At 45.1% G+C, this 288,358-nt stretch overlaps 5 protein-coding genes across 19 annotated transcripts in view; 2 read left to right on the top strand and 3 right to left on the bottom strand.

Moving 5' to 3' along the window:
• The window catches only part of MED27 (mediator complex subunit 27), a 96,354-nt gene extending 8,162 nt beyond the window's left edge, over positions 1–88,192 (bottom strand). For both annotated transcript variants that reach the window (XM_082327200.1, XM_082327201.1), the window contains exons 1-6: positions 87,973–88,192; positions 85,206–85,350; positions 49,714–49,844; positions 20,205–20,298; positions 9,843–9,950; positions 3,431–3,472 (exon numbers count right to left, since the gene is read on the bottom strand). In XM_082327200.1, coding sequence (XP_082183326.1) covers positions 3,431–3,472; positions 9,843–9,950; positions 20,205–20,298; positions 49,714–49,844; positions 85,206–85,350; positions 87,973–88,178 — 726 coding nt within the window. In that variant the 5' untranslated portion in view covers positions 88,179–88,192. The remainder of the gene's footprint in view (positions 1–3,430; positions 3,473–9,842; positions 9,951–20,204; positions 20,299–49,713; positions 49,845–85,205; positions 85,351–87,972) is intronic.
• Positions 88,193–121,326: 33,134 nt separating this feature from the next.
• On the top strand, positions 121,327–169,395 carry NTNG2 (netrin G2; the record flags this gene model as incomplete). Its single annotated transcript, XM_082327310.1, has 11 exons — positions 121,327–121,539; positions 140,627–141,270; positions 154,192–154,364; positions 156,161–156,187; positions 158,142–158,288; positions 164,362–164,436; positions 165,755–165,820; positions 166,347–166,421; positions 168,049–168,216; positions 168,671–168,805; positions 169,172–169,395. 11 exons carry the CDS (start codon positions 121,327–121,329, stop codon positions 169,393–169,395), a joined length of 1,947 nt encoding a protein of 648 aa, XP_082183436.1.
• Positions 169,396–177,716: 8,321 nt separating this feature from the next.
• Positions 177,717–210,087, bottom strand: SETX (senataxin). Of its 9 annotated transcripts, none has more exons than XM_082327746.1 (27): positions 210,023–210,087; positions 209,120–209,307; positions 208,373–208,447; positions 208,111–208,291; positions 205,505–205,715; positions 205,206–205,315; positions 203,134–203,353; positions 202,708–202,827; positions 201,505–201,676; positions 199,862–199,952; positions 194,387–198,976; positions 193,391–193,490; positions 192,699–192,875; positions 191,767–191,996; positions 191,067–191,234; positions 190,356–190,512; positions 189,391–189,492; positions 188,820–188,932; positions 188,058–188,129; positions 187,041–187,190; positions 186,379–186,486; positions 185,297–185,484; positions 184,834–184,926; positions 184,049–184,213; positions 182,868–182,966; positions 180,366–180,453; positions 177,717–179,322 (listed from the first exon to the last, which is right to left on the bottom strand). In XM_082327746.1, exons 3-27 carry the CDS (start codon positions 208,375–208,377, stop codon positions 178,543–178,545), a joined length of 8,490 nt encoding a protein of 2,829 aa, XP_082183872.1. In that variant the 5' UTR covers positions 208,378–208,447; positions 209,120–209,307; positions 210,023–210,087; the 3' UTR covers positions 177,717–178,542. The 9 variants fall into 9 exon arrangements, with proteins under 9 accessions (XP_082183872.1, XP_082183874.1, XP_082183873.1 ...); XM_082327748.1 differs by lacking the exon at positions 210,023–210,087 and adding an exon at positions 209,942–210,000; XM_082327747.1 differs by lacking the exon at positions 210,023–210,087 and adding an exon at positions 209,516–209,899.
• Positions 210,088–211,635: 1,548 nt separating this feature from the next.
• Positions 211,636–221,668, bottom strand: TTF1 (transcription termination factor 1). Of its 6 annotated transcripts, none has more exons than XM_082327400.1 (12): positions 221,602–221,668; positions 220,605–220,705; positions 219,556–220,454; positions 218,434–218,684; positions 217,861–218,046; positions 216,226–216,304; positions 215,808–215,938; positions 215,064–215,292; positions 214,682–214,771; positions 214,392–214,457; positions 213,604–213,689; positions 211,636–213,159 (listed from the first exon to the last, which is right to left on the bottom strand). In XM_082327400.1, the coding sequence occupies exons 3-12, from the start codon at positions 220,440–220,442 to the stop codon at positions 212,999–213,001; spliced, it is 2,166 nt and encodes a 721-aa protein (XP_082183526.1). In that variant the 5' UTR covers positions 220,443–220,454; positions 220,605–220,705; positions 221,602–221,668; the 3' UTR covers positions 211,636–212,998. The 6 variants fall into 6 exon arrangements, 5 of the variants coding, with proteins under 5 accessions (XP_082183526.1, XP_082183523.1, XP_082183524.1 ...); XM_082327397.1 differs by lacking the exon at positions 221,602–221,668 and adding an exon at positions 221,530–221,580; XM_082327398.1 differs by lacking the exon at positions 221,602–221,668 and adding an exon at positions 221,385–221,516.
• Positions 221,669–221,869: 201 nt separating this feature from the next.
• CFAP77 (cilia and flagella associated protein 77) lies at positions 221,870–282,749 on the top strand (the record flags this gene model as incomplete). The annotated part of the gene is made up of 6 exons (XM_082327868.1): positions 221,870–221,995; positions 257,793–257,892; positions 258,422–258,647; positions 271,477–271,579; positions 272,984–273,079; positions 282,681–282,749. The coding sequence occupies 6 exons, from the start codon at positions 221,870–221,872 to the stop codon at positions 282,747–282,749; spliced, it is 720 nt and encodes a 239-aa protein (XP_082183994.1).
• Positions 282,750–288,358: the final 5,609 nt, after the last annotated feature.

The raw sequence follows: 288,358 nt of genomic DNA, 5'->3' as shown, positions 1-288,358 counted from the left end.
GGCACAAGCAGCGTCTCAGGGTTTAGGTTAAAACGTGCCTTGGGAAGAAGCATATCGAGCCAAAACAAAACCAGTTTGTGGCATGCTAAAACTGATAGGCCATTTAGGTGAAAATAAGAATGGGACTCTCAGATCAGAATGAAATATATGGGTTAAAAGTTACGAATATTGCACCATTCTCTACAATATGTATTTTTTTAATCCTCTGCACAATGACCTGGAATTATGCAGCCCTCAGGTACACTCTTCTTCTCACCAAGATTTAAGCCCCAAAATATTTCCTTATTTCTTGTTTTGTTCCTCCTCTTGCGCTAGTGGATCAAGAGATGCAAGGTGTTAAAATAAGGAGGTTTAAGATCAAAACAGTTGCTGCTCCTGTGGAGTTTAAATGTCAGACCAACATGGAAATCTGAAAAACCTTTTCTTTGCTCCTTGTGCTTTTGCCCTTTCAGCCTTCCCTCTCTTATTTCCCAGCTCCATTCTCTGAATCTAAGCCTGCTGGTGGATTCAATGCCTATAAAGCTTATTCACCCCAGGACCAGATTCAAGGAGTCTCCGGGGAACTTAGAAAATGACTGTACACTTTAACAGTAATGGGCCCTCTGGGAGCCGTCCCCCATCAAATTATACACACACGGGTATCCTGCCTAATAAGAAGGAGAGAGAAAAGGCTTGCTGACACAGCCAACGTTTGCAAACAAAAAGTCAGGACAAATTTAGCTTCGTTTGACAGGGTTGGATTGAAGATCAGAGGTCTCTGGTCCTTAACCTAGAAAGTCATGCTGCAACCCTGTGAGAATTTGACAGGCCTGCAGCTACCACTGGCAGGTATCTTGTGAGCTCCAGATGTTGCTATATTATCATTGAAGACAGAGCTGGAGAACTTGGTCCAGCTTTTAAAGAGAAACGGCCCTGCCCTTCAGAGGGGTGATTGATTTTACAGTATTAAAGGCGGCAGAGCTGAAAGGGCTACCCAGCCTCCGCGGTGGGAACAGTTACTCACCCGTATTTCTCCTTCTCGGCACGGCACTTCCACATCACGTTACTGGTGAGTGCCACGAGAAACACATTTAAGGAACATTCAGATGTGCTCTGACACATTTACTGATGATTTTTTAACGACATGAAAACATTTGTTCTGAAGATCCTGCAGTACAGATCCCGCACTAGTAACAGAGTATCATAGTTTCTCTAACACTATTTTATCTAGTTCCTTTATTTTGCTACTGCTACGTTACTATTCCTGGGTATTATAAATGATACAAGTGCGGCTTCAGAGAATAAAGAGAAAACCAAACCAAGCACAGCACCACAGGAAGAAAACTTACTATGCTGAACCACAGCATTTTCTATCATCTGTTTGAAAACTTGATTTAGGTCCTAGCCTTAACTTCTTTAACTATCAGCTCAATAGTACAGAATGTATTGATTAGAAAGTACCATCACCTTGCATTTTTATCACATTTTTCATGCAAGAATCCGACAGCACCATGCAACCAATTCAGCAATAGCTCCTGTGAAGGCAGCAAGTATCACCCCAGCCTAAGGGATGCAGAAAGCCGATCCAAAGAGAGGTTAAGTTGCCCAAGGTAACACAGTGACAGAGCTGGGAACGAAATGTATAAAACCACTATAAAAAAAATGCAGACAGCTCTTCAACTGGTTACAGGCAACGCTTTCTCCCGCAGTCTTTTCTTTCTGTTTTGGTTTGGGGTTTTTTTTTGTTTGTTTGGGGGTTTTTGTGTAAATATTAATGCATTTGATCTTACTTGCAGAGAGGGAAGTGGAGAACAGGAACTTAATATTCAGGGCACATCACATTACTTTAGAGAATTAGGAAGAGAATAAAGATTCTTATTTATCCATGACGCAGCCTCACAGGCAGCAGTAAGAGGGGTGTTTCACGTTCCTCACTGACCTCTTCCACCTTTGGTCTGAAGGCCATTACCTGGACCTGAAGAGAAATTTACTCTACGTATTTATGCTCCCTGAGTCCCTAACTTGGACTTCTAAGCAAACTGTACATTTAACTCTACTCTGTTACCTTGCATATAGACAATTAAAATTATATGATTATATATTATTATTATCATTTAGCACAAATTATGGCAATATGACCTAACCCTTCCAAGTTATTCTAAACCAAAACATCCAGGAAGACGATCTTACGCCCAAATGAGCTTACAGCCAAACACACACATGGGGAAATTGAGATGATGCACTTAATTACAGAACCGTAAATTTATTCCATTGCAAAAATTACTTTAAAGCATACTGATAGACAAGTTACTAAGATATACGCTGTTTTACTTCCTGCTGTATTACCCTACTTGACACTACATATTTTTGAGGAGCAAGAAAAAAAAAGAAAGAATATTTAATCCACTAATCTCTGAGGTAAAGAATCAACTGCAGCACAATTTTGCTTTAATGCTAGGCAGAGAGGGAGAGCAACCAACCTCCCCAAAAGCTGTCCTTTGATCTCTAGCAGGTTAATATCATAGGTCAAATGCCTTCCCTTCTGACTGCATCTGAAATCTTGGAAGGAAGATGCACAAATACAGCCAATATGCCATACTTTTCACCCCCGCTTTTATGCCCTTTCGAGTCCCTGACCCCTATTTGTTACACAAACTACAAAAGTAGATGAAAGGAAGCTAGCCCACTAGCTGGAGACTCAAGCTCCTTGAACTGTGGCTTGAACGTAAGGAAACCGGAATTTAAAGCCAGATCAATCTGAACTTACAGCATTTTGACAAGAGGCCTTCAAAGAGAAATCTTCTCTTCCCTGCCTGGGAAATAGCGAGATATAGATCTTTCCAAAATACACTTCAACCTTCTTAGTAGTTTTATACTTAGTGCTCCCATTCTCTCATTGGTCTTTTCTTACTTTCTGGAATGGCATTCATTTCACTAAGTTATTCCTTTTGCTTACACCATCATGGGAAGAGAAGCAGGCAAAATAACGTCATAGAAAAAACTTCCAAACTTGTTTTGGGAAGTGAGTTCTACTGATTTATTAAACTCAAGCCCTCACGAAATGGGGGAAACCAAAACCAATGAAAACAACAAAACAAAATCCAAATGAACCTGAAACAGTCCTTCCTCCCCGAAAAGACTTAAACTAAAAAAAAAGAGTACTTGAAGATTCCTCGTGAAATTTGAAGGCTAGAGTAGTATAATCTCCAATTTCCTATTCCAAACCATGGACTGGAGCGGTGATGGGAAATAAATCCGAATTAAATAACAGCAGAAGTGATCTCCTTTTCTACTCACAGTTTTCCATTATTACAGATTATTGTTTGTTATTTGCAAGTTGTGATGACAAAGGAATAACTTCTGAATTCTTTTACAGAGGGCCTAGATATTTAAAATGAACTCTGCATATCTCCTATACACATTATGTAGAGAGAAATGATGTGAGTCTTACCTTCTGAAAAACTTGATAGTTGGATTTAGACCATATGTCAAGCTACAGTAGGGAAAAAAAAAAAAAAGAAGAGTTATATATTACCACATGTGATTACAGAGAAAAATAAGCTAAACAGCCGTTCAAATTAAAAGAGCAGGCAAACAGATCTACGGATTTCTCAGTTCACTATTTTGACCCGTTGCCTTTACCTGTTGCAATCCAAGAAAGGGAATTAATGACGTATGATTTCCTTTGTATTGCAATGAAGAATGAACACAATTCATCACTGTTTCAATAAAAACCCATATATATATATATATATATATATATATATATAAAAGACCTGTTGAATTAACGTGTTCTCTTTAAAAAAAGCCAAATCTTCATCTGTATGGGGTTGTGGCTGATCTATGCAAATATTCATCAGCTTCAGTCTGTTTCTAAAATGAGGGCATTTTTACTAAGTTTATGCTTGTCTTGTGTCTGAATAAGTGGTTCAGTTACAAACGACACAACGAACGTTTAGCTGAATTAAGCCAAAGCACTGGTCTACTGGGGCTAAATAAAACATCCCTTAGGAAACTGCATTTACATTTGCAGACAAAAATCACACTAAAAGAGATTTAAGGTTGTAGATAACTGAACATACCCATGACTTAAATGTGCGCTCAACTACAGACAAACTAAAAGAACAAAATTGAAATGTTTTTTTATTAACCCCAGAAACCAGAAGGTAAGGCTGTCCTTGTTAAACAACCAAATGGCTCACACAAACCATTTCAACTGACATGCTAATGCTCTTTTAGCCCCGGCCTGTGGAATATCTTCTACTCTGTCAAGGAAATGCAGCAGGGAAAAACAAAGAGGAATTTCCTTCAATCCCAGACTTGCAAATCACTTTTTTCCTACAGATCCCACTGTAGTCAGAAATTCCGTACGCACAAAACTTGTCACAGGAAAGGTGTTTGCTACAGCATTAACCTCAGGAATCTTAATCTAGACAAAATCATTTTTTGAGTGAATTTATGAAGCAGGGATAGCTCCTCTAGTGCTTGATAATATGGTCACACACGCTTTCCCACAACGGGGGTTTATCTCCTTTACTATAAAGTACAACTGATTATTTTAGTTTTGGCTTATGGTACTGCCCCTAAGTTCCAGCTGAATTTACAAGTCTTCTAAAAGGCACAAAAATGAGAGTCTGAAATGAAGGAAGTCATATGAAGCGAGTAAAACACACTGGGGGGGTGATGAAGGAGAGGGGGAAGGATGCTGAACCCAAGTAATTAATTCACATTGCTAAAAAGGTGCAGAATGCTAAAAGTTCCCACTCTTTTAAGAGTAACACTGTTAAGTGGCCCACTTCCAAATACTGGTACAGAAGTGACTCTTGAATCCCCAGTCCTCAGTCTGGGCAGGAGGTGATGTGAAAGACTTTAAAAATCACGTCAGGATAGCTGTTTCATGGCTTAGTACTGCTGACCTTGCCGTGAGACAAAGGCAGCTGATGTCTCGATGCCTTTCCCAGGTTAGATGAAGACAGAAGTACCCTGAGGCACAGACCTACAACCCTTTTTACATTTACTGGCTCTTAGGGTGGGATCCAGAACCTGTGTGAACACCAACAGCACTCATACCCTAGAGTCCACAAGCAGCAGTTCAGCCTGGACTTGGACCTGAGCTTGATTTACAGTGTAATAATAGACCTGGGCCTGTCGGGAAGGAAGCATTGCATTTCCATAGTAGAAAAGTCTACATTTGAAAATAAAAAATTAATGCATGTTTTTAAAAAACTGTTTTCATGTTATTTAAGGCTTTCTTTGACTGCAGAGAGAGTTGCTATAATTGGAATGTATGTATGGTTTTGCTAATCTCTAGTGATCAAACCAAGTATGTGATCCTCTCTAGTTAGACTCAAAAAAAAGAAAAAAGTCCACTTCAGATGCTGCATTAAGATGAGTCCAACAGGTTCTGAATGTTCATTAGTTGGCCTGAAGATTGAAAAGCTGAAAAAGTAATGAATGTCTGTCTTACAGACATGGTGTTATCCAAGTTAAAAGAAAAAGAAAAAAAGAAAAAGCTACCAAACCCCCCCAAACCACATGCACACATCCTAAATGACTGCCCACCTTTCCCCCTGAAACTCAGGATTAAGGCAGAGGCGGATTAAAGAATGCATCGTTATAGGTCTATTATTCTTCAACTTTTCACTTTCAATCAAGACACACATTTGTAACTAAAAAACTGCTGAAAGCACAATTTCAGGGCATCCTCTGCATGTGAATTAAACTGGGGCTTTTTTTCCCAATGCCCCACTCTCCCCACCCACCCCCAGCACAAGCAACAAGAGGCCATTTTCTGAAGGTCGTCTGAACGATTTCAAAGGCGATAACAAATCAGAATGTTCCCTGCATCTAATATCAAACAGGTTCGGTGCCAACACTTATTAGAGAAATCGGATTCAACCCCCCCTTCACCCAAACACACACACATCCAGCTTTGAAGTGGAAAGAATGCAGGGATCAGAAATTACCCAAGAGACAGCTCTGCCTGTCTTTGAAGCTTTCCTTTGATACTACTATTTCTTTTTCTCTCTTACGCTAGGAGGCTAAAAGCTGCCTTTTCTTATTGATATGGGGTAATTAATGAAGCCATAGAATTAACATAACCCAAGTTCCTTAACATGATAATTCAACAGAGGCACTTAGTGTTTCTTCAGTTAAGTCTAACGGATGCAAAAATAGGAATTTGGCGAGGCACTGATATTAAGTACCCACTCTAAATACGCCCTGTCAAGGTGGTTCTTAGTCTTGGCATCCAAAGAAAAGCAGAGTATTACTATGCCAAAAAATCCCAATATGTTTTTATTTTTATTGGCAGACTAGGGCCACTAATAGCTCAGCTGACAATAAGCCTACCCTGCAAGGGTGAACTGTATAGCTTCATTTATTCAGGAATCAGGACAACACTAGTAATTAATTACTATCCATGGTTAAATTCCAGCGCACAATGAGTATGTCGGAGTTTGAAATTAAGGGTGGCACGGTGCCATCACTAAAACCATAGGGCTAATTGAAATGCATCAGTAGGTGGTGGACGCAATGGGTTAGTACGGTAAGCAAGAGCGACTGCAGAGCCATCAGCATCCAGAACCCACGACGTGACAGAGGCTGCCAGATCTCACCTATTGTTTTTGCAAAGTGTCACCAAAAATGTCTAAGTTATGCAGCTGGCAACTTGGCAAAGACATATTCTGCAGGGTTTGTGAATAATTCACGAGAGAAGTACATGAAGCACTTAAGAAATGCGATGATTCTTCGTCTGTATAAGCAAAGCTTGAAAATAAAACCCCAGAATGTAGCGTCTTATTTTACTCACTGCAAGCTTAAGACTTCTATTTTTTCACCTTGATTTTGAAAGTATTTAAATCTGTAAGAGGGAGTACCCAATTTAACTAGACTTCACTACAGCAGAAACGACACGAAGCTTTTACGTAAGTACCTGTCAACCTACAGAGCACAACGTACAGGCACACAGCAAGCTAAAGCAACCCGGATAATGCAACGTCAGCTTTCCTGTGCAACTGCTAGTATGCCACCATGCACAGTTCCACAGCTACAAGAAACACCCATATTTGGTTTTTTCCAGACTTGCCTGACTACCAGAAGACTATCAACGCCTCTGCTGTTTGCACTCACCTCTTCCCTTTTTCTTCCCAGTCATGCGAAATTTGCTAAAGCAGTTGTACTTTCAGAGATAAACGATGACTCCCCTGATCCGCAAGCAAATTGTCGGCCTCTTCTGTGCACAGTCAATTTTTCACTTACTGTCTGTGTGATCATTCAGTCTCCTCATTATGGCCATGTCGTCTTTGTTTGAATACTGCTGAATATATGTTGTTGCCCCACACCCCGCTCTACCTGGAGAAAGCCCCCCACTGAATTTCACTTTCGTTACTTAAAGGACCCACTGACCCGTGCTGTTAGGAGGAGGACTCAACAGACCCTCATTCAGCTATTTAAGTGTATAGAAGCAAAACGACTTATCCAGTGTCCCTTCTTCAACATGGCTTACAGAACAGACAGGAGCTTCAAAATTGCCATGTTGTACGATACCACCTAGTTAATCTTACCACTGCTGTTTACAAATATTAAATGCTTCCTAGGAATACATAAGCAAACCCTCAAATCAGCGATTACTGTGTAAACTGCTCCCTGGAAAAACGATCACCTCCTACTGTGATCCTGAGGGTTCTCCGTATTTTTGTTATTTAATAAAGATACTCGCTGATCTTCTCCTTTTTCATACTCCTTTGTGTGTTTTCTGAATGCTAGTGCAATTTCCCCCCATCAGGCTAGAAACGGAGAAGCTAGGCTAGTATGGTGAAACCTCACTGGAGTACTTTCCCAACAGCATCTGTTGTGACAGAGAAGGAATTGGAATGGACTATGTTTGCAATTGACTGTAATCGCTCATTCCCAGCAGGCACAATAAGTAAAGCGAATCATTGCAAGAGCACAATCTTATTCTTATTCTCCAATTACCAGCGTAGTTAATTAGTGAAAAAGAGGGAGCTCGCTGTTTGTCAATATGCGCTCCAGTTGGCAAAACTCGCAAGCTACGCATTTATTCAATCTTCCAAGCCAAATTTACTCATGATTTAAGTGGCTGCAACTCCAATTCTACTTAAGTCAAATGAAATGTTCCTATTTATACCTAAAACGCAGACCTTCAGGGATGGCCCAATGGAATAGCAAACTGCCACGTAAAGGTCACAGGTCCATGCAGCCTCGTGGGAGCAGTCGCATAGCCTAGCTTTGGACACAGAAAGCTAAATTGGTAGAGAACAGACTTCCCTGCAGACTGACTTAAAGCAAGAAAACGAGCCAGGTGTTAGCACCGATGCTCTGGAGAAGCTGAACTGCTCCCCACCGAGAGCAGACAAAGGTTAGTGCCCCGTGCCCAAAGCTGGCCTTGGTGAGTCCCGCTCTCCCCCTCGCAGCAAACGATGACAGAGAATCGGTATGCGGCTCTCAGGAGAGTTAACCTTGAGCTAAACAGAAGCCCAATGCCAGATGCCAAGTTTCAGAAAGGAACTCTTTTACTTAGCTTTTTGGTATATGTAACATTATTATATTTCAAGGGAGCTTCAAAGGAAACTGGATTCATCAGAGAAAATGAGCACGCCCAAATGAAGTGTGACACAGGAATCCATCAAGCACTGTCAGTGCTCTTCGGGCAGACTATCATTTCACTTCCGAGCAGAACTTGGGGTGAAGACGGGCTGGTGCTATAAGCCTGTATTTATATGCTAATATACAGGGAGTACAGTGCAGCTGCTTCTGCGGCAAAGTGGTATTTAAACCTGCATATTTGAATAATGCAAATCAAAATCAGGCAATTTTTATTTTACTACTTCTTAGGCCAATCCCCCGCCCTTCGAGTGAGAATCTCTCACCTGGGAAATACAGCTGCATTATTTCCTTCAGCAGATCAGCTCCTGGCCTTTTCTAGAGAACAGAGGTTCAGACTCAGAGCTGCTGAACTCTGGGTCAGTAGACAACGTGCTTCTGTGTGCTAAAACACAGTTATCACTTTTGAAAGGAAAAAAAAGTCTCACCTCATTATAACATGGCCTATGGGTGCCAAGTACTCATCTTGATATAATGAACTTTTTATTTTAATAGGCTTCATAATCAGAAGAGAAAGCTCCAGAGAGAAAATGTGAAACATCGAGGTATTTAGTACTGTTACTGGCAAAGGAGAGTCCTGGCGGATGTCTCGGTAAGAGAGACCATTCCACCCCGAAAGGAGAAACAAGCTGAGCTGAAGGCCGTCAGGTCCCATTAACATCTCCTGATGCGCTAAAGAGAGCCATATGGAGCGTGTGCAGTCAGACGAAATTTGAGGGTTCAAGCAGGGTGAATTGTTCATAAAACAAATCACTTGTGGAAACAGGTAACACTTGCTTCAATAGCTGCTGTTCAAGATGTGCTATTACTGACAAGCAAATTATTGAGGACTACCTACCAACGATTCTCACAGTTGCGTTTATCAAGTTGAGCACAAAACTAGCCCGAGATTTCCCAATGGCTCTCGGAAAAGAGAAATCTGAACCTGGGGCTATTGATGTGCTGGTACACTGAAAAAATGTTTTCTCAGTAGACACGATTAACGAGGCAACTGGGGTCTAAGGTGATAAATTAGAAATTCAAGTGAGGGCTTCAGAGCTTAGAAAGAAGTCAGACATTTGGGTATGAAAAATCCAAGCAAAGCATGATAAATTTAAACTGGAGCATTCTGCAAAACATCCAACGAGTCTTTTGACAGTTTTATGTTTCTAGCATACTTGTGATGGGATTCCTGTTCTCTGACATTTAAATACCAGGTAAGAATAAAATTTAATGTTGCTGGACATACAATAACCTACCTTGCCATCTTCAGTATAGACATTTTCGTTGTACCCTTTTACTATTGTCCGGTCAATGAAGAGGCTCCGCATCACCACTATCACTTTCAACACTTTTCCTAAGGTAACCTGTGAAGAAGAGAAGGACAGAAACAAGCTGAAGGAGAGTCGATTCACAAGACCATCAAGTTAACAGCTTAAGTTGACGCAATTTCAGTTTTCAATATTTTATAGACAGACCAAAATAAAAAGATCTAAACCCACCCTGTGTGTTATGAGGAAGAGACAGACTATAAAGCGCAGAACAAACAAACATTCATTTGCAACTGAAAATGTATGAATTCACAGAATTCCCTTGTGTAGGCATGACACTGCCAAGCAACCCTCTCAATTTTATTAACATCACAACTCAATAACTTGTCAAAAACAATGAGCAAACGTGATTATTTTCGATGTATTTGATATTCTGCAATATAAGCCCACTTAGAGAAAAATAATTTGAAAGAAGAATCAGACTCTTCTAATGCTACCTTTTAAAACCATGGCATGAGTTTAATGGAAAACATTTTAGGTTCAATAAAAATGTAAAATTATTTAAAAGGAAACTACAGCTGCAATGTAAAAATGTTACATTTTCAAAGGTTTAATTTTGTTCTGTGAAAGCGGTAAAGAATAAAACTAGTATCACGGAAAATATATAGGGTCAGTCAGAGTATAACAACAGAAATAAGCCTAAACTATATTATTGACAAAAATGCAATAATGAAGGCATTTTAATCTAAAAATCAATTTACATTTCAAAGATGAACTTGCACTTCAATATTGTTACGATGTGTGTCTAATAATAATTCTGTCATTGTGTTTTGTTATACAGAGATTACGGAGTTTTTCCTCACCCAGAAAAGCATAACACTGAGATAAAAAAGAAACAATTGGTTCATTTTAATATTTCCCAACCAGCAGCAGCAGCTCATTTTCCGTTGCCTGTGTTCCAACATTTCGTCCAGTATAGATTAACACAGGCCAGAGCAATTGTGCTCCTAACCTCAGCAGGCAAATCCACACCCAAAGAAATCAGTCAATATGCATCTTTATTGATTTGTTACATGCTTTTTCTTTTTAACTCCTGCTAATGACTCCTACCTACCACCTTGTTTCAACACGAGTAACCTCACCCTGATGCTGACTAACTAGGAGACTAACAGGCAAATCAGCTCTGAAGTGCCAGGATGCTTTCCCCCCAAGGAGGAAGACAAAATCTGGCACAAAGACTCCACCTCAAAGCTGACGGGAGCTAAGGAGGGTTAGGAGGGGACATGGTGGTAGGAACGGGATGACGATACAGGACTTTGCAGAACAGTTACCCAAACTACTCTAAATGCTGCTTATTATATCACTATAGAGCTGGACAGAGTTACAAATCCCGAAAAGAACTGATGACAGTTCTCTGGCATGGGATATGGAGAAAGCAACTCTAGGACACGAGAGTCTAAACAACAGGGAAGAACAAGTTGATGGCAAGGGAGGGGACAGGGAAATGAGAAGGGAAAAAAGAGTCAACTTCAAGAAGGCAGGCTGCTAGGTATAATTTTGCAAGAACATGAAGAGAAAGAGCAGCTCAGAAGAACGGGTAAGTTTTTGAAGAAAAATATTACAGGCTGAAGGAGGGTAACTTGTACCAAGGCCTGAGCCATGCACATACCATGAATAGCTTCTTCTGGTTCCTACCTTCTTACAACAGACTGGGATTTTCTGAACATGTATGGAACTGCCTGGTGTTCTCAGGCAACCGTATCATGATATCAGGTACTGTGAATTTGGGTCTAAATGTAGGATCTTGCTGGGATACTCTGTAATAAGACCTAGTTGGTTTGCAAATAAAGGAAACTGCCAGAGTTATTTCAGCATCTAGCACTGTATCAATTAAGTTAAAAATACAAAGTCATGACCCAGAGGTGCCCGATCTATGATGCCGATCGTCCACTAGAATCAGAGAGACGTTTTTGTCGTAACTGCGAAGATGAGGAAATGGAGTCGCTTTGAAAAAAGTTGTCACCACACTTAGAGTTAACAGGTGTTGATTTATTTTTCTACCTTAGTAAGACTGGCACTTCTCTACTAAGAGAACTAACTCTTGTAACTTCACACCAGGCATCAACCATATACACTAAAGTTAAAAGGAGGAAAAGAAGAAATCTTAAACAAAAGGAAAAGAAATCTTCTTAATGGAAGAGCAAAAAGGCTGCCCTACAAACACCCAGACCCAGCTTTATAGATAATATTTTCTGTCTTCATTGCCTTCACACACTTTAGTGGATGCTCACTCCTTTCCTCTTCCCTTACGTTCTGCATTCATGATATCTCACATTGCTGCCAGGTGGAAAAAAAATTGGATGATGTTGATCTGAAGCCTGTGTGGGATGTTCCTGAAAATCCTCAGAGTGAACAGTGGAACATAACAAGCTGAAAAATCCCATGTTTGGCACTCCAGCTTGCTTGAATATACTTATTGCTGGCCTCAAACCTCCCCACAAGACTTACCTGTACAAATGCTTTCAAAATGCTTCTGCATGAGCTCATTGCCTTTTCCCAGGTCATCTGTTTTCATACCCTTCCAATGATTCGCTCCACCCTTTCAGAATCCGTCACAGCTACCCAGGCTCCGGCTATCATCCGTCGTGCAATACTGAAAGGCCAAATTCTGCAGACTGGTCCGGGACAGTAGCCTCCATCACCCACTTGCTTGAATGTCGAACAAGCAGGGTTACACTGTCTCCCACATGTGTAAGGAGCTGTGTAAACCCATCCTTAAGTGGGTACCTAAGACTGTGAGCTCTCCGAGGAAGGCACTTCTGTTGCAATCTCAACTTAGACCACGGTTTGTGCAAGGGGGTCCTCTGCAGGAGCAGGGGAACCCAGGCATCATGGTAATACAAATGAACGATCAAAGGCATCGCAGCTTTGGCCGGGTTAGTGCTAGGTTGTCTGAATTAGCTCTTTCAGTGCTCTGGCACTGAAACAGAATAAACTTTCCTATTTTGTGCCACTATTGTTCTGACGTGGGATTCCTGTAGATTTTACACTGGCTGGAAGAGAGATCGGGACTTTCAGATGATTTTTGCAGAAGCGTATCATTAGTTAAGTCTGACAGAAGTAGAAATTTTGTAAAACTTAGCGTAGCTCAGAGAAATTATAGTTCATCATTTTAACATCATTGAAAGAATGAGGCTAGTAGCACAAAGAATGAACAACAGCCTGTCACTAGACTGGAGGATGCTGTTCGATTTGGAAGCCAAAAGTATGCTCCACAGGTATTTTCAGGGTAAAGCTCATTCCGTATTGTACGCAATAAATGGGATATCCTTTATTTCTTCCTCTAATAATCAAGACTTGTAACTGTGTTCAGGACTTAATGTTTTTGTTCACCTCAACCGTATTTTACAAATCATGTTTTCCAGCAAACCATTTTCTTTCAATGCCTGCTCAACTTAGCTACCTGGAGTCCACGTTCTGAAAAGGTCTATGTATGGGATATAATTTACACCTATAGTCATACAACTGTGTCCCTACAGATCACCTGAAAGAAGGTAATAAAAAGCTAATGGCTCTGGTAAAAAAGTAATTTGATAGTTCTACTCTAAGCTCCAGTAGTGCGGGTCTCTCCTTCTGGAGGTCGAGACTCACCCAGATGGTCCCTATTTAATGGGCACTAAAATGTCCCTGCATTTCCACAGGTATCAACTGAAAGAAACTTCTTTCATTATACAGAAAAGATACCTTTCAGTTGTGACAAAAAGGTAACAATTTCCTTTCTAAGCCAACTTTTCCTATTAAATTTCAACAACTTCTGTCGATATCCTGTTAAGACAGCACTTGCCTTTTTAATATTTCGCCTGAAGGATATATGCCAACTCGTCCTTGATGTAGAAAATTTTAATTCAAATCAATACATGTACAAGGTCACTTTAAAATTCAATTAATATGAATGAAAAAATATGCCCCACAGTTCTGTAAGCTGAAAATGGAACAGTTGCAAGTTAAATACTTCTGTAGCTTCTGTTTTGGTCTGTGTAATAACAATGTACTTCTAACTTCCTTTTAACTAAAGTATACTAAATTCAGACAGTTAAGTTATTCATAAATCCCCTGCTTCCTAAAACAGCAAGCTCCAGAAGAAGGTAGGACAGGCAGCTGATTGAAATCTGCAACATTATGCAGCTTTTCTGACAAAGATATATAAAACAAAAATCTTCTTGAAATATCCCAGTTTTAAAAATATTTTGTCTATCACCAAGATAATTCTCAAAGAGCATATGACAGACACTGTATGCCAAGAAAGGGGGAGGGGGAAACAGAATAATCAGTGAGAATGGCTTAGATAATTTCTTGTAAGACTGCTAAAAAAGTTCCCATTTAACATCACTTACGGTGGGAAAAGAAATAAGTATCGCTCCAAATAAGTCAGAACTGGGGGCAAAATTAGTTTACAAAATGAAAAGGATCAAAATTAATTTACCATGCCAGAATTCTGCCTGGAGGAAATAGCTTGAAATCCCCCCCTTTAATTTTGCCCCCTCGCTGAAACCGATACCAAATGAAAAGCCCTGTTATAAACATTTTTAAAAAATGCATTAACAAACATTCATTCTTCTAATTTATTTAAAAGTTTGGTATTAGGAAAACGTATGCTGACAACACCACGCTCCAACACTTTGCAAAAAATTCCCAAAGCTCCAGATTTCCTCTCAGCATCCCAGGGAATTTGCTGCTGATTTGAGCTGCAGATGCTCTGCAATGCAGAGCTAAAAGAAAGAACACATTCTTTTCAGTTAACATGGGTACCTCCCCGCTTGTATAAAAAGGAGCACATGTTTGTATGCGTTTTTTATTCACCTTAGAAAACAATAAGACAACATCAAACCAGAGCTGTAACCAAGCTGTACACATTTCCAGCAAAAGGCCAGACATCTGCTCCTTGCCATAGAGCCAGCCATAAGCTTGTCCTCCCACTTGTGTGTCTATCTTACTAATCAGTACAATGCCTGGAAATCATATATATATATATGTGTGTGTATATATATATATACACACACACACACACACACACATATATATAAAGTAAAAAAAAAAACCAACACCCAGACTTTCAACTTGTTATTTTTTTTTCCTAGGTCTCATCTGCTGCTGGTATGAATGCTGTGCTTTCCCTCACATGCTCATTATTCTTTAATGATGCCTATTTGTAAATAGCAAGATAAGATGCAATTAAGCCATTAGAGTCTAAATAAACAAACATACTAATTACGTTCTTTACAAGGATTTCTTTTTTTATGTAAGGGCTGGAATTTACCTTTCATTAATTTAACCTAATTGCAATAGTGCATGATAAGAAGTCAACATAAATGAAGGACTTTAAATGATTTTGCCATATTAGGGACGAGCGGGTGATCCTCTCCCTCGGTAACATGGCATATTCTCTCAATAAAGCACACAAACTCGCACAGAATAGCGCTCAAAGGCGAAAAGACAGATTTTGCCAGTGGCCAGTCACACTTAGGGAAGGGTCACCTTAGTCCAGCATCGCTATGGATGATGAAATGGATTCTCTCTCTTTTTCCATTCTAAGTTATAGCACACCAGGAATTTTACAGGGACGAAAAAGATGTCTGATGTTGCAGAGTATAAACCTATAGGAATACCAACACAGCCCTGTGAGCCTTTGGGACTGGACGGCAACCCTGGGGCACAGTAATCCTGCGGAGGGAGTAAAGCCGAGGAAATTTCTTTGCTGATTCCAGACATTCTTCCTGCACATACGTGACCTCAGATGCTGGCTTAATGCTTTTTAAATGCTGCTTCTCAATCTTAAGAGACAAACTGTGAAGCCACCGCAGTCCCAACAGTCCCATTTTGAGCTCAGAAGTGCTGCCTCCAGATTCAGCTCACACAAGAGACCTCAGTACCTCCATCAAACACCAAAACCTAGCTAGTGTCTCCAAGAGAGTAAATCCCTAAATTCATGTTCATCATCCGTGCTTAAAATTAGGTGCCTAAGCCACCAAACGCGATCATCAAATCTATATCCCTGCAGAAAGCTGCCTACCTCTATCCCGTGCCTCCTCTGCTCTAGTTTCCTCCTGAACCACCAGACTGGTAAGGAGGAAACCTTACACTGCTATAGCGTTCTGGAGAAGAGAGATTGTTTTGAAAATAACAGCATTAAATTGTTTCCGATCAAGTATGACATCAATACCCATTTCAAACCACTCAGCAAATTTCCCTCCCCCCAGTTCTTCAAGATCAGGGTCTCTTGAACAAAAACCAGTTTGGTGGCCTTTCTTAATGGGCAAATAATACATTTCAGAATCTAGTTTTCCAACAGAAAACAATAACGATTTTATGCAAAACACTGATAAACAAAAATGAGACACAAGAAATGATTCCGTTTTAGTGAACAGATGTCTAGCCTATCTGCAATTAATACAGCCCACTTCCATACAATCAGACTGTTTAAAATGCTTGGAACAAGACTTGGAAGTTGAAATGCAAATGTGTCTGATTTTATGGAGAATGAATAAAATTGTATTAAAACATGTTTCATATTTTTATATGAAAGATCTAATAAAAATCTAGGCATCGGTATAAGTTTATCAAATTAATTTATCATCAAAAATTTGTAAGATAATATGAAAAAAAGAAATTGTGATTGCTGCCATGAGCTTTGGTTTGGCAGAAACAATTCAATTTTTCAAATTGGAAGTTAGTTATACATGTCATTATCCTGTAGAAACAGCTCATAGTAGAGAAAACTAATCAATTATCTGGAAAAATATTTATGCAGTGTTTCTAACTCCTATAGTAGTGCTTTTATGTAGCTTTACAAACACTGGGGAGACAAACGATTTTAAAGACAAAGTAGTTCCCAGACGAAGACAAGAAAATAAGTGCCTACACCTGACTAGGACCGGCTAGGTACAGGACCCTGAGGAAGTTATATTTGTCAACTGGAAAAGTGGGGCTAATGTTTACTGTTTTCTAAAGTATTTCTCATATTAATGAATGAATGGATTGTACATTCAATTCAATTGTACATGAATGAATGAAGTGTTTCACACTGAAAAAAAATATTCCGAATGTTGATAATGGAAACAAGGTGTGTGAAACAATCACCTAATAATCACACCATCAAGTTATTTTATTAGAAAAAATAATGTATATCTAGGAATACAACTAATCATTCGAAATAAGCAAAAATCTAGGTATTTTTCATTAATTAAAAATCAATTCATGTTTTCTTAACACACGAGATGAGGTTTATCTATTTACAATTCCTGGCATTTGACCAACAGTATCTCACAAAAACCTTAAGGAGTCCACAGTTCCCTCTGCTGCTGCTAGAAATTAATTTTGCATAACACTGTTATTAAAGCTGATATAATTCTCTATTTAGTCTTTTTTATGTCTAGTACGATTAAAAGATTAATTGAAAAATCACTAGTGAAGATTGGGATTAAACAGCACCTTGAAATGCCATGATAAACTGCTTTTAAAAATCAGCTGAGGATTTCACACAGCTCTGAAAGGTTTCAATTATTTATGTGTTTGGCCTGTGTAGCATAAATCCAGACTAATGAGGTACAATTGCTGTGTATAAATCTAAAGTATAAAAAACCTCCTTATTGTCTGAAGGGAACAGTAACCTCAAAGGGCTAGGGGGTAGCAACCTTTCAAGACGCAGCATTTATGCTCTCCGGAATAGTTTATTTTTCTCTTTGCTTAACGTTCTCAGCTTACGGGAAAGCTGTAACCTGGTTAGGGAGAACCCAGCGTAACACAAAGGTTACTCACCAGAAGAGCTTGACCAGCAGGCTCACATGGCTGCTAATTATTCCTCTTGAAACACCGGATGAATCTTAGACCATGGAAGTCCCACCTCCACAGCTAAGGGCATTAACTGATTTCCACGTGCACGTGAAGCTGTAGAGTCTGGGGCTGAAACTCTCCGTGTTAGGCCTTTTTCCTAAAGGCGATTTGTTTGGCAAAGTCTCCAGCTATTCTGAAGTTGCAAAGAATCTCACAGGCGCTCCCTTCCCCTTCTTCCCCATCTCCTTCCCATCATTTGCACATTCTTAAAATATGTATAGTGCCTACCAGTGCCTTTGAAGATGAATAAATGTTTTTTTTCTGGTAAATGGAATGATTGTGTTTAAAGATGTTTTAATACAACAACTAGACCTGTGCGTCACAGACCTTCAAAAGCAACGGCAGGTATGATACGAACAGTCCAAGGATGAAAATGGTTGAGATTATACAGTTAGTTAATTAACTCTGGGCAAACAGTATGGTTGTGAAATATTTTTAAATAAAATAAGCATTATCGGAATCCTTTGGTATTGTGGTAAACCGCGCTGCTGCAAGGGAGCAACTCCAAATCTAACTTGGGAGAAGTTCAGAGTGAGAAATCACAAGTACTGAAAAAACCTCCCTTCTTCTGGGGGAGGTGCTCTTCACACTGCCCATCCTGCAGCACCTTTCACTGAACGATTTGTGGCTGAAAACAGCAAAAGCTTTTGTAGCAGTCAGGGCCAGATGGAAAGTGCCATATTGGCAACATCAACTGAGACAGATGGGAAAGAGGGAAAACCTGCCTAAAAGAAAAAATGATAAACCCATCACACAATCACATGCAAAAATACTTTAAAAAACAACCTTTTTGATCTCTGATCCAAGGAAAATATGCATACCACTGGTTCAATACAGGGCCGCTACCTTGTAGCAACAATAATGTCCTTGATTTAGAGAGCAACCGCAACATGGATTTCACTAAATTACTACTGCTTGTAAAATGGGCTTCTTTTAGGTGGAAGGTACCACCCTTCCACCCTACCTTATTCCTCATCCAAGATAATTTACCTAATTTCCTCATTGTGCCTGAATCTTGAAAAGCGTCATCTATTTTCTGACCTCAAAAAGCCATCAGAAGTGGAAGGTACTTACTGTATGCAAAGAGGGGCTCTAAGAGAATGGAAAGGGTTTCAAAGTAAGGAAGGAAAACCAGACATTTTTCTATAACAAAATGGTTAAATATGAAGTCAGCTTAAGAGGAAACGCAGAAGCTTCCCAGACTTATAGCTCCTTAAGACTGCACTGATTAATTCAATTCTTTTCTGGAATATATTGTTCCACTTGGTGAATCCAACAATTGCAGATTAAATGTTTTAATGCCAGCTGTTTATTTTAACCTCTGACTCACTTAATCTCTTGCAAATTTGGGGCAGTTCAAAGAAAGTTAATAATGGGATGTTAGACAGTTGATTAATTAAAACTAAACATAATCACAGCTATACTTACTACAGAGAAATTAAGAGAACCTTTGAAAAACACAGGCAAAAATCTAACCATAACAGTGTTTTAAAGTCAACAAACTCTAAAAACAATACGAAATCTAAGGAGCGACCCTAACATTGACTCATATTGACTTGACAATTTTGTTTTGACAAAATATCTGATTTTCAGATTCATTTTACCATTTGCTTGAAAACAAGAAATATCCTCACACATACACTACACCCAACCCTTCTGTAACAGCCAATGTGAGAAAGGAAAAGTAAGTGCCATGAGAAATCTGAGATGGAAAAGACTCATCTGGTCTCAGTTCTTCACCTGTGTATACAGTACATTTTCTAGTTTTATTTAAAAGTTGGCAAAAGATGCAACTTCTGCCTTTCTCCCTACTAGAGGAAAATCAGCATCCAACTGCTATGTTACAGACTCCACTTCCACGTTGCTGCCTTAAGAGTAAAAGCTTTAAAGACTTCTCTTGCTATAAGCACAACAGCCGCCTGTGAAAATTGATGTGAACAATAGGTTCTTCTGGAATGAAATCTTGCTTGGTCAGGCAGAAATAAGTCGAATGTATTGGACTTGTTTATCTCTAATCCAGCCTTTACTGCTCATTTACTTCAAAGGCAAATTCTTGACTTCGTCATATAACAGAAATTCACTGACCCAAGAACAACTTGAACAAATTTAAATCATATTGGTTTCCTTCTTCTTTTCTTCCTCCCACCACTCTACTCCTTCTTAATTATCATGATTAAGACTCACTCATTGCCAAGACTGCTGAAAACCACAGTGAATATTTGAGTTTGCACTTGTATTTCTACAATCATATTTAACAATAAAATCTAACAGATCTTCCATTTAAAGGTGAAATTCTTTTTATCACTCATTTGCCTAAGAGTAAGAAAGATCCTACATTGCTGTGACAAAAGAACAGTATGTTTCGGGGGGGGGGGGGGAATCTTTAATAACCTGCATTTTAGCAACAGTAATTCAATCCCTTAAGAAATCCATCTCAAGGGATTAACTGATCCAACTTACCAGAAGCATTGCCGAGGTTCCATTTGGCCGGGATAGCTGGATAGACATTTCAGGGAACATCCTATCAATGCGATTGATCACATCATCAACGTATCTACCAAACAAACCAAAACAACAGAATTAACACACACGCTCCTTGCCACAGACTCAGATTATTACTCCTTTTTAACAATGTCCACAGGACTTTCCTGAAGTAACTTCTCTTTGATGCCTGCACATTCTTCAAAAATGCACGCAAGCGTAAATCAAAAAGTTATTGGTAAGAGGAAACATACCAAAGCCCTATGTAAGTTGTTTTGAAAATTAATTACTCTGCCCTTAAAAACATGCACTCACTTAATTTTTAGTCCCAATCTGTCAGCCTCAAACTCTTGCCATCATATTGCTAGACTTTTGCCTCAGGGGGTCGAAGGACACATTATCAAAATTACTATTCCAGTGCAGGAATTCATAGGTTGTCATCTCCTTACCCTCTCTTTGATAAACTAAACAGAGGTTTTCACAAAGTCTTCACACTATCCTTAGGGGTTTTTTTTCTGAATCTTTCCAATTTATTTCGTATACTGGTGACTCTGAAATTGGCTAGGACATTCTAGGAGTTTCTCTGGGGTGATCAAACACAGAGGTAAAATAACATCCTTTCTGCCGGGTATAATCCCTCTGCTTATGCAGGCCAAAGCGAGCCGGCATGCATTTGTCTTGCTTCCCTGGTATCGTATTAAGAGCCGACATCCATTAACAGCAAAAACTCCCTTTCAGAGACCTTGTTTCCCAGGACACATCGCCCCATCCCACGGGCACGTCTCACATCCTTCAGCCACTCCTCTGGACACATTAAAACGCACAGTGTTTGCTTTAGCAGAGTTTACAAGACAGCCTGCATCATGCATGCCCTAATCTGTCCTCCGGTACTCCTTTCCGTTCTCTTGAAGTACGCAGGAGGGAGGGCCGCTGCTGCCTTGCTATCATATCCATCTACAAACTCTGCAACTTGACCAGATCCATGAGTTAATTTATTGATAAAACTGTTTTCATGCTAGCCCGCATATGTGCTCTGAAAAAAAGATTTTGGAAAAATCAGTAGCCCCACCCAGACTTAACAGTAAAACTGAAAAACCTAATTTTTAACCTGATTAAATAAAGGCAAAAAATATTGAATTCTTGCTCTTAGAAGTTATTCAGTTCTAATGTTAGTTGCTAACCCCCTCCCCAAAAACCAATGCGGTGCTACGCAACAATTGCTATTTTGGAAGGGATTAAAAATCATCAGAAAAAAATAAGATCAGGAAAGCTTCACTTACACAGCTGGTAAAGTCAGCCCACTTTTAAAAGTAACAAAGGAATGGAATTAGTTATGACGATTTTGCATAAAAATCTTAATCCGCACTTCTCCTTGTGCAGAAAAAAAGTTTCCCCATTCACTTGAATGACTCATTAACAGCTTGCTTGCTGATAAGCAAAGTCAAAACATCCATAAGCCAAGAACTTCCATAGCACGGTGGAAGAGGAGACACGTAAGACAGTGCTTCAGGATGAGTAAGCTACACATCGACAGTACGCACCTAACTAATTTTAAACATTACTGAATCCCAGAGTTTTTTTATACAGCATGAGAGTTCATACTGTTTCGTAAATGCAGTTACTCCAGGCTCTGCAAATAAATTATCGCTTGTCGTGAATAGAGTTTCTGTGTTTCTTGATTAGTATGTGGTTAGGAACATGTCTTACAGCCTTGTATGCTAAGATGCAGATTATTGCATAACTTAAGCTTTCTAGTTTTCCAAGCTTTGGGCAAGAATAAGTTAAAAACAATCAAAATATGAAGTTACATAAAACAAGGGCTGCTTACACACTGACACAGTCTATATGCATTAAGGAAGGAAAATTCAAGTAATTTTAAATCATATAAGCAACAGTTACACTTGGGCATTTAATCTGCTTCAGTCCTTCTGAAAAATCCCAGGGGACATGTACATTTATTCTTTGAAAATGTGATCCAGGCTGGTTGGAGGTAATCAATTCTTCAACTCTTTCTTAGATCTGATTATTTTTGAAATGTAAAAATTGTCTTGACCGTGTGCCTTAAAACTTGACACAAACCCAAGTGTCACCTTCTACTACCTGAGCAGTGTAAGGCAGAACAGGGAATTCACAGGGAGCTTGTGAAGAGTCTTCCCTTTAAGGGAAATCACTCATACAGCAAAACAGAAATCTTCTCATTTGTATTAACCAGCTCCTGAAAGAACCTAAAGATGAGTTACAAAGACACTTGGGGCTTAGAAGTCTGTTAATTTTCATACAAACATACATACAATGTCCCGAGTTGGAAGGCACCCAGAAGGATCATCGAGTCCAACTCCTGTCCCTGCGTAAGACAACCCCAAAATTCGCACCATATGTCTGAGGGCGTTGTCCAAATGCTTCTTGAACGTTGCCAGGCTTGGTGCTGTGACCACCTCCCGGGGGAGCCTGTTCCAGTGCTCCATCACCCTCTGGGTGAAGAACCTTTTCCTAATGTCCAGCTTAAACCTCCCCTGGCGTAGCTTCCTGCCGTTATCTGTTTCTATCCAGCAGTGTAAATACCTGTTTGATTAAAAATTACACCCTGCTCCTGCAGACGTGTTTAACTTTACAAACCACTATATATCAAATAGAGTTAGATATCTAAATAACTTTGCAGATCTTGGCCAAGATCTCTCAGCAATTACTGCAAATTCACTTCTATCTTGTCTTAGATCACACCTTCAACAGGAAAGCTCAGGTTAGCTGCAGCACCTTCTGCACCCACATGGTGAGGCAATGCTCCAGAGGATCACCAGAAGACAGACTTCTCATTTTCTGTAGGCCTTGGCCCAGACAACAGAGCCACAGAACCTGTACCTGTAACTTGGACATCTAGGGACACTTTGAGATGCCCGCAAAGACTGTCACAATTTTAAAGAAAATAGCCACAAAATCCCTTGGAGATGATGCCATTTAACTGTCTTCATTCTTTACCTGTAACATTTGGAAAATATAACTACAGCTTCTTCAACAGGGATCAGATAACAGGTTTGGGGGTTGGTCACGCATCATTATTCTCTGAAATATAAAGCAGTTCTTTGATATACTCTCTGATTGACATTTAGTATACTGGCTGTACATAGAAAACAAAGTACTCATATTTTTTTCAAACATACAGCCATATGCATGTATTCCCAGAAATGGAGAGAGAGAGATTTCATCTACGCTGGCATTTCCAGGAACCTAAAATTTGTAGTCCTTTTTCTTAAAAAACATCATTTAACCTTCCAAAGCTACAGGTCTAAGGTCAGTCGCAGGCCACTCGTACCACTCAATTTTGCACCACTCATTACAAGTCAGTTGACAAAAAAAGAAAAGGAAAACCACGCACTTAAGAAAATAGAATGTTTTGCTTTGGCAAGGCTCAGCAACTCTGTCAGGACCAGCCACTCGGGCAGCCTTTTCCTTCTCTTCCCAGTTAAGAGGATGCCAGAGGAAATCCAAGCCCAATATGATAAAAGAGCATTGATGTAGATATTATTTTGCCCCTTTGCCTTTTTTCAAGTAGACATCAGGGTTTCCTGAGGACTCATCAGAACAGAAGGATTCTTCAAAGATGCATATATAATTACTAAATTAGCCTGACTACATGGTGGCCTCAAATATAAAATGACAAACAACCTAATCTAAGACAAAATGCTTCTATAGATATGCCCTTCAGAGAGGACATCTGGTAAAACATCTTGCGAAGGGATGGATATGATAAATCAGATGCAGCAAAGTAACGTAAAAGTGTAACTGGTGACGACTTTAGAGAAAACTGAAGAACATATGACAAAGTGCACTCCTAAGGCTGTCTGGAAAGAGGGTCAGAGAAAAAGCTGCTGGCTGGAACTTATTTTACAGAACTGAAATACATTAATTTAGTGCCAAAATAAGCAGAGTCACAATTTACACATCTCCGTCCAATCCGTTTTAGCTCAAAAATATGATAGTTCCTATTTATGTTACAGAACCTCTTACACAGTCTCAGAGAAGCGTAGCACTTAAGGATGGAGAAAAGTCTAATTTTACTTTGCCAATAAGCACTTCTAACTTTTAACGTACTTACCACATCTCAGTTTTCTCCTACTTACAAAAGATGCTGGTTGGAACAAGCATTTACAAACCCAGGAGAAATAACGCAAAGCAGGGAAAGGCAAATGGAAATAGATTTGCTCAAACATTTGGCATATCTTAACCTTAAGAAAAAAATTCATGGAATTCTCAGAGCTAAATATGAGCTGAAATGATACGGTAGTAGCTTCCCCTCTCGTCCTACAACAGGCATTGTTCCACCTACAACAGAACAGAGTTGAATAGAGTGTCTAGGCAAACGCCCTCCCCATAGCTTTTCTACCATGCAAAGGATGCTCAAAAAGGCCTGCAGACAGATCGCAAACGACTGCGAGAGATCATACCCCGTAGTCTATATATTCAATTACAGCACAGTATTCAAACTCTCTACAGACAGAATTTCATCTTACTTATTCTTCTAGGCCTCAAAAGACAATACATTAACACCTTATAATTGCGACATCCTAAGTTAGTCCCATTCTATTCAAAAAAGCTTCAAGTAACTTCATCAATACCTGCATCCTAATCCAGGCCTGTACGCATCCTAGTCAGGAGAGAACAACAGACTCGACCGACAGGACTTCCGATCATTAAATCATATCAAATACTAAAGCAATTTTGCTAATGTAATTTTACCGGTCAGAGGGAGGATTTTTAAAGAAGCTTTAATAGCAGGTTTGTACCAACTTCCCTCTCCCATTTTTTCTCATCCTTCTCTCCTTCATGACACAGATTCATAATTTTTAAGGAGGTTTTAAAATTATATTTTTGACAGAAAATCTTTATTTTAAAAATGATAAATAGTATCATTCAGGGGTATGCATCTGAACGTGCAACGGAACCAGCCAGTAAGATCAGAGCTGACATCAGATGCTCTCCAAGGCAGTCAACACTAAAATTCATTATTTTTATTTTCATTTAGTAGGATGCTTTTTCTACAAACACATTATATTAATACTGCAAAAGTCAAAACACAACAATCTACTTCATGAACATTAGCAAAGACTAAAATTAATTCGAAATGTTATACTCCAAATGAATTCTTGTTATGAACGTGCAGAAAAATCAACACTAGAATAAAGCAACAGAAATATTATTTGAAAGTCTCTCCGCCATTTTGCCAAGAAGCGTATACACAAATCCTTTAGTCCCTATTAGAGGAACAACGCCTGCGACAGAAGACGCTTTTGAAGCCAGTTTGAAAATACTGTTTATAAGGGACTAATTAGTTATGCAAAATGCCAAATGAGAAGTCGCACGCTAAAACATCAGGTTGACAAGGTAGAAATAATTCAGGAACCATCTTTGTAGATAAACAGTCTTGCAACATCTCTTTGATTCACACAAAGGCCCCCCAAAAGACAGTAACATAGAAAAGTAATTCACTATAACTGCCTTTCAATTCCACACCGGACAGATGGTTTAGTTCTCTAATGTGACCTCTCTCTTTCATTATTTTTTTTTACTGGATTAGATCCAGTGATCCAATGTTAGTGTGATGTTTAACAGCTTAGACAAGATTTAAATAGCATTTATCCCACACAGCGTTTAACTTGCATGCTGTTCATTTTTTCCACTCAATACAACAATTTAAAGATTAGAAATATAAGTATCAATAATAATTTTCTGAGGAGGTCTTTTGGAAGAAAGAAAATTTTGCTAAGTGGTCTTGGGGAGACAGAGAAAAAGAGAGAGAGAAGAAAAAAATACACATTTGCAATATAAAAGAGCGCAATCTTTCCTATACGCTCAGTGGGAAACACCACATATGAGATGAAGAGGAACTCTACGATTCTGTTGAAGCTGGATTCATCATGTTCTGGACAGCAGCAGGGAAAACTCCACACATTCTCTCACTTACTAGCACAGTATTTACTTGCTCCCAGCTTTTTTTTTTTTTTTTGCTTTCAGTTACTATTTTCAACACAGCTAATAATTTCTTTCCACATGTCTGATATTTCAGCAGCATGGGCTGGCCCTGCAGACTCTCGCTAGCATATGTAGTGTTCGCTAATAAAGGCATCGGTGCAAAGAGCTGGCCTGCACTCTACTGAGACCTAAGGAACAGCTATTTTTTGCAGAACCAGGCTCAATATGTAACTTAAAGCTGTTAGCAGGGGCAGGATTTTAAATATTATAGATTTTATACAGAGACTAAATAGTTTTCAGGCAACCTGATTAGAGAAAAATTATATTTTAAAATTTACAAGGTAGTCACAGTTCTAGTGTGATTTATTAATCAATGAATTAAAGTTTTAATTTGAGTCGGCTACCTGCTGAGCAAGTCTCTGCAGGTAGCAAATTCAAGTTGATAGAAGGCTTTTCAGAAGCATCAATTAACAATAGTTATTAAAACAGTGACCTCTGCCAGCCTTTGTGAGATGATGCTTCCTGCTTGGATAGGCAACGGAGAGCGTGAAAAGAAATTCAACCACTCTCAGGCTCAGAAAGCGACTTCAAGTCTCAAGACTAAATTAGACACAGCTCGCACAATCCGTGACATCTGTATGTCAGTGCTGGGAGTCTCTGCCTCTCTCCCCACATTCCACAGGTTGTGGTGGTGTTTGGTTTTTGGGTTTTTTTTGTTTGTTTTTGTTTGGTTGGTTGGTTGGTTTTTTGGTTTTTTTAATTGTTAATTCAGGCTCTTGCTCTTTTCTTCTCCAGAGCCTCTATAAAAATGCTCACGTTTCCTGGCTCCAGTACTAAAATCCCTTGCTTGTTCTGACCAGCTTCTCCTCCAGCTATAAACTTCCTTGCCAGGCTGTCTTTTCTTATAGCTGTTAACACTGTCCCCTTGTCCTTTCTGAACAAACTGCTTCAGTGGTTCCCCTCTCTCCTCATCCCATTTCCAAGTTTCTGTTGGTGGAAGACTCCAGCCAGGCTCCTCCTGGCTCCTCTTGTTTCCTTCTGTTCCCTTCTCATCTGCACACTAACTCGGCTTCTGCTGCGCCTTCAATGCCTCCGTTCCTGCTGTGAAATCTTTATTCATGATATGTTATAAAGGAAAAACGTTACCTCTTTCAAATAACTAACTGACTTCTAACTACCATGAGGGAAGTTGAGGGCAGAAGGGGCAAACCTGACTCTCTCGAGTTATACACAGTTCTTCAACACACGAGCAGCGTGAGGGAGTTTCGGCACCGGAGCACCTTGGTAATATGAATCCACAGGTGTGGGAAGAAGCAATGCAGAACGCGCAGATTGTAAGGAACAAATTTGCTAAGAGACTTTAGGCAAAGGTCCTGGGACAAAGGCCCTAAGGAACAAATTTGCTAAGATTCATGCCCAACGCCGCCCCACCCTGCAGCGGAGAAGCGAAACAACACACATCTGAAAGCACTGACAGAGTCAACTCCAAACCTGAAAGAAGGCAGATTTCTATTTATTCTTGCAAGTTAGCTTGTTTTCAACTTTCCTAGAGATGTTATTTCGGTCATAGAGGAATTACATTTTATTATTGAGTGGATGCAAAAGATTAAGTTATGTGCCTAAATAGTCTAGAAGTGTTTACATATAAACACAGGGTGGTCTGCTTCAAAAGCATATGCACATATAGCTGCATCAAACACTTAACCATCTGCACTTCTCACTCACAAAAGGCCAAACCTGGTACAGCACTTAAGGATGCATGTGAAGTCGTTTGGACAGTTCTCTAGAAGCCAAGACAGAGTGTTTAAGGGTTGGATTTACAAAAGACATTTAGAAACCTGAGGCTGTGATTCAACAATTTTCAGTCTTCAGCACCAATAGTGCCATAAGGCACTGACACATCCCCTCCCGCACGCTGCGGCGTACAGCCCCCTCAGCTGTGCTGTGCTGGGAGAGCTGGATCACACAACTGATCTGGCTTAAAAAAAAAAACAAAAAAAAACACACAGAAGAAAAATGTATTAGTTTAAATCTAAACCGGTTTCATGATTCAGCTCCCTGTGTGGCTGCACACACTGTGTGCCAGCACAGTTCCTGCTGGGACCATGCATCGTGGGCCAGGAATACTGTACATGGGGGTCAATTACACCAATAAAATACTGGTTTATGGTAAAATGTGCTATTTATACTGTATTGTTTATACAGCAAACACAATTCTGAATTCTTCAGTGCTACTGTGAATCCACTGATAAGCAATGTGGTGTAAACGTGCGAGGAATGTCCTCAAAGGTACGAGCTGAGAGTGGTGCTATGAATGCACGCAGGCTCTCGTGCTGAACGCTTCTGAAATGCAAACCCGCCCCTGAATCAAACAGCCTCTGGACATCTGCACATTTAAGTTAAATATGAACACCTCTTTAACGCACTCTGAAAACACACATTTTGTCAGTGCATAGTTTGTTTTTTCAAGATAGAGCAAAAAGACATGTTCACAATATCAAATTCCAGTGCACCACATTAAAAAGCATAACTTCAATAAGGAAAACTTTAAGTTATAAATAGAGACCTTGCAGTCAAATTCCCATAGATACTTTATTATATTGTTGAAATAGCTTTCTTTGTACTTATGTGGAACACTCTTCAAAATGCCTTTAATTCACAGCAGTAATCAAGAGAGGAATATGGATATTAGGATGTGTGAAAGCTGGTTAACAAAACAAGCGTGCATCTACTTTACAGTCATCACCAGGATCTTGTCTGAGCCTGTTACTAGTCTGTGCTTTATGGAAAACATTAACTCCTTTATAGGTACCTCGAGAGGAAAAAACAGCCCTTCCTAACTATGCAGCATCAGTAGTAATAGAATTTCAGAAGCAACACCTCACAGCACATATGTATTGTTTGTATTTCCACTTCTGCATGAAACTAGATGTTGCTCCACAGCCCAACAATAAATGCTAACAACAGTAATTTTCATGGGCCTGGATGAGAATCAGAATTATTACATCAGTGTTTATCTACAAAGATGGTTCTTGAATTACTCCTAACTTGTCAAGCCATTTCTGCCCCACCTGTTAGCCTAAATTTGCACATGCACATACATGTTTCCATACAGTAAAGCCGTGCCAAAAGTCCTCAGGAGAAACTCAAGCCAAGAGATCCAGCAGGCCTTTTAAAAAAAAAAAAAAAAAAAAACAAACCAAACCAAAACAACCAACCCAAAAAGTCTGCACGAACTACACACAGTTCTCCCCCACGGGGTGTCAGAGATGGATAATCCCCACCCTCTCCAGCACCCGTGGTGCAGCTGAGTTCACCTGAGGTTGCTTGGGTCCGCACTGTAAGGTGGAACCACCTCTCCTGCACCCAACAGTCAATCGTGCAGCGAGGGAGAGAGGATTAAGCATCAAGTTCAGCCCTGCTTCTAGAAAAGACGACGGGCTGGGCTGGTTTTCAGCCCGCCTGCCCAGCCAGATTCCCAAACAAAGTAACCGGGGCTCCCTGCAGATGGGAAAGGTCCCGTCGTGTGGACCGGCCGCCTGATGGGATCCTGATGCTGCACGTTACTCCACGCTCTGCCTCCGGAATTCAGCCTTCTAAAGCTAGAATTCAGTATTTTATAACATGTTATTTTCAGCTCTGCTATTGAAGAATTACTTCAATAGCAAAGTCTTCTCACTTTCTTTGTGCTTTATTTCTCCCTCAACAGAGCAGAAATTACAGTACTTACCTCCTTTTACGAAAAGCAACAGACGATGCATGATACCTGTTATGTATTCTATACCTATCAAAACCAGTGAAATTTTACCTTTGGGTGGGGAGATTGATGAATAGGAAACACACTGTTTTGCACAGTTAGACCTTTTTATACACTATGCTTGACCACGTAACTAGCTCTGCTGGAAGGAAGAGATCTTAGTAATCATTTATGTTAGGCACATCAAGCCCCAGAACTTAATGAAGGCAACAAAAATTCCAGAGGATGGGAGGAAAGGAGGATTAAGGGAATGGCTAACATACCAAAACAGGAGAGCAGAGCGGACCATTTCATAAGACAGCTTTTTTTTGTACCAGTTAAGCTACCAAAGCCCTGACATTTTCTGCTTTTAAAGAAGTGTCCTCTACTTAAATCCCACTCTGATGGTTTGCAGGCAGTATCATGCGGTTTTAAAACATTCTTTAAATTGTGGCTAAAACCACAATACCTTACTGTCTCTGCCACGTCAGCATCTAATGCAGGCACCAGCATGCGTACCAGCGCTTCATTATTTATTTCATTATTTAATGCATGTAGGGTGCGTTGTGTTGTACAGTTATTGACTCTATCATATCTAATATTAGTTTCACGACCTGTTAGAAGCTACTGGGATAAGACACTCAACCTTTATGCAAAATGGCTTAATTTCTACAGATCGAAGCTAAGACTTAGTGCTATCTATTACCTTAGAATCTGCACTGGACTCTTGTATTTTGCAAGCAGATTTCTAAAGCTTGTAACCGTGCTACCATCTAAGCACACTTAGGTAACGACAGAAGTGCCCGAAGGAGCAAAGTAGGCAGGAGAAAAAGCACAACCAAAAAAAACCCACCATAGACATGAAGGCATTATAAGTATGGCCTCTGACATTCCGTTCAAGTCCTCACAGTGATGTATTATTATATTTCTAATTTCTTCCTTTAGAATTGTATCATTCTTCTCGAACAAGATGTTAGCATACATAGGATTAGGAAGTAAAGACTCAAATTTTAGGCCTCACCAACAGACTTCAAGCAGCCACTCGAAAAGAGCATCCACTTCAAGATCTAGTGCTTTATTAAAATTACAGACTAAGGTTAAAAACAGACAAGTCTTAATAGCACTAGTTCTAAGGGTACTTGGGATACTTGGTATCAGCCTTCAAGGACACTTACGATTCATTTGTTCTTCTGTAATTAATAGGGAAGTAAAGGTGAAGAAAAAAAACACCAAAAAAGATGAAATACTCTAACAAATGATTGTTTGTACAGCTCAGTGCAATTTATTACACAAACTTTTACCAAATACCCATTTCAACTTTTGTGATCACCTACTTTAAGTTTTCTTGAGGGAATTTCATCATTAGTCCTGATTTTTTTCTCTCCAGGATTATGCTCTAAGTATTTCGATCTGCCTGTGATACTACAGAGATGAAAAATCTATCTTAAAACTCAGAGGTTTATCAAAAGACTCCTTCAAGGTCATCTTTACACTCCAGTACAAAAACTGCATATAACAAGTACAATTAGACATTTATAAACTCAAGATTCTCTCAGTACAAACATTTTGCAGAGAGAAGTCCTTCAAAATATTATTTTCTAAAAAATACACTTTCATCACTTCATCCTCCAACATGACAAGCTGTTCCTTAGGTTGGGATTTTTATAGGGCTCGTGGAAATTAATTGCATGGCTTCAACTGAAAGTCAATGTGGGCGAGGAGGGCGAATTCCCTTAAGCAAATTCTCTGAAAAAATTTTCTCTTTAAGCATCGCTGCCACCAGCAGAAGTAAACAACAGAGCTGGTATAAGGAAAGGGCTTCTCATGGCAGTTACTCTGGGCTTGCCAAATACAGTCCAGACACCTCAGCAAAGCCACTGCAGAAATTCACTACACCTTTTTGGCCGTTTTCCCACTCTTGTAATCAGGTTCTTTCTCCTCTGATGTTATTTCCCCTTGCAGACAAGGATCAGCGTGCAACCACAGCGGAGATCAGACAGGCTTTGTGTTCACTGTGGCTTTTCAAATGCTGGAGACTCTGCTTTGCCTGCGTTCCTCCACTGCACGAACAGGGAGGGCAGAGTTTAAAGTACTTCGCAGGGCTGAAACCTGGACTAAAGCCAAAGAAGTACCCCGGTAAGCAAATACAGTTATGGTCATAAGTATATTCCTGTGTCTGCATCGCTTTACATTACCTGCAGAGCTTCCCTAAGAAGTAAAACATAAACCAGCTTTTATATCAAATCTATCTAAAGCAGAACAACCGCTTTAGAACTCCTGTGCCTGGTGCTATCGGGGAGAAATGTTCAGCCTATTAAAAAAATAATACAATTCTGTTTATGTACGTATACTAACGGAGAAAACTGCCGAAGTGAAAAAGAAGGAATGAAGATCTCCTTAGGTAAATACAAACATGATTATTAACACTGCCTAGTTTTGTTCCTAGATACCTTTCCCTAATTCTGAACACCTACTTCACGAACATCGGGCTCAAAACTTGTAAAAGGCAGGTTCCTTTAAGGAATGTCAAGTTGGTTACCCAAAGTAAAGAAATTGCAAATTGTCAGATAATTTCTAATAGTGAATAGGTACAAATTAAAAAAAGAAAAGCGTCTATGCATTCACAGTCCTTAATAAAAAAGAAAAAAAAAAAGAAACTGCCCTCTGTAACGTGAATGAATGGGATGAAATAATCCAAGACCGGATGGGACCGCACATGGTCACAAGTGAGAACCTGGACTCTGCCAAACAGCATCTCAAAAGTTCTGCTACAGAACGGACAATAAAAGATTTCTTGCAGACCCTGAAGACACCACCAGCCTGATCAACCTCTCCTAATCAGCAGCAGCCAAGGTCTCTCGCCTGTCTGTCAGTGACAGTGTCTCTCAGCAGGGAGTGGTTTATTATTCTAATAAGATGCTCCAATAAAGAGAGGGTCAGCTATGAATCACTACCATGAGAAGATTTAATTAGATTTTTGCACCGCCTAAAGACGTTCCCTGCACACAGACAAAATTTTAAATATGGAGATAAATGATAGTGTATTTTAAGGCAAGGTCACTTTTGGTTTTTTTGTTTTAAACTTACTGTTTATATTCTTCCTTTTCTTGAGATTGCTGCTCACATTATACAGTTACACTGTCCAGCTTAAAGGTTTCTTGTGAAAAAAAGCTCAATAATTTTTTGATTAAAAACTCTCTAGACAAACCTGCTGAAGCATTCCACCCAACAGAAAGCTCTATATTTTCCTAGGAAAAGGTCTGATGACAGCATAAACAAAAACCTATACCCAACTAAAAAAACCCAAAAATCTCTCCATCGCAGAGTAAAAGCTACAGAATAGTTTGATATCAAACACATGTACAATATATACCAACGTATTATTGTAGTACGGTGTTTTAATTAAAAATATACTGTATTAAGAAGAGACTGGGACTCAGCTATATTAATACATACAGCTGCAAACTGTCTGTATTAGCAGACAGAACTTTCATTAAGAATTACCTTATATCAAACATTTTTCCAAAAGCAACCAGAGGAAAGTCGAAGTCAACCGTGAGGGCCTGGGCTATTACAGCTATTTCGGTCATTAGGAAACCATTATCTCAAATTCATGCTGCTACCAGGATAGAGGTTCACCTAGTAACATGACAGCAAATTATATGATTAATTAGCTAACATGTAGCTACTGAGAGTGAACCAGTTGAAGCCGTTGCCCTACAGAAACAGATAAAATATTACCAAATGTTATCTATCACCTCAAACGATTGTCCTGCAGTTATATTTCCAAACATCAGTGAATTTGTCAATGTTTCAAGGGAGCTCTCCATTCCTGCTCACTTTGCATTCAGTACTCACTGCATTGATGTGCATTTCTCTATTTGACTTCTATCTAATCATTTAATTATTCTTCACTTTTTGCCTAATCGCAATCATCAAGTTTTCTGTAGATTCAAAACACAAAACACAAAGTACAATTGCATTGATGTAATAAGTCAGGCACATTCTTAATAGCACTTTATAGGTATTTTTTAAAAGGAGACAAAAATACTAGCCGTCGATGGGATTGTATAACTACTTGGCAAAAGACACGAGACCAACATTGCACAACATCTCCAAAAAGGAAGCATGAAGATGGGAAAGTCAAAAGCCTGACTGAAAACAAATCAGATGCAGCTATAGTTACATCCTCGGCACTACTCAGGGGTTTGCTGCTTTGACTGTCTTTCTGCAACCCATCCCATTACACTGAAAACAGACTTCTTTGTAAGCTGCAACTAGTGAGAAGTCAGCAACAGTGAAAGACAGTAAATATGGGCAAACAAAACACAGGGCTCATTTTACTCTTCTCAAGGGCTTAAAAAAAAAACAACCCCAAACCCTAAAGCATTAGCTTAAATATATGTGTGTACATACATTTCACAGCATCACAGAACAGTCGAGCACTTTCCATCCTTGCATGCCGGACTGCATCAGTGCTAACTGACACATCCGGAGAGGCTCGACGCTCAAACCAGAGCTGAACTTCTCTTAATATGTCCTATCCTTCACACTCAGGAGATGGAAATGAACTACTTATTTCGGATTTGGAAGCTAAGGGAGTCAACTATTTGGACAGACCTTATGTGAGAGAGAAAACCTCCTGAAATTCTCTGAAACAACCAACCAGAAGAAGTTAACAGATAAAGAAATAATCTGAAACAACCTGAAAACCAAGGGCCATCCAACAACCAGGTTCTCTACGTAGCTTGTTTACACCAGCATTTTAAGATGCATGGAGAAGAACTTCAGCAGAAGGTATCTGGGCGATGTGCAGATCTTTAAGATCCAGTATATAGTTACACTTTAACAAAGCAACTAATAGCAAAACCAAACAGTGGTTCACTTGCATAAGAGCTTGCTGGTAGAAGATGATGCCTAAGACACGAAAAAAGTTAAGTGGCTTAAATACATACAAACATTGCAACGGATGATTCAACCATGGTATTGCAGACATGCAAAAGTACATAGCAGGAGAGAAGGAAGGATATTAAAACACTCAGGCTTCAATATCAGAATTTCTATCCTCTTTGATGACTTAATAAAAAACAGGGGGAAGACAGCAATTGTGGAACGACAAAAAGAAATTAGTAGCAGCAGATAGTATTTCAGCTGTGCTAACAAAAACTATAATTGATTTTCTGTCTGTAGTGTTAAAGTTGCTATCTTCACATTGAAAATAAATTTTCATTTTAAAAGCATAATCACACGTTACAATAGTTCTACCTGGCATTTTCTGTCAACAGGCTCATTTTACACGTGGCACACAAGAGCCACCACTGCTCTGTCACGTCAAGATACTCATTTCGCTTCCTTAGAAATACCTAAGATTAGATAGCATTAAATTTGCTTATCGTCTGTTATGCTGTAAAATCACGTTGTTGAAGGAGTAACCTTTTGTCTAAATGAAGAGCAACTTTCAAAGTCGAAAGGATCATGCAAGCAACAACATACAAGCTGCTCTTAAGCCAAATTTTAAATTAAAAAAAAAAAATCATACAAATATTATTTTAAATCCCAAGCACTCCTCCTTGTAGCCTTCCTTTTACTTAACTCACCTGCTTCTCACTGTCTGTTTTTTAAACAGGCTACTATAATCTACATTACTACTTAATGCAGATTCTCCAAAAATATTTGCTTTTTCTCTCCATCAGCCACCCCCCCAAACCTTCTTTAGAACAGGGTGATTTTCAAGTTGGGGGTTTTCAGCAGGCCTGTTTAAACAAGAACAGCACTAACTGGGCCTCTAGAAGCAGGTGAACCGCTTCGATGATAGCTACAAGTGTAGTCTTCCATCCCGGGAGGTTTTCAGGATTCAGGCAGGCAACTTCCCGGCTAATCTGATCTAGTTGTGACAAGAGACCATCTTTGAATGGGAAGCTGGACTAGATGCCCTCCCGAGGTCCCTGCCAACTCAATCTCCAACTAGAAATCAAAGAGAATTCAGAGTTCAGAGTCTGGAGCACCCATGGCCACCGCAGACTTTTCCATTAATGCCTACTTGACTAGAAAATACAAAAAGGCAGAGGGTTAGCAGAGGCGGTAGCTGAAGAATGAACGCACGGGAGAACAGCTGGAGGAATTACAACTACGGAGTCTACTCATTGCACCCAGCGGACAGATCGCACTTCAGTAACTGAAACACCAAACCAATGATTATCAACCAGGAATTATTTCCTCAACTTTCAAATTTATGGGTTACTTGCTAACAACGCACCTCAGCAACATACAGCTCATCAGCCTAATACCCTCTTTTCTTAACTTAAATTTAAAATTGAACGATAAAAAAAAGTTAAAAAGCAATAAATGCTTAAACATAGGTATTATTGATAATAAAGTACTGTTAGATATGACCATGGTTCTTCAAACTATGAGTCTATCACATAGCTGATTAGCCCCGAATTTAGATCCAAGTTTGATTTGTCTTTCAGTCCTTCACAAAAGGCTCTTCTATAAGACCTGTCTACAAGGCGCATACAAATTTGTCATGAGCAAAACCATCATCTTTGCTGAGCAACTGTCAAAATGCAAAAGCCAAAATGAAAGAAGGTTTTGCATGTAAAATAGGAAAGTAACGAAGCCTCGTTTTTGGCTTGAGGGGAGCTCAGTTTTATAGTGCTATTTTGGACACAGCTATTAAATTTTGACTTAAAATACATCAAAACAGTAGGGTACTTTTTGCCACTTCTAGAGCACATTTGATTTTAACACCAAACACTGAATGCAACAATCAGCAAAAGAGCTCGACAATTTAAAGATTCAAGAAGTTTAGGGAGCTTGACACAGACTGACAGGCTCCAGCCAAGCTTGCTGTGTAATTATTTCATGTGTCTGCACTTTGTCTTCCATCACTGAAATGAACACCTAAAGGCAAGAACACAAAGGATACAGAATAATACATCACCATTCGTTTATCAGAATGAACGCTGACAGCGGGTAGTTAGGAAGCTCTATTAGGTCTTGCAAGTCGGGATGATACGGTCATTCATTTTTCACAATGTGCCACTCCTGGACTTTGAATTTTGTAAAAAAATTAACTGGTCTTGAACAACCAGCAATAAAAGACAAAAATCCAGACTCTTCCCCCGGATGAAAGCATCTGCTTTATAGTTAATGCTTTCTCTTATCCTAGCTTTGTACAAGTATTACTCGAGTCACTCTCGGCACTCCTGCACAATTCCCAGATGACACAATTCACACAGTTCACGTGGGGAAACCGAGGCATAGCGCAACTCAAAAAAAAAAAAAAATCAGTAATTTGCTCTGCAACAACTTATTCAGCAATCTCTGTGTCTTTAAGTGCTTTTAAACATCTGTGGTACGGAATGAAAAGGCTGAACACTATTCCACAATCATATTCTGTGAGGGATGGAAACAAAGTATTATAGGCAATAATGGAGCACAATGGTCACACAGAGAATGTAATCTTTATTTTATTTCATTTAAGGTGGCCAGGTAAACTTAGCAGAGGTTAAATAAGCGATTAACTACTTCACTATCATCTCTGTGCCAAGCTACTACTTCCTTTCCCAAAATAAAATGTGTAAGAACAATCCTGAAAAACACAAAAGAAAAATTTAATTTCAATGCAAAAATTGCTGCATGGAGATGCTTTTGGTTGCTAAAATTAGAGGACTTCATACAGGATTCCCCTGGCCATGACTCACAGACAACAAGGAGATTTCACGCAGCCACAGAAAACAGCCAAAACTAAGTCTGCCAATATTAAGGCGGTCTTCCCTGTCCACAGGGAACATACTCCCTATGTTACCCATGCAAAAGTAAGAATCAGGGAAATAAACTAAAGTAATGAGGCAAATGTATGTATGTTGAATTAGAAATGCGCGTTACACTATTAATACACTTGTTTTCAAAATGACATACACATACTACTGAGTAACATTACTGAAATTACAAAGACAGTGCTAAGACTTCATTAGGTAAAACTTATAGAGCCAAGAGGAAGCGCTCTGCAAAATTAAACCATCAGGAATGAAAGTAAGAGTAGAGTAGCATCTATAAAGGGACGAAAACCAAGCCGCTTCACCCAGTGAAACTTCTAATGGTTTTATTTATTTTTTCCACTGTCAGTTGGGAATATGGGACAAGCACATAATTGTACCAAAATACTTCAGATCATTTCAAATGCAGATTATGTGTAGAGGAAAACACTATGAAGTCATCAGCTAGAATTTGCTACCCAAGCTTTTTTCATTTAACCCATCCATAGGGTTCCTTGTAAACACATGAATACCCAGAGAATGCCCTAAAGCGAAATTAAAAAGTAATAACATTTATTTTTCACATGAAGTAAAGAAAGCAGAGCAAAGCAGTTCTCGTACTCTGTATCCTTTCTAGTTAGAAAGGGCATTTAAGTGTCTGCCTCAAACTCAAAAGTCTGGTCGGTTGATGGGTGCTGAACACGGCCGCTCCAGGCAGCGCTGCAGCACGCCAGCCCACCGTCCACTGCGCTCCTCAGGGAAGGGAACCGCCGCTTTAATCCCCAGGTAAATCCCCATCTGCGGTTCGTTACTTCGGGAAAAACTTTCCCTTTTTGTAGGGTTACTGTCAAAACTACAGGGGGCTTTCTAATTGCCTTTATTTTCAGGTACGACTTACGTTTCAAAGTTTTCTTACTGTGATACACCTAAACCTTCCTTCTCCTTAACCGAACAGGTTTCACATTTGGAAGTACTTTTATCCCCTCTCACAGTATAGCTGTTTAGTTTTCCTCTCAAATAGCTAAAGGCTACTTCGAATCCTGTAGAGGTACAGAAATACAGTCATTAATAACCACATTCACAATATGTTCATATTGCATCACATTATACAATATGATCGTGCAATAATGCCATTCCTGCTAAGCCACCAAAATAGACCTTCTCCCTCCATCTTATTGCAGCTCTGCTTTTTTTGCTCATCCTCTTTGACAAGGGAATATACAACCAATGCAGATGGAAACACTTGCTGTAATGTGTTCCTGAATTTGGCAAGCGGCAGTTTTAATTTATTCTTTTCAGATTGATTGTCTGCTGCAGGAAAGCAGCCTCTAATCCCCCTCCCCCAAATAGCCAAGCTAAAAAAAAAAAATAGAGGGTTAAAGCAATCATATGATAAAATCACAGCTTTAGCAAAAGCTTTGATATCATTATTAAGTTCATACAAATTTCCTCTCTTTTCTAGCTTGTTCTTCACTGTCTAATTAGTCCAATCACTGGTAGCGTGTTCGTTTTTTTCCTTGACACAGAAACAAGCAGTTAAACTAGTATTTGCAGTCTTTAATTACACATTAAAATCTTCATCCTTAACTTTCTTTTTTAGTGAAAGTACAGGGATTCCCTACAGTGCAATGTTAGCGTTCTGCTCTAAATGCTGCAAGGGCATCTTTTAACAGTTGGGACTGTGGAACAACTTTTAATTAATTGCCACCTTTTAATGGCACGGTTCTCACACAAACATTACCTTTAAGGCAAACATACATCAAAGAGGCAGAAATTTGCTCTTTTACAAGAGAGCTGCAATCCCCAGTAACCCTGACGTTCACTAAGGGCTACACGCTGCTCTGGATCTGCGCATATTCCGGAAAATGAACACGCGGATCAAGGCCGGTACACGGCCCCAACTTTCCAAAGAGATACGGCTGTTTCATCCCCCGGCTATGGAGTGCTCCAGCTCGTCTTCAGCAAAGTAGGTGGGAATTATTTCAAATCACTGTGCTCAGTCACACAGGGCTGCACATCACACTCGGAGCAATCCTGTTTGTGGGATTAGTTTGTGGAATACGACACCAAAATATCAACAGCAATCAGCCCCAGGCCCCTTTTGGCTCATGTCTTCAAGGCAGAGATGTTCACGGAGGTGTTCACTACAAAGACATTTGAGCTAAGGCAATCAGTCCGTAACAGCTCACAACACACTAGTAAGCGAAGCTCTATACACTGTAAAGAAATGACAAAATCTTAATTACATGCACCCTCCTTCCACAGTGGTTGATTAGAATATTTGTTGAAAAGTGAATAAATAAAATAGATTTTTCCTTGCTGTTAAAATACACCGTAAAGTTTTACAACACAAGTAACGCACATTTCAGCAATTTACTAGGGCTAAAGCAATATCCAAGATCCTTGTCTCTTGTACTTGTACGGATAGAAATTATTATCCTGTTAATGAATATCATGAGGAACATTTGGTTTTAGTCAAAATCTTTCCTTTGGACAATCTGTGTTGATCAATGCCTGCTGGTTCTTTGTAATTACTTTGTAAGAAAATACGCAGCTGTATAGTACTTAATGGAATGAAATGAAATTCAGCATGTAACTATAGCCAAAAAAAGCACTGATCTGGTATAAGAAAACAAAGAAGATTATAACAGAAACCCCTGCTGTCACATATATCAACGTATTAGGAGATTAGATCAAGATTAAAATTTTTAAAAGAATCATTTCTAAAGATGTTGACTCAGTACTGAGTTACCAAGCATCACCAGCCTCTAGAATGGCAGCTGTTACAAAAACCACAAAACAAAACCCAAAAAGCTTCCACACAAAGCCACGTTGTACCCCAGTAGCGGCAACGCGGAGGGTACCCAGATGACGACTACACCTCTGGCAACACTCGTGGGCTTCCGCAGCAGTCGCTCTATGACCCACCTACAGACTGCGGCAGGAGAGCATCACGCAGGGAAGGGCCTCCTCACCCCACCTCTCTTCACGTCACACGTACCGGGACCAAATCTGCTAAAAACCACACCAGTTTATTATGGAACTCCTCCCTCTTACCAGTATAAGGGCCTAGTTTGGATCCTACCCCACTCCTCAAGTCATACAGCTCTATCTGGGGCTCCAACACTTCTACTGATTGGATATAAACATAAATGAAAATCCAAATATATTAACACTTTAAGAGGGTTTCTCCTATTGTCCAAACGCTGGTTTAATACTGTCAGAGTGATCAAGTTTACAGTGCAAAAACAGTTGGATTTATATTGTATTACAATAGGCCATACAAAAATTGAGAGGTCAGAGATGCGGACGTGGGCTGTGGGTCCCAGCAGCTCTCTGTTGCAGGACTGAGAGCTACAGCGCATTTTTATCATCTACAAACATTAAAAGCAGATCACATTTTTTTCCTTAGATTTCAGATTCTCATTAAATCTGTGTTGGTCCACTATTCAAAACTGTCCCTAACTAAAGAAACCGCACACATCCTTAATAAAGCACAGAAAAGGACAATCGACTGACCTCAAGAGCCCCGCAGGCCAAACAGGGAAAGAAAGAAGGGGGGAAAAAAAAACAAAAACCAAAACCACAACAAAACACCAAACAACCGAACATCTGCCTGCCTTCTGTATCTTTGGTATCTAAACAGGTTACAAAACACATGTACCGTTCCAAAGTTCACATAACTCAAGTGAACAACAGTGAAAACAAAGCAGAGGCATAAAACAAATTAACAGCACCTTATTTTAAAATTTACCTCTTACACTGAAATCAGAAGTTCAACTGGATTACCCCCTTCTCTCTGTTTTGGAGCAGAGCTTGGTAACCTATCTTTGGCTACAAATAGTAAGATGACTGCTCAATGTTATATCTGCAGTAAGTTATTGGATTTGCTCTTGTTGGAGTTGTCTAATAAAGCCCCTCACAATCAAACCAGTATTTAGGATTTTTTTCATTCCAGTTAAATTATGTTGAGCGCTAAACAGTAAATACCACATAACTAAGAGACAGATCGCTATTACATTTAATAGCAGGCTGCTTTTTCCCCCCAGTATTTAAACAAAATACACAAGAAGAAACAGGATAAAGCAATGGCAGGCCCAGGACCACTCTGTGCCCGAGAACAGCCGGCCGCTGAGCCCTACGAACTGCTTGTCCCTGCTGTTGACGGGGGCCATTAGGGAAAAAAAAAAAAAAAAAAAAAAAAAAAAAAAAATCTCTCTTTAAAAGCTTAGAATCATCTTTCATCCAAATGACCAGGACTAGTTAACTCGCTTGGGTTACATTCGAAAACCAGAAAGAACAACGTGACACCCAGGTGCACAGCTGTTCTCCTGATAAAACTCAGTCCAATAAAGTTTAATGATGTGTTATCACCTAGGAATTTTCCCTTGTAATTGGTAACACAACAGGGGTTCAATCACGGCAGATGCTTCCCCAGCTTTGGGAATCAGAGTGTCCCGGCTAGTGAATCTGAGAAGAACCAGACCAGCTCCAAGCTGTCTATTAAATGTTGCCATTGAGTTTAAGGATAACTTAAATCAGAATTTCTAATACCGTGGTGACAACGTACTTTGGAGTAATCCAGACAACCAGATTTCTGAGCTTTCAGCGGTGGGGAAACATTGTTGAGAAGAAAATGAGGAAATTAGGACTATGTAATTATAGCTTTTCCTCCCACGTCCTAGGATACAACTTTAATACTTTCTGTATTAAAGGAAACTAGAAGTACCCAAGGGTCTCACTAAGCCTAAAACGCAAGGTGTGCTCTTTCTCTAACAGGGTCCAGTCCCGTTTCCCCAAAACAACTTGTCTAACAGCAACTGCTGTCATCTCTGCTTGGTAGGCAGAAGGGAAACCTGAAGAAAAATCCAAAACAAACCAAAACATGTGTGTATCTTAAAATAAAACTTAAAACTATCATATTTCCAATAGCTGCTAAAATTCATTATGATCTGAATTTCTCAGCACTTCTCCTCCTGTAACAAAGCTGTCAAAACAGTGGTTTCCTGTTCGCTCATTATTCTCTATTATATTCTACATGGTTTGAAAAATTCACTTGGGGACGTTGCTGTTCTCTGAAGTAGGGTTGTAGGCGGCAGTTTGAATAGGTTCATATTATTTTGTAGTCTTCTTCGACAGAAACTAAGTACTACATACACACTATTTGTATTCCTTTGAAAAATTTTAGGGGAACGCACACCATGCAACAGCATTGTCACATCGTACCACCCCACCACCACTATATTTAGAAGAGAATGGAATACTAACCCCTGAAATGCACAGCATGGATTTTGTAATTGAACTAGATTTTCCTTTAGGGAAACGCTCACAAAACCACCTGTTAAATGAGCACGATCTTTTTCACCAGAGGTTACTAAGAACTAGTACTCTACCTAGCTAGATTAGCCTTGGTAGTTAAGATACCAGTATTTGGGGGGGGGGGAACCAATATGTTGGACCTTCTGTGCAAAATTATGGAGCTTATTAAAAAGCAAGACAAAGAAGTATTTAACAAAGATTGACCATATACAACAAAAGCATACACATGGGCAGGAAAAAAGAAAATAAAAGAGCAAAGAACCAACTGGCTAAGATTCTTTAAGGGCAAGTAAGAATTATTTAACAAGCTGATGAAATGCAATACAGAAAGTTTTAAAGAGACTTTGTGTGTAGTTGAACCAGGTGAAATATTAGAGACTTGAGTATCAAAGGATCCTGGAAGATGTGCACATAAACTCTGAACACACTAAAATCAGTATACCAGTTAAGGATAAAGGCGATCTCACTGCATGGCCATACACTGCAACTTACACTAACGCAGCTTCACAAAACATCTGCAGAACAGGCGTTCATCAATTTACTAAAGATAAAAAGAAAACAGCACAACGATGTGATCCAAACTGTGCACAAGATACCAAATACTAAAATTACTGTTCGATCTACGTGGTACATGGCTGCAAAGTAATTAAACTTATTCATGTAAATATTATTGTCTTACAATATAAAGAACTAATTTTTAATCTTTTTTCTTCATATAAAAAGGGATTAATTTGCGGAGCAAAAGGGTCACGTAGTTCAGCAACACGTTCTTTTACAGTTCCTCTTGCACTGTCTTGCTAAAGTCAAGCTAAAGGAATACCGTGAGAAACTTAAACATGAACAGGGATATTAAATGAGCTCCTAGTATTGAAAGTTATTGGAAACTGATCTCTTCCTTATTAATACAATTCCCCATCATGTACAAAAAGATATCTCCATGTTCCAGAATGCAAACAGAGTTTTAATCTTTAATTATATTCTCAACCTCAACTCTTCTGGAAAGAAGTGCAGACGTGGGCCTGAGGATTATTGCTTTATTACATTATCATCTCTGTGGTATTTAATGAATATTGATACTTAATGCAGCTTTGCCAGTAGGGGGAAAGAAGAATTTTAGAACTGCACAAAGAACTTCTGATGACTTTTCTCAAAAGGGAAAATACAGCCACACACTTCGCTCTTCTACTCTTGAATACTTGTAGGAAGAGGCCCGAATGTGAGAGGACAGCTGATGATACTGAATGGGATCACGGCAATAACGACGCTTGCATGTTGAACGGCCACATTCCCCACAGCCTATATACCAGGTGTCGCACTTAACTGGTACACTGCCTGCTGGGTTTCAAAAGATGAATCCCCGGCTGGGATTTCAGACCTCAATAACACAGCGAAGTCAGACTATATAAGCATAATTTAAACATACGGTCTTAAAAAATACAAAACCTATGAACATTTATTGGCTTAAGCATGCTTTGCCATTATCTTTAGAATAATCTACCGCTTTCTTTCATAGTGAAAAACCCTAAACTTAGGAAGCAATTAGATGCTGTTTATAAAACAAAATGCTGAAAAAACCTTTCCTCCAAAAACTCTTGGCAAAGGGCTCATCAGGAATTTTCTTAATGTAAAAATGATAAATTACAGGAGTTAAGTTCCAAATAATTTATTCTGGCACATTGGATGACTGGGTGTATAGTTTATATATATACACATACCTTTCAGTTAACTGTTAAAAATAGCGACTTTGTTTTTGAATACTACATCACTGACTATTTTAAATTAAATCCCTTCCTCAAGACTCAACTTGTATGTGCCGAAGAAAGCTCTTGAACAAATACAATATAAGTAGTACTGTAAGGTTCTATGACAGAAACATTAAAACTGATAGGGCATTAATGCTATGAAAGAACAACACTTTGACTATGCTGGTATTGAATCAAGCTACAGTAAACACAGAGTTCAGGATATCTGTAAATTTATTCTCCAAATCCAGATGGAACAGATACCTGCTGAGCCAGTAAATTAAGCTTTTAAAGGAGAGCACTCACTAAAGAGCATCTTTTGCTATTGTAGCTCCAAAAGATGGAGCAAGCATGGACTTCTATTGAATATATCCATCTTCTCTGGAAGAATCTAGATGGATCCTGAGGTGTAGAGAGCAGAATAGAGACCTCCGCCACCTCACCCAGCACAAGTGGCAGAAACAACCTGGCCCTCCTGGGTCTCTGCCCAGCACTCTATCCTCAAGTCCTTATTATCTCCTAAAAGAAAAATTATCTTCACAGCTTTTTGTTGCTCATTTATCTAGAACAATTTCATGGGCAGAACTGTCTTTTTTTTTTTTTTTTTTAATAAAGGAAAAGTAATTTTGCTAGTCTGCTCCTAGCAATAGAGCACAAATTCACAACGATTTTTACTCAGTCTATTACAGTGTTTTCACTGTCAGGTTAGGGCATACATCAGCACACAAGAGATTTACAAGACAAGTTGAAGTGCCCTAAAACAAAAAATTGGACACTCTTTTACTCAAGCCTCTCTGTCCATTGAGCCTGAAGTTGTCAAACAAGAACCAAACTTCCACTTGTTTATTGTTTATAGTCTGCTTATTTCCCCAAACCCACAAATGTCACAACAAATGACCCTAAAAGGCACCATAAAGGGCAAGAGTCTCAGTACCTTTTGTGGTGAGCAGTTCTTGTTCTGGCAATTTCCTTCCAGACAGAGAAGACGGATGATTAATCTGGGAACACCGAGAAAGCCCCACACAACAGAGCTATCCCAGCCACAAGGCTTTCAGCCGAGACCCCTCAAAATTCCCATTAAAACTAACTGACCCTCTTGTGTGTGCCAACGAACACAACTGCAAGAATACAGTCAACATCCTGTGCTTCCTCCTTTCCTTCTTCCTCCTCACCTCACAGTAACTCACTGCTGTCGTTTTCCAGCTAGACAGTGGCGTACCAGAGTCTGCTGGGCTCTCAGCAGGGTGGCCCACTGGCCAGGGCTACCTCTGCGGGCTCACTGCTCTCAGCCGCTCCGGACTCTCTGGGGCACAGCCCTCGGCTCCCGTGGGGTTGAGGAGCCAACTTCCTCACCAGGAATTTGCTTTTGAGATGTGGTGCCAAGCAAAATAATACAAGATTAATTAACTGCGTCAATTACTACATTTCAAGAGGAAACTAAAAAAAACCTAAGAGCCATCATTTCTTGTCATATTTATTTATTTATTTCAAACCAGAAGCAGCCATCCTGGTTTTCAGAAGGGTTGCATGTATACGCTTTCCTAGTCACTTGGAAGGAGCTGACAGCTTTCAGCACTTCGGCAAACACTGCTTTGGGATTCTTTAACAGAAGGAAGGAACCAGCAGCCAGATGAGAAGCATGTGAGGGAACGCATCTATTAGCAAGTACAGGGAGATGTCTTGTTAATAGGAGACAGAAGGAGGGACAAAGCCGGGAGAGAAGGAAGCCAGCAGTTAGTCATTTTCTCATGCAGATACATTTGGCTAGAAACGAGGCACGTATCAATCTAGTATTCCTTTCTGCGCTTTCAGAGCCCGTGAAAACCAATACTGAAAAGCAAAACTGAACACTTAAAGGCCTCTCTTCAAATCTGTTCAGCACCCTTAGAAGCCCTCAGATAACAAAAACAGTGAGAAAATGAAAATTTTACTGATAATGGTTGCATAGGAAAAAGACCTTCAATTTTTTAAAATAACTTCTTAATTCAGAATGGCTGCTGCTGTTTCAGATATCTACTAGTGAAAAACTAGAGGTTCTCACTTCCACACCAGAGCACATCGTAAGAGGGCCTAAGGCTAGCAAGGGACAGATGAGTGGGCCCACCAAGAACCAGCTTTGCCATGAGCGAAACCCCTTCTCCGGCTCCTTCTGTGAGCATAAGGTAGGAAGAGATGGCTGAGCCTCCAAGACAGGCTGAGAAGGTTTTGGATTTGTTTGTTTGTTTGTTTTGTGGTTGGTTTTTTGTTGTTGTTGTTGTTGTTTTCTTAAAGCCAGTTTGGAAAGCAAAGGAGAAGAAAAAGCACAGCAGGGAGAGACACTAAGGGCTCAAGCGAAAAATGATTGACACAGCACAAGAATCAAGTTTTGCATCACCACCCTTATGAGAAGAGACACTGTTTGGATATGTTCAGTCTGCGGAATAAAACTCAAGTCTCGCCACAGCAGTAAAGACCAAAGATATGGATTAGCAAGATAATTGCTCAGCTTGTGTCATTACCGTTAAGAATGTAATGTGCCATAGCAAGTGTTACCCAAGCAGTTTCTTCAAGGAACAGGAACATAAACAAACAGATCAGTAACTGCTCTCCAATGCTACCCTTAACTCAAATTAAGACATGTTCAATATCAAACTATCCATATGCAAAATCTGCATAAAAATAAAACAGTTTTTAAAAGATTCTTTGTCCAAATCATCACCTATGTTACCTCCGGAGTAACAGTGTTTCCTGCATTCCTTTGCTGGCTGAAAAGATTACTGCAGTATTGCTGTTTGCTCCCATCTACTATACTAAAATGACATCTTGTAACTACTTACGTTTAAGAAAAGCTCTAGATAATATAGTTGCTCTGAACAACATTTAATATATACTTGACTCATAGCACATTGTTACTCAGCCCAAAGACTTGTCACTAAACTTAATTTTAATAGCATACATTAAAGCAAAAAAAGACAAAGGAACAGGTACCCCTTCCCTGATTAATCAATAAAGCAAAAAAAAAAAATTTCCCTGAATTACCATGGCAAAATTAGTATGCAGTATGCCCTTTCAAGGAGATATGTACTTTTGCAGCTGGATGCTTTCTTCTTTTGCACTTTAGAGAGAATGAAGAGAAAGAAAAGGGAAAAAAAAAAAAATCACAGCATGATTCATCATTATTTGCATGAAAGTACAGCAAAAATCAAGATATTAAAATCCATTTGCCATACTTTTTAAAATTCTTTTCATAAGCCTATTTTCATAAGTTTTTTCATAATCTGCTTCTGCCTTGTGTTGGAGACATGATATCGAGCTCAACAGGTATTTGATTTACTATTATTCTCTTCTTAAGACACATCAAGATAGCAAATAAGGACAAATATGGAAAGGTCAAAGAGAAGCCAGAGAGGAGGAAACCAGGCACAGACAAAGGGCCAGCTGAGCATAAACATATTTTCCCTGTGAACAATGCTTGAAGTGGAAATAAGATACCGAAACATAATTCAACTACTAGCTAAAGTTTAGTTACCACACTAAAATTTCATTCTATCCGCAAATTCCAGGTAAATGCACCACTGAAGGAAAAATCACCTGCAGATAAAACGACACAGAATACTTTTAAATGTGCATATTACATACCTCATATTAAGATTTATACAGCTGCAACTGTTTAAGTACAGTCTTTTCTACGCAAAAATAAAAGCTAGCTCTTTCACTGTATGTACTTCTAGTAACTGGAGACGCCATGATTAAAAAAAAAAAAAACACCAAAATATTTTAAAGACCTCTAAATAAAAGTTTCTGAATAAAAACTGTGACAACTGGTATCACAGTACTCTAGTTTATAGACTTCTTGGAGAAGTCCATTTTAAGCTCCGAATAAACCCCATACCACAACAAAGGAAGAGAACTGATTAGCCAGTTTGTCACAATATGTCACAATATACCCCTGTTCTTTCACAGGTGTAAGAGAAACAACATCTGGTTTTCAAACCTGTAGTTCTGACAGAGCTGCCCTTCTTCTTCGTCTGACGTATCGGTAAAGCGATAGAACGTTTTATGGATTCTTGAATTAGCAGCCCTTTAAGGTTAATATACAAGGGAATGCTCTGTTAACTCTGGTTTTTTTCTCATTTCATATAAGCAAAAAACCCTAAACTTCCTTTGATTCTTTCATCAGCTTAGGCCTGCGGACTCTGGTGACAACAGGGACTTCTTTATTACAACTATGAAGTTTTTAGTAGCATAGTGTTTATACATCAGTGACTCTGGTTCTGTGAAAAAAAGCAGGCAGTTTCAACAAACTACAAGGATGCTCAGTACAATGAATAATTCCTTAGCACTTCATTTTCTACATAATAATCATTTTCTTATATGTAACTGAATATTTTAAGCATTTTCTTAATTTATAAGCTTAGTTGTGGACATCTCTGTGTTTTTGGCATCAGTACACAGACTGCCTGAAGTGTTGATACTCTATGTCCTCAAACAGTTTCTAAGTGTCCTCATAATTGCTTGTCACCTGTAAAAGAGGTTTAGATCCAATGCAAAATTAACATATGGTGAACAGATGGACTCAGAACAGACGTTTGTCAAGAAAGTACTCACACCAAAGACTTTTTGGCTTCAGCCTTTTAGGACCTTCAGAAAAGTCCTACTTGAAGCTCCCAGTCATACTAATCAGGGGAACATCACTCCTCAATAACAATCTCATGTTGCAAAAACTTTTATGACCTGCTACAAAGAAGAATCCCTGCAACTTTTCTGTTGTCGCAGCGCCTCCATAAACAGAAGAAACAAAATATTGTTTCCATAGGGTACCCCACCCATCCAACAAGAATAATTCACCTTGTATGAAACAAAAATGCAAGCACAAATCTGTTATTATAATGATTTAAAAAAAATAATGATTACAATAAAAAGTTTTTTAAAAAATCCCCCCCTCTCCCACCCATGCAAACTCTTCAAAATATTCCATTACTTACTGAGGAGGTAAGACAAGAGTTGTTGGCTGGGCTTTTGGTCTGCGTTTTGCAGATACTCCCATCTGGTTGGCTGAACGTTTCAAAGACTGCTGATTCAAAAGGCCAGATGCTAGCCCGGCATGGTACTGCAACTGGATAATAAAAAACGTATACATTAAAATACACACCACTGCAGTATTATGTCAGACCTCTGCTATCTGTATCATCTGATTCAAATTACAGCCAGTCAGTAAGTTAATATATGAGATATAGAGATATATATTACTTGGATGGAAGATGATATGAACAAAAGCATATAAAAGAGTCTGATGTGAAACAGGGATTACAAGGAAATCATGCTACAGGGCAAGTAAGACGATGAACCAAAGACTTCCTCTCAAGTCCTAACTCTACTGAAACTTGGGCTTGCTTTTAAATGTTAAGACCGTTTCTCCTCTCAAGGGATCAAGCATCCTTACTTTTTGGAAGAAGATATAAGGAAGAGAGATGCAACCCTTTTGCTACATAAACCAGCTTTTTAGAAATAACACTCACCTTTTAAACATAAAAACACAAAACATTCACAAAGAAGTTTTTACCACTGTAAAGAAAAATCTAGCCTTTAAAATACCTGCTAGCACGTCTCCATAGCATTGCAACAGAAAGATTCACATTCAGTAGCTTTCTCCTCTAACCTTTTATTTTGCTTGCCAACGAAAGACAAATTTTTGAAGGACACGACGTGAATCTGCAAGATTTTGAGTGCATTCCCACTGCTCCCAGATTTAAGAACAGCTACAGCGCTGTGTCAGTCCTGAAACCAGCCTCAAGTGCAACAAGTTACAAGCTACCTCTGAACGCTTTCCATTTGCATTCTTAGTTCCCCATTTCTGAAGAGAAGGGGGTGGGAAAAAAACCTGAAGATTCAGTGTCAGACAGATGCAATTCCCTTCATCGTCCTAGTCCCCACATCAACGCGCTCATTATCTAAAGAGCTGTTCTGAAAAAAGGTGAACTGTTTAACACATTAACAACTCTAATCCCGTGATCTGCATATAAAAAAAAAGTTGCAGTTAGGAAACTATGACTTACAAACGTTCGGAAAATACAGTGGTCTTAGGCAAAGCTACTCGGCAGGGTACTGAAAATGAGGGAAGCAAAGCTTGGTAAAATGATCTACTTCAAAAATGGCTATTAAAATGAGTGAAGCTATCCTGTGAGCCAATTTGACTCAAATGTCAATGCTCAGAGCATCCATAAGGCTTTTTAGCAGGCTCCTGATTTACTCGGCTGCTTTGCCACGCGATCTCGGCGGTGGCACAACATGAAGACGCATCGCATTCCTAATGGAAAGGGAACCGTGCTCCGCCAGGGAAGGGGGGGATTGCATTGCCCCAACAGGGCTGCTTCGACCCAGGAATTTTGCTCAAATTTGTTTTTCTCCGACAGATTTCTGAAATGGGGAGAGGGAAATCAATGAGAGCAATGGACAGTACATGTTTGAAAGGCAATGTTTCAAAGTGTCAGGGGCTTAGTTTTCAATCTTCACTACCAGAATTTGCAGTGAGTGCAATATGCAGGGAATTAAAGGGAAAGACAGCTCTGGCAGAAGAGCCCTCTGACTCCAGGAACACGCTTTTCCCTTTTCTTCTTGCATCTTATTACGAGCAGCCCTCCTTCAGCCATTTTCTGCTCTTGACACCGTTCCCTTGTGTTCGCTGCGCAGAATGACACCGACAGGTATTTCACGTAAATAACATCATTTGGACACTTGCTCAGAGACGGAGGTAATCATAGGTGCTAATCCTAGATGAATTATAAATGCAACCTTTTAAAAACATTTCATAGCCTCCCGGCTAGTCTGACATTTAGTGGTCAGGCAAAAAAAAAAAAAAAAAAAAGAATTAAAAATAAATATATTCTAAAACACAATTCTGTCCTTGAAGGCTCACTCCCAGTGATTAAGCTATTTCTACTAATTGTAAGTATTTCTTCATAATCTACCTTTGCTCCCAGGAATGCAGATCCAACTGTCAAAATCTATAAGGGCCATTAAATATTTACCAAACCATCCTTATAATGGGAGAAAAGGTCAAAGTTAATAAAACTGACAGGCAGCTTCTGTCCAACTTGATTTATACATTATTAAAGTATCACCTACTGCACTGCACGGAATGCATTCCTTTTTGGGGGCGGAGGGGTGTTAACTGAAGAGATCGGGCAATTGTTTCTTAATCATTTGTTCTGAGGAACAGAAACAGGACTGCAAATTGTGCCAAAGCAGTACCACTAGCATCAAAACTATAGCCGGGAGATTCGACGGTCCTGATGGATTATAAACGTACCATTCAGTTCATTTTTCCTCTTGCAAAATAAATACCTTTGTCTGCCAGCATCGGCCACGAGAGCAAATCTCAGCTAAAAACGTACCAATGCCCTCAAAATTTTTGTTTACTAACAAGAGGATGCCATTTCCTAACATGTTATCTTCACCTGAGGGAAGCCACATGAAACGTACTGTCAGAGGATGTTATGGGTGCTAAAAGGCTCACGCAGGGAAGCTGAGATGAGCTCACGGGACACAAACCCTTTGAGGTTAAACACACAGAAACCACATTTCGCTCAAGAAGTCCCTGAGACAGAGACTGCTGATGGCTGGAGGAGCATTGGGGAGAACACTGTACGCAGGCACACGCTCATAGCTACTGCTGGGGATGAGACACGGGGCTACAGGAGCCTCTGGTGTGACCCGGCGGAGCCGCTGCCCTGCAGTTAGTGTCTACAGAGGGGTGGTCCACACGGGTCTAAGGGATCCTGCGACCCAACGCAGCCAAAAGCTGGGCACTTGTGGATGGTCACGACTGCCTTCTGCAAGTGTATTCCCAACCACCTTCCATCTGCTTTTGACAACTGTGCTCATTTAAACCAGCAGAATGGTAAACAGCAATAGCTTTATCCACAAAATATGCTAAATACTCGCTGAATTTGAGTATTGGTGCAGCACTAGGTAGTACTGCAAATCATTTCTTTATCAGTCGCTAAGGAATTCCCCATCAGAGGCTTTATTACAGCAAGCATCCGTGTCTTTCAGCTTTGGGGAATTCCAACTGGTTTATGTGAAGCTAAGCTCTTTACTTCCTAATGAAATATTCCTCCAGAAAATTTCAACAAGATTGATCTTTTTTCCCCCAATACATGCAGATGAAACATAAAATCTATTTCAGAAAACTAAGAAATAAAAAACAACAACAGCAAAAAAAAAAATCAATTTATAACACTTAGCAGCTAGGATATACACCAGTGCCAACTTGTACAGTTTTATGATCAGTCTCATGATAGCTGATACTTTTCTTAAAACTGTGGTTCCAACTAGATGTGTGAATTCCACATTTTAAAATCAAAAGAGACTCTAGTTCTCAAGGATGTAGGAAAAGTACTGAAAATAACACTTCAATACATACAAAAGCTTTACCTGAATGTAAATAAAAACAGATCCTGGATTATTTTTTAATTTCATTATTTCTGAGATTCATTATTTTTCTATGTTAATGACAACACGGCCTATATTTTCTAGAAGAAAAGATTATCACTAATGTTTTACAGGTGCCATAAATCACATTTTCACAGTGTTCCTGAGTATATGAAAGCTACATTCATATATTAACAGCTCTCAATCTTCCTCACAAAGTGAAATACATCAGAGCAAAGATAGCACTGTGGAGTCACTTTTCTCACAGTTGTAACTGTAAGGAGAGCAATTCCTTCATTCACGTAAGATGTCTTTGACTTTCACATGAGCTATTTAAACAGAGAACGTGTATTAGAGAAACACAGACTGGATTTAGTTCCAAAAGCATTAATATTTTTTTAGAAGATAATCACTTAGTATCTTTTATTTATTCTACCCTGGTGACTCTCTTCTTATCAGAAGCAAGGCAACGCACACCCTAAAACAATCAAAACAAACAAAAAAGAACCCCTTCATCCCCCCAAAAGATCACACTGTTTTCTGCAGATGATCTTTAAGGTCTAGAGCAGACCGAGAATTTCTGCTACAGCCAAAGGGCTTAAACCAGAACAACGCAGAAAGGCCCCTTCATTCAACAGAAATGTACTGACCGTATCGCGACAGCTTATACTTTGGCCTATAGGATTGCTCTACAGTGTACGTTATGAAACTACAAACATGTACACAGTGCTAATGTAAAACTTTTAAAATTAAAACTTCATCATTAGAATCATGCTGGGTCTAAAGGTCTTTTGTTTACATAATTCATGGGCTGGAGATTTTGCATGTGCTGACTGCTGACCAAACAAGTCATTACACTCCACTTACTTACAAGGCCACTTAAAAGTTGCAAAAACTGGTTGGGTAGGACGAAGGTAAGTATCACGGAGGGGGAGAAAAAACTCAATCACTTGGAGCGTTTACAATGGATCATGTCAACTCACAGCTGCACATTAAATTTACACATTACCATTATTTAAACTTTTTAAGCACCGATAGGTTTTTCTTTAAAAAAGTGAAATCAGAAGAACAACTTTTCTTTGTGGTCACATTACCCTGCTGTGATATTTTTTCCATTCTCATGTAAATACTTACAGACCACATACATAAACAGAAAAGCATTTCCTCAGATATAGGTAATATAAAAAAAATGTTTATTTCCATTCCTCCAAGAAATGGAGTTTTACAGAATACTTGCCCATCATGGAATTTTCCGAGTTCACTGTAATACTGGTGAATGAATGCATATTTACCTCCTTTTAAGATGCACAGTACTTTGTCCCTCATCATTAAATTATTTCTCCCTTGCAGCTAACAAGGGATTTGTCTCTTATGATAAAACTCTAGTTGTTCTTCTGAAAAGAGCAATGAGCCAGCAAGCAGGACACTCCCACAGTTTCATCTCTGCAGACTAAAGCAGGCGAGAGAGAAATTACACTACCTTAATTGATATTTTTAAGCTTTTCTCAGATAATGAGGCCAGTTTGGAAATTCTCTTTCTCTCCTAACAATGTTTGATCATTTTAGGATAGTTGAATTCTTGACTTGGCCAAAACAGCATCAATAAACCACAAGAGCAGTCTCCAATTTATTTACTCATTGGTTTTCCTCTTATGGAACTAAGTTGCAGGCTTTTCAATTAACGGGAAAGCTAGACTTTGTGCCTTTGCTCTGGTTTACAATTTAATTAGCACACTTTGTTCTGTTTTTTTAATGCATTTATGCCCCCCAAACACTTTTCAGTTTACAAGAATATTTAAGCAACAAATACATTTCCATGGTGGGAACAAAGACTACCCCCATTCCATTCTTTTTTAAATGGCTGTACAAAAGTTACTGCCTCTTTTCCTAAACACCCTGATCCAACTAAGCCGTGAAACTAATGAGCTCGCACTTCTGTTAAAAACCTCCCGCGTGCCACGGCTCTTATTTGCATTGCGTTGAGATGCACAGTGCCACTGCCTCCCCCTGGTCACTAAACCAGGAGACAGGGAGCACCCTGCGGACACCTACCTGCACATGCCCCCGCACAGGCAATCCTGCCTCTCCCTCAGCTCTCTCCTCCTCCCTCCCTCCCAAGGCTAGGGAGTTGAAAAACAAGTTTAGACATTTATACATATATATAAAGATACAATAGTAGGAAATGCATTGATACACATCCCTGTTCCTTTTAACATCTTGTCTTCACTACATCTTTTATTCCATTGTCTTTGAATTCCCATTTTTGCCGAGAGCGCTGTTTTAATTAGTGTCGGATTTCAGCCTTAAAGTGTGTTCTTCCCCTACTTTTCTTTCGAAAACATTGAAGTTCTGCTGATGAATGACTGTATCAATGTTCCCTCGCTCCAATACTGCTTGCAAGTCTTTGGCTTTTTACCATGCAGAGATAGCAAATCTGGTGGCACTTTCTTCAAGGAATTGGTCAAAACTTCAGCAGCTGCATCCTTACTGCCAATAAAATTATCTGTGCTTTTCTAAGTCTCTGCAAAAGCCACTCCTCCTCCTCCTCCTCCAGATTTTCTGGAATCCATTTAATAGTTACATCGGTGACATATTCCTGCTTTTTGGATAATGTCAACACACAGGCACACTACGCAGCCCACAGGCTCTGAGGTTTAAAGAGACCTAGTATTTGAAATGGATGAAGAGGCAGAGTAATCATAATCTGAGGCTACACACTACCTTATTTACCTCTTCAGAAGAATAACTATATTTTATGCTTAAGATGTTTATAAACACTTCTGGGTGCTCTGAAGGGCTTGAACATACATATTTCCTGAAAGATACCTAAATGAACTGGCATTTCATTGGGTATGCAACTACAACCCAGACACATAAACAGAATCACAAAAAGCAGAGTAAAATTATTACATTGCGTTCTGCATCTAAATGAGAAAAGAAAACCACGTGCAGTACCAAACAGTAGTATTTTCAAGTAGCCTTGAGCTCAAGACTAGTAGTTGGTACACAGGTTGTCCACTAATATGGAGACAGTCTTAGCGTCGCTCTATGTGATATATTCACACTTGTGTGTTCATTTAACGGATTTCATTAAAGTCTAAAATCCCAAGAAGTGCACTTCATCAATATCTGACAGAAAATCTGAACTCCTTTTTGACAAAAGTATTATCTTTGCATAGGACAAATAATCTGTAGCAGGGAAAAGTCGTCATTAGACCTCAAAACTGACCACGGACACAGTTATCTTCCCCCAGTGCTGCTGTGCTCCCTTCAACAGCCACCAGAACTCTGAACTGAAGACACTGCTCTCGTGCTACAATTAATATTTTCTAAAGCCCTAGACTCTATCTTCGGTGTCAGGGGCGCAGGTGGCAGCTATGTCAGCATAAAGAATGGCCTGATGCCTCGGCGACAGGGGATGCTCAGGTGCTTATATAAGAAATGTGAAGATACTTTAAAACTGAGTGGTAGAATTAAGGGCCGGAATCGGCTACAGAAACACTCTTCAAACTGTCTAGCAGCGTGCCATGATTTGCAGCACTGTGGTTGGGCTATAGCAAACAAACTACTTTTTCAGACAAATAAAGAAATGAATACTTTTCTTCAATAAAATGTCTGCAAGGTGCAGCTTTTGCAAATCCAACTAGTCCAGTTGTGCCATCAGACAAAGGGGAGAAAGGCAGTCAAAGAACAGATGAGAGGGAAATCCGTTATTGGATAAGCAATGTAGCAGTAATGACCCCGGCTGGTACTTGTGCTGCTAAGTTATTTTTTTTTCTAACTCATCAAATTTAATTATTTTAACTTCTGTTAAATGCCTTTCCTTAGCTTCGGTCACTCACACAATAATTAAAATGCACGATATATTTAGACTAGCAAATACCCATACCGAGTGCCAGACAGTAGCCATTAGCCTTGCCGCGGGCCTTTCTGCCAGCACAGGGCAACCTGGCTTTACTCGGTTCCCCACCGCCTCCCTGACGGGGAGGCTGTACTCAAAGATCGGCACTCCAGCACGCAGTTCATCCTGACACGGGTATGCCGGGGGCAGACGGGTACACTCTGCAAAGCTCTACCAGACACCACCACTCTCGTCTACTAGAGGTTATCACACTACCGTGCCAGCAGAAGGGCTTGCATGAATACGGTTTAAACTCTTTGAGCTGGATCTGCCAAGTTAGGAGAGAATTCTTCCTCAAATGGTCACATTGCTAATATCCTCTTTCTTTACATCTAGCAGGCATCCCGAAGCAAGGCTGCTGGGAATGCTAATTTCCAGCCCGCCAGCAAGGACAACCAATTAAAGCTTGAAGCAGGACAGTTAGATCTGGAACAGAATGTATGTGGCCTATTTCCCTATATGAGCATTCCTACTATAGCTTCAGAATATTCATGATTGGACTAATTTACACTCCTTCCAAGACAGTATAAAGTAACCCACAGAAAGCATTCATACACAAATAAGAGCAACCGATACAGGTCACTTACAAGTGGTCAGAGAGAAAGGTTTAAATTCTCGCCCTCCCTTGCAACAACACAGATTTTTGCCCAGACAAACCCCAGAGTCACCGTAGGTGGCTGGAACTTAGAGGTCAGCTGCATTCTGGAGGATGAGTATCAAAAAAGAAACACATCACTTTCCCCTTTAAAACATATTGCATTCAAGACTGAATGGACATCTCTAGAATACTTGTTGGAAAAGATGACCATAACCACTGTACTTGCAAGCAGAATGCTGGAATGTAATGGTCAACACAACCTGAAACTTATTTTTTCCCCCCACAAGGCAATTAAAAAAGAGCTCTTCCGCCCTTACTCAAGTTTTCTCTGCTCAAAAAATTTTATATATATATATATACACACACACATATATATATGAATATATATATATGAATATATATATATATATATGAATCCTACATATAATATATATATGAATCCTGTCTTCAACCTCACACCGACTTCTGGGAGACAGAGCAATCCTGCTGATCACTAGCAGCAGCCTGAGCTCTTGTTCTCCGAGAAGTTTTGCTGAAAATTTTCTGTAGCTAAAACAATATTATGCATTAACTAAGAACTCTAAATTAAAACACACTTATCTTTTTTTTTTTTTAAACCCTTCAGAACAGCCATTTATGGCTTACAACATGGACTTTCAATAATTTTGTCTGAAACAGAACACCAGACTTCAGAAAAATTAGCTCTCTGCATTTAATTAGGACACTTACATGAGAAGCTGGATAATCACAAATCTGCAGTCCTTGTCATTTGTATACAAGGTAGACAAATCATCTTACTCCATACTGCTAGAGACCAAAATGTGTTTTACTACATCAGTTTGTGCAATGCACTATTGAGAATAGCAACATATCGCCAAACTTTATTTAAAAAAAAAAAAAAATAAACCCCCTACCCTTAGTGATTTTTGAATGTCTCTGCTTTTAGATGACCAAGCTGTAATGCATGAAAAAAACAACTTTTGAAAAATCAGTTTAAAAGATATTTCAAGTTAGACATCCAAAAAAATAGGTAGACATTTATAAAAGTCAAATTATCTCCTCAGACTTCAAAGAGTTAAGCTATGAATGTTTTTAGGAATGAAAAAAGAATCTATCAAGTTTGATTGATAAAAGTGTAGCTTTTAACTAAGACTGAAAAAACTGAAGACTGGCAACATTTCTTCCAGAATAATATGCTTCCTCTGCTTTTTTTCAGCACGGCGCACATAAATCATAGAAATGTTAAAGAGGCCCATACATCACAAGCTGGCATTTCTAAACTATTTACAAAATCTGTAATAGTCAAGAGGATGGAAGAATATAGAAGTGTGACCAGCAAAGTTACTGAAAGAAAAAAAAGGCAGTTCTACCATCCCAGCAGGGTTAATTAAGGTTGGAAACAACTCTTGATTGTAGAATTTAAACATCCTAAACCAAAACAATCCTGATAATGCAGGGTTACAAAAAGCAAACAAGACAGCGTATCAGCCAAAACAGAGAGAAGGTGGATTTGAGCAACATGCTTGCTCCACGACGAAGCACACAGCTCTGAAAACAGATAGAGCAAATGCTCTAGTAAGCTTGAAGTACGTACAAAAGCAGGGCTGACTTTGCACCTGCAAAAAGACAGCCCCAAAAATATCAGTAACTCCGGTGCTTAGCTGCGTATCCATCAAATTTTCACATCCCGACATCTTAGCATACAACAGACTTATACAGATGAGGTTTTCCTCAACAACTTTTACAAATGAGAATCTCATCTCCTCTTATGAAAGGAAAGACATGGATTATGGAAAGTTTATCTGTCCATCTGTTGCAGATGTCACACTCTGACTAGAGAGTGCAAAAAGCACAGAGATGTTTTACAACCAAATCCAAAACTTACTGTAGTCTGAACTAGTGTAAAAGCCATATGCGTTGCAAAAACACCTCTTTTGCTACACATTTTTTTACCACAGCACAAAGAGTAACAGTTCGAAAGCTGCTGTTCGAAACAGTTCAAAAGCTGCTTTATTTCTGAAAATAGATCACATATTCTTACTCTCATCTGCCGCGCCTGGGCAAGCTAACCCATCAGAAACCAGAAAAACAAGGAAACGCTACGCCGTGCGATGAAAGCTAAAGAAGAGACGCTCCGTTGCAAGAAGTCACCCGCGGTTCAGAGGTGAAGGAGCAGCTCAGCGAGCGCCGGCCGGGGACCAGGACGACGCGCCGAACAGAACCCTCGGGTGCAACGGCACGGAAGGCCGTTTTGCACTTTGCTCTGTCAGTGTTGAACACTTCCAGTAGGAGTATTTCAGATGAAGCCGGGGGACCTCAGAAATGTCTTTAGGAATAAAACAAATGGAATGCACATCATATTATTTTCATGGGAGCTTATAATGATATTGTAATTAACTCAATTACACCACAAGATTAATAGCCTTTAAAACGCTCCCAGTCATTCATTACAGGCCTGATTAAGACTCTCTTTTGGTGCTGAGCCAGCAAGAAGTATGAAACTACTTGCTAACTAAATACCATATATAATTATATATGGTATTATCTTTATCACGCTGTTTGTTTCCGTGTTCACAATTCAGTGAACAGTTTGATTTGTTTTTTAAGAAAATAATATCAAAGACAGAAGAGAAATGGACAAGATGCCACTTTAGAGGCTTCAACACCTGCAACAGCATATCAGCTCACTACAGCTAACCAGTTTATTTCTAGTTTTGCTGCAACAGTTAAGGTCTTCTACAATAGCAGATGCCTCTCCTCCCACACATCAATTAATTTGCAAATGCACTCAGGTTGTAGAAATAATGACGTGCTGAATGCTTTTCTATTGGCAAGTTTTGCTGTCAGGAGGTGGATGCTGTAGGCGAGGTGCTAAAATGCGCTGCTGCTATATGCATGCCAAAGGAAAGACATGCCACATGAAACTTGGTCGACAGCTAACAGGGCACATCAATTATTTTATTTATCCCTCTCTCACTGGAACCAAAAGAAAGAAACCCCCTCCAAAAGTTTTTTATTGTATTTACCTAGGTATTTATAACACACTGTTTACAGTGAGATTTGAGCTTTCGTGCTGATCCAAGAAACATTTCATATTCCAAAGCTAACACAGAGGAGGAGAAAAGTAGTGTTTTCTCATGTATTGTTATATATGCTAAAAAAGTTATATTAAAATGGTTAAGGTTACAAATGAAGTATTCGGTAACGAGGAAATGCTTGAATTCATATCGCCTATACAATCTACATCAGTCTGCTTGCAGTGAGGATTCAGACTGATCACGTGCTGCTTTCCAAAGGACCTCAAGTTACCACAGTCTGCAGGATCGCATGGATGAACAGGCAGTTATTCAGCACCCGTTTTCATGCGCAGAATGTTATTTACAGTATTTCATATAACGTCCATGCTTATCTTCTCAGATGTCTTCTATATTCTCCTGCTTTATCTTGCTTCTTTACAAATACTGTTAAATTTACCTTCACAATTCTTATTCCACCCATGCTGGGTGCGGATCTGAGGAATTTCAGATTTTTAAAAACACTAAATGTTTTTATTACTTCCTATATTTGTACTAGACTTCCTATAGATAATAACTGCAGTCAAGTGCTCAGCAAGTCTTTGAAGCAGCCAGAAAAAGCTTTAAGCCAGGTCATGGCAAGGTTGGAATCTCTACCCCCACTTCACTCACTTGAAATGAAGGATCAGTCAGGAGCAGTTCACCATTACTTTCTGTCTCGATCAGCCGCTAATTGGAACTGAAGCACACCTTGCCAGCTGTTCTCTGAAAAGAAGTTAAAAACTGAGATTCTGAACTCCCAAACTAAATTCTGTGCTCTGGAGGACAGCATGTTCTCATGGACACAGATCCTCCTCAGTTTGAGTCCTCAAATTAGAAGGCATAGAGTTAGTGATCACAGCACAGGCAAAGGGGAAAAAAGAAAAAAAAAAAGTTACGTTATGGTTAAGAGACTGGATTGTTGGAGTCAATCCTTTCCACAAGCTTCCTAGGAAATATTAAGTCAATCTAAAATAACCTTTGTGAACATTTAGTCTTGCCTCTTCCCTAAATCAAGTTACTTTTGTGTTTAAAATTTAGCAAACATAGTTAGAAAAAACAGAATATGCATGTGCTCACCTTTCAAGTCTTCCAAGGAAGGTAAGTCCCGTACTATTCCCCTCCAATTGTTCCAGTGCTTAATTACCACGAGTGTTTAAACCATGCACCTCAACTGTAATCTGAATTTGTTAAACTTCTATTTTCAATTACTGAACTTTTTTGTCTTTGCTTGCTATAATGAAGAACCCTCTTATCCACTTTTCCCCCCCTCAATAAAGATGTTGGTACAAAGCAAGTGAGTCATCCGTTACCTTTTCTTTCATGAGTGAAATAAATTGAACTTGTTTGATCATACAGAAGGAGCACAGGAACTCAAATGCTTTTGATCAGTTCTCATGTCTCTCAACTAGAAAACCCCAAATTAACAGGCACATAGACAAATGGTAACTAAGTAGTTTTACGTTAAAATAATGCTTAAAACCATTTTCAAGCTTTAATAACTGAAAATGTTATTAGTACAGGTACTAACAGGTAAGGAAGTTTGCTGTTAAAAATAGATGATTTTCTGCTTTTTAAAATACGCAATTTTCAGGCTGACCTTGTCCCTGTTAATTTTTTATAGCATCTTCAGTTCCAATTTGAGATTTTCATATGGGGTAGGCAAACCTTCTTATGTTCTATATTAAATGCAAGACACCTTCTTGTCATGATCTGCAATATTAATAATATAACAGTACCAATTTCAGGAGCAGCAATGTAGCATCAACACACGCATACCTACATGAATGGAATTTAACCATGTATATCACGGAAATCTTTAACACATCATGGGGAAAAAAGCAGGTCTAAGACAGCTCAAACACAATTTGAAGTTTCCTCTTTTGCCATACGAACACATGACCTTGTCACGCTTCACACGGTAACACCAACGTAGCTGATGCAAGGAAACATATGCTTCTCTTTACTGGACTCAAAATAGGAATAGAGGGGAAAGAGAATGATACTCGGGGCCAAACCCAGGTTTCTGAAGACCAGACTTGCAGCTGTCACTGTATTCAGCACAAAACGTCCCCGCCCACACAAACCCTACAGCACTCCTATCGCTAATTGCCACAATAGAATTTGAAAAGTACTTTTTGGAAATAATAAATACTACAGCTTCTTTATTTAGCTAGGAATTTGCACTGATGTTATGAGAAGAGTTTTAAGACTTTGAGACTGAGCCATTCTTAAGTTGCTGTGGGACACAGTTAAAACCACAGGAAAACCTAAATGATTAATTTTTATGGATTTCAAAGGGGACTGACATACATTTGACTTTTCATGCATCATCTGTCTTCCAGGCACTCTTCAAAAACCCAATTACCACTTAAATGTCTACCATCTAACCCACAGACCTTTCAGCTCCTCATCTAAATCTGCACATACCTTATTGCTATATCTTGATATCACTAAGAAAATCTTACCGGATCAAAAACCAGCAGTTCATCAGTCCCCCAGTTTGAGGCACCAAGTAAACAGACACTCATCTCGCTGCTTTGTGGACTTCATTATTAATGAAGTAAAAATTGCAGACATCAATCTATTGCTTCAGGTGGCCATCATAAGAAAAATAAATAGAAAGTTAATGTGGCTGGCCACAGTGGTTTAACTGGCATATTTACTGGAAAGTAAATTAAGAGCACTAATGACCACAGTGCTACAAGCAAGGTATTGGAATAGAAAATTCTTCTATACAGCTTCATCCGACCAAGAGCTGTTTCCTCCCTCAAACCATAAAACAAACTTCTGTGATTGTTTTAACTACTTTACCCTTCTCTACCGAAGGCCACGCTGCCAACAAGCCCTGAGGATATACTGGTCAGAACAAACGGACGCTACTACTGCTGCTACTACTTTTTCTTTTTTTCTGAATGCTCCCCAATACAAAGAGAAAAAAAAAAAATTATATAATCACAACATTACTTAGTCTCTTGAAGAAAGGTGGGGAGGCTCTGAGGAGGTTCTCCTTCCCCACATCTCTATCACCCAGCTCGCAGCTCCCCAGAAGGGAGCCCACAGCGAGCGGCAGAACTACCCCGGCACGGCACGCCGCGGCGGAGGCTGCCCCGCGCCACGCTCCCCGCTGCCGTACCTCGCAGCCTGACTGAAATAGCAGCAGCAGCAGCTTACGAGGCTTCAGATGCTATGGAGACTCAAAGCCTTCAGCTAGATTTGAGCTGCCTGACATTGTATCTGAAACACAGAGAGGGCAGAAGTGTTTTCCTTGCGGTTCAATTCATTTCATGGTATATTATCAAAACCACTCTTCTAACCTGGGCTGGAAAACTCCCAAGTCCAGCTGATGTAGGGGAACGGCACCGACTTCCCTACACACAGTTTCCATTGTACCAAAATTTCAGTACCACCCTATTATGAACTGGTATCCACCTCACTTTATCAACTGCTTCCCATAAAATCACGATGCTCTGATATATGTGGTCTGCCACCCTCCAAAACTTGCCAGTCCTGAACAGCCACAAAATGCTGTATCCTATATTCTCACTTAGCCTTACCTTTCTCACCTCAAAAACCAAAGCAACCCCTTCTCCTCCCAACAGTTTTGAGCTGCCCAGAAGCGAACACCTGACGGAGCTAAGCATGCCACGGTGCCCATCGCTGCAGCTACGGTGGGTGCAGCACCCCAGAGAACTATTGGAAGTGACTAGTTTAGCCTGAACAGTGAATTGAGAAAGTAAAAACATGTTATACATGTAAGAAAAAAACCAAACTTGCATCTTTTTGGTCTTAAAAGATAGGCAAGAAAATTACATGAAAAATCCTGCACAGTTGTTACATTACAATTAAGTTTTGAAACAGACACAAGCTAATAAATTCAGCATTAAGTTTTCCAAAAGTATCCTTAACTCTTCAGCAGTGCACGTACTTGCACAGCCTTCTTACTGCGCACTTACTTCACACAGAAAAGGATCTTTCCGTATGAGATCACGCCGCCAGCAGTATGACAAACTGGCGGTGTGCATTTAAGGAAACTGGGGCGGTGGGGGAGCAAAATACTGCTTTTCGCAAACCATGATTTTTTAACTTGTTTCTATCACTTCTCTAGCTACAAAATCCTTTGTAAATGAGGACACTACCTACCTACCTACCAAACTGTATTTTATCAAGCCAATAATTCAGCAACATGAACGACTGACAATTCACTCAACTATAGTTTTTACCTGAGGCATTACAAAAAAAATAAAAGAGCAAGGAAAACTTATAAATGGTGCTGAAAGAGCTGAAGACTTGCTGCTGGCACACTAAACAAACAGGAACAATTGAAAGCCACGGAGCAGTTAGTAATTTATACTACCGAGCCTAATGCTTGGACAGTAAGGACAACAGATGGCTCTGCAATATGGAGATGGCTCCATGAAAAGCAATCGGCACAGGGATGCTGCAATAACGTAGTAGCAATAGTTGGTCTGGTCGTTGCAACAGCCACAGCAAACTGAATTGCATCATTTCAGGGTATAAAACAAAGCAAAACAAAACAGAACTTCTTAGTTCAATAAGCTTATATTCCTTGATAAAGCATGGTCTAGTCTAGGTTTTTTCAGACAGTCCTCAACAGTTCTGTGCAAATAAATGAGCCTAACCCAGCCGGCACTAGCAGTGTTCCTCTTCCTGTCCCGTCCCCCTCCCAGTAATTCTGCATCATACCAAACGCCTATGAACGTCAGCTATTGAGTTCTACTTTTAGCTCTGCTTTAAATAAAAGTGTGCTGAGTGCAAGCTGCATAATGAAGGCTCAGAACCAGGGAGATGGCACAGACTGCAATTGGGCAGCATCACCAAGCTGTGGGGTTTTTATTTTTTGTTTTTCTTTCTGGCAGACTTATTTAATTTGTGGAACGAAACCAAAATTTCCCAAGGGAAGTTTCCAACCACATGCTGGAGCAGACAAGCAGCTGGCTGGTTTCAAATGGAAGTCCTGCTTCAGACCTTGAGGACATACTCGGGGGCAAAGGACTCACAGTGCACGGGCACACACAAACACATGAAGAACACGTGAAGGACTTCTTGACAAACGCATAAGGAGCTCAAATTCATTTGTTTTCTTTTAGTATTACATTTCAAGGCCATCATGACTAAGGAATACATCAGTCACGCAAGGACTTTTAATAAGCTAAAAATCTAACCTGCAACTTTTCAGAAAGGCCAAATCATTATAAACTCTTTGACCACAGGAACCTCTTAAAATATATATATGCTCTCTAGGGAATCAGAGCACAGATGAAAACCTAGGTTTAAAGCCAAGCAAAAGATCCTTCTTCCTCTGCAACTTTCCTACAATAAACCAGGTTGTTTAAAGGGCAAGGTCAGTAGCTGGAGTTAACAGAGGCAGCATCATCTTGCCCTGCACACCATGAGAGGTGCTGCTGTTCAGCTACAGATTATGCTGACATATTCTCTGTTTTAGCAACAAGACTATTTGAATTTTAAAAAATCCATTAAAACAAGTGCTTTACTGTAGAATATGGCTATTATTTTTCTTAAATTAAAACTCACTGACACAATTGCTGATGCTGCTATAAGGCAGTGGAAACCAAAGGCCTCAGCACAGTTTTACAAAATGGTTTAGAGCCAGGAAACTTTTGCCGAAGCATCGGCCCGCCATGCCTCTGTGAAATATCTTCCACATCCAAACTTTCCTTAGTTCAGGAATTCGATTAAAGCACTTTCCAGGTATTGTTTACTCAATAACATTACTTATCAGTGTTTCCTGAAATCCAAATGTTTCCCTATGAGGCTGCAACAACTTCTGGAATGCAAATTCCACCATAAATCCTGTTGAAGATGAGAAAAGTGCAATTTGTTGTAAGTAAATACATCAACATATACATGGTGTTAGAGGTGACAACTGGAGTTTGAAAAAAAAAAAAGTAGAATAAATTGGTCTGAAGCATTTCCGACGTGCAGGGATAGCGCGCTGTCTGAACGCTGATGAAGGCCTAAGCTCAGCAGTGTTACGAAGGAAGTCAGCATTAAAAAACACAACTGACTGCACTTGTGTTTAGTTTGTAAAGGAAACATGAAAGCACAAGTTTATTATCGCTCTCAGTGAACAACCAAATATTATTGTTCTTCAAAGTAATAATCAAGCAAGACATTAAAGTTAGCTTGTTTTAAGGAAGATGTTTTCAAAATACATTCCTTTTCTTCTGGACTTAAGCCTGATAAGTACATTGTACAACAAGAATTAGAACGGAACCTGTAAACTAATTACCAGCATGTATATTCACAGCATTTTGCCTGCCCTGACTGCTGCTACTGGTATTGCTCTTCTCAACAAAACAAACGATTGAGATTGATTAAATACCTACCTTGCTGAAAATACTCTTGATAATAAAGGGATTTTTCTTCCCCTTTCCTAATAGGTTTTTTGTGTCGGCAACTGATGGATCCTATATTAAACTGTTTTCATTCAAAACAGCACTGCTGCTACAATTACCAAGCTGAAGAAAGGAGGGATGTTAGAGCCCTGTGATTTGAAGGGAAAACAAGAGGAGAAACAGGCGTAAAGTTTGCACGACGCTGTAATATTCCTGCTGACAGGTTTTCTACCTTGCAAACTTTCTTCCAGACGGAAGCATTCTTTTATAACTTGACAGTTCCCTGTAACCTGGAAGCTTCATGAACGTATCATGTACTCTTGTTTTTAATCTCTTTGAAGTCCCTGCAATAATCTCTTTCTAACCTACTGATCAGGATGACATGCAACTGCGTACATGAAAAGAGCAATCACATTTCCAGTACCATACACGCACTACTTCTGCGCTTTAGAAAATTCATTGTTTCTATAAATACCCTTCTAATGAAGGCAGACATCATCAAGGGTTTAAAAAAAAAAAAGAAAAAAAAAACAAAACAAACAACCCCAAACAAAACCAAACAGATTTAAGCAACTTGCAAGAAAACAAAAACCAAATCAGTCAGTCAAGGCACTGTTCTGACTTCATCAGCCACTGGGAAAACCACAAAGGATTTGCTGCTACTCCAATTTAATCATGCAAGCCTCTGAAAACTTTGCCTGGTCTATTATTTATTTAAAAAAATATTCTTTCCATATTTACCATAAGCGTAGCGAACATGAGACATTAGTTTCCCAGACTTCACCTTGTGGCTGACAAAGCAAAACGCATACTGAAGTTAGATGGCCATCACAGCGCCAATCTCTGAAAAAGGCCACCTTAAATAAATGCACAATAAATGTCTCCTCGGTCCACTCAAGCAGAGTCTTCAGCCACTGCTCTATGTCAGTGTCTATTTTAAAAGCAGGTCATGGATGCTTATAGAAAAGCTACAGACCCTTGATTTCTACACATCTGGGAATTACTACATTTTGCAAGTTAGCACATATGAAAATGCACTAAGGACAGTACTCTCAAAGTTAATTTAGACTCTGGGAGTTCTGCTACAAATAACCTTTGTAAAACAGTTAGCATTCCCTCCAACAGATTCTTTGGAGGTAGCAACTCTTAAGAAGAGTCATCTTTCTGCGTACTGTTAACGCAACAAAACCCTTACTATAGCATGACCGTCAAAAAATATGCATTTACTAGCCATACAAAATCATAAAGTTACTTCCAAATTTGTTTGAAGATTAGCTAAAAGCTTTTGCAATGCAGTATTCTCTGATTCAGGAATGGTTCCCGTGCCATTGAAGTCCATTCGGTTTTCAACACTTTTTCTCCTCTGTTGCTCTATGGAAGATCCACGCAGAAGGAGAGCAAGTTTACCACTACAGGAAAAGAGCAAAACTTGACAATGAACAAAGTCCTATCAAATTCATATAGCAATAATATCGTTCATGAGGGAAAAATCTTGAAGAATAATGTCTTTTGGTTTATCAACTTGAATTAAATCATCTTTTTCCCCCATCAACCCCTTTTTCATGTCAGGACTCCTTTTGGTTTGTTGCAGGGAAAATGAATTGTATCTGAACAGGTGAATGTTCTATGTCCCTGCTGCTTTTAGTTCACCCAGCCTGCTAGGGCAAAGCAGTTGTCTCATTTGGGCTGCTGCAAAAAATTAACAAGAGCCTTATTCACCTCTGTCTGCAGATATGGTTGCCTATTACATGGAAATAGGACTTTAAAACACCATATTTACAAAACATAATATTCCAAAGCTGCTTGGTCTCTATGGACATCTGTATAAAACCAAGCTGCAACATCAAACACTACTAATGAGATGTTCTTTTGATTCCCCACAATCAAAGATCTCCACCCATTAAGAGGTTTATGCCATCTCTCTCTTCCATCTGTGCCGCACTTTGAACGGACAATATCATCCCTTGGATGCGTCAGCTCTAGCAACCGACTGGATCGTCTAACGAGGCAGCTAGACTGCAGCTTTCCTCACAGCCTTCCCCCAGAAAAGAGATTTGTTCCTTCCATTTCTGTAGGCTGTAGCGGACTCCTCTCCACTCCAGGGCTTCCAGAAGGAAGGTGCTGGCTTGGAGGAAATACAACTAACTAGCTCCCTCATCGACAGGAGAAAGCAAGCACGTTGACTCGTGCCCTTTATGTATCGATGCTTTAGCTGAGTAAATTAAGATGTACAGGGGAAAAGCAAAGAGTACCAGAAGAGGGTGTATGACCCAGAAAAGCAGTCTCACTTTTATATCTTCTTCAATCTTCCTGAAATGTGATTACAGTTGACCTTTAAATCTAGTAGATCAACCAATCAATTCTGCTGGAACAACCCTGTATATGTGATTTAAGAGTGTACCCATACTTAAAAAACTTCCAATGGCTGCCTGGCGCAGTCATTTTATTTTGCTGTAAAAGTTACCAAGATTTGTCTCCATTGATTTTACTTGTAAGAAAAACACAACATCAAAACTGCAGCATCAGCAGACACTAAAGGTCTTAGCTTCTTGCAGGATGAATGCAATATCAATAGTTATTAGGATGTATTCATACAAGGTACACAAGAGGGATGGAAAGAAGATGCTAGCGATCTCACTTAATCCTAACGCAGCCCCAAGTCAGGTTCTTTAGGCTGCGGGAAAAAAAAAAAATATGCAAGGAAACCAATAAACACTCCACAGTACTTGCCAGGCAAAATGTTGAATTTGGAACTGAAAACATATTTAACAGCTCTTTAAGTAGTAAAGCTTTTGTGTCGTGTTCAATGTTAGTTTTATTTCAGCTGATAAATTCTGCTTTAACAAAATAACCCAAAAAGAGGCTTCAGGATGGTATTCACCCATAGTGGGCTCAGAAGCGAGATCAACAACCACCAGTGATCCTATTTGTATGCAGCATCTCTCTCAGATTTCTCAGAGTACTCACTCTGTAGCAGAATCCTCATTTTATAGATGGGAAAACAAAGACATGCGTAACAAAGTGACCTCATCCACCAAGCTAAGGACAGAGGAAAGAAGAGGATGCGCAACTCCAGAGTTCCTCCAGTCCCGTTATAAACCTGGCAACACTGCCACTCCCGAAACCTCCAGCCTCCTCATCAGAAATGTTTTGAAATGTCCACACGTGGTATCATCATACGCTTGTGTGCACACAGTCAACTAGACAGCAAGTTCTTTTATGCAGAAAGTCATAGCTTCACTCCATATTACATGCTAGGTTGTCCAGAAGAACCAGAAAATGGGAAATTTAAGGTTAGCTTTTGCTTTATCAGGCACAAGAGAGCTTACAGACTTTTCTACAAACAGCTTTGGAAGAGGCACCAAACAGTGCAGCCAACCGGGGGGTGGGGAAGATGGCACTGAGCAAACTGAAAATGCTACATTGAAAATTCTGAAAATACAAGGTTTGACTCCAGAGTAAAACTGAACCATAAGGCAAGCCAGAGAACTTGTTAAGTCTGAGTGCAGAGACAACTGCAGAGAAAACTCTAAATAGAACCCAACCGAAAGCACATGGGTAGGGCAGGGAACATTAGAATAAAAATCTAACAAATGTAAAACACACTGATGTTTTGTCTTAAAAGTCATGTAGGAAGAGAAACATATATCCAACCTCATTGAGAGATAACCCTGGGGGGAGGAGGCAGCTATTATTCTTTTAACTGCAGCTTATTTGATACAAAAGTGACATTTTCTCTGAATGAAGAATTCTTTTAACATAAAGAAAAGCCAACTTCTGAAACGAGAGAGCGCCCAGTAACACTGCAGTAGTTGAGAATGTCATGATTTCCATCAAAAAACTGTTTTGCAGAGATTAGGAACAGCTGTTTCAAACTGAATTAGACTAAAACTGGAAACAAGCTGTCAAGACCCAAAAAATATATTTTATACATAAAAGAACGTATTTGATTCAGCTGTTTTATCATGGTGGTCAGCCAAAAGGGAGAAATAAAGTAATATTCTGAGATTCCAGACGTTGTCGCAAAGACTCTCTCATTTTTAACACTCTTTATGTAGATTTATTCCTGTGAGCATTTGGAATAGGAAAAATGTCAAACAGCTCATATCACAGATCCTTGAATATTTTCAAACCACGGGCAGCTTAAAACAGTTTAAAGACACCTGAGGACTCTTTCTGCTCTAGACCACGTTCTCTGCATGTTCTGTAGCAGTAACAGGATGTTGCAATAAGGAAAATACAATCAATTACTGTTGACATGAAGAGAGTAAAATAATTCACTTTAACCCACCACTTGTGAGCACCAGTACATGCGTACAGCTCCTTTTTGTGCATGCTTGCAGATCCTAGGAGGCTTTTAGTGGGTATTTTCAATATCGATTTCCACAGGAATTGCAGTTGCATATAATGAGAAGTAAATACATCTATTTTAGAATATACTGTAAAATGTCACACCTAGATATAATTCCTTTGTGTCTAATGGCCCATGCAGTATACAGAGCACCTCTTACACTAGGACGCTGCCAGTTACAGAAGCTTAGAGAATCCAAATACAACAACCAAATTAATCAAGACTGGTGCTGGTTTTGAATCGAACTCTTTGTTCCAAAGCGCAACTCTGAACATCAAAGACCCCTGTGATTTTATTACATGCCCTAAGATGTAGCCGTTATACTCTGCTTTCCAACCAAATCTAAAGAAATCTTGAAAATATCCTTAGCATTTCAACATGTTCGTTACTTTTCATAATAATTATATATACTAATTCTACCCAATAAGCGTATTAGTTATTACTGTCAGCTTGTCAGTACGCGTGCTTTTGAAGAAGAGGCATCTGGGAACAAGCCAATTCATGAGCATATAAAAAGATGCACACTCCAAGAAATGCACTTTTAACTCGCTAAGACACCAGGCAAGCGTGCAACGGCAGTCGTGAGCCATTTCAGCTTTCAGATTACTCACACGGTCTAGCTCTAGGCATTAAACTTGAGTACTGAAGTTCTCGGCAAACTCAGTGGAGCACCAGAGTACGACTGAATGCTTCACACTAAGCCAAGAACCTTACAAAAGAGCACAAGAAGATAACTGCTGCTCAGCATACATAAACTTTTGATCTTTCTGTGAAAAGATTTAAAACGTGAAAGACTAGCACCTGGTAGAATCAATCAGCTTTCATTAAATCTTCTTTTATTAATTCAGAGGACATCTTTTTCTAAGTATACTGTAACTGAACAAATGTCAGTGGCTAAAAGATTTTATTCATGTTTTTTTGTTTCTTGTGCAAGTGGAAGCCTTACATTCAGGCATTTAAAATTAGATAAAATGAACTGCTATACATGCTTGGGCTAATCTTGCATCGGCAGAGAAAGTGATAACATGTACTGATAAGTCATCTTTATCTCCAGAACTTCAGGATTTTACAACTCTAATCGATTTAAATGCTAGCTGACACCAAGATGATGTACCAACAACAAACGGAGTTAGGAGTGAAGTAGCTCGGAGTGCAATGTTCATATTCTCATCTCTACTCTATTCTATCAACCCCCAAGCCTGCCTGACTGTGACACTACTCAAACTTCTAGGAGAGCCAAGATATGTTTCTGCAACTACCGAGCAAGCCTGACAGTCAGCCATAAAGTCACATAGGCTACAATTCTTAGTACCACGCTTAGAATATTGTTTTTCCACATTTCTACTCCCAGCTGACCCAAGACAGAATAATATAATTACAGGGGGCAGGGGGGAACTAAAAAACCCAAGTCCATTTCTCAAGAGGCAGCATTTTACAAACAGAAGCAAAGTCTTGGTTTTCTATAGAAAGAGAGTCATTCATCAGAGCTCCTGCAGAAAGCAGAGCACCAAATTCAAGTATCCCCAAAAGCTGGATCAGATACCCGGACAGATCTGAAACAAAGTTCACCTGCAAAAACAAACATTTTCAGAAGAATGTAAAACGGCCACATCTACTGCAAAGCGTGGACTTCCTTAATGGCTTGCTTAATGTCATTAGTGAAATCTTACAACTTTGGGCAGAACAGACAACTTGCTTCAAATTATCAAGCAAAGTTTTATTTTATTAACAGGAATGCTTTGGAAGGAGAAAATTCACTCTGAAAAGTCATCCGAGATCAACGGCACATCTTTTTCAATACACCTCTATCTACGTTAAAACCAAAACCCAGGCACAGATGTGAACAGCGATGGCACTGATGTCATGGTCTGTAATTCCTTACTCACATTCCTCAATCGTCGCAGCATCAGAGCCACAAACGACACTCCTGCAGGGCAGGATTATTCTTTCCCCCCAGGAAAAGAAAAATCAGTATGCATTGATCCCAAGAGGCAAGAGATTTCAAGAATCACCGTAGACCTTCTGGGTTACATGCCTTCAACATCAGAAACTCAGTATTAACTACTGCTGAATATAAACTGTTGCCACATTTTTGCCAAACGTACATTTCCATGAAGCAGTAGCCAAACCAGTGGTCTGAACTGCAATTTAATTACATACAGTTCCTTACGCAAACTATTTTCAATTTTATTAGCTTTTAGGCGATTTCCATGTTTTGTAGCCCAGTTATCAATAGTATCTGATTAAGATACAATGAGGAAGAACAGAGTATTGCTTATATGCAATTCAAACAGTTAAATCACTCTGCGAACTGCCTGAGGGGGCCAACATTAGTAACTCCAAAAGAGAACTCCAAAAAAGATTAGAGATGAGCGCACTTCTGCATTAAAAAAAACAAATAACAGTCACACAAAAAGACCTGACAACAACAATAGTAGAGAGCAACAGGGTGACATCATTAAATTTTCCATTTTATTTGATTTCCTCTAGAAGCTATAAAAAAATCGTTTCCATATAAAGAATACCAATGGGATGCTTATCACCTGTATCAGTTATTTTATATTAGTGTTCATATTCCTTGAATGCCCTTGATATGAAGGTCCCCAAACGCTTTACAAACACCTTTAATTTGCCTCAAAGAAAGCGAGACACAACTTTGAGACTCTGAAGACATCCTCTGTGCTTTCACGGTGGCCACCATCCACTGGAAGGTAAGTCGGGCTTTCACCACCATTAGCAAGCCAGTCTGAGCCACCAAGGGCTGAGATAGCAGGCAAACATGAAATTCGAAGGAGCGCTGGGCCCAAGGGTTTCTTACAATGCTCTCCTTGTTCTGCAGTCCTACATAGTCTTCAGTTAATCCCTAGACAACATGGGTTTCCAGTTATACTTTGTTGTATTTCTTAACTGCTAAAAGTAAAGCCTTTTCTTCCGATCTAACAGTTGCACCATGGCTTATTCAGCTACCTACTGCGTTTGTGTGTCTGGGCACGGCTTAGTTCGATTCAAAATCTGTTATTCATACAAAGCATTGCAGTTTTAACCAATCTGGTTTGATGACCACATTATACAGCTTAGAAAGGGAAAGTGATCACGGACTTACAAATTACATAATCCAGCCATCCGACATTAACTGTATGAAGAGTTCTTGCAGGTGCAAAACAGGAGTTAGGGGACGAGGAACCGGGAGTGGGCAGAAGTGTTTTGGTTAAACTAGAGCAACATCAATCATTTCCATCCTGAAATAGGCTAACAGCTAGAACATTAATACTTATCAAAGAAACAGGGGAAAAAACCCACTCATTAGCAAATAAAGGTGTTGTAAAGCATTAAATAATTCCCACCAGCTGACAAGGGGGCTGTGATTTATAATAGTGTGTATTGATATGTCACTTCCCATAATTAGGAAAAGTGAAACTGGTACAGCTTACAGCATTATTTTGATCAGAGCCTTGAAAAATACGGTTGAATAACAACAAACACCAGGCACAACAATAGAAAAACACAGTGTCATGCTCTCAGGCTGCTTCAGATTTCAAGCAAAGTATTCGAGCAAAATTCAGTACGAAAGGCAAATTCTGTTTGGACACATGTAACCTTGTTTCACAATAGCATCCTAGTGTGAATTACTACTGTTATAACTCTGGGAAGATCACAGATATGAAACATCCAACTATATAACAAACAAGCCCAAATCAAAGGCTAATTATATCTCTTTTTTTTTTTTTTTTTTTTTTAAGCGACAAAGGTACTCATCATCACTTTTCTCTTCCTGAGGTAAGAAACTAAACTCAGTCTACTAAAATGTCAATGAAATTCAAGTAACCTTCAAGGGAATTATACTGGCACAAGGCAGCAAATGTGGCAAATTCTCACCTGCCATAGCATCTTTCCGGCAGTGCAAAGAAAAAAGAAACTGGTAATTTTCATTTCTTTTTGTTCCAATTATTAGGTGTCAAAACCACTTTTACAGTTATAGGTGGTAACTATAAAATAGTTAGGATCACCCTGGTTTGGACTTCTGTTCAAAACCAGCATAGGAATTGAAGACAAAGAAACACAGGAATCCAAGAGCTGCAGATTCCAGGGGCTCCCAGCTGAGGAGGGAAGACGCACCCTCCAAAAAGCAGCAGGACGTAACTGGTGTTATCCGTCTCCAACGCCCCCAGATGCTGCTTTAGGCAGGATCCCTAGGGAAAATAAAACCCACCCAACATACAGTAGCTGGTGATTCTGCCTTCACTTTTACTGTTGCTATTATTATAAGCTTCCTTGTTTTCATTATGGTTTTCACTATTTTTACTATTTTTCCCTCTCACTATATTCACTTTTTTTTAATTAAACTGCCATTGCATAGCTGGGAGATCCTCAGAAAAATTTCTTGTCCCACCTTTTCCCTTCTCTGGTAAAGTATAAATAGACTATTGTAATTCCTGTGTCCCCCCCCTTACATTTTGGTACAAGCTCTTTTTTCCTCCTCATAGCTCTTTCAGTGCTTTTTCCTGCAGCACTGTAATATCAAGGATAATTTGCACGCTACCTGAATTTGTCACCCCTGTCATAGTTGGTCACTAAAAATCTACTCTGCAATAATAAAACTCAGTATTCTCCAGGCAGACAACTGAGCAAGAATTAATAACTATGGCAGTTGGAGGCAAAGAGCTAACCACCTGTTTCTTAGCCATATTTAAAAAAAAAAATTGCCTAAAATCACACAAAGTTAAAAACCCATAGAGGGCATTTTTCCAGACTGCCAGGCAAACAACATTAGTCACTAGTGGTATAATATTTGGCATCTACAAAGCATTTCTGTCCAAAGAACCCAATGCACTTGAGACGCATTTAGACTAGAAACTCTCCCAAGAAGTAGGTTAAGTATTATTATCCTATTTTATCCGTAAGAAAAATGAGGCACAGAAAAATCACGCATCCTGCTCAAGGTTACAACAAAAATTAATAAGAAAAGCAAGAATAGAATCTAAGTGGCCCAGCTATTTTGTGCCCCATGTACAAGAAAACACCAGTTCGTGCATCGTTCATTTCTCCAGTGCAGGAATATAACCTCCCATGGCTCATCTGCCCTTCGGCTGGGGCTGCACGGCCAGAAGGCACGTCCCCTGGGTGGTGGATAGGGGACCCCTCTCTGGAGGGTGCACTGGATAAAATTGAAGAAGGTGCCGCGAACCAACGCAGCCTAAGGGAAGGCCACCCTGACAGAAAAACCACTGGCCCTCCAAGTCATGGGGGTTGGGCAGGAGGCCAACTACGTCCTCCCGGAAAAAAAATACAAAGTTGCAGAAACAACGAGCATCAGAAATGGCGGGGATGGAGAAAATCGGTAACGAAGTGAGGAGGAGGAGATGGAGCTGGATCGGTCGTGTCCTGAGGGGGAAACCGACGGAAGACTGCGCTGTGGCCCTTGATTCCAGAGCACGCAGCCGCAGACCGATCGAAGTGGAAAAACGATGTTCGCGCCTTGTGTGCCTCCTGGCACTGAGAGAATTAAGATCAGATCAGAGATGGCTCATCTGCACAGGACGGGAGCCCTCAGCCGGTAATCCCCAAGAGCCTTTCCCCTCCAACTCCCTCTATGAAGCACTGATTCTGCTCTTACAAAGCACATTAAAATGTGCTCTTCAGAATGCAAGAGAGATATCCTTGTAGGAGCTTGTCACTTCGCTGCAATTAAAATCTTATTTTATTTTTTAATTTGTTCCCTTCCGTAAGCAAACCAAGGGATTTTGGTCACTTCAAATCTTTTCTGAAGTAACTTCTTTAGAGCTCCCGCTCACTGAGAACACCAGTATCTCAAGCTGCACCGCTAACCTTCCCACTCTTACCCCAGCAAGCACAGGGGATCTTCAAAAGCAACCTCCAGAAGCACTGGGCAAGCAGATGATCCAGTTACCATGATACAGTTTTCCTCAATGCCACACATCTGTCACTGATACTACGGTACACCTGAAAAGAAAATGTTTCCCAATTTGGGTGGATGAAATCTCAGCAGAATAAGCTGGATCTCCACATAACAGTATGTCACAATATTACAACACTGCATTTTTGTAAGAAAAAAGAGTCCTGAAAGGACAAAATCTTGGCCATCTGCCTGAACTTCCAAAGAACTGCCAACATAATAATTCAGTTACATTGTCCATGCTACTGTAAAACTACATTAAATTCAAGTTTGAGCGCATCCAAAATTTAAAATTAATGTTCCTTGGAATGAACACTTTGCTTTACAATCAAGTTGAACAAAAAAAAAAAAAAACCAAACCACCTTCAACAGTGTTCCTCTACTATTATGGTTAACATTTAATGTCATTTATTGTCATTAAACTCAATATTTGTGTCTAATCAATACTAAGCTACCAAGGGCAGTCGTAACAAGTCTGGACTTTCTCTACAGGCTCTATTGATTTCTTTTTTTGAGACCTACAACAAACACAATTTATACAAATAATTTATCAGGGAACACATCAAAATAATTTAATAAACAAAAACTATATATTCCTTTTCACTTCTGTCATGTGACAGAAAATCATTTTAACTCATGAATGGTAATTATCTCAACAGTTCGATTTTAAATTTATGTAAAAACAAGAGGAAGCTATGAAGTAACAAATTTAAATCCAAATATTTTTTAGTGTATTTCAACATGCAGATCAACAGTGTATTAATTTTAAATAAATTTATGACAAATCCTGTCCAGCTTTGTTCACTTGGAGTATTTATTTACAATACACCAATACTGTAAAGTTTATGCAAGTTGCCATAATCTTCTTTTCACAGATGAGTAAATTAATTAATTTGATCTAAATCCTACTCACCCAGAGAGTCACAAAGTCAGAAAAGTTGATTTTTTGCTTTCTGCTTGAAGTGGTAGATAACAGCCTGTCCAAACACACAGCTATCATGGTTTTTAAGTACCACCTCACGATGATAAAACAATACCACCACCACTCACATACACCTACGCACGCAGGTTCAAACTACAGAAGTGTTGGAATTGGAGTATAGCAAACGGACAAATGCAACTCTGAAAACAGTAGAGCATAAACACTGCACTTCAGTGAAGGTAAAAATCAAGGAAAAAAACTTAAAATAACATCACCTGTTCAAGACTACAATTGTTCTAAATTTCCTCCACTTCTACTGCTGCTAATAATATTACTTCAAAGTCGGAAAACAAACTCTTTACTGCAAAGGGGGGGAAAAAAAAGGGGAGATGACTTATAAAAGACAGTATTTTCACTTGGGCAAGTAAACTCTGCTAATACTGCTATCACTCAGCAACTCAAGGAAGATTTAGTTTGCTGTTATCCAACAATCTCAATGTTTCTTCAGTCTGGTAGAAAGAGTAATTCTACAGGGTTGGTTTGGTAGTTGATCCATTTTGCATACACCTTTCAATTAAACAAACAAAAGCAAATAAGCAAAAAATCTCTACCAGGGATTAAAGCTCAAATGTTGGGGAGGAATTACTTGACAGCACCCCATTGCGAGAGAGGAAACCTGCCCTATAAAAGCATTTGCCTTGCTCAGTGGACATATAATACGCTGTATATTTTCTGTTCCACTGGAGTCAATGCAAACATCTTAACAGACACTGCCTCAGGCATGCACAGGGCTAGGGTATACAAATGCTTTGCCAAGGGCAAAGAGGATGAACAAATACACACTACAGGCAATAAGTAACCTCGCTAAAAAAGCAGATGGAAAACAAAAAGTTTATCCCACTCAAATAACGAGTTCAAACTCCTGGATTCCAAAAACCTGCATCAACCCTGACTGCCAGCATTACTGTAGCTGGATCAGGCAACCACACCATCACAAGCTTTATTAAACATTTTATGTATGGATAAGTAGATAACAGTGGTTTAACCACATCATCAACAAGTATCTTTCCCCCCACAAAACCCCTTTGTCACCCAGTATTGAGAACAAATATTAAGAAACACGCAGTTGCTTAGTAAATGATGCTCTTACTCATGAGATCGTGGTCTCATCTACTGCAGAAACCAAACAGCACCCAGGAGCACGGAAGGCCAGCGTATGGGCATTTGTTATAGAAGCGTCCTGCAGAGCAACAGAAGCAAGTTCTTCAAGTGCTCCATCACAAATATGAGGTCACATCTCTTTTTATAAAAATCAAAACTTAATCAGTAGTTCAGTCTAGTAAGTGACTTTTAAAAAAATTCCTTTCATCTAAACTTAGAGCTGATGCACTCTCCCCTGTGGCAGTTCCCCTTGAATTCCAAAATAATGCAAGAAGCAAGCACCTGGTGACGAGGGGTAAGGCAGCAGCACCCTGCAGCTCCAGTCCAGACTCATCCAAGTAGTATCAGGCCACGCACATATAAACCAGAAACCCTTCCAACTGCTACTGTCATCTTAGATTTCAGCTGCTCAGACACAACAATCATGTTACAAAAATATTCCAACAGCTAAGACGTACACAACCACTAAAACCAGAATTCAACTACGATTACTAAACAGAGACAGTCCACATGAAAAAAACCCTACTGATTTCTACAAACTCCCTAACTTACTGGTAATACTTTATCTGCATTACCCATACAGAATGATAGCTCATTTTTATCTTATCTAATATTGTATCTTCAGTATTATATTAGAGGGCACATATGGATCCTTCTGGGAAACAGAACTTCAATTGTAATGAAGAAAACCTCTTTTCTTAAATAAAATTGAAGAGGAGGGGGGAAAAAAAATTATCAAATAGACCTAAATACTGTTCCATGGCTACTACATGCCTCCATGCACCCCACAGTCAGCGAAGTAATTTACTTGTATGATTTCTGCTAATACATACAAGAAGCTAAAGCAAAGACGAAAAACCATTTCGCTCTTGCTTGCAGTAAGATCAACTTAAACTTTCTGTGTTCTTCAGCTATAGCTTGGAAGCCCTGTTAAACACCTGGAAAAGTAAAGTTCCTTTACAGCTGCATGTGTATGCAATTAATGCATTTGACAAGCTGTTGTGTTCCCAAACAGCTGCTTCCATTATACAGACAACTTCACCATCTGCAAAACTATTGGGTAAACTACAGTAAGTAAATATCAGGATAGCAGGTGCTAATAAATAACAAGCGCTGCCAAGATAACACACTTCTGTAAGGAAAGTTTTCATTTCTCCCACTGTACTTTTCCATACCCCTGGAACGGGCAAACTTAAGATACTCAGAAACAGAGGAATAGTGTTGGGTTTCATAGGAGCAGTAAAATAAGGTTTGGGGCAAACATCCCTGAAATCACAATTAAATGCAATTAACCTCTACTGCACTAAGCCAAAGAGTTAGGTCAGTAAATTTGCACCTCTAAGTGAGTCTCCTCACAATACCTAACCAGCCACAGCTACACGTATTAAATGTGGTAAATAAAACAAGTTGAAAAGTGTCAGGTAAGTCTAATCTCCTATGTTAACATTCATAACTTAAACAAAATTTTCTATTTATACCTGTGATCTTCACTACACTCTCCATCCAGCACTGCTACTTAACCCAAAAAGCTTGTCCATGCATCCAAGACCAGATCAAAATTGGGCATTTGCTCGACCCAGCATTGAAACAAAGCTGCAAATATAAATAAATAACTGTTCTAACATCCAGTATCTCATGAACCACAAGGAACGTTGATTAATACAGCCTCAGCTGAAATTTAAGAAAACAAAACTAAACAAGCTATTACTTATGCAACCAATGTTGCCAGAAAAAGTAAGAGTCACATAGGTAGATATGATCCACCTCCAGATTTACAAAACTGCTTAAGTTCTAGGTACATTCATACACTTAAAAAAAGAACCAATTTGGTAGCACTATGCTTTAAAGAGCTTCACGTGGTTTACAGTATTTGCAAGACTACTGTCACTACATTCTCCAAAAACTGGCTGAGACTATCATTTCCAAAGCAGAAACACTGATATAAGCAGACCAACTAAAAACCTCAGCTTTTAAACAGACTATTATATAGGATAACTTTTGAAATTATGGGGTTTTTTTTCTCTGGGTTTCTGGTGGTTTGGGTTTTTTTAAGGATTACCATTTGAGGCCTCTAATTGTTCTTTCAATTTTAGATAAAAAATAATGCAGCAAAGCTATTTTATTAAATATATAGTATTATGTATAGTGCTTTGATATACTGAACAATAATTTGCTTCTCATGAGATAGCTCAGTTACTACTACCGACCTTACTCGTTCTTGTCCTACAAGCTACCACTATCAGCCTCCTCATGTTTTAAAAATAAACAGAATGCATTGAAACATGCAACCCAAAGTCTGTGCACTCATTCTCCCTATATTTCACAAATGCCCTTTTTGAATTACACCATAGCCCCGAAACTCTCCTCCATCCATCCTCCCCTGGCAGCCATGTGGCTGTTCAAGCCATCAGTAATGCATGAACAATCAAAGAGAGAGGAAAATGCCCTTATCTCAGCTCATCAAAAATACAAGCAAGCAAGCCACAAAGGGGTCACAAATTAAAAATTAAATGCGGACAGACATAAAGTGTATTGACACATCGCCACATCTAAATCCTCCCTTTGAAGGAACAGAAAACACCAGACACACGTAATAAGAACAGAAGGCAGCCAAAAGATGTACTGAAATAACACTTATTCAGGAAGCGTGTTTAGCAATGAAGAAGTAAGCAGCCATAGACACGAGCATCAATAGGGTCTTCGCTGCTAACGGTAAATCCAGCAGCCAACACCCTCACACAGGCAACGCATCTGCTGCTAGAAACAGGGGCAACCTCTCCATGCCTGCTGGTTACTGCAAACCCTAGAAAGGATGCTTGTAAAGTTCAGGAGAACCATTAGGTAGAAAGTAGCTATTTAAATACAACTTAAACAGTATCTTTTATTTTAGCTGTATAAACAGAAGTCAAAGACAACAGAGATAACAAAAAAGAAAAAATACTGGTTTTCCCCTGGAACATGTAACTGTGTATGTGAGCACACAGGATGCTAAAACTTTCTGCTTTCTGAAACCAGAATCCACTATTACAAAAAACCTGCTCTTCAAAGCTCCGTAACACTCTAAGTTAATAAAAAACTCCATTAGAACAACTCTGCCAAAGCTATTTCATTACCAGCTGAGTTTACTCCGATAATAACCTAAAGAAGTAATTAAATCACTGAAGACTTAACTGCATTACAAGTTTAGAAGTTTTCATGTACAAATGTCAGATGGTTTCATTTTTTTCTGAAAGTAGCAAATGAATTATTTTTTCTTCAATGCCAATAATCTGCTGCTAACAGCAAGAAACACAAGCAAATATGAAACATTTTCTCAATTAATAAATCTCTACTTAAAAATCCTTCCTGTCCCTCATTTTCCAACCATACCAAACTTCTGTCAATGCTGAATTCTACTGATTTTAGAAGACGTTAACACACATTTGTATTCTGAAAAGTGACTGTACAAACATTAATGTGGTATTCATACAAACATTATTGTAGTATTCTGTTTTAAAGCTGAATAATATTAGATTGGTTGGCTCAACGTGTAACAAGAATTTGCCTACGAAGTACTTGTGTAGTCTGAAAGTCTTCCTTGCTCATGTATCGCAATAAATAATTTAAAGTGGAATTGTTTCTTTTAATGCCCTAAATATTTTCAGATTTATTATTCTTGCTTACTCCTGCAGTCTTGTATAAGGTTGTTAAAAGCTACATCTCTGGAATCTCTCACTAATAACAATTATCATAACAGAAACTAATCCATCTTTTACATTTTGTAGCAGCTCACTAGTATTCCAAAGATAATTTTAAGAAAATTTTTAAAGATGTATTCATTTAAATATTTCTATAAAAAGTAATAAGCATGCTCAAAAAATTCAGGATGGGAACATGCAACCTGAAACATAATGGTGCTCAGACAGAGACCAGTAATAATTGCAATAATGCAATGTTTACTTATTTCATAAAATCAGGTGTGAGGAAAGGAATGTTTTTGACCCACAAGTAGACTATGTTCAGAGCAGAGAAGGAAAGATACCGATCCAATTTCTGTCTGTAGATATAGGCAGCATACAGGTTTATACAACTGAATTATGCTCATGACAAAGAAGTTTCTTTCAACAAAAACAATTTTTTTAAAAATGCAAAAAACTGCATTAACATTATCTGCCTTTTTTTTTTTTTTTGACATTACTTAAAATTCAATGCAATATATACAACCTGAAAACACTAGGTATGCCAAAGCTGTTAATACAAAGTTACTTCTGAGACCAGGTGCAAATGCTTTTTAGCAGCAGCAAATGGTATGGAAAGGCATCAAGATTTTGGATGATGACAACTTCCCTATATGTTTCTTTCCTAGAAATAGGTTTGGAGGTGACATAAGCTCTTGATTCTCTCCTTTAATATCCCACTGCTCTCTGCTGCAGTGTTTACTGCCAGATGCAAGGACACAATATACTTTTATTTTATATCTACATGAGATGCTAAACAGCTAGCATGGGATGGTCACACTCGAAGAGCTGTGGTCAATGGCTCGATGCCCAAGTGGAGACCAGTGACAAGTGGCACTCCTCAGGGGTCGGTATTGGGACCAGCGCTGTTTAACAGCTTTGTCAGCGACACTGACAGTGGGATTGAGTGCACTCTCAGCAAGTTTGCTGACAACACCAAGCTGCATGGTGCAGCTGACACGTTGGGAGGGAGGGGATGCCACCCAGAGGGACCTTGACGGGCTTGAGGGCTGGGCCTGTGTGAACCTCGTGACGTTCAACAAGGCCAAGGGCCAGGTCCTGCACGTGGGTCGGGGCAAGCCCAAGCACAAATACAGGCTGGGCAGAGAATGGATTCAGAGCAGCCCTGAGGAGAAGGACCTGGGGGTGCTGGTCGATGAGAAGCTCAACATGACCCAGCACAGTGCGCTTGCAGCGCAGAAAGCCAGTCGTATCCTGGGCTGCATCAAAAGCAGTGTGGCCAGCAGGGCAAGGGAGGGGATTCTGCCCCTCTACTCCGCTCTTGCGAGACCCCACCTGGAGCACTGCATTCAGCTCTGCGGCCCCCACCATAAGGAGGACATGGACCTACTGGAGTGAGTCCAGCTGAGGGCCACAAAGATGCTCAGAGGGCTAGAGCACCTCTCCTATGAGCACAGGCTGGGAGAGTTGGGGTTGTTCAGCCTGGAGAAGAGAGGGCTCTGGGGAGACCTTACAGCAGCCTTCCAGTACCCGATGGGGGCCTACAGGAAAGCTGGAGAGGGACTTTTTACAAGGGCATGTAGGGATAGGACAAGGGGTAATGGCTTTAAGCTGAAAGTGGATAGATTTAGATTAGATATAAGGAAGAAATTCTTCACCATGAGGGTGGGGAGGCACTGGAACAGGTTTCCCAGAGAGGCTGTGGATGCCCCATCCCTGGAAGTGTTCAAGGCCAGGCTGGATGGGGCTTTGAGCAACCTGGTCCAGTGGAAGGTGTCCCTGCCCACGGCAGGGGGGTTGGAACCAGATGATCTTTAAGGTCCCCTCCAACCCAAACCATTCTATGATTCCATTCTGCTTGGGAGTTAACTCCCCCTTTGAAAGACAAGGGCACACCTCAGTATCGCAGAAAAGTCTCCTCTCAAGCACCATTTTTACCCTTAAAAGTACATTTAGGTATATATTATGCTCCTGAACTTCATAACAAACTCAGCCATTTTGACAGTCTCACTCAGACGTCTCCTGTACCGCAAATCAAACATTCTGTAGGAAATACACAACTAAATTACACTGATGTATTCTGTTACCTTATTTGACCATTTGTAGGCTTGAAGAAGTTGGCTGTAAAGTGGTGTTTTGTCCTGAACAGGATCTAGGCTCAAGAGTCCACTATTGTGCAGGGGATGGTTCTCAGATGGTTTACCAACTAGGTTGCTCAGACGCTCCAGTTCACTGAAAGAAAACAGAATGGCATTTTCAAAGTCAGATTTGCGGATACAGATATCCGAAATGTACAGTCCTCCTGCAGCGACAGCAATCATGCATGAACTCTGATTTAATATCTATGTGAGTTCTAAATACCTGCCCAATTCGATTTAAAAAAATCAACCAAACAAAGAACACCACCAACTTAATCACTGTTATGCTTCTAAGGAGAGAAAGTACAAGTCAAGAGTCTTTGTAAGACAACTGGGAAAGATTCAAACTATGGTGGGTCCTGCTCACACGTACTTCCAGAACCCAGGGCATCCTCTGAGCAATGCATGCCCTCAGAAACTTTAAAATTCTGACTTGAGCATTGGCTGCAATACTAGCGGCAATACGAGAAATACTTTTTTGCCCATCAAGCAGGCAGATGCCTCATCATTTCATTAAAGATCTAGAAATTAAAATTGTCCTCATATAAATACACAGAAGAGCTGGCCTTAGTCCTAAGCCTGGAGATGGTCCTGCAAAGTCTGTGATTGCTCTCAGCAAGTACACACATTCCAAGTCCTCAGGGCAAGGAAGCATCTTCTGTTTTCCACAAGCAATTTGTACATTTGTAGACGTGTATAAAATACTCAACTAAAGCATAATAAGCACACTTTTCCCATGGAAAAAAGCTCTGTGAAATGATCTATTATTGCTTCATATCTCATTTGCCAGACACTACATTTAATAATAACAAAAGTTAAGCAATTTTTAAAACTTGCATTAATCAGCTGTAGAAGAAAGACTGGCTACTTTGCACAGATATAAAATGCAGTTTTTCAAATGACATGACTAATCAGGTGCCTTTTCTTTTGACTTCTGAATGTTACAGCTTACTCTGAACTTCAGAACTTCCACTAGATTAAAAGCAGGATTCAGGCCCTGCACAGGGTGACTTGAAAATCTCTGTAAAGAAAAATCTCAAATGTCTCAATTTGCATTTAATGAAGGTTACGAAAATAAATGCCAGCAATTGGGGAACTAACAGTTAAGAGACTTCCACACTTTACTACTACAAAATTCTCCTTTATTAATCATCATTCCTTCAAGTTTCCATGGCCTATATTCCTTCTAAGCCTCTGGTGCTGTGAACACTCATGAATGTGCTTAATATTTCTTCACAAAAGAATATAATAAAATAAATGTGAATAGACATAACAACTAAGGATTTGTTGAACAGGGATCCCAGTCAATACTTTCATGATATGAGCCAAAAAAGACAAATCAAATATACTCTAAGTATTAAAAAAAAAAAAAAAGTTATCTTGCAAGGAATCAGGAAAGAAACGGTCACCAAAGCACTGATAAGCATAACCACTGATGGTGTGGAAGAGATGGTGAAAAAGCAACTGGTGAGGTTTGACGATGAAGCTGCTCTCAGGTATGGGAGTAAGGACAGGGACTGACTGCAACGAATCACGCAAGAACTTCACAGCACTGAAATACTGAATGATAAACTGCAAAGTAGAGGAGTGTAAAATACTACACACGAGACAAGATAGGTCAGAGCCAATTGCTATCTATTATTGTTTGGGAACAAGATTTCAGGGTAATACTAGATAATTCTTTAAAAAGCTACTGAGCAAGACAAGAAGGATCACCAAAGGAATGGCACAGCTTCCACACAGGGAACCATGAAGCCTCCTCAACCTGAAAACAATAAAAACCAAAGGGGTACAACAGAAGTCTATAAAGCTGTGTACAACATCATTTGTAAGAATGATTACTTACCATCTTTCCCAAGAGAAGGGAAGACGTAGGTAACAAGTTATATTACCACAATCAGAACTAAAAATCAGCAAGGCCTGTTAGCCAGCAAGAAACAAGTTCTTGTACACAAGACCCTGAACCCTAAATCTCAGGGGGCCAGAAAATGTGCTGGGAAAGGGTGGTGATGCGCTCGCCCTGCCCTCGGACGCCTCCCAGGACAGCACTGATGGCTTCCAGGAGGATCCAACTGAACCCAACAGTCCACAGGATCCACATGAACCATCAGCCTCAACAGGTTCTATTTATTATTTCTATTTATTATTTTTTCAACAGTCTCTATTTACCTGAAACACACCTGCTGGCACTAAACAACTATACTTAATGTGTACTAACTTTCCAGCCTTCCAAGTCTGGGTCATGAAATGGTCATTCTTGAACTGCTTGGAAGCTACTGAATAGTCAGAGCCTAAAAAGTGATGATTTTTAATTAAAAAAAACCAAAACCTTCAGAAAACAGAGAAAAATCTCCCTGCAACCAAAAGCATTCCGCTTGCCAGCGCAATCCCACTGACAGCTCCTTTTTTAAAACAAAACAAGAACAAAAACCAGGTAAACATTAGGAGCAGCACTCCTCCCTTTGGAGGCTCTGGAATGAAACACCACGGAGGGGTATCGCGCACCAGGCTGGAAGGAATAAACCGGGGCGTTTTCGCATTTATTTGCCTAAAACTTTCTCCGGGAGTGGAAACGGCACCGCCGGGCGCCGCCGAGGGGCCAGGCCCGGGGGACCCCGGGACCCCTCTCCCCGCCGCGCCGCCGCCCCAGGGCCGGGACCGGGGGTCCGTCTCTACACCGCCGCGGGTGGAAGCCCCCTCAGGGCCGGCTGCTCACCCCAGGTCGCGGCTGACGGAGTGCAGGCTCTCCTGGAAGGCGGCCACGAAGCCCTTCTCCCGGCCCTCCAGGGTCTCCTTGTTCCGCATCCCATCCTTCAGGCAGTCGAAGACCCGCGTCACGCTGGAGCGCAGCGCCTGGATAGCGGCGATGGCGTGGGAGAAGGCCTCCAGGTTCACCCCGGGGCTCAGCACCCCCTCCGCCATCTTGGCCGGCCGGGCCCGGCCTCCGCCCGCCGGGCCCTGAGGAGCGCGGCGAGGCCGCGGCCGCCCGGGGCAGGCTGGGAAATGTAGTCCGGGCTCTGAGGGGGGCGGCGGGAAGCGGGGCGGTTCCCTCAGGGGCTGCCCCCGGCGGCGGGCCGGTTAACCGGCACAACAGGTCGCTTTTAAGCCTTTTATCCTCTTTTTCTAACCTCAGGGATTTCTTCGGCAAAGGCGGGTCTGCCCCGCGCCTCCTGTGCCCACCGCCTGCGACGGGAGCGGCTGAGGAGATGTCTGCCCGGGCCGGAGCAGGAGCCAGGGGCAAAAGAAACGAGCACTGGCATGTGCATCTCTAAAATACCTCTCTCCTTCCTCAGAATAATTTTTGCCAGTCAAATGTCCTCTTTTCGTCTATTTTCCTGTGCTGTGCATCATTCTCTGCTTATAATACAGGCTATATTCCCTCCTCTGGATGCTCTATATGGATTTTTCCAGGCATAGAGCCAGAAATAAAACTATTTAAAATAGGAATACGGGGCCCCCGTCCTGCTGCAACTGTGCTTAGCTTTAAGCAGGCAAGAATACTTCTATAAGCCTTACGCTCATGGACAGACTGAATTCAGATGTTAAGGTTGGGTGCCATGTTGCAGTTCGTGTCTCGGCCGTGATTACTGCCGAAATCAACAGGACGAGGACCCGGCCTTCATTATCGAGTGTTTGCAAAGCACTGCAAAGTTCGAGACCGCTATCATAGCACTACGTAGTACTAGCTGGACTTTGTAGGAGCTGCTTGTGTTTCCGATGCCACCGCCAGCTCTTTTCACCCTTAGAGTGCAGCTAACATAAACAGAGCTAAAATAAACGAACGCTGCGCGGGCCAATACTCAGTCCACACGGAGTAAATTGCAGCACAGGGCTAGGTTTTCTGTTTTCTCAACTTCTAAAGTAAATAACACCCTCTTTCATAAAGGTATTAATTAAATTCAGTAAGCACAATCCACACAGACAGATCCTTTAGTCAAGGGTGCTTTTTTTTTTAATATGTAAAATGGAAATGAATGTGACAAGGACCGGCAGATGTGTCAGTGGCCAAGTGAAGCGAGGCTTTGCCCTCCACTCAGTGACACTTCTCTGTCTGTCAGGCGACAGATTCTGAAAATTGCATCTGATCAATTAAATGTTCTCAGACAACATGCGAGGTATTGGTAAGTGAAACCCTATTACTTAGCATGAAGAATGAGAAAATGAAAAGGCTGTGGTTCTACTTTTCTTGAGTGTAGTATCTAAGTGCAGAGGTAAAGCAAACCTGGAAGCAATATAGTCTGAAGCAATGTAGTTCAGCCTACATAAACGGTGAAATATATAGTGGTGTACATCAAAGAATCAGCAATGGGCTGAGCACACTTAGTAAGGCAAATATGAACAAGATAGACATAGTTCTTTACGTAAAAAAGCACTGAATCAAAGAACAGCAGCCAGAGGCAGAAAGGACAAGGCTATCTCAGCCAGACTGGCAACTTAAACTGTTTATGGATCTATAATATTAGTTACGTTAGACATAAAATACCCTTCTTTGGACTGTAATAGATTGGTCAAGAAAGTACTGTGTTATTATAAGGGAATACCTGTAGGTTGAAGGACCATTCCGGCATGGCATTATTCTTTTTTCCTCTCACTGCAAAGTTCAGACTCTGGGTGCACATTGCAGATATCTATAACTTGTTTTATATGTTATCCCTTGGAAATGGATGATTCTTTTCCATTTCTTGCCCTCTGATGTAAGATTTATTATTTTTAAACATACATTTTCAGCTCTTAATATCGCATTTATTTTAACTGTCTCCAAGATCCCTGTCATTGTGGTGCCCAAGTGCAAGGATTTCGGATTTTACATCCTACCTGGAAGAGTAAAAGGGTTTGACAGGTGGTTTACTATTTTTAAACTGCAATGACAAAACAGTGGCCTGAAAAAAAAAAGCCATAAATACATAAGGAACAATTTGGAACTTGCCCCTAAAGAGAAAAGAGCACAGCATAGTTTTGGCTTAGAAACTCAAAGGAAGGCATTCATGTTGTTTGCTCGAGGAGTCTGCTTTTCCTTGCATAAACGAGGAGCCAAGTCCTCCTGAACAGGCAAGGGGCAGTTCAGAGCACTACGAACTCCGTTGGCTCCGTGGGGAGTTAAGGCAGACTCTGCTTCAACACCTAAAGGTAATGGCTAAAGAAGAGAGCCGGAGTTCCTGTTCCTCTCATTACTCCTCCTCCGGTTGTGCCGCGTCCAGAAGGAGAAGACTGCATAGTTTGGTGTGCTCATTTGTAGGGCATTGCCTTACCTAAGTTGCTCACTGCTTTCTTTTAAGCAGTATTCCTTAAGTGGCAGCTTGCCCAAACGAAGGCAGTGTGCTGATTTCATCTTCATTATAGGTATATCGTCAGTGGGCATTATGGGCATAAAATACATGAAACCAGGATCTCTCTAAGGTATCGATAAAAATCTTTTTGCCTTAAAACTACTAGTAAAACATAAAAGCAAAAATCGAGCTGATGTTCAAAACATCCAAAAATCTTACTATCCGACAGCTGTTGAGTGGGCTGCAAAATTATTTGGGTGGCCCAATATGGACATGTATCCACATCTGAGCAAGCATCAGAACTGACATCTTTTATCCTCCCCACCAGAAGTTCAAGGACGTAGTGAGCTCCCTCCACAAAAAGATCCCATTTAAAGCATATGGGTTATATCCACATTGCACAACGCAGTGTCAGGTGGAGAGATGCAAACAGCAACCGCAGTGCTGGAAGCAGCCTGTTCTGTTATTTCAGCATTCTGACCATGCTAATAAACCCTGCCTCTCAGCATTGCTAATTAGCTCTGGCAGACCACTGTGCTAACACGGTGATACTACAGCTAGCCCAGTTATCTCCACACACTGCTGCACCGTGCCGTGTAGATAGACTAAGAGATGGAATAGAGAAGACTGCAGTGAACTGCCAGTTCTGGATCTGTTCTGTGGCTAAAGAGAGAATTTCATTTTGGGTGCTGTCAGTCTCGTAACGTACATAAGCTCTGAACTCACTTGGAGAGAAAGGGGGAAAAAAAAGTAACAATCCAACCTGGCATCACATGCAGCCTGACAAGAACAGCACAGTTCTCTTCTGAAGCAGAAACTTGACTGGGGAGCATGTAATTAAGATGAACCTTTCACAGCAAAGTATGTTATGGCAATGTTACTCAAATTGCAGCTACTAAGAACCAAGTGGGCTGTAATTAATCGGCAACATCAAAGAAAAGGGATGATTTCAGAATCCTTGCAGAGGAACTGTAAACAATTTGTTAGGGAAGAAAGTGCCCGATTAGAAATGCATTCTCATTTAAGAGAAATTAATTTTGTTGTCAGGAGAGACAACTAATGGTGACCATTGGGTTTCATACCAAGCGCAGATAATCTCGCATGAAATGCCTGGACAGGACTCAACATTTGGAATAACTGACATCATAAGAAACGATCTTTACCTTCCTCTGAGACAGATAAATGCTGGTATTTATTCTGTGGCAAGCTGGACTGATATTCATCAGCAGGGCCTCTTCATTTCTTCATACGTCATTGCTGCATTCTTGACAGCACTTCAGATAAATACAATAAACTGACTTTTTTTTTGTTCAAATAATTGTGATGTTCAATAGTGCGATTGATAAGATATTCTTGCTATCTTTACATTCCTATTAATTTCTTTCAGGTTTTCAGTTAGCCACAGAGTTTACTATACGATGCATTATTAAAACAGAAGAGAAGCTGGGGGGTTATCGACTCATGTCTGAGGCTTCTGCCAAGAGCAGGGAATGCGTCCTGCCTCCTTTTAGACAAGGTTGGAATGGCAAGACATTTTCAATGTGGGGGAGCCTTGATCTTTGGTGCTATTTCTTTCCTATTGTTCCCTGAATCAGAATCTCCCACTATATCCAACAATAGTGAGTGAAAATCTTATCTGAATGCTCCTGCCAGAAGAAACAGTGAAATAATGAACTGAGCTGACAATGATGTAGTTATCATCAGATTTCCCGTGGGATGACTAGAGTTAGCTTAGTATTGTTTCAGGCTCTCGGGCGACCTGGCTCACATTCGAAAGGATCTTCCCCCACATCATGGCGTGTGGAAAACAGACCCGGAGGCCTCCCAGTCCCCTTAGGGGGTCACTGTAACTGCAGGAACTACAATTTTCGGATGGCTATTCAGTTCCTTATCCAGAGCGTTTTGTTTCAGTTTACAGTTATAAAGTGTCCACATCACACGGAAAATCCAGCACGTAACAGATTTGTCTGCAGAACCACTAAGGACTGGATGGATTATGACTCTTCCATTCCCCCTTGTCTGATGAAACTGGCACCCTTGATATCAGTTTTAAGATAATTCAGAGAGATCTGCTGTTATGCTGTGCTGCTTCTGGAGTTTCGGTCCCTGGGGAAGTCAACTTAACACCTTATCCCAGCACTGAATTTACATGAGAAGTGTAAAGCAAAATACAAAAAGTAAACCGTACCCAGCAAAACTCATGGTGTTATTTTATGCATGCGGAATTCTGGCCCAAAATATGTCAAATTTTACTTGCAAAAATAAAAGGCTGCTGTTTTATTCTGTATGTGTGCAATCTGCAGAGAAGTATACTCAGCCACTTCTTTCCTTTAAACATTCAGTGATCAAGTGTGGAATCTGATGTAAAACCGAATGGGAAGAAAGTATCATTATTTAAAGGCTACATAACTGCTTAAAATTAGAGCTGTGAAGGCATCAAAAAATACCAGAAATCACAGATGGTTTGCAGATAAATTCACATTGCATTTAGTCCACTCAACATCTAAAAAAAACCTATGCTTTTGCCTTGCTTTTCAGTCTATCTGTTGATGCCTGCTCAAAACATACTTTCTTTAAATTGGGCTTTGAGTCGTGTTCTGTTGCCCTATACGTTCAGATTCTAGTCACTTTGAAAAATCTGCACAAATACATGTATTTTTACACGATGTAGTTAAAATTTAATATATTTTGCACATTTTCCAGATGACAACTATCCTGAGCAGGTTAAATAAGACATTAGCAGGGATGAAATAGGAGCAAGAACAGACAAGTACTTCTGCAAAACGCAAGTGGCTGAGGCAGAATGACCCAGTTGCTTCTTCTTGACTCTACTGATGATTCTGCAGTATTAGAGTCAGTTAAACTCATTGTTTTCCCTAGCCGAAGACTGCAGGATCAGGCTTTTACATAATTCTGGGATATTTGTGTATTCTGTAATTTAACTCGTTAAAGCCTACTTGCCTTTTTTAATGCCTGGGCTGTATTTTCAAACGTTCCGTCTTGTCCCCTGGGTTTTCTCTCTGACACTGGTTTGCTCTGGGGAAAATTCCACCTCCGTTATCGTGAAGGGCCAGGATTTGGCACAATCATTCCAGCTTCACTGCCTAGCAGCAGTCAGCAGAATTTCCTTGAATATATAATGCTTGAGTTCTACTCCTTACCAGTTTCTTGCGGAGGTAGGATTTTGCAGCAGGCAAGGGGAAGCTTGAAACATGATGGTTATTCAATACATGGTTGAGCACATCCACTAGCTATTGCTCTTCATTGAACAGGCGCATGAAAGTTTTAGATGGCAGTGTATCCGCTGTTATGACAGTAAATATGATGGAGTTCATGGTACAATATATGGTATTTCTTCTTGCCAGGAGCAAACTCTAACGTGCAGCTTGGAAAAGCAGAGGTTGCTTTTCCCCAAGCTCTTTAAAAAACCTGACAGAGTAACAATCCCTGAGACAAGTTCAAAGTGTTCTGAAGTTCCTGATTAGGAAATATTATTTGAGAAAAGTGTAATCTCAGGACAATAAGGCCTGGCATCAACCAGATTCAGGCATGATTTTGGCAATCTTCAGCTTTATTCCTTCTAAATACGAATGCAGCATGTCAAGCAACCGTCCTGCCGAACTCCCGAGCTTAGCTTTCCCCGTTCCACCAGCCGCTTGCCAGGAGTCATTTGCTCCAGTACTTCTTACAAAAGCAAAGCTACTTCTCATAACTGTCCATCCTAATTAAGCTACTTGCTGGCTGTTATAATCACCTCTCCATAAACCAATCAATCTCAGCAGGATTTCTAACAGATGAAACTGGGCTGATCTCCCCTTAAAGCGCCAGCCATCCTGAAACAACAAGGTCTTATTTTTTACTCTTTAGCTTTTCTTGCCTGCCTTCTTTCATGTCTTTTCCAGCTGTAAAAGAGAGAAGCCAACAACAGAAATAAATATAGTCAAATATGCTTAAGGCTGAATGAGGCCATAGAAACCTGCAGTTTTCCAGACAAGCCAAGCAGTTGCAGCAACTGCATAGATCAGTGTTTTCTTTCAAGCTGTTTCACACTCTGTATTGTTCATCAATCCATTAAGAAGGACAGACAACCATGCTTTTTAACAGGAATCCAGACAAAACAGACAGAATAAATCAAAGTTCTGGGATATTCAGAACTTCAGCGTTTCAGAAATTCAGTACTTCAACTTGACCTTTATTCAAGAAAGCGTCTGAACCAAACTTGGAGTACATACAAAGGGCCTTTTCAATCGATAAGCCTTTCTACAGCCCTGCTGCCTGCTTCAAGGCCCTGTTTCTGGAATCTGTAGGGCAGCTAAACTGAACTCAGTTCACAGAGTCTGCAACCAAAAGAGCATGTCCTCTGGCGTGGGCTCCATGTGGAAGGCACACATCCGAAAACTGCGCAGAGCATCCCGGGGTCACTGCAGCGCTCTACAGGTTAGTAGGACACAACCGGCATTGCTCAAATTGCCACCAGACTGGATCTACCCAGAAGCTTCTACTCCCACAGATATTGCTGTGGAAAACGTCCTGCGTGAGCAAAAAAAAAGAAAGAAGTTAATCAATTTGGTGTTGTCAAAGGCATTCTAGTGTGTTTCTTGCTGTCTCATAATACGGGATAAAAGGGACATCAATACTTGGAGACAGCGGAGGCACCATATGATGCAGAAATAAATTGGCTTCAAATGAAAGACTGCCTTCATTTTGTCGGGACAGAAACGCGGGCATGTGCACGCCCACTGGGGCCGCACTGCTACCAGCATCCCCAGCGAGCATCTGCCCCCTCTGGGTGTTGCTCCACCAAGACCAGCAGACCCAAAAGCAGCATGAAGGAGCGTGTGTTGTAGGTGCTGGCCTGCTGCCATGCTGGCGTGCCAGCTACCAGCGTCCATGGGCTAGGGAAGGACCACAGCCATGTGTGGCATGATCAGCAGATACAGAACACATTGGATTTTTTCTGAAGGCTATTATCTGAAAAAGACTATGCTTTATTCTTGGGCCAATATGGTAAACCGCGTCCAGTTAGCTCAGGGAAAGGTCAGAGATATTTTAAAGTAAAGAAAGGCCATCTCTGGCAGCTGTATCCAATTCAGAGAGATATATTATCCCTAAAGGAACATGAGGGAAAAAAAAAAATCCTTATTTATTTTATTTCTGCATATTCCACTTACAGTTACCCTGGTGCATTCATGATATGGAATTGAGCTATGTTTTCAAGCAGAATCCAGCCCGTCTTTCCTGAAATGAGACAGAGATTGTCTAAACAGACAATCACTTCCTGGAATTTGCAGGTCTAATTCCATACTTCACTATTTAAGGTCTCCAAAAAAGTGACATCCATCTTCCCGCTTAAAAAGAAAGAAAGAAAGAAAGATTTTCCTTCTATCTAGAGATTATTTAGTGCTCTGTTATTGACACTGTTTCTATTGAAAGATTTAAAGATAAAAATGCAGTGTATTCAAGTAGCGATCATTTTTCATCGTCACTTTGTGACAGTGCAGCCCGTAGTCAATTGCAGCAGATTTATCTTTTCTGCTATTGATTGGGGGGGGCTAAGCTGTTTGCAGGTACCTGGCTGGCTCCCTTCTGAACGGCAGCAAGAAATGCAAAAGGAGCGGACACGAGTGGTGCCAAGCAATCTTGTTTTCATTCTAAAGCTGTTTAGTTATTTCCCTATAAGTGGTGAGATAAACTGCTAGGAGATCGTTTGTTTACGGACACAAGGCATTTCCTGCTGGAGAAAAGGAACAGCACATAAATGCCATTTCCCTGTGTAGCTCAGTCTACAAAGTGTCCCAGGGAAGTGGGTTCAAGACACTAGATGCAAATGAAAACTTCGGGTATCGGAGGGACAGAGGTTTTGTGAAAAGTGGGGGCTGCCAGTCAGGTCCCTAAAGTAAACCTCCCTTGACCTCCTGTGGTGAAGATGCTCTCTTGTACTCTCGCGAGGATTCCCATCACATCATGGAAAGATTCCTTCTGCTTTTTGAAGCCCACAGAGAATGGAAAGTATTATCCCGAGGGTTTGGAGCGCTCCAACCTCCAAAGCTCTGGGAACAATTTTTATACTTAAGACACAGGGATTAATTCTGGTCACCTTCTGAGTTTAGTGTGAAGCTGAAGGAGAAAAAAACCAAAACATCGAGATGCAAGGTAGACCCTGCTTGTTATCAAACAGGACAATATTGGATCCCAGACTCCTGTGTCAAACACATCTACTATTTTAAACAGAGCCAGACTTCTATATATGCTCTTGTGCGCTTAAGCCAAATACATCGGTAAGTGCTGATACAGAGGCTGTGAATTTGATGGCTGAATAATGCTTGCGGGAATCCTTAAGAGACCAAGAAAGCTTTCTCTAGGAGCTGTCGTGCACCTTCCTGATGGATCACAGCTCACAAACCATAAATGCACTTAATGTGGGGAGCAGTCAGGACCAGATCTTTAGCCTCCTACAGCAGTCGCTCTGTTATGGAGCTAAAAGGTGCGTTTGTGCTTGTTTCTCTTACCAGGTACTAGCTGAAGTGTCACCCAGACACCTTTAAAGTTTCTATATATCAGGCGTAAGTTTTAAATATAAGCTGGAAAAGAGGCATACAAAGAACCTCAATGAATGAACAGACCATGGTGCCTCAGTGCTATTTGCAGCTTTCTCATCCAAGTGATGCCATTTATCCACGGTCCCCACTCTGACTTTGGGTCGCTCCCTTTGTGGATACTGCCCACATGGATTAGAAAAGGGAAAGGCAAGCACTGGCCATTGCCTGGACACGGAGACCTATTCTATGCCTTGTGCCCCCTGCTTTTTCCTTCCACTCCTGCTGGGGAGACCCATACAACAACATTCATACAACAGCAAAAAGCCCCAAACATGGTAACTGCAGGAGCTACCCCGAGATGAAAAGCACATACTTTATTCTACAGGCAGTGACTTAACCAAAACCAAGCAAGCTATACAAATAAAGCACATAATATAGGTTCACCTCAGGTATGAACTTTACAATGTTCTAGCCCTTTTCTCCTCCCTTGTTAATCATGCGCTGAGGTTCATTTTCCAATCACTTCTACGAAAGACATTCTTCTCCTACAGAGACCTAATCTTTTTACGCTCCTCTGCAGCTAGCTCCGACTCCCTTGTCATTTCCTGATCCAAAGCCTTTTGATTAATCATCTCGTAACAGGTTTATCAATCTGTTCCGAAGCCCGTACACAGGAACATACATGTTCAGCAGATATTTCCTCTATAACTTTCTCTGCTACACTATTTTGGAGAACTGTTCCAAGCTGTGCCAGCTAACTCTTGCTATTTGCAGACATGGGAGATGGGATTCTAAACCATGAGGATTTGCCAAGGTAGCTATATGAGTATACTAGCAAAAGGATATTTCTCCTGCTGTATAGCTCATTCCTGTTCTTCAAATAAACTGTACTAGTAGAAGGACTTCCACTGCCTCAGCAGGAGGTTTTTGTTGATAGGAAATTAGTTTCACCTCTTGCATTGCAAACCAATATAGCAAGGATAACGCAGCTTTTGACCAGGACGAGTTGTTTTCTCCTCGGTATTCACAGCTGCCAAAAAAAGGAATGTGATCACTCTCTTAAAGAATAAAAAGTGGCTTAATTCTGTCCCCCAAAATAACCTGCACTTTTGATCCATTCTGAATTCTTTTTCTTGAAAGGCTTTCCTGCACGGATAACAACGTTAAACAAGTTAGCAAATTACTCTCTCTGCCAGAGCCAGGTCATATTTCACCATTAGAGAAGGAGTCTGATTTTTGCTTGGGTGAAAATAAATCCACAATAACAGTATTTGCTATCATTCCTGTCTCAACATTCCCCCTCAAAATAGTTTCATTCTGTTATATTTAATGCTTCAGCATTACATTTTAAAATAATGTCAATAATTACAAATCTCACTGTTTTATTTTAGGCACTGTTCTCCCAGAGTGACAGAAGCACACAGATTGAAAATGTTGCTGAAAAGATTGCTGGAAGACAGGAAAAACACATGTAAGCTTTGCCTAAGTGGTAAAAAGGAAAGAGATGCTCTTTGGGCACAGCAGCAAGGAAATTACAAAGTTTCTAATGTTCATCATTTGCTTAAAGCCCAAACAGGACTCTCTGATAGTAAACGAAAGCATTGCAGTATCGTGAGTTCATGCTGTACTATTTTGGCCCTTGTGGGATGTTATACTGCAATATTGAAATGAAGGATCATACTCTGAAGTCTGCAATCTGGTGCCCCTCTCTGGCTGTCATACCTGATTCCAGACAGAAGAAACCCAATAAAGCATATTGATCAAACTCTGTCTGATGTGTCAGTTAAAAAATAGCCTTTCACATGTAAACAAAAAGCTACGCAGACCAAAAAAGTCTTCAAAACCTTCCTCTCCTTCAAGTTATTAAAGCTCTTCCTGTTGATATACAATGAGAATATTTTTGTAAGTTTTATGAGCTCTATCACTGACCTATTCATTTTCTAATGCCTGAAAAATTACAGATCTTCTCTTGCCCATTGAATAAAAAAGCAAAGCCCTTTACAAGCCTATTAGGAAAACAATATTTACAACAAAGCACCAAGGAAAATCCTCCCATTAAATTTTACAGCAATTTCCTTGGAAGAGTCCTTTCCACTGAGAACAGCTGGACTTAATTGCAAATGAGCTGACTGAAGGAAGTACATCTGATTGCAGATGTAATAAAATTCATGCTTGACACCTTAATTTTTTTAATATATACTGGCCACCATCAAATCACTGCATTTGCTGGTTTGCAGGCTAAAGCTATCAAAGTTCTGGCAGGAGAACAGACAGGGAACGGAAAAGCTTGTGGAGTCCTTCAAAGCTTGATGCTTAAGACACTGCTTTTTAATGCTATTGATTCCTAACAATCAATATTTTTTTCAATAAGAAAGTCTCATATTACCCCTTTTCCCAACCACCCTTCACAATGAACTTAGTTAGGATGAAAAAGCACTTAATGGTTTTCTTTTGAGGTCTTTTTTTCATGTTCATTGCAGTCTCTTCTTCCTTACAAAGTTCACCTCCCTCAGCCCTGCTGGCTGATACTATGTGGTTGTGGAGTGGTTGGCCAGATTTTCTCCAGCATAACAACCTGCCATCAGGTTAGAATTTGACCGAGAAAAGCTAACTTCTTTGAAATTAATGAAATTGCAACCACATCAACCTATTGCCTTTAAGGTTATTTGCTTAGAATCTACCACAAAAAGCAAAGACTTGTACTTCTTCCTCGTTCCTGTTGTCTTTCTGTGAATAACTTAGCTAGCAATGAGTTTCACGAACAAGGTTTTAAAGTACCTTTTCACCATTAAATTTGAACCAAAGCAGTCATTTCTGATGGGAGTCTTATACGATGACTTCTCAAGAAGTAGGGCTGGGCATCTGCTGTTGGCAAATGCAGTCCTTTTGCATCACGAGAATACGAAGCTTTGCTTAGAGAGAGAACAGGAGGAGTAAGAACTGTGATTGCTGCCACCTGAGATTGCCTAAGAACCGAGTTTCATTGCTGACTAATTGCAGGCAAATTGCTCCTGCTGGAATGTATGTTGAGTGAACAGTAGCAACAGCGTTTGCCTGTAGAGCAGCAAGTTTAACAAGGACTGAATAAACACTAAATGCTGCCTGAATCCTCCTGCAGTGGAAGTATGTAATCCCCTTTCCTCTTCAGTCTGTGATATGGGACCGTGATACGTGATATGGGACATTTTCTGCTGAAGAAAACATTGGGATACTCTTCCGATTCTCTCCTGTCCCCTAACCTGAGAGGATTACTCCTGGACAGAAACACACGTTGCTGTGAAAGGAAAATAGCTCTCTTTCAGCAACGTGTTGTGAGCTGAAACTAATGATCAGGGCTCATTACAAACGGAGGCTGCTTTTCCTTTCATTTTTTTGCAGAGTAACGCTGTGTGTGGCATCCCAACGCCTTAAAAATAACCTGCTGCTCCGCTGGTATCTAGCATGATACTAATAAGAGCTTCATATAAGGGATGTTGCAGAATCTGTAATAACAAGCTTCATTTTTTTAAAAGGAGTAGCATTCTCTGCTTGCTTCTGTAAGTGGCTGTTTAACTAGGCCTACCAAACATTGCAGATATACATACAAATGCATTTTAATCAACCACAAAACCACTCTGTAGCATAAGTAGTTACACAGCTATGCCCACAAGAGCACAGGTAAGTAGGCTAGTAAATATTTGATAAACTATTGTTGCATGGGATAGTAAACATAAATATTTAGTATAATATTTATTTACATTTATAGCCTATGTTTAGAATAATATTATGTCTAAAGACAAGTATACATTCCAATGTTTGGTCTAGTAATGCTACTCCTAGCCATGTGCTTAGGTAAGATGTAATACAGTGTCATGATGCAGGCAAGAAAATGAAAAGATTAGTTTATAAGATAGATACACAGACACACAACTATATACATATTTAGTTTTCTTTGTGGAGTAATTGCACTATAAGAAACAAATGCAATATAAATATCAGCATCTCTGTGCAAGGTGGTATATGTTGGGCTTTTAACACACGACTTGGCAGTTGGTAGGGAATGACCTTGGGGGGCTGCATTACAAAATGCCGGACTGGCACGAGGGCAGATTTTCAATGAACACAGTATGAAGTGCAAATATCACTCCCTCAAGGCGTAGCCCCAAGCACAGGCAGATTTCATGCCTTTCTTATAGAGGAAAATGGAGGGTTTGGTGATTCTTTAGAGAAATGCAGGATGCAATTACTGCAAAGAGAAAAATTCCTTGCCAAAAGCCCTGGGAACGCACCAGCTCCCTAGCAGGGCTGCGGCTCATCCCCTGTAAGGCTGTCTTTTGCCTCCGTCCTGAAATAGAGGTGGCGTGCAGTTTGACACATTAATATTTATTACAGCTTGCAGTGCAGCAATAGTCCTATATCAGAGCTGACTCTATTAAAGAAAAGACCTGCATTATAGCAAGAGGTGGCCCTTTACAGGGATTTGGTTTTTCTGCCTGATAACACGTTTTGGACTACAGAGTCTCTATATACATTGAAAATTCCTTTTACAGCTACATCGCATTTAAGATGACAGACAGCCTTTATCTCCAGTTGAGGGCCTTTTCAAAGAGTTCCTTGAGTTCTGATTTTTTTTTAATCAATTAAATGAGATTTCTTGCAAAATATACATCTGTATGTGTACATGCAGGCTTGGGTACTGTTTAGTGCCATTTATTTTGGACCCCTGACCAAAGCCATGATGTCAGCTTGACCAGAAGATCTTGTGCCAAAGTAGAGGAGTCGTCTTTGGAGGACCAGTAAAGCAGTAAAAAGCATTTAATCTCTAATTCATGGGCTTACATATGGCGCACGTTACTCAGGACTGTTTTCACAACTGCTCCACGATGACCTCCGTGCGATGTGGCAGAGCAGTGGTTCCCGTCTTGGTGGGTACTCGTTGCCTGTTGTACAAAAACCATCGTCACTGTTAATATCTCTGACAGAAAGACCTATGTGCCGTGTTGGGTTTTGTTGCTTTTTTTTCTTTGCACGCACTGTCTTTTTAGTGATACGCCTGCTGAATATTAACCGTGCTAACGATCCCAGCGCAGCTCCATAGCACTGCTGCTTCCTTCAGTCCTAGCTGAAGTGATTTTCTGCCTTGGTAGCAGTTTCAGTAGAGGGGCCAAGGACTGGCAGAACTACAGCAGCTGAACAACCTTGCTCTTCTTCACAGGCAGCTCCCAGCCAGGCACCAGTGCTGATGCCCAGGGTGGGAAGCTTTGGTTTTGCCTTATTGATACCAATTCTGTAGTGCCTATGCCTTTAGACCTGGGCTCGGCTCTGCTGCACACCACACAAACACAGGGCAAAGAGATGCTCGGTCCTCTCAGAGTTTATCTCTGAGAGTTAAGGACTTGCTTACACGATCTCCCCTGGATGCTGTTGGGCTGGCTGACGTGGCGGCTGTGTTTGGAAGCCCGTCCCTGCAGGAGGACACCGCTCTCCCTTCTGTCCACCAGCTTGCCTGGACTGGACGGGGTGAGGGAAGGATGTTCTGGGTCACAGGGCCAGCGGTTGGCTAGCAGGGCTGGGTGAGAGGCAGAGGGTGGTGCTGGGTTGGGATTACCTCCAGCTGGAGCATGCGGGGGAGCGGGAGCGCAACACGCAGCGGAGAGGATACAAGGCAACCGGTCAGCATGGCGGGCAGGAGCAGGATAGAAAATGAGTGAGTAGGAGGGGGTTGAAGGAGCATGAGGTGGTTTCTCAAACACTCATGGAGGAATTCCCTCATGGGGATATACTGGGAAGTCAGAGGAAGGGTGCAAAGAAAGGTAGAAAAATGCTTCCACCAGCAGCTTCTGTAAAAACACAGGAGGACAAGGCTGTGTCAGTCATGGCCAAGAGAAAGGATGTTGGCTTTATCAACACACAGGAAGACAAACCACAAGATTAAGTCTAGGCCTGAATTTTGTCGATGTGGATGGATATCAGAGGCTGCATTTTAGAGATGCTACACAGAAAAAAATCCATACAATCTAAACTGGAGTTGAGGACAGGGTGGGAGATGCAAGGTGGATGGGGCGCTGTGGCAGGCCCGAGTGAAGGACTGGCATGACTGACGAAGGAAAGTCTGTGGCATTTGCGTTTTGGGAACACCAGATGAGCTTTCAACAGCATGAAAGGGAACTTGTACAGGAGACGTACCAAAGAGCCTAACTAGAGCAAGAAGGGGCTAGGAAAGTTTCCAAAGAATTCTGGAAGACAAACCAAACAAATATAGCCAAAATAAGCAAAAAAAGACCACTTGAAATGTCTTTTCCACAACCGGGAAATACCGAATCCACAGCCCTCCTCGGGGAGACGAGCAATGAGAAGGAACCGCTTTAATCTGCCGGTTCCCTGGGTGAATTAGTTATTGCCAGGTAGGGAATGGAAACACAAAACCTCCTGTGTGGGAAAGTGAGCAGGTCTGGGAACAGAAGAGGAAGGCTGGGCACAGATGCGTTGACACAGGGTCTGTAATCCTGCTGCTCGCATCCCAACTGCACCTGGGAGAGTTAAGGAGAGGCAGGAGGAGCTAAGGAGGAGACCAAACTGATCTCTCCCATGTGCTGTCAGCATTTTACCCCCTCAAGCGCTGCTGTTGCTTCCACCTCACCCAGCTGCAGCCAGGACATGCTGTGCCATCCGGGGGAACGAACCCATCCGAGTCTCTCCTAAAAAAGGGGCTCCTCCCTCGCTCTCTCTGACTTGCCCCCCAGCCTCCCCCCAGGCACACTTCATTTTTCATTGACTGACTGGTAAGATTGTGCCTGACTTCATTGAGAGGCTTTTAAAATCTTAGTCTTTGCTATTAGTATTGATTAGCTTTGTCCTCTTAATGGGCTATTTTTTTGTCTCCTGGCTGGTTGCATCACTGGGTTATATATTACTCTTCAGGGTTCTTTGTATGAATTCATAAATGTGAGTACAGTTGGGGACCAGCTAGAGATGCTCATCTGCCGAACAAACCCCCCAAGCCATCTTTCAGTGTTTAGGAGACCATTCGCAATAAGAAAAAGTATAAACAATCTGGTCATTGCATGGGGGGGGCGGGGAGGAAAAGAAAAAGAGAAAAGAGGGAGAGCAAATTGCTCTTCCAAAGGGACGGTATGAGTATTTAGTAACCTAGTGAGCCAATGCACCAACCTTATCCCTGCAGCTGTGGTTTCTCAGCTTAAAAATACAAAAGTAGTAATTAATAGTTTGCACTTATATAGCATTTTTGCAGATTAACCTCTCCACCGAAAGGTCACCTAAATCTAAATGCAGCCATTTCTGGAGTGGAAAATAGTGGGAGTTTAATAATGCATAGAAACACCATGCAAGAACTCAAGTCAGGAATATTATACAGAAATAAAAATGCAGGGGCAAGGTTCATAGTGAGAGAACTCTCTTCCTCTGGCTCGAATTGCTTCACACAGTCCGGCTAATAACCTGCCTTACGAAGCTGTTGCTGAATTGTTAAAATATTACAAGTAGGTATTACAAGTACACTTCAGTTCCATATCTCATCTTACAGCTAGCATCTCCCAGAGCATGGTGCCTCCAATCTAATACCACTGCATTAATCCAGTATTGATTCTAGGGAAACAGAGCTTCTGAGCCACCCAAACAGTGTTTTGCAGCACAGAAGGTTTCCATTGAGATCTGTCCTCAAGCCTCTGACCCAGCGGTCCTGTTAGATTGTGAGAGCTGCAAATATCACCTCGCAAGGTGATGCGGGTGCAGCCCATTGATTTGATGCTCTCATCCTCATCCTCTGGGAATGCATCCACTGCACAATTTAGCCTGGATGTCAGAGAAGTACTGCAGGTGAGAGAACTGCCTCAGAAACAGATGATAGTTCTCCTGGTTTTTCTATTGCTAGAAAATGCTATTTGCTATTTCTACGCCTCATTCACAGTCTCCAGTCCTTACGATAGTTTGGCATCAGTTGCTTGCCATGGGATGGGGAGCAGGGGTCACTTTTAGCCCTCTTCCTTGCGTGCTTGTGCCTGGGGTTTGACATTCAGCTGCCTCAAACACATCAGCTCACCGATACCCCCCACGGGGTTTGTTCAGCAGCGCCCATTACTGTCGGCTGTGACCCCTCCGGCAGCTCACGCCTTGGTCCTTCCACCGCAATGAAGATGTCCTGCGACATCGGGAGCTGGAGAAGTTGCTCACGTACAGCGAGTCCGGCTCCTGAAAGAGGGAGAATACACTACCGAGGGGACATTCGCTCGGCGGCTGACCCCGGGTGTTCCTTGATGGGACTCCGCTTCCTTCAAAATTCTCTCTTGAGGGTTGAGCTCTAGTCAAATTAATTTGTCTGTTGGCCCGTCAGGAATAACGGGAAATCTGAAGTCCTGAAGGCTTATGGAAATTTGCCCACATGGAGCATATAATTTTTAAATATAAAGGAGAAAACGGATTTGCAAAAGACGTTTCTCAGCTGGCAAAAGAAGCTATAACAGAGAGCAGAGGAAAAGGGAGAAAAGAGTCTAGAGAATACTGCAACACAGCTTGAACACAAGGGTTTTGTCTGAGAAAAGCAGTTGCTTGTAATTTTACTGGAAAGGCATTTTACTCTGAAAATGAAATCTAGACAGGATGTTACTGATGGTCCACATCTTATTTTCAATAAATGATGAACCTTCATGCCCCATGAAATATGAAAGTAGAAAGCTGCCTTCTGTTATATTCAGCAAAGGTTTTTCCCCCTTTTGTTTAAATATATTCATTATCAAAGGTATAGTGCCCTTGAGAAGCCGAGGCAGTCGCTTGTATTGCTGTGCAAGGAATTTAAGATACTTACTAAAGTTTTTACGAACGATGATGCAGAGATGTGTAGCGTGTCTTTCAAGACCCCCAATCCATCTATTCAGAGCTGACACTTAAGCTGTAAAGAGACATCCTTGTCAAACTACTTACATATTGCATATACAATGAGATAGCTCTTCATTTCTAGCACAGTGGTTGCAGGAGTTAGAATTTAAAGCAGAAGGGCTCTAGACCTCTTATTTCAGACTCTTGTGGCTCCATGGGCGGAAATCACATTGGCAATAATGAAAGTTCAGCATTTACATTGAATGCATAGTACATGAGAGGGCATGAAAATATTTTGATGAAAAAGAATCTGGCTAGATACAGCAATGTTTCCGTCCTGCGCTTCAGAAATCGTTAGCGCTCTGTGAGGTTGGAGGGGGGGCGAAGGGACGATGCTTGTTTGGGATGCAGGTTGTCCCCACACATCCTTTGTCCTGCTGTTCAGCAGTGACACTCAGGAAAATAAATACATTTGTATGTACCATACAGACCTACAATACAAAAGAGAGAAAACTATCTCCGATGGCTGATTTCTGAAAGTCAGTAAGAATAATAAGATTCAGTTCAGCCCTCAGATACATACCAATGGTTCCATCTTATGATTCCTCTTTACATTCTACACTTCCTACTTTTACTATTATTTTATTTTGCTAACACTTCCTAACTTCTACCTGTCCTTTAGACACACTGATTACTATTCCATATAATATTTTCATTTTTAATATGTGCTATGCCCTCTCACATGGTTTAAAAGCAGGAAGAATTATTTGTCTTCTCAAAAAATAACAGTGGTGGCTATTAACCAGATTTTGGTCTCTGCTGTGCCCTCAAGACAGGGTGGCTCAAGCGTCTTATAACCCAGGAACTGAAGTAACTAGAAGTTGATGGCTAAGTTGACAAGAAGCTTTCTCTTATGATTATGTATTTCAAAGGAAAGAACTCCGTTGGCATGTGGAGTGCCTACACCAGTCACGCTGGGTACTAGCCGAGCTCCATCCTTACGCCAGTTTTTGTCCATGACCATTTCTCATCGGCAGCCACATAAAGTGATGTGAAAAATCTGAAAATGGATGTTAACAATTCATTTTCTATATTTGCTTTGTTACTGTAACTTAATAATTTCCAGGTACCAACAGCTTGATTGTGACTGCTAGAGTTCACTAGTTAAGTAGTTCTCCCCATAAGAAAAATCTCTGGGTAACATGGGCATCATCTGAACCAACTCATTCACTGCCAGAAAATGGCAAGATTTCTTAGAATAACAACGATCTGGGCAGCTTTTTTACAAATCAGTATAAGTTCAACAACTGTGAAAAGGGTTTCGTGGGGAAAATCTCCCAGGTACAGCACCGCTCTGGTTTGGAGGCAGGCAGGAGTTTAAGATTTCCTTCTGCCTCCACGACTCCGCGGGAGCGGTGCCTTTCCCCCAGCGCCGTTCAGAGCAGCAATAACACTGCACAACACCGGCTCGGTCTTAGACAGGCAGCCTCCCAAAGGCCACTTCAGCAGCTGGAAATCTTTAGAGGTGCTTTATAAATATGCCCGCTCTTACAGCAGGTGCCACATCCTATTCCACCAAGGAATTCTCCTGCATCTGCTCCATGCAGAAACCCATGCGAGGCTGAAGGTCACAGCTCTGAGATGTCCTTGCATTAAGTGACCTCAGCTGGCTAGGATGTGGTACCGGTAACATCTAATGGGTTTCATATGACTCAGGTTTTTCTCCTTTGTCCTTCCCTCTCCTTCACCAGCGTGCATTTTGCTAGTTAGCGGTTATGCAGCAACAGCTGCAAAGTACCATTTTAAGGCAAATTATTATTAATACCACTTTGCCAAATTGCCACAAACCATTGAATATCATTCTTCCAAGCAGCCTGGGCGCTGCAACCCTCTAAGCAGAGCATGCATTTTCATCTTCACACGCATTTTTATCCTAAACCAGTGGTGCGTAAGGACAAAAGTCAGGAGCCCTGCCTGCCTGCCAGCAGAGGCGGGCGATGCTCTGAGCGCAGCTCCACCAGCCCAGGCTCCCGCTCTCACGCCGGGTACTGAAGGCAAAATCTGCTGTAGCGAGCAATGTTTCTGCGATGTGCCAGTTCAGTAGGTGGCACATGAAAGCTAATGCTTCAGTGCGATACTAGAGGGCACTGTAAACCTGGCAGTTTTGCCTTCCGAGTGGGATGGAGTAAAAATTGAAGTGTTTGCTATTTGCGGTCATTAAAGCTCTCTTGGTACTTCGTGCAAAATTAGTGCTAACCCCTGGGTCCTGAACAAATTAATTTGTGGAATTACATTCTGCTGTCGTAGATCCCCCCCTTACAGTTACAGTCCAGGCTCCTTATTCATTGCCAGGCCCTGAGCCGCTGTATCCCGCTGCCAGAGGGGCTCCGCTTCCAGTAAACGAGCGGTCGGCAGAGCGCTGGGAGCAAAGGGGAGCAAGAACCATTATGAGAACTCAGGAACTTTTTTTAAAGCTATCACTTAACAGTAATGTGTTCATTAATTGGCAGGCAGACCGCTGCCTGACTTCATTTAAAAACCCGATGGTTTCCTTTTATTGTGGTAGCGCAAGGTTTCATCCTGCGTCTTTTGTATATGCCAACATCAATTTTTCCTGTGTGCCTGCATAAGGATACACGCCTATCAGAGAGCAGGAGAATTCCTGCACTGCGATAAAACAAAGTTGCTTTTAAAAGGGTCTTTTAAAACGTATTTAAAAATAGGAATACGCTGTTCTAAATTAAACACTCCAATCAATGTGATCGATAGATTTCAGTATCTGTCTCCTCAGATATTCCTCATACACCCATGACTGTAATTTATAATTCAGTATTCAACTTAAATTAGTAAGATTTAAACTGAAACAACAACAGACTGACAAGTAAACAAGTCTACCCAATTTAAATGTAAAATGTTTACCCAATATGCAGAATCAAGCTCTCCGCTCTCACAATATCACCGCCACACAAAATACACGCAGAACCACAGGGAATAAGAGGAAAAGGGATCCTGAGAGGTCACTTAGGCCACCTCCTTCCCCCAGGGCAGGATCATCCCTGCCTAAGGTGGTCTTGACAGGAGTTTCTCTAACCTGTTCATCCCTGGAGGTTTGGGGGAGATTCCACACGCTCCCCAGACGGGCTGTTCCGGGTGTCAGCTGTTCTTACAGATGGAACATTTTCCCCAAAGTCTAACCCAAATTGCATTTGCTGCAGTTTAATCCCACTACTTCTGTCCTACCCCGGTGGATGTGGGCAACAGTTCATTACTTTTGTAGCATCTTTTACATTTGGGGAGATTATTACCGTATTTTCATCAGCCTTAAGTAATCGACCGCAGTTCTTTCCTTCTTTCAGTCTCGGTAGGTTTGTTTTCTAGAACTCTGACCGTTCTTTTAATTTTCTGTATTTTTCTGGAAGTCTGATGACCAAAACCGCTCCTCCCCAACGCTCAGTACAGATGGGAGCAGTGCACCATTCCACAGTCTCTTTACGTACCGCGGTGGCAGCTTTGCTTTTCTCACACCAGGGTGCCACAGTTGGCTCAGGGTTAATTTCTTGCCCACAATATTCCCCCTTTCCCTTAGAAATGCGGCCTATGCAGCCATTTCCCAACACACATTTCGATAGTTCTCGTACGTTCTGCTTTGCTCTTGTCCTTTTCGAACATCGTTCTATTCTTCCCAGCCTGTTTCTTCAGTCAAGATTTGTGAATCTTTCTCCTGTTCTCTGAGAGCACTTGCAGCCCCTCTCAGCTTGGTATTGTCAGCAGATGCAATAAGTCTACTCCATATTCCATTACCCAAGTCACTAATGAAAATATTGAGTAATACCAGACCCTGCACGGACCTCTGCAGCGCCGTACTCAAGCCATCCTTCCACTTCAACAATAAACAGCCGATAGCTTTTCAGTGTGCTTTCCCAGCCAGTTTGGTACCTTACAGCACTTCTCCTCGGCCGTATTCCCCCACCTTGCTCCTGGGAACGCCACGTGAAACAGTGTCAAAAGCCTCACTGCAGTCGACACGTATCACATCTCCAGCTTCTCCCCTCTCTGAGACCTGCTGCCCTGCCACAGGAAAATTAGGTTGGTTTGACATGATTTATTCTTGACAAAACCACGGCTTGTGGGGCTACTGTACACCTTATGCCAATGCCTTGCCTTTGGATCTAGCGAGCAAAATTCCATCCCCATTGAAGTAAGGGACAAAACTCCCAGCATCCAAGAAGGACTTTACCGTGCCTAGATTCCACCCAGCAGGCAGGAGCAGTGGAAATACCATTGCACCAGTGCTCAGGTGGGTAAGCAATGGTTTATTGCCGCTGAGAGCTGCAGATGCAGAACGTAGCACAGGGATATCGTACGGGGGTTTGAGCTTTGCACACCCCGAGTACCACCGCCTTGTGTGCATCCCGTCCCCTGCCTGCCCGAAACTGCATTATCTGGTGCTACCTCTTTTCATTAGTATCCTTGGTGCAATGGGTCAGATTCAATATAGGTGGAAGCGGGTATAATTTACACGCTGAAGGGAGCTGGGAGAAGGTGTAAATTACTCAAGCACAGACTACCTAAGATTCACTTAAAATTCACTCTGAATTTGGCACCAGATATATAGGAGATAATCAAGTTTTCCTTTTCGAGATCTTGTGTATTTAAAACCTGCTGTGTTTAATTTTTGCAGTCACAACAATGCTCATTCATAAATATTTCCTAATGTTTGATCCTATTAGTATGTGCAGCGCAATGTTTGATTAATGGACTAGAACAATGGGATCAAATATATTTTGGGCTCCAGAATACCACTTTGTAATGCCTAATATTTGATAAGATATTACAGACAGGCCTGTCTTCTGCCTAGATGTGATTGCACTTGAATTCTGAGAAACTCAGATACAGATCTTGGATAAGATCTGAATTTCAAGTGAGTCCCAATTACACAGCACGCTGGACCAAACCTTGAGGTCTGCACATTTCCAGCACTGGATTCTTCACAGCTGAGATGCAAATGCTGAGTCTTAGCCCTCTCTCTCAGGAATTCATAACATATTCATCAACTTGTAGTACCTAAGAGGCCTGTCCGACTGTATTTGGAAGACCTTAATTTGACTCCAGTAGAAGTTTAACACTATTAACAACTGATATTAAACCGGATTCCTAACGGGGATGCTAGGACAATACCCTTTGATCACTGCATTAATCTGGTGCAATTGTGTTGATATCAGCCTCGTTCATCCCATGTGTGCTCAGTGCCACCTTGGCACGAGTAAGGAATATGCAAATCTGGGGGATACACGCTAATAGTGGGGCCATCTGCTAGGATCTTTTATTAAAGAGAAGTGTGAATGCAGTTGCCATGCAATACACTCTTACACACAAAGACCACGAGTTACGAAAACAAGAGAAAACACCTCAGGCTTTTGCCTTATTGGTATTTCACATTCCTTGTTTCTGCAGCTGCTTTTCATTTTAATTTAGAAATTTTCACAAAAACGAAATTTGAGTGAAAAAGCTCAACAGTTAGCAGTGACTGCGCGTATACACGCACGCACATCTCTTCCTCTCTAGTGACAGACAGGATATTACTTTTCCACTGCATATGAAATTAATACCAGAAGCATAAGAAAAAGCATGTAAATTCCAACCCTTAAAGCCTGAGCTGGATCTCACTTCTGCTGCTTAAGACAGCTATAACCGAGAGGAAAACTATCTGTTCAAGTTAAAAAGAAGATAATCCAGAGCTGCTGAATGGAGAGTCAAGCCCGAACTTCAGCTCAGCCTTGAATATGGAGTCATAGCCCAGTGCCTCCATAGGACACGGATGAACTGCTGTGTGCTGCTATTTCACTTTTTCTGTAATAAACAACTCTTTCAACTCTATCCAAAAGGAAAAGCTCTTATGGCTCATTATTCTTGTGAACCGCTGTGTCCTTAGCTTGTCTCTGCCGTGGATGTGTGCCGTTCCATGCTAATAGTTTGGGGGGAGTATGCAGTAATTTATTTAACAGTTGGCGGGTCAAATCTCCGTGCCCTAGATATGCAAGTGCTGACTTGGATGTGGAGTGGAGAAGGTGTCCTGATGACATAAAGTCAAAGTATCCATCTCAATGAGCGTTCTTAGCCCAGGAACTGCCTTTTGTCCACCAGCCTGCAGGTACGGAGAGCTTTTGTCACCGTAGCTAGTTCTGAGTCTCACTCTCATCCCAGAAGGCCGGATTGAGCAGTCGCTCCTTTATTCAAGGGCACTGAGATCTGAAGCACAAAGAGGGCCCATATTTTCCTCCTTGTTTCACAGATATTTGAGTAGGCAGGAGAGTAAGCAAGAAGAGAGGTTTTTTCCATATCTTCAATATGCAAATAGATTAGTGAGCTCAGCTCTCTATTCATTGCTTCCAACATACATGACACAGATGATGCTGTTCCCATTGTCAGACTAAAACTGGGGGCTTGATGACAAGAAATTCACTGAGTTTCCATCTGCATAAAGCTGAGATGATGGTTGGGTAAGGAAAGTCACTGCACTGGAATATGTCAGCTCCACTGTCTACGTCCACAATTTATTAGCTGTGTTTGGGATCTGAAAAGCCCGTTAGACTCCCAGTTATTCCTGCACGATCAGCTCTTAGTGCTACTCGGTGTGGCCTCATTTGTATCTACCCAAGGGACTGCCACCTTTCTCCCTGGTATAGGTACAGCTGCTGTAATCTGGGCTGCAGAAGTGAGTGTTCAACCAGCACATGACTCGAGAAAGTTAAGCGCTGCGATTGATTATATATGTATTTATTAAGTTCCAGTGATGTAAATAGCGTATTAGCATAACTGGGTCAATTATTTGGCAATCGGCACATGTGTGCCTGGGAGGGAAGCATGTGCATGTGGCTGCTGGCTTTGTGCTGCTGAACACATCACCTGCTTGGAAGAGAATAAACGTGTTTATCTCAGTGCTGAAGAAAGAGAGAAAAAAGACAAGTCAACCTTCCACAGCTAGCTGATTATGCATTTTCCACATCAAATTGTCAGCGTTTATTCAATTACTTCACTCATTACAAGTGTGTTCTTCAACCACTAACCCAAAAACCCTCCCCGCTGCTGTCAGCTCCATTAGAAGTGACACGTTCCTTCCTCGGGTTAAAAAGCATTTGTGGAAGGCATCTGCTCCCCGCGCGAGGCTCGGGGCTGCCGAGGAAGCGCAGCCCCGCGGTGGGAAGGGAGCTGCTCTCCCATCGCCGCCCGCCCCGAGCGAGGCCGGGGGCAAGGCGGGGGGTCCCCGTGGGAGCCCACCCGCGGGCTGAGGCGAGCCCTCCCTGCGGTGGCAGGAGTTGTTTTGAAGGCACAGACACGCTCCCAGGCAGGGATTAGAGGAAATGGCAGGGCTCTGTCAAGGATACGGAGGAGATCCCCAGAGCCAAAACCGTATACTCTCAAACACTTCCATTTTAATAGTAAGTTAAAAGGAAAGTTCCCCTTCTGAGGGGTTGTTAATTATAGATCCCTCCTTTAAACGCTCCTCCTGTTTTTATCCATACTTACTCCCCCACAGCTGGTAGAGACAAGGAAAGCTCTACCTTCCCCAAAATCAAATAAATCTTAAATGCTTCCTGAGCTGATTCACTTGGCTAAGCTCTGATTTGATATATGAAACAAAAGCCAAGGCAAAAGACAAGGCAACAGAAAGCAACATATTTTCCCTGTGTCAAGGTGAAGTACTTCCCATCACCCAGCCCGTCTCTGCTGGGGTTAACGTGCATCAATAATATTTAAATGATCAAAGTTTTTCAGCAAAGACAGTGATGGGTTTTTTTCTGACTTGTCATGCTTGTTTTCCTTAAAGAGGCAACGACCGGCCGTAGTTAAGGCTTGCCGTTTGGCACGCAGGAGCATTTTGAGAAGCGTTATCTCCCTGACAGAACAGCAGCCTCATGTTTCCCTGCACAACAACCTTTCTTAGCCTAAAATGCTTTGCATCCCATTTCCTTGATCTGGCTAAGTGCTTGCATGCTGAAAATCCCACCCTCCCTCCAGCTGTCCTTCTGGCAGGAAAGAGACAGCATCTTCTCTCTAGAGAGTACCGTCACTGCTCCTTTGGTTATCTAATCAGGGAGGGCAAAATTCACCCAGGGCCCTGTAAAACCGTCTGAGCTGCAGAAAATGCATCTGAGGTCTTGTGCGGGAAGGTGTGAGGCAGGGAGCTGGGGGAAGCCTCCCCTCCCAGAGCAGATGCTCTCTGCCATCTCCCCAGTAGCTTTCACAAAGGAAAAATATAAATGTAGAGTACTCCAGGGACTGAAGCATTCAGCTCTTCCCCCTCCTGCTCTCTGGGGTGTGTGTGTGCCTAAGAGCAGGGGACCGGTAGCGCCTGCGAGTCTGGCCCCGAGGCTAGAGCAGCGATGTGCGGGAAGGGCAAGAAAATAAATATCCCCCACCCACCCTCCTGGACTGCGTGTACCAAAGCTGTCTGTTGCTCAGTTTCTCAGGCTTTGTGTGGGTTTCCCAGCATTTCTCCTAACTACAAAATATTATGTCTCTCTTCCTTCTAAAACTCAGGGATTTTGTCTTTGCACCATGCACAAGGAACTGGGAAGCACAAACCTCCCCAATCTGATCAAGCTGGAAGCTTTCTTCACGTTCTGCTTGCTCAGAACAAAAGGACGGTGCAAGGGGGGTGAAATGAGACAAGTCTGCCCCCGACAAGCGCAAGGTTCACGCAGCCTTCCCCTCCATCATCCCTAAAACAAAAGCACCTTTAGTCATTTCCTCCCCTTTTCTCCGCAAACTTCTCCCCGGAGGTCCCGGCGGGCTGGAGAGAGCCACCGCTGGAACAAGGGGTCAGGCTGAGCTGTGCTTGCCACATATTACCCGAGACCCTCCCTTGCACAGGGGTCTCTCGCCTGCTCCTGGGCTCGGAGCACAATTACGAGCCTTGTGTTTCCACCTAATAAAATGCTTACTCACTTGCAGTCGGCACTTTGACATCCTTGGCCGCACATTGCTAGATAAGGACTATAAAAAGAACGTATTGCTATTATAGGTGATACAGCAATATGTATCCTCAAATGAAAGATCCTTTATAAGCCTGGTTATTATTCTGGCAGTAATCTCGGATCTCTCTCCACAGACTCAACTCAGCTCAAGTGTTAGCAAGCACATCACCACCGAGAACGGGGACTGGGAGGTGTCACGTTTACCTTCTGTTGTTTCAGTATATCCTCTACCATCCCAAGTCGGGAAAACACTTCCCTCTTCTCCCGCGCATGTCAAAAGCACCGTTTGCCATTTAGATTTCGGGAGCCAAATATAGCCATAGTATAAGCAGGTGCGAGCCCACATATGTCAATAGAATTACACCTGCTTGTAATGGGTTTACATTTGGCCCTTGAGCCCCGGGGCTCCCTTTGGGAGCAGAGGCTGTATTAAATATTAAGGGCCTTATTCTCCACCCCTGCCTACGCTGTAGTAATTAAATCTCAGTGCAGACCCATTGATTTTCAACCGCGCTCTCCTTGCGTGAGAAGGTAGAGCTCAGCGCGAGGGAGCGGGCAGAGCTGTCCCCTCAAGGAAAAGCGCATCCATTTTGCTCCTCGCAGAAATTTCACCCAGAAGGAAACGATACCCAGCATTAAATATTTGCAAAATGTGCTTGGGCAAAAGAATGCAAATGGTCTAAAATTAAACATTTGCTGCAACTCTTCCCCATTCCCTCCTGCCTGTGACAGCAGCGCTGCCGGCTGCTTTGCGGTCGCTTCCTTTGGGCTCCGGTGTCTCTGAGTGCCACGACGAGCTCTCTCCTTCCCAGCGTAAGGACCCTTGGAGCCAGACCTGTCCGTTTGCCCCAGGAGCGGGAGCTGTGCGATTTCCCACCCTCCGAGCTTGCTCCTGGATCTCCTGAATCACTGCACAACCTTGGACAAGCCAGGCAGCTGCCGCCCGCCTCTCCGGGGTATTACGCTGATTAGTTAATTCTGGTGATTTGCCTGGAGCTAGCGCCTTTTACCTGTGTCTATACGCGTATTATTGCTAGCTTCTGATCTTTTGAGCTTGCAGGGCTGAGAAAAACGACTTTGGTTTTTCTTTAAATGCCATGTAGTTTAGAAGTGTGACAACTCATACTGTGCTGTTATTCTTTCCAATTGAAACCTAATGATGCGTGCATATCACTTAACTCTGATGTCAATAATCGGCACACCACTTGGTCTCTGCCGTGGCTATTAGAGGGAATGAAAATGAAATACCAACTCCTTTTTATCCTGTTACCGTACCATAATAACTAATAAAGGAGTAATAAGTGAGACACGGGGAATTTCCAGGGGAGTCATTACTACAGAGAAGACCTAAAGGCACAAAGTGAAATCCAGGAATATTAGCCAGCCCTGAATTCCCAGCCAGTGCTTCTCACTTAACTAATACTGCTGCCGTAAAACGCGTGTTTACAGTGAAAATTACCGTATGGAAAGCGTCAGTCTGTGCCCTGAGCAGAGGAGAGGAGTTTGAGCCATAATCAAAGACAGCCTTGCAGGTAAAGACCACCCTGTGCATCAGCGTAGCATTTAGGCTGGGCCACGGTCAAGATACACGCCGGCATTTCATAAATCTCACTTACGCTCCAGTATATGGGAAACATTTCCCAGAAGAGCTCTAAATCACCTCTGCCCGGTCACAGGATGGATCGCGCGTTTTCCAGGGACTCTTAGATGGGAGAAGCCACAAAAAGACCTCAGAGCAACGGGCCAAAGGAAATCATATAACAAAATACTGAGTCGATGAGATTGCAAACCACATGCAAGTTGGACAATGCACTTTCTGGCTTAGAAATTATTGAATTCTCCGTTAGGAAGGAACAGTCATTTTTTGGTGGTCGTGTACACGGGGGGCAGTGGGGATTCCTTGGTTTTCCTCCCCGTAAACGGACTGTCATTTATCCGTGTGCATGTCAAAAACCTGTCGCTGCTTAGGAATGATCCAGTCTCCAGCATCTGCCTGGTGCAGGGTGAAGCTGGACCTTTACCTGCCACGGTTTTATCCACCCTGTCGATAGCTGGAGCCTCCCCTGCCCCTCCGTGTGGACACAGGAGTTGACCTAAGCGACGCCTATAGCTCCTGCATCCCCGTGCTGGAAGGCGTTATCGCACCTTACACCCCTGCGTGTTCATCCCCTGCCTTGCCAAAGAAAACCAGCTTTGGTTAAATCCCAAAGCACATTCCCACCATTACCAAAGCGTTTCCCAGCCATCTGATTTCCCCATCTCCGAGTTGCTGCTTTGTTTATCCTATTAATTCCAACCACCCCCTCTTCCCCCAACACTCGCACGCAGCCTCGTTTACAGCAGCTTCGCCAGCAGAAGCCTCCCCAAAATATTCAGGGCACACCAACCGAGAACTTACACGTGCGGGGAAACCCTCGTGACTACGGATTTTTTTTTCCCCCCCTCGAGCAAACATGATCTCATGATTTTTTATTTTTTTTAAGCTCTTAAAGGGAAAAAAAAAAAAGAAAAAACCCCACCAAGGAGCGGCTCGCCGGGCCTGCCGTTATCTAAGCGGCGGCAGCGGGCTCTGCCCGGCAGCCGGGCCGGCGCGGATGCTGCATCGCCCCACCGGGACCGCGGTACCCGGGAGCGGCCGGGGCTGAAGGCTCCCAGCTCGCAGCCTCCTCTTCCTCGGGTGGTTCTCCTCCCTCCTCCCTCCCTTCCCCCTCCCTCCCCGCTCGCATTTCCTCCCTGCACCTTTAAGAAGCACATTGCTCGCCGGTGGGATGGTGTGTGCTAAAGCTGCACAGAGGAAGTTACGCAGCCGGGATCAGGCACGGAGATAAAAGCTCCGATTGTGATTGAAAGTGAGAGCAAAAGGGATTTCAGCCTCGGCATTAACTTGCGAGGGGAGCCGGGGATTGCACAAAGCTTCCCCGGCCATCTGTCCTTGGGGGCCGGCGGCCGCCCGCCGGGCTGAGGGGGGGTGCGGGGGGTCCCCCCAGGCCCCGAAGTTCGCTGCTCCGCCGGGAGCGCCGCGCCGCAGAGCTCCCTCCCGGTAAGGACCTGCAGCGCCGAGCACCGGGGGGGGCGGGGGGGGGGGCGGGCAGCGCGCGGGGCCGGCATCTGCCCCCATCTCCCCACACCAGCGGGTCCCCCCCTCCCCGGGCCGCCGAAGTTGCTCCGGGGCTCGCCCGGGGTCCGTGTGTCCCCCCCACCCCCGGGGCAGCAGCGGCTCCCCGCAACGGGACGGATTTTATTTTTTTCCCTCTTCGGAGTTTGGGAGCGAGGGGCTGGGGAGGCGGGGTGCGCGCAACCGGGCTCCTCCCGCCCTGAGCCCAGCCTCGCCGCCCCCCAAAGCCCTCCAAAACCCGGGGGCAGGGGGGGGGGGAACGGCACCGGTTTGCCTGGCACCGCCAATGCACGAAGGAGAGCGGCTGAACGTAAGTGAGATTTACAGGTTTTTTCTGTCGGGAGCCCGGGGCTCCTTGGAGCTTTGCAGCGTTCCCGGGGGGCTCAGGCTGCTGCCGCGCCGCCGGCAGAGCCGCTGCCTCCCGCTCGGCCCGGGGCTGGCGGGGAAGGGCCGGGCGGCGGGGGCACCGGGCGGAGAAGTCACCCTGGGCCGGGGGGAGAGGGGCCGGGGCTGCGGGGCAGGCAACGCGCCGGCAAGAAAATGGAAAACTCCTTCCCTGAGTTTACTTTCTGCTCTTAATTCCAGAGCCGCTCCGTTGTTGCTCGGTGTTGTCTCTTTATTTCAATAGGGTGTTAATCCAATAATAATAAAAAAAAAAAAAAAAAGGAACCAGCTAAGTCAAGATACAATCTAATTTTGTGTTTTTAATACTCTGGCTATCAGTCCCCAGTGGTTGCCGAGTACTCTTCAAAGAAAACAAAGAGCATTGATTCTATTTGTTCCCATGAACTGCAGCTTCTTAATAATATCAGGTGAAGATTTATTTTCGAAGGATCAAACCAAATCAAGCAGGGCAAAACCTTTAATTCAGAGAGTCCCTCTCCCCCGTTCGCAGTATGCTGGCTTATTTCAGAGCAACCTCGTGCAACTCTTTCTGCGAAGGGACTCTGCCGGCGAAGTGTTGCACCGCAGACTTCGCAGGCAACCAGCGCGCCCGCCTGCCTGCCAGTAAATACATTTCTCCGGCAAATTTTTTATTTCCCTGGGAATCTATGATATTTAGCCAGCATAACAAGAAACTAATAGATATTATAGATCCTTCCTGCCCGGGTTTTTCCCCGGCAGCCATTCAAGTGCAAAATATAATTGTTAAGGCTATGAAAATAGATCCATAAACTTAGCAGCGCTGGAGTCCTCATTAAAACTACCCTGCTTGTTTTCTATACACTCCTGGAGTCTCGCGCTCTCCGCTGTTATTAGGCACTTGGCCGTGACCACTTTGATGTAATAATTAGGAACTGACTTGTTATAACTGAAAAGACAGCTCTGATGTCAGCGGGACTTACAAACACTGTGTCACACCGGCTTATTATTTTTACTACATTTACTCATAATGTAAAAATAGCAGCCAGTCTATTCTTTCTTGGGGAGTTTATTCAGGTCTAACGCAGCTATAATGGGCTGTTCTTTGAGAGCTGGCAATGAAGCATGAGAGAGCTTCTCTTTTCTGAACTCATTCATCTCCATCAGCGATCTTTCAACCAAAAAGGGGGGAAAGGGAGATGGTAGCACGGCGCTGTGAAGCCCCCGAACACGGATCAATGCATCTGTTAACCTGGAGTTTCTGAGCTTTAGTAGCTGAGCGTTAGGAGGAAGCAAATCCTGAACGTGCTGTTGAAGCAGGCATCCCTAAATTGTGGAAGAAAAGTTGGGGACTCAAATAGAAAGGGAATTATCCAGAGCTAAATTTCTCTTCTGGATACGTGCCTCCCACCCTCTCTTATGAGATCTCCCTCCTGGGTCTCATACTGAGAGAGGGTTTGACTTTTTTTTTTTTTAGTTGTCATTTTGTAATTACTTAAGGTTTTTATAGCTCTACTGGAAAGATGACAAAATTGCAGAAATGTTGCTCTAACCTGAAATGAATACTGGGAAGGTCACTGCTCTTTGTATTAGGTGAACCTTAGATGTTATTAGGACTTTAAATTGTTTTTTATTAAATGTTATTGTTCAGATAAATCATATATGGGGATGCTGGACAATGTATCTGTCTCCCCAGCTGTCTTATTTATTTGCTTATCTTTTTAAGACTATCAATTTGTCTGTCTGTCCCTGCTCTGTGTCTGCATATTCTCCATCTTCTAATGACCTATAGCTGCTGCTTGATATTATTTGAAGACCCATTAGAGCTCTTGTTGTCCAGCTGCTGTTACAAACCAGATACCCTAAATGGGGCAGCGCTCCTTCCCATCTCCCAAACAGCAGAAGAGCCATAAGCATCTTACTATGGATTTCTTTTTATTAAAGTTGTATATCTCCCTTTTACAAAAACCTGGCCTGTGGCTCGGGAAGCCCAGCTGAGGGCTGTCTCTCCTGGGACACCCCTGTTCCTACAAGTCTTGTTGCTCCAGCTGCCCCCCCCTTGCTCCCAGCTAATTTATCTTTCAATTTGCTGCAGGTGCAGGCTGCTGATGAACTCCCCCTTTGCCCTGACCATGAGAGAGAGAGGAGACCTCAGGTAGCAGCATGGCTCGCAGCTGAAGGCTTGGGGAACTTGATGCTCAGTTGCCAAAAGGCAGAGTCAGACAGAAATCCTCGCCTGCAAGTGCCTCGCCACCGCTGCAAGACGCAGAGGGAGAAGCAGCAAGGCCAGTGCCGCTCCTGTCAACCCACTGCCCGCCCAGCGTCCTACTGGGACCTTGCCACCCAACGTGTTTATGTTGACACAGCCATCCTTTGGGAGAAACGCATTTTAGCTCCAAAGAGTCTCTCTTGTCAGAGTTGTACTGATGGCCAGATGCTATACTTATTTTATGTATTAATGTTGAAAAGCCCCAATAATTATTTAAGGCAGACCACAGTTTAAGGCACTTTCCACAGCGACGCATTTGCAGCAGACAAGAAGGTTGAGGAAAACCTGATCCAGCACCATCTCACAGCCTCTCCAATTTACTCCTATCAAATTTCATCAGCAACTCAGAACTTGATCTTTCGATTGATTGACTGGAGTCACCTCTAAATATTTTCATGCTGATTTGGAAGCCCTTTCATACAATAAAAGGGGGGAAAAAAATGAGGTTGAGGAAGACTTTTGACCACTGATCAGCAGCTCCGGCCAAAACTTTTCCAACCAAGTGATTTGCAAAGTTGGCTTCTGCGCCGAGAGAAATTTTCCACATCCCCATACGGCGTGCGGAGTGGGATCGTTCCTGTTGTCATCTGGATCTCCTTAGACTGGATCAATTTTAGATGAGGAGTTTCCATGCTGATCCCGAGAGCAACCCCTAGCCCAGTAGCTGCCTTCCTCGGGACTCTCGGCACTGCCCTCGCCCAGGGATCCCGCGCTTGGCCGCAGCTGCCATGCTCTACCTGGTTGCTCTCCTCTTGCACTGTCTCCCCTTGGCCATGGGACAGTATGACATTTGTAAGTCCTGGGTGACCACGGACGATGGCCCGTCATGGGAGTTTTATGCTTGTCAACCCAAGGCCATGCGGATGAAGGATTATGTGACGGTACGGGTGGATCCGGCAGGAATCACTTGTGGGGACCCGCCGGAGAGGTTCTGCACCCATGTAAGTGTTTCCCTCCTTATTTGATGTGTTATAACAGGCTCTGCTTGCAGGTGGCCAGAGGCAGTATCCTGCTGAGATGCCGTTATAAGGACATTTTGGTTCAGGGTGGCAACGGTGGCTGCTGCCTTGAGCGCTCAGTCTCCTGGTCTGTAAAATGGGGAGAAGGTGTCCTGCCCATCCTGGTGCTGTGCCGACGAGAGGTCGGCCCTAGAGCAGGGATGGTGAGGAGGAGCCGGGGGGGCTTAGCAAGTCCTGGCCTGGGGTGGTAAAGTCTGGGGTTTGGAAAAGCTCTGCCCCCAGCAAGCACACGCCCTGAGCTGCTCTGAGCACATCCCTCCGCTTGCCAAAGCGCGTGGGCTGCGTTCACCAGTCCCATCCCAAAGGGCTGCGCCGGCACCGGGGTTTTAGGAGAGGTGGGCGCATCGTCTCCGCGTGAGTAAGAGCGAGGGGCAGGGCGGGGGAGGCCAGCGTGGCCCCGCACACCGGCAGCTCAGCTCAGGCAGTCGGTCTGACAGCCACGAGTTTCACTGGCGTCCAGGAAAACGCAGCTCTCCCTCTTTTCTAGCCTCCGCGTGAAAAGGCTCTCTGGGCAGACACTTGCCCTTGTAGTTAAAATCTTTAACTTATTTTCTCTTAAATATTAATCATCGCATTTCATTCCGTGCACCACAAAGCTCAGCAGGAACATTTGATTTATAATTCACAAGGCTTTACGTTGTTAAAAAGAGTTCGGGGGTCAAAGCAAAGAGCAAAACAGCACGGCTGTAACATCCCCTCCCAAACGTCCTCCAGGAGTGGTCTGAGCACACGTGTAAGGCACGGTGACCGAGCCAGTCCGTGCTGACAGGGTTTCTACTGGGGTAAGCACTGGACAAGGAGTGTACTAGCATATTACCTGTCGTGAGAAGGGGAGTTCTCCTCCCTCTAAATCGGTGGAAGAGGGGACAGGAGTCCCAGTTTCTGTTGCCAGCATTACCCAGACTCAGATACCCCGTACCTCAGTTCCCCACCTAGGAAATGCATGTACACGTAGAAAATACCCTGGCCCCAACCAGCTCAGGGCACCTCTCAAAAATCCAACAGAAAAATGCTGCTTTGATACCAGGAGATGCCAAATATTTATGACCATGAGAACATGCCGCCACTATTTATTTACCCAGTTCTCCCAAGCCTAAGGGGTCTCATTAGTACCGGGGAAGATATTTTCACTAATTCCCAATAAGTAGCAGCTTTTCCTTTTAAAAGATCATTTGAAAAGAAAGATTAAGTCAAAGGTTGCAAATAAAACAGTTAACTATTGATGGGTCAGTCTGTATTTCCATTTATCTGACTGGCTGCAGAAGGATTAAAAGGTGAACACCAGATTGCTTTCTGCTCCGTTCACTGCAGCTATTTGCAAACGCTTTCTGGCTAAGGATGCTCCAAGACTTCGGTTCCACTGACCTCCAAGGAAGCAAAAGACGCAAACTGCAATCAGCTCTCTACATCTCTTGATTCAGTCAATACTGAGCTAAAATCTTTCTATTCTGGGCACCAGCACTATTTCCTCGTAGCGTACGCCTGCCATGTGCTGCAACACTTGCAAACACAGTGTACAGCCGTGAATGGGAGTTACACAAACGCAAAACATGGATTTACCTTCCTGTCCCTGCCTCACCCCGGGGTGCGCGCCTGGCCCAGCATTCATCTCCCGACACAGAAACCGGCATTCACCGCAACGTCCCCGAGCCATTCCCTGATGCAGAATCAAGCTAAGAACAGGACTAATGTATTGCAAGTTATTTTTTAGATTTTTCAGATAGGTTTATGAAATCCCACTGTGTTCGTGGCCCTTTCTCCCCCATCTCACGCCACTGCTGTCCTCTCCAGAGGATTAAAGAGCTTTAAAAAATGAAGCAGATGAAGAGCAGCCCCGCTGAGGTGAGCCAGGAGCCCACCCAGCGCTCGGTGCAGAGCGGGAGATGGCTGCAGATGGTCCAGGCTCTAGCCCAGCCTAAGGCCTTGGGTGGTGTGTGCTGGGAGGCCGTCGAGGTAAATTTTCACGGCCTCTGTCCCAGAGGACGACACGTGGCCACGTACGGCTGAGCCTCCCCTTATGGTCAGTAGAAAGTGGAATCAGCAAGAAATGGCCTTTCCATCGCCGGTCCTGGGTGGTGCCTTGACACCTATTGACGGGCAGAGGGAGGCGAGCGGAGCCCGCAGGGGACGCTGGCGGAGCTTTGCTACCCCTGCGCAAAGGAAGCACTGGACAAAAATCAATGTTGCTGCCCACCGATCATTACAACCTCCGAGCCCCGGCCCTTGCTGCGAGAGGGGAGGGTTAGCGGCTCGCTTGAACCCTGCGCGGCTCCTTGCCTGCTCGGATGCCTTTTGGTGTCCTGTTATCCTTTCTCTTCAGGTTTTAATTATTTTTATGTAACAGGTGGGTTCTCATAGGAGCCTGGCTTTCCAGCAGAGAAGTTCTTACAGTGACTATATTGCTTTCTTAGGTGTCTTTCAAAACAGCAGGGTACTGTCCGTGCAGTTAAACTAACGTTACTCAGAATTAAGCGGCGCCCGGCAGGACGCCTGCACTGCTCAGACAACTCAAATCAAAATTAAAGACACACAAACGTCCCTCCTTGCTTAAGGCAGCCAGACAAGAGGGAGCCGGACGATGTGGCCGTGCGGGGCATCGCTGCGGGCAGGCAGAGGAGGAGAGTCCTGGTGAAAGTCAGGGCCCTGTAAGGCAGGGAGGGTTTCCTACGGCGCTGTACCGGTACCGAGGGGACATCGCACAGCCCGCAGGATCGCACACTACGGTTTTAACAACTTCGAGCGGCACTCACAGAGAGTTCTGCAAAAGGAGGCGTCTGGGGGATTGCAAGAATTATTTGGAGGATTGTCTTTTCTGTTTTACAGCAATTCTAGTCACATCTGGCTGCTCCCTTCTGGTTGGGAAGCGTTTTGCTGCTTATTAAAGTCGGGGGTTTTGCTTTTTCCACAGTTCCTGAACCTTCTCCTATTCATGTCAATGCCTTTCTGGCAGGGTCACCTGAAAAATGAATTGTACTTTCCCTTTGGGCAGGGTAAGGGGAGCAAGAAGACAGATAAATAAGTAAATAAAAGCCTGAATGAGTCTAAAAGTGTGACTGAAGACTAATAGGGAACAGATCTTTTAACCAAAGATGCCAAGGGAAGGGTGAAACTTCCAAGATCACATCCAGGGCACGGCACAGAGCAGCTAAATGCAGATTTCAGATGAGAGGGGTTTGCAGGAGAGGCAGGGCTGGGGAAGGGCAGAGCTGCAGGGGCTGCCGGGGGCAGAGGGGAGATGCGGCGTTACTTCACCAGCCCGCCCTCCCGGGGAGGAGGAGGATGGCACCGCGGGCAGGGTGCTCCCAGGTATTGAGATATTCTGAGATGCTGAACCACTTCTTTGATACCGAGCAGGGACCTTTGAGAATTTCACTTTCAAGCGCTGGCGTTTTGCACACAGGATAAAAAAATAGGCAGGTTTTATGGGCAGTTTACACAGAGGGTGGGCAGCGGGGAGCAAGCAAACACCGAGGCCGCGGTCCCTGCTCCAAACAGGTTTGCAGCTCAAGGGGTTTCCAAATCATTCTAGCAAAAGCAAGGTGGGGCATAGAGGAGAGGTGGCCGGGGCAGCCTGCCTGCGAGCCCACGGCCCTCACGTAATGGTTTCGCTGCTCCTTGACGCCCCGGTGAGAGCTCGCCGCGCCCGGCCGGCAGCGCAGTGAGCCCAGCGCGCTGCCGGACTGGGAGCCCTTTCCCCCCCCGCGGTGTCGAGACAGTATTTCTTGTTCAGACGATGCTCTTTGATGCAGGGCCGAGCTCTCAGCCCGTATTGATGGGTCAGGGGTATTTTTATTTGGCATCAGCATTGTTTCATCAGCTAATAGAGCTTGTTGATTTTGGCACGGGTACATGAAAGGAAAAGGCTTTATTTATTCATTACGCATTCAGCCAAATTTGATGTTTAGTTTCATTCTTAGCTAAACTTTTCTGAATGACATGTGGTGATAAGGCTTGTACTAAAGAACTATTTCTCTCAGTAGACCGGGTGCTAAAATTGGAAAAAACGGACAAACTTTTGGGCACAGAAACCCTTTTTCCTACATTCTTAACCCATCTCGTACAACTCCACCCAACCATATCTTCATACCCCTGTTTAGGTGCAAACAAAGGATTGTGGGTTTGGGGATGATTAACACAAGTCAAAGTTTTTAAAGTAAGAAGGAAAATGGAGTCGCTTCAGAGATGCTCTTCCAAAAGCATTTTTAAAGACGCAGCGTGATCTGGTGATTAAAGGATGGATTCATCCCTTCTAGTACCCCGAGCAGAGACAAAGCCCGCAGCCCTTCGCCAGCCCCCCCGTCGCAGGGAGGTGCCCGGGCTGCCCCTGCGCCTTGTTTCAGGTAGGAGAACCGGGGGGGGGCAAAGCGCGAGGGGTCCTCAGCCTTGCGACCGCCCTGGGGCCCCAGGGCAGCCTTTGGGCTGAGCAGAGCCCCTATACAAGTGAAATGAAAAATCCTTTCCAAGCAAAGTGGAGGTTCTCCCTCCTCCTTGACTAAATCAGCGCTACCCACTGCTGGTTGCAAACCCATCCTTGGCCTTAGCAGAGGGCTGGGAGACAGAGCTCCCCTTTGCCCTTCCTTACGGGACCTGTATGGCATTAGGGACAATTACTTTGCCCTTATGCCAAAATTCAGCAGCACAGAAAATCCACTCTCCGCTGTCAAATTGCCCGTGACAGCTCAGACAGGGTTGTGGGGACGGAAAGCCGCATCTTTCTTTTCACATCTGTAATATCGTAACAGCCCCCCTTCCCCATGAACGCCCCCGAACATTAAATTAACACCTAGAAAACATTCCCCTTTCCTTTGAGGAGAGCCTGGAAAAGGCAACTGCTGCCATTTCCATCCGGATGAAGGTTTCCCTGATCCGCCCCCTGCACCCATCATGACATTGCTTTCGAGCGTGGGAGAAAGGGCTGGGGCCTTTCTGTTTTGTGCCCACCCATAATCACGTCTCAGCGTCAGGGCTGCTGCACAGAACACTTATTTGAAGTCAAGATCAACGACTCCTTGCCCTTGGGGCCAGACCCTTGGCTTGCATGTTATTAGCTGCTCAGCAAATTACACACTACTCCTCTGCTACCACAGAGGCTGCTCCGGAGTGCGGCAGGATCTCGGTGTTACAAAAGCAGAGGCTTGACAGAAAATGAAAGAATACAATTCAGCTTTAAATTAGAGAGTGCTGAGCAAACGGGATTTCCCCTCACAGTCTGCAGCAATTTCCTTAAATGCCCAGTTTGGGATTCATCTTGTGGCAAAGTGGGATGCTGCTCCCCTAACAAGGATCATTTCCACTTGCTGATGGAAAAGACACAGTGATAAAACTCAGGCTGTCAAGTAGATGTAATTGGTACAGTGAGCGGAAAGTTTACCCCCACCTTGAAAGAGATGGAGAAGAATAAACTGCTTTTAAGAAAAGCTTTGCTCTTCAGAGGGAACAGCATCCAGATGGGAAAAGCTGGAGAGAACTGACTCCGAAGACTTGCTGGGGAGCGTGGCCAGAGCCGGGAGAGCAGCTCTTACAGCAGCTCTTGCACTCACTCATACGCCAGCTCCAGGTATCACAGTTCTCCACAAGCAACTTCTGAAGCTGAAGGGATTCAGGGAAGTCCCTCCTATTTATTTTTTTTTTAAATCTTTATTGTATTCTATAGCATAGATCTGATCTCCCATTAAACTTTAAAAGGAATTCTCCCTGCAGACAAGACTGCCTGAGTGGGAAGGGGTGCTCTCCTACCACGCTCTGCTTTCCCTAAGTTAAAGTCCAGTTTTAACCTTAGTTGAGCCTGATTACAGTTTCAGACCCCAAACACAATCTTTTACCATCAGGATTTTGAGGCATGGGGTTTAGGCTGTCCCAGCCCCACGACCCTGCCCGTTGTCCCACACTGGTGACAGCCACGTCCCCGCTGGTCCCCCTGTGGCAGCACTACAAGCTGCGGAGCCACGGCCGGTTGGAGCAGTTCAGCGATCCGTCTGAAAAGCACCTCTGCAAAACGACCCAAACCGCTTTGCTTTCCGCTCCCGCAGCAGCTGCGGGGCCGAGCGCTTGGCTGCAGCGCTGCATGCACCAACGCCTGGGTCCCCCGCGGCCGCGACAGGCAGCAAACTGCAGAAGCGGGGTTGCAAAATCACATACGGCACGGGATGGGCACCTCTCCCCCCGCGGTTACGCTCTGGGGCAGCACGGCAACGAGCAGGCAATCCTGATGTCCTCAATGGGCGCCATCCAAGCTCTGCCCCTGGCTCACGCCATTGTTTTGGTGAAGCCAAAAGGGAAACGTGCCCAAGCAGCACCAAACCCCCTGTCCACAAGTCAATCGGCACAGCCCCTTCCTTCGCAGCAGCCTCGTTTCTCCTGCAGCCCCCACAGCACAACCCAAACAGCTCAACCTAAAGGCGCAGGGGGGCCTTTAGGAGTGGCTGGCCCCATCCGCGCCAGAGCCACGGGCCCCGGCACCGGCGGCTTCGCTGTTTTCTGCTGAGCTCAGCCCCACTCGCCAGAAGCAGCCAGACCCCTGCATCCCACCGGGGAGGGGGACGGGGCGGTGAGGAGCCAGCGGTCGCTCTGTGCGCATCGCACACCGTCCCTGCCCGGCGGGGTGCAGAGCTTACAGCAACGCAGCAACGGCCGGGGGGTCCCGAGGTTAATGAATTCCTCCTCTGACCTAGATGGCGAGCTCCATCAAGCGTGAGCAACAGCAGCTCGGCAATGCTTGGCTAACAGAGCCCGAATTTCTGACTTGCCGGAGTTCTTACGCACGTGGGCTGTTGCTGACCTGCTTAGCGGGAGTTCTCCACCGAGATGGTGTGAGCACCACTGCTGCTGCCGCCTCTCGAAGGCGTCCATCTCCTCGGGCACCCAGCCCACAGTGCTGAATACGCCCCGGGCATTGCTTGGGCAGTTCAATACAGTACACGGGTTCCTGTGCTGGAAAACACCAAAGGGGCGTTTTCCTCTATGGACTGTGAAGCGCTGCTTGGTGACCGTCCAGGAAATGTCTATGGGGAGAAGCCGATGCCTGGAAAGCCCTGGCTAAGACCCACCAGCAAACAGCAGTTTGGACTTCCAGCCTTCGCCCCAGGCAGATGTGCCATCCCCTCCCATGCAGCGCCCTAACCCTGCCTGCAGCCTCAGACGTGTCCCGTGAGGTCCCCTCAAGTCCCCCCATCTTTCAGGCCGGGTCCCCGGGCCCCACGGAGGGTGCACATTGCGGCACCAACCCCGCACCCGCCCTGCTCCACTGCCCTGACCTGCGCTTGCTCCAGCATTTGCCACCGGCGCCTCCGTGCATCTGCTCCGCGCCGTGAGCAGGCAGGCTGAGGGAAACCTGTGGCTTTTGGCTCCATGGGGGTTTCTCCATTTGTCATCTGTCCCCAAGCTGGCTCCAGCCGCGAGAGGGGACTGAGAGGGGGCTGGTCGGGGCTGCTCTTCCAGGCGCTCCGGGGGTGCAGGGACGCAGCTGCGCAGAGCCGCCAGGTTGGGTCTCATCCCAGCCGGCTCCCACCTCTCCCACTTGCTCACATCTGTGCAGAAGCCACCAACGCAGCCGCCTCCCGTCCCTTTTGGGGGAATATCCCAAAGGGAGAACTAGCACAGATTCAACTGGTTTTTACACCCAGCCAAAGGGTTTGCGAGCCCCCATCCCCTGGCCGAGTTGGGTGCTTCAGCTGCATGGTGCTGCCATTAAGGGGGCTTGGGGGAGCCCTCTAAAGGAGAGGATCGCAGTCCTGCCCTCGGGGCCAGCCCCCCGCAGCAGCCAGGGCACGTTTCGGGCTGACCACAGCACCATCCCAGCCACCAACAGGCACCTGCTGAAACGTTACCCTTAAAACAGAGCATAAAGCAGCCAAATACTTTGCATGCAACAGCAAAAGCAGAGTGCTTGATGCAGCAGACACAGGAGCCCTGATCGGAGGGGTGTGGGTGCGTGCAGGGGCACCCACCACCCAGCCGCGCTCCCCCCGAAAAGGCTTTCGGGGAGATCTGCACCCGCATTTGAGGATGGTGGCAGCACCTCTGCTCCCTTCTCTTTCCCACCCCCAGCCTTCGTGTCCTGCCCTCCCCCATTCAAACTATCAGGGCCTCTCTTACAGAATAAAATATTAATAGCAGCGTAGCGAGCCTCTCTGCAAAGGCTGCACGTATTGAGCTTACAAGGCGCACAAGCTTTTAGAGAGCAGGACACTTTTCCTACTTCCTAAGCATTTTCTGAGTCCCGAATCAATAATGCACTCGGAGCCCAGCACACAGGTCGCTGCTGTTATGCTCCTGCGGGTAGGGGCTGCGGACATGGATACGTCTCTGTAGCAAGATGCAAGGGCTTAATAATCTGGCAGAGAAGGGATGGGGCAGGGTCCAAGCAGCTTAATTTGCAGACAAGCTTCAGGGAAGTGCCCTGGGAAGAGCAAAGCTTGCAACTCTTGGGTACAGAAAGTCCGGGTTTGGAGACGAGCTAAAAGACGGTCAATGGGATTAAATGGCTGCGTCTTTGAACGTGTGCCCACGGTCGCTGGCTGAGGGGTGTCTGGTTCATCCGCTCCTGATCTCGGGCTCTGGGTCACCCTGTAATCCGCAGACTCGCAAAAGGAGCAGTTGCAGGGGTGCAGCCCCGGTAGGGAGGTGGGTGCGGAGGTGAGGCCAGGGCGCCAGGAGGGACGGGTTAGAGCGGCTCGCCGGGGGATTAGCAGTTCACAAAGAGCGAGCTGCTCAAAAATTATTCCGTGAGAGGCCAGGCTGCGGGTGATGCGTGTGTGTGCCCAGCACAGATGAGATTATCTGCTTAGGAATGGAATTTTCCGGGTGGTGTTAACCCTTGTGTTGCCCACAGATGGGCTGCACGTGCCTTTTGGGACAAGGTGCTGGGCAGCGGATCCAGCAGCAGAAGCCGAGCTGCTGCCCAGCCATCCTGGGGCTTTGGAAATGGACGTGCTGCCCCGAGGTCACCGTGCAAACAGCGCGCTCGGGGACCTTCTTGGAGAGGTCACCTGTGGACGGGGCTCATTTCAGTCTGGAGGCTAAAATTCATCATGTCACCAGATTTTCTGACCGTTTCTGGCTTAGCCAGAGTGGGCGTGAAGGGATTTGTGTCTGTGCACGAGCGGCGCCGGCTGCGTTGCGAGGGTGGGCAGTGACTTGGGCTGGTCCTTGTGCGTGACGGGCAGTATCCCCCTCCGGATCCTCCCTTTGCGGAGAGGATGCGTCCTGCCTGGATGTCAGCCTCCCGCAGAGGTTGTACCATCTACGGTGCAAAGATGAGTTCAGACTCTTTTCATGGAGGTGCTAAGCAGACTACAGGCAGAGTTTCAGAGACAGCATGGGGTGAGAGCAGAGATTTCCTTGACCCTCATGGTCTACCTTGACCTTCACGTCAAGATTGGGTGAAGGAGCCACTACTTTGCCCAGCTGCAGGTGGCTGGGGGAGCTCGATCTTCAGAAAGGTGGAGGCCCCAACACTCCCAGTGATGCCCAGACCTGCTCCTGATATCCCTCCCTGCCTCAGTTTCCCCACCTGGAGCCAGGGCGTCGCACTGCCACCACACAGCCCTGTCTGGCGCTGCGACGTTTCCCCACGGCTGGTGGAGAGAAGGGCACAGAGCTGAGCGAGGATGAAATACGAACGAGATGCTTCTCGAATTCAGAAGCAGGCTGGAGGGGGAAGGGGAAGAGCAGCCGTGAGTAGGGGTTGAATCTCCTCTCTGGCAGAGAGACGGGCCCAAGGGAGCCCGAGAGCCTTGAACAAGCAGCGCGCTGTTCGGTGAATGAATATCTGCTTCAGGCCAGAGGGAAGAGGCAAAAAGCACAGCAAAACGTCTCGCTGAGCGCGTCCCGGCGTGCGCTCGCTAAGAGCCGTGCCGCGAAGCCAGCGGTGCTGTTTTCTGCTGACTCACGCTCTCCCGAATCCCGCACGCAGGCAAAGTGTGTCCTAACGCCCGTGCCGAGGGGTGACCTTCTGCTCGGACAACCTCCGATCCGGGAGGAAGGGGAAGAAAGTGGAAGAGCATTCAATCCCCCAAACCACGGCGCAGGGGGAGACGGAGGGAGTGACATTCGGCTGAGCCAGAATTAGCAGCAGATCCGTGGAGGGACCCCATTTCCACCCTATTAATAATTCATTCCAGCTCTGCCTTTACCTGCTCATAAACAGCAAACAGCTTGTTAGCAAGGATGGTTTTCTCCCCCTTGCAGATGGCTGAGGGGAGGGAGGCGGCGAGGGAAGGGCACACGAGCGAGCAAACCACCCCACCAGCCCACCCTGAGCTTCCCATCCCATCCCTGCCCTGTCCCCTGCCCCGGAGCCCGCTGCCTCCCAGCCGGAGCTGCCCTTCCCCTGCCGAGGTGAAGCTGCAAAATAATCCCTCACCGCCCCGTGGAGGTCTTGCCAGAACCTGCCTACACGCACAGGCCGTTTAAAAACGTCTCTTTGGAGGGTTACCACGAAGAAGGGAGCGATGCGCAGGGGCTCTGCTCGTGGCTTGGGGCCGCGCTTGCTTGTGGGATGTGGAGATGCTGGAGCATGCCCCAGCGCCCAAGCAGCTCTCAGGCAGCAGCCACAGGGGCAGCCCCTGGGAAAACCACATCTACCACACATGGGAAATGAGAGCACCTGGATTATCTAAAATAGATATATAACTTCACCAAAGTGGTATTTAAAAAAAAGTAGGAGAAAACACCACATCTTGAAGAGAGCTATTAAGATTTCATTTCAAAAAGGCACATTTTGCATTCAGAGCACCCCCTGCACCCCAATGCTGCAGTGCATGGTCCCATCCAGGACCCCTCCCTGCATGCCAACAGGTATCCCAAAACGGTGCAGGCATCCCAAAACGGTGCAGGCATCCCAAAACGGTGCAGGCAAAGCCATTCCTGAGACATCTGCCGGGTACGAGTCACAGCCGCTTGGGCACCGGGGGAGGGGGTAATTAGCGCAAGAGGAGCAGACCCTGTCCAGGCAGCTCCGCGTGGCCTCCCCAGGGCTCCCGGCGTCCCCCTGCGTTCCCCGGAGCATCAAGCGAGGAGGGCACAGACCTTCACCCGGGCTCACGGGGAAGGGCCGGTGCGGGGCTGTTTGGCTCGAGAGGGGCCTCGTGTTTCTCCTCAATTATCTCTGTGCTCCCAGCCATCTCTGCCAGTGAGTTATGCCACTTGCCAGCTGTTGGAAATAATCGCTGTAAATTAATTACAGTTGTTTCACCCCTCTGATCCCTCCCAGGCCATGAATAGAGTGAAAATTAATTGTCGGAGAGTATTTCCAGTTCTCTGGGAGTCCCATCCTGGCCACCGGCAGGTTATGGTTTATGCCCTGAAGCATGAGATTTAATTACCCACAAATGTTATTTTTGATCATAAAATCACCTTGTCTTTTTATAAATCTTGATAGAGCAGTTGACCCCTCAGGTCAGAAGCAGCAAGAGTGAAAACACCTTGTAACGACGTTAGGATGAGCCCGCATTTTCTCCTGGGTAAATGCAATTCTATTTGGGAAAGAGCATCGCGTCCTGGGGCGGTTATTGGAAGAAAAACCGAGGAAGTTGCCCAAAACGCGCGTTGCTCAGTGTGGCCCTTGTCAAAAATTTGTGTTGCAGAAAATAGATTTAACTCGGTATCCGTGGGGAGGATAAAGGCGGTTGTCACCAGGGCCGGGTCGGGGACAGCATCTTCCCCGCTCGGTGGGTTATTTCCCAGGGCTGAATCGTGGTGCTGACAGGCACCGGAGCGAACCCACAGCCTGGCCGGGCTGGGGACAGGGATCCCTGCGAAGCCCTGGCAGAGCCCGGGAAGCCGGAGCAGGGGATGGAGGCAAAGCAAAGCGCCATGGCTCAATCCCGGCGTGAATCGGGGGAACTTGGCTGGACATAAAGAAGCAGGAAAGCAAACACGCCGAGATGATCATTTCAGCTTTATCCTGCAGCCTCCTGAGCAAACAGATCCAACTTGGTGCTGGATGGGGAAAGGGAAGGGGAGAAAACAAAACTTAGCAGGGAATGTGTGCCAGAGCACCCGCAGGAGAGGCAGGGACGGAGCGGGCTGGCCCCCGCTCCCCTCCGCAGGTTGGGGACCCCCGTCTCCCACGGCCATCAGTCCTCCCCATAACAGACAGGTTGTTCAGGGAAGGGGAGGCTGCAGGACCCGGCTCACCGGTGGCACCGCTCCACGGCAGGGACGTTAGCAGGGCAGGCGGGATCAGGTGCACGCAAGGATTTTGCCGACGCGGTTGTTTTGCAGGATCTGGAGGAAATTTGATACGAACCTAAGGCTTTTGTTGCTGTGGGAGGCAATGTGGGGACTTTGTGAACCTCATCAGCTGACCTTTCAGCAGAAAATCAAAGGCAGCGTCGTAGGTGCCCTGCGAGAAGCAGAAGGACCTTGGATGCACCGGAGAGCGCCTTAAGTATTCACGGCTAGATGGGGCGGGCACCAAGGAGGGGACTGTCCCCTCCTGGGTGGAGGTGGAGGTTCAGAGCAAGGTTTCCTCAGCCATGGGTGCTCCCGAGAAGGAGGGAAGGAGGTTTCTGTGCTGTCGCCTGCCCCACTGAAATCACTCCAATGACCGCCCGACTCGCAGGCCAGCAAAATGCTGCTTCTGCGCAGGGATGTTTTTCCCCTGGATTCACAGAAGCATAGAATGTCCTCAGTTGGAAGGGACCCACAAGGATCATCGAGACCAACTCCTGGATGGAAAACCTACAGATAAGAGGGGCAGCGCCATGCAAACCCTCCTCACCCATGGCCCCTCCACCTCCTGCATCGGTGGCGGGTGCCGGCTGCTGCCAACAGCGCCGCAAGGGCCAGGAGGGACAGCCTTGGTGGGCACCAGACCTTCTCCTGTCTGCTCCAGGAGCCTGGTCGTTAAGCAGATGTCTCATTTCAGAGCCTGGAAGCTCCTCCTCATGTCGAGGGAGCCAGGCGTGGCTCTTTAGGCTATGGAGGGGGAGATCAAACGGCCCCCAGTCCCAACCATCGCCGGCACTTGCAGGAGAGCCTGAAGACACCCAAGGTCTGAGAGCGCTCTGGTTTGGTTTGAGCACCGGTTCTTGGGGAAAAAAGCCCTCTCCAGAAGACAAGACCTAAGAGAAACCCACCCAACAGCATAGATCTTTGTGCCAAAGAAAAGCATTTAACTTTTTTCCCCTTTGATAAGAATCTTCCTATAAAAAAGCCAAGGATTCCCCCCCCACCTGAAAAAATAGCAAGTTTGGATTTCTGAAACTAGTCCAAGTTGATGAGACCTTGCCATTACTCTTATTAGGAGACTGTAATTAAAAACAAGTTGATCCCAGGGTGACCTAGGTTTTAGCAGAAACCTTGGCTTAAACAACACAACATCATCGGGCAGAAGAGACCCCTGAAAGCAAAGCGACTCCAGGGGGGTTCCCTGGCCAAGCCACCGTCAAACACATGACACCGGGTTGTGAGAACTGTGATGGCCATCCGTGGCTGAGCAGTACAAACTTTCACATCACCTACTTAGTTTTCCTTGCTCAAATCTTGGGGCTTTTTTTCCTTTTAATATTATTATTATTATTATTATTATTATTATTATTATTATTATTATTTTTCATCCTTGTGCAGCTAGTGGTTGCAATTGCTTTCCAGCTTCCCTTTGGCATGGAGATCTCCTAAAAGCTGCAGTTTTATTTCTGTGCAGCTTTCACCATTCACAACAGATGTCTGGTTTGTTTAAAATATTCAACAGCTTAATGATTAATCAAGTAATTTCACCTACAAAAATATATAATTTTATGCTATGAGGCTTAAAAATGGCATTATCTGCCAGGAAAAAAAAGCAAAACAACTTTGTGCGCTCATTAAGAGCCCTAGAAACCAGCTGGGCTTTGTAAAACCGGGGCCTTTTATTGCGGCTGTTTTCCCCCATTCCCTCCCTCCCCAGCAAGGTGGGGAGCAGCTTCGCTGCAGCATCCTGGATTCCTGTCATCACGCCTCCTCAGAGCGATATCTGGTTTCTTAAGAAATCCTCCTCAAGGAGCAAGTCCCCGCTGTCACCTTCAGAAAGTCCCTTTTGCAGCATTTCTGCCCAGCACCGACCCCAGGCACCGAGAGGAGGCAAAACCCAAGGGCTGGGACTGCAATCACCGGGACTGGGACACGTTTCCAGGCACGCGGCTCCCCACCAGGACACTTGCCCCGTGGAGGCACAGTCTTGCTGTGATGACATTTGTTAGGGCAACTTGTCCTCAACAAGGCTCTTGCAATTTGCCCCCGGGGATTTGCCCCTTTGGGCTGAGCTGGGGCTAAGCAAAGTTGCGGTGCTCTTTGGTGCACCCTCAAAAAATGAGCAACCAGAAGAGCATGCTGGAGAGCTGGAAACCTGCAATGTCTAGTTGCTGTGAGGACACTCACGACTGATTTAATAGCGTGAGACTCAAAATGAACTGGTTTATTTTAAGCTCGCTGAGACCAAGTTTGCCTGGCTAATGCATTCTGACTTTTAGATTGAAGACGTAAATATCTTGAGACTTTGGACAGATTCTTTGGAGGACACACGGCTTGGAGGAGGAAACCAGATTCAAAAATAATCCCTGGAATTGTTTCAACAGTGCTATAACTGACCTTACCAGGACCAACAGAGCAGCCAAAGTATGGCCATATGTTTCCGCTCCCCCCTGCCCTCCCGGCTGACTTTAAACCACCCCACCAGCAGAAAATGCACTGAGCATCCCGTGGAGGAAGGACAATTCAATAAACCTAAAACCAAAAAGGAACACTTCATTTTAGCAGAGGAAGCTGTAGTGATGTGACTCACTCGGTGGCTTTTGAGGCTCTCCCCTGCCTTTCAGCACTGTCACTTAGAGGTTATTTTTGTGTTTGCCCTGTTACGACCACGCAGCTCTCGAGCTGTGTGCCGCTCCAGAGCGTCAGGGTGCTTAAAGACATCTTTGGGCTTGCTGCCTGCTGAGCATGTTAACAGGTTGGGGTGTACAGGAGCCATCAGGGATTGCGCACCTCCATTCCCTGATCTCTGGGCTGAGCATACGGGAGACAGGCGGAGTTTTGGCTTAGCTTCTTCCTGCTCTTGACCTGCCAGGTCCCCTGCCAGGGACATGCCTGGCCAGCCCTGGCCCTCCAGACGGGACACTGGGAGGGGGATCACGCTTGTCAGACTCAGTTGCTTCCCTCACCACTTCTGGGAAACCTGTCCCACCTCCCACCCTGGCCACCCTTTGCTGGTCTGGGTAATGTTTTCTTATTGTGGTTTGGTCACAGAGTCCTCCCCTTGTGCAGTTTGGCCACTGCTTAAGGAAGCCTCCAAAGAAACCTTGAGAGGATCATCATCCCTAGCCCTGAAGGTGAAGCTGGGCAGTGTGGCCACGCTGGGGACAGCTCTAGTGGCAAATACTCAGTGGAGATTCATCTTACCGATGGCTGCCGCATGCAAGGAAAGGAAGCCACATGGCAAGAGAGCTCTTGCCAGGACGGCTCCGTGCACGCAGACTCCTGCTCATACAGAGCTGGTCTGAGCAGCAAGGCGGGTTTATCGGGGAGTTTTGTGCTGCCGCCTCGAACCAATTCCCCACCTGAACCCACCGAGATGCTGCACTGCTGCACCCTCCTTCAGACAGGAGGTGAAAATGGACCTCCAGGATGGTCTTTTCGGGACCGTCCTATTAAGCCATCTGTATGACCACATTGGCAGTAGGACCATACTGCAACACAATATGTTGCCTCAGCACAGCAAACGTACCCAGAGCACCAGTGCTTCAGCTGATGGAGATTTTTCTTCCTTTTCCATCAGCCACTGCTGTAAAGCCGCGCTAAGAGGCAGCCACATCCCCCAGCAGGAAGCTGTGTCTCATTAGCAGAGGTAAACAATTCCTCTGAACATGACGAGTCAGGAGAGCATATTAAATATGTCAATATCTTAGGTTTTTTTAATCCCTGCTCCAGAACAGCATGTCGCAGCAGGAGAGGACCCCCCAGCATGGCTCAGAGCCCCGCTGCAACCCAGCTGGCATCTCCCCTTGCTCGGGGCATCTCCCCCTCTTTGGGAGGGGAGGGGGGAGCTCCTGGGCAGGTGCCCTCACCCCTCGACCTGACCCACCTGAGCAAGCCTGACCACTCCATTGATTTCCCTTGCTCAGCTGGCACAGCTGCAAGCAAGTGAAAAATAACAGAACTATAGCCATTTGCTTTCAAAACATCCATCAAAGCATCCATTTAGTAGCCTCCCTGCTCCAGGGATGGGCACGGCACCGGAGCTCAGCAGCTCCGGCTGCAGCCCTTCCTCCCAGCGCACACGGAGATGGCAGAAGCCACCCGGCGCTCAGGTTAAGGCTGTAACAGGGGGAGCAAATCCCAGCACGGCACTCGTGGCTTAACCGTCGGGCAGGTGCGTGTCTGAGCACAAGACAATGTTGAAAACAGTATGAGTTTTGTCCCGTTTTATCAACTTACTTCTGCTGCTTTCCCTGGCAGCCTCGTGCACGCATACACGACAACGCATGCTTTATTTACAGGAGTCCCCTTTTCTCCCTAAGGCCGCCGCAAAGGAGCCTGTGCTCACGTACAGATCAGCTGCTCGCTATTTTGTTTTATCCCCGCTGCTGGCGGAGCAGCCTTCTGCCTTATTTACAGCGTGCTATTCGCACGCTGCTCAGAAGACAGAATTATTTATGTCCTCCTGAGCTTTTCTAGGCTCCTCGGTGCTGTGGCCTCCACTCGCTGTGCAAACAGTTGCTCTCATTCAGCGCGGGTCTCCGAGCTGCGAGGAGGCACCAGAGGCCCATTTTACAGACACAGAGTGGAGAAGCTCTAAGTAGTTCGCAGGACTTTTGGTTGCCCACCTGGAGGTGGCAAAGCCCAGATTTTCCAAAGCAGTTCACATTACACATGGTTTTCCACATTAAAAGCACAGCCACACTTTGCACCCAAGACCATCCATTTGTGCAAGCCAGATCCTCTCCTCTGCTTTGCCCAGGGTATACACAGGGCACCCTAAAAGCAGGTTACAAGCACTTAAGACTCCAAAAGTTTCCCAGGTCAAAGCAAGCCCATGGTGCAGGATCAGTCCCCAGCGCCATGGACACAGGAGCAGCCTTGTCCCATGCTTCCCCACGCTTGCAGCGGGGCTCTCCCTGCCCCGGGACACAAGCAGCCTGCACAGACCTCAGCCCTGTGCCTCATTTGAGCCCCCAGGTACGAGCATCAGCTCCCTGCGAGCCGGGGACCAGCAGCCCCCTGCACCCCGGCACAGCCCGGGTGCTGCAGGAGGTCCCCGGGGCCGGGCAGGAGCACGCTGCTCCCCGCACACAGCACCTTCCCACGGGCTCCCGACCACGCACAAAGCGTTCACAAACCAAATCACAAAACCCGGCTCGGTCTTACCTTGCAAATCCGCTGTGCTCGGGAGGGCCAGACCTCACACCCCAGCAGGCTCCTTGCCTCCAGCCATCAGCTCTGAGCAGCTCCAGCTGCTTTATCACCTCCTCCTCTGCCAGGTGGCTCTGCCTCCCTGACGAGGGTCCCACCACAGCAGAGCCCGCTGTCCTACCAATCCCTCTCCCTCCCCGATCCTCTGGATTTCGAGTCCGAGAAGGAAGTGACAGCAAAGAGATGCTTCATATGCAAAAAAAGATTTGCAGTGTGTTGCAGAGTATTTTTGTGGACGGTACCCACTATAACACAGCCCCACGTCATCCCCAAAGCAGGTCTGACCACCTGGTCCTGGAGGCAGGGGCTGCAGGGCAAGTAACAAAGGGCTTTAACACACAGCTAACCCTGATGCCCGCCTCCAGAACTTCAGCATTTGGTGCATGACCTTGACAATATGTCCCTAGTGCAGTTCAGCACATGTGTCCCTGCAAAACATGCAGGCTTGGCCGTGCATTGTCACTTGTGGGCAAAATGGGTTGGCTGGACCTTTTCTCCCCTTGCCCAGGCCTGCAGGCAATGAGTGACGTAGCAGCGGACATTGTCGTCTGGGTGGGATGAGCCATCCTTCCCACCGTGGTCCCTGCGGGTGGGCGAGGACCATTGCACCTCCTGCCTGCAGCTGGGGAAGGCAGCGCGGCTTGGGAAGCGCCTGTCCCCGCGGGCAGCGGGACTGCCGGGCACAGCTACGTAACTCGCTTTCTGCAAAGACAGACGTTAACTCATGTTCCCTTCTATTTGCCATGGGCACCTGGACAAGCAGCAAGTGGCTGGGGAGGGTGTTGAGGCTGCAGGAGTCCCGGGTCCCTTCTGGGCGTTGGCGGGTGGGCACAGAGCTGCCTGCCCCGTTCCCTTCCTGATCCCCTGTCAGCTCAGCCGCTGGTTAGCTTGGGTAGGTTGAACTGAGGAGTGACCAGCAATGGGCATCACATCGGGCTGCGAGGTGCACCCCAAGCGTCCCTGCTCTGCATGTCCCTGAGGCCAGGGTGCTCTCCTGGGGACGGCAGAGACACCGGGAGCACAAATCTCTGCTCTCTCTGCTACCGCCTGGTCCTCTCCCAGCTCAGAGCTGGGGAAATCGGGTTTCCCTCCTCCACCCGTGCTCAGAGGCCCTGGGGAGATGGTGTGTCCCCAGCCCATTCAGCATCAGGAGCCATCAGAGGCATGGATGTGCTTGGGGGATTTCAGCCATTAAGAGCTTGCAAGGGAGCAGGGGTGAACGCAGCTTTCCGTAGGCTTGTAACTCGGCCAGCCTTAAGCAAAGTTTCTCGGAGACCGTCTCAGGGAAAGCGCTTTCTATGAAAATTGCCCCTGTGCCAAATTGAAAGGCCCTTTCCCAAAGGGCCTTTCAAAGGAAACAGCTCAGCCGTTCTTAGAGCAAAGGCAAAGCCATGTATTTCTGTCTTAAATTCATGCTCAGAAACAGCATCATCCAGAGCCAAACCCCTGGCATATTCCAGTTCAGCCCAGCAGTTAACGTTTGACACAAGCAGCTAAAACCAGGGCCCAGTAATGGTGTGAGCTCGGCCGTGTGCCCGCCACACCCACGCGATGCCCACGCGATGCCCACGCGATGCCCAGGCGTTGCCTTCTTCTCTCGTGACCGTTGTTGTTGTTCCAGGAGAACCCGTACCTGTGCAGTGACGAGTGCGATGCCTCCAACCCGGACCTGGCCCACCCACCGAAACTCATGTTCGACAGCGAGGACGAAGGACTGGCCACATACTGGCAGAGCGTGACGTGGCGCCGGTACCCGGAGCCGCTGCTGGCCAACATCACGCTGTCCTGGAACAAGAGCATTGAGCTGACGGATGACATCGTGATAACCTTCGAGTACGGCCGACCCACCATCATGATGCTGGAGAAGTCGCTGGACAACGGGAGGACTTGGCACCCGTACCAATATTACGCAGATGACTGCATGGAGGCCTTCAGCATGCCAGCACGGAGGGTCCGGGACCTCTCCACCACCAGTGCCAACAGGGTCCTCTGCACGGAGGAGTATTCCCGCTGGGCGGGCTCCAAAAAAGAGAAGACCGTCAGGTTCGAGGTGAGGGACCGCTTTGCCATCTTCGCTGGCCCCGACCTCAAGAACATGGACAACTTGTACACCCGGCTGGAGAGCGCCAAAGGGCTCAAGGACTTCTTCACCGTGACCGACCTGCGGATGAGATTGCTGAGACCAGCCCTGGGGGGCACCTATGTGCAGAGGGAGAACTTGTACAAGTACTTCTATGCCGTCTCCAACATTGAAGTCACCGGCAGGTAACGGCTGCTGTATTTCTTTGGGCATCTCTTCTCGGAGGGATGAGAAGAGGGTTACTGCTAGAAAACTAAGCCATCAGCGTTTCTGTTGACCGATAAGATTATCGGTGTTTCTTCCTCTAATACCCTCTCTCCCAAGGCAGGGCAGCATCAGTAATAAAACAGATGTGTCCTTGCAGGGAACGGCTGGGGCACCTCCAAGGCTGTGGCAGGAGTGTCTGAGAGAAGGGCTGTGTCCTCCCGGAGCTGGCGCGGCGGGAGCTGGGACACGGCTTGGGTTGGCAGTCGGGGTCTGAGTTCCTTCTGAGATACCCTGTCCCCAGCTGTGCAAACGCGGGCAGCCTCTGCCCAAAAATCTCAGGGGCGATGCTAGGGGATCTGAGGGTGGTGGGGAATGAGGCTCGCCCCACTGAACTCCAGCTCACTGCCAGTACAAGCAGGATGGGTCATCCCGAGTCAGTCCTGGCACCCCCAGAGCAGCCCCGGCTCCGGCAGATGAAGTTTGGGGTGAGGGTAACCCCCCGACAGATCTGGGGCAGGGGAAGGCAGGAAGGGGTGTGTTTTTCCTGGTTTTTGTTTTCCATTTCTCTGTACCATGCCATATGTTACGTTATGACATCAACCGAAAAAGCAAAGTAAGGTGGAAAAATGCCGAGATGGCTAATTTCCCATCCAGCTTGTGGATTCAGCTTGTGCGAGATTTACAGGTGAGAGGGGAAAAATCTCCCCATCACCCACCCCGTGCTAACAAGAATCACCACAGCGACAGAGGAGCCGTTTGTATCGGTTCCAAACTGTTGGCTTCCGAGACTTGCAAGCAAAAACGTTTCGCAGGTGCCACCGAGGCTGGCTTTGAATGAGCTCCAAGGGGAAGGAAGCTGCAGCGAGGGATGGGAGAGCCCTTCGCTCCCGCGGGGGGAGGCGGGAGGCAGCCGTGAGGGCAGCAGCAGGCAGAGGGGCTTGGCCTCTCTCGTGGCATGGTCGCCTGTGTGGGATGAGCAGCCGTGGCTCTCAGCTTGGCTGGCAGCGTCGGTGTGCCCACCACCGGCGTGTCAGTGTGCTCACCACCGGCGTGTCAGTGTGCCCACCACCGGTGTGTCGGTGTGCTCGCCACCGGCGTGTCGGTGTGCTCACCACCGGTGTGTCGGTGTGCCCGCCACCGGCGTGTCAGTGTGCCCGCCACCGGTGTGTCGGTGTGCCCACCACCGGTGTGTCGGTGTGCTCACCACCAGCGTGTCAGTGTGCTCACCACCGGTGTGTCGGTGTGCTCGCCACCGGCGTGTCGGTGTGCTCACCACCAGCGTGTCAGTGTGCCCACCACCGGCGTGTCGGTGTGCTCGCCACCGGCGTGTCGGTGTGCCCACCACCGGCGTGTCAGTGTGCCCGCCACCGGCGTGTCGGTGTGCTCGCCACCGGCGTGTCAGTGTGCTCACCACCGGCGTGTCGGTGTGCCCACCACCAGTGTGTCAGTGTGCTCACCACCAGTGTGTCAGTGTGCTCACCACCAGCGTGTCAGTGTGCCCACCACTGGTGTGTCAGTGTGCCCACCACCAGTGTGTCAGTGTGCTCGCCACCGGGTTGCTCAGGGAGGAGCCCTGGGGAGCTCACTCACATGGGCAGAGGCGTGGGAGAGCACCGCCGCACGCGTCTGCAAGCGCCCAGGTCTCGGTGCAATGTGCTTCTCTATAGATATGTGCAGAGAGAAGTTTTACACCTGCCCATAAGAAGTACTGCCAGGCACACTAAATATCCACGGTCCTCAGAACAGGTCAGGATGGGGCAAAATAGCAAAGCAAAGAGGGTGAGGGGAAAGCAGGCAAAGGCGGGAGGAAAGGCCAGCGCGTTGCCTTCCCCTCCACCCCAACCACAGCCAGTCCTGGCCCCAGCTCCGTCTGCCGCAGCCCTGCTCCCCCCCGGGCGGCCGAGCTGCCCGCAGGGATGCTTGGTGCTACTGGCAGCGGTGGCAAAGCCACAGGGATGAATTCCCAGCCAAAGCCCACGCTGGCCGGGGCAGCTGGCAGGAGGGGTTGGAGCTGGTGTATCAATTTATCCGGGCTGGTTAAACTCTGTAGCAGGGACGCAGAGTTTTCAGCTCAGAAAGTGGTAAATTAGGATTAAATATTTGATGCCCTTGTGCAATGACCTTTGGCTTCCAAGCACCGAGGTGACTGTGCAGGTAGCCAAGGACTTGCTACTGCACCTACAGCACCTTTAGGATACCCGATGCTTTAAGATACATGTTAAAATACTCAGGGTGTCCCATGAATGCCTTCCTCCCCAGAGGCTATCACCTTTTCTGCTGCCTTGTGCCGGATATGTCACTTCAGTACTTTTAACCTCTGCTGTGCTGGTGGGATTCTCCACAAACCAGCCCCTTGCTAGTTGTCAGCTGCCTTCCTCCCCCCACCAGTTCCCCAGCATGTTTTGAACTCGCTGTCCAAATTTAATGCCGTTTAATAGCAGTGGAGATTGATTCAAGAGAGAAAATCCCTACAAACTTTGTGAAAAGAGGCACCTAGGGCAGGGGAGGAAAGCCCCTTCGAACACCCCAGGGAGAGTGGGGGCACAACCTCTATGAGACATCTGAGACTCCACAGCCGCCTGCACCCTGAGGACAGTGCTGGTGACGGAGGGTCGGGCTGCAAACGCCCGGTGGAAGCTGCGATGCTGCTTTTTTTGCTGGGGCCAGAATGAGACGGGCTGGGGTCTGTTGGCTAATTCCTGGCGGCCTCCCCCCGGAGCTGGCCCGCTGCCCCCGTGGACGGCTGCCCCCGTGGACGGCTGCCCCCGTGGATGGTTGCCCCTGTGGACGGCTGCCCCCGTGGATGGTTGCCCCCGTGGATGGTTGCCCCCGTGGACAGCTGCCCCCGTGGATGGTTGCCCCCGTGGATGGTTGCCCCCGTGGACGGCTGCCCCCGTGGATGGTTGCCCCCGTGGATGGTTGCCCCCGTGGATGGTTGCCCCCGTGGACGGCTGCCCCCGCGGACGGCTGCCCCCGCGGATGGTTGCCCCCGTGGATGGTTGCCCCGTGGACGGCTGCCCCTGTGGACGGCTGCCCCCGTGGACGGCTGCCCCCGTGGACGGCTGCCCCTGTGGACGGCTGCCCCTGTGGACGGCTGCCCCCGTGGACGGCTGCCCCCGTGGATGGCTGCCCCTGTGGACGGCTGCCCCTGTGGACGGCTGCCCGCGGCTGCTGCAGAGCAGCGGCTCCTGCTCACCTTTGCTTTCCTCTCGGCTCTGCTCACCGCGAGCTGCCTGACAGCAACTCCTCCGAGGCAGCAGGGAGGAGAGGGCTTTTCCTTGGCTGGGGACAAAGAAAACTCAGAAATCTGCTTTTTCTGGCCCAATCTCTAAGTCCTGAGCTACAGCAAGACCCAGCTTTGCCTTGCTGCAGCTCTCCCCAGATGTCCCCGCTTGCTGGGCTGGTCCCCAGGAGAAGGGGACACTCATCTTGGACAGGGAAGAAGCTGATGCCTGTCCTGGGCTGACTCTTCCAGCTCCGATGGGCGCAGGGCAGGACGACGGGCTGAGGAGCTGTGGATAAGTGGTGTATAAGGTGGAGAAGCTTCATGTGAATTAACTCTGCTCCTGTGATTATTCTGGTCCCAGCAAGCAGGTTTTTTTTGCTGGAAAGCAATCTAATTCCAGCTGTAAGCAAAGCCAGTAACAGTGCGGGGACTAAAACCAAATTAAATCTTGTGTATGGCTCAACAAGGGGGGGGTTATTGAGAGGAAGAGAGGAGAAATCAATGTGAGCCTGACAGGAGGGCTGCGCGGGGAAGGGGGAGGCAGGGCTGGGGCTGGGCGCAGGCTGCCTCTTCCAGGAGGTGGGAACAACCACGTTTGAGGAACAGGAGGGAAGTGCCTAGATGAAATGGGGGGGTGTTAGGGAGTCACTACAGGGGTCATGGAAACGAGGGGGAAGATGATTATGAAGAAATGAAGGCTCAAAGGCAAAACATAGCCAGAAAATCCCACCAGGAGAGCAGAGGCGCCGGTGACTTAGAGATGTGAGCAGCCCCAGGTGGACGGAGGAGCGGTGCCCGGCAGCGGTGTGTGCCATCAGAGGAGCGGTGCATGGCATCACCTGCGCCCCTGTATGGCGCCAGGATTTTGGCAGGCAGCTGGCAGTGCCCGCAGGACGACGAGACACTCGGCAACTCATTTCCAGTTGATGTTCAGGGTCAAGGGAAGAGCAAAATGCTTTGCCCTCAGAGCAGACCAGGAGCCTGGGTGGTTCCTCATGCTGCAGCCTTAGCTGGTGGGTTCAGAAAGGTTTCTCTGATGCCCCGGGGCCACATGCTCCTGGGCCCCCATCCAGGCACACCCCATCCTTCACCCCTCTGCTTCCCACCAAGGAAAACCCCTCACCATGATCTCCCAGAGCTTTTGGGAAAAGCAGAAAGAGATGGAGCAAAGGACATGGGAAGAAGGGGAAGGAGTTTGCTGCCTTCTCTCCTCCTGTGGGCCAGATGGACAGGGGCGGTCAAGAGTTCGCCAGGATCTCCCGAGGCTCTGGTGAATCCTGAGGGTCACTGCTCCCTTCCTGGGTGTTGGTGCAATGGGCTGGTGCTTCAGGGCCTCCTCTGCCCGCTCCGTCCGCATCTCCTCCTCCCACAACCTCAGCCAGGTCCATTTCTCCGTTCATGGCCGACAGTTTATTTTTACTCTCTTTCTTCTTCTTGGCATCTTTTCTTTTTTTTTTTCCTTCTTCCATCCTGTCCCTATTGATCTGCAGAGTAACTGGAGATGCAGAGGAGTCAAGACAGGAATAGACACGAGCAAGCCCTTGGCCTGTGTGCTTGTATGTGTGCCAGGCAGGGTGGGGAGGGGAAGCGGAAAGACTTTTCCCCGCAGATCTCTATTCACCGCTTAGTTTTGTCCTCGGTGCAGCAATGAGCTCGGTCATCTTCTCGGGAATGGGTGAATGAGCTTTTCCTGGCCGCCAGGACTGACAGCCGGCGCGATGAAAGCCGCCGGTTCTCTTTCCATTACACACTGGGTCTCTTTGGAGTAATTTTTTCCCCTTCATAACATCAGTCACCGCAGTGCTCAGCAGGGCACGCTCCATCACGGAGACATTAATAAGCCATAATTGAAGTTAATGTGCCATGGCCAGGACATGTGGATCCAGTTAGGAAAAATCAGATTGAGCAGAAGTGAATCAATTTTAGGCTGATTATTAAGATTTCTCTCCTTCATCCTCCCCTGCCCCAGTGTATGCTCTGACTGTTTGTCTGTCCATCCTGCTGGTGATGAGCAGTCCCCAGAGGACAGGAGGAGGGAGCGTTACTCATCACCAAGCAGCTCCATGTAACAGTGCCTCATCTTGGGCTTTGCTCAGGCCAAAGAGGCACCAACAAGATGAGGTTTCCCGTTTTGTAACAGCATTTCCTTTCTCCTCTTCACCAATTGCTTTTCTGAGGGTTTCCTTGGCTTCTCTTTTGCTCACACAAAAGAATTGAAAGGAAAGGCCTTCTACGTTCCCCTGCTTTGATCCCTGCCTTCCCCTTTTGTGGTTCTCAGTGCCATGCGTGGATGCTCTCTGGGAGGCTTTGCTCTCCGCATGACTTGAGTGGTGAGTTTGCGCTAGCAGAGCAGAACGAATTTGCCCAGGCTGTTATCCTGGTGCCAACAGGCAGGATCAGGCACTCCAGACCTGGAGGATCAAGGCCATCCCCCAGAGCACCTCCTCCAATAAATCAGGCTGGTTAATCATCAGTGGTACCCACATGCAGGGGATACTCTTTTCTGCCTGCTTGGTGACTCTTGAGATGCGGTGATGCTCGACGCTGTATGGCTGTTCAAGATGAAGCAGCTCCTGCTCAGCCTGGAGGCTGCCTCCTGCTTCTGTCCTCCGGGCCAGCGCAATGACGGCAGCTCAGCGCGCTTCCCCTGCGGCTGTAGCTCAGCCTGAACTGGGGGTGCCAGCACAGAGCACGTCCCGGCTGCCGCAGGCTGCTTTGCCCTGCTTGGATGTTCCTCCTTCTGGCTCTGTTGATGAAGTTGTTGGAGAGCCTCCAGCCAATCTTGACTTCTTCAACAAAGTGGTCTCTAAAAAGGAGGAAAGAAGCAGGTTTGGTCCATGGAACAGTCTCTTGTTGAGGGTCTTAGACTTTGTGTAATGAGCAATGCCCCCATTGAGCACCTTTCCCTGAGGAGCAGGGTGGGACCTGCTGGCTGCACCACCACTGCTTCGCAGAGAGGGACAAGCAGGGACCTGGGGTCCTGATCTGTGAGAGCATGGGCATCCCGAGCTGAGCCTGCCCAGCCCCAGTGCTGGAGCATCACCCCCAAAATAGCCACAGGCTCACCCAAACATCCCCTGAGAACTAGCCCAACGCCCCTGCAGCCCGCGGCCAGCCTCCGCCCGTGCTCAGCAGCTTTGGGAAGACGACGACAACCCGGGCGAGCATCGCCTGCGCCTGGCCCCGCTCCTTCCCCCGCAGCTCCTGGCAGCCAGACTTCAGTTCCCAGGAGGTAACAGCATCCTCGTGTCAAGGACGGCCAAGTCTGCGCCAACAGTGCGCCGCGTTCCTTGGCCTGTCCTCGTCTCCGTGCCGGGCAGCCCCCAAGAGCTGGATGGCTGAATTTCCCTGGCATTCCTCCAGGCTGGAATTAGCTTGAGTTCAAGCAAAATCTTGCTCTTGGTCATATAGTTAAATTAAGTTAATGCACAGCAACTGTTTGCTTAGCTTTCCTTGAGTCTCATAAAGGTTTTTACTCCCACTGCAGCAAGATGGAGGGGAAACTTGCTGAGTGGGAGGGAGGGAGTTAGCGAGAAACCCGGAGAGCTCCTCCTTCCCCCAGACACTCGTGACACTTTGTCAATAGCCGGAGACAGATGCCCAAGGTCCTATTACCTGCTCCTGGCTTCGGTTTGTGAAGGTTTTTATTACCCCTCCGATTTTGTTGCCGAGTTGCGTCCGGCCCTGAGCGGATAATAGAATTTCATCGATAGACTGAGAAGGTGATGTATGTTAAAGCACTTAATATAAAGAGACTTCTACAGGAGCCCAAATTCAATTTGACCAATGAACTCAATTGCAGGCATTATTGCATTCCAGGAGAAAGACCAAGAGCATTTATACACATTACTCTGCAAATATTTATGTGCACGTATCCGTGTGATGTCCTCTTCACCCTTCCTCCCTTCTGTTGCCCGACCCCCTAATGAGGAAGTTTGGTTTCGTGTTTGCTTTTTAAGACAGCTTTGAATGTAAATAACGTTCCACCAGTCAGCAGGATCTTGACAGCTGGCAAGTGTCAACTTATTTAAAATAAATAGCCTCTCGAATGGGAACAGCCAGCTAGCGTGCTCTCCACTTTGGCATCTTTTAAATTGTCTCCTCTTTGTAACCCAAACCTCAAATCATTTCGAAGGGCAGCAAAGAAGGTTCCTCCCCGACGGGAGGACTCATCCGTCCCTACCACACAACCAAAAGTGAAAACCCACAAGGAAAAAAAACCACTCACAACATGTCCCTCTGACCTAACCCAGGGGTTTTTTCACTTTTTTGGCTCTGCAAAAAACAGTGAAACCCAGGAGCCTCCCTCCCTGGTTTGAGTGGAAAAAACCAACGCGTTAAAATGGCTTTTCCTCCCCTTTCAGCCCCTGGACCGCAGGCTCAGTTACGCTCCCAGCCCTGCTCCTGGGATGAATGAGCCACCACTGCCTTCTTCAGCCCTTTCAGCCTTGCTCCGCTCACTGGCAATAGCCAACCTCTGCCGGAGCGATCTCCCAGCAAGGCGAATCCTAATGTAACTGCTCTCCACAAAGGGACAGTGCTTCTGTCGTGGCCCAGCCATTAGAAGCTATTTTTACCTGCTTCTGCACGCACAGATGGGCCAGAAACAATCCAAGCTCAGCGCCTGTTATGCTTTGCCCAAAAGATTTGCTCCCTGCTTTTGCTGAGCTGCCAAAACAGTTGCAAAGGCACAGGTAAAAAGTGTGTGAGCCATGGCCAGGCAGCTGCCGGAGCGTGCTGCGAGCAACGGCTGGGGATGACAATAGAGAGATGGAGAAGAGTTATTCATGTTTCCCCGAGAGCCGAGATCAGTTGAAACATCATTTTCCTTGGGGACGGAGAGGAAAGAGCTCCCTTCAAACACATGGTCCCATGAGACTCATTAAAGGCTCATCAATTACAGCGAGAGCAAACAATTCAGGGGAAAGCTATCATAAGCCTTCCTTCGGATGGCAGTCATTAGCAGCTCTCCGCTGTGCGCTGCCTCTCCGCAACGCCAGCTCGAGGGAGCGGAAAGGGAGCGGGGGGCACCACTGCCAAGCCAGTGATGGCGGGGAAAGCAGGAGCCCGGTGGCCTCGGAGCCAGCAGGAGGGGACAAGGTCTCCACAGCATCCCTGGGGCCATGCGGCCGTGCGGTAGCATCCTCATGGGTGGAGATGAGAGCACAGGCTGGACTGGAAGGAGACTTGGAAGGGAGGTGGTGGCCCACTGCAGTGGGCTTCTGTTGCCCCATGTCCTCACCCAGGTTCTTTTTTAAGGAGCTCAGGGCAAGGCAGGATTGGGCCATGGTGGGAGCTGGGCGAGAGGTGTATGGGGATGGAGCAGCTCTCTGGGTCTCCACCCAGCCAGCGGTTCCTCCAGCCCTACCCAGCACAGCAGCGGGGTCACGGCATTGGGCCTGAGCACCCCAAGGTCTGGCTCAGCCCCACAGGGAGGGAGGGGGATGAAAAGATGCTCTTTGCCTTTCTCTGCCTTACTTCCCTGCTCTGCAAGTGGGGTTACGGACAGAAAAGAGGTGGTAAAACACATAAGGATCCTTGGAAGGAAAGCAAAGGGCTGGGGTAGCTTTTTAAAATTACTTCAAAAGTCATTATTAATGAAAGCTCAGGGACAGGGGCTGCTTTCCCACTCCCAGCGTGGCTCCTGCAGGTTTGCGGCACTCACCCCCGGCTGCACCCCCTTTCAAAGCCTGCGCACAGGCGTCTCCTTCCCTCGCGCGCAGGCTTGGCACCAGACGCCTCTCCAACCGCTCGCTGCTGTGACCTCCAGGATGCTGACTTGGAGAAATGCAGGGACGGCAAACTGTTCTTTATGGCAAAAAAAAAAAAAAGGACGCTTTCCTGTAAACTTTCCTTGGCTCTCCAAGCTCCATGATGTTCCCTGGTAGAGGCATTGGCAGCATCAGACCACACTGCACCACTCTGAGGGAAGGCAGCAGCTGAAGGACCTGCACTAAAATAAACTCATAAATACCCCGTCGTGCAAACTGTAATGCATTGGGCCAGTCATTGCTCCAGCAACTTTTGTCGAGGAGCACCGTGAGCCAGTTTCTGTTTAATGCAAAACACAGTTGTGAGCACCTACTAACAGCCCAGTGCAGGACTTGGGTGTCCCCGGGCCAGGGAGGGTGCCTGTGGGTGCTGTATCTCCTCCAGGCTGTGCCCCACCACGGCCGCGTCCTACGAGAGCTCTGAATGCTCACCGAGAAACAGCACCGTCACCGCTAGCCTTGACCCAGGAGTTAGAGAGAAGAAACACTCCCAGCTCTTCAGATCACCTCTGGAGCCAAAGAGACCATCTTGCAACCAGCCCTTCGCTGGAGCAGCCCCGGGACTGGAGCGGGGCCAACGCTGCCTTCTGCAGGACACAGCGCAGGTGTCTGCCCCACTGCTGCTATTTAAGCCTCATTGCTAAGTAGCGCCTAACCTTTCCTTTCATCCTCTCTTTCCTGCGATGGCTGGCCGCCCGAGGAAGATGAGCAGAGGCAAGCAGGACTAGCAGCTCCCACCCAGGGGACTGGGCTAATGTCATTTGCTCCAGTCTCCACCAGCTGGATCTTGGCTGGGGAAAGACGCTGTGCACAGACCATCAGCGAGCGCATGTCCTTGGGCTGCAGGCCCAGAGAAGGAGGTAGAGAAGCCTGAAGAAGGGGTTAAAGCCAAGCCACCGAGCGAGAGCTGCAGGGAGGCCCGGATGCAGAAACCTTCGCACAAAATGGGGTTGGCAATCAGGGCTGGCTAAAGGCACTCAGCTGTTTGCTATTAAATAATGCAGCCTGATTGATTGGGCTGAAAAGTGCTGTGTTGCGGGGTCAGCTTGCTGGGGTTACAGTTCTCTGCTTAGATTGATGATCCTCAAAGGTCGAATTCAGAAAGCAATTCCCCGGTAAAATTGATCCTTTGGATAACAAAACTTTTGCACAGTGGCGAAGGGCCGAACAGCGAGAAATATAGTGACCTGGGCACAGGCAGGCAGGGTGACCAGCTGCCTCTGCTTTCTCTTTATTTAATTTTCCTTGTTTACACCAATTAGGAAGTGAGGGTCTTCTCTGGGAAGAGCAGTGCTCCGCCAGCCGTACCGGCGGTCCTGGGGGACGTGCCTGAGCACCCAGCCCTGTCCCCGTCCCGCTGGCAGGGAGCGTGCGGGTGCCTTTGCAGGGGAGGAGGCAGCTGGGGGCTGTCGCGGGCGCCGGTGCTGGGCTCCCAGCCCTCAGCAGCAAGCGAGCAGGGTGTGCGTACAAGCAGGCACGTCCGAGTGCCTCCTGCACGCATCCGTGCCGCGCTCTCCCGGCAGCGAGAAGGCTGGGTCCTGCTGCTTGGCCGAGGTTTTGTAGCTGGGGCCAAATGAACGGCGAGCGGGTTTCACCCTCCTGTGCGGCTGAAGCCAGCAGAAGCACCCCAAAACGGCTGCTTGGTCCTCGGCGGGGGATGCCAGGAGCAAGGATGTGCTACGGGTGGAGGGGGGTGATCGAGGCTGCCCCAGGCCACCGCGGTGACCAGGTAGTGGTCACCCAGGGCTGATGTCCCCACTGCGAGACTAGCAGGGTCAAGCACAGGAGCCAAGCGCTACCCTCCACGTCATCCCAGACTTCAGAGAAAACAAGGGGGATGCCAGGCCCTGCCTTCTTTGTGTCCCCTCCCCTGGGGCTCTTAAACTCCCCCTCAGCTTAAGGCTGCGCCCTGGAGCTGGCTCCCATCGCCTTGCTCCCACCAGAGGTAGAAGGGAGGAGAGCTGCAGCTCCCAGAAGCTGTTGCTCTGATTCAGGCTGGGCCCAGAGTGGCTTTGACCTGCTTTAACCTGCTATCTTGCCTGCTTTCCTCCCGTCTGCTCATTTTGAAGTGAGAGAAGGAGGCCACGCTGCGTGGACACTGAATAATTCAGAGTCAGGCTCCGCAGCACCTCAGGGCTGGGCATTGCCTTTGCCAAAGGGCTGGGACAGCTCAGCCGAAATCCTTCCTCACCAGAGGCTGAGGGGACACAGAGCAGCTGAAATACAGCGTCCCTCGTGTGTAGGTACCGGCCAAAGCCACTTCCTTCCCCCGGACGCTCGGATTCACGGCGTGCTCCCAGAGCACTGATGCTCGGAGGCTGTTAGTGCTTTCAGCCGTGATGCGGCATCTCCAGCTCTCGCTAACACACAAATCCAAGTGGAGCATGCTGAGTGTCTCAGCCTCTGCTCCATGGACCACATTTTCTTCCTTCCTCCCTTTTAGAGACTGCAACATTCCCTCCTGCTTGGTCAGAGACAGGGCAGGGTTGTAAGACGGGGAGTGAGACGGTTCATCCAGCTTATGCTTAGCCTCTGAGCAGGGTTTGCTAGAATTAAGGACAGGGAGAGGAGGGGGAGGGGAAAAAAAAAAAAATCATACATGAGGTCAACTTATCCAGCCATGCGTGAGGAGGAGCACAGCAAAGGCGGCCTCACTGGGTCAGGCAGGCGGCTGGGGAGCATCTCGGGGGGCTCCGAGGGAGAGGGGCAGAGGCACCAGGAGCTGGCGGGCACGCACGGCACCGGCAGCCGGGAGCGACCCAGCTTGCGGCTCCCAGCCTAATCCAGGTTGTTTATCCCAGCACAGACAGAGCATGAGAAGAAGCAGGCCATGTTCCCTCTATCTTCTCTGCAAGCCGTTTGTTCCCCACACCTCTGCATCTCTGGTGCAATTAGCCCTGTAAAACTAAGCACTGCCCGGTCGGACATCTCTACCCATTCACATAAGGCACAGCATTACTGTTTTCTAATGGTTCTGCTTCTGAGGGTGTAAATTCTTGCACAAAGCAGGGAAAAACCAGTGGGCTGTGCTAGGGATCCACTGTCTGGAATGAAATGAGAGGTTTTGGTCCCCAAAGTCTCTGATGGCCTGAGCTCGGGCCCGGGCATCACTAGAGCCACATGTGAGTTATGGGCTCAGCCTCTGTGCTCTGTGCAAGTCACCCCCGGAGCTGAGCAACAGGAATTATTGTGCACGGAGATAATTATTCCCTGCATACTGCACTACAGCTCATTAAAAGTTTGTTAATGTTTGCAAATTGCTGAATAGTGGTTTTCGTTGTTGCCTTCTCTGATGAGGCGGGGACTAAAAGGCAGCTTCTGATGGTGACTTGTTCTCTGTGTTATTTTGGTCACAGCAGGCTGGGGCTGCGCTGCACACAGGGAGAAGGGTTTGTGTTGTGCAGCTTCACACCACGGGAGAAAACGCTCTTGATTTTAGCTCACTGCACAAGGGCTGAGGGGCTGAGTCCCACCAGTGTCAGCTATGCTTCCCCATCTAAAGCTCGAGACTGTCCTCTCTGTCTCCAAGTAAATTCCTACGTCTGAGCTAATCACTCAGATTTCTGAAAAAAATGTATGTGACACCTTACTGGAGTCTCAGCTGGAGATGTTGACTTACCATTAAACGATCTGTGCTACTGCAATTGGATGGTGGGAGTAAAGTATCTCTCGTCTTGGAATAGAGACTGCAGATCCACCCTGGGCGAGGATGTGGACGTTGTAACCCCAGCACCAGAAACCTGGGGAAAACAGCTGAGTTCAGTGAAAAAATCCTGCAGAAGAAACAGGAAAGGGGTAACCGGCCCAGCCCCACCTCTACATTTTCATGCACACGGACAGCACTACGCCAGGGGCAAGGAGGAGTTGCAGTAATACCTGACAGCTCTTCTCCTGTCTTCCAGGTGTAAATGCAACCTCCACGCTAACCTGTGCACCTTCAAAGAGGGCAGCCTTCAGTGCGAGTGCGAGCACAACACCACGGGGCAGGACTGTGGCAAGTGCAAGAAGAACTTTCGCTCCAGGTCTTGGCGAGCAGGATCCTACCTGCCTCTCCCCAACGGGTCCCCCAACGCATGTAAGTAACCTGCAGCGAGCCAGCCCTGGCCGCACTCCCACCTCGGGCTGCACAACGCCCACAGATGGGAGCAGATTCTCGTCTTGTCCTTCTCCATCTCGAATCAGTGCAGGATGCTCAGCTTTCGAAAGGGAAGCGAGTATTTACCCGTGTCTTGGTACACAGAGAAATGAGAGAGGATCTGGGTGGATGCAGAGGTGACTTGTTGGCTACTGGTAGATGAGTGATGAGTCCAAATGATGGTCGAGAATAGTAAGGATAACTTTGGGGCAAGATATAGGTCCATGGCTTTGTGGCAATGCGAATTACTGTCCTTTGAAGAAGACATTATTTAGCCACCGTAGGGCACTGGCTGCCAAGTAGTCCATGGGCTCAGCACTGGCACTGCTCAGCTGCAGGAGTGCAGGTTGCTTTCTGGATTGCTTTCTGGATCCCGTTCTGTGTACGTCGGTATTTCAGGCAAGCGCCACGAGCTGCGGTCCCTCTGCGCAGCTCCAGTCTCATCCAATTGCCTGCTGGAGCGAGGCACTGACAGAAGCAAAGGCGCACAGACGAGATGAAGGATGCGTACCCACCATCGTTCGAGCAGGGGAATTGGGGCAGGAAACATCACAGATGGGCCAGTTTCTCCTGGGTTTCTGTCCAGTCCACATTAGCAGACTTGTTTAAATGTCACGGAGCCACAGTAGCCACTCCAGCCTTTCAAGCAGCAGCTTTGAGCATTACCAAAGAGAATCTTTTCCCTCCCTCCCCCCAAATTTTTTGAAAGATTTATGTGCTTTAAGATGATCAAAGCTGAAATTCAGGCTCCGAAGGCCGTGACGGGAATGTTTTGTGTGTGCCAGGGCTGGTAGACAAGCAGGTTCTTTGAAAGGGAACGAGCTTGTCAGCTCCCACCAAGCGGCTGCATTGCTTCAAAGGAGCCTGGGAGAGTTTCTCGTGTTGACAGGCACAGACATGCTGTTCTCTCTTTCCCTCCCCTTCATTCCTTGTGTCTCTTCCTATATTTCTTTCTCCTCTGCTCTTTCTTCTCCCATTCATCTCTCTTCCCATCTGTCACTCAGTCTTCTTCCCCCACCCTACCCCAACTCTCTCTCTGTTGCTTCTTCCTCTCCCATCAACATCATCCTCTTCCTCTGCAACAGAGGCATTTCTCTGAAGTCCTCTCCTCTAGATTGTCCTGCCTCTTCCATCACTGGTCCTGTGCTTTATGTTCATGCAAAGCTGAGACTTTCCATTGTTCATCCACTTGTTACAGTAGGGAGAACCATGGCCATTAGTCTCCTGGGTGCCAAAAGCTGGTCCTTGGATGGCCTTTGACTGGCGGGTTTGAAGCCGGTGGCTTCACAGCGTCGTGTTGAGCAAGTGCTGCAGTGGGAAGGGTGTTCAACCCTTCCTGCTCACAGAGAACTGCTCCAGGTTCAACAACCTGGTTCAGACCCCACAGCTTGTACTTAGCCCAGTGAACCTCAGAAGATGTGTTTGTCCTTTGCTGGGCTTTATCAGTAGGTCAAGGAAATGGTTAACAGAAAAACCCATCAGCAAGAACCACGCTGGTTTTTCTTCCCTAGGTGAAAGGCTTGAGATGCCAAGACCCCAGGCAGCACTGTCTGGTTGCCTCTGTGGTTTGACAAAAGCAGCTTTTAAGATGTTGCAGCAAACTGATATGCCTATGAGCAAGACCCCTGCTAATTAACTGCTGTTCGGTCCCGCGTCGTGTATCTGTGTGATCTGCTGGTATCAGAGCCGATGGCATCCTGCTTCCAGTGACCGGGCTTCTTCTTGTTTTTTTCCAGGTGCAGCTGCAGGCTCAGCCTTTGGCAGTAAGTAAAAATATAACTGAAATGCTGGCATTTAACACCTCAGTGCATGGTCCTTGTGGATGTCACTAGGAAAAAAAAAATTGTTATTTTCTGTCCATTATCATTTTCCAGGCAATAAGTCTTCTCTAATTATGCCTCATTTTCTGTCCTGTCAAAGAGTCTTATATTTTCTTCCTTTGACTTCAGTAGACTCATTTTGCCTCTTCCTCTGGCATGGTTTCCCCCCATGAGGTTCGTTAGTATGGCAGCCGGAAAGGAAATAAAAAAAGACTCTTCAAAACCACCAGTGCTCGCTGTGAACTTTTGCCCCCCAGTATTGCAGACTTCTGCTCTGAGAAGGAGCTGGGTTTGAATTATTTGGCATAGCATCCAGTCTGGGTCACCTTGGGCTATCGATAAAAAAATACGTATAAAGCGTGTGTACATCAGTATGTACATGTGTATGTGTATGAACATATGTCTACGAAGCGTCGGCAGCAAAGACGGTAGAGCTCAGCGGGGATTTCTATTGAAAGATTGATGGTACGATAGGACTCCTTACTTAACAAAGCTGGAGGTAGTTTGATATCAAAGATCCTTGAGTTTTGGGTGAGCAGAAGCCTGGGTTTGAGTTTTGTGGCTCGGAATTACCCTCCAGAAGAAACAAATCGGAGAGCTGAATGAATAACGAATTCTTTGGTTTGCAGGCAAGTGGAAAGACTTGGAGGAGAAACAGTTTCAGGGAAATGCAAATGCAATTAGGAAAAATGCACCTAATTAATTGAAAAGTAGAGGACGTTTTTCTGGATAAATGAACCATATTTAGATTTTAAGCAGTTAAATTTAAACGGTTAAAAACTTCACATAAAAATTAAAAGTCTCCCTTAAGTAATTTAGGATTTAAAAAAAATTAAATGTCTTAACAGTCCAAAATAGTCTTTGCTTTTCGGGTCAAAACCATTTTGATAACTCTTTTTTTCCCCCTTAACAGAGCTCGGCATTCTCAGTGCTACCTTTCTTTCACTGGAAAATGTTTCCCTTCACATTTTGCTGCTAGGGAGAAGCTGAGGGGGTGCTGGGAGCGATGCGCAGGAGGTGGACAGGAGGGATTTGTGTCCAAGGCCAGTTAAGGAGAGATTATTTAGCCTGCATAGGAGACTAGAAGTGACCTAAATTAAGTATTTAAACTAGCTCAGGGCTATTATGAAATTAAGCATGATAATCTGCATGAAGCAGTGGGACAAACAAGGACAGGAGGGCAGCAGGTGTAAGTTAAGTAGGAATTTGTGTCCTGAGCGTTATTTTAGTTCAGGCTGTTGTGGCGAGCGCGGTGGGGCGGGCGCCGCACCCGGGCTCCCTCCTGCTCAGCTCCCCGGGGGCTTGCTGACGTTAAGCCATCGATTAATTTGCCCTGCTGAATGAAGGGTGCCGGTGGAAATGAATACATGCCAGTGGTACGGGCTGGTTTTGCTGGTGCCCGGTAGTTTGCTGCCTGTGGGGTGGCAGAAGGGACTGGTGCTGTTTGTGAAGCCGGGGTAGGCAGGGCTCTGCCAGCTGGCACGCAGACATCAGGCAGTAGAAGCACAGCTCCCGGCAGGGCGGGCTGGGCGTCCTCTGCACCTCCCGCCCGCTCTTCGCCCCATCTCTGCCCAGGCATGCTTTCATTTTCCCTTTTCAGCTTAATTGGCAATTAGTTTATGATAGAGCTGTAAGTATTTAAGCCAATATCTGCACCAACAGAGTAAGCTGATACAGCCACAGCCTCCGGCCCCTGCACGCACGCACGCGCTTGCTGCATCCAGCGTCATCGAGCCGCCATCGCCTTAATCCTCTCGGTGCCCCAGTTGTAACCGCACTGAGAAATCGGTCACCAGTTCAGCCCCAGCAGCAGCAGCCTCACGGGCGTGCGGGCTGGCAAGGAAACCCTCCGTTCCCCCCCAGTAAGTGCCTCCCACCTCTTCTCTTTGCTTGCTAGCATATGAGCGACCGCAGCGGGTTACCACCACAAAAACCACCACCGCAAAAACGACCACCACAACAACGCCCACCACCACCACCACAACCTCAACCACAACCTCAACCACCACCACCACCCCCCTACCTGCCACCACCACCCAGCCAGGTGGGTGCCACGCTCCCTGCCTTGCTCAGAGGGCCACGACTCCACCGCTGGGCTCCTCTTTTCAGCTGCTTCCCATCCCGGCTCCTCCGGTGGCGGTGGGGGACGCATGGGGCTGCTGTGTCGGTGGCCCTGGTTATCTGCTCTGTAGGACGATAAAGGGACATGGATAAAAATCACCCTGACTCGGTTCACATCCCCCAGCCTCTGGGCAGTCCTGGTTTGCTGGTCTCTCTATTCAGTCCAACAGCACTTTGACACATGTAACACAGGCTAGGAGCAAGCTTTATGGTCCCTATAAGAGCCAGCCACCATGAGTCCACCTGAAAGCCAAGAGACAACCAGGCCATGGGCTGACATCCCCCCTCACTGGCTGATCTCACTCTGCTGTTGCTGTTATCATCAGGGCAGCAAGAAGTGAAGCCAGGACTGGATGTGGGAGAAGCAACGCTTTTCCCTTTTTTTCTCTCCATTTTGTTTTTTTAAAAAGAAAAGGTTTTCAAAATCCATCCCACCTAGAGCCACTTGGCAACGTTGTCCTGCACAGGACTGGCAGGGCTGCAAGAGATGCTCTCCTACAGCTCCCATCACAAGGCAGGGCAGGAAAGCAATGAAGGCTTTACTGTCTCACCGTAAAATTAAACCACGTATCCAGTCTTGCCTGGCTGGAAGGAGCAGGGAGTTGTCCCCCATCCTGCTCTATCCCTGACCTCCACATGCAATACCAGAGCAGGCAGGAGAGCTGCCCCCGCTGTACTTGCTGACTGCTGCTCCCAGAGAGCGATGGGGAAGGCTGGGTGCTGCTCTGCCCCACCAGCCGCTCGCTTGGATGGGGAACCTTCCCTGTGGAGGGCTGCTGCCTCGGCACGCAAGCAGCCCGACCCGGAGCAGCCCTCAGGCTTTGCTAAGCCATGCCAGGGACAGGCCGTCGGGTCAAGGGAGAAGGTGGCTCTGTCCTTGCCAGCTCTCCCAATCCTGCATCAAGTCCCTGTGGATGTAACGCAAGCTGGCTGCATCTTCAAGGGCAGTTTTCCTAGGGCAGAGCGGCACTCTAACATTCCCCAGGCGGCCGCTGTACGAGCAGCCAGGGAACGCGCAGGGCTGGAGCTTGCACACGCGCCAGAAACACCCTTTCCTAATTTCTAAAATCACCCTGTGGAGAAAAACTTTTGTCCTTTTTCTGGGGGTTCCTCCTTCCCTCCCCCTGCGAACAAGGAGACAGCCTTTTCACTTGTCTTTTGGAAATGAGCAGATAAAACTTAACAGCAGGACATTTTTTTTTAAGCTTCTCATGGGGGAATTAGACACGCATTCCTCCCCTTGCCATGCTTTCTGGGCCTGATATTTCCCAGGAGGACGTTTTACACCCACAGTATGTTAGTAACAGTCTGTCTGGGGGAGCTGCCAGAAGCCAGTCAAAGGGATGAGGAAACTTGATTGCATGTTTATGCAAATATAGATATATTCATGGAAGTACCCTGCTTGAGTAGTTAATCGGGAAGCCGAGGGTTTAGTTCCAACTTCCATGGAGTTGGAGTGACCCTGGGCAAAAGAGTGGAAGTTTCTCATCTGTTAAGAAGTGCTCCTCACCCAGGTCCATGTTGTAGGTGAGCAGGAGAAGGCTCATCCACCACCCCTGCCCAGAGCTCACGCCATCGCCTTGGCCCCAGCAGCAACAGGGGGTCATGCCTCCATCTGCACCACACACTTGGGGTCATTTGATTTTTATCCATGCTCACCCATAGCAACATTTTAGGTCTATTTTTCTACAAGTGCTGTGTACGTGTGGGTGGTGTGTTTAGTGTCTATCTTGTGTATGATTTGCAGTGCTCTGCCTCGCTTGTGTCGTACATCTGGGGCGGGCAGGATGGCATCTGTGTGGGGTTGGGTGGTGGTGGGGGACAGTTTCTCCTGCCAAACTGCCTTGAGGGACCCAGGAGACGTCATGCACCTCGGGGTTTATTCCTTCTCCAAAACCTGCTTCCTGGGCGGAGAAAATGTTTTCATAATGCTTTCATTAACTGATGGCAAGGGACAAAATAAATAAATAAATTGCAGTCCAGCCGCCACATCTCTGGCTTGATACGGTCAGGGCTGAGCTCGGAGCTCCTCGCCCCTGTCCAGCCCCCCGTCCATGTTTCTGCACAGCCAGGTCCGACCCCGGACTGGTGTGTCTGGGGATGGGGACAGCCCCTGGAGGGGCTGCTCCAAATAAGAAGGTAGTCAGGGCCAACCAGCAGCTCAGGGACCTGCTCTCTTACCTGGGCAGCACGCTGGGTTTGGTGCCGAAGGTCCGTTGTGTGCCTTTGACCAGCAACAGGGAATCAAGGCACAGCCTAATTCTGATCTGCTTTTGACCAGAGACTTTCCACCCCCTCCAGTCCTGCAAAATATAAAGTACTTCTTTAAGCACCATGACGTCCCAAAGGGGCCGTGAACGTAACTCGCTTGGACCTCAGGGAAAACACCTTGCGAAAGAGATGACCTTTGGAGCTCCTGGTAAGACACCCGTTTGCAGGAGACACAATAACCCCAAGCTGGGTCAGAGTCCCAAAGCGAGATAACTCTGTCATTACCTCCCTTCTCAATTTTAGAAGCATTAAACAAATCTCTCCTTGCTTTAAAGCCAGCTCAGCCAGCCAGACGTTTAAAAAAAAAAAAAAGTCCTGTTAGGGCCCTGCCCCATCCCTGTGCTGTTTCACCCTCTAATTTACACACTGTCTTCTGCCCTCTGACTTTCTGCTTCCCACCATAAGCAAGCATCACCAGACCAGCCGCCGAGTTCACTGCCTCTGTGCCCGTGAGAGAAACACAGAAAAAAACAGGTATTTAAAGCCAGACTGATGTGTTTTTCCCTTCTCCTTCATGCCTCCGCACACTAGTGGGTAGCAGCAAGGCAGAATGCAACGTAGCACGTAGGCTAGAGGCGTAGATTAGATTTGGGTTGTCTCTGGGTTGCGTGGATCTGCTAGACATCTGCTTCCTTTGGCTGCTCGCGGTGTTTTCCGTGGTCAAGGTGGAGCTGTGGTCGTGTTCCTAGGACGCTTTTGTGCTCGGTCGCCTGCGGTGAGAGGGGGGAAGAAGAATGAGTTTATGGGCACGGTCTGTGGTCTGAAGGCAGTCGAGGCTGCCAAAATGGGTAGAAAGAAGGGAAATCGCAGAGTTACCCTAAGGAGAATGAATTAAGTGCTATTCTCATTTGCCTTCTGCAGTTCTGTTATTTCAAAACCTTCCTTGAAGCCTGTCAAATTCTTCCTTGCCATTTGTTACATTTTTTCCACATTCAAAATAAGCAAAAAGAGCTTTTTTCCCACCCCACCCCCCCCGCTTCCATTTCCCCCCCGGGTTTGCAGCAGTTTCAGCAGTGCCAGTTCACCTCTGGGAAAAACAAAACCAACTTGAGCCCTGCTTGATGGTTAAGCAGAAAGAGAGCACCAAAAGCCTGGCTTTGCGTAGGTCCTGCAGAAACAAGACCCCATGTTTATGTTTTGAGGGCTTTTTCAGGGTCCTTCCCCACTACTCCGGTGCTGTTTCCCCCAATCGTCTTTGCTGTAAAGCTCGACTTCTTGGGTCAATTTATTCTTCTTCCTCAGAAACCCACCAAGACCAGCGATTTCCATCAGGGCTGATACAAGCCCCCGAGATAAGAGCTGCCCGGTGTTTCCCATTTGTGTGAATTGGGTCCGGGGGTGAAACGTGGCTCTCCCCCTCCTGAAATATAAAGCTGTCCATTAATGTCCCAGAGCTACAAGGGAAAGGTTCTCAGGATAATGAGCATTAATAATTTTCCTGGCTCTGTAAATGCGATTGAGTGGAGGTGTATGTGAATGACTAAAAAGCAAAATGCCTTCAGGGCTGTTTTTTATTGTGACTCTAATTAAACCCTTGCCAATTTGCACAGGGCTTTTTTCATATTCTCTTTAACACCATATTAATATCAATTGGTTTCCACTTTCCAGCTGAAAAGGACAATGTCTATCACCTTCTTCGAGCTTGTTATTAAAAAAAAAATAAAATCTTTTTTTTTTCTTTTTTATTCTGCATTGTTTATCATCCCCTTGACGAGGCTGGGAAATCACATTTCTCTCCTGCTCGGGTTTGTCCTTTGAAACTTGGCAAGGATCGAGATTTTTTTTTTTTTTTTCTCCCTCCTCCTCCTTATGTTACCCAACTGGAGCTTGAAATTAATAATATGGCTTTTAAAATTTTATTCCTTGGTTTGTTTTCTAGCAAACCTGAAGATTGTTACCAATATTGAGGAGACGGGGAGGGGTATGGAGCCAGTGGGGGTGAGGGTTTGCAGGGAAATTAAACAAGTGATCTATAAATTTCTTGCTGGTTTAATTTCTCTGCAGTGGTTTGCAAATTCTTGAATTGGTATTTCTGAGGGACGAGCAGAGCCTGAAGGAGGGCCTAGAAGTTTGGATTAGAAACCAGGGCTTTGTGCCTCCATCATAAGACACCCGTGCTAATTCTCCGTTCCATTATTCCAAAGCAGAGAGGGGAGCAGATCAGTGGCTGAGGTCCTTACGCAAACGCACGAGCAGAAGGCCGTGTGTTCAGCCGGGCTGAGAACGGGCAGCTCAGCACACCGCCGCCCTCCTGCCCTCTGCATCGCCAGGGCTGCCCGGCCCCTCCAGCGCCCGAGGGTGCACCAGCTGCCCAACGCCAGCAGCAGCCCTTGCCTCGAGCGGGCAAGGCACGGAAACCTGCGCGGCACAGGGTTGGGGCGGTTTTGTCCTCCAAAGCTTGGCCCTCCGTCAGAGCGCTGCAGAGCTCCCCGCTGGTTGCCACATTCCCCCCAGCGCAGCCGGTAACACAGCTTTCCCCTTTGATCGCTGCAAGACTACAGCGGCTTGTCGGCGGCTGCCCCGCTGCAAGTGGGCTCTCCCCCGGCCAAGGCTGGCCCAGGAGCAGAAGGTAGGAGACGCGTGGCTGAGCTGGGTCCTGCCAGCGAGTACCAGCTCCCGACGCTCATCGAACGCTTTAGTTTCTAGTGCTGCATCTCTGTTTTCCATGCATCTCTCTCCTCCTCCCGCTTGGGAAAAAGCTCAGGGTTTGTCTGTGCCACGCAGCTGGGAATCTGGTGAGGCTGGATTGAGCCTCAGGGTTTAGTCGTGTACATGAAAGATGAGGATGGTAAGTGGTAGAAGAGATTGTTCATAGCTTGCTGCTGGGGTGAACGGAGAGGATCATGGAAATCTTGTCATCTCCCGAGACCGGAGTCTGTTTGTAGAGCAGAATAACTTTGTAAATAGATAGGCTTGTGTCGTTTATAGCATAGATGCCTTCTTATGTATTTCCTTGCTTCAGGTCTCCTGCGTGACTGCCTAAGGTGAGCTGCTCCTGGTGGCAACCTTGGGAGGCTTCACGCTGGCTGTTGAGGCTGAAGCTTCTCCTCCTCAGGGTTCCCACCAGCACACACACTTCAGCAGATGCCTATTGGTGCTCAGCTCCCGTTTCCCATCCGAGATGCTTGTAGCTTGCTCCAGCCATAGACTTTAGCATCCCTTCCAGTGCAGAGCATAACAACTGCTGAAGCTGGGCCCAGGACACAACCCAGCGTTTGGAAATACTCAACTGGGGGGCAGAAAGAGCTGAAATTGAGGCTCTTTGGAATCATTGCGCTTTTAGACCCATCTCTGGCCTCACAGAGAAACAAAACTGTATTCATTAGCGACAAGGGATAGGCCTACACCACGGGCATCAGTGCCAGGTGATGCTGACAGTCTGTGCTGAACAAGCGGGGCTTCTGAGTCTTGACAGTGGTCTGCAGATTTAGCTTCTCTCCATGCTTGGGCAGTGTAATGACCACATGCCAACACTCGCCCATCCAGCAGCTCTCACGCCCTTCCCTTAGGAGTACTTTTCCTCTCTCTCTTCACACTTGAAGACTAAGTTCCAGGAGACTTTGTCTCTCATTCCTGCTTCAACCCACCCTCAACCAGATATGGTTTCACCAGCCCACCCTAGATACCTGCCTAGAGCTTCAAGTGTCCCTTTGCCACCTTTTTAAGCAAAAAAGTGGGGGATCTGTATTAAATCTGCTGTTCTCTCTAACTGATGCTACCATAAGCTGTTGAGCTCCTACCAAGCACAGCAGCACTTGGACCCAAGCCGAAGCCACCAGACCCTCCCGAGAACATTCGAGGTAAGGCCATGCCCATCCCCAAGGATGGGGCAGGACAGGTTTCTCCTCTAGTGCCTGTAGGCCAGGACAACCCACCCATCCTCAGCATGACCCACCATCGTACAATCCGCTCTCCTACTCGGAGGGTCCACCTCAGCTCAGTTCTGCTCATCCAGCCCCATGGAGATCTTTTTGGAGATGTGTTTGGGGCTGAGATGGCTGCAGGGATGTCACTGGGTCCCAGGAGAGCCCATGGGCGCCTCAGCTGCTTTGGGAAGGGGTTTCTTGCCACAGGGTGAGGGACACACTTTTCCCTGGCCAAGATTAATTGGGCTAGATTAATTGGGCTGATCAGCTGCTATGGCCAAGCCTTGTTAGCAGATCACCCTGCTGCCAACGTCCCGTGGAGCCTTCTCATGGCCATGGCCCTGTCCTCATGAAGGACAGGCACCACCATGGGGGCTTCTACATAGGGATACGGCCCCTAGGGCCACCACCTGCAGTGACATGGGGCTTAGGAGCACCCCGGGGACCCACTGAGCTGCTCCTTCCCCTCTGGGCTGCCCCACTTCCCTCTTGGCAAGGACAAGAGGCCCCGGTCCCCCTGCACTGTGCCGGTCCACTGCTGAGTGCCTGTGAGGAGGGGCTGCCATGGTCCATGCTCAGCCATAGTGCCAGGGGATGGAGGAGGCTGTGGTGGCAGAGCAGGGCCTGGGCACCATGGTGGCTTGTCATGGCCGTGGAGCCTGGAGAGGCCATGTTGGTGGAGGAGGGTCTGGACACCATGCCCGCCCACCATGGGAAGCCATGGAGACCTGAGGAGGCCCCAGTGCCACAGCAGCCTCACAAATGGCATCAGAGGCAGGAGTGGGCACGCTCTGCCCATGGCTGAGCCCTTGGGGTGGGGAGCACGGCCACCTTCTGCCATCGCTATCACTGTGGGGATGTGACCAGCACCGGTGGGACGTAGCTGGTGATGCCCACCCAGCAGCTCCCTGAGCACCACAGTGCTGCGCAAGGGCTTGCACGCCACAAAAACCAGTGGGACCCATTCCTAAACACCCTGTGGGATCTCAGCGCTGCTCAACCTTGCCCCTTGCTGGGGTTACCAAAGCACCAAACCCCATCAGCTCGATTTGGAAGCGACAGCCTTTACCCCCAGCGCCCCAGCCATTCTGTGTGGGACGGGGTCTGGCTGGCAGCACAGCCCCAAGGAAGCACCGTCCCGGCCGGGGCAGCCTCTTACCCTGAAGGATTATCCCAGCCCAACCATGCTGGGCTGGCCCTGGGAGCCCTCTCCCCACCACAGCACTCAGATATGTTTTATCCTCTCGCGTAGCGGCTCCGAAGAGCAAAGCAGGGCGCACAGCACACTCTGCAGGCAAGCGGCACGGGAAGAAGCCAGGTACGTGCTGGCAGGGACAAGCTGGGCTGGAGCAGCGCGTGCTCGGCAGGACCCTGTAGCAAGCCCTGCCAGATACCACCTCCATAGCATTTGTGCTCTTAGCTGTACTCCTAGCAGCTTTTTGGGTGCCGCTTGGCGTGACCTCCATCAAACTGAGGCCACGGCCAGTAGATTTATTTTAAGCTGTTTAGACTTGTAGGTCTTTATCCTGAATAACCTAATTTGTGCCACCGTACATGCATAACGGGGGGACGTGGGAGTAGCTCCTCTGCCTCAGCTCCCGGCTCTGCGCATTGCAATAGCGCGGTGCATTGAGTTTTTCATGCATCAAACTTTGAAGAGGGGAGAAGAAGAGGAGAAATTTAGCAGCTACCAGCTGTCTGGTGCAGAAATAGATGCCGGCACTGCCAGAGCGGTGTTCTTGGCTCGGCTCGGCATTGTTCTCGTAGCAGAGCTGCTTGTGGTAGGGTAGGACGTGGAGCAGTGCTAAGCGGCGAGAAAAAGCGTGTCTCTGATTTTTCTTAAGCATCCTCAAAGAGCTCAAAACTCATCCGGCTCAAACCAGACTCTGGCCCAGTGGCTCCTATTGAAACATATAAAGGTAAGAGGAGGGAGCGTAGTGCTCCAGGGCTCCCAGTCTTCACCCAGGTGCTGTGGTCCAGCAGCCTCTGACATGGAAAAGATGGGGAGGGCTTGCCTATCCGAGTCGTGGTTAGCTGTACGTAGGAGTGCATCCCTAGGGTGAAACAACGCTTGGGAATTGCAGCAGCCAGGAGTGTTTGAGCTGAAATTCTTTGGGTATTGGTCAAACAGGCAGAAGTTGTTTTACAGAGGGTCAAGATTACGATGTACTCTCAGCTCCTCCTCAGGCAGCTGTGAACCATGGGGAAACCTCTGCCCTGCTCCATCTTCCCTGCTCCTCATTTCATTGAGACGCCTCCTCCTCCAGTCACGTGTGCATGCCAACCCACACCCTTCCCTCTGCCATCCTTGAATGTTTAATGTTAGAGCTTGGAAAAAACCCCAGCTCCAAGCCTCCCTCCTCCTCTCCAAAGGCTGGAGAAGCTCAGACCTGGCTGACGCTGTTTCTGCTCATGCTGGGCCACAAGGCAACTAGGGTACCTGCTCTCCTCCTGCATTATACTTTTAAACTTCCAGAAAGATCCAGCATCCTGAGTCTAACACTGCAAGGTAGTCACCATCCCATCGTGGTAATAAAAAGCAAACACCAGAAGCAAGTAATCAAATTCCTCTGGCTACAAATTAAACCTAGCTGGTTGTTCTCTAACACGTGCCCACAGCTGGGAGAGGTCAGCCCTGCACGCTGGGGACAGGAGCAGCGCCCGGCCAAGCGATGGTGGCATCTCCCTCCCCGCCAGCACCTTTGCAGGCACCCTGTGCTGTGCCAGGCAGCCCTGGTTCAAACCCTCACGCGCTTGCCCACCATCTTTTGAAGGACCCCACACAAGATATGCTTCCTTGCACGCACTTATTTTAAGCATTTAACCTAAGAGTCACCATACTTCACAACCAGCATTGATTTGGCAGGTACAACAGCAAGGGGGATGCTGAGAAGGGACACTGAGGGGAAAAAACGAGAGAGGCGGCGAGGTTTTACCTGGGCACACAACAGCTTCAGCTCCACTTCAGCCTTGTCCAGGGCCTTCCCATCACTGGAGGCAGCGAGCGCTGCTGCACCCCCTGCCAGCCCCGTCCTGCGGGCCAGTCCCCTCCTTGCCGCAGCGAGGCAGAGCGCAGCCTCCGGCAGAGCCTTTGCTGGGGCTCTGCACCCCAGCACAGCTCCCTTGCAGGCCCTGCAGCCCCACCAGAGCCAAGCCCAGCTGAGCTCTGCTCATTAACAAGGCAGCTCTTTAATTAACACCTGACTCCCCTCCACTGCCTGCTCCCATGATTATGCATTTCCTTAAAGGCATCGTGTCCTGGGACAGCGGGGGGCTGGCTCCTGCCTGTCCTCACCCCAAGGGGACAGAGCCTGCTGACCCCGCTCTGCTCTCTGAGCAACGACTTCCAGCCCGATCCCCCCGTGGCAGGGAAAAACGGCTCTGTGCACTCATCCTGCCCACCCCACCCCAGCCCTGCGTTGGCAGCGGCCGTGGCGTTTCCCCGGAGCAGGAGCCTCCTCCAAAGCCTCACAGCTCCTCTCCTCCGCCCAGCGCGAGGGAGGATGCTCCCGGCCCAGCTCCCCAGCTCTCTCCTCCTCTCCGCAGACTGCGAGTGCTACGGCCACTCTAACCGCTGCAGCTACATCGACTTCTTGAACGTGGTGACCTGCGTGAGCTGCAAGCACAACACGAGGGGCCAGCACTGCCAGCACTGCCGCCTGGGCTTCTACCGCAACAGCTCGGCGGAGCTGGATGATGAGAATGTATGCATAGGTGAGCGCTCCGGCGGCCTCGGGCTGGGGCACCGGGACGTGGGGTGGCTCGTGAGGGACCTCGCTCTATGGGGTGGGCTTCAGTTCAGCCCCTCTCTGGAGGGTGGTGTGTCCACCTGCGTGCTCCCCAAGGACAGCAGCCGTTACGGTCTCTGCAGCCCACCAAGGCTTCTCTTCCCTGAAAACAAAGCCCAAATAACATCTTTCCAACTTGATTCAGATGCATTGCTCTACCAGGAGCTGCTCAGCTCCAAAGGGGGGTGGTCTTTGCACCCATGGCTGTTTGCACTGTTGGAGCTTCTCATGAAACCACACGGTCCCGGTCCCTTGGTCTCTAACAGCACTCCTGTAGCATGCATCCAGCCTTTTCCAAAGGCCCCAACACCTCCCTCGGGGCGTTAGCGGGCACAAAGCCCCCAGGCAGGACAGGCACTAACAGCCCTGTCTTTGGCCAGAATGTAACTGCAACCAGATCGGCTCCATGCACGACCGCTGCAACGAGACCGGCTACTGTGAATGCAAAGAAGGTGCCACGGGGCCCAAGTGCGACGACTGCCTGCCCAACTACTACTGGAGACAGGGCTGCTTCCGTGAGTACCCCGGCAGCACCGCGTCCCCCTGAGCCAGAGGGGCAGAGGGAGGTGTGAGATGGGTCCAGACAAGAGAGGGATCTTCAGCACCGCCTGCTCGGGTGCCCCGTGATGCTCAGGGTGTAGGGTGCACAGACTCCAGCCATTCCTCCCAAATCCAAAACGACTTAATAGCTTTGCCCCTGGAGTTTGCAGCTCCCACTGTGTTCCTCTGGCCTTGGGGCTGCTCTAGCCCTACGAGGGCTGGATAATTTAACCCCTAGGAACTAGAGAAGAAAGCCAAAAGCTTCTCGTTTCTGCTGTAGCCAAGGGGTTTAACATACCCCAGATTAACAGCCACGTCCTTCCCTCCCTCCCACCTCGTAGCCAACGTCTGCGACGATGAGCTCCTGCTCTGCCAGAACGGCGGCACCTGCTACCAGAACCAGCGCTGCATCTGCCCCGTGGGCTTCAAGGGGGTCCTGTGCCAGCAATCCAGGTGCGAAGCCGACAAAAAGGACTGCGACGGTGCCCCCAGCGCGCACGGCAGCCTCGGCACCGTCCTCCTCGGGGTGCTCGCCCTCCTGCTGCGCGGCTGGGTGGACCTCTGAAGCCGCAGAGGAGGGAGCCCAGCCCAGGCACGTCACCCGAGGGACCTGGGGAGACTAAGGTAACGGGTGGCTCTCCCCACCGTCTCCTCCGCCTTCCTTCACGCTAGGACTTGCACAACGTCTTCTGGTCCACTTTCCAAGCAGAGAGGTATGCAGAAAATCAGGGGCTGACTCCTGCCCACGAACCCACCCTGGCAGCAGCCGGGGTGGCCGCAGCGCAGAGCCGGCGGCCGAGCAGCGGCGCGGGGACTGCACCAGCCTGTGCCGGGGCCGTGGTCCCGCAGCCCGCTGGGGACACGGGCCCGTCCCTCCCTCCGCGCAGTGACTCTCCTTCCCTGCTCCGCACAGGGCGACCTGGGGCCGGGGCCACCGGGGCCCTGGTGAAATAGTGCCGCGATCCAAGGGATTTTTTTTTATTATTACTTTATTTACTTTGGTATAGGCTGGGGTGTTCTTTTTATTTTTCCTCTTCTTAGTGTCCTGTTCTGAAAGAGCCTGTCATGCCAACTCCAGAGCCCCGTAACGCAACAGGCAGGGGAAGGGGAGGGGGGGAAGGGGGGGCTCTGGTCCATCCTTGCTGCATAGTCCCACGTCCCACCATCGGCCCGGCCTGGCCACGCACATACTGTTGCCTACAACTCTAGTTGCTGCATTGATTTTGTATTTTCATTGCTGGGTTTTGTTTTCTTGCACTTACGGAGAACGCAGGGGCCATTAGGCATATGGTACGTGAGGAGTGCAGTGTCTTATCCACACATTTCCGTATAGTGTACGGTTCAAATTCTTTTTTTGGTAGAGACTTATTTTTGTTTGGATTAAATGTTATAAAAGAACCACAACTTAAAGGGACATTTTGCCATGAGCATTTGATTCTGGTGTATCCTCCTCCAGTAAAGCAACTATCAATTGCTGCTTGATCACCACGTTTTCCTTTTTGTGTGCACAGTTAATTACAGGTAAAGACTTATTTTTTGATTCATAACGTCCTCTTGTGTTTTCTGAGTCACTACCAAGGTGCACCACACGGTGAGGGAGAGGGGAGGGAGAGAGAGGTTGCCTCATCACCGAGAGCTGTTAATTATTTCTCCTAATTACTTTGCTGAACCTAGGTTAGACTAGGCACTGTAGACAAGGAACAAAGCCTGAGTGATATATTAAGCACTGGTCTTGTGCGGAAAGGCCATTTCCAAATGAGCCTGCGGCAGGAGAAGGCTGGGTAGCCCGGGGATGCTTCTCCAGCTGCGCAGCCCCATTGCAGCCCCCCCAGAGCTGGTGCCACGACACACCTTCACAGAAAAAGCTGGTTATTTTGAATACCTTTAAGCAGCCAGAGCCTGGGACTTCAGTATAGAGCTTACAGGGACTAGATCAACTCATTTAAGGCTTATAAACATGCCGCTATCAGAGGAAGCGTTTGCAGTCAAGCACATAAGCGAAGGCAGGAGAAAACAGAGACGAGAAATGACGTAACTCAATCCGAACAACGGGAATGGCATGAACACAAGAGCTTTAATTTTGTCACGTCCAAAGATTTGCCAAACCAGGAGCTGATTGAGTGGAGGATTAGAAGACGAGAGACCCACCACCTCCAGCACGTTCAGTCCTGGGCTAGTTCTCTTGACAAGGGAGCGGCCCTCAGTCACCGCCCCAGCTCTACCCAGCCCGCCTGCTCCCCGAACCAGCCCAGGAGCCCCACGCAATCCCGCCTGGAGCCTCCACCAGCATTTCCAGGTCCGGTGTCCTTGCCAGCGTGCTACTCCGAGAGCTTCTCTTATCAACGTCTGCTCTGTTTCAACGCTCGGTCTCCGTGGCCCTGTCCCCACAGCCCACCCTGCTCAGCTGGGGCCTGTGCTGGGACCAGCCCGAGTTTCAGAAGTGCCAGAGCCTGCAGCATCTTCCAGCCTAACCCTGCAGATGCTGTGTACACAGCCCCTGCCCCCCGAAATGCAGCCACCGCCAGGGAGAGGGGGGCAGCCACCTTGTGCTTTGAAAAAGGAGAAGAAAACAGGAGCGAAGGTGCAGAATGGATATTGTCACTTCAAAGAGCAACACAAACCTGGTGCACATTTTGAGCAGCATTTAACACCGCAGAGGCAGGTCACAGGACTTAGTTAATCCCCCATAAAATAAATGAGGGTTAAACTCACCCTGCTGAGATTAGATCTTTGAGGCAGTGGGCTGCACGAGCATCGCCTCCCTTTAGTGCAGTCGGTTGCTGTCTGTTGGTATTGACACTCGCTCTTTCTGTGTACTTTCTGACTGCCTGCAAGAGATTTAAAATCCTCATCCTGTTCTTACAAGTAATAGCATAGAAAAGACTGTAACAAGATCAAGATCTCTAATGGCACTTCTAGAAGGTGAAGCAACGTTCTGCTTTCCCCGCACTAGTGTTTTTCCCTAGAATATTAGATCAAGCAACAGAAAATTTACTACTTCATAAAGCCATATCCCAGGCAAACTCTGCACCCAGCAGATTCCCTGCAAACGCGCGCTTTTATTGCGATGCAAGCAGGAACGTGTCAAGCAGCAGCACCTCATTCCCATAGAAAATAACCTCGGAAGGGCACAACAAAGCTCAGAACAGCCCAGGAACGAAGACTGCGGAAGGTGATAGACCACTGCACCGGACCTTTTTAGGTTTGGGGGATTTTCTCTTGGTTGATTGGGGGGTTGGTTGGTTGGTTTGGGGGTTTTGTTTGTCTGGTTTTGAGATAAAACATCATTGGCTTCCTAACTCATCTCCAGAGATGGTACCACCTCCCTATGAACCCAGAATACCGGTCATGTTCAGTCCTGGACCTTCTTTAACCAAAGCCCAATGAATAGTTCTGGAACTTCAACCAGAAGCAGAAAGTTGTGGTGCTAACCCTCCTCCAGCTACGCCAAAGGACACCTGAAAAATGTTGGGGAGCAAAACACGACTCTGCCCTCCACACTACATGTACCATTCTTAGGCTCTTCCTAGTCATGCAGAAGCAAAGCCTTCTGTGAAATAGTAACTGCAAAGGACAAACACGACATGCGTCGTCTCGCAGGGGAAATCAAATGGCCTCTAGGCTGAGAGCAAGAGCGGAGCCAAAAGCGGGGGTTGCAGCCTTCCCTCCTGTGGCTCTGCCCGCAGACGGGGCAGCACAGCTCGCCGCCAGGCTCAGGCACAAAGCTCCCGCGGGGCGGAGATCAGGACGGCACTTTACCTGTCCCATGGTGCTGGAGGACTTGCAATCACGTAACACGAACCACTGCAAGACAGAAAAAAACCTCCCGCACAAAACATAAACTCGGTATTTAAGAAAATAATTTAAAACTTCTGAAAGCTTCAGCACTGAAGATCCATTAACTGCAGACATCTGCTAGCACGCGGGTGTCTACACAAAGCGAATAGAGCATTATTGAAGTAATACAGAGAGAAACCATCACAGCAAGTACCCGCAGATCCAAAAGTTCATCTTCTTTAAGATAGAAACATTTATACATCGGTTAATGCTTCCAAATGGGAGAAGTTGTCCAATGAGCTTGGTACTTTACTTGTGGAAAGGTTAACCAAAAGGTACTTCTCTTTCCGAGAAAAGCCACTTGCGCTCTTTCAAGAGGTTTTCATGTGTATCCTGTCGCCGGTACGCAGCCGGCATTTGATTCATTTGAAAAAGTTTTTAAATCACAATTCCGTCTGCAAAAAAGTGACCTCTTCAAACAGTACAAGTAGAGCTTTAGATTTTTCTTGTTTACCTCCAATTCTACTCTGATTTTAACACTTTAGAGTACTGACAAATCTAAATAACCCAAAGCAACAAAAATCCGCCTGATGTGACAGACCGCTGCGGCCAGGCTGAGCCCGCAGCCCAGCCGCAGAGAAGTCAGCAGCCTTTATGCATATGTGTTCGCTCCCCAGATAAAATGTTAAGCCTGCGGTCCCTGGGAGCCGGCGACAGGAGGAGGGGGAAAAAATTCCATTGGCACTTCCCAGGTCTGTTATTTGGTTTTATGAAGATGAGGAAGCAGACACCTCATCTCCAGGAGTGATTCGCAAGGAGCCCTGCGGAGGCTGGAGCAGCGAGAGAACCAACGCTTTAGTGGTAATAAAATTAATGCTCTCACCAACCAGTTCTGTTCTGTAATTGGCTTTCATGAAAAGTCCCAAACGTAAATAAAACAAAGCGTAAAGGAGGAGCTGAGCGTTCTTGCTCAGAAATAAGAGCAGAGCTGGGTTTTGAAGAGGTTTGTATCGCCGTCTTCTCAGCCCTGCCGGCAGTGAGTTGGAGAGTTTGGCCGCTATCACGCAGAAACGCTGATTTGAGACACAGAGAAGAGCCTCAGACTGTCCTAAAGGCTCCTTGGTCATTTTGATTCTCCAGGTGCCGTAACAAGTTTCACCCCAGGGTGAAACCTGTGAGGAAAGCCTAAAACCACCCATTTTTACCACCTTCCCTCCTAGCCAGCAACAATACTGGGCTCCAAAAGCTCCATCCCAACCCCCCTCTGCGCTATTTCAGGGATTCAAATAAAGAGAGGGGAAACCGATGGGGTTTCTTTGCACAAAGGGAGTTCTTGGTTGATACAACAGTGAGATCGGTGACAAAACTGACAGCCACACCAGTGTAGCCCATCACAAAACAAGGTTTTCTATGTTCTCACGGTACCAAGTGTAATGTGCACTCCAACCACCTCCCTTTTCATTTCTATCGCTGTTTGCCTGGGAGATGGCGGCAAATGAGCCGAGGCCTTAGCAGACAGGTACCTATGGCTGGAAGGTCTCACGTGTCAGCGATATTCCATGTACAAAGCTGCTTAGCTTACATTTATTTGCACTAAAGAGTAAGGCATTGGGCTCCTTTCCAAGCAGCTGAAAAAGACAAGAAAGGAGACCTTATATACGACTTGGGAATGGACCCGTTGTGGCAGGAGACTGTATTATATCATTAACATTATAAATTCCATTTACAATATAGCAGCCGTTTCATCCATCATCTATCCATGCAGACTAGAGAGAACGTCTTGCATTTTTAGGACCATGGTTCTGCTCATCCTTGGTATTGCTACTGCTGTGAACGAGCAGCCCAGCTCCAGCTCTTGGCTACTCCGGTCTCTCCCTTCCCTACGCAAAAGTAAACCCCACACTTAAATAACTGCAAAAAAGCCCCAAAGTCTCAGCTCTGAAATTACTGGGGCTCCATGTTATTTTTTTGGATCTCAGCTGGGACTGGGAACGTTGTTCACCCTCAATCGATACGTTTGGTCACCTCAAGCTCTTTCTTGCTCTGGTGCTTCCCCACCATCGGTACAGCAGGGGTGGGGGCTGCTTCCATTTTACGGACGAGCCCGAGGAAGAGGCCGAGCGCCTTGCCCGCGTGTGCGCACCCTGCACAGCTCAGCCTCCCAGCTCCCGTGCCTCCGGCCATCGGGCCCAGCTGCTCATTCGTTACTGCGCTCAGCTTACCGAGGAGACAGTACTGTAAAAGCTCGTTGCCCCACCAGTGCGACCAGCACTGGCAGGGTGAGCGCAGACAAGGGACTGGGAGGAGAGGCTGATGCTTTCCCAGCCCCCCAGCGGCGTGGCACAGCTCTCCTGGCTCCCGTTCGCAGCCCAGAGGCACCACCAGCCCTCGGCGTTCCTCAGGCCCAGCCGCTGCCACCATCACCCCACCGGGGAGCGACCGCCCTCCCTGCTGTGCTCCTGCAAAGGGCTGGTTCTCCTCTGGCGGGTCAGCAGGCACCCGTAGGTACGACCCATAAAGTCACCGTTAGTAAGCCAGCACTCCGTAGCATAGTGCATGCAGAATGAAACATAGATAAGAAAAACGTATTAGACAAGTACCTGGTTGGATATCATCGTTAGAGATAGGGCTCTGGTTTGTTCTCGCATCACCGTAATTTGGAGTAATGACATGGAAAACAATTACAGTAAACCTTAAAGGAAAAAGGAATAACCAGAATTATACTCCGCCTTTACTGGAAAGCCTATTTCGTGTACAAAGAATTAATAAAAAACCCCAAACTTTTGAACAAAATACAGTCCAACACTTACAGGAGATTTTCCCTTCTTAATGATATCAAAGACTAACAGCACCGCAGAAAGAACTGGGTTTGCACCGAGAATTAAGCTGCCGAGCCTGGAAGAAGCATGGAAGCCTCTGTATAAAACCCTGAATGCTGCTTCTTCCAAAGTTTTTTTTGGCACAAACTCCGATTAAACTGTTTTACATTAAGTTGTGTTGAATATGTTCTTTACTGATTTTTCTGACTTTAACACTCAGCGGAAGAGAACGAGCACTGAAAAACCTCCGCGAACTGTCACTGGTTCTGAGATGGTAGTAAATGAATAAAGCAAGCCTACACCCAGCTTACCAACACCGCCTGCCCATCGCGACTCCGCATTTCGTAACGCACGATGGAAACAGCAGAGAAGTTATGAAAATTGCGCTGATTGCTCCCCAGTGCAGATTTTATTTGAATCAGTGCGAAGTGCGCTTTGGCTTGGAGTTTGCTTTTCCACATTATGGGTATTAAGGGGGGGGAGGTTAAAACTACAAACCTACTCTGAGTGATATGTGAAGAGGGAAAAGCGTTTTAAGTTCCAAATCCCAAACATTTTTTTATTCAAGAACACACCATTAATGATACAGACTAATAGGGCAGCAGTAAGCTACCACTGGAAGATGGAAGACAACTTAAGTCAGATAAATCTAGTATTAAATAAGCAAAAAAAGTCTCTGAGCCACTGACCATGCCGCAAGGCTCATTTATGGAAAAATACAGGCGTTATAGAGTACATGACCCAAGAAAAAAGAAATGTTCAAACAAAATTCCTTCCAGCATGTGGTAAGTATAGCTCTCAGAAGAACACATTTTGAAATGCAGATTAAGGAGAAAGAAAACTGGAAGAAAAGTTTCAGAGAAACATTCTTTTGACAAAATTATATTTAATAGCCAGAAAAGCATTTCCTCATTCACACAGTTGCCAGCTTCACTTTATTTACATCAAGACAGTCTAAATGGCTTCCACAGCTATAGGATCCTACAGCCATTTGCAGAATAGCAGCCTTTTTAACGTGCTAAGTAGAAAGAGCAGGCAGGTCAGCACAGCCCTGCCAAGAGGAGCCAAGAGGTTTGAAAGATGACAGTATTTTTAAATATTCCTATTAACATAAAGGGAGATAACACACAGGGCATGGATTACGTGATGGGGGAGAGACCAAAATGTCCAATTCGTGACAGTCCGATTCATTCAAGCAGCCTTCCTTCTCGCACAAGGTTCACAGCATCAAGGAAGAGTCAGAGCAGTGTTATAAGAGCGTACGCTGCTGACAAGACGCGGTCAGGGTTCACTGAAGCGATTAAGATTGCAACGTAATGAGTAACTGAAGCTAAACAATGCACATAGGCCGATTTCACTTCACAGGCATCTCAGATTCTCCCCCGTTACCTTAAAACGCTCTGGACTACACAGCACAGTGAGCCAGACGGTCACAGACAGCAACTAAAAGCCTCCCAACACACCTACAATGCAGTCGGTACCAGTAAAGCACGTTTGTCCTGGGCTGGGACGCATTAAGGATTAAGTTTTACCAGCAACCGCAGTTTGAACCACTACCTGATGCTTTGTACGGCAAGGCACCTGTATTTCACTGAACCAGATCGCACGTACCTCTTTGGCACCACGTTAAAAGGACAAAGCTAACACTAATCATTGCAATGAATGTGTCGGGACAGAAACAACTAAAGATTATGGCTAAATTCTGCCCAGAGAGGTCCGGCAGCTCATTTGCTTAGGGAAAGCCACCGCCCTTACGTTGGTTAAGCCTAAGTCAGTTAGCAGGGGACAGCAGGATACTGCCTGCTTCACAGCAGGCTGCATTTTAACAGAGGTGGATGGAGGGAGCCACCTGCCCCGCTCACAGCACACCCAGCTTGTATTAACGTAGCAAGGTGCTGCATTCTCGGGCAGAGGCGTGCTAGACTATCTCCGTGCAAAACTGTGCACATGAAACGTTGCTCTTCACCTCCTTGAGACAGACAGGTACTCCTGAAAGTGATACTTCACAGTGACCCAAAGGCATTTGTAGTAGAAATAATTCCACTTTTATTGTGAAATTTATGATGAGAGGAAGGTTTCTTAAAAATAGTTCGTTTTTTTCCCCCCACCCCATTTTTACTGGTTATATATTCTTCATCAACACAGTGGAAAGAATCCAGTAATAACACCTAGAATGAACTGCTTGCCCTTTTTACCTCTGTAGATCTCCAAAAGCTCTACACAAGGAAACTCAAGTGTCATTACCAGTAAGTGTTAACGAGATCTTTGACTAAGATTCCACAGTGCTGTTGATTATTCGTCACATGGACTCCCTGGGACCAAACAGACCTCGTAGGCTTTAATCTGCACTTTCTGTTGCCACTGCAACAAGAAAAGGATTCCAACTGATGAAGCAGCAGCAAGAGCAAAACTCAAGGCACATTTGTATAAACAAAAGCTCTTCTGTTCCTATAAAAACAGGCAATAAAATATACAAAATAAGTAGAATTCTCTCCATTCAACAAATGTACATCCACCTTCAGTCTTTCCTGAGACATGAGGAAGAATCACTGCTACCACATTTTCAACATTCACTCTTTGCTATCAAATAAATTAGACTTACTAGTGCAAAGGGAAAGAAAAGTCTGGCTGCTTTTCAGATTTTGGGGTTTTTTTGTTTGTTGTTTGTTTTTTTGTTTGTTTGTTTGGGGTTTTTTGGGGGGGTTTTTTGCTTTGCTCTGGTTCTTCATAAAAAAATTACATCACTAAGAAAATAGCATTTGCACAAGGAAACAAGAAGCTATATATTTGCCAAATTAAATCTTAAAATAATTTTGTATACTGTACAAATATACATTACATGTTAAACATTTACAACCTTAACTTCCTAGATGACAAAATTCACTGCTCTTCCAAGCAATGCAGCTATCCCAACTTTTCTTTTCAAAAGCTCAAAGCTACCAACTGTCAGGTATAAAGTCCCCTTCACAGTTAGGGACAGGATGGGAAACAGAAGGATCTACTGATAGTAGTGGTGTCAGTGTAAGGGAGTTCCAGGTGTCCTAAACAGTTTAAAATACAGTCTTTGCTAGACAGAAATCTGGGAATAGATTTTCAGTAATGAGCCAATACTGAAGTCAGTGAAAGGTCTTTCTTCGCTTGGCACCGTTTGATCCTGTGCTCTGTGGCGATTCCTCTGATGTTCTCCTCGTTAAAACACGACAGTCTTTGTTCCACTTACTGCTATGACTTTGACCTCCTTCACTGCGGGCTTCTGAACTGCTTTTCGATACAGCAGCTCTCCAGTCAGCCTCGTGCCGAGCTGCGTAAGGCGATGTGGAAGGCACGTCGCACTGTCCCATTGTTTGCTGGGGCTTCTTAAAAGTTTCTGTTCTGGAAATCTGATCCCTGGCCGCTGCGGACACATTGAGGCCTTGCTGTGACGTTGATCCTGGATTGCCCTGGGCTGACCGATTGCTGTCTTTTGAGGCCTGCTCCTTCCCTTTTGTTTCAGTTCTACTAGCCATACTTGCCAGCCTTGGATCACGCGGTTTCTCTTGATCAGGAAGCACTGCAGCATCCATGGGTGCGGAGGCACTGCCTCTCCTGGAGTCTGCAGCCTGAGCCCGCTGTGGCTGCTGGGGCCCTCTGCTTCCTTGTGGCGCTGCATGGCCAGCACCAGCAGCGAGTTCCCGTGCGCTGCTGGCCTCCCTTGGATTTGCAAGCTCACCCCTCTTGCTACTGGAAGAGCCAGCCTGCAACAGAGATGTCTTTGTCCCTGCTTTGACTGGGGGCTGTACCGGTGGCTTGAGCTTCAAAATCTTAACCGCATCTTTCCTGTAGCTTTTTTCTGATGTCTTGATAATGGCACCTCTTTTCTGAGCATCCTGAATCAACTCATTCCAGTCCTTATTTTCCTTTAAAGAAAAAAAAGAAAAAAAGACACCCCCCGCAAAAAAGTTACCAGGAAGAAATCAACACAAACAGTCAGAGGTGTCAGAGGATGCACAGCCTCTTTAATCAAGGTACCTGACACAACTGTCATGGAAACCACTGTTATGTTCCTTCTGGAATGGAAGAATCTTATGTTTCACTTGCAAAACAGCAATAGGCACTCTGGCTGCTGTAACACAGGGAAGGTACTTTCAACCATCAGTGAGCTACTACTTAAAATGACAATTTCTGTATTTATGAAGGCCAGAAGAGTTTGCTCATACAGAGAGTGAAACAGGAACGTGGCTTTAATGCCCTCTAGTGGTGTAGCTAACCCCCCAGCCTTGGAAAAAGAATAAAAACCAAGTACTGCAAGACATTAAGTCTATTCAAGAGCACTCCCTACACATTCAGCGGGCCTCTATAGTCCCCCAAATATGTACTTCTGTTTCAGAGACACCTGTTTCAAAGAGTACAAGCAAAGAGTATCCTCAGAAACCACAGGACTACACAAAGCAGTGTCAAAGACAATAACAGGAAAATCAGGGGAATGTTTTGGGATGGTTTGGGTTTTGTTTTTTTTTTTTCTTTTTAAAATCATTTTCCTTGCTCAAGTATCCAGTGACAACTGCAATAGCTGGAGAAACAGTAAGGATCAAGCAGGAAAGTATCGCTGCCATCATCCTGTCCTACCAGGAGAGAGAAGATTTTTTGCAACCCTCACACTTGAATTGTGAAGGACTGTATTACAATTTACTTACTAAAAACATTGTGACAGTAACTTTCTAACTTTCTTTCTTGTAAGCAAGGAAGAGAGTTTTGTTTTTTTAAAGCTTGTATGACAGTTACAGCCCAAGCTTTCAAAGAGAACCCTTTAGAGGCCTGGATTGTACTAATTTAACAATACGCTAGAAAACAGTCCCCTTTCATAGACTGGAGCAGTCTGAGGATGGTTTTCACTTCCCCGACCCTGACTTGACCTAAAAGGGTGGATCACAGAAGATCATCTGATTAACACTGCACCTACCATGAGCGTTTTCAGTCTTCCAAGGATGAAGAGGCTGAATCGGGCTCGGGTAATTGTAACATTCAGACGCTGAAGACTTGCCAGGAACCTAGGTGACAAGACAAAACTAAGTTCCTAAACCAGTTCTTCCACGAGGTTTAAGTGTTAGGAGAAAAAGAGAAAATACTCAGTTTCAGTGAAATGAAGATAACAGAAGCAGTTACAAAGGTGGCGGCAGGTCATGACCCATTCCCAGATCCCACTGCAGCAGCCCTGCCTTACATGAAGGACTTTGCATGAATTGTGTTTTCTTTCTTTCACCATTCTGGTTCATTGCAGGGAATTCCAGTTCTTTCTAGCTCTTGCCGTTGATGTTTCCTTTCTTAGAGCAAATCCCCCTCTTAATGCCAACTACTGCTTCCTTAAACATTCCTCAAAGTACAGAGGACATCAACCTCACTTCACCTATCAAGACTTTAAGCTTCTTTTTGACTTGAACTAAAATAGATTAATAATATTTGGCATGACTAATAGGAAAATTTTCTACTGAAATACTCAACACTGGACATGAATATTTTATTTTAAAGGTGACCTGCACTGGAAGCACATGAAGGAAGACTTTTGCTTTGTCATGCTTCAAGAGTGAAAGGTATATTCTTGCACAAGAAAATTTTCATAGTGCAAATATCAGACAGTCTAGTCTGTTTCTGTGGGATCACAAACAAGGTACTGAAACCTAAACAAACAAATGCTTAGTGTATTCTTAAAGGTTGATTTCTGCTAGGGCTTATTTACCAAAACTCAAAAAAAGGTTTGTGAAACTAACATCAACTATTTTTTCTCTAATGAAAAAGCTCCCAAAATGCACAGCTTGTTCTATAGCAACAAAGTCTGCAATATGAAGTCAGGTCTTTGGGCAACTTTATTTGAACAGGTCCAACAGCAATGTCTGGTACTGTGGTTACAGCACTGAAACCTGCTCTTCAGCAAATTCACTACGCCTGCAGTAAAGACTGCAAAAACCCCAGAGCCACCCCAGAAAATTTGGGCAGTGCAGGAAAAAAGATGAGGCAAGCAGCAGACCAGGGAGTGGATCCAGCAGCACAGCTATCATAGTTCTCTAGGTCTTGGGGGCAAAAAAGGGGATCTCGAAAGCTACTAAATATTCCTAACAGCTTTTAAAACTGAAAGACAAGATTATTTTCTCAGGAAAGGAAAAAAAAAAAAAATCTGTTGTCATTTCTCGGAGAGTTTTCTCCTTCCTTTGCAAGTTACTTTCAGAGTAAATTTAATGCTGGACTAACAACCTTGGAGGCCAAAATACTTTGCTCAGCTACAAGATCCTAGGCAAGGGTGACGCAAACTTTCCCATCGCACCTTGCCAATGACACCTGATCCTGAAACAGAGATGTCCAAGTCATCAGTATGTACTGCTTCTAAGGCACCGCACTGCCAAAGCTTTAATATATAAACCTTCAAGGCAGTAAGCTGGAAAGTTTTCTTCCAAAAGAACAACAGAGGTTAAGTCTCACGTCAGCCAAAAGAACTGGCAGGTTCTAGCTGCCTTCAGTTTCCAAACTCAATCAACTAGATTAAGAAATCTTCAAAAAGCATCATTGTTGTTTACTGTAGGATTTGGATTCTTTCTCTTCCCAAAGGAGCATGGATCAGCACAATTAAAAAGCCCTTCATCTAGCAATCAGAAAATTACTATCAGAGAAACATAAGTAGCTTAGTGAAACCTGGTATGTGGAAACAAAGATTTTTGTTTATGCAAACAGACTTCCCATAGTTTAACCTAAAAGCCAATGAACTATCAGAAGGCATATTTCCACTACCATTTTTTAAACTAAAATGATCTGTAAGTTACAGAAACAAATCAACAACTGCTGTAACAGCCTGGGGGTAAACAGCACACACAGTATCTAGTTCCTTCTGTTCAGATAGGAAAAACCCATATAAAATTATCAAATCTGCTATCTTGAATCAAGACTTCCTGCAAATCTCCTCCTAACTCAAAAGACAAAGCACATTCACCTACAAATCAAAGATCCAGCTCATCTGCATCACACTCCCAGCGACGTAACTCCTTAACAATACTTTTACAGACAGAATGCTGTATTAACAGGATAGCAACAGTCACAGAAAATGGATTTCATTTTAAGAGAGCAGCATTCAGAAAGTTACAATATATATCAAAAGCTACAAGAAGAACAACTGCTGCAGCACTAACGCAAAGAGCCAAGTTCCCAAGACCAATCCTGCCAAACTGAAACAGTGACAGGCTAAGGCAGCCACGCAAATTCATCAGCATGCAACGCAGAACACAATACTTAGCATTTCCACGCCCCTTTTGTTCAAGAGTTCTCAAACCAGTAACGTTAATTCATGCATTAAGATACCCTTTAATTTGCTGGCTGTAGTGACTTGTTCTCTAACAACTTTCTTAGTGGTCCTATTAAAAATATAATATCTAGAGTGTCATTGGAAATGGGATTTGCTAATCACTGAAGAGAACCATACCCAATCGACCCTTTAGTGCTGTTTGCCCGGACGCACGTCACTATGATGCAGTCTTTCTCTCGTCCCTGGAATGCATCCACTGTGTCCACTTCTCCTGGGCTGTTGAAGAAAGAATTAACAAGCCATTACATTATGTTAGTTGAATTTTTAAGCAACACACTGATGCAAATAGCCTAAACACTATCCTTAATAATCAACTGTCAAAATAACCCAGGGTAAATTTTTGCTTCTGTGTATGAAAAGATTCGCTGTGTGAACCTAAAGCTAGATTTGCTTTTCTGATGCCAGCATCATTGCCGAAAAGCTGTTCAGGTCCACGTAGCTTGGAACTTTAGGTTTCCTTTTAAATCAGTTTTATTCAGAACACCAATATAATCAAAGCACGTGTCGTGGTTTAGCCCCAGCTGGCAACCAAGCACGACACAGCCGCTCGCTCGCCCTCCTCCACCCCAGTGGGATAGGGGAGAGAACTGGAAGGGCAAAAGTAAGAAAACTCCTGGGTTGAGATAAGAACAGTTTCATAATGAAATATAATAATAATAATAATTATGATGAAAAGGAAAACAACCAGAGAGAGAGAGAGAGAGAGAGAGGAACAAAACCCAGGAAAAACAAGTGATGCAACCGCTCACCACCTGCGGACCGATGCCCAGCCCGTCCCCGAGCAGTGATCACTGGCCCCTGGCCAACTCCCCCCAGTTTATATGCTTAGCATGACGCCATACGGTACGGAGTAGCCCTTGGGCCAGTCTGGGTCAGCTGTCCTGGCTGTGCCCCCTCCCAGCTTCTTGTGCACTTGGCAGAGCACGGGAAGCTGGGAAGTCCTTGACTTAGTGTAAGCACTGCTTAGCAACAACTAAAACATGAGTGTGTTAGCAACATTATTCTCATACTAAATCCAAAACACAGCACTGTACCAGCTACTAGGAAGAAAATGAACTTTATCCCAGCTGAAACCAGGACAACATGTATACTAGTAACTAAGAAATGCTACAAAGAAGCCATGCCTGTTTTAAGCAAAAGGCTTACATATCCCCTTTAAAGGCATGACTAAGTACAGATTTTGGTAGCACGGAAAAAAGTTTGAGAGTTTTTGCCATTAAGAGGATAAACAAAGTACTAACATGCCAGAGCCAAGTCCCATTTGAAACCTCACATTTTCTTTACCTGTGTTTCTTTACCTGTTATTCTTAAACACTCTGTCCAATTGTTCTTGAATTTTCTTTTTCTGAGCACTGTAAGGGGTAATTATTCCAATGCGACGAAGACCCAGATCCTTCCTTTTCTCTTTAATTGTTCTAATTAATTCCATCACCAGCTTCACTTCCTGAGGATTACTAAAAGAGCTGAACAAGACAGAATGGAAACATTACAGAAATACGTTTGACAGGATCTTTCAAATTCAACACTTCAGCCCAGTTTGTAGGGGGATGGCGAGTCAAAGCCCCTGTCTTGAAGTTCTGCAGCCTCCTTCACATAGAGTCTAAAGAACTTGGAAAGCAGGCCCTGAGGAGGAGCTAACAACAATGAGAAGTGTTAGCAGTGAAAGGCTGCACTTTGCATTCCCTTAAAACTACACAGCTTTGCATTCCTTACAGAAGCAGCAAAAGAGAGGACTGAGCCTGCCACCTTCTGGCATTACCTCAGCATGCAGCTGTGAAAGGCAAGTCACTGATAAAATAAATCAGGAATCAGAAACTGTTACTAGAGTTAGCCGAGATTGTAGGCATTCACTGGCATCTAGCACAGAGTCAAACCAGGATTAAAACCAGTTTCAGACAAAAAAAAAAAATAACACCTGCTTTTTTTAACACCTGCTTTTGTAAAATTAAATCAAGTCAAGTTGAAAATGCAGTTCTGGCTACTTAATGCACATTGAGAACAACAGAGGAGAGAAGACAACTCTTCTGCATGTAATTAATTCTCAGCAAATCTAAAATTTGGCAGAGTAGAATGCAGGACTTACTCATTATCTCGCTCCTCACGACCGTCTCCTACATCAAAAATAAGGTAGGGCTGGAATGGCCACTCTGAAGAACATCTGTTCTCTTCTGTTGCTCTGTAAATAACATTTTTATTGCCAGGTAACCATATAGAACTTCTAAGAACTGATACTTCATTTATTTACACCATAGTTATCAAATACAAGCAACTTTCAGCTTTTTCCCCCCCCAGAGTCCTTAATTTTCACAGGGACCTGCATACACTGAGGCCTGAAAATGGACTCTAAGCAGTAAGCATGCTCAAGTTTAAGTGATGTAGTTAACTTACGTATCACAGACCGCACAGAGATGGAATGCCAGTTTTCTCCCATTAAGCACCTTCCCCTCCCCACAACCTCAAGAATTTTTACTCAAAAGATTATTCTGATATGAAAAGGCTTCTTTGAAATACTATTTGCTCAGAAAGGAGAACAGAGAGCTACTCACTTGTCAGTCTTTAGAGTCCTGCCATAAACATAATTGGATGGGAAGAGGCAGATGTCCGGGTGCATCCGGTACTGCACAGTCAGCTGCACAACTGGCAGGCTTCGTAAAACATTCTTCTTCACTTGCTCCTCCAGGTGTCTGTGCAGGCGTGCCATCAGGGACTGATCGTAGCCATAGTCCTGAGCTTTCTGCCAGAGGGAAAACATGAGATTGACTTCTGGAGAATTAGGTCCCAAATTAATGACAAGAATTTGCTTTTTGGACTTAAAACTATTTGGTATTTTCTTGTAAACTTCTAAATCACTGACAAAATGACAACTACTTGCACTTTAATTTTCTATTTGTGTTAGTCTTATTATTTCAGTAAAGATCACCTGCATAAATCCAAATTTTTGTCAGTGCAGTCTTCAGCAAGACAACTTTCCTTTGTGAGTCACAACATAGTAAAATTTTAAAAACATTAACAGTAATGAAAAGCAAGATCTTCCAGGTGGGATCTCAATAAATAAGCACACAGCCTCCAGACAATTTACCCTTCTAGAGAAGCCAGTCTGGTTTTCCTCCTTTCTTTATCAGATGCTTAAAACAGTCCTCCTTACTGTTGGATACAAGAAAGTGCTCCTATACGTTCACCCTTAGAGCATATCTGCAGGGTGAGGAAGTCCCCATACGAACAGGTAGTCTTCATCCTCCATTCCTTAAGGAACGTGACACTGGCTGAAGCTCACATGATGAAATAACAGAGCCTGCCACAACACAACGTCCATCACAAACCAAGTGCCAACTTGCACTGAAGTTTGTGTTGCTATAGCTATCCTTAATGGTGCATGAAATCAGTTCCAAGCTACACCAGGGAATTCCATAGAGGTTGCACTTGCACATCTACATTAGCTTTATTCACACATCTGAAGGCAGTATTGATACGGTCTCCACATAACAGAGACTAAACTTGGCAGGGCAAAAGTTATTATCTGATACACATCACGATCTGACATGGAAGCGCCTTTTTTCCTTTTACACATTTTTCTGTAGATACTGTTCTTATACTATAAAGCATGCAAAAATACAGTTTGAACACTTACTACTGATTTTACAGTAGGAGGGAGCTGTCTGGGATCTCCAACAAGGACAAGTTTATTACAGCGATGGATCAGTGGAATCAGTGTTTCAACCTCACAGGACTGTCCTGCCTTTTGTACATGGAAACAGGACAAAAAGTAGAAGTTGTAAGCAAAGGAGTGGAGGGAAGTATGTTAAATTTCCTGTGACAGAGTCAGAATAACTCAGCAATGCCTTTTGAGGCTTTTCAAAAAAAAAAAAAAAAGGGGGGGGGGGAGAGAAAGAGAGAGAGAGAGAAAGAAAAGTAATTTTTTCCTCATACAAAACTCCAAACTATTTTTCTTGTATTATTAAATACACAGAGCTCTCTCCAAACAGACACAAATATAATCCAACTATCTGGAAACCTCCGTAGCAAAAGCCACACTTCAGCCATGATTTTCAAGTAAAAGCCGTCTGCCATTAAAGCACCAAATAAGTCAGAAAATGAAGCAATTAAAAGTTATTCTTTCTTCGTATGGCTGTACATGGCAGGCCAGGCTGGTTATCAGTGAAAAGACGGGGATGGGGCAGTCAACCCACAATATATTACCCCAGCAGCCAAACAATCACAAGTAACTTAAGCAGAGAATGAGGCAGACCTTTGGAGGGGGAACGTGCCGTTGTTCTAAATAGCTTTACTGACCTCATCCACAATCACACAGCTGAAAGGATCAAGTCCTTGCCGCCAAAAAGCAGATTCCAGCAGACTTCCTCCACTTGTGCTCAGTGTGCAGCAGATGATGTCGGACTCCAAGATGATATCCGCCTGTACTTTCTGAGAGCGGACCCGAACCTTCAAGTACAACAGGACACCATGTCTCCTCTTCTCTTTTAGTTTTCTTGAACCACCTTAGAGCAATTTCTAACTGCCTGGACAGTTCTAACTGCCAAACAGATCATGCATAATGCATCATCCCAACGATACTATCTCCATTATCACAAATTAAAGTCACAAGTTGACTTAACTGAAGTGTTACTCTCACTTTAAAGTACACCACCTTTGAGGTGGCAAACTGGAAAGAAGTATTCCTTTATCTCTATAGCTATGCAATCCAGACACAGTAACTGTGAGCAAAGTTTAGTTTGCCATCACATTTGTGACTCCAAGCCTCCATGACCATTAAGAGTCAGCATATATTTGTTAAAGATGAACCTTCATTCATCTCATGGTTCATGCTACTCAGCCTTAATTACTGGTTTTGCTATCAGCACCTATCTCCACTTTCAAACCTATCTCCTTCCACACACAAAGAAAATTCTTCCAGCTGTTGCTTTACTTAGAAACATTGATAAGTATCTCAGCCCCAGTAGGACTGTAAGGGGCATGAAAGTGGTGATAAAGATGCATCCTAGAACATGAGGGAATGCACATTTCTATTACCTCCTTTGCTAAATATACATTCTGTTTAAAATTAACTGTAAGAGTGAATATTCCCATCTTTTTCATTTTTTCCCCCCAATATAGAGCCAGAGTACACCTGGATTTCACACCAGGCTGTCCATAACTTACTCACCTTATGATCTTTATCTGTTTACCTACTACTTTATCAATACTCTCAGCCACATCAAAACCAAATATCCACCAGAATTAAAAGATATCCAGTATATAAACAGATTAGCTGAGGTTTATTAAAGAGCTGCCCTAAAGATATATTCCTACCTCCTTTAGTTGAGAAGCAAGCTGTTGTCTCTCCTTTGAAAGTCTGCCAATTTCATCATCTAACATTTGACTCTAGATGGTGGGGGGGGAGAGAAACCACATAAATATCAGGAATAATTAACATACATTTCCCATATACCTTTTTTCTTCCCATATCCTAATTAATCTCCTAAACATTTAGACTTGTTCAGACTGTCTTTTAATAACAAACATCTAAAAAAGCTGATCAGTTTCTTAGAAAATGGTCAACATACTTAGACTTTCCATACACAATACTACACTTTACATTTTTGTGCAATTGGGAAAGCTGTTTACCATCAGAAATCTGTAATTTGAGCACAAATGCCAAATTTTTAGACAAAAAAATGCAAAACTAAGTGCAACACATATCCCAAAATCTCAGATTGCAAGGTATCTTGCTACTCCCAGTTTGTAACAGAGTTTTAAAGTACACAAGTTAAATCATTAAGTTTTATAAATATGGTGACACTGGTCATAGAACCAAATGAAGACTACTGAACACTAGAGCAACAAGTGGCACAATTGACCTGCTGAAAATACCAGTATAAATAGACAAAAAAAATATTCCAGATGTAAAGTTCCTCATTCCCTTTCTAACTAACAAACACTTCCATTACTTGAAAAAGCAGGTGAAGAGACAGTTACTGCTCAGAGATGGCATTTAGAGTTCTTTACCCTTTGGATTCAGTTATGGATACCAAAAAAACACAAACAGGATTAAAAATACTATTGTCTTGCTACCTCCTTCTTCTCACATCTGTGCATGGCACGCTGACGAGACAGCATGTCCAGCTGTTGATCCAGAGCTTGCTTCTTCTTCTGAATATCCTGGTCACAGTCAGCTGGCTTTCGTTCTATAATAAAACAAAGGAAAACATACAGGAGGAATAGAAAAACCTGTTACAATAACACTTGCTTTCAGTCATGCATCTTAAGTTATGAAGAACAAATGGACAAAGTCATTTTTTGTTGCATTTTCCCTTTTTCTATTGAGGTCTTATCTTGTAAAACGATGGCTTTAACATGCATTTGCTATAATTTCTTTATAAAAAAAATCCAAACAAGAAGTCATCTTGCTTATTTCTTCGGCTTTGCTTAGATTTTAGGCCATATATAGAATCACAGAATCGTTAAGGTTGGATATAAGCTGACACTTTCCCACTAAGACTGAGAAAAACAGTGCTTATGAAGCACTGTTGCAGAAAAACCTTTTACCAGATCTTCCTTCTTAAAGGACACATAGTCCCAAGTGTAAAACATCATCAAGCTCTTAAAGAAGACTGAAGAAAAGTCTGATTTGCATGTTACTTACTCATTCTATGTTCAACTTGCTTATCCAGGCTAAATCCCCGAACTTCACTGTTGATTGCTTTTTCAGCACCAAGTCGCACTAATTTGATATCACCACAATTTCCTGTTTACAAAATCAGAGTCAAAATGCTTTTAGATTGCTCCAATCATCTCTGCACTTTGGTATGAGGAAAAAAAAAAATTAAACATCACGGACATCAAACAAGGCTTTTCCTTTTCTGTTTTTCAGGGGATTGCAACAATTTACTTGTACTTATCTAAACAGAGCTACAAAAAAATAAAGTAATTCCAAATGCTTAAAAAAAAAAAAAAAAAAAAACCACGTTGCCTATGTTTTAGTGGTGGCTAACAGTTAAGAATGTTATTTTGAATTAACAGAACCACCTCTTATTCTCAGGCTTCTTTACCTAAAACTTACAGAATTCCTAATTTAGAAAATTACTGAGTACCATTGGTAACGCAGCTGGTAAGTCAATACTGAATTAACATTTGGTTACAATGTGGATTTTTTTTTTTTCCCCCACCACAGACTAGATGCCTTGCTCAGAATTCATCTACTTTGTATTAGTCACAACCTAGGAGGGGAAAAAAAAGTGAGAGGCTCTGACACATCAAAATTTTCACCATTCTGTTTAGAAGCGAAGTCCAATTTTATTCAAAATCAACATAATGGTCTTGCGTTCAAATCTTTAAGGAGTACTTAAAAACTGGTGAACTGAAACACTATGAGGAAAGGGGTCAATGTCTATATAAAAACAAAGTGCAATTTAACTAAAAAAACCATAATTCATCTTTTAGAAAAGCACACTAAAATTAATAACAGTATCAGGATGTAGCAGTCATGTTCCGCAAGAGAAAAAGGCTTCTCAGAGTAGCACGTAATTATTATATGTAATCAGCTGTTCCAGTTTCTCCTTCAGGTTTTGTCTATTTAACATATAAACAGAATTTTAAAATAAACCATACCCAAAGGCTCCTGTCTGTTTTGGCATTTTTCCTTAAATGCAATGATGATCTTTTTCATGAGTTCATCAACAGCAGCATTTGATGGTGCACAAACTAGAAAACGGTTTGGCTTGATCTTGGAATTTGTTTTTTGACTTGCTTTCTGATTCCTAGTGTTCTGTAGATTAATTAACAATAAACCAAAACAGGCTCTTTAGATTGTTTTCATTTGTGATTTAAAAGCCAGACTGTATGCTCATCTTAATCAGCATGCAGAATATGAGGACTATAGCACTTGAATATATCTTAAGGTATGCCTTAGACTGAGTAACAACAAGTCAAATTAGTAATACTATTTGCACAAATTCCCTTCAACAATGATGTACTTGATGAATCTACTGGATGCTAATATGAAAACCATTAAATGGCACAGGCCAAATAACATTCTTTAATACATCAAAATATTAAGGTTTTTTTAATGTAACAAGTGTTTATGCTACAAATTGTGCACGTTCTCTTGATTTTACTTTTTGACTTCCGTAAAATAAGTGTTTTCCAAGATGCCCAAAAGGTATTATTTCCACCCTATACAGTACAGATTTAATTAAGTCAGCTTAATGAATGACACCCCCAGTAATTACCGATACTACACTTCCATTTAGTTTAAGCTATCATTGACTTCCATTGGGAAACCAAACACCAGCACGTGATGATCACACCACTTTCACTTACTTCTCTCAAAACACGAGACAGAAGTCCAACAATAGTTTTTGATTTCCCTGTTCCAGGTGGTCCGTGGATGAGGCAGATCTTGGGAAGCCCTGGATGTTGCTTTAACATGGCATAAGCTGTCTCAATGGCTCTCTTTTGACCTTCATTGTACTCGTTCATATCGAATGCCTGAAGGAACAGAGAGGGGAAAAAATAATTAACTACTTAACATTGATCAAACCTTCCATGTTCATTTTAAATATTTTCAGAATGTCCCCCACCCCTCTAGCTACAACTCAAAAACTTGAAGGGCACGGAAGCTTTCGATTCTGGGTTTGCTCTAGATGCACACCTAATCCTGACTCGAAAGCTGTAACGAAGGTTTCGTTTACTCTACGCACCTTTACTTTGCATTACCTTTTCCAAACCACACCTTGTTTCCTGAACAGACACCTCTCCAGTAAGGAAAAAGAAACTGAAAGCTGCTTGAAGTGCACTACTAGTATTTATGTCAATACAGCAGAAACACCTGAGCAAATTCAGACTCCTCTTCATCCACCCACCCAACTCTGAAAAGCACAGTGCCTCAGTGCTTTTGAAACTTGTCTGTTTGCACTCGGTCATCTCAAAAAAAAGCATGCAAAACTAGTTTTGCAAAACTCATGAGATCCAAACGCCCACGTTGTCATCCCTAACTATCACTTTTAGCTGCAGGACTTACAGCACTTTCTGAAGCTACAGGCAAATCTCTGGGACAGAAGTCATTGTAACTTGGATTTATGATGGGTTTAGCCAGGGGACTCCTGCTCAATAGTAGTAGGCCTTTGAATGTTCGGTGTGTGGTCACCAGGGAGCCAACCACCACACACTTCACTTGCTTATTTATGAAGAATGACAAATTGCCTCGAGTTTGCACAGAAAGATGACAGAGAGTATGCTGCTCCTTTTGTCCTATTAAAAGGGGAGGAGAAAAAAAAAAAAAAAAACCCGCAAGTCGTTAATTCAAAGAATATCCAAATTGTTAACTGAAAGATATTCAAACAGGTCACTCACAGAACTCACCAGAACCAGGTGCTGCCTTCTATTAGGGAGCCAACAACTAATTCTTGCAAAAAACCCAAACACACCCCACACCCCCCTCCCCCCAAAAAACCAACCCCAACCCCAAAACAAACAAACAAAAAAACCCAACAGTGCTCTGTAAAACAACCGAGATCACTGTTTTAATCAGGCAGCATTAATCTTGATACTTGGTAATCCTGGTAATTCACAACTTCAGTTCCAGAAGATAGCGAAAATTTTAGTCAGTGAGACCACTGGCACTTCAGTGAGTTCACAGCACTTCATATCTCACAGCAGAGCACTCAAAAGATGTATGCAGAGCACTTACTCATCAGTAGTTTCTGTTCTTACACAAAGTATTAGTATCTGTATTGAAGGAAGTCCCTAGAAAAATGCAGGGAAAGCAGGTCTGCAGCTTCAGTTCCTGGCTTTTTACAGAGCTTCTAGCATGGAACAGAAATGCTACAGCAGAAAAACAATCCCATTTCCTCTGAGGCAAGTGGCATATTACAACTATCAACAGCCAGCTACGAAGCAGCATTTCACGGTACCAAGAAGAATCCCATTTTTATTTCAACCCCATTTACTTACTAGTTGAACAGCCAGATGCACGAGAAAATCGTGTCACAAGACCAACGTGACTCACTATATGGTTCTCCATCTCACTTTCTTCCCTAAAGTTGTCTTTTTTCTTTTGGACCACCAAAAAGATTAAGTCATCCTCCTTTGGATGAAGCTGCCTTGCCAAATCACCTTCTCGAAAATGAGCTACCCAAAACAGATTTTAAAATTAGAACATTTTAGGAAAATGGTTACAATTACTTTCTGACTAGAGAAGTACTACAATTAACATATTACACATACTCCAGTAATATGCATCTTTTAACTCTTAAAGCTATTAAAAGCCATAGCAAAAGACTATGAAGAGTTTTAACTCTATCCTCCATTCTTAAGACGGAACATAGCCCTGTATAAAAATAGAGCAAGTCCAGGACTATTTTATTTACCAAAAGAAGCTAAAACAAAATCCCAAATGAGCTAGATGGAAAGTATTCCAACAGCAACCAAGTAACTTTTTGTACTGAACACTTAAGGCACAAATTCCCTGCAAAATACTTATTTCTGTCATGTGCTTTCTGTAAAATAGCAAATTCAAGATCCTTTCTGTATTTAAAGCAAATAAAAATTTCTATCTGCAAGTGCTAGCTCATTATAAGGCATTGTCTACTTGAAAATCAGAAGAGGGTTTTATAAAAAAAAAAACCAACAAAAAAACCTCTTACCTGTAAAATCTGCTGTATTCAAGTCAGCACAGAAGTTCTGTAAGTAGAAGCAGTAACTCTTCTCTCTTACTCTCTGATTTTCTATCCACTCTTGTGCCAGCTACATGTTGGAAAGTAAAAGCTAAATAAAAACACTTTGAAGGGTTTAGTGTATCAGAAGAATACCTTATCATGACTCAAAGTGCAAACACACTAAGCAGAAATAAAAGCTAACAGACTGTCAAGTACAAGACAAAAAGTCTTACCCATTTCTTTTTTTTAATATATGCATACACATTTACATATAAACACACACACACAGGGCAAACAAAAGTGCTTCCTCCCCACCCACCCCCCATTTAATGTACTTTCTTACAGAGCTCTTCAAAACAAATGTGGGTTCCCCCAGATTGCATTTTCACCTTAAAATACCACTATTATCCTGGTATTGACTTCATTTTCTATCTTATTTCCATGGGAGAAGTGATGCAATGACTGAATTTGAAAGCATACAGACTTTAATTGAGGGAACACTGCATTTTCTCACTATTAAACTATAAACTATTAAAGTTAAGCTGTTTGGAAAAAAAAAAAACACTTCTCAGATTAACCTATCCTCTCACCTAAGTACTCAACATAAATCAAAACATTACGTTGTTATCCTCTTTTTACAGACGCTGTCATTGAAAGACCTCAGTTTCTTAAGCACAGATTTCTGTTTTAAGCTTTATATGCTATAAAGAAAGAGGAACCACCTCCTTTTCCCCTCCTTTTGCATGCTATTGTGGATGCATGCCCAAAAAAAAGCTTCACTGAGGTAAATAACACTGACAGTCCCCAATCTTAAACATAACTGTCTAGATTATTTCCCCCAAATCATTCCTCTATTCAGATCTGTATCTGAGCATTTTCAGAATATTTTCAGAAGGTAAATAGAGGACATAAAACAGTTTTTAATATCTTGGTAAAATTTACTCAGGTTGATGAAAACAAACCAAGAGGCAGATAGGTACTTACTGTTTCAAAGGCATTTAGCATCATCAAGGGGAAAAATGTATTAAAATAGTCATTGTATCCCTGAAATTGGACAGGAACGGGGGCTACTACAGACTGCAGGAGATTCCTTGGAGGTCCCAACTGGCTGGAGTTTGCAAACATTTCGTAAGTCCACTTCAGGACTTCATTAACAAAAATACTATGATCACGCTGCTGAGCGCCAAGAAAGGAAGAATAATATGCTTCTTGGGCAGGCCTTCTGGAAATATTTGAAGCATTGTTGTTCTGTCCATTTTGTGACTGGAGAATGTTACTAGAAATACGGGGTTGAGGTACATTACTGAAACTTGGAGGCTTGCATGTCTGATTCCCTGCTGGTACAGCCTTTGCATTCGGTGGCCTGACTATCACCGGTTTCGCTGCATTCGCTTTGCTTTTTGAAGCTGGCTGTAGCTTTTTAACATCTTCAAGATCCTTGCTGAAGGCTGCATTCCGTGAAGAACTTGCCGAGCTGAAAATTTTGGTAGTGGAAGGCTTTCTTATTTTAAAAGGTGGCAGGAGAGAAGGTTTGGCAAACAAGTGATCTGCTTCTGAGCCAGTGGCTGAATGCTTACTGCAGTACTCTCCTGGTTTTTCCACTTTTTCCATACAGTCTTTGTACTTACATTGCACAATATTTGAGGATTCATTCTGCTGAAGGCTTTCAGCAGTATCCATTTCCTCTGGGTTTTTACTAGCCGTAGTAGTATCGCGAACACTTTCCTCCTCGGAACATAATTCCATATCCACAGGATCTAACTGAGTTAAAAATAGACCATCATCATCTTCACTGTTTTCATTTGGTTTACACCCATCTTCTTTTGAAGTTGTCTTCTCAGACTCAGGCTGGACAACGCAACCTCTTCCTGAATGTTCACCTTTATCATCTCCAAGTGCAGCAGAAGAGAGACTCGAATCCATAGGTACAGGAGGAACCATCATACTGTTATCCTCTGATCTTCTGTTCGAGTCTGAAGAACCAGGCATTTTAGAGACACAGGTCTCCTCCTCCACAGAGAGGCTTTCAAATTTTCTCTCACTGGCAGAGGGACAAACAGTCTCCTCCCTTTTTTTCTCTCTTTGGTTTTCAACAGGTCCTTCAACAGATGCCAGTTCAAAACTTTTAGGGTTTTGTTTCATAGATTTTGCACCCACTTTGCTAACTTTTTTGTTTCTACTCTCAGAACTTCCTGCAAGATTTTTCACTCTGACACTTTTTTTGGGCCTTGTCTGCCTTAAAAACTGAAGGTCTTGGCAGGCTAGCAATTTTTTATTATGTTTTATAGACAAACTCTGAGGCGCAATTAGTTTAACCTTCTGTCTCTGTGCAGAGTTCTGCCCAACTCTCCCTGCAGCCGCACCATAGCTGCGCAATTGAGCTAGACTGTCTAAAGAGCGCTGGGATAATTCAAACGCTTTGCGGGGTGCCTTCTTCAGACCAAGCTTTTCTACAGTTGATGCTGGCACAGGACACTGCCGAACTTTTCTTGGAGGAACCACAGCAGGCATTGACCTGCCAGGTTGAGAACTTTTTGACGTACTTTGAAGTAGTTTTTTATTTTGTGCTGTTTTAAGAACAGGAGGCTTTTTAGGACTTCTTGGAATAGTTCTTGCTACTTTAGATTTTGCTATATTCTTCCGTGGGCTTGCACTATTTTTCTTAAGAGCCAACTTTGAAGCTAATGAGATGTTAGATGTGGATGCTCCAGGTTCAGTCCATTTTAAGTCCAGGGTGAAGTTTTTAGCAACAGTACCTTTGTCTGCAAAATTCTCCAGTTGATCTTTTGCATTGTCTTTACTAATAGATTCTTGCAATGTTGAATCAGTTACTTCTTTTGTAGTATCAGCTTCTTTCTGATGAGAAATAGTTTCTATTTGCTTTTCTATCAAGTTTACTTCTTCCATGATATCAGCACTTGTGTAATCCTCATCATAACCCCATTCATTTGTGTGATCATTCAGTAAGGCATCTGTATTACTGCTATCAACCGATGCTGAAACATGATCTTGTTTATACTCCTGAGTTGCTTCCATACTATACGCTTGAGTATCTTGCCAAACCGAATAGACATCAACTTCTGTTTCAAATTCAAAGCACTGAGACTCACAGTCTTCCAGTGACAAGGCAGAGCTTGGCATCTTTGACTCTAGTTTGGTACCACTATCAGAAACGCAGCTGGAAGTTGAAGGCTGCTCTTCCAGACACACATTTTCATTCTTTTTTTTTGTTTCCTCCTTGTCAGCCACACCTTGTTCTTCATCAGAGGAGTCTATAATTATGACGACTTTATTGTCAAGACAATCTGCATCACAGGGAGACTTGGTACTTTGGCCATCAGTGGAAGATCTTACAGCACCTTTCACTTTCCTTTTAATATCACATACATTATGATGTACTGAGCTTTCTTGGCTTGAATCAAAGGCAAAATTGACACTTTTGGCATACGCAGCTAAAGACAATTTACTGAGTTCTCTATCAACCTGGGAGTCTGTTAAAGTATTATCTTCAGAAACCATCTTCACAAAATCCGACTCTTTCTTCCCCACCAAATTGTTTTCTCTCTTGAAATATTCTGAAAATTTGAACAACCTGTCACTTGATTCACACTTCATTGACAGTGGCCCGATCTGAGAAGGAGGCTTGACTGTATCCCTCTTGTTTTCAGAGCTAGATGGAACACGACTGTTTGCTGAAGTTTTATCCATACAAAACGTCTTTGAAATTTGACTTTTAGAGTCATATTTAACCAAGTCATTTAAATTAGGCTGTTCCCGGTCTGAAGTTTGCATGTCAGTGTCTGTCTTAAACACAGACTTCAACAATGAACTTGATTTTTCTTCAGTAGATACTTTTTTCAGTAAGGTGTCACTAATCCCTGAAAATAGAATATCATCATCTTCATTTTCCTGCATACCAGGTTCACTTTTCAAGGAGCTAGAGCAATCTAGGGGTGTTTCTTTTGATACTTGTTTAGTGGGGACCAGTCTGGATTGAAAAGCACTGTTGACACTTTTCTCCTGGATACTTTCACAACTCCTAGAAGGTGGAGTATCAACAGAGATTTCATTTTCACACACAGTATTCACTCCCTGATGTTTATGACAATCTTTGCTTGTACACAGATAGCCAGTGCAAAACTTAGGTTGCTCTACCTCTGCTTTTGAAGCACTTGTTGCTAAACTGCAGTTTTTCAAGTCGCATGGCTTCGCTGACTGTGATACTTTTGAGGGCCATTCAGTTTTCTGTACCTTGTTTTTCAAATCTGTGAGTCTATGCACATCTATTTTAAACTTCGAAGAGGAACCGGGAGACACATTGCTTTCCTTTACATCTGAGCTGTAAACACATTCTGGAGAACCAATATGAGTTTGAGCAGCCAGACGCATTGGTGTTATGGGTCCGGCTTCACATTTGTTTTCCAACTCTCCGCCTCTTCTGAAATCTGCAAGCTGGGCATTTGGATTAAAGCACTGCTTATCCGTATCATATTTCCCTGCCACAAGATCATTGTTCCTATTTTCCTGAACTTTCCCACATACTTTTGTTACCAAAGAGTTCTGTGGGCAGACATATTTCTCAGTTGCCAAGTCATTAGCTTCCTTTTTAACATTCATCAAGAAGCCTTCTGTGGATGTCCAAGATCTTGAACTTTTAGATGCATCTCTACATTCCTCTTCCCAGGCGCTCTTTCTTTTAGGGAAAGGGTTCTCTTGACAATCTTCATCTCCGCCTTCCTTTGATATGACAGCAAATGGTGAACAATGGTCATCTCTGCCATGTAGACTCATCTTGCATCCATCACCACGTGCACTCTTCTCTTCCTTTACAGAAATGGGAGGCAAAGTTGTAGAGTTTGCATTGTTTCCTCCAGGCACAGGGCTATTCAATGCTCTGTCCTTTATACTTTTTATAACTTGCCTCAAACACAGTCGTAATTCTTGGGTTTCCTGGATGTTCAGCTGCCAACCTAAAGATAGATTTCCCCGCAGAAGAAGATTGAGTTTGTCTAGGTATTGCTTGCAAAGAGCATGCTGCCCAATTTGATAGCCTTCTCTAAGAAGGCTGCGTATCAACTGCACACAGGCATGCTGCACAGAGTTGGAAGCTTGTGAAGATACTGCCGATGAGCCTCTTGCACAGTGTCCAGATGCTTTTTCAGTGCACCGTGTAAAAGCTACAGCTGGAAGCTTAGCACATCTCACCACCGCTTCCACCCATTCTTGGGAGCTAACCCACAGCAAATGCAGGCACTTTTTATTTCTGTGTAGTTCAACAATGGACACCAAGATCAGGAGAAAAAATTCAGAGATTTTGTCACACTGATGGATTCTTTCATTGATAATATCTTTGATTTCCAAGCAGAGGTAATGAATGACCTCTACTATATATGCTACACCCAAGTCCTTGAGATCCATAAGCGACTGAACAAAAGGGATGAACCACAGAAACGTGCTGTGATGGACACGCATATCTCTCCCAATATCAGACTGAAGCACATTAGCCAGTGTTTGCATATCTTCATACATGTTGGGGCAGTACTCTGGACAAATGGCAGTCTTCCATCCAGTATCCTGAAAAATAAATTCACCACACATCATCCTCATTATACACATCTGCACAGTTCAATCTGCCATTTTTTCTTTCTAGCCATAAAGGTTACTTTCTCTCAAATATATGTTGATTAAATGATAGCATCTCTTATACCCTAATAAGTCATCAAAATCTAAATTTTAAAAATGCAAAAAATAAAGATCAAGCTAACACATGTATAAGGAACTCATTTCCTAAAACACAACCTATGAAATAAGTGTATAGTACTTCCTTTAAAAATCATTCTGAAACCCTCCAAATATGATGTTATGCTGACATAATTTAACCTCAGATAATCAAATACACATTTAAAGACTTTAAAAGACATTTCATAAGCACAACGCACCAACATCAAGAGAACACACTCACAAATGTTTCTGCTGCTTTATAACAAGAAAAAAATGGTGCCATTTTGGAGCACAGTCTAACATTTGAAAGTACATCAATGCACACCTCATTACTCCATACTCAATATATTAGTTTAGAATACTGAGAAACAAAAAGTAAAATAGAAGAACTCAATCAGCAACTTTTCTTTTAAATTGAATTCAGAGTTTTCATTGAGGTACCAATGTTTGTTTCAATCTTGATACGAATTCTTGGACTTCAATACCATCCCTGCCTAAATCACAAATACATTCTTCTTTCCTCTTACAGCCTGAAAGTACCAAGTAAACAAGAAGTGACCAGACTGGCTGCTATTTAAGGCACACAATAGTGACATACATTATTTAATATTTTTTCTTTACAACATTACTAGTAGAAACAGAGTATCTTCCCCTCCATATTTTATAAATTGTTTAAACTGACAGTGTTATTCAGTGATCAGAGTTTGAAGAACAGGAAGATAAATTTTTTTTTAATACCTTCTGAGGCTTTTCTGTGTTATAATTATACACAATTTGACTGCAAGTAACCATGTCATCATCGTAGTCTGACTCCGGTTCAGATTTTGTCCTAAAAAGAAATACAAATCATCAGACTCCACACAACTACCTTAAACTATATGAAAGCCAACTGGCCAAGACACAGATTTCACTTTTCAGAGACTGACCATGTGACTATTAGAACTGGTCAGTGCTAAAACATACCTATGAAAAGATATCATACTTTAAGTTGTAGAGTTTGCTCCATCCTGCTTGTAAGAGGCGGAAGAAACGACTGCCTCAGGAAAAAGAGCTTTCTGCCAAGTCATGGATTTGACTACATAGAACAAACGCCCAGAAGAATTCCATTTCCCTTGAATTTTCTGTGTATAAACATAGCTCATTCGTGCCTACATACTCATAAACTTTGTATGCAACTATCTGAACACAACACTCAAATAGCTTGTTTAACAATCTCCTTTAATATGCCTCCCTCAGCTATCTATAACATTCCATATATATATATATATGTATCTGTAGCGATCTGTAACATTATAGACCGTGCGTGTATAAAAATACTGAACATTTAAGACATTGTCACTCAAAGTTGATTAAAAATATATCACAGGAAGACAGTAAACAACTGGCATGGTTATCCAGGTACTATTTTCCGCGAACGTTTTTAAATTAGACACAGCTTCAGTTTTCAAAAATAGGAAGCGTTCCTCAAGTCCTGACACCTGGATTCTTACAAAAATCCCTAAAAGGGACAGCCTGCCAAAAGACGGCGTTCAAGCTTACGTTAACAAAATTCTGTTCCCATAGAAGCTGTTTCTGGACTTCCTAGCAGTGCACTCACCAACCACTTCTGCACTGAACAAGCACTTTACCTAATTAATTTTCTGTTCATTACTGACAATACTGTCACTCAGAAGCGATTCAAAAACTCCATTTTATCTTAGGATTTAAGTATATGAAAACAAGACCTTTCAAAAGAGTATCTGATGCCTGCTATGTGTTTTAAAGCACTTCCTTTCAGCAGTTCACTATGTTATCCACGCTACTAAAGGCCAGTTCCATGATTCGCACTTTATTACCTTCCCTGAAAGGAATACATTCAGAAAAGGAATAAAACTTTTAAGAACATATAGTACCATTAAGTAAATCTCATCTTGGGAAATATTTAAGACTTAACATAAGCTGAAGTAAAATCAACTCAGTTGTCATCTGGAACTACAATAAAATCTAAAACTATGTCATCCACTGAAAATTCTGGAATTCCCATAATTTTACTAAGTCTCAGACATGGCAACTTTCATTAAACATAAGTGCAAGTTGATTACAGCACTAAATAAGCACTAAACAATTAGCAGCCTTCCTGATGCAGGAAAAAATCCTGAAAAGCGTAACAGACATCATAGCAGTCAAACTGAAGTGACCATATTTTTTTAAAAATAACCTCACAACTTTAGGGGACCTACTTCATCTTTTCATTGCCTGAAGTTGGCAACATCTGATTTTTTAACTTGACATCTCCCTCCCCCAACACAAATTAAGGCACCACTGATAAGAAAACCAAGACCAAGCTACTACGCTACCTGGTATTAAAATCATAAAACTGTTCTAGTCTTAATAAAACTGACCTCTTAAAGCTATTGCGTATATTTTTTATTTCTTTGTTGTAGCTCACACTGTTGATAATGGTTTGAAAGGCTTGGACAGGATCAATAAGCTGACCCCATACTTTAGATCCGAGCTGATCCAAAATAACCATGAAACAATGCAGCGCTGGCCAGAAGGGGTCAGTAGAATCATCTGAAACATAACAGTAATATAGGGGAGAGTTGAAATGCAAGAGTCCTGTACATTCTTAGACTAAGCTGAAGGTGAAAGTAGTTGGTTTTCATTGATTTTTTTTCTTAAATACTAATATAAAGATAGGTATTCTAGTAAGTTGGAACTAAACTTTTTAACTGGGAAAAAGAAAAAGGATGAAAAAAGCCAACCTCACTTATCTGTACAGACAGACACTGCTCCTTACACAGTCTTAAATCAACAGGAACCTGGATAACTAATACTAACATTTCCCAACTCTATGAAACTGATTCTACCATGATGATTCTTACAGTGCTGTTTTAGGAAGTGGGTACAACTTACCTATAACAATTTATACTTCAAATTTAAGCTAGAAGCAATTGGTTTTCTTTCAAGTGTGTTCTTCCTTCTTCATATAAGGTAATACCGTATCCTCAATAAACATACTAAGCTTATAAAGACCTAGTTATTTAAGAAGCAGCCCCAGTCTTGACCTCATGTGCCATTCCCGGGCTATGCCATGGCATGTGGCCTACAAGAATGGCCCAAGAGCTACTAGTCTAAATTCTAAAGTCTAAATTCCCAGCTGCAAAAGGGGTTCCCTCAAACAGACGGACGGAAGAGTCAAAATTTAAGTTGCGGCGATTCAGAAGGTGGTGTTTCTTTATTTTAGGAGTCCATATTCAAACTTCACGCCACAGTGAAATGCACACTCCCATGTGACTTGTATATTGAATTAAAACAATACAGTAGAAATTATAATTCGTCCTCTCAAAACCTCTAAGCCAGCCTTACGCAAAGCACTGCCATCCCTTCTCCACTTAAGACTTTGTTTGAATGTCATTTTTCAGTATTTGTTAGTATTGCCCAAATACTGTGCAATATCAGCCATCTTTCAGAAGATAAATAAGCCTCAGTTAAAATCACCTCAGCATTACACTACTAAGAATTTACTCAATTAAACAGGGAAGTTTGATGAAGATGAAAAACAGGCTATGAACTGTCTTAATCTCAGTATCAACATTAGTTACCAGCTGCTTCTTTTTCCATGGTGTGAAGTATAGACTGCATGAAATCGTTTTGTTTGTCTGGGCCCAGCAGCAAGGAGTCCATAGCTTGTTCTTCCAGCACTGTTAGCAACATACAAATCCCTACAAACAAACAAACAAGAAGCAACCTGTCCGTCTATTTGCAAAAATTTGTTCTAATTTTCACCAAATCAAGGATAATTTTCCAAATGCCATTATCAGTGTAACACTTGACCAAAGAGATCATCAGCAACATGAAACGAATTAAACACTACCTCACTACTGCAGCTGTGCAACATTCAATTTCCCCATCTGACATGCCCCAAAATAAACAGCACCTACAAAATAGTAAAGCTCTGACTTGAAAGAAGCACCTACAAGATGAGAGAGGCTACACATACAAATTCACCTCTGAGCATAAATACTCACCTAGCCAATAGTTCTTGTAGTTGGCAGTATCATATAAATGAGATGGCAGAAGGATGAGTTTACCGTTTTCAATCATTGAAGAGCTGTAAATATCTGGATTGTCAAAAAGCCCCAACTCAATAACTTTGAACAAGCAAGTCAGCACTTCCTGTAAGTCATAGTAATCATCCCTGTCAACCTTCCCTAAATTCCTTGCTGTTAGGATGGCCCATCGACGAATCTAAGGATTAAAACAAAAAAATTATCTATCAATAAAAAGAACAAATACAATCAATGCTGTATGATTAGGAAATGGGACAAAAGTATATTTTTACGGAAGTAAGGTCTCAACTGCAAGTAAGAGTTAGTCTTTTTCCAAAATAATCTTAGAAACAGACTTACTATACCTACCAGAAGATGTTGGTAACAAGTTAAAATTCAGGGTAATATATACAAATAAAACTCCTTGGGATTCATGTGATAACATTTTCTAGTTAGATAACTGTATACTGTAACAACAGATGTTAAGTTGTGCTGTCAGCACAGGACGCTTGTCATTTCTTGCCTTGGTGGAATCATTCTCGACCTACTGAGAAAGCTTCAGAGTTTCAGCAAGCGCAAAGTACAATACTATTAAATCTTTTACTGTTTCTTAGGACAACTTGAAATTTCATACTCTACGTTGGTGTTTAAGTCAGTCAGTCTTGGAAACAGTACAGCCGCACCCTGCCCGCCAGCCACAGCAAATGTAACCTGACTCTCCAAAACTGCATCAAATGAGGTGGAAAAATGAAGGTACAAACTCACACTCTCCGATATAAACAAATAACCCACTTGAGTTACAATTCAATAGTCCTTTCAGAGTTACACATCCAAATTCACTTTACACAGCTAAACACGCCACACAGGGACTTTTCTAAGATCGTGCAAAGAAAGCACTCAATCTCCCTTCAGTATTAACACGGTGCATGAAACCAGGGTTCACTGTTCCACCAGGCCCTCCCAATTGTAGCAGGGTGGATGTTCCTAGGTTCTCTGTATTATCACGATTTTTCAGTACTCTTCCCTATTATTGATACCAGTTTCACTTCTAGGCTGTGTACATGTAGTCGGAAGGAACAGCCTTCTTGCAGGATAACACATCACCTTCAAAACAACGTGGAAAAGCAGGCACTCAGGCACGTATGTACTGCTTTGAGAACCTCACGTCTGTTTTGTAATCTCTCAAATCCTTTTAACCAGCAAAAAAACAGAAATGTTGGTAACAACTGCAATGGCAAAGCCTCTCAACCCCTTCAACCTAGACACTTCCAGTATTCCAAAATTTCTCATTTTGTTACTTTAAGAGATTGGATTCAAAAAGAGAGCAGTCTCTGCTATGTACACTAGCATGAATGACACTAAGATCAGTTGACATTTGTAAGTATCACACAGAATAGAGCTCTCCTGTTCACACTTCCAAATGAACTTTTGATCTCTGACTGTTCAATACTAAAATATCCTGTACGGATTCAGAAACAGGCAAAAAAAAAAAATCACAAGATACACAAATCCATTAAAACACAGTATTGCCTCCTTGTAATGACAAAATTCAGTGACAATTAAAGGGCATTTCAGAGGCAGTACACTGCTGAGCATCTCTTCTTGCAAGTAACTACACTATTCTCACTTTTTCAGTTTTTAAGGTTGTGAACATTACTAATATGTGAAAGCTTCTAGGGATGGAGAAAGAACAGGAAAGGAGAAGAGGATTAATACACTAAGTTACAAACCCTGGCCCACTTGAGAAGAACTCCATTTGGGAGTATAGGGCATAAATTTACAATTCGGTTGACACCTGTAACTTCTGCTGACTAAATGCACACAGTAAAGTGATTCTAGAAGATATCGCAAGAGTCTTCCCTCCTTCAGCACGAGTAACTATATTCCTACTGAAATCTCATTTATATATATACACTGCTAGAGAAAAATACAGAAAATTAAACACTTAAAATTCTGAACGCTACTATTTTCATATTCTTATCATTAAAAATAAGAATCTGTTCTGATGCTATTTAAAACTAAGTTTTACTGGAACAGAAAAGGTAACTTACCACTTCATTCGGGTGTACCAAAAAGAGATAAATTCCTGGATATTTCTCAAAGACCTGAAAGGAGTTGTGACTTTGTTCCATTCTACAGAGCACTTCTACACACAGCTCACCTAAAAGGACAAACATAGTTATAGTAAGGCCTAATTTACATGCTCACAAAACAAGAAAACAAAACCTATTTAGTGTCAAAATAAATAAAATAGACACACACACTTCGGTTTAACTACTATTTGTTATTTGCAGCTCCTTCAGTAGAAACGATACCATTCCCTTCCAACTGTATATGATAAGATACATACTGACTTTCTCGTGCAGCAGCAGATATGGGTATTTCAGTATTTCTAGAAGGGGCACTCGCAGGTTGTTCTCAAAATCCGGGCCCACAAAACCAGACAGCTGTGTCTCTCCATTTTCATCCACTATAAACAACTCATCATCTTCTCCAACCTCTTCTCGCATGGATTTCTCAATGCGGGCCACAAGACGGGAGGTTTCCAACTGCCACAAGACCTATTCAGTGGGGAAAAACAACTCATCAAAGTGCATTTGTGAAGAAACTGATTAAGGACATTTATTATCACATGCAAAAACCTTAACTAGACTTTCAAAACTTACAATTTCACTTTGGAAAGTTTCTTTCCAAGCGTGGTGTGAAACAATAAAGCTTTGACATGGCGTTCAGATTGTGCAAATCACAAAACTCTCACTTCAGAGTTAAGATTATAATTTTTAAAAGAGTGGCATTCTGTGGTGGTGCATTCCCCCCCCCGCCCCCCCCGACTGCTTTATGATCTCTGCACGTCAAGGCTTGACCTTTGTGCAATGAGTTTGGCAGTTACGCGTCCCTTGACCGTACCAGGAACTCCTGCATGGCTAAGGTGGGAGCAGCACTGACCGCACCAGGAAGTCCAGTTGCCTGGCCAAGGTGGGGAACGACAGCGGGAATAACCAGTCATCCCCTGACAGCCTTGGAAAATACCGTTGTGGATTGTAACTCGGTACGAGAAGATCAGTACCAGCATTGCTGGAATTTTTGAGAACTCCAGTAATTACCCACCTGGACTGCGGCCAGTATAGAAATTTACTGATGCTTAAAGTCAATCATCTCACAACCCCATGAACAGTGGTACCAAGCGAGATTCTTTGAGCTCTCCTGGACCGCAGAGGGCTGCGCCCAGTATCTCCCTCTGAGCGGGACGCTTCTCAGACTTTGCAAACTCTTAAGTTTGCAAAGTTCAGAGGCCTGGCAACAGGACCTGGACTGAAATCCGGGCCCCCCCCACACTCCTTGAGGCTCGACCTTTGCCCATTGAGACAATCATTTGAAGTGAGTAATGGACTTAGCTCGAGGGGAGTTTTTAACAGGTACCTTAATATGCATTGTGTGTGAATCGATTCAAATATTGTAGTAAATCCTATTTCATCACTTTGTAAATGCTAAATTAACCAATGATTAATTGCTGTTAAATTCCTGTGATTCTCACTTTAACTGTGAATAAACCTTAAACTGCTGCTAGACGTATCGACTACGGCGAAGCCTGGATCCAGCCGCACCCAGGCTCTTCTCTGAGGAGGAGTTTAGAAAGCAAGGGGGTCCATTCTGAACCTCCTGACGCAGCGGGAGGGCCTCCTTTACCCCCCTGTATTTTCAATCTCTGTATAAATCATTCTAAATCGCTTCTACCTCGGGTTTTTTTTTTTCCTTTATATATATTCCATTCATTTAATAAGTAATAGAGTGAACCTTGCCATTGAACTTTGTTAAATCATACTTTTATAAATTTCTATTAAAATCACTTCTTGCAAGTATCTTTGATGGTAACTCTTTCAGTGACCTAACCACTCATCCATGACACATTCAAACCAGAAGCATTTTTATAATTCTGTTAAATATTCATAAACAGTCTCAATAATTATTTCAGGCCATACGTTAGCTGCAAAACTTTGTTCCGCTGGCCAATATAAAGAAGTGCACAATACAGAAAATGATCATATTTAGGAAGACAGGAAAAGCAATTTTTAAATCTTGCCTTCTCACATATTTTGCAATGTATCAGTGAAGTGAATGTAAACAATGCAAACAGTCTGATTGACTTGCTGAATATTTGTAGGGGATTCAGCTCACATAACATTACTCAAGGAACTTTCAGCAGTCCAGTCACTCCTCTTATTTCCAATCTATACTCAGATAGGATTGCCCCCCAGAGAAATCTAGCTGACTAATTTAAAGAGCAACCTTTTAGACATTTGTATTATGATCAGTTAGCTACAAATACTCATTTTACATACATACACACATAAGGGAAAACAAGCTTTCCAACACACAAAATTGGATACTAATGAGGGAGAATTATAAAAGGCTTATAATAAAGAGTTTTTAAACTTTTTAGATTGTTTTTAATCGCCCAATCTCACAGGCTTGCAAGATCAGATCTCCGAAATTCAAGCATAGCAGAAAACTATGAATGAGAATTGAAGGCAAACAAAAAGAGGAACAAACCCAAAGCTGAAGAGAACCAAAGGAAGAAAATACATTAAAGAAACAGAGCTCTCAGTTTCTTTGGCAGGTGTTCTTTCTTTTCAAATGTCAAACCATCACAGCATGAATAAAGTTCAAGCTATAACGTCTAGTCAGCAACTTCCCACTACTGTTTTAGTTCTCACTGATTTGAATATATGCAAAACAAGAGGGTCCTCTTGTTTTACAATCAGCTCTTTGCAACTCAATATAAAAAGAGCAAGACAGTTAAAAAGCCACATACCCTATTCCAAAAAAACAATAAAACACAACCCCTGCACAAAACTCCCCCCTACACGGAGGCTGGACCCAGAAGTCTTCTGAAGTTTTCGTTCAGTTCCGAGTCCTCCCGCTCAGGAATAGACAGGAGCCAAATCTCTTAATTACCTCATGCAGCCTTGGCAATTTTTCCCTTGCTTTGTGGTATTCAACCACACACTCCAGGCAGTAACAGAGATCATCGTTGGATCCTTCAAGATCTTCCGGGGACAACCGTTTAGAAGCATAGCTCTTCAGGAACTCAGTGGTGTCAGAACCACTAGGCGTACACCATCGACATGTGCTCATTCTTTGGATGGAGAGAAGAAGGAATTAACAGAAGTCCAAAGACCGTAAGTAGCAAAATATTTCCTTTCAGCCACAATAGTACCTCATTTTCAAGTGTGATGAATTTCAGGATTTATGTAACTCATTAGCAGCGTACATGCATGTGTTCTTGGATGTTCTTATATCATATAGGCACATGCAATTAAACAAAGAAATACAGATTAAAGCATTAAATGAACATTACAGAAGAATGCCTGCTGAATGGCAAACATTAAAAGTAAAGCACTGAAAAGAAGACAAACTACATAGTCTGCAAACTACGAAACAACAGGTGAAAAATCACTGTACATACAAAAAAAAAAAACCTGTCCACACTTAATGCACACTTTCCAGAACTACAATGCTAAAGTTCAATATGTTGTTTTACTGGTATCTGTGGTATCTAGGTCTAATGAGTACAAAATTTAATTAGCTTTTTTTTCTTTATCTCCTGCTAAAATTTATAGGTCAACAAATCCCTATTGTCAAAAGCAAAAGGTATTTATGCAGAACTTTCCTGTCCTCATTATTATTATAGTTAGAAAGCATCATAAAATTCTCACCACAGATTGCTTCCTCTAAAAACAGAAGTTCTTCACTAAGCAGCAATACAGTCATCTCAGATCCTACTAGTCTGAAAAACTCAACAGAATACTGGAAAAGCACGAACACTTGAACTACCCATATAAAAGGAATGACGGTAAATGCTTGTTATTTAGCATAACAAGGAATACAAAAGGGAAATCTAGATAAAGTAAAACCATACATTTCCTCGTACCTATGTACCGGGAAAACAAATTGTGGTATTTACCTTTAGAAAAGGAAGCTACTTGCTGTGCAGGTGTGCCGGGTCACATGGTGGAAACGCGAACAGCGCTGGCCTGCAGCCAGGGAGGGGGCTGGCACCCGCGGCCATACGCCGCCTCCAGAGAGCACAGCAAAGCGGCGTCTTCAGCAGCCCATCCCCCGGTGACCCAGCGTCGATGGTGTTCCAAAGATCTAGAGCAGAACAGCAACCATCAGAAATCGGTGCAGTTCACACGTTACAGACTAAGAATTGCTTTGGCGTTTAGATTAACACACTTTTCACTAAGCACACATTGACTGAAGCGGTAAGTAGGATCTGCAACTGAACCCCTTCTGTCGTTCATAAGCGGGCAATACAATATCTAACTCTCCTTTTTCAAAAAAAGGCGTAAACACTTACCTACGCACAGCAAGCAAGGAAATGGCTTAGGCGAACGCACACGGCCGCATAAAGCCCAGCCGCGAACAGAACGCCTTCCCTGTAATGCTCCGCTACCGACAGGCTTTAACGGCTGCTCACTGATGGGCAGCGACGCCTGCTCCCAGAAACGCCCACGCCGAGGCAGAGAGCGAAAGCAGTTTCTGTTTCCCGGTTTCTCTTTTCCCTCCGGGCCGTCCCGGCCGCCCGCGGACCCCCCCGCACCCTCCAACAGCTCCTCCGCGAGGGCCCCGGGCGCGGCCGCTGGGAACGCCGCCTCCTCCGCGGCCCTATCCGCTCCCGCCGCCCAGGGAGACACCCCCCCTTCCCGCCAAGCAGCCCCGGCGCGACCCGGGCAGCGCCAGCCCTGAGGCGGCGTGAGGGAGCGGGACCGAGACAAAGAGAAACCCGAGAGGAAGCCGGCCTCCCCCGCGGCGACGGCAAAAAGCGGTGGCGGGAGGGAGCGTCGCCCCGTCCGGTTCCTCTCACCTCACCCCGCCGCCGCCCCGGGCCCCGCCTCAGGCCGCGGCGTCCCCCGCGCTTCCGGTCCGCCGGCGGAAGTGGGCTCCAGCCTTCCCCCTGCGGGCGGGGCCGCCCTCCTCGCGCGCCAAACCCCGCCCCTTCGGGGAGAGCGGCGGCGCCTTAAAGGGCCAGGAACGAGGGGGGAGCGGGGCGACGGCGGCGGGGAAACTGAGGCACGCAGGGATGGGGGGGGAGTTGCGCAGTATCATAAGCGGTGTCAGAGCCCCAAGGAGCACAGCTGAAGGCACTGCCCGAAGGAGAGAATTACTTAAGTGCCGAAATAATAAATTCCCACCCCAAATCCACGATTGGTTGCCCAGCAGCCCAAAGCGGTAGCACCTGGGGGGAAGCGTCCCCACAGCCTCTGATGCAGTGGAAACGGCTCCCACAGAGCTCGGCAGCCCCCGCGTCTCGTCCCGCACCCCCCGAGGCGGGAGAAGGGTTGGTCACCCCGGGTCTCGGAGACGAGGCCGCTTCGCTGGAGGCTTCTGTCCCTGTCCCGTTGCCCACTGACCCTCCAAGGGCCCAGGCTGGGGGGCTCTGAGGAACCAAACGGAGAGTAGTTGCCTTTCTTCAGCTCCTTGTTCAAGACTTTATGGGAGAGGGGGGGTGAAAAAGGCAAGGCCCTGTTTGATCTTCAGCTGCTGCCACCGTAACGCTCCTCAACTTTGAAGTGCTGCTCTGCTGCAAACACGACTCTTGTAACCCAGCCGCCTCCACCTTTGATAACAGCACACAGCCGAGACTTTTTCTTTATAACACCCTTCGGGCCATTAACCCACCAGGAAAAATGCTTGAAGCGACACAGCTGCTTGAATCACCAAAGTTTTTATGGGGCTCGCGGTGCTTTTTAGACTTGAAGGATCTGTCATGCTCTTATTTGTAAGGCAGCCTGATAACACTGACAAAGCTTTGTGTATTTCCCTCGTCATTCTGTGGAGCCTGTTTGTTTTTTAAACCTCTGCACGGTGTTTGCTGTTTTCAATAATATTCAAATACCCACATGAAACAATTGCCTCCCCGCCTGCGCTCCCATGCGCCTTTATAAGATGATGGCAAAGGAAAAAGCTGCTCTCTTATGCCCTCTTCAGTGCCATTATTCAGCAAATGGGAAATTATATTTCAAGTATTAACTAATATAAATAAGAGATATAGATATACATCTATATATACACATATAAACAAGTATTCTTCTCCTCCAACCAATCATTTGTCCCCGTGCAAAGAGATTACAAACACCAAATTACCAAAGGAGACGCGGGTAAGGAATTGTTTCCCTACTCCCTTCCCAGGGATGGGAGGAGGACAGACAGTGTCTCCCTTTTTCCCTGTGCAGCAGAGATCAGGTTTACAGCTCCTGCCCTGGCTTACCCACTTGTTAAACGCAGTTTCTCTGCAAAATAAAGTATCAGCAAAAGTCTTCCTTTAAAGAAGGGAGTTCCCTTAAAGTTTCCCTTTAACACAAAGGATAAAATAAATCTCATTATGGAGGTAGAAGTTTATTTTGTAGAATAGATCTCACAGAAACTCTACAACCATGCAATCGTTTGTGCTCTAGCCTGCAGAAAATTCAGAGGATCTCCATCTTCCAGGAAAAAAAAACTTGAAAAACACAAACCACTTTGATTTCAAAATTCCAGCTTTCAACCTTCAAACCAAGAAGGCAACAGAAGCAAGTCAAAGACCTCAGTGCAAGGGAACTGGCACATGTTTCTCCTCCCGGCCCTGTTTTACCTCTTGGCTGGAAAACTCACCCTTGTGCAGGTGGCTGATCTCATGGGGTGTCCTGCCTGTCCCACAAAATCACATTATTTTCTATCTTCAGAGAGACTAAAGCCAGACTACAGTTAAATACGGAAAATTCTCATTTAACGTCCTTTGCTAGAAGTCACAATCCACAACAACCTCCCACAAGGCCTTTATTTCAAGCCATTGAAAGTTCTGCATTTTCAATGACAATTATTAAAGAAGGAAATTCTCACTTATCAACGTGACCATCAAAAAGCAGTATGTCAGAGACCAAGTCATCTTGCATTACTTTCTAATAGGAAATATAAACAAGCCACACAAATACTTTACACGCACAGTAAGATTTTTTTTTTTACATTCATTTGGTCAATTTACAAACAGTCTCTCTAGGCAGATAGTTAAAGACATCATACAACGACATGAGTACAACCGCCATCTTATCCCTCAACTTTCTTATTAAAATGTAGAAATTCTCCTTGGTGCAATAAAAATATATATATATATGTATATATATATATACACTGTCCATTTTGTCTCTGTGTTCCAAATATTAACAGAAACATTTTAAATGCATTGTTTTGGTTAGCATGAAATAACATTACAATTTATGAATAGTAACAGACAAATAGCCCTTTTCTCTAGAAGGGCTGATAAAAATATAAGTCTACATCAAAAATAAAAATCAGTTGCTTTTAAGAACAAGATATCTGTTAAAAAAAACCACCTCAAAGTCACGCTGTTTCCATCAACACAGATGTCTTAAGATTTGTTTATTATAGAGATTTAAAAGCAAATGGAAAGCCTTTTCCCAGTTCTGTGAATTTATTTTTTTAAAATGATTTAAAATTCATTCAAGTTCTGAAAACCAAGTTCACGCACAAAGGGTAAACAGCAGCTTACAACTCCACAGAAAACAAAGCAGTGGAAAACATACTGGTTTTGAGACATTCAGAAAGCAACTCGGATGCTTAAAAAGACTTCTAAAACCAGAACTAATTTAAGGTAACAAAAGGTGGCAGAAAAACTGTATTTACCTCAGTCTTCAGTGTGAAACAAGAAAGTCGGACATGCATATCTTTACTTTTCCCATTACTAGATAGCCTGTGTACCTGCAGTTGTTGATCTGTGCCCACTTTCAACCAGACGCATTTGCAGTTAAATATGCAGGCTAGGAATTGTTTTTAAGGCAGTCAATTAATCACTCTCTTCACTGGAGTCAAAAATGTCACTGAGTCGGAAAGCCTTCTTCTGTTGCTTGGCTGTCGAATTGTCAGAACTGAGGTGTTTCCCTTTCCTTTTTTCTAACTTTTCTTCAAGTTCTGGAAGTTTCTCTTCAAAAAGATAATCAACAATTTCTTGGAAAAAAGAAAAAAAAAAAGTAGTCTTAATTGGATCTGTAGGGGAACTGGATGCCTAGGGGAAACAGGATCTCACAGACAGAAATGATTCTGTCAGCGTTAAATGTAAAAAATCTCACTATTCTGTAGTAATCACAGTGGCCGCAGGGTAGATCAGTCACGTACATACATACATGCAGAGATAAACTAAAAAGGCACAGTCATAAAACCTTTAAAGCCAAGGTATTGAAGAGAAGAGCTTGATAAGCACTGCATGAAGATGCCATTGAAAGTAAACTTATTAAAAAAAAAAAAGCATTTAGTAAAATAAGTATAAAGCCTGAGATTTTAGCCAGTTTACTTAGGGGAAAGCTAATTAAGAAATAATTGAACTAGAATACATATCCTCTTAGATTCAAGCAAAAACCTTAACAAGTATATACAAACAGCTGGGATACTGACCAGAAAAAGTCTTTTTTTGCCAAAAAGGGACACAGGTGACTTTTAGCTTATAAAATTTTGCTTGAACATAGGCTCTAGGGACATCTCTGCAAAGAGAAGAGTTCAAAGAATTAGCGGTGCAAGGAACTATTACAAAGTTTAGTTGTTATTGAGTTATCCGTTCATGAGAGTGATGCCAGTCAAACAATATCTTAGCTTTAGGTAGAAAGGATGGATTTCAAATCCTAATCAGAACAGTTTTTCAGGACAGCAGTTCCCCTTGAAGGTAAGAACCTAAACCATGCCATTATACATGTGCATTGTATGTTTAGTGAAAATAAATAGTAAATGAAACAAAGTATGTGGAAAAAGAAAACAAAAAAAAGCACTGCAGAGAAAGTATAGCATTCACAGTATTGCTAATTTCATATTCAACACACTGTTTGGAAGAAGACTATTATATTGTGTTATACATTCCCGTAACTATGCCTTTTTCCTATGCGTTGATTAACACCTGGAAAAGTCTTTTATCAAAGACTTTAGCACAGACTACATAATACAGTTTTAGTACACAGAATGCGCTGGGAATACAGTAAGGGTTGCCTGAAGTGGTTAAAATTAAGCTTCAGAGCTTACAGGCATGGTTTATTGCTCAGTACTATCCAAGGACATACAACTGTATGTTACCAAACTAAATAACATTTTCTATAGTTGCAGAGGCCCAAGAACTTCAGTTCCTTTGTGGAATTTTTAAGACTGTCTGCTTCAACTGTCCTTTGTATCCATAAAAAGAGGGGAAAAAAGCTTACCCAATAGCATTACTGAGTTCTTCCCACTTTACTTCATTAGCATCCTCCGCTTTCATTTCATGCAATCTGTGAATATAACACAGAAGCAGGTCGTAGGCAGAATTCAACAAATAATTCAATAATGCTCACAGCTCCCCCAGTCAGAAGTCCCAGGACATTTTGTCCAAAGAAAGAGTGGTTGCGAAACCTGTATGAAACCGCAGGCATGCCGTTCTCACCCTGCAAGCTTCTATAAACACAACGCAGAACGGTAAGAGATGCAAAAACATTCCAGTAACTCGGAACTATACCTTTTAATAAGATTGATCTTGGCCTGTAATCCTTTGGTCCCCCTATATAACTGCTGCCCTTTGGTCATCTTGCTTGTTAAAATTGTAGTCCTTTGAAAACACACAAAAAGGTTTCTATCATTTCAAGAAATTCCAAGCATCAAAAGGAAGTGTCTTCAAGATGCTACTGCTGCCACGGAGAAGCAGAAATCAGGCTTCACCATCACAGCAAGAAGAAAACTTGCCACAGCTAGCAGTTATTTATTTGTCTCAGACACATTTGCAACACCTCTTGTCTAGTCTACAACCTATTTATTACCTATCTTACTAAACAGTTTTGCAGGACAGAGTTAAATACTCCCCAGAACACATTTTACTATCTCAATTTAGTATAAAAACTTACCATTTCTGTTTACATTGTCTCCAATATCGAGTTCCCACTTTAGCTTCAATCTCAGTCCATGGTAATTTCTGGTACAGTTTCTCACGGTCAATCAAGAGATCTCTATGTGACTTGTCCGACGATGAAAGAGAATTTGCATCTTCCATTTCCATTCTTTTCCTCATCACCTCCTCCACTGCATGCATTAACTTCTGGGTCTCTTCCTTTGACCAAGGACCATAATTAATAGCTAAAATTGAAAAATAACATTAAGGCATCATTTATCATAAAAGACTAGGAAAAAAAGGTAAAAGAGCAAATGCTTCACTTCGCATTATTCTTATTTACAGGACCAGCTTCTTAACACATTGCCCGGGAACTCTTCTGCATACCAGATTTGAGAGAGGAGTTCAGCCTAATCACTAAAGAATAGCACTGATGCCTAATTTCTGTCTTTTAAAACCTGGTTGCCAAATTCCTCCCACCCTCCCCCTGAAAGCATCTATTTAGATGCCTATTCTATTTAATGACGAGTTGCATTTGTTCCACTTCTTTTCCCTTTTCTGTCAGAGACTGTTCTTATCCCTTCCGTATGAAAACACCATCAGTGATCTGGAAAAAAGAACCACCACCACAAATTAATTTAAAAAAAAAAATCCACTCTAGGGATTTTTTCCTAAAGTTTAAGGCACGTGCAACATACAGTTAAAATAACTTCTCAAATTGAAATACACAGAATGAATTGTTTTCCTTAAAATTACATACCTGACTTGATTTCAGAGTATTTCATGGCAACTGAGAGATTAGAACGGGACATCATCTCAGAAATCTTCTTCCAATCATTGCCATGCAGAGCATGATACTTCTTTAATTTTTCTTTTTCTTCCTTAGTGTACCTAGTTGAAGAAATGGGCACAGCTTCAGCTGCAAATTCAAACCATTCCAATATCTTAAAAGAGCTGTAATCTTTACAGGTGTTTCGATGTTACTCATCACTACTACTTCAAGTCACATGTTAGAACAGAGAACTTGATAAGGGCTAGTCAGAAAAACGATCAATTAAATTACAGGAACTGGCACAAATGGGAGAGAGAATCTTCATTTATATCTATTTTTAATGTACAAATTAACATCAGAGACTGATGATGAGCATTCAGAAACTCTTTTCAAATTACTGGCTTACCTCCCCTTATAATTATTTGGGTCAAACATCTTCCTTGCTCGATAATATATCAGCCTCCAAGGTCGTGGTATGCCCTCAGCTAGAAGGTAAACGATTCATTTTTAAGAAACATTTCTCACACTGGTGAGGCCACTTTAAAAAAAGCCAAAACAAAACAAACCCAAAAATGAACAATGTACGTTTTCATGACCGTGCTGCCAATGATAGATTCTCTCCATTCAAGAGAACGTACTCTACAACACCTCAGTAACTGCACAGGAAACAGCCTGAACAGAATCTCCTGAGGAGTTTCAAAGATGGAATTGTTACGACCGTGATAAGATTGTGAATGCTGACAGCTGGTAAATAATTGTGTACGTGTGTGCATACCTGTGGGTGAATATCAAAAACTGAACTTTGGAACTCTCAAGCACAAACTTGTTACTCACTAGCTACAAATTCTACGGACTGGCTGTAAATTTTTATAACATATGGATCAAATGTAAGTCACATGCTGAGCCCTCCCATTACCAGAGAGAGAAGAGACAGCCACCAGTCAGGAGGCTGATGAGATATTGTGCTTCTGCATATACACTAGTTCGATGGGGAAACCCGGGGACTGGGGGCATCCAGCAAAAACAAAGTGAAGATCCTGGCTGAAGAAAAGATTCTTGAAGTGGGGGAAGATCCACAGGAACCAGTACCTGGGAACACGTAACAGCCTTGGTCAGCAATGCCCAGGAGAGGGAACTGCAGGCAACTCGCCTAACACTGACAGGACTTTCTGCCCAATTTTCCCAGACCAGGAGCAATCTCCCAGATGGGAAGGGAAGTCAACACCAGGCAAACGTGACGATGCAGAGGGCATGATTGTGTGTGTGAAATAATCAAGGAGTAACAAATCTGTAGCCTCATTGATCCTTAAATAAATCCTAGTATCCAAATCCATTACAGGTTGTCATTTACTCTGTCTTGCCTATACTAATGGTACAGAACAAACACAGAACAGAAAGCCACTGAGAAAGTACACTGACTGGATTCATCAGAGATGTTACAAAATAAGCATGTTTGCCATATGAAGCGTGAATGTTTTCTAGCCAAGAAAAGCCTAACAAAATGAGGAAAGAGGAAAAGAAGAGATGCTCCTCCCACAAACAGAATCTTAACCATAAGAATTTTATTTTTCTCACGTCTGGGAAAATGAACTACTTTGGCTAGTGACCTAATTTCTCTCAGTTTCTGCCATCACTCAGTCCTGAACCTGCCACCTATTTATGTGCTCTAAGAACAGTTGACAATTTCAGACAGGACTTAATCACACCTCCCATTAATAAGTCACTATACTTAACTATAGCCTAGCAAATAACGCACCTTAAGCCATAAAGCCCAAATGCAAGTTTGAAAATCTGTAAGTGCTGCTAGTTGTGATGATATTTTAATCCCTAAAGTCTTCGTACCCGAGAAAAGATCCTAAGAACGTTATACGTTATACTGTACAGATTATCAACTACATACTCTCAGCAGCACGCTCCTTTTTGGCCAAATTTAGCAACATTAGTGCTTTTCAATAAAAAATTATTTTAGAAAATACACCGTGATGTCACCAGGTTGTGGAACGTAACATTCAGCTATTTGAGACGGAACTTAAATACTTACAAAGTTTTTCACAAAAAAGATGTTCTGCTTTTAGGCGATTGATAGTTTCTTTATCTTCTGGATACCTCGAGGTAAACAGGAGTTTTTCAGCACTGTCTATTCCAGTAATCGATAAGAACTCTTCAACATTTTTCCGGATTTGATTATTTTCCTTCTGGGAAAATCTGCCAAACTTGACAGCAATACCTAAAATATACATAAAGTTTTATTCAAAAAAAAAAAAAGAAAAATTATAGCAAGCCTCAAGTACCATCTCTTGTATAGTACATCTCAGGTTTTAGCAAAGGTATAATGAAAGATCAACAAATTCAAAAAGTGGAAAAAAGAAAACTGAAAAGAGACAAAACAAGAGCTGGGAACAGGTAATTCACATGTAGGCTTTGGACGGTAATTTAACAATGAGGAAGTAAATGCTGTGAAGCAGAGAAACAGAAAATATGTGCATTGGAATGAAGTGAACCAGACTCCATGGGTGTGATAGACATGATACAAAAACAAACAATTTTCTCTCTGTCAAAACATTAGCACAGCTGCACAGTCCTTCCTCACTGCAACAATATTTTGAGAGCTCACCTTGTTTTTTAAACTGCTTAAACCTCACTAAGTCTCTTCCAGCCATCTTCCTGATTGAACTGTCCGATATATTCCTCACATGAGGAATAAACTCTTCCAGTTCTTGTTTTGCAGTATCCAAATCCATGACTGAACACATAGTAGAGTCCAGGCACTCTTCGTCATCCAGACTAAGCTCATCAGAGGCTGCCATTTCAGTAAAGGAACTATTCTGGTCCTCCCTTCTGTTTGATGCCGAGGGTTCCGGTGTCCTGATATAAAAAAAAAAAAAAAAGGAGTAAAATAAAATACACCACTAGAGCCCCAAAACAGAGATTTTGTTAGTATCTCTACCATTAAAAGAATGAACGTGTTCATTAATTAAAGAACAAGGAATACTTCACACATCCACCCCCTTCTATTTCCAACCTTTTAACATAGACGTAATTTATTATCAAATTTCTATACTTGCAATATTCAGAGAGCTTGCTGAAGGTTTGAAAATCTGCACCTTTCCCACAAAACTCTCACACATGGACATACAGAAGAAAAAGTGTCTCTTGCTACCACTAGCAACACAGAACTTTTCCATGTGTCTCTTACTAGTGCTCTTATTATGGGTTCTAGACACTGTAAAGGCACCAAGAGCTACTTACATGAGCCTTTGTTTGCACAGAACATTAAATTCTTTAGTTGACCTTACTAGTTGCTTGGTAAAAAATGCATATGTTTGCTATAAATACCGAAACTTAACAAATTAAATCCCTTTCTCCCCCCGCCTTTTTTTTACTAATATTAATATTGCTTGCACATAAATCATTTCTATACCTACAGTTTTTAAATAGGAGAAAATATTCTACTTCAAAGGCAACAGTAGTGTAGTCTTACAAATTTTCATTACACCTTCACAAGATAACTATGCTCTTAAAGTAAGTCTCTATAACATCTCAACATACTGTAAAGGGTTTTTAAGTTGTTTTTAAAAATACATACAAAACAGACTGAAGAAAACTCTGGGACCTAAATAATGTGATAGAAACATATTGGGGGCGGAGGGGGATAAAAAAAAAAAACAAAAACAAAACCACAAACAAAACCACAAACAAAACCACAAACAAAACCACAAACAAAACCTAAACTTACATTACATCAGATTCTGAAGAGCTTTCTTCCCTGACAAAAGCGCTGCTTTTTTTTCCCTTTCTAGCATGCACTGGAGTTTTTCGAGGAGATTGATCGGCTGTTTTACTCAGCTTAGAAAAATTAGCAGGTACATCCATAGAATCTTCACTCACGGCGGGAGAAGCATCACAGTCGCCATCTTCATGCCATCGCTGGGGTGTTGCCACACCACCCTCTTCTGCAGGTGATGGCAAGACTGTGTCTTTCTCTTGCCTGTTTTGCTCTGGAGACAACAACAGTGACTGGCCAACGGTTACATCTGCATCTTCCTGCATATCTTGGGTACTATGGCCTCTTTTCTTCTTCCTTTTCTTTTTTGATCTTTTGTCATTTTTATCGCACGTTTCTGAGGTAGGCAGCTCGTGTACCTCATCCTCTTCAGACAATTTCTGCTTTCTTTTCTTCTTAACAGATTGTTTTAAATAAACGTAATCAGCATCGATCTCTTCACAGCTACCACTGCCATGCTGATTTACTGTGACACAAGTTACATCGCTTTGCTCACCTGTACTATCATTATATTTCCGCTTCTTTTTTTTCTTTTTCTTTTGGGAAGTATCCATTCCAGTTTCATTACTGATTTCATGTTCCAGTCCTACACAAGAATTATCTACTGAAGACTGTTGCTTCTCCCTGTCGGTTTTGGGTTTTTTCTTCTTTTTACAGCCTTCACCACTCCGTGCTGCTCGATCTTCAAACAGCAGCGGAGAAGCAGGGCTAAGCTCTGCATTTTGTGTACTTTCTTTTTCATCGTTTTCATGTTTCTTATTGTATTCTTTGTGTTTTCTCTTCTTCTTTTTGAGAAAATCCCGAACTTGAAAATCATCTGCACTTGCTTTTTCTGTCATGTTTTTTCTTACCTTAAATAAAAGATACAAGTTTTACTCAAGTGCTATAATCTATGTACCATTACACACTGCTACACAGTTAAAGAAAAAAAATTAAAAACCCATAAAAATACTATGGAACTACTCAATATTTTCTTAGAAACATATAATAAAGATACTTACTTTTCAATCCAGCTAATTTTGGAAAGTGACTATGAAAAAGCGACGCCTTCTTCATCAAACAGATGTGCATCACAGCTGTGTTGAGCCTTACAATTGCCTTCCTATAACAAAGATACACTTTAATAACTATTAGCTTTAAGTTGATTTTGAAAAACTAAGCAATGACAGACTGCTATATCCAACTCTGCTTTCAGCACTGAAACAGCAACAAGCAAAAGTAATAAAGAAACGTTAAACTAATGAGCACTAAAACCGAGTTCTCTAACTAGAAGGCTTCTGACTGGCTTTGCCCACGTTCAACCAGGCCCAACCCGGCCGAGACCTGCCAGCTCCAACGGACTCCGTGACCAGAAAAATCTACTCCTCAAAACCAGAGTTACACAGAGCAGGCAGATGTATTTTTTAGACACGTTTTCCACGGCCGGCACATAAAAAAACACCTACAAAACAACATCGCATCATCTCTGAAACACAAGTCCTTGAATTTCCCATCCCCAGCAGCGTTCCCAGCGCTGACCGGTACCAGACACTGCCGCCGGGAAGCGGCTGCCCCGAACCCCCGGGGGCAGACGCCAAAGCGCGCAGCGCCGCACGCCTCGCCCCGGCACCCTGCTAGGCCGCGGGCCACAAGCCGAGGCCGCGGGCACGCCTGAGGGCGGGGGCCGTGGGACAGGGCCCCGCGGCAGCCCCTGCGCGGAGGCACCACCCACCCACCAGCCCGCCGTTACCCTCCGCCTCCCTCCGGAGCTACCGACGGCGGCAGCCAGAACAGCCGCAGACCTTTCGGTGGCACCGAGGCGGGGAAACCACAGTCCCCTCAGGAACCCTGAGGCCCTCCCCGCGGCCTCCCGCCGCCCCCGGCCGGGTCTGCGCCTCCCGCCGCCCCCGCGGCGATAACGGTCCCGCCCGCGGCCTCCCGCCGCACCTCCGCGCCGCGCGGCTCCCCCGGCGTCCGCCCGCAACACCGCTCCCCCCGCACACACACACCCCCTGCTACCGGACTCTCCGTTCCCGCCACCCAGCGGAAGCGCTTCCCGGCCGGACCCATCAAAGCGACGGACCCACGACTTGGGGCGGCCGTTGCTAGGAGACGGGCGCCGCCACCGCCGCCCCCCGCTCACGGGCGGCAGCCGCAGCTCCGCGGCGAGGCCGAGAGCCCCCGGCCCGGTCGGCCGGGCTGCGCGCCCACGGGCAGGGCAACGCCGCCCACCTCGGCCCCGGCTCCGGTTCCCTCCACCCCGCCCGCCGCGGCGCGGTGCGGCGACATGGCGGGCGGCGGCGCTGCCCCCCCGCGGCGGCCGCTGACCCTGGCCGAGGTGGAGCCGGGCAGCGAGAACGAGCGGTTCGGGGTGGCCCGGGACAGCATGCTGCGCAACCCGCTCATCCTCAAGGTGAGCCCCGGCGCCCCCCGGTCCCTCCCCTCCATCCCCGGTCACGCCCCCCCCATCCCGGCGCCGGGAGCGGCCACCAGGCCCCGGGGGGTCCCGGCCGGGGACCGGCAGCAGCGTGGGATGGGTTTTCCCTCCGAGGCTCGGGTGTTTTTTCCAGCAAGAGACCCACGGTTCGAGGAGCGCTCGGGGCCAGGGACGGAGATGTCACCGGGGCTGCTCTCTCCCACCCCCCGCCGCGGAGGGGTCGGGGGGGGGGGAGCCACACACAAACTCCGACCCCCAAAATTAGGATTTTACACCGGCTGTAGAGGTTACGGTCACTTCACAAACTCCTGACGCTTCTCTCTTCCCAGTTCCCTTCGTATCCCCGGCCTGGGGCGGGCCGAGCTCCGGCTGGGCTTCAGAGAGCTCCGGGGCCCCCGGCTTCGGCCGCCCCCGCCCGACGACCCCGCCGCCCCCGCACGCCGCGGTTCCCCCCGCGCCGGCCCCGGCCCCGGCCCCGCAGCTGAAGTACAGCTCTCGTCCCCTGGGTGGCACCCGCAGAAAGCCTTCGTGCCCAGCCGGCTCCCTCCCACCCCGCTCCCCGCCGGGGACCCGCCGCCGCCCCGCACCGACCCCCCGTGCCCGGCATCGCTCCTCTGAGCCTCCCGAGGGGGCGAACCGGCGGCCGCAGCCCCCGGCACCGCGCCGGTTGACCGGCTGCACTTCTCCTCTTCTCCGGGGGAGGGCAGCCGGTTCTGCTCAAAAGCCTGAGTTTTTTCCCCACAGCGGGCAGCGGTGACATTTAAACCGCGGCTGTTCAGCCTCTGCTGCGGTCGTTACGGTTTTGAGCTCCCCTGGTAATCGTCCCCCGGCACCGGCAGGCTTGGGAGTCGGCCATAAAATTCTGGAATTTTGAATATGTCAGAAAATTTGACTCTTGCAACATCGAACTTTTTTTTTTTTCTTCCCCTCATGAAACTCTCAAAATCGATTTGGAAATTATATTAGGAAGGCGAAGAAAGAAAAGCAGGTTTTGCGCCATAACTCAAAAGCAGCTTTGCTTTTTCAAATCCAAAACTTCTACTTTCTTTCTTTTCTCTGGATCCTGTAAGTCTGCTAGGAAGGGGCGGTATCTTTGCGCAGAAGTGGAATTGGGGCAAGATTTCCTCACCTCCCTGCCCCCCAGAAACAGCTGGTGGGGACAGATGTGGGCAGGGCGAACCTCCTCGGGGTGGAGAGGAGGCAGCACCGCATCTTCCCCATCCCTCCAAACTGTTTCTGCCTTTCTTAGAAGAGCGTGCTAGTAAATACATTTTTAGGTGATGCATGAATATGAATCAAAAGAATATGTGATTATATGGCATTTAAGGTACGCTACAGCATAATTGCAGGGGTCAAGTTGATCCTACTTATTTTCAGGATGCATTTACATTCTGTAAATTGAAATAGATATAAACCACCCGTCAGCGCCGTAAATCCCAGGTCTACGAGTATAACACTGGGGTAATCCTATAAAGGGCGGCTCCTCTCCTGTAGTGTATATGTTGCAGGTAGATTACGTGCAGTCATTAAGATTTGTCGATTTATGTGGGAGTTTTGCCTGCCTGGACGGGAACATTCAGCCAGGCGCTGTCTGTCCCTAGAGCTCAGCTGATGTCTTCTCCCCTCGGGTCCAGCAGTTTGCTCAGCCCCAGCTTCAGGACTTGAGTTTTTCCTCGGCATAACTGTCACAGAGCATCCTGGCAGTGGGATTTCTGAGCAGTTATAAACTATGGGATGTTTTAATAAGACTTGATCTGGATTTCTGCTATGTGGCCAGGTGACACTAAAACTTGAGCAAGTTTTGAGAAAAAGTAATGTTTAATTTTAGCATTATGGACAACTTCTCTTCTCTCAGGGCTTCCTTGCAGGAGGATTTCCTTCACAGTAAACCAGCTGGTAGGGAGGTAAAGAGATCTGTATCCACCTGATGCAATTCTTTAGCATGAAGTACCTGGGCTGTGAACAGGGATGCTTTTACTCTAGGAATCAGTGGAGATTACACCTCATTAAATTACATTGAAAAATTTGTGCAGCAAACCCCTGACCCCCTGCCAACCACCTTCCCACACTGCGTGGTGCCCCACTGAGTGCTGAATTTACCAGGGTGTCCTCCGCTGCCAGGAGGTGACAGTGACAGCATGGCAGTTTACTGGGTAAGGACTGGCACCAGCCAGTCCTGCTCGCTGGTGCACACACTGGTAGCGGCATACTCATAGCATCAGCCCTCTGCCGCGTCTCCTCTTCGTGCTTCCAGCTGCAGCCTAGGATCTCTTCCCCCCGACCCGGGAGAGCCCTGGGGACCAGGCATTTTGGAGAGAGCTGCCGAAGGGGATGGCCAGCAGGTCCCAGCCCTCATGCTGGGCTGTGCCACCTGAAAACCAAGGACACAAAGATGGTTTAGAAGAAAGGGACAAAAGGTTTTCAGACAACTGCTGCTTGGACAAGTGCTTCTGGCAGCCGTGGGAGGGCACTGAGGAACGCACAGCTCCAACAGCTGTCCTTAAGGTTCACAGGACAGCGAATAGAGAAGAACCTGAAGCCCAGCTGTGATGGATGGGACGCTTACTGCCCCATCTTCCTCCAACTAGCACTCGGTCCCCTAAACCTTAGTGCAAGTGTGAGAGACCTCCTACTTTGCAGCAGCTAACAACAGAATCCCCTACTTTCTGTCCCAGTCCTCTCACGTATCTTCTAAATGAGGCATCACGTACCCAAACGGAGACCGCTGCACAGACGACCGCCTGCGTTTCTGGCCGACCCTCCTGCCTCAGCTCTGCCCAGCCCCATCCTCCCACCAGGATGTGTCCACATACGCTGGCTATCGCAGATTAAAAACATCACCTTTTCACATAAAGATTTCTAGGGATGAATGCTCTATTTTTCTCTGGTAGAATGTATGATGTGTTTTAATTAATCAAGGAATTAATTTAGTTTATCAATATATATTTGCTTGCAGCATAAAACTGGGGAAAGTATTTCATCTACTGATGCCAGTGAAAATCTGAGCAAAGCATTTTTGGTTTGTTTGTTTTACCAGTAAAAGCCTTAGTCAAGCACTTTTCCCAGTACAAATGTACTGAAAACTACTGCATTACAAAAATAAGCCAGCTCTGGGCGGGAAACAAGACTTCACCACACTTAACCCCCAGCATGCCTGACACGCACTCCAGAAAAAGTGGCCCATGCCAGTTTGGTTACATTTATATTAACATCTTTTGGAGAATATGCCATAAGTAAGTTCAACATATTCCTGCCAAAGTCATTGTGCCACCAGCCTGGCATGGGGCATATCCCTGGTGTGCGAAGGTAAATGGGAAATCCCAGCTGCCAGCCCCACGTGCCAAAGCATCCTCTTACCTGTTCCAGTGTGGCCAGTGGACGTGCAGAAAGTGGGGAATGGCTCTCCGTGAAACGCCTTCAGAGCTGAGAGGCATCCAACTCACCTTCAGCACCCAAACTGCCTCTCTCAACGTTAAAAAGTTGTTTCAGAACTGGCAGTTCTGAGGAGGAGGAGGATGGTGATGGTGCTTTGCAGGCCGGGAAAGGCTGGCACCAGGTCTCAATCCCAGTCATCCAGGCTGCAGGAGAACCAGATTTAACAAACAGAAGTTTTCTGTACTACTGGAATGCGCAATATTTGTTTTAAAAGCTTGTTATTTACATGACAACTGATGCCAGGCTCTTTTTATTGGTCTGAATGCCAGGTCGTTTAGGGTTCGTTTTCCTAAGCTTTTCTCTCCAGCCCTGAGGGCTGGAATTGTTTCTTTTTTCCAAATAAGATTGAACAAAAGCTACAGGACTCAGGCAATAAAATTTCAGCAGCCATAGTCTCCAGAGGAAGAATATATGATGAAAAAACTCGCAAAACCACAGGAACTAGCACACTGATAGCCTCGGTTTTGGCAATCCCAGCAGAGGAAGGATTAACTAGGCCAGGGAGGCCGAACTGCCCTTTTTGCCGGAGGAAGGGCACAGGCAGGAGATCTCGCCCCACGCTCGCCTGGGAGCCTGCTCCATGCCCAGGGAGAGCAGCTCGGTGCGGGTGATGGCAGGGCACCAGCCAGGCGGCCATGGGACTCCACTCACTACGTGGGTACCAATTAAGGCAGAAATCACTCACCACATTTTTCTTTTTCCTTTCATGCCTATTGAGCCTTATCATGAAGTATTTTTGAGCCGTCTGACTTGTCACAGAGCAAGACACTGCAGAGAGTTGTTGCAAACTCATTTTGGTTTCTGGAGCGATCTATAGAAAGGACAGCTAAGAAAAGGAAGTAGTGGCATTTTATCAAACTAAAATTGTGTCACCTCATGAAAAAAAGCTCTAATTATATGAGAGAGAAACACGGACAAGTGCATGGTGTGAAAAAAGATATTTACTTTGAGTTGTTAACTGCATGCATCACAAACATCTCTTGCAACAGTAATCACTGAAAGAGCAGGTTTTCCATTACTCTGGAGTTGAAACTTTTATTAATAGACCTGCATTGTGGCTGTAAGGGGGCTTTTACACACCTGAATGTTGTGCTCAATCTTTGAGCCTTTAACCCTCACCTTCCTTTTTTCTTTTAAACTTTCTCTCCAAATCCACTCATCTTCGTCAGCTCTCCCAGCACCGGTATAGCGAGGAGCCAAGGTGAACCTGGAACGACGCTGCCACCGCGCCAAGCCCTTTTTCGGGGCAGAGCCAGGAGGCACCACTCACCTTTGTAATCCTCATCCACCTTTGTGCAAGGACTGCTAACCTGCGCAGGAAGGGAAGGTGATGAAGTAAAGGCTTCCTTAAAAATATACCTATGGCTGGATGCTCAGGGAGCGGGCGCATGAGCCATCAGAAAGAGTGCGTGACGGCTGGGACGGGCAGACAGCAAAATCACTCCCTCTCCACACAGCACCTACGTGCCAAGCGTGCCGAGACAGTGCAGGTCCCCGCGGTCTCCACAGCACACCTCTGCTCTCCCCGAATGATCTGGGGGTGCAGCCGCAGCCGAGATCGCATGGCTGCTTCCGTGTTGACCAAGAAACCCACGCGTGGCAAACTGCACTGACACCATCACCACCCTGCAAAGCATCTTGCACAAGCATTTGGATAACTTCCCTCAGCTGTTACCTTTGGTGATTTAAATAACCCCGTGCCCTCTCCTAATACCTGCTTTCAGCTGTTTGGAATCAATGCATCTATTGAAAACTTGGTCAGGGACCAGATTTTAGTTTCTCTGTCTCAGGTGGATAACCCCTGTAGCACAGAGCAGAGTAGCCACAAGTCCTGTGAGCCATGTTTGGAATAAGGTCATCTTTTATTTGGTGTTAATTATACTATTTACCTCAAATCACTCCATGTGCTGAGTATCCTGCCTTCTGTGCTTGCTGCTTTGGGACGCTGAGGATTAATTAGTGTTTATGCAGCATTTTGTGTGCTTATTACTATTATTATTATATTACTGCTACTATTATATTTTTGCAATCTAAGGCCAGTGTTGTGCTTTTAAAAATGTGTTCTGAAATGTCTACACAGTACAGCTCAATAATTCATTAGAGAAATAAACTAATGAAGGGCTGGTTAGTCAAATAATCATTAGGTTTGGTTCTGAGCTTTGTTTTGCCAATGCTCCGACTTCTAAGGGTTGTCTTCTCAGCAGGAACTCATTTAAGATTTTAAATTAATTATTTGGTACACTAAAAATTAAACTCCTTATGAGCTTTAGTGCCCCCCCATATTTTGCACAGACACCACTGAAATAGATAAGGCATTTCCAAGAGGCAAGTAAACATTCTGCATGAATGAAAGTAGTGGGTTTTTCTCCTGGTTATTTGAAGAGAGGACTTAGGCTGCAAACTGCCGGCTGTGATTCAGCAGGCGGAGGGACGGCACCAGCAGCACCGGGCATTCGTAGCTGCTCGCCTCCAAGAGCGGCAGGCAGTATGTAAAAGCAAGCAAAAGGGCATTTTGATCCTTTATGTGAACAAAACAATGCAAATTGGTGAGACTAATAAGCCCAGAAACATTACAAGGAGAATGCCTTTTATGTTCATGAAAATCTTCTATGTTTATTTGTCTGATACAATGGAAATAAAGCTTCAAAGGCCCTTTGATTTAAAAGTGCATTATTGAAGTCAGCCTGCACAATAATAACCATTAGACCGAATTGTTGCATTATGACCCTAATAGCAGCATTGTCATAGCAGAGAATATCTGCACTGCCTCTTGCCCGAGTTGTTGGTGATGTAAGAGCAGAAATTAAGCCAAAGGAAGAGAGAATGTAGGCAGAAGAGGGGGAAAAAAAAAAGAAAGAAGGTCACAAATGGGTCCATGCTCTCATAGTGCATCCAGAGCTGCGGCAGGCTATAAATTTTTATGATGAACTTGAAACTCAAGCTTTATTGTCTGAAAGACTTAAGAAACTTTGGGGGAGAGCCAGCACCAGTTTCCAGCGTTGGCCCCAAACCACATTAAGCCAAGAGATGATTTTCAGACTAATTCAAACCGAAGGCACTGTGCAGAAAGTCAAGGATATTCCAAATCCCGATAACGTGCCTTTACCCGCAAAGCCTTCTCCAGAGACCCTGAATCCAGCAGGCTGAGAGCAGCACCAGAGACCCAGCGAAAACCTGTAACAGCACAGGAACATCTCTGCCCTATTTCCTCTCCGTCCTCAGCTTCCCACTCCACCAACAATAAATATCCCTCCTTCTCTGGAAGAGGCACAAGAAAACGTCCTGAGCATAGAGGAAAAGCTGGTGGAGGCTCAGTCAGGACTGTCCGGGAGGGCATTGGGCAGGCAACCGGTGGCCAGCTGCCCAAAGAAAAGGCAAAAAGCTCTTCGCTTTTAAACCTTTGCCACGATCAATTCCCCTCTTTCTGAGTGCTGCCTCACAGAATATAGAGCAAATGAAGCACGTTCACGGCGATCACAGGGACCAATGTTTTCGGTTCCGCATTTTTGCAAGTTTTCAGCCACACTTTCCCCAAGGGCAGATTGCTTTCCACGCAAATTCTTAGAGATGCTCTTATGCTTAATTATTGAATTCAAGAAGCCTTTGTCATCTTGCAGAGATTGTTTTGTTCTTGCTTGACTGCTCACATTGTACAGATTAGACAGAACCTGCATTTCTGAGGATATCTTCTTTTTTAACCATTTGTACATTATAAAATGAATTACACTGACTTTTCTACTCACGTTTATTTGAAGTAGCGTAGATAAATGAAAGTGGGACCCTATTACTAGATTTCCTATGACAGCCTTTAAGAAAACTTCGATATCAGGGGAAATATTTCTAGTTTGATTTTTTAAGCAAACCAATGTGGGTTTTGTGCCTAAAAATCTTACAAGTGAAATGCAATTAAAAATAATAGTGTAATTCCCAGGCTGGGGGGGGAAAAAAATCAGAAAAGCAACACAGTGAACCTTATATTGCTTAGGGAAGAGCCAACTAGCCTGAAAAATAAAGCTGGTTTTAGTCGCGAGCCTCGGGCTGCTCGCTCAGGTAGGAGAGCCCCTTTGTTTGCAGCACGCTTTTCAACTTCCCAACATCCCTTTACATTTGCTCTCTCCGATCACCCTCCTGCTCACTGCCCGGCCCCTTCGGTGGTTCCCAGGAGGTACCAATCAGCTGGTCAGGAGGCGACTGTAACTACACTAATTACCACGTATTACGGTGTGTTAAAGCTCTAATACACGCCGAAACGCAAGTTTCCCCGCACCGGCGCGGCTGCATCCACCGCCGCGCTCTGCCCCTCTCCTCCCTCTCCGCGGTGCCACGGCGAGGGGCTGCCGCGCTACCTCTGCCGCCATAATCAGGGAGCTAAAATTGTTATCAGATTAGCCCCAGCAATGAAAAGCACAGTCCCAGATCACACTCGCAGTTAGTTAGCATTTAGATAGGCTGGGACGGGTGTCTGTACAATAGGCATCAAAGCTGAACTCTTGGTGCAGCGAGAGGGATTAATTTCTTTAACCAACATGCCTGATCTGGCCTATCTCATTACCCTGCCTTGTCAGTGTCGATATTAGATTTGATTGAAGATTATACCATTTAGGCCTTTCCCCTGTTTTCCACAGAAATCAGGCCTATTGAATTGCACATTCTTCCATGGGCCCCTGTCAATACTCAGTGGCCTGAGCCTCTAATTCTGCTTCATTTAAACTTCATCAACTTTTCCAATCAAGTGGAAGGATCTGAAATAGGCTCCGTAAGCAGAAAGGCCCTTTTTCCTTTTGTCAGATAATTTATTCTGTTTTCTCTTTCTCTCCCCCTCGCTTCCCCACCTCTTTCTCTTTTTCTTCTTTTCGCTCCCTTTCCCTGATGCTGAAAATGAGATTACAGTATTTAAATGACTATGATAATCAATCGAGGGACCTTGAGCCGAGATTGAGGTTAATTTTTCTTAGCAGAACAAAGAAGCGTGATGCCATCGGGGATTTGAAGGTGCAATCTGTGTTTCATGCTTGTATTCCTCCCCCCCAACCCGAAACTGCAGTTTTAGGAGTCTTTTCTTGTTACTAACTAGGCAGTTGTTGTGATTTTTAACAGAGGCAACCCCGAGGAGAGAAGAAATGTAATTTTGGGCTGATAAATAGCTAACAACCTTCAATCAACAATTTTAATAGGAAAAAAAAAATTCACTTACATGGTGTGACTGCAGATCTAATGAAAGTGCTAGCATTATCTTATTTATTTTTAAATATACTCAGAATAATTTTCAGCAGTGCTATAAGTTAGTCCTTCCAGCCTGCACAGCAGAGTTGTGAACTTTTAACTGAATACCCCTTTCATCCAGCCACTCTTTCTACTTAGCAGCTTTCTTGGTTGCCTGGAAAAAAGTCGAGACTTTTGTCATGATTTTGCTAATCAGAAATGGAATCGCTTATGTTTGTCTCAAAACCCGCATTGAAATGGCTTTTTAAGTCTTTAGATGATGTATTTTTGGTTGTAACACGCCAGCATTCGCTCACCTGGATCTTTCCCCTACCCTTCTCAGGAAGAGAGAAAGAGAAAAATATGCATTTCTTTGCTTCCATCCTAGCTGTCTTGTCAGTGCTGTTTTACATGCTGCCACCCAATGTTATCTTTTATTTGTGTCAGGAGAGAGGATTTGACAAGTTCAGTATACAATGTTCATTTGGCAAGGCAAATTTTTCATACCAATTTTGAGCAGAAAATGAAACCATCTTTCAACACAACGAGCAACATCATTTTTGGACAGACTTATTATGAGAAGAAGAATTGCAAAACTTTATTTCCCTGCACGATCCAAAAAAACCCTGGAAATGAGACATTTAAACAAAAAAATAAATATATGTATGAATGTTTGAGGCCATCACTTTGTTTTAGAAATAAAAAATAACCACCGGCTGCTGTCAGGTAGCTGTGGCCTCCTTTTTGTTAATCAGATGCTGCTGAAATTGGTTGCATCATAATGTAGCTTTGTTTCAAATCTTTTAAGCTGTCAGAAGATTGGGAAAGGCAGACCGACTTCAGAAGTTTGTCAGCATTCGCCAAGCAAAACAGTCATTAGTCAACAGCACATAGGCTGAGGTTTGCAAAGATGCCCGGGGCCTGAGCGAGGGAGGGACCTGGGGCGTTTCAAAGGGCTCTGGGTGCTTTGCCTCCCTCCAGAATCCCAAATGTAACTTCTGACGGTACTAAATACTCTGAACAATCCAATTAATGGAAAAAAATCTCATTATAAATTCTGCTGTCTTGTGTGTGTCCCAACTTACATGGGTACAGCAGGTTCCTTGGGGATGAGACTTTTGTTTTTGACAACCCCCCACCATAATGGGCTTCCGGTCCCTGACAAGGACTTGCTGGTGCAATGGCATAGCGAGGACCCAGGACAGCTAAATAAATATTTTCTGAGGAAGACCATGCATTGACAAAGGGCTGTCAAACCTTCACTGGGTGACAAGTTCATTTTAGCAGCCAGAACCCCTGCAAGATTGGGAGGTGCAGCCTGAGAGCCAGGGAGGGCTGTATGTCCTCCACGTTCTGCAAGTCCGCGGGAAACCTCAGCCTGTGGTGGGAATTGGGATGCTCTTTGGTGCCCCAGCTACGACCCTCTGTGAATTTTACCCCCAACAAAAGAAGCAGCAGCCCCAAGATGCCTCTTCAGCCCCACAAACTTGGAAGAAGCTGTGCGTGTCTCGGGCAGTGGTTTGCTCTGACAGTCTTCTCTCTTTAAGCAAATGTTGATTCACCATGGGGAAATTAAAACTCCATTAGACATTGCCACATTGTAGAGCAGACCCCATTACAGCGGTCGAGTTGCAATTAATTGGTTTCCTCAGATATTACTTAATTCTGGGAAGGCACAGATAGATGGGAAGGACAAGGCTGATCTAAACAATAATTTCCCAAAATAACATAATCTAAATAAAGTAATGAAGCGATTACATAATTATTAATCTAAAGATAAAGAAGAGTCAAGAGAAAATATTGGGTGTATAGCAATTTAGAAAAAACAGTGGAGTTAATACCATTCTGGTTAGACTCATCATGAGGCAATCAGCATTTGTGCTTAGGGATGGATGCTGGTTTAGCAGATTAATTATATTTCATGCAAATACCTGCCATTTCAAAGTGTCCCATCATCTGCTTTTGTTTGCTCTGTTGTTCAGGCTACTTAACTTTTCAACACATAGATGGAAGGGGCCACTGCCTATGCGGCACTGCAGGTTTGGGGGTTGTTTTTTAACTAAGGTTGATGTTGGATTAGGAAATATAGAGCAAAGTAACCATAAAAAGAGACTCCCTTGCGTGCAAGATGGAATAATTAGTAATTTGGAAATTTTCTGGCCCAGGGAGGGCCCTCCACAGGCAGTCCCTCTGCAGAGAGGCAGCAGGGAGCTGCATGCTTGGGGCGCCCGCTGCATCAGTGCCTTGGGTGCCGTGGGGCTCCCGAGAGCCGTGCAGCGTCCCCCCAGCCTGCTGCCAGTGCAGGGAGCAGACCCGGCCGTCTCCCACATAGCTCTTCTGTGCAAAGCTCATTCGCTTGCGTTATCAGGGTAAGAAAGTATTTGGCTTCAAAATAATAAATAACTAGGCCTTATAAGTCATTAAAAATGTATTACGAGAAAAATACAGTGCGGCTATAAATAGAAAACAAAGCAACTCCTATATAAACTTTTACAGTGACTGTTACTCAGAGTATTCTCTCTGTTTTTAAGTGAGTTTAGCATCCGTGATCTCTGGAGACTGAGATCCCTTGAAGCTGCAGTTCTGCTCAGGCACTGGCAGTGCGCTGGCCTCTGTAAGCCTCCCCCAGCTTTGGTGACGAGCATTTAGTGACAGTGGCTCAGGCTGTGACCTGCTCAGTCTGTCCGAGTGGAGATGACCTGAGCCGGGGGCAGAGGGGCTGGTCAGTCCCAAGCTGGAACCTTGGGGGTTTTCCCTTCCCCTCTTTTTTTTTTAAGTGGAAATATTTCACTTATTTTTAATTCACTTACAGTCTGACACACAGCAGTTACTTCCATAAAAGATATCACCTCTCCCTGCAAACCTCCACATACAGCTCTTGACTTAATATGAATTGAACTCTACGTAGCAATACATTAATCATTCAGCGATACATCATTACTGTCTTCCGTTTTGTTATTACTTAAACAGTAGTTCACGTAGGTAAAGGCAAGTATACCCAGTCATTTTCAAACCTTTTTTGAGGAACATGCACATTTTTTGAAAAAAGCTGATACTATCTCCGCATTCTGCTTAGTGCTCCAACTGAAGTCAGGGCAAGCTTCAGGGGGAGATGAACTGCACTTTGTGTTTTCAGACTTCAATGTTAAGAGTTTGTCCCCTCTGGTCTGATTTTCTTTTGTCATATCAAGCAATAAAGTGGAAGAATTAGGTGGCTAATATACCTTAATGCAACTTGGCACCCAGCAGCAAAGAAGATATCTCAAACTTTCAGCTAACTTCAGCTGTGTGACGTTATAACTTTGAAAAATCAAATCCTGACTGTGGTCCCAACACGAAAACTCCATGGTAGAGTACTCACGGTGCTTAAACTCCTGCGTGCAGCTAATAGGTTGCTCCAAGGGAAAGGCTGGGTTGCCTTGGCTGGCCAGTGATGAACAATTAGAGATCGCAGCACCCAGGTGTACTGAAGAGTCCATAGTTACATATTCAGGTCAGGGAAAGTAGGCCAGAGATCTAACAGGTGAATCCTAATAGTCTGAGATGTGTTTTCCTGGTAAGGAGGACATTTTGTGCAGCTTATGTCTTCAGAAACACGATGTTTTCAACACTGTTCTCCCAGACGCAAGACAGAAGCTGCTGCAGGATGGTCCAGAAGGAAAATGTTCTGTTTGTTTGCAGGACTACAAAACAGCCAGGGGCTGGAAGGCAGTGTTCAGATCTTCCCAAGTGTTGGGGAATTTAGGATGCGGGGTCACGCTGTCCTGTTCCTTTCCATTAACGTGTCCCTGACTCACGACCCGGCAAGAGAGTGAGACGTCTTGGTTTGCATCTGATTCCCGATTGAAACGTAGCGACTCAAACTACTTTCAAAATAAGCCTGCGCGCTGCAGTGGGGGTCAGTCCCGCGTTGCATGGGCGTGAGGGAGAGCAAATTTGCTCTTCTGCATGGACGTGCACTCCGGACTGCACTCCCAGGTATGGAAACTGCGGGCTGGAAACACTGGCTGAGGGTTTCTTAACAGAACAGACCCACTGGGTTCATTTCTGCAAAAACGTGACATTCAGCAAGTGACGATTGGAAAAAGCAATCTCCTTTTCATGAAATGTGGGCGCTCGTTTTGTTTTCATCCTAAACTCACAAGAACCTGTTTCTAAAACACTCCACCAACCTTCCCCAGTTGGGGTCTCATTGCTCACCTCCCTCCTGCAAGGCTGTTAGCGTGCAGCAGTCCATTTAATTTGGGAATTGAACAAGTAATTCTAAATTGGGACGTCAGAAAACCTGTGATCCTATCTACCATGTCTATCCTATCAGATGTGGTTCCGTGCTTTGACTGCCTTGAAAACAAAGGGGAAGAAAGTTGAACACATGGTATCCTCAACTAGAAAGGGCTTTGCTGTAAGAGGATATTGAGTTGTTTTATAAAGCCCAATATTACGCTTGAATTATGCCTGAATAAGGAGAAAGGACATTGTTAAAGAGCCCTAAACATTGACCATAGTGGATCTTCTTTCTTCCAAACCCTTCAGTGGTGTTGTTTTTGGCTGTTAATGATTTGGTATTGTATTTATAAGCCGGCAGGGTAATCCAGAGAGCAGCAGGAGGGGCAGTTGCCTTAAATAAAGCTTTACAATGCTGCTAATTAAAATGATCCTTCCTCTCCCTGTGATGACTAATGAGACAGAAAGAAGAACCGGGGAGGGTTAATGAAAATGTTGCCATGAGATTCCCTATTTTTAATTGGTCTTTTTAATGTTTTAATCTCCTTTATGGCGTGGGGGTGGAGATGCAGAAATTTTCTTTCAACCTTTCTTGTACCGTGCCCAATAGGTTTGTAACGCATGGCATTTGAAACCTGTATTTCTAGCTATATATTAAGAGTCTGTATCCAAAAGTCTGAGACAGAGTGTAGCCTTGAGATGGAAGAAGCAATTTTGGACTTAACTGAGAACAGAAACAAGAAATGTGAAACCTGTTTTTAAGCTCAAGCTTCCAAAACTCCAAGGGAGCATTCGTACCCCGAGGACTGAGGCTAAGATCTATTGTGAAGGATTGGCACTGATGCTCAATAGTATTTAGAGCTTTAGGTCATGATGCTCTGTTAAATGCAATATTTATCCCATGAGCATGTCACAGTTCACCTCAGATGTCAAGAATTCAATTAATATTCTATTTAATAGAACACACCATGACCTAACCTTTTAATACTCTTAGTGCGTCTGAGCCTTCCTTATTAGCGTCACTCTCTAACTTTCCTTCTCAGCTGATGCATCTAACAACAACTGGGATGGGGAAATTGGGAGCAAGGAGAGAGGGGAAGAGGTTTAAATTACTTTTGGACCTCACTGTGAGGATTCAGCAGCTTTATCCCTTGTAAAACCCAGTTCACAGGCGGTTAGCATACCCCGCTTCTCCCATTTTTATGGGGTTGACATCTTGCAAGTTTCAACTTTCTCTTGATTCAAAACCACAAAAAGCACCACCAAATTTTTCATGGTTTGAGCCAGTCCAGTTTTTCATGGAAACAGTATTGCCCCTGCCTCACACCGCGTTATCAAACTTGGGGTCAGGGCAAACCATTCGTGTGGGTAACACCTGCAGGATGAAATCTTTGGCTTGAAATTTTGTCTGTGTACTGTGATGGTGGGTTACGAGTACTCAGAGGGTTTGGAATCAGCCCTGCAGAAATTTCCCTGCATTGCATCTGAAAACTGTCTCTGAAAGTGAAATCCCTTGAATGCATTGCGATTTTTCAGATCGGACTAGAAAATCACAGGACTCCTGGCCTTAAGTCTTGTTTCCCCTGTCACTAGCAGCAGTGCCACAGCCACCCAGCTCCACCCGTTTGTTGCTGAAATCGGGGTGCAGAACCAGGTTTTGCCGTCCTTGCGTCACCTCTAGTGGGCTATTAGGAGAAAGCCATAACAAACACTGTAAATTGTGCATTTTGGATCATACGAAATAGAAGACAGCCTAATAATCTGATGGGTTTTATATCTAGCTTTTTTAAAGAATAGAATTAATTTTAAAAACTCCTAATGGGGATCTGCTTCAGCCCAATACCTTTTCTGTGCAAGACCCGCATAACGCATTAGGAATGGAAAGAGACTGAAAGCGCGTACGTGTTTTAAATCATTCTCTATCCTGTAGCCTTTCCATTTTGAGAAGCAGGCTTTTTTTAAGGCAGCCTTTCCCTGACTTCAGCCCGGCGGGTAGGATGGGGTTAGCACAGCAGAGAACACCTGCCTGCCGCTGGGAGGGGGCCACGCTATTACCACACCTGTGATTTCAGTAAGATTTGTTGGGAAGATCAACCAATAAATACAGAGTCTGTACTGCAGCTCCTTAGAGTGGGAGGAAGAACAGACATCGTGCCAGATATTTTCATGCAACTATATTCATTATTTATGCAGAAGAAGAGATATTTCAGGAAAACAGAGCTGAACCATGAGTGACAAGGTATCTTTCCAGAGCGTAGGGTGCAGGAAAATTGCACTGAGGTTGACAGCTTTTTAATGTAGAGTCTCTATTTCACTGAATTACTGCATGTTGGCATTTTGAAAGTACAAGATGACCTATTTATTAGCTGTGAATCAAACAGAAATTACATGCTAGAAAATAAAAAAGTTGTATGTTTCTTCCAGCTGGTAAGATGCTTATCCTACAGAAATAATATATACATAAAAGAAAACCTGCAAACAAAGGATCATCAATCACAAGGCACTAAATTTAATGTCGTAGCACCTATATTCATCTTGTAATATTGCGATCATATGTGCTTGTTCCCTTACATGTGATGTAATATTAAATGTATGTGTGTCATAATACTTTAAAATTTCACTACCCTTGCTCTGCTTAGGCTCCTATCATCCTCTTCCCTTTTGAAGAGGAAATACTGGCTTGGAAACTTGGCTTCAACAGTAATGTGTATCCTAAAGCAACACAAAATGGCTCGCTGAGATCAAGCTTTCCATATTCCTAGCTACCCTCTTCAGGCACGTCCCCTCTCCGTGTACAGACCGGGGTCAGAGGCGTCCCCGATTTGGGGATGCCAGGCTGTCTAGTCCTGCCTCTCAGTACATGCAGCACTTCTTTTAGCTCTCAAAAATCCTAGCCAAGCTCGAACAAGAGCTGCCCGACATCACCTGTAGTGCAGAAAGCAGCACGTTAGGAAGTGATAACGTAATTGCTGTGACCAGTAGCAACGGATTATTTTATATAATATGAAGTATCCATCTTGCTATGCCACTGGATCTTCCAAATCCAGTCATCCTGAAAACGCAGCCGCTATTCTTTTATGTAGAGGGGCTCCTACAACACGTGGGAAAGGGAGGTGAATATCACCCATCTAATGTCTCTCAGGCACACACGGATGCGCTTCTATTGTCCATCTAATCGATGCAAACCCCCCTAGCAATACTACTGTTCTTATTTTTCATTTGATAATGACGCTGTATTTCATTAGAGGTGGCATCATCCCATGGCTTTCAGGCAAGACTTGTAGGTCAGCAATAGCCAGCGAGTCTCAGAGCCTCGGTTCTGCCGCAGTCTTTCACGGGCCACCATTAGAAAGGCAGCTGCTGCTCAGAGAAAAGCATGTTGTTTACTGCTGCTTTAAAAATGTAACAGAGGCACAGCCAGCCCTGGGGCTTCTCTGTGATGTTGTAAAGTAGTTGGGATTTACCCACGGCTTCCGATACAGGGAAACCACAGGTTTCTTTTAAGCAAAAGCTGAACATCAATATACAGTAGAAACCAAGCACTGCATATTGGGCACGTGTGTGAGCCTGGAAGGAGGCGTCCTCTCCTGGTCCCGCTCTGCCCTCCTGTTTCTAAATGGGCAGTGCCAGAACCTCAGGAGGAAGGTAACCAGCTACCAAACGAAATGCTAGAAACTGCCGGGCCACGCAGACAGAGCATCTCCCCGGGGGAAAGGCAAAAGCAGGAGGAAAAGCTGCCAAAAGAGCCCGAGTAGTAGCTCTGCACTTTGCCAGAGAGGCAAATGCCACATCTAAAAAAAAATACCTTTACAAAGCACAGCTTGTCATTTGGAAATGAAATTCAGCCTTCCCTGGGAACTTTGATAGTTAGGATCTGAACAAAGGCCAAGAAAGAAAAAGCTAAACTTGTTGGATTTGGCAACTGACATTCAAATGAAGGCGGAACAAGTTCCTGCCCGCTCTTTCCTCATGTTCTTACATAAAGAATTTAAGAGATAAGTTGCAGCAGCAAATGTCCAAGCCCAAACCTGGAGCAACGTTAAATACAGCTTTACGAATGTATTTTGTATACGTTTTGGCTCAGAAAGTAAATAATTTTATTTACTTTCCATTTTTCTCTCCCAAGTATCACAACCATCGATATGAAAAGTAATCCCCACACAAGAAAAGGCCAATGCATGCAATATGAAAGGATGCAGAGAATCATTCGAGAGAGGCATAGAAACACACACAGTTGCTACAAGTATGCGAGAGCGTAGAAGTAATAATCTGATGTACAGATTGATGCAGGCCACCAGCAGTCTGTAAATACAAAAATCCGCAGTATCACAGCGAGTAGGTGGCCTCATTTCCTTCCTTCGTCAATCCCTCCTGTTCCCCCACCCTCTGTAGCAAGAGCACAAAGTCTCGGTGTCTTACTGCGTGGCCTGGATGTTGTTTTCCCGATCAGAGCAGCAGGCTTTGTAGGGAAGATGAAATGATTGCTGACTCTTTTCTTCTCATTAAGTTTGTTTACTCTGTGGACCATTGAGGTTTCACTGGCTTTGTGTCTCATGTACTCTGCTTTGAGAATCCCCAGCATTCATAAAAGTGAAGCCAGCTAAACCTGCACAACTCTTACATTACTTAGAAAAGTCCAGTATGAACTTTTATCAGATGTGCATCGTTTTTCTTTTTTTTTTTAAATAAAACTGAAACCCACAAATTGGCTGTGTAGAAAGAAGATTGCTGCTAGGTTTATCCTTAGACCTGGCAGTTATCGTACCCAAACTCATTCTGGACCAGCAGCCTCCAGAATCGGGGATGCATTATACTCCAGTGACTATGGCCAAGAGCACCAAACTCATCCCGACTTTGCAATAACCTGACAGGCATTTGACCCCTGTCCTGAAGAGGGCAATGAGCAATAACCTCCCAATACAATTATCATTTCTGCTAATTGATCCATGTGGCAGGGAAGGGGAGGACAGCATTAAAAACTGCTGGTCCGGCTGACTACCCCAGAAGGAAATGAAGAGAAGGAAAAATATTACAAAAATTCCTGTTGACTTATCTGAAACCCATTAGCAGAGGCATGTGGTAAATTTTATAACTGCACCTTTGGCTCTGCCACTTTGCCCTTCTGGGACCGCAAAACAATGTCTTTCACCAACCGTAAATTCAAATCAGCTTTGCAATTAATCAGCACCACTTGCGTATGTGGCGTATATTCTATCAATATAATTTTCAGACTTATCAGTATAGTGCCTACTTACTCACAATAGCTGGATAAAGTGTATTTTTAAATACATGCTGATCCAAGTACGTTTGCAATAGAAGCAGGGCAGTTATTTCAGCATTGCACATCCATTCTGAGCTAACACATAGGATCTTCAGGGGGAAAGAAAAAATCTATACATTAGAAATATTTAATTGACCACTTGATATTATTCCAATCCCTCTGTGTTGAATCCTGAATGGTAAAACTTAACACGACTCTTTTTTGCTTGAATTATCCTCCTGCTCTTGCATATATACAAGCTACGTGCTGTAATGCAAGACTCATACATTCGTCTTAGTAATTTATCTCATTTCCTTTGGAATGGTGTCCCTCAGTGGCTCAGAGAAAGTGGAGCGGTTGTTTTAATAGATTTGAGTTTTATCTGCCTCTCTATTTGCAGCAGGGCATAATAATAATAAATTATGATACTAATAAGTAGGTTGTGCAGAATGGACTACAGTGGTACCACTTCCCTCCCCCTCCAAAAAAGTAATTTATGGGTACATTCTTGTGACTTTAGGGGTGTAATAAATTATCAGGGTTCGTTTTTCCATCCAATTTGAGGCAGTGCAGCTGTGTTTTGCAAGCAATAAACTCTCTTGTTGTATTTCTTAGCTAAGCACTGAAAAACACAGTGTGATTTTTTTTTCCCCTCCCTTCCCAATTATTGTTGCAACGCCTGGTAGCTTCTCTGTAGTTAAGGGTTTGCCAGTGCTTCTATTATAAACCTCAATTTTCAGGGGCCTATAACTTTGCTCTTTTAAATCATAGAGGGCTAGAACTTGGTGTACATCTCTGTCAATCTATATGCTTTTTTAACTGAGAATATAAGCAAATTTTTTAAGGAGTTCAGAACTCCCAAATTGGAGCCACGTGTGGAAGTCAGAGGCACATGGATGTGAGTAGCTGGTAATGCTTGGATATCGCTTCAGCTCCTGAAAAGCCTATGAGTGCCACTTATTTTAGACACATCTTGGGGCAGTTCTTGGACCTTAATTATATCTTTGACACAGTGGACTGGAAGGGTAGCACCGTGTGCCACTTTGCTGCTGGAGGTTTGGGGATCAAGTACGAGTCAGCCATTTGCAGAAGCTCCTTCCTTAAAGGTGATGCCCTGCTGTTGAGTGCTGGCCCAGTGGTTCAGCGTGCCGAAAATACAGAAGGTGTAGTGGAAACTGCGGCAATTCGCCCTTCCCAAGCACCAGCTTGCAGTCTTAACCAACCGTATTGACCAAAATACTGTCACAGAGTCTCTGAATTCAAGAAGAGGTTAAGAGCCTTTGTGGACCATTCCCCATACCTGCCCTCTTTGCATTCAGCCCGACACAAGCAAGGGTCAAAGAAGGAAAGAAGGAAATTAGAAGATACAATACCAACACTAGAATTGCACAATCTGTCTACAGCAACCTTGGAGACCCGGGGCTGGGAAGTACAGTACACGTGCAGCACTGCCAGGAATTGGTGCCTTCCCTCCCCTCTGCAAAAGCTTACTGAATGGGGAAAAAAAACACCTGATTTTCTAATACCGCTTTGCACAGGTGCAATTATGTCCTGCTTGTATTGCACAGGCATCGCTCTGCAATAGGGCACCAAATACCTTCCAGCGCAAGGCAGTAAACCAAGAGTGGAGTAAAAATGACTCTGGGTTTCCAGGGTGCTCTTAGGGGGAGCGTCGTGGCAGGGAAGGAGCAGCTCGCAGACCCTTTGTGCAGGCTGCTCTTCCAGCCGCTCTCATATCAGGCCGTACAGCACTGCCAGACTAATGCTTCTGCTAAAGCAGCCTTCTACGTGATCAGCAATTAAGCTGTGAAGTCAGCCCCTTAATATTATGTTAACATAGTTCAGTATATTAAATGTAAAACAAGTCATAATTTTTAAAGGTACCTCGGCTTACTGAGTTTAAATGAAGGCAGCAGTAGGACTATCACAGCCATATGCAAATCACCTGCATTTTAAAGCTAACAATAGATTTTGCTTTATTGTTTTGGCATTTAACGAGTGGGAAAATAATAAATTAAGCCACATGGGGAATCCCTGGTGCTTTTACAAACTGAAGCAGTGCCCATTTGGAGAGAGAACATTCCCCATTTTTCTCCCTAGCTGCATTTCTCTTAACCCACCACCTTATTAAAGCTTATAGGGCAAAATTCTCCTCTCATATTCCTCTGGCAGCTCTTAGTCCACATTCGGCTCTCCCTACCTTCCTAGCTGTCTTTCATCCTACGAGCTCTCTTTGCAGACAGGGAACAGAAGAAGAGTAAAGACTGGCTGGGCCATGGGGAGTCAGAAGAAAGATGTTGTCATAGTTTTAGGAGGGTTACAATAGCTATTAGAGCACGGACAGCTTTTTCTGCCTGTTGTAATGAGGGATGCAGTCGGCAGCTACCAGTGCAAGGTCTGTGTAAGATTAGGCTCTGGTCAGCAGTAAGCAGGATCCGTGCAATGAAAATAATAGGGCCTCTGCAGCTGCCTGGTGGGCCACCGTGCCAGGTACCAGCTACACCACCAGTGTTTGCTTGGGGCTGCATAACCAAAAGGAGGAGGGGACTAATATCTTAGCGAGGTGACTTGTCTCGTTTGAAGCGTTTTTGAGTAGGGTGTTAGACTGCATCACACAGGACACAAGCAAAAAAAAAAAAAAAAAAGTGCAGTATTTTCATTTTAACTCACTCAGATCTTCCTGATCAGAGCCAAAAGTCAGGCTCAGCTGGGAGGACGCTGGTCATCTCAGGCTGACTCAATGGGCAGGTGTTGATCTTGCAAACGGCAATGTTTAGCTCACTTATCAGTAGTCATGAAACGTAGGTGAAAGCAGATCACATCATGGATGTTGGCTCCTGAACGCCATCCTAGATGTGTCTTCTCCAGGCCATGTTTTTACAAGTCACCAAAGGGAAAATACACTGCTTCATTGCCCACGCTGCTCCTCTGTGTGAACAAGTGCAGAATTTCCTTGTGCAGAGCAGGCACACGAGCACGTTCAATGCATGCTTGCTTCTTGTGTTATCTGCGAGAAGTATCAATTATACATGTCCATGAACATATCCCTGCACCTGCGTTCCCCCAGGAACACTGTTTTACCAACACCAAAGGATACAACAGAAATCAGGAACCAAGGTAAACCAGCCAGCCTAAAGTTAACACAACGCTGCAGCATTAACTGGCAACAGAAAATTGCCAGGGAGAGTGAAAATTTAAACAAGACAAACAACAGGAATGTAAAGAAAATACTTTGAATGGAAACCTGCAAACCTCAGACAAGTTTGGAACGTGCCTAGGGATAATTCATCAGCTTCCATCTCGTGGCGGTGTACAATTTCTTAGAAAAGCCCCTGCAGTCTTGCCACACACGTCTGTTTTCCACCAAATCTGCTGTTTGTCCTATTTGATGCATTTCATCTGTTGTGTATAACATTTGCACTTACGTACGCGCCATGTGGGGAAATTGTAGATAGAAGGGTTGTGCAGCCCTCTGAATATATGAAGTGCTGCACAAGGATTATGGTTATTCTCATAATAATTCTCCACCACTGCCTATGTTTGAAGTCAGGGATGTCTGGTGGCTGAACCAGAGAAGCAGAACACACACACAAAAGCCCAATTAGCTTCTTATCTCCAAAGCTCTTACAAACACTAATGCATTAATCATTGTAAAACTAAGAGATGAGCATCGGTCTGTACTCCGGGCTCAGTTCAGCTGGGCTGTAACTTGACTGATGCTGAGAATTACGTGAGGAATCTTGTCCGTTCATCCCCACTGTGCAGGAGAGGAAACAGAAACAAAGGCCGAGCACCCCGCTGGCCACCCCGGTCCCAGCCCATGATGTCCCTTTGTAAAACTTGACCAGGCCTCAGCTCAGGAGCAAGCACCTCCTAGGCTCAGGTCCAGCTGAGCATCAATCCTCCATGCAATGCTTTCTGTTACCCTTTTTAGAAAACCCAGATGCTGCTTCAAACATGGAAAGTCTAAAAATGACACAGGAATAGACATGGAAGGGCTAAACAGCAAAATAAGTGTTTGGTTCTGTAAGAGGTGCAGAAAGACACAAAAGCAAGCCGGCTCTAGGAAGAGCTTTTCAGATTACTTGAATGTCTCTTAAAAAAATGGATTAAAATACAGATTCCCCCTATTATTTTTCAATAATAGAAGTGCAGCACAGAACAACTCACTAGTGCCACAAACTACTTTTTCATTTCTGTTTTTGTTTCATGCTTCAATATCTTCTTCCAGCTGCTCATGTCTCCTTTTCCTTCTCCTCACTTTGATCTATTAGTTTTCCCCAGAAATGGGGTTTATAAATCATTGTAATGCAGCCCTGGGAAAGACGGTGCTTAGTGCAGGGAGAAATACATTGCAGCTAACAGCCACGGCAGGGAGGAAAACTCTCACCTCGTAGTGGGGCTTTGGCGACAGGTTACTGATGGCGCTGGGTTATTTTATGTCTGCATTCGTGCCATCAGGGGCAAGGCCGCAGGGAGCGCTGCCTGTACCCCCTTTGCAATATTTCAAGCTTCCTTCTGCAGGCAAAAACAAACTGCTCGGGGGCTCGCAAGGGAAAGGGGGAGGAAAAATTGCCAGAAGAAGGGGAGGGCAGGCAGGACAGGTGGGGATGGATCACTTAGTTCCTGCTTTTGCACAATCGCATCTTTTTAAGAAGAGACGTTTGTCTCTAACGCACCCTGAAAAGATGCAAATTTCATGCAAGTCCCATCTATTGGCAGCAGTGGCAGGATCCAGCTCGCCCGTGAAGATTTCCGCTCCTTTGTGCCAAAGCTTTTGTGTTCCCATTTTGCATTCGGGAAACTTTCTTGCTGGAGGCCCTCGGGCACGGCCAACCCCAGCATCGCTGCACATTGGAGTCAGGGTGTACCGCAGGAGGAACCCCCTCCAGCGCTGCCCATTTGATCCCCAGGAGAGCGGATGCAGACAGACCTGCTTATGGTGTTCAAAAATCTTTTTGTATTTGAAACCTAGGGGTTGGTCTTCATTTTCTAGTCAGGCTTTTGAAAGTTGACTACAGCTATTAAAAGAATAATCTAAAATCTGAAGTTGGGAGCAGTGCACAGCTGGGCACCAGGCCACTGAGCAATCTCAAAACGGCCTTTCCAGGCCAAGTCGGTGGAAGGGCTGCTGTAGCATTCGTGGCACGGCACTGTGGCCAGCCTGGGGCGAAGGTCTGAGCGTCCCCCCAGCAAGAGGAGGTCCCCTGAGTCCCCTCCCGGGAACAAGTGTTAGTCCTAAATCCAGAAAACCCAACATCAGCTACGGCCAGAGACAAACCTCTATCAGCAGAGGTTTAGGTACTTATCTCCTGCCCTCGGGTACGGGATGGATTAGGGGAACCTATTGCCAGCCCTGTTTAATTAGGGAGGAAATCTTCATAACCTCCTAAGAGCAGCACAGTCACACACAAGCTACAGGCTCTTTGAAGCATTTGCTGTGTTTTTAGGATCGCCAGCTCCTAATAAGACCACCCCAGGCAGACACGCCATCCTTTAGTTTCGAAAGCACACAAAAGAGACACCATGCTGGAATCTTACCTCTATCTTTAACAAAGCATTACCCCCTCCTCACCCTCTTCCCCATAATTGCCTTGTTATTGTCATTGGTGCCATTGTTCATTGGCTCGGCCGTAGAGAGGCCCGAGGGAGCAGTTCTGCCTTAGCTAAACCAATATCTCCTGCAATAACCCCCTGCAGTTTCCCCTTTGCTATCCCATGTTGAATAAATCCTCCATCTCTGTTTGCTGAATGATCATAAAGATATGATTGAAGTTTCAGATTTATGGTTTCCTTCGAATCGAGGAGCAACTCCAATAATGCCAGAGCCTGTTTGCTGACTGCTTTTGACAGGATATATGTAAAAGGAGATTTGTAAGAACAGAAACAGGAATGCAAAGATTAAAGCAACGTATTTTCTAGACAGGCAGTGCACACATATGCAGTCATGTGTAGGGGTTGAATTCACACAGACTTTCAGAGCATCCTCTGCGCAAGGACCTCACTGCGGTTCCCAAGCACCCTGCAAGGCAGAGCGTGCGCGCAATATTTTACTCTAACAGTGAATCTGTCTCGAGTAACCACACAAGAGACCCACAAGAATTGGTTGCCTAGTAAAGGAGGATCCTAACTAAAGATCTCGCACAACTGTACTGAAAACTACTCCAAAGTGGTTGCTGAAGGCTGGGAGAGGGCTGTATATTAAGGTGGTCCTTGCTGTCAGCTTCCCTCTCTGTATCCCATGAGTTCCCTCTGAACTGTGTTAATGCAATCCTCTGGGTGCCTGGGATGCGCTTTGGGGAGCGCAGAGAAACCCTCTTGCTCCTACGGGAGAACATCCCAGCTCTTTCCTCTGATCAAAGCACCAACATCCAAAAAAGCAACCAAAGGGGCGTTACGCTTACAGGCAAAAGCAGCTGCCTCCTGAGGACACCCAGCATTGCACCTTCACCCTCGAGGCAACAGCCTCCAAGGGCAAACCCAGGGAATCTACTGCATGACTGTAAACTTCAAGCTGAGGATGGTTACCACCTTCCCCAGTGCTGCTGTCTTGGCCTGGGTGTCAAAACCCTCCTTTCCCCGTCAGCCCATCCCAGCAGCATTTAGTGAGCCATCTCTGTCATACAGCTGTATCCCGGGAACTGCACATCGTGGGGCACGTCGGTATTCAGATTCAGGTCAATATTCATCTTTATCAATAAACCACCACAAAGGTGCAATGAAATCAAGTTTGTGACTTTGGTGCCAAAATCGGAGCAGAGCATCTGAAATGCGTTCCCTCCAGCCTTGTGGCCACAGCACATTTGCTTTTCCCCGATTCACAGCCATTTATGCTCATTCTCATTTCAGCAAAAACCTATAAAACTCTTACAGCACGATGCAGTCCTAAATTAAATGCACTTTAACATCCCTATATAACAAGGGAGTCTTTGCTCTTTTAAATTAATGTGTGTAGCTGAGAAGGGGACCTTTCCTGGAAAATTTATTCCACTTTATTTGGAGACAGAAAACCCCACCTCATTCCTCCTTCTCTGAGAGCAAAGATTATTTTGTGTGTTATAATGAGGAATTTGTAATAACGAGAGCGTTGTGTGTTAGACTAACTACGAAGCGAACAACACAAGACTTCTGTGAACAGCAGTGTTTGTGTGATGTATGGTAATATTTTTCCTCAGTGCATTACAAAAGAAAAAAGCAAGATAAAAATATCTTCCATTTTCTCCCTAATTTGTAGTTTTCTGGTGTTAGCAAGGCTTATAAGACACATGCTCCCAATTAGCTGCTCCTCTTAATTTAAATGCTTCATAAATTATCTCCTGCGCTTGTGGATTATCACTTCATAATGCGAGTTAGCATTTAAATAAATAGCTGCGATGTAGGAAATTAGAGAGGTTTACAGTCTGAGGCAGCAGCATAATGAAGGAAAATACCACAGCAGCTGAACAGGGGTTGGGAGAGATGTGATGAGACAGATTTTTTTTTTTTTTCTTCCCCCTTTACCTTTTAGCAACCAAATTTGGACTGCAGCAGGGAAAATATGGGTCAGAACTCCAGCAGAGCAGGAGCCTTTTGTAATGGCTGAGCACGAAGGGAACACAGAGAATTCTTAAGTGCGTAAAACTTCTGATTTAGCAAATATGATGCAATTATGAAGTGACTTTTTCGAGCCAACTCTTGGTTGCCTCACAAGGTAGCCCCTTTGAAAGCAATTGGGCTACTCGTGTACGTCACCTGAGCAGTATCTGACCCCTTATGTTCTACCCTTTCAAAAAAATATAGGACTGGAGAGAAAAAACAATAGAACAAAGCAGAGCTGAAATTGTATCGAGAAAATTTGGTGGGGAAAGCAATGAGGGAGTCAGATGTAGGATTATGGGGAATTTTAGAAATATATATATATATATCTTTCAAAGATAACAAGCATTAATTTGTAAGCCACATAACTTTTGCCATGTTTTTAGCACCTTTAACAAGATCAACCCATAGGCAACAATACTTTTTAACCATTGGCAGCAACTTCCCAGTGCTATTTCAGCCCAGTTTCACAATTATTGTCATAAATGTAGAAAATTAGGAAGGCAGGGCAGAGAAAAACCTCACGACAGCTCCTTGGGGGACTAAGGCTCTCTCCAGCGCTTGTTGGTCTTGCCTTTGGTGTCACTGCTTCTTTTTCTGCCACAGGAGAAAATTCTGGGCAAGGTCCTGCGAGCAGTCAATCACACTTGACTGCCACTGACTTCTTTAGAAGCTGAAGACATGGAGGCACGGGTGGGCTCAGGACCCTTTGGTGTTTGTCTTGCAGAGCGCCCAAGGTCGAGCACTGCAGCTCTCGGGGAAGTTCGGCTATTACAGCTCCCTGCTTGCTCACACACAGAAGTCCCGACGTGTCAAAATCATGGATATTTTTTCAAAAACACATGGAAATCATAGAAGCCTTGACAGCCTTGACCAAAGTCCAGCCTTAGGCAGGAGTAAAGTTATTAGTTACCTTATTTCCCAGAGAAAGTCTGACACATTAGGATTTCACAGTAGCTGGCTGTAAGTGTAATGGGCAGGGTGTGATTTTGCTCGCTAGGTTTTGCAGTTAAATTTAAGCATGTTGAATACATTTTGCTGTAGGACAGAGCAAATGAATCGAGCAGATTCTTGCATTAGCACAAGACCCTCTGCGCTTAATGGGAATTCTGTCTAACTGACAGCACAATTTGGGTCTTCATTGTATTTAATATACTTCAAGAGCGGGGGTCAAATTGTCTCATCATTTACATCCCTACAACCCTGCTAATCCCAGGAGAACTGCAGAGTGGAAGCTCAGGACAACCTGTAACTGACTCAATTTTCTCTGCTTCGCACCTTCCAGTTAATTTTTCTAGCAACGTGCCCCAAAATGCCCTTGGTTACAATCCCAGTTCTTCCCAAGTCAACAGGACTGAACATGGGCAACTGGGCTGAAGTCTGTTGGAAGGGGATTTCTGCCTGCACCCCTCAGGACGCACTGGTGGAGTCTGTAGCCATTGCTTGGATAAGATGCAGTTCACCCTGCAGAGAGTTCAAGTCAGCACAGCAGGATCCCTGTTTCCATCCTATAATTTTCTATTCCAACACATAGTGTTTAGAAAGTGAAAAAGGGACTCATCCCACTCCAACCAACATCTGAAAAGTTACAGGAGCTCTTCATCCCTCAAAGTTTCCGGGCAGTAAAAGAAAGGCTCTGTGGGCCAAACTGTACCCGTGCTCTGCAATGTCTGTCCTCTGTGGCGTATTTGCGTCTCTATTACCATCACTTTGTCATCTGCACCGAGCAACAACGCAGGTGCTACTGGCTTCTTCTGTGCTTAGAGCCTGATAAGCCTCTGTTTTGCTGGAGTATGAGGACACAGAAACCAGCTTTCCTGTTCCAGCTGCAAGGGCTCTTCAGGTCTGAGAAAAACACGGCAGATGTACTGGGTGCTGAATGCAAGAGAGGACTGGAAAGCCCAGGACTAGATTCCTTCAGGGAGATGGTGCCACTTTTTACAGAATCACCTTTTCTTCTAAAAGGGCATTTTAAATAATAAAATTGGAAGCTGCCGCATATATCTTTCCAACTGATCTACTAATCATATTTCTTCAAATTTTATATCCCTGACCCTTGTAAAGGGATTGCAAGGAAGGCGTTTTTTAAGCTGCATTTTAATAAGTCAATATGAAAGCTCAAAATTATTTAAAGCTTCTTAAATAGGATTATATTTGATTTCTTGTGGGAATAGTGGGGGATAGTCTAGTAAAGACGTTCTGTCCTGCTGAGGTTTTATTACATTAAAGAAACAGCATCCTTTTTTAACAGCAAAAACTTTATCTATTCTCTAATGAAAATGGAGATTATTCTGTACATGAGGTGACTGAAGTTGGTAAGTTCCTGCATCTGTGATCAGAGATTAGAGTTTCTCCTTGAGTGAAAGTCAAGGGATTCCCGAACCAGAGGTTTGCCTGAATTTAACAGGTTGTCTGTTAGTCTGAAATATTTGAATATTTTGTTCTAGGAGGTACCACAAGTGTATTGACTTCAGGCAAATTCTGCTGTGAAATAACAGGCAGCTCTCAAGGCAGCCGGTGTCTCATTTGCAGCCAGGGATTGAATTTGGCCCTAAGCATCGAAGGTCTGTGCCACTGGGGAACTATTTTGCTATACGGGGAATGTGGCCATATTCAGTCTGCTCGAAAAGGCCCACAGTCGAATTCTCACTTGCATTCAACTCCTTTAATGTCATTGTGGCTTATATGGACGCTACGCTGGCAGCATTTAGCCTAATATGTTCTACAGCGTCTGAAGAAATTCAGAAGGAGGAAATTAAAGCTACCTCTATGGAGTTGAAGGAGCCAGCAGCAAGTTACACGGTGTAAACAGCAGCTTCACTAAGTTGAGTTGTGCTGGACGTAATCTGGGGCAACATCTGGCCTTGAGAACATAAGGGGATTTTTCTTGGAGTAGCAGATGGGGAGATTTATAGAACAGATATTACTAAAGATGAAGCACAGAGAAAAGGTCATAACTGCTGGAAGGGGAAGGAAACTTTTTTTAAAAAACATTGTCCCATCTCTTTAACATTTAGAGAATGTTCTCTCCCAATCATCAAATAACCCACATCCTGCTCCCAGCTAAACCTCGGCGCTCCCACTGAACCCAACAGACCCCGAGCAAAAGCATTCCCTGGCAGCTGTCCTCTCCCAGGCTCATTCCGCCTCTTAGAGGCAAATGGTGGCTGTAGCTCAGGAAAGATCAGGTAAGACCTCAGTCTAGTGGTAGCTGTAAACTGCGCCCGTCTTCGTTCAGCCCGAATAACCCGTCCTTCCCGCCAGCGGCTGTGTCTTATGACTACAGACCACGCTGCTGCTTTAGGGCTTGCAAGCAAGCGGAGGCTGATGTGAACTTCACAAGCTGTGACACCCACTGCAGAAATGCGTACGCTTCTTTGACCTTCAATGCTGGCACGAAACCTTACACAGATACAAATTTATCTTAAAGTCAGGAGCAGATTTAATAGAGCAGGAGAAGATCGTTTTCAATATTTCCATCTCAATTATAGTCAAACACCTCTGTGAGTCTCAGCCTTTGGGGCTGTACCTGGGCTGCCCGCTCCCAGCGTTGAGACTGTCAGCAGAATCAGCAGAAATAGCACAACTGGGCAAGGTGGTGGTGATTTATCAGTGCTGAAGTAATTCATATTGACACGGAGGCACTGAGGAGGAGCTCGGGGTCCAGCAGGTGCCCCCAAAGACCCGAGAGTTATATGGTGCCACATACCAACAGCGGCAGACTTGGGATCTGACTCCCAAGCAAAGAGCATCCTTTTTTTTCCAAAATCATTTTCAAACAGCAGAAAGAAGCAGCCCTGTTGCAGAGAAAGGTAATTTTAACACTTGCGATACCCTACTGCTAAAATTGTCCCTCTGACAGCACGCTATCTTCTAACTCAATAACGAGTGACTCGTATTCAGAGTCCCAGAATTTTGGGGCAACAGGATTTTTCAACGGAAAACAAGAAGGTGAATACACCCATGAAGACAAATGAAAGTATTGTGTACGTAAATACTTTCATATCTGTCTGGCCCTTTAAAACCAAAATGATAGAGTTCATTTGCATTTAGATCTCTTTGGCTCCCTCTTTTCATCTAAAGACAAATCCTCACAAAGGCTGCTTAATTAGACCAAATTAGATTTCCACCTAGTGGCTTGTCATTCATTAGAAAACGCTGTTCTTTTTTTCTGTTTTGGTAATTATAGGCTGGTCTCGCAGTGTTCACTTCAGGCTCAAAGTATGACTTGCATTCATGATTTTGTGCAGATGAGAGGAAAATTATTCAGTCGCATCAAGTCTGCCCATTTTACAAGTTGGATAAAGATCATCGCTGGAGTCTTTTATGTAATGGGGTATACTCTTTCTTAAGTCTTTAATGATTAATTGTAATAGCATATCTCATGGCAATTTTCAAGACTAAAAGCTAAGTACAAACCATTCGCACGTGAAGCTACTGTACCAGATAGCGCCTGTGTTTCCTTAGATATGGGTTTGTGTCGGGAACCCGCGTGCGTGGCCCTCGGTTGTCGGCGTTACGGCCCCACTGTGAGCAGAGAAGATGGGAAGGGGCAAGCTGGTGCCTGGGGTTGGGTAGGCAGAGCCCCGGGCTGGAGTTGCTGTCTGCAGCCCAGTTGTGCCGCCGGTGCCTAACCCAGCGAGGGGGATGCCTGCGTCCCACCCGTCCACCCAGTCCTCTGGTGCCTGTGTTATGCAGAAAGTAGCTACTAGAGAGGAAAATCTTTCATATTTAGACCTGACACTCAAAGGTTTCTAGCTAATAAGGCTACAGCCCCCAGTGCAGGTCAGTCAGGAGCACAGGTTAGTGCAGACTGCATGTGTAGACATATTCTGGGTCAGCAGTGTCTCTACCCTGCCTGGGTATCACAGTAAGATCCCTGAGCTTTACCATTCCTGACTCCGAGGGCAACAGTTTGCCCAGCCATCACCCTTTTCTCTAGAAGACTCACACCACTGTGGGACACTGTAATAATTTGGCCTCCCACTCCGAACACATCAGAGTACCTGAACGGTCCGCTTCTCTCCCCAATCCGAACTCCATGCCCTTTGCTGTCCTGCATGGGCACATTAGTTCCCTGCCTCAGTTTCCCCACTATTACAGCAGGATTAATGTTCAGTGGCATGTTTTGAAGCTTAATAAATCAAGGCCAGATTTCACAGTCCTTCATCAAGCAAAACTTCCTTTGACTTTGATCTTTAATGTTTATGAAAAGCTTCGAAGACAAGTGCCAACTTGTTATTAATAATCTTCTTGGGAGTGGAAGTTACAAGCAGTTAGCGGCAGGCAGCCCAGCAGCCACCAGCCCCTGCTAGGATTTCTTCTGCACTAACAAATCCAGATTTTCAGGTGTGTTTTTCTAACAACATTCTTGTTTTCCCAACCATTTTTTGTGGGAGAGGGCAAGTAAGTTTTTCCCTCCACCTTTAAAAAAAAAAAAATCTGATCAAATTTGCCTTTCTCAAAACACTGAACATTCCCTTTCTCATCTACCTAAACCTGATGTTGAGTTACTGTCCCCCAGAGGCTTTCAGTAGCTCAGTTCTGATGTATCCCTGCACTTTGTAGCTCACTGCCTTCTTAGAGTGTAATCAAACATCAAGCTAAGTAGCAAATAAATCTCCCGATCTCATAAGCTGCACAGCAAGATCATGTAAATGCAAATGAAGGGCTTGATTTCAAGCTGTCGCGGGGGGAAGGAGGGAAAAATGCTGGGCCTTGTCACCGCAATCACTTCACTCTGCAAGTGCAGTAAATCTGCAATAATAATAGTAATGGCAGCGTGACGGGAGGCTTTACTGTACAAGGGGGTGTAATGAAACGGGGAACAGAAGGTAGGGAAGGAAGCGGGGCCTGGCGGGCTGAAAACGCACCGGCGCGGGGTGTGCAGGGGTCTGCAGGGCAGAGCCATCGAGGAGGGGACAGAGCAGCCCCGGCTGAGTCGGAGCAGAGAGGATTCATGGATTTGCCCAGCGTCCCCTCCCAGTGAAGGGCTGCCCTAGATGCAGGGATTAAAAATCCATGCCTCCACCTCTCACTGTACCTCTCCGCACAGACACGTCTCCTACCCCTCTCGCGCTCTCAGTCATCTTTAGAAAATTGACGCAATGTGTGCCAATGGGCCATAAATACCAGGGCATGAAACACAAATAAGTCTTGCAACAAAACCTGGAATCCTTAAAGGTTTTGTACTTCCTTACAGCTTTGCAATGCACCCACCACTTGCAAACAGACCCATTTCCGAGCCTTCCTTCACAGCAAACATTTTCCAACACCACTAGACACTCAAATACAAATCCAGGGCTCAAACCTGGGGCTGCACAAATTGGAAACTACCTGGCAAAGGCCAGGGAGCTCGATACAGCCAACACCGCTCGCTCTTCAGTTGACGAGGGTATCCCCGTTGATCAAACACCCCCACCACTGCGGTGCGGCCAGGCTGAGCGTGACACCCTCCAAACCCAGGACAGACACACCTGGTTCAACAATCAAAATTATCGTGTCCAAGGGGAAAGGAGGCATTAGGCGAGTCCTTAAAGACAGTTTGAGAGGCAAACAAAGCCTCAGCACACGTCTCTCGCAGCCCTGGGAGGAGGTGATGATCTCTGCAGGATGCTCTGGGAATGCTTCAGGAAAAAGTCTAGAGTTGTCTTTTCCGAACAGGCTGGATAAACAGTATTTAAGATGCCAGATTTTCCTCACTGAGGTCGTAAAGGGAGAAAACTTGCAGAAGGTACCCAGAGAAAATTAGGACCGCCTGGGATGCAGAGAGAGATGGTTTTAATTAGAGCCAAGAGGTGGGAAATAAGGCAGAGAAATGACATCTTAATGAGGTTTAATGAAGTTGTCTGCTGATGGGCACAGCTGTCAGACAGATCTGTATTCCAGCCAAGCAGCTTTGTGACAGGCTAAACCTGAACACGGGAAACGGTGCTGGAGCTGGGGAAGAAAAAAGGCCCTTCTGCATCAACTTCGGCTCGCTCTCCCCACAGCTTTACGGCACAGCACACCTACAACGCCCCAGGACAAACAAATGAAACCAGCCCATGAGGCTGCAACGACGTTTTGCTAATTTATGAATGAGAAAGGCTGTAATCTTGGATTACACTGAGCAAGATTCATTCCTGCTACCTCCTTCCCATTCTTTGCTTTTGTGGGTAAAAGACATTGGCAGGCAACCAAAGCCCTCTGAGTCCGTTGATTTTCTTCAGGCACAGATTCTCTCCATGTTCAACATATTGAACCAGATTTTTTTTTAATTAATTATCCAGCACCTTCAGCTTTATTCAGTGCAAAGTGACTGTAAAATGCCACCTGATCATAAAAGGAAAGAGCACGCGCTCATTTTGCGATGGAGTAAACACCCAACTGTGTTAAACTTCAGGTGCTCTGCAAAAGAACATCTTTAAATCCCATAATTTCTTCCATTCTACAGAGTTCTGCATTCAAAAGTCTGGAAGCAGCTTTGCCACAGGTTACAAGCCTCTCTCCTCTCCTGCAGTTTCTCAGCGATTTTCTCCCATCTGCCACACCTTCGCCGTCATAGCGGATTTCTGACCTCACTTAGCTGATCCAGTATCAGAACACGATCCCTGGAAAAAGCCTTTTCTCATGCACCTGAAGAATGCTACACCATTTCTCTTGTATATCAGCGACAACTAATCTAAAAATAGCTAGCGTACAAATGCCTGTAAATACGGGAGAAATAGATCAGCAATGAAAGCTACTTTATCATCCCTGGCACCGGTTTATACGTTTTGCGCAATCTCCCTAACTCGCCCACAGCATGCACATATGGTTTAGCGCTGCCATGTGATATTTCAGTTGTGGTAGCGCTAAAAGCCCACTCACTCCCACCGTGCTCAGTGCTGGACACATCTGCAAGGGACAGTCCCGTCCTCTGCTAGAGGTTCACAGGAGGCAGCTGGAGGAAAGCAGCCACGTTATGCACAGGTTGTATCAGGTACCTGAATCGATTGCTTTCAAAAAGCTAATTACTAAGGTCTGTCTGCAACAAAGGATGCATAGCATCCTAGCACAGGGCAAGGAGCCTGATGGGGTTTTCAAGTCCATCAAAGGATCTTAGCAAGCCCAGAAAATTCATTTTCTGGTGAACTTGTGCTCCTGAGAGTCACAAGGATACCATACCTGCTTTATAGCATCACAAGTGCATGGATTTAATGAGACCAAGATGAAGAACCTCCCTCCCAGACCTGGGAAGCAAGATCCTGGATTTACCTGAAAGCATCACTGTACGGGCTTGCAGGCGCAGAGGATTTCATCCCTATGATCGCAAGCTGGCAAAGCTGACAGCCAGTTTGCCAAGATCTGCAAAGGAGCAGACCTTTGCTCTTGTGACCTGTTGTCACAGCACGGACAAGTCACTCAAGCAAGCGGGCACGATCTCACCCCTGGACATGCTGGTGAGGAGCCCGGTGCCACAGCCACTACGTGCTTTGAAGTTTTTGTGTAGCTGCACGTACAGACAGAAGCTGAGAAACTCCAAACTGAATGCACAAAAAAATGGCTCCAGGCAAAAAAGTTTGAGGAATTATGAGCAAATTCTAGAGACCTGAAGACAGAGCCCTCTGCAAAGGTGCCTGTTTTGGGCAGGGGTTATTAACCCTCGCTCTCCAGGCAAAACTGGCTCAGTGAGAGCTTTGCCTGAGCTAAGGGTGATGCAGGACAGCTCAAGCTGCTCCGCAGCACCTTGGCGAGTACCCTTTAGCAGCACATTGGAAAGGGGCCACCAGGTTGGCAGTGTACAGGAGAGCCATGGCTGCTCCAAGGCCCCGGCCAGGGTTTGCACAGTGCTGGCTGGGAGCAGAACATAAATTTGGGTTTGGATGATGTTCCTATACAAGCAGCTCTGGTATCAGCATCACTTATCGACCGCTGTACAGCCTCAACCTGCCACAGTGGCAAGTTGGAGGTGGTTTGTTTTCAGTCCCACTCTTTTCACTCAGTCCCTGCAGAAAGGGCTGCATTTGATTCAGCATCTCCTGATCGAGAGCGCGTTCACTCTGGAGTGTAATAATGGTCATCTCAATGTTAATATTCAATGATTCACCCGTGCGAAACACTAGAGTAGGATTTCAGCACTTTCATTCTCCCAATAAGACCTGCCAACACCTACAACCCCCCCATCTTCCCCAACACCCTTCCCATAGAAAATAACCTATCCAAAGCACCCACGCCATGCCTCGGGGCTCCAGGAACTTGTTGCCTGACCCTGCTCCAGCTTCCCTAGCGGGAGCGCACAGACCCAGGCTGCCAGGCTCTCACCCCTTCCCTCCTCCACCGCCTCCCTTTCAAGCGGCAATAAGGTTTCAAGACACACACATCCTGCAGTGCCTTCACCATGGAGATGGGAGGGTAGAGACAAAGGGGTGAAGGGAGGTCAGTTAATCCCACAGACACCACCAGGCTGGGACACACATGGGCTGGGGAAGAGTTCATTCTAAAACTAAATAGAAATGAGGTTATTGAGCTCAAGTTCTCTTCTGTGCTATAAACCACAGGCTCTGCTCCCCCTTCTTCACCCCTCTTATCCTCCCCCTGCAACATGCCTTGCGTCTTGATTATTCCCAGGCAGAAGTGGTGACGTGATTGTGCTTGGGGAAGTTTGTGCCAGTTTTCTAGGAGGGTGCACAACTTGGAAACGAAATAACTCAAAGGAAAGTTAAGATTAGCTGCAGAGTCTCCCCAGCAGACACCACGGCTGGGCATCCCAACCAAAGGAGAAATTAGCCAAACAAGGAGACTTCAAGTCCATATATATTGAGTCTGGATCCCTATTTCCAGCAAGGCTAGGTTGCTTTATAACTCGGGTAAAAACTTGTGTGAAATTCAGCATCCCTTAGGCTTCAGCTCTGGTGAAGCCTCACAGCTGTGAGTTCTCCTTTTGCGCTGTCACACTCGCTTGTGTCCGGACAGCAGGATTCAAACCCGTGCCAAGTGGAACCAGAGCCACTCCTGGTACCCGTGACCATGTTCTGTTACAAATTTTTATTTTCAGAGGTTTTAACTTGTCAGGAAAGGTCTTTACACTTCTCCTTTATCTTCACTCTTCCGCAGGCAGAACTGGGGAAGCCCCAGAGGAACTGCTACACCCTGCCAGGCTTTGATTTTTCATACGGGCTGTACATCCACAGGACAGATGGAGGAGTCCCTGAAGGTAAGACACCACCACTAAAACACAGTCCTAATGCTATAGGAGGGACTCTCCTCTCCTTCCCAGTGCTCTTCAATACTTCCCATCAAGCTGGAGGTGAAGAACTCCCTACTTTCATTAATATCACCCAAATTGCATGGTGACCAGTGAGGTTTCTCTGTCACCTTGGAAACTTTTCTAGGATCACACAGAGCCCAAGCAGAGAGGGGTACGGTGCCTGCAAAGGGTGATACATAACTTGAGAGCTCCTACTTTGTGCTCTCAGGGACAATTCCCCTGTGAAATCGGATTTGCTGAGCAAGCCAGGGTGGAGGGTGAGAAACCATCCAGTTCAGATGGGAGATGTCCCCACATAAAATGCAGTGGGATAGGATACGAAGTTCACTCCACAGTGAAACCATGGCAAAATGCATGCAAGCCACACAAGGCCCCTGTGCGTGGTGCACAAACATCAGCCTGCCTTCCCAAATAGGAGTTACCCGAGGTGTCTGATCTTTTTCTCTTTGCCTCTCATGTTTCTTTCCATCTCCAGCAATAGGCCACTGGAACACTGTAAAGCCCAGGACTGCTTTAGTTCAGAAGATGCCCCGAGACTTCATCACCATGAACCGTGGTGCTCTGAAGGCCGGTTACACCACAGCCCATGAATTTAATTTGTACTACAAGGCCAAGGACATTCGGCGCAAAGATGATGAATACAACCGCTTCAAATATCCTCCTAAAATGCCTGCAGACTTGACTTATGGCATCACAACACGGTAAGGGGGAAGGCTTGGGGCCCTTCTCAGAATGAGATTATCCCTTCCTACCCTCACATCTGCATCTCCCCCACGTCTCAGCTAGCGGAGTCCCCAAAACAGAAGTCCCCTGAATCTGGCCATGCTGCAACTGAGTCACAGCATCACTTCCATGTCTGATTGCGCCTGTGTGTCAGACAATCAACTACCTAAATGTAATCTACATGCCACTACACATCCCCGTTTCACCTCTGGCACTAAGGGCTTAGAACCTCTTAAAAATATGTTCAATGCCAATCCTTTAACTTCAAGGAACATGAAGAGTTGTAAGCCAGAATAATGGCTTCCCGGGGTCAGAAAACCAGAGCCACAGCACTTCTGCCTGTTTTCACTGGTTGAAATACTCTGGTGCAGTTGAGGATCAGTTCAAGTTCTTCATTCTGCTCTCTCCCACTTGTTAGTTCATCTCCCTGCATCGGGCAGAAACTAGTAGTACAGCAGGATGGAGGCAAAGAAGATTTTCACTGCGCTCTTCTGCTTTCTTGGCCTCCCTCCCAAGGGCTGGAGAGGGGCTGGTACCTGCTGCTCCCTCAGCAACCCCTCTAGAAGGGCGTAAGCCCACCCGTTCACCCCCCGCAATACAGCAGGGTGTTTAAGGCTTCACACCGAGTGAGGTCTTTTGCATTGCAGCATCTTCCAAAAGCTTTTTATAAAGCATCCAGCATACGCGAGCCCTGCCTGACGTTCAAACAGGTGCAGCATTTAGAAGTGACCCATTTAACGTCCCCCTCGCGTACCAGCTCCCAACTGCCTGCTGTGCTGATTTCTCACGGGGAACTGTGCAACAGGGAGTCCGCAGGGGAGACCATCGCTTAGACTTGCTTAGACTGACTTCTAGGTCCTTCTTGCTTAGACTGCACCTTGCTCAGGCTGACTTCTAGGTCCTTCTGCTGCCTGTCCTCCACAGGAGCACGAGGGAGGCTGGAGGGCAGAGCCGTCCAGAAGAGCCAGCGCAAGTCCAACACAAAGTGCTCAAAGCCTCTGAAAGGGGCTCCGAAGCAGCCCTGCTGCTGCTGGGGCACGGAGGGTTTTCTTGCTCTGTGCAGGTCTGGACCAGACATTAGCTTTCATTTTAAGAGCTGGATAATAATCACTACCAGAAAAATAACAGCTACAAATTCTAGAGAAAAGACATGATGAACGGCACTGTGTATTTTACATGATAGTAAATGGGCTTTGCATATGCAAATTGAATGGATTTTAAAATGGTATTTAATGACAATTTTCGTAGCAGACATTAACATTAATTGCATCAAAATGAAAATGTAGCATTAGCTTGCTGTTAGCTGCAAATGCCCCAGCTATAAAGCTTTATCTTTATCAGTATCAGCCCTCACCGATGTGACAGGGCTGCTCTGCAAATTGCAGGCAAAAGGGCTTTTATGTTGCAAAAGTATCCCCCAATGTAGACAAAAATCAACATCAATTTTGCTTTATTTCTTCATAAACGGAGGTTAAATGGCTGCCTGTAAGAAGTCTAGGCACGTTTCAAAAGTTTTAAGGAAAATCTGCAGACCCCACAACAGCAGAAGTAGTGGGAAAGGGCTTTTAATTTAAAGTTGTTATTGTACAACTTGCCTGCTCCTTAATAGCTACCTTTTATTCAGACTGATTGTATTTATCCCTTTACTTTAAAAGCATGTTATAGACAAAATCAAATTACTGGGATTACCAAGGAGTTGTTAGAGCCATTTCGGTAAAAGTGGGAATTTAACACACTTTTCCATGACTGGCAAGTTAAAGATACCAGCTTTGGTGAGCACTCCCAAGCCTGTCCCCAGTCAGAGCTGACCCAGGCCAGCGAGACCTGCCCTGTTAAAAACTACTTGGTTGTCAATGGATTTAAGTTGCTTCTGCTTTCGGACTCTAAGCCCTGTACGACTGCGTTCTTAGTGCTGCTAATCGGGAAGGCAGCCACAACTAAGACACATGCTTGTCTGGGGGCAGAAGAGAACGGCGGCATACGGTCTTTTTCCATGACTCCAAGCACTTGCTTATCTTTAGAAATGTCCGCTTTGATAAACAGCTCAGGTGCAGTGAAGTTCTGCAACAAGAACAGAGCCTGCATGTCATCCCCTAGCCCAAGGCACGGCACAGACAGTACAGATAAGGTGGCCAGAGAGCAAAGGTGCCTTCCCATCGCCCTGAAAGTTGCTGCAGCCAGCCTGTCTGATGATGGCAATGCTCTGGGACAATCCCCAGAGCGCCAATGCAAACCCTCCCCGTCTGCACCCCCAGCCCTGTTGCAGCCCCTTCTGCGCAGCTGGAATTGCCGGTAGTGCCAGCACGCAGCCTCGGGGCTGGGCTGCCTCCCCGGGAACAGCAGCACCGGGGGTTATCAGCCCAAACAACTCGGCGGCTGTCACAGGAACGTGTTTGTGGTCTTGCAGCTGTCAGTGGGTAACGTGCAGGGGGCTTCCCAAGCCCTGGCAACGTATCCAGCCCCTCCTCAGGCCCTGGGCTGCGCTGCTGAAGGCTTCCGTCTCCTAAAGACACCAAGGTCAGGAGTTCTCCCCAGGCTCACGAGTACGAGCTCTCCTGGATCATCCCGAATAGAAATGAACACAAATGCTGTGGTTGCTATTAGTGCCTTATTAATCACGCCCTGGCCCTGCTGCTCCCTCTAGCACAGCAGATCGCTTATGCCTCTGCTTTCCGCTCCTGGTGGATGTGTGCTGCATGGAACATTTCACAAGGCAGCATCAGACACTGGAGTGAGCTTTCTGAAGCTTTGAGGCCTCTTTCCTTTCCTGGGATATTTACCTTCAAAGGTCACCCATACCCTTCTATTAATTCCCCATGGGCATCTTCCAGGGGAGAGAAGCAGCTCTGCTTTTTTGCTGATTCCCCCCCGTTCTCTCCCTCCCTTTTCCCAGAGAAATGTTTGCTATGAGTCATGTGGCCAGCTTTGTTGCAAGAGTCATAAAAAGGACATTTTTCATCTCTCCTTTTTCCTGCTCTCGCTCCCTTCTCTCTCTCAGTATCAGACAGAGATTTATTCCCTCCCTGATGCCTGTGGCATTCAGAGCTGGGAGGGGTCAGGGGAGGCACTGATGGGACAATAATAGATAATACAGTGGTTCCCCAGGGTCTTGTCCAGCTCCGTAGCCGATCCATCAGCAGGCAGTGCTCATGCCAAGGTCAGCGGTAACGAGGATGTGGTAGGGTCCCAGCCTCCCCCATGGGGCATCCTCCAGTCAGGCTCCCCCGATTCACGGTCCGGCTTCTGATCTCTACAAGAGCCGCCTTGTGCAAGCCACGATTTGCAAAAAAAGCACGTGTCCACAGAGCGCAGGCGCTGGGGTAACGACCACGTTACAGTGCACGCACACTCAGCTTCACCTGCCCCAGCCCTCAGCCCCACCACAAACAGGTCTGCAGGTTTTCTGTCAAGGAAAATGCCCATCATTAGCAATACCTCTCCCCCAGGAGCTAAACCCATCTCATCCACGTGCTCTGTACATGACACATTACATAGCCATAAGGTGGGTGCAGATTAGGGTTGCTGTCCTCCTGGACCCAAGTCCTAGGTCCTTTAATTTAAAATAATCCCACAACGCAGTGCTACTAGGAGGTGTATTCAGCCCCCATACTCTGTGTAATGACCTTGTTTTACAAGGGGGAGGATGCAGGGCACTGAGTGGGCTGGGTTTTGATCGTACTAGAGATCTAAAGAAGACCTCCAGGATCTTCACTGGTGTCAATACAGCTTGGTATTCAAGGTGCATTTGGAAACCCCAATAGATGTCCAGACCCACATTTATCCTCCTAACCACCTTTTCTGATTGAAGTTCACTGTGCACTGAAATTAGCAGACCTTAAACGGTCATTTTTGGAACTAGAACTATGCACAAAGATATGGATGCTGTCTACAGCTAGATTTTACATTATATTGATTTGCACAAGGTCACACAAGGAGTTTGAAGACAAAACACCCCAGCACACAGTTGGTACCCCAAGCACAAGTTTTCTCCCCAGGAGCTAGCAGTGCAGAGTGCATCCCCAGCAGGAACACACTGTCCAGCATTTCCAGGACTGCTTTTAGAGAAAAGCTTTCTTTTGCCTCTTAGTAGTGCAAGTTTCCTAATTCTACATACTATGTCCCAGAACATATTCCTGGACACAAGGACTGCACAGACGTGCCATTCTCTGCCATCCTACACCTGTACCTCCTTCAAACCCTGCATGGCCATAACGCTGCCTCCGACGTGCTGCCATCCACTTGGCAGTTGGCCTGTAGGTTGGGCTGACCTTGGGTGTGCTGGCAGGATTTCCCTGGCACTCTGTCATCCCCATGTCTCCTGCCAGGTCCCCCCTACCGTCTGCCTTCACTTCAACCATCCCTTTCCTGAATTTTGCATCCCATTTTCCTTCTAACTTCATCTCCTCCTAACATTCCACCTCCCATTCTCTAAAACTGGTCTTAATCCTTTGGCAGCTGCTTTCACCATGTTCCTGCAGCAAACTCACCTCTCTAAAGCATTTGGTCACTGCAATCTCTCCTCTTCAAATTGTTACAATTGGCCAAGGGCATCAGTTATCCAGTACCTCCTCTTTTCTTTGTACCATTTGCAACTGTCCTAATGCTCTGTTGACAATCGTCTCGCTGGCCTTTAGCGGCTCAGCTGTTGCCTTGGCTATCCCTGCAGCTTCCTGGCTCAACCAACTCCTCTGTCCTTAGCTTTCACCTTCCCCAAGAAGGGAGGTTTCAATGCTCATGCTTCTGCTTTACAAGTGGCCTTTCCACCCAAAGTGTCCGTGATGTTTGCACACAGCCAGAACAAAGTTTAGAAAGCTGCCCAAAAGCTGCTTAGATATCTCCAGCAGCTCTTTGGCACAGAGAGTGCACTGGTAGGTTCATTTTTGAAAGACTTAAAGAACATTTCAAGTCATTAATATACGGCCCTGGAAAAAAGCTAATCTAGCTATAGACCAGCTGCAAAAATATGTCAAAGAAACAATACTGAAGAGCAGAGGGTGTTCCTGGAAAGAACCCACCAGGAAAAGCTGGACAGGCAAGAAAGATGAATATTGGAGCAAGCCCACATCTGATCCACGATCGTTGGAAGCCAAACGAATAAAGAGTGTAAAACCACAAAAATCCAAAAGATTGAGGCAAACAAAAGTTTTAGGAAAAAAAAATATCTGAGCACTGACAAAACAAATTATAAAAATGTAACATAGTGACTGGAACCACTGTCAGGCTGAAGGCACCAGAAAAATGCAACCAAGTTAAAAAATATAGGACTCTCATCAGTTCAGATAATTGCATATCCTATCCAGTTCCACAGCGGAAGGCACTTTGTGTCTCTGCCACCGTTCTCACGTTGCTAAGATAAGAATTTCTATTTCAAGAATCATTTTCTTCTACTGGAGACATTCCAGGCTGGCTATGTGCTCGCGTCGCCGTGTGTATATTAGCTACCGCAGAGCTCCCAGCCGCATCCGCCTGGATCGTGCTGCCTTGCGCCCAGGCGGCTGCAGCACCTGGTTGGGCAGAAAGGCCTGTTACCCTTCAAAAAATCCTGAGTGCCCCGTGAAGATACTGGTTCTCCTTCAGTGTAGTTACTGACTGCAGTTGTAACAGTTTCCAACTAGTTCAGGCTCCCGGATTAAGAGAAAATAAACAGCCAAGTCATGGTTTGGCATAAGGTTCAGGTCCTGCACATCAGCCGCAGAGCTGGGAAAAAAAGATCTAAAGAATAGAGATTTAGATCCCTTATTACCAATTGCATTACACTGAATAGGAAAGTAATTTACTCTGTCACACAGACTGGCTGTTGTCCGTGGGTTTATCTCCATTGATTACGGCTGGCTGAAAAATTTCTACCATAACTTTTACCATCTAAAACTACTTCTTGCCACAAGTGGACTTTGTCCCTTGCAGACTGTTGCTTTTGCAGTCTGTGCAATGAAAACCTGGATCGGGGGAAATAGCCACAGAATCCTTTTTGTGAAACAAAGCTTTTCAGCCCTCACTGACATCTTTTCCTTTCAAACAAAGTAATGTTCCCACCCAGCCGGAGAGATTCAAGCATGAGACGGAGGTCAAGGGGAAGACCTTGCTCTTTGATTTGTTTTTCTCAGTGTTGCGGGGGTTTCTCTTGGTTTTTTACTCATCAGGATGTTTTGCATTTGTTGATGGCTGCAGACTGAGCACTGTTCACTCTCAGCCATGGATCGAGACCTCCAGGCAGAATAGCTCTGCCCCATAATCACATCCCACCCGAGTTTCTCACAGGATAACAGCAGATTTCCAGTCAGCAGACAAATGTGTTGAAGACAAATCTAAATAATCTTCACTTAAGTCAGCCAAAGGGCATCTCCAACCCAAAAAAATCAATGCTAATGCACAAATTTCAGCTTGTGAAGCCAAGTATTTAATGGGTAAGAGCTGGCTTGGTATCTTCACTGCAAGACACGTGTTTCCATGTGTGCATTTAGGACCGTTCCAAGTATACATCTCACTCTGGGCCTGGGAGGGAATAGTAAAGCAAATTGGTGCTCTTGTAACCATGTATACTCCTAAGTACAGCTATGAGCATCTGATAAATCTTTTAAAGTGCATGTTTACAATGGATTTTATTCTTTTTACTGTTCTATACATACGAGCCCTCTGAGCAAAATAACAGATCCTCTGACACTTAGAAGAAGCCACTGCCTCATTGGCTGCCCACAGTGAAATAATTTATATTGTTATTTCCTCATCCAAATTACAAGGATTGTAAAGAAGCTTCAGAAATTGAGTAATCAGTGCTTCACCAGCACAGATCCTGCAGCTGCCGCCCGGGTGAAAGACCCACTATTTCAACCGAGAGTTTTGCCAGCCCAAAGACTGCAAAAAAATTGGTCCCTGAGTGTTTTCTACCAATTTTTCTCTTGTTATTTTCTTCAGTGGTTAATGGAAAGTGAGGACAAGTGGAGATCATTTAAAAATGATCTTTCAGGCCTCTCCATGGGTTTATGGCCAGGACCTATTTAGAGGACCATAAAGCTGTAAGGGGCCCATAACTTTACTGTGTAGTCCACAGGCTTCTTAGGAAAATGAAGAGCCTTTACATTCACGCCCTGCTTGTTTTGCCATCTCTCCCTCTCCTTACAAACACGCCCGCGCGCGTGTGCGCGGGGACTGCTGGAGCCGCTAATTGAATTCACCCTTGTGAAAGTGTTAACAAATTGTAAGTGACCTTTTATACAAATTTCAAAGTCAAGAATTCACCACTAACTGCACATCCCTCTTCTGCCATTCACTGTTATGCAAAACCCACAAACAATTAAAAGAAATAACGAAGAGCCCAGTGGCCCTCTTTCCTAATTAGCTGCAGGAGGCAATGCTTGGGAGTGTGGCTAAGTGCTTCAATTACCTCGGCCCTCCTCGCTGCCCTTGTTAGAAGAGACAGGTCCACTGGCCAAAGGGGAACAATTAAGGCGAGGCAGAGCCAGGCAGTTTGCAGGGGGATGCCGGGGCCATGCCGGCTCTCGCACAAGGGCCAGAGCTGTAATCATGCCCCAGATTCCTGCTGGGCTACACAGAGACAAATTAATGGTAGATAGATGGCTAGCTCCAGCCCATCAGTAACGAGGGAGGAAGGGAGACAATATAGCAGTACAAGGGAGCTGTAATCAGAGTTTTCCTGTGCTATCAGCCCCCTTTGAGGGCAGAGGGACCTGAGCATTAATGGCTTACTGCTGCCTGCGTTGGCAGTACCCCAAGGCCCCGAGCAGAATCACAGACCCCAGCTTGTGCTTTATTTGCTGAAGATAATCTGCGCTGGCTGCACCAAAAAGCCCTGCGCTCCAGAGATGCTGGAGACCAAACTGGTTCCCAATAAGAAACCAACCTGAGGTGGTGGGAGCTGGTTTGGCTGTCCCAGCCACAAGCCGGGGGAGGATCTCTGTATGGACACTACCACCACAGGACAAATCCTTCCCACCATGAACTACACAAGAAAGGAATACAACAGCGGTGCCCCTGTGGCTGTCTCCCCCCCAGACTGAAGACCCCAAAGAGAGATAGATCCTGGCTGTGCAGCAAAAGCAGATCAGCTTAGATGGAAGGATTGCAGCAAGGACTTGGATGGACTCGATTTTACAGGTCTTTTCCAACCTAAATGCTTCTATCATTATATGACTAAACCCCCCTGAAACCTCATTAACCTTTCAAGAAAGGGTTAAAGTTTCCAGATAGGCAGTGGTGGTGCAACACAGTTTTAATATCACAACTGTAAAAAAAAAAAAATACAATTATATGATTTATCTGCTGCATAAGCACCCACACAGGGCCTGATCCTGCTGCCGCTAAAGCTGCCATTGAAATCAGAGCAGTGCTTTCGGCACAGCCCAAACAGCTGCAGAGCCGCCGGGGAGTCGATGCCCGTGCACATGTCCTCCGCTCCCTCGCTCCGCTCCCCGCCGGAGCCCGTCCTGACCAGCAGTGGGAAGAGTGCTGCAGGAGCCGTCTGCACTGGCTGGAGAGCTACGCAGAAAATCCAAGGGCTGAAGTTTGCACTAAAATATTTACAAGCCCCCATGCTTTTGAATAATACAAGAAAAAGGCAATCACAAGTCAAGTTTTTACCCTGTTACAACACAACAATCAAATTGATTGTACCTTTTAAGCTGGTATAAACCCCCTTCCTGAGCAAAGTCCTTTGTATCCAATTTTGCCAAATACCTTTTATTCAGTTGATATATAAACCTTTGAAAACAAGTTTGAGGGGAGACTGACAACCTTGAAACCTCAAGAGCACCATGGCATTGACGGGTGCCGCTCCCTGAGCAGAGTATTATAGATAGATTTTAATTTCGTTTTAACAAAATAGCTGTCTCCAGTGGAAGAAGCATCAAGAGCTAAATGAGGACCCATCTTGAGCTGAATCACGTTGAACAGACCTCGGCACTGTCATTGATTTTCTGGGAAGAAAAAAAACGCCTCTGGCTACTAAACCAAATTAGTAGTCACTGATGACCAATTATTTTGCCCCGCTGTGAACGGAGAGGCGTACTAAAATTCCAGTTTGTCAGACCCAAGGCTCTCTTCTCAAACACCTTTCAACAAGCATGTACCAAAAGTCCCTCAGATGGTTCTGACGCCTTCCTGTTTTCGGCAACTTCTTCTCCAAAGTTTTAATGAGCTGCTGCTCTGAGGATGGCCTGCCAGAAAGGGAGCCTTTCCCAGCGCTTTGGAGCACTATTTGGCATGGCACAAATCACAGCTGTCACAATTTATACACACATACACAAAAAAGTGTCAGCCTAATGTTTGCAAATTATAATTACCATTTCTCTTGCATGTCCCTGGTGCCTTCATTTTAGATAAATCCCAGCTCTGAGGTATCAGCTGCAAAGCACTGAAGGCCCATATTGAATAGAATAGATTTAACTAGTTTGTAGCTCATTTAAGGCCTACACTGTTTTATTTTAATATTGTTAATACTTTATTATACTTTTCAACATTGTTTTCACAGTAAAATAGCCTATTAGGAGGCTGCAGCTTCTTCTCCAGGAGATTTCTGGCAGACTAGCATACCACATTGTATAACCAAGCTAGCAGGTGCATGTCATTTCAGTTGAAAATAGGTCTGTACCCTGCCTCTTGAAAGTAAATTAGAGAGAGTCTATTAAAGAGACAGGAACTGTTTCAGAGATAATAGTTTTGAAAATGCGCACAGATAAATTTTAAAATATTTAGGAAATGTCAACATTAGAAGTGGCTCCAACTATTTGACTATAAAAGGAAGCAGCTGATTATTTTTTTATTCCACAATTGTAAATAATTTGTTACATCCTATCAGAACTTCTTTGCTTTTCCTTTCTGTGGCAGGGTGCTTGTGCCAAAACAAGGAGATCTGAGTTACTCTGAACAAGATGGGGTTTAATCCGCAGTAAGCGTTTTCAGCGGATGCTTCCTCCGCTCTCCCCACAGCATCTGCAGATAACAGCAAAATCCTCCCGGTTCAGAGGAGTGACATCTGGGCAGGGTGACAAAAGGAAAGGGAACACACAAGCCGTTCATTCCTGTCCTTAAGTAACACTAAGGCGAGAGGATGTTTTCCCGAAGGCTAGCTGCAAATGAGAAATATTGTCACGCTGCCAAGCGGCACCGATACCGGGGCCAAAATTCCCCATCCACTCCGATGAGATCAGCGTTTGACCTACAAAGAAAAAGCCGCCTCACTGAAATTTCTCCGGTAACCTTAGTCAAAGAAGTGCGTTACCTGGTATCCCCTGCTCTTCCCCACTTTCTCAGTATTTCTCTCAAAGAGGCAGGAAAAGCCAGACGAAGCCTCACGTCCTACAGCCCCACCAGAGCTTACGTCTATAAGCACACGAGTCATTCCCGCTGATTTCAAAGAGGCAGTTCATGCGTGTATTATTCCAGGCATGATTCTATACTTTGCTGGATCAGGACTTAAATGCGATTAATCACACGGCAGGGAAGGATCTCTGAAGAGCATCAGCCCAAATGTGTCCTTTCAAGCATTTACTTACAAGCCAGCTGTGGACTAATCAGTCATCAACTGGCTGGTCCACTGGAGATGGTAAAAGTCACCTCCATGGAGATGTGAAAACACATTCAGCTACCACAAAAATCAATAATCAAACACTACACACAAAGACTCAATGTTTTCCTGAGTCCCTCCCCGCTATTCCTGCGCACCAGGAAAGCTCCTGCCTTGGAGAGCAAAGGGACAGGCCAAGGCAACAGGCCCATGTGCAAAGCCCACCATGTGCTTGTGCCAGGACTACTAAAATTTACACCACACAATGAGACTGGAGACCTACCCGGACAAAAGACACTCAACCACAGGTTTGCCACGTCTTTTATCCACTGTAAATATTTTGCCCAGCTCTGATCAGTGTGAAATGCCAAACTGGACGGGAAGGAGCGGGGAGAAGAGGGGAAGACAAAGGGTAAATATCAGTGTCCCCTTTGGCACGGGGTGTCTCCAGATAACCGTCTGGAGCAGCACAGCTGATTTGTAAGCAAAGCCTTGAAAAGCCCTGCAGCATGTGATCTATGAAACAGGAGGTCTGCAGAAGGATATCTCCTCTGATATGAATGCCCCCTTGGGATGTATATTGCTGGATCGCACATCTAGTATCATTAGAAAACACGACCATAGATTAGGCTGTTTTGAAGCATGTGGTGTGCAATAATTAAGTAATAAAAGTCACCACAGGGGTGAAAGAACAAGAAACAGAAGAGTTACTATTTGCATACACGCACTGCTGGTGCCCTCTGTGATCATCAAAGGTTCTCCAGACTGCGAAAAGCTGGCTGCTACTGATGTTGGACCCACTCCTGCCAAAAGCCACGAAGCACCAGCTCACTCCATGGCACATGGGCTCTCTCTGCAGAAAACCACCTGCTGGTGGAGCTGGTGGCCCAGAAGCAGCCCAGCAGGCAGCCAAGTCCCCAGGGTCTTGCAGTTGGTTCGGACAGGCAAGGAAAGCACTGCCTTTCTGTTACGGGAGCCGCAGCTGAAGGCACTGTAGGCTACAGGTGGGAGCAGAGCCAGGGCCGATGGCTCCACACTGTCGCAGGTTGCTGCTGAGATGGGAAAAGTCCCTGCCCAGTGAGGTGTGCAAGGACAAGGACCAATAAAACTTAAGCTCGAGGTCCTCCATCACCTTCAAGTGCTTACTTCTGGGGGAAAAGGATAGCAGCACGACCACAGCAATAAACGATAGGCTGTCCTCAAGGCAAGAACCCTGCTGCTGCCACTGCCAGTTCACCTCCCATGGTGGCTGATGAAGTTAAAGTATCCTCACTTGCAAGGAGCAAGGCTCAACAATTTCAGGCTGCAGTTCTGCCATAAGCTGGTCAGGTTAATGCCAGCTCAGAGCAGCTGAACGGGACACTGGCCAACAAGTCTTTAATTTTTACTGTTTTTCTAGAATCATGGTCACCTGCAGCTCCTCTCTGCTGCTGTCCCCTCCTGGCCAGGGTGCTCCCCGGTACCCTGTTTCAAGGGGCGAATACATCTGGGCTGTGCAGCTGAGGCACTAGGCCAGGGCTCAGCAGTTCAGCTCCCCTTTCTGGTGCAGACACCTGACCATCTGCATTGAGTCCATTTTTATCCCCATTTAGATTGCTTAGGACAGCACTTACTCCTCTCACCCAATCCATCATTGCAGCTGTTTGCGGCTTTTTGGTATACCACAGTAGTGATATTTGAAGAGCAAAAGCAACGTTATTTTAGCAAAACACACTTTGCACCCAGTGGTTCTTCCCAGACAGCTGCCATGGCTGGGTCAGGCTAGAGGGGACCCAGCCGGTCTGCTTTCAGCTGGTCAGAGCCAGAGCTGCTCCTCTGAGCTCCAGGGTGGCAATGCAAAGCCCCAGCTCTCTGCTTCTGGGCATTGCCCCGCTCAGTGCTTTCCTTACCCACCATCGGGAACCAGCTGGGAAATGCCCTTCTGGAGCCATGGCAGGGCCCACGGTTGAGCCACAGTTTGGGGTGCTCCATGGTCCTTCCAGCACACTGGGGCTGGAACACGGGCGGTGGTATGGGCCCGACAGGCAGAGGTGTAAGTTGTGCCTGCTCTGAGGAATGCCCTAGCACAGTCCTGCTGCAGGTTACCAAAAGCACATGCAGGCTGTGGTGTATTAACTGCAAATGAATGTGGGTTTGAGTCTTTTTCAAGGAAGAGAAAGCCTTTCCCAGTGCAAGGGTTTATTCATGTTCCCACCAGTCACATTTTCCAGGAGCAGAGATGGGCATGGAAAGGTAAAGAGAGTCATTAACCCTGGAGATTATATTGTTGTCTTTTCTATGTCTTCCAGGCCTTGCACTCCCTTTTTTGACCTCCTCCAACACAGATACAAGGAGTTGTGGATGGAGCAGCAGAGAGCACTGACAGCAGCCCAGCGAGTGGAAAAGAAAAAGGTGATAGTACTCCAGCAGTGCTTTTCCTTCCCACACACAGCACTGCTACCAGGCATAACCCCCACTGTCCCACCCCATGATGGAGGGACTTCTCCCAGCCAGGGAGAGGGGTCTCAGCTGGGAAACCATCCTCCCTGGCTGCTGGAAGGCTGGTGAAGCCTAACAAAGATCAGCTGCTTCCCAGCCAAGACAAGCCTGGCTCCAGCCGGAGCATGTCCTGTGGGGCGATGCTGTGGGAGTAAACACTAGATGTGCAAATTACAACGCATGTGGATGAAAGAGCTCTAGAGACAAAAGGGAAGGTTTTTTAAAAAGTATTTTTGTATCTGAAGATACATGCCGGAGCTGAGCAAGCTCTCCAGGGCAGCAGTGCTTTGGCCAAGGCCTTTCAAAAGGCTCATCCCACAGAGACACCTTTCTGCCCGTCAGTAAGCATCTCGCTGCATCAATACGCCTCTGGTCACAGGGTGCCCCGTTTAACTCCTGGTATCAACTAAAACAGAGGCTCCGCTTCTCTCTGCATCACCGCAATACTAAAAGGCCCTGCTGGAACGAAGAATTATGTTTCAAATTATCTTTGGTATTTATGTCATCCTCACGCCAGGAACCCTGCAGACTGTCCTTTGGACAGCATCAGCTCTGCTCCGGTTACCTGTGACAGTGGACAAAGCAATGGAGCAGCCAACAAATGTTCAAAGGACCATCACCAGCCCTCATCCTGGCATGGTGTGGTTGATGCCGGCACCCACAGCAGTTGTTAGAGTGCAACGCTGTGCTGTTAAACATACCAATATTGTAATAACATTTAAAAGCAGCCAATGACTGTTTTATTAGTTAATGGCTCAAAGAAGAGTCGAGCTAATATGGTAATGACCAATTTCAATGGGCTTACTGCCATCACAAACTATGCTTTATAGTTGAAGTGCAAGAATACAGTGTTCTTAATTAGCAGCTACTTTATGAATACACAAGCCTAGGATGTTGGAAAGTGCATCCCTACCTTATCTATTAATGACTGATGCTTTAAATCACTAAGTTGCCTCCATCAGGTTCCTGAAGCCTGCAGCCACCAATTACTGAGTTAAACAACACAAACCTACATTCTAGACCACAGAGCAGACAGATTCCCCAGGGTTTCACACAGTGGTTGAAACATTCACCGGGTACCTGCACCAGCTTGTGCTGGGACTGTCAAGCACTGCAAGCCACAATTAATCAGGAAAGCAACACACAGCAGACAGCCAGGAAACCCCAGACTGGAAATGCAGACCAGGCACTTGTGCTCATCAGTCCAAAGTCACTTTTAGTCTAGCTCATCCCAGTGTCGTTACGTTGCATGACACCAACCTGATGTATATAGCTGTGCAGCCATTTCAACCCACTCTTGTTTATCTTTGGTTGCAGAAAGGCAAAGTGCGTGAAACTCGCACCACATTTCTGCGAAAACACCCACTACCTGCAAAGGAGGAGTCCTTCTGGCACCTGCCCCGCTTGGAGAAGGTACGGAGCACTTGATTGAACTTGAGGACAACTCCTAACCTTGCCCACATGCCCTGATAACACCCTTAGCACACAATGCTCTTACCTCAGAGGTCCCTGAGGTCCAGACCATAAAGTGCTCCAGCACTGGATGTGTTCAAACATCAGCCCCTTTTGGACTTAAAGGTGAGATGTTTTTTGCAGCCATAAGCCCTGGAAGATAGGCAGCAGTTGCCCAGATAAGGACTTAATGACTTGTTTTCTGACTTGTGTGCACTTTCATGACCTTCACCAGATGAGAAGCATCTTTTTGTATCTCCCTGTTAGTACTGAGGGGGCCTTTGTTCTCTGCTGGTACCCCCACAACCGCCCCCCACGAGTAGGACAGTCAAACCTGCATTTTGGTAGCCTGCCATTTTATCAGCTCTCACCATAACTAATTCAAACCACACAAGATGTTTCAAGAAGCATTTTCACCCCAAGAATTAGAGATTTCCAGAAAGCCTGCGCTCTTGATACCTCTCTAAACTACTTGATTGATAATATTCACCCTGAGACTGAGCAAAGGGTCTAGCCAGGTTACGGATGTGCGTGACACTTCCTTTAATTGATCCAAATAAGAGCCAAGGAGAAGATTTCTTGTTCTAGCGATGGGATCTAAACATCTCCCTGAATTCATCTGCTCATCCTGCTGTGCTCTGGGGTACTTGTTTGAATTCCATTAGCTTTGTTTGTGGTGTAAATTACAGGGAAACTTCAAGTGAAGAGCTAGGGGGCATTTTAGGAAGGAAGGAAAAAGAGCTGGGCAAGGGGAACGGAAAGGAGACACCAGAAAGTCTGAAAGCACTGAAACCCTGCAGGGAGTTTACACAGCCAAAATCATATCTGGCATTGATAGATACCGCTGCAAAGAGCCTCTCAGCCCTCCGCCCTAGCCCTTGTTCTGATGGAGTTATTTTTTTTGCCGTGCTGTTGATTTTTAACCGCAGTTTAAAACAACGAAGAAGCCTTGTGACTTCCTGAAGCTAATTTACTTGTACAAGTTGGAGAGTTTCAACGAAGAAATGTGTTTTGCACCACCTTGATGTATTCCTCTTACATCCTGTCTAAGACTGTCCGATTAGCATATGTCAGTAATCATTTATCCTCGCTGCCTGTCAGCACAGAGCTGCTGCTGCGGCTAGTGTCAGGGAAAGAACATGACCGATCGCTGTTAAACAGATTGTGTAAGTCACACGAGATACTGGGGCAAGCCTCCTCTTTAGAGCTCCTCTCACCCCAGACCTTTCCATCACTATTCATTTTTCAGCCTGTGTTTTTCTTCATGCTTTCCCTTTTGTTTCATCCATAACTGTGGTTGGGTTCCTCCCCCAGCCACAGCTCTCAAACCTCCAAGTCGTTTCTTCTTCTCTCTACCTTTCTCCTTCCTCTCCTCTTCCCTTCCTTCCCAGGAGCAGCATCCAGGGGAGCAGGGACAACTCATTTTGCAGAGCCTCTGCAGATTTTCTGTACTCCTCCTTTCTCGTTACATTAACCTGGAAGGCTTGCCTTTCCCCAGCTGCAGATCTAACAGGCACGGTCCATGTTAGAACTTGGATCAGGAAATTCATTGCTCAGCTGGGTTTCAGTGCATGGTTTCCTCCATGGAAAGAAATTCTCTTGAACATCCATAAATGTTTACCCAGTTAAAAGCAGTAACAACCCAGAGAAAGTTGATGGTTCCCAAAGACACTTGGTAGCCTCCAAACTGTGCTTTAACCATCTCTGTAAAGTTGGGTTCTACATAGGTGGTGGTGGAATGGTCTTGAAAGACAAACTGGCCTGACCCTTCAAGCAAACCCAGGGACTCCAGGAGTCACTCTATCAATCCCTCCTTTACAAGGGTGACAATAGAGAGCAGTGCTCCAAAGAGGTGAGGGAGCTTGTTCTTGCGGTGTTTCTGTCCTCATGAAACCTTTCTCAGGCTCTTCTGTGGTGGTAGATAACTACTTTATGGCTTTTTTTAAGACTCAATGGCCTGGGGAGGGCAGCGATTAGCACTGACCACTGTAGGCACTTTACCAAAACACTGTCTTTAATGCATACAAAGCTCTCATCCTACTGTGCAAAAAGCAGTAGGAAAAGCAACCACAAAAATACCACTTTACAGAAAGCTGGTTAGCAGACTCCCATCTGCATATTAGTTCAACCTTCAGTGACATTGTCCTGCTCCGGCCATTACAGAAGATGCTCATGACCTGGGAACAACTTCCAACTCTGGATAACAATGTACAGAGACTCCATTGCCCTGACCACAGCCCCATTTTGGACTATTTTTACATGTGACCGAGGCTAGCGCAGGGGTGAGACATGTCCTCAAGCCGCTCATCCTTGTCACTCAGTCACTGCCTGTCATCCGGCACGATGCCTTTCAGTCCAGCCTGCTCTGGGCCTGGGGGGAGCAATGCAGAGCACCCAGCTACCGAGATGGTTGTAAGCCAAAGCAGGGGGCAGCAGGAAGATGAGATTTTGTTCCTTTAGATCCATAAACGTCAACAAGGAGGATTTTTCTATTCCCATCCTGACCTCTTACAGAGAGCTGCAGAAACTGGGCATGGATATCACTGCTGGCTCTTAAACTGGCCTTGCCATTCAGTCCCTGCAAGACGACCTCCTGGCACCACGCTAGAGCTTGCAGAGGAAGCGGAAGAGAAGAAAACAAAGGAGCTTTGCCCTCCCCGCTCATTGCCTCTGCTTGCTGCCTGCATTGCCAGGGCTGCATGACATTACATAGTCATTCAGTCAGTAAAGTATAGACAAATTGACTATATTTTCATTTGGATTTAGGTTTCAGCCCCGCTGCTTTAGAATAATGGCCCACACTATTAAGCTAACCGGGTGATTTACAGGCTCTCCCACACCGGGTGATCGCTCCTGCTCCATGTCTCGCTCTGGAAGACCAACCTGGCATGTGGTCTCCTGGACCCTCCAGCTCGCTGAGACAAACAGGTTGCAGGGAGTCAGTCATGTCCTGACGGGCAGTTCATTAGGGAAAGTGACTGAATTGGAGCATTTAAAAAACAAAACAAAAAACCCAACAAAAAAACCCACAACAAACAGTTTAACTCCTTACTCACCTCAGCAAGATGCTTCTACTGCCCTCCTCTTCCTCAGTCACCCCCCAAGGCAAACAGCCTCTGCCTTGCTCTGCCTGCAGTGACGTGACTCCTGGGCTCAGGTTTTGCCAACACGGCTGTGACTGTGCACCAAGACTTCATTTATTTGTAGACATGAGACTACATTCCCTGGGGACTGTACCTCAGGCAGCCGGCATGGACATAAATAAATACTGCTGCCCCCCATGTTCATGGGACGTGTCCCGACCCTGTGTCACTCATTGCTAGCATCGTGCTGGCCCAGGCAGGATGGCATCCCTGGTGTCAACCAAACCTTGCAAAGGACGTTGCTGCCAAAACACAGCATCCCGACAGCCCTGCCTATGCCAGCCCACAGTGAGGCTCCACCTACCTCCATCTGAATATTTGATAGTCACAATCCAAACCAGTAAGTCAACGCTGGCCACTCCGCAATAGATTTTCAGGGCTCTGTCAAGTCAATCCAGAAGGATTTTGGTAGCGACACCTCACGCAGCAGTGATGCAGGACAGAATTCACCCATGTGTCAAAACAGCTCCGTGCACCGCATGTCACTGACACACACCAGGGTTTTTCCTTTGCTCCTTAGAGAATTCCGACTTGCACAGACATTCAAGGTGGCTTTCCAGGAAGAACAGTCTTGTTTACTTGACCAAACAGGGGGAGGAAAGAAAACGCAGCAACTTTGGACAACACTTTTGTCAACATGCGCTGCCTTCCCGAGCAGATGAAACGAGCTGCGCTCGATGCGCAATATGAATAAGCGATAAGCAATTGACGAGCAAGTGTTCGGGTACCTTGGCAAAAGACTTAATTTGCAACCTGGCACAAAATCAAAGGCTCTGTCAACGGCTGAGCGGCTCTCCCGCATATGCCTTGCGTTACCTGGGAAAGCTCTGTCAGGTAAATTTCCACTGAAAGTAATTAGAGGAATCCCCACTGTATAAACTTTGCAGCAAAATTCTGGGCTCCAGAATTTGATTCTCACCAGGGATCCGATATCTGCTCACAGCCTGATCCTTCATCAGAATTAACAGTTGAGGTTTAACACATACACACAAAAATGTTCCACATTTTTTTTTAATGCCTTACCTCTATTTTTGTCTAAAGAGCTGAACTGACAAGCACAGCTCATGTAATCTTGCAACTGTTGTCTTGTCAGAAAAGCCATAGACTCTGCTTAAATAACCTAGGCTTGATATGCACAGCGCATGGTGGGCTGGCTTTTCAGATACGGCATTTATCCTCCCAGGTGTGAGGACAGCAAAACTTCACGGAGCGTTATAAAACTTGTCTCCTGGGCCCTAGATAGTGCTTAAAGAACAAAGCAATGAGTTCAAGAGCTTTCTGTCACCATGGTACCAGACCAAACCTCCCCTCGGCTGGGATTTTGGCTGACCAAAAAAAAAAAAAAAAAAAAAAGAGGAAAAAAATCCATGTCACCTGATGGCTGATGGCTGTTCAATGGCCCAAGTGACATGAATTGGTGGGTCCCAGCCCCACAGCGACGATCCAAAGCAGCACAGTGCTGGCCTGCCTACAACAGGCACAATGTAAAAAGAAAATACAACACCCTGCAGGGTTCCAAATGGGCGGCAGAGACCCAGCTACCCCAAGCACGATCCCTGCACATCTCCACTGGGACCAGAGCAGGGATGTCACCTCCCGCACCGCAGCCATTCTGTGACTAAATGCAGGCTCCAGGCCCCAGCCACCATCACTACATTTTCTTGCAGATTCGGCAGGTTTTCTTGTTTTGCCTAACAGCTGAAGTTTCCAGCAATGCAATTGCTCAAATCACAGCAAAGCATTTCCATGGTCCAACCTTTCCCAGTATCCCTTTGCATGTGCCCTGGACACTCAGCCTCTCCATCACACCCTAATGCTGCCCTTCGACATGCTCAGCCCCTCCTCAGGTCTCCCTCAGAGACATGGTAACCCCTCATTCCTCTGCCATTTTCGTTGTTCTCCAGCATCTCCTAATTGACACAAGAAACCACCACCCCTCCCTGTGCAGCCTTACAGCCTGGACCATCTCCAGGGCAGGCTCCACCTGCATCCGAGCCCTGGTGTCCAAAGGCAGCAAAAGTAACTGTTGGCAACCGATGTCCATTGCTGTTATGGAGATATTCACCTGTGAAGGAACAAATCTGGGGTGCTCGCAGCCTCATGGCTTGCAGCAGAGTAAAACCACACACGCTGAGCTGGATTACAGGTGAACACCTACCATTGCTTTCGGTGCTACCTGCTGTTTTGTACACAAATCCGCACAGGTGCTTTTGAAATGGACTTGGGGTTTCATTCATGGACCTATTCTGCAGAGATGCTATTTACCAACAGACAACTTCGTTTGAAGTAAAACTCTTGCCTTCAAATCTCAGAAACGCTTGAGGTCGGTGCAAAAGCTGCCAGTTCTGGTCTGACCCCTGGACATCTGCCAAGGGGGGCACACGCCGGGTTACAGCTCCAGTGCGTTCATTCTCCTTTACCCACACTATTGCCCAGACCAAGTGACCAGTGAACTCCAGCAAACATCTGTGGCCCTTATTTTCAGGAAACAAAAAACCAATCCCAAATCTCCATGGGGCATTAAATACAGCAGCCAAAAATCGCTGAGCACTTTTTGAAACATTCCTGGTCTGAAGCAAATAAGGATCATTTAGCCCAGACTCCCTTGTCCTGCATTTCCCTACGTTCTTGGAATTAGAAAGGTGGGGAGAGAAAAATCAACTCCGTTCATTAAACCGTTTAAGCGTGCTACTGCCAGGAAAAGCCACAGTATTTGTAACCCTAATAATCCAACACACACCTCCGAACGCAGCTCATCTTGGACAGAATAACGTCTGTTTTAAAAATACCTGCCTCTCTCTAACTTGTCATGGCATTTGTTGACAACCCTATTGAAAGCCGCTCTCCATGCAGCTGTGAAGGATCTTTCAGCACCTCTTTCTCTTTCCTAGACAGTTTTTGAAAGGGAGGGGAGAAAAAAAAAAGCCATCAATACAGGGGGAAAAAGGCATCAGCAGCCAACATCGGCTGATGAAGCACCTCACCTGGGCCCCCAGCGCACCGCCTCCAATTAAATCAAAATGGTTTGTTTTTAATGGTCTTTTACACTGACAAGTGGGCTATCATTCCAGGCCTAGAGAGCTGTCAGGGAGCCGAGGCAAATCCTCCGTTGATAATGCCCAATGCTTCCAATTAGGAGCCGAGGCCGCTCCTGGCGCACTAACGATTCCCCAGCCTCCCCCAAGGCCCCTTCGGCGCTGGCTGTTTCGTCTTCCCTCTTCCTCCGCCGCAAATTACTGACACAAAACGGAGGCGCCCCGGTGCCTCCTCACCACGCCGGGCCCCGGCCCTGTTGGATTTAATGAGGCGATGGAAGTTTTTGCGGATCTTTCGCTAAATTCTTTTCTTGTTTGACAGCTGCTTGAGTGTTGACCTTATAAAAGATTTAGTGTTTCTCATTATTTTCTGTCAAGCTTTACAAGTGATAGCTTCACGGAAATCATTTGCATCTCGATGTGCGCGCGCACGCGTGGTTTTTGTCTGTACGGGGATGCTCGGCGCGGCGTGCGTCAGTGTGTACACCCTACCCCTCTCTGTATTGTGTATTTTATTCCCTTCTCCCCCTGAAAAAAATCTACAAACACGGCACTGTTGTTTAGTGTTGTTTTGGGGGGAAAAAAAAAAGAAAAAAAAAAGGGAGGACTTAAAAGGCCCAGGATTTGTTAGACTCCTGTAAATGAGGGAGGTTTTGAAAAAGGAATAGAGATTGGTTTCCTGTAAAGAGAGCTCAAGAAAGTGTTTTGTCACCTGCTAAAAGGATTCGATCAGATGGATGATGGAAAAACTAGGCTGAGTCTAGGTGCGGCTTTGTTGTTAAAGTGAAAAATCGTGCAAGGCTGGGAAGCTGCCTTTGAGCAGGCGGGCAGAGCCAGGCAGGTGCCGGGAGGAGCGGGTACAGCCCCATCTCCCTGCAGCCAAGCGTGGATCCTTCCAGGGCAGGAGGAGAGCCAGGAGCTGCTTGTGACTTGCTTCAGCCCTTTGCATGAGCTCATTCTCAACACCTCCCACAAGTCATCACAAACCATTTAATCCAGCTATATCAATTAAAACTTCCCCCCCTCCCAGTGCAACTCTCATTTACCTTTCCCCCCAGAAGCTAATCTCACTGACCGCCCAAGGGTGCTCACAGTGCCCGGCAGCTACGGCACACACCCTCCCGCACCCACCTCAGTGTCAACAAGCCCAACAGCACCCACGAAATCCCAGTCTCTGGGGTATGTGCTCTGCTGCCATCAGGGGAGCTCTGCCTTCCCTGTACCAGCTCGGCCTTTCTGCATCTCACAGGATTTATTAGTCCTCCATTAACAGACCTGCTTCTGCTTGCAACATGCATGTGGCTGTACCAATGCTTGACAAATGGCCATTTACAGTCCTTCGATTTCAAACATTATCATAACTGAGAAACCCAAATGAAAATAACCCCCCAAATACATATTTAAGTTTTAGAAGTGATAAGGCTTTTTTTATTGCCCCTCTAATTCTTTGAAGCAAGCACTGACATTAAAACATCCCAGCTGCAGGTGTCCTGCAGGTTTTAATTTGTCAATAACAAATGCAATGAGCAACAGCAAAACATTGCTTCTGACCAGCAGCTGAAAACCATTGCAGCTCCATCATCCTGCAAGGAAAACCACCAAGCTTGTGCCTACAAACTCTGTTCCTGTCCTGCTACAGCCAATGCTCCAACTCCACAATTCAGACAAAGTCCTGGTATAACAGCCCGTAACCCCATCAGAGTAATGGTAAAGATCATCAGCTGTCTCTAGAGGAAGTACCTTTGGGTTCATCATTTAAAATATGAATTAGAAGAATCGGAGATGAGGATTCATCACTGGCACTGACGTCTCAACACCAGTCTCTGTCATAATAAGACCTTTGACCCAAGGACACCCTTATCTTGACTCTAATTACTGGCCTGGGACTAATCCATACTTCTCAACTGTCCCTCATTATGAGAGGGTTTCTCATTTTTTAAAACAGCACTTGTCCCCTGTCCTACACCTGGTGCTTCCCACTTACTCATGCTGAGGGCAGAAGCTGGCATCCCTCACAACTTTGTCAAGGGCTCCACTCATTTTAATTACTGCCAGTTGTGGCTCAGTGTGACATTTCTCACCTGGGAGCTTTGTACCAAGACTGGAGTGAATAAACTGCTCTTTCCTCCCCTGCAGCTTCAACCCAGTCCCCAGCAGAAATTTCCCCCTGCCCAGTTCCCGGCACTGGTGGGCAGAGAGCACGACAGGGAAGGCAGAGGCACATTTGAGAGAAGCAGCTCAGCTGTCCTCACCTGCCAGCATTGGATTTTTCTAACAATCCCAGCTTTGAGGGAAAAACTCCTGGATCATTAATGGGAGGTTGGAGTTGGCCCAGCTGGGGCTTGTCCCTGCCAGCTCCCAGGGGCTGCTCACCCACATTGGCAGCCCTTGGTTCTGCCTCTCCCACCTTTCCCTCCCGGAGAGGGGCTGTGTCACCGCTGCTACTTCTGAGAAAGCAAAAACATCCAGAAACAACTGTCTGAAGTTAGGCACTCAAATGCATATTTAAGTACCTGAACGCCTTTCTCCAGAGAGGGGGAATAGCTAAATACACTTTGTTTGTCTTGATTAATGAGATCACTAGCAAGCTTTTCAGGGCAAAGACTGCTGTGTATTTTTACATATGCAAAACCTGACACCCAGCCAGCCTGAGCAGGGTGGGGGAAGCGGGATGCAGCTCGGCACATCCACACAAGGCAGATACACGGCACAAGGAATTGCACTGGGGCAGGTAAAGCCCACGGCCCCCCATGGTAAACCCACTCCGTCCACAAAGACACTGGCACGGCTGAGTAACTCTGCACCTACTGTAGAGGCTTGCTGCGTCCCGCTGTGCGTGGACCCCACCGCCCGCCCCAAAGGGCCCTGGCACCTTTCTCCCCCAGGTGACTTCCCCTTTGTTTCTTTGTCTTGGGCACTTGTTCACCCCCTCCCCACCTCGAAGGCGATTCCTGGGGAGAGGCTGCTGGGTGCTTGTTGGTCATGCAAGAGTCCCTGACCCTGACAGGGGCTTCCCAGGAGCTCTGAGCCCATCCTGGCCCCCTCAGCAAAGCACACAAGTCCTGGGTTGTAGAAAACAAGTCATATTTATTTCAGGGTTCACCATAAGGCATGCCAGCATTTGAAAACATCAGACAACCAACACACCATAGTAAGACTACGGGACCTTGTTACTAGAGCAGAATAAGAATCTCCAGAAGTCAATCAGAAAACTAGTCCTCATTTCAAACAGGTGAAGTGTTTAACTTCAGCTGGAGCAACATCTCCCAAACAGGCAAAAAACCTTACACCAATCTGCAGTCTCTTCCCTGTTTGTGCTACAACCTGTTTTCTTTGGCTGGCTGCTCGCTGTAACCAATCCTCTATTTGCTCCTTTCGTTATAGGTTGGGCCTCATCTCAGTACTTTTCCAGACCGTGATGCTCGTAAAAAGGCCTTCAGTGCCTCCCATTGAGAGGTGCCTGGGAGCCGCCGTCCCCTTCCCAGCGCATCCACGCAGCGAGGACCGCAGCACTGTGCTGGGCACCGCAGCCCTTAGGCCCTGCGATAGCCATAGACGATAGGCTTTCTCTCTGGTTTTAAAAAGTTCCGTTAATGCAGATAAAGCCAAATAAATGTGAGAGGAATGATTCTGTCTCAGCCTGTTCATTGCTTCGTGTCAGATGCACAACACCTTAGTCTGATCACCACAATTCTCATCACACTTGAGGTAACAACACTCACAGCAGGAACAGGGCAGCGCTCACACCAGTGCAGCCCCAGAGGGAAAGCAGGACAGCCTCCTTCGCTGTCTGTTCTGAACAAATATATTAAATGCAGCCATATCCCAGTCAATATCAAGTCTATAATATCTCGTAATCCATCAGTCCTTCTCATTTCGTTGCCAAGTAAGCTTCCCATCACTGCCTGCTTCAGCAAAGCCCTTGCCTGCGTGAAGGCATCCAAACACCTGCCTTAAGCGCTCTGCCAAACTGAGGCCCCGCCGCAGAGCGATGCCTTCGCTTGAGGATGGCCCCAGCCGGTTCCACACTCGCCCTCAAACAGCTGCTGGTGCCTGGTGCCCTCAGGGCTGAGCCGCTCCGAGCGGGCGCTGAACAAACTCAAACTCCACCAACACCAACTCAACGTCAGAGCACCCAAACCCCAGCCTGGTCACCAACGGGTGACAGCAGAGGCTCAGACAGGTACCAGCACATTTAAAAGCCATCTCCACCCAACAGGGCATTTCACCTTAAGAAAATACCACTTGATAATAACTGTGATTGCTTTAACTGTGCAGCTCCAAGATCGCTAGCAGAACAATTAATTACTCTTAAGTAGTCTGCTTCCCACATCTACTGTTACATCTCAGATTGTACCAGATAATATTTAAGAAGTCCAATGTTAGCTTTCAGTCTTTGTATTCATCATCCCACTGGCACTCAGAGAGCTCAGGTGTGTTCACCCCAGGACAGCCTGGGCTCCTCAGGGCCGTGGCCTGAAGGGGCGAGATCTGCAGTCCTGGGCAGCCCCAGCTCAGGAAGGGGCCGGTAACAAGCGCTGCAGAGGGGGTGGATGTGCCCAGCACAGCTCTGCCCCCACACCTCAGCACGGGGGCTTGCCCAGCCCTCCTGCACAGACCCCCCGCAGCCAAGGGACACAAAGAAGCCATGCTGAGCCCAGGGCTTGTCCCCCACCAGATCTCCAGTCAAACTTTTAAAAGAGCAAAGTCCTTCATAACATTAAATTGTGCTGTTTGAGAGACAAAAAAAAAATGAAGTAAACTGCAGGAGCAGCTTTTCTTACCTCTCCCAGGACAAGGAAGGCTCCACACCAGCTGCACTGCCATTTCCCACCCCTCCTTAGGGGCAGCTTGTGCCTCCATCTGCCCTTTATATAAGGAAGCAGCTGTAGCAAACTCCAGCATTGCCACACCTGAGCTGAGGGCGGAAAGAAATCACCTGCTCCACACAGGGGAGACCCTGGTATGCCGTTCCCTCTTTTCAGGACAGGCCTCTCAGTAAAACCCTTCTAAAATAACTAGGAGGATAACAGTAGGGTTTGCCATGCTGGCAGGGGTGGATTATAACCAGAGACCTTTCGCACCTCCCCAGGGAGAGACAAAGCTGGGCCTTAAATGACTTGTCTGGCTAAAAACGACACTGTTTACAAGCGCGTGAGAAACGCAGGCACGAGGTTTGCCCTGCTGCTCTTGGCCCAGCCGCAGCATCTGCGCCTGCCTGCAGCAACTGCTCGGGTCCTTGGGGCGCGCACAGGGAAGGGAGCATCTCCAGCGAGTCCTGCATGGCTGGAAAAGGGCTGGCAAACAGACGCGGTGTGAACCAAGCCCCCGCGGACCTGCTGATTCGGGACAGGTCCAAGAAGCCACCAAAGAGACCAGAAACCAAAAAGCAACAACCGAGTCAAAGAAAGTGCATTCAGGAGGGGACAACGCTGCGTGGGGCTTGTAGCCGACAGACCTGCCCCACTGCACCCCGAAATCCGGGGCAGAGTCGTGCCCCAAATGGCCCCAGGCTTACAGCTCGGAGGGGCTGTCCGGCGGGAGCGAGGGCACCCCCTCCCCGCCGCATCGGCACCCACCTGCACCCCGATGGGCGAAGCCCACCCTGCCCGGCCCTGCCGCGGGCTGGAACCGGCCGGGCGACCTCGTCCCCGACCCGAGGTGCCACCCCGGGCCCGTCCCCACCGCCGCCGGCCGCTGGCCAAGGGCACCGCGGGGCACAGCCGAGCCGCAAGCCGGGGTCCCCCCCACCCCGCCCCGGCCCTGCCGGCCGGCGGAGCCCGGCGCCGCGGCCCCGACCCCCGCGCAGCCCCGGCCGCCGCGGGGCCGGACGCTCCTTGTCCTGCAGTGACACCCACTGGTGAAGGGGATTTTAACGCCGCTGCAGCTTCCCCGCCGCCGGGCCCTGCTCCTCCCGTCCCCGCCACCCCGGCCGCCCCCCCGCTCTCTGCCGCCCCGAGCCGCCCTGCCCTCCCCCCCTCCCGCGAAGCTTCCTCACCGCAGCATCCCACCGAAGCCTGTCGCTGCTGAGCATCCCGCTCCGCGCCCGCCTGGGCACGGCCTTTCCCGGCACCGGGCTGGGTTCAGACAGGAATTCCGTACGACAGCCTCCGGGGATTTTCCTCCCTAAGCCAGGCCCTTTCAGGATACTGAGCTGTGCAGCACCCGCAGGTATTTCTAGACTAACTCTTGCTGCAGCCATCACCGCCGCCCAGCAGCCCGTGCCCTCCAGCCCCTGGCCCGGCTGTGGAGGCAGCCCCTGCCCCATCAGGGCTCTCCCCGCGCCCCAGGCCTCCGGGAACGCCTGGGGTCAGCCCTGCCCCACGGCCCCAGGCCCAAACCCGCACTGGTGACTGGTGCCAGGAGAGCCGGACCCTGCCGGTCGGCAGCACCCGGCGAGGTGGGATGCACGGCAGCTCCAAAAGCTGTCAGAGCCCAGGAGTCAGCCCCGGGCTGCGACTGGGGCTTGTGAGGAGGTGACTGGAAACGCAGCTGGCATCAGGGATCTCTCCTTCTCTGGTGCGTGCCCATGTATCCGTGAAGAGGAACAGCCTAGGAAATGGGAGTTAAGGGCAGGCAGTGCACGCCGCTCGGAGGGCTGGACGGGGGGTTTCCTACCTGTGCCACAGACACGTCATTTGGACCCTGCCTGTTCAGCGTCCAGAGATGTAGGGGGGACACCACATATGGGCAGAATGGGGCATGTTTCTGCCTTGGGGAGTCTAGTTCTGAAACAACTTAATAATAATAATATTAATAATTCATATTAATTAATGTCACCCACACTGACATTAGAACACGAGTAGCAAGCGCATCTGTAGCTGCTGGGAGCTCCAAGCGTGGCCTGGCAGTGGCAGTCTCTGTCCCCGGGGCCTTGGCTGGGATGGCCCAGTACAGCCACTGCTCAGGGATGCGGATTGGACCCCCTCCCTCAAAATCTTGCACAGCATCAGAGAGTGGATCTGATCTGGAAACATCCTTGCGGTTGTTTGAAGGCAGGTGCTTTATTCAAGAGAAGGAAATACAGCAGCAGACCCAGCAGCCCAAACCCTGCTCCCTCTTCTGGTCCCATTCCTGGTCCCAAACACAACCTCAGTGCTGGTCCTGATCCCAGTGCCTATCTCCATCCCAAATGGGGTCTACTGGTTGGACAGGGAGGCTGCCAGAGCCCAGGAGCCAACACAGTCACCCTGAAAAGAGCTGGGAAACCCATCGCGGTCTCTGCCCCATTTCTCACTGGGACCAGTTCCTGCACATCTGTTGCTCTGGTCCAGCCTAAAGCGGCGCTTGGCCCAGCCCTGGCCAGGGAGGCAGAGGCTGCAGAACCGACCCCCAGCAGATCAAGACCCTTCAGCCTGGCCCCCAGTCCCTGGCACTGGGGCAGCACCTCTGTGCTGGGAGGGGGACAGGGCAGAGCAGCGGCAGGGATCCTTCCCCCAGCGACAAGGGGGGACAAGCAGCCCCCAGCGCCGGGCGTGCTGCACCCCCAGAGCTGGGGCGGGCTGGGACCGGGGCTGATGCTGATTTTGTCCCTGCACTTCTCCTCCTTTAAGGCTCTTTTGTTCCGCTGCCCCGATCCCAGCCGGCCCCGAGCCTGCGGGGCCGAGGGCAGGAGGTGCCGGGGCCCTGCCTGCGCCGCTGCCCGACAGCTGGCAGCCGGGCTTCCCGGGGGGCTGGGGGGGCTCTCCCCTCGCTGATCGCCTCCAAGCTGCCGGCCAAGGGCGGCTTTGGAAGAGGGACAAGATGCAGCTGCCTGGCCGGGAAGAGAAGAAATCGAGTATTTGAGAAATAACCGGCGACATCGCTTTAAAGTGGCGCGGCTTCACGCCCCCGGGTGTGGACATGTTCCTCATCTCCGCGGCCGGGGGTCTGCCCCCAGGAAAAGCCCCTAAATAAACCCTCGAGGAGGCAGGAGCCAGTCTGACCGGGAGGAAGGTGGGAGCCCTGCGGGAGCCGGTTCCTCTGCAGCCTGGGAGATCGCCAGCAGCAAACCCCCGCGACGGGGCGGGAGGGAGGCAACTTGGTGTCTCCGGGAGAAACGGGCAGGCAGCGGGCAGGGCGGGCAGCCCGGCCTGGGGCCATCGGGGTTTTATTGAAAACGGGATTAACGGCAGGAAAAATCCGCCCTGAGCACGGTCCCTTCCCAGTTGCACCAGTAGGTACCGCCGCCGGGCGCTGGGCGGGCGGAGCGGCCCCGGCTCCGCCGCCCGGGCGGGGGGCGATGCCCGGTCCCCGCCGCTCGGGCAGCGCTGGGAGGCGGCCGCCCGGTGGCCCCGCGGCCGCTTGTGCTAAAGGACCTCTCTGCTCGTTGGCGACCGATTTCCAGGAGATTCAACGAAATTCGCCGCTTCGAGGCTCACCTCGGGCTCAGAGCAGCCGCCTCCGCGCTGGGGCTTTGGGGAGGGCTTCGGTGCTTTTCCTTTTCCTTTTCTCTCTCTTTTTTTTTCTTTTTTTTTTTTTTTTAATTTTAACACCCAGCAAAACTTTCCCTGCTTGGGAGGGACCGGCAGCTCGGCTAATTGCGGGGGGAGGCGAGCCGAAAGCAGCAACCCTTCGGCACCCCCCCGGCTAATCACCCCGTTACGAGCCCCATCAGCGGGATAATGACGGCAAAAGAGGGCGGGAACCGCCCGGAAAGCGCGGGGCTGCGGGCGGCAATTAATTCCCGTTAATCAGGCTGCAAGGTGTCGCCGCCGGGGAGTGACATCCCCCAAAACGCCTCGCGGCCAATGGGCGCGTTCACACGGGGGGGGTTGGGTGCTGGGGTCCCCGAGCCGGAGTGACACAAGTTCATTTTTCCCCCCCATTTTCCCCCCTCCCCCCCCCCGCGGGGAGGGCGCGGCGCTCCCGCCGCTGTCCGAGGTGCTGAAGGCGCCGCCGGATCCGGAGTGACTCCGGTTCCCCCCCCGCCGCCGCTGTCCGAGGTGCTGGCGGGGAAGGGGGGCTGCCGCGGCGGCCCGACGGCTGGCCACCCCCTCCGCCCTCCCCTCGCCCTTCCCCATTGATTTCTGGATCATTAAGTGGTTAAGGCGCTGCGAAGCCTCACTATCGATCGCTGCCTC

Source organism: Platalea leucorodia (assembly GCF_965183815.1).
Source record: "Platalea leucorodia genome assembly, chromosome: 15".
NCBI lineage: Eukaryota > Metazoa > Chordata > Aves > Pelecaniformes > Threskiornithidae > Platalea > Platalea leucorodia.
Note: the sequence above shows the minus strand (reverse complement) of the source record. Positions and strands in the feature narration are given on the sequence as shown.

Coding starts and splice junctions, on each gene's coding strand:
- SETX (XM_082327746.1), bottom strand. Junction 201,677..202,707: donor CATGGAAAAAGAAGCAGCTG/GTAACTAATGTT, acceptor GTTATGTTTCAG/ATGATTCTACTGACCCCTTC. Junction 192,876..193,390: donor GAATACAGCAGATTTTACAG/GTAAGAGGTTTT, acceptor TGTTTTGGGTAG/CTCATTTTCGAGAAGGTGAT.
- TTF1 (XM_082327400.1), bottom strand. CDS start 220,442: ATGACAGAAAAAGCAAGTGCAGATGATTTTCAAGTTCGGGATTTTCTC. Junction 215,939..216,225: donor CCAAATAATTATAAGGGGAG/GTAAGCCAGTAA, acceptor TTCTTCAACTAG/GTACACTAAGGAAGAAAAAG. Junction 215,293..215,807: donor ATACTCTGAAATCAAGTCAG/GTATGTAATTTT, acceptor TTTCAATTTTAG/CTATTAATTATGGTCCTTGG.